Source organism: Falco rusticolus, chromosome 20, assembly GCF_015220075.1.
Source record: "Falco rusticolus isolate bFalRus1 chromosome 20, bFalRus1.pri, whole genome shotgun sequence".
NCBI lineage: Eukaryota > Metazoa > Chordata > Aves > Falconiformes > Falconidae > Falco > Falco rusticolus.
The window spans coordinates 414,252-632,015 of NC_051206.1; the positions used below are offsets into that span (position 1 = coordinate 414,252).

At 48.2% G+C, this 217,764-nt stretch overlaps 6 protein-coding genes and 2 long non-coding RNA genes across 30 annotated transcripts in view; 5 read left to right on the forward strand and 3 right to left on the reverse strand.

Annotated features, from left to right (window-relative positions):
- The window catches only part of LOC119140345 (hexokinase-2), a 33,962-nt gene extending 20,650 nt beyond the window's left edge, over window positions 1-13,312 (forward strand). The window contains exons 3-18 of one of the 2 annotated variants that reach the window (XM_037371619.1): window positions 1,795-1,943; window positions 2,326-2,445; window positions 3,678-3,773; window positions 3,931-4,030; window positions 4,269-4,452; window positions 5,044-5,199; window positions 5,366-5,599; window positions 5,820-6,124; window positions 6,641-6,789; window positions 7,526-7,645; window positions 7,979-8,074; window positions 8,538-8,637; window positions 8,796-8,979; window positions 9,271-9,426; window positions 9,926-10,159; window positions 10,921-11,065. In XM_037371619.1, the coding sequence (XP_037227516.1) occupies window positions 1,795-1,943; window positions 2,326-2,445; window positions 3,678-3,773; window positions 3,931-4,030; window positions 4,269-4,452; window positions 5,044-5,199; window positions 5,366-5,599; window positions 5,820-6,124; window positions 6,641-6,789; window positions 7,526-7,645; window positions 7,979-8,074; window positions 8,538-8,637; window positions 8,796-8,979; window positions 9,271-9,426; window positions 9,926-10,159; window positions 10,921-11,065 (2,528 nt within the window). Of the gene's footprint in view, window positions 1-1,794; window positions 1,944-2,325; window positions 2,446-3,677; window positions 3,774-3,930; window positions 4,031-4,268; window positions 4,453-5,043; window positions 5,200-5,365; window positions 5,600-5,819; window positions 6,125-6,640; window positions 6,790-7,525; window positions 7,646-7,978; window positions 8,075-8,537; window positions 8,638-8,795; window positions 8,980-9,270; window positions 9,427-9,925; window positions 10,160-10,920 lie in introns of both variants that reach the window. The other variant, XM_037371617.1, reaches the window with a different exon arrangement.
- Window positions 13,313-16,179: 2,867 nt separating this feature from the next.
- GMCL1 (germ cell-less 1, spermatogenesis associated) lies at window positions 16,180-36,837 on the reverse strand. The gene is made up of 14 exons (XM_037371625.1): window positions 36,551-36,837; window positions 35,605-35,728; window positions 32,677-32,773; window positions 31,793-31,890; window positions 31,179-31,291; window positions 30,422-30,487; window positions 30,148-30,232; window positions 29,598-29,688; window positions 28,943-29,083; window positions 24,853-24,922; window positions 19,967-20,042; window positions 18,942-19,087; window positions 18,673-18,760; window positions 16,180-17,564 (listed from the first exon to the last, which is right to left on the reverse strand). The coding sequence occupies exons 1-14, from the start codon at window positions 36,718-36,720 to the stop codon at window positions 17,436-17,438; spliced, it is 1,494 nt and encodes a 497-aa protein (XP_037227522.1). The 5' UTR covers window positions 36,721-36,837; the 3' UTR covers window positions 16,180-17,435.
- A 2,596-nt stretch (window positions 36,838-39,433) lies between these two features.
- ANXA4 (annexin A4) lies at window positions 39,434-53,675 on the reverse strand. Of its 2 annotated transcripts, none has more exons than XM_037371707.1 (13): window positions 52,792-53,675; window positions 48,886-48,942; window positions 47,851-47,926; window positions 47,339-47,433; window positions 46,951-47,064; window positions 46,687-46,777; window positions 45,515-45,594; window positions 44,503-44,559; window positions 42,750-42,843; window positions 42,136-42,231; window positions 41,623-41,681; window positions 41,160-41,282; window positions 39,434-40,858 (listed from the first exon to the last, which is right to left on the reverse strand). In XM_037371707.1, exons 2-13 carry the CDS (start codon window positions 48,886-48,888, stop codon window positions 40,799-40,801), a joined length of 948 nt encoding a protein of 315 aa, XP_037227604.1. In that variant the 5' UTR covers window positions 48,889-48,942; window positions 52,792-53,675; the 3' UTR covers window positions 39,434-40,798. The 2 variants fall into 2 exon arrangements, with proteins under 2 accessions (XP_037227604.1, XP_037227603.1); XM_037371706.1 differs by lacking the exon at window positions 52,792-53,675 and adding an exon at window positions 52,278-52,642.
- On the forward strand, window positions 45,602-61,256 carry LOC119140391. Its single transcript, XR_005101606.1, has 3 exons — window positions 45,602-46,021; window positions 51,094-51,099; window positions 61,245-61,256. It is a non-coding gene; the product is annotated as an uncharacterized LOC119140391 (long non-coding RNA).
- A 169-nt stretch (window positions 61,257-61,425) lies between these two features.
- Window positions 61,426-146,896, forward strand: AAK1 (AP2 associated kinase 1). Of its 15 annotated transcripts, none has more exons than XM_037371415.1 (22): window positions 61,426-61,821; window positions 61,937-62,268; window positions 87,871-87,989; window positions 90,064-90,172; window positions 92,335-92,477; window positions 97,707-97,828; window positions 99,300-99,381; window positions 101,352-101,484; window positions 102,726-102,829; window positions 103,819-103,898; window positions 105,375-105,529; window positions 105,649-105,926; window positions 106,790-107,005; window positions 109,931-110,160; window positions 110,807-110,964; window positions 111,346-111,462; window positions 113,292-113,387; window positions 124,362-124,463; window positions 126,166-126,267; window positions 127,010-127,120; window positions 130,576-130,680; window positions 140,513-146,896. In XM_037371415.1, exons 2-22 carry the CDS (start codon window positions 62,109-62,111, stop codon window positions 141,670-141,672), a joined length of 3,882 nt encoding a protein of 1,293 aa, XP_037227312.1. In that variant the 5' UTR covers window positions 61,426-61,821; window positions 61,937-62,108; the 3' UTR covers window positions 141,673-146,896. The 15 variants fall into 15 exon arrangements, with proteins under 15 accessions (XP_037227312.1, XP_037227314.1, XP_037227313.1 ...); XM_037371427.1 differs by lacking the exon at window positions 140,513-146,896 and adding an exon at window positions 132,252-134,031 and having other exon boundaries at window positions 61,429-61,821; XM_037371428.1 differs by lacking the exon at window positions 140,513-146,896 and adding an exon at window positions 131,606-132,245 and having other exon boundaries at window positions 61,429-61,821.
- LOC119140277 lies at window positions 114,504-119,186 on the reverse strand. The gene is made up of 2 exons (XR_005101576.1): window positions 117,732-119,186; window positions 114,504-117,144 (listed from the first exon to the last, which is right to left on the reverse strand). It is a non-coding gene; the product is annotated as an uncharacterized LOC119140277 (long non-coding RNA).
- Window positions 146,897-148,163: 1,267 nt separating the features above from the next.
- NFU1 (NFU1 iron-sulfur cluster scaffold) lies at window positions 148,164-163,086 on the forward strand. Of its 5 annotated transcripts, none has more exons than XM_037371436.1 (9): window positions 148,164-148,244; window positions 150,338-150,444; window positions 153,265-153,400; window positions 155,944-156,010; window positions 156,850-156,964; window positions 158,083-158,146; window positions 160,358-160,532; window positions 161,296-161,384; window positions 162,206-163,086. In XM_037371436.1, exons 1-8 carry the CDS (start codon window positions 148,198-148,200, stop codon window positions 161,341-161,343), a joined length of 759 nt encoding a protein of 252 aa, XP_037227333.1. In that variant the 5' UTR covers window positions 148,164-148,197; the 3' UTR covers window positions 161,344-161,384; window positions 162,206-163,086. The 5 variants fall into 5 exon arrangements, with proteins under 5 accessions (XP_037227333.1, XP_037227334.1, XP_037227332.1 ...); XM_037371437.1 differs by having other exon boundaries at window positions 162,209-163,086; XM_037371439.1 differs by adding an exon at window positions 149,511-149,700 and having other exon boundaries at window positions 148,191-148,244; window positions 161,296-163,067.
- Window positions 163,087-163,143: 57 nt separating this feature from the next.
- On the forward strand, window positions 163,144-203,675 carry GFPT1 (glutamine--fructose-6-phosphate transaminase 1). Of its 3 annotated transcripts, XM_037371434.1 has the most exons (21): window positions 163,144-163,260; window positions 164,111-164,239; window positions 164,373-164,460; window positions 177,507-177,614; window positions 178,030-178,137; window positions 179,535-179,660; window positions 180,289-180,347; window positions 182,876-183,010; window positions 183,899-183,960; window positions 184,763-184,842; window positions 188,436-188,541; window positions 189,942-190,105; window positions 190,714-190,809; window positions 191,153-191,250; window positions 192,461-192,581; window positions 194,738-194,895; window positions 196,767-196,881; window positions 197,238-197,365; window positions 198,116-198,283; window positions 198,602-198,763; window positions 199,402-199,693. In XM_037371434.1, exons 6-21 carry the CDS (start codon window positions 179,546-179,548, stop codon window positions 199,444-199,446), a joined length of 1,812 nt encoding a protein of 603 aa, XP_037227331.1. In that variant the 5' UTR covers window positions 163,144-163,260; window positions 164,111-164,239; window positions 164,373-164,460; window positions 177,507-177,614; window positions 178,030-178,137; window positions 179,535-179,545; the 3' UTR covers window positions 199,447-199,693. The 3 variants fall into 3 exon arrangements, 2 of the variants coding, with proteins under 2 accessions (XP_037227331.1, XP_037227330.1); XR_005101575.1 differs by lacking the exons at window positions 163,144-163,260; window positions 164,111-164,239; window positions 164,373-164,460 and adding exons at window positions 166,935-166,996; window positions 200,936-203,675 and having other exon boundaries at window positions 199,402-200,890; XM_037371433.1 differs by lacking the exons at window positions 163,144-163,260; window positions 164,111-164,239; window positions 164,373-164,460 and adding an exon at window positions 166,935-166,996 and having other exon boundaries at window positions 199,402-203,675.
- The last annotated feature ends 14,089 nt before the right edge of the window (window positions 203,676-217,764 follow it).

Consider the following 217,764-nt stretch of genomic DNA (forward strand, 5'->3'; position numbering starts at 1 on the left):
TGGGGATGCGCTGACCCCCCTGGAGCGATGCACTGACCCCCCAGGGGCGATGCGCTGACCCCCTGGGGTGATGCATTGACCTCCCTGGGGTGGTGGGGATGCAGTGACCCCCCTGGGGTGATGCATTGACCTCCCTGGGGTGATGCACTGACCTCCCTGGGGTGATGGGGATGCGCTGACCCCCCTGGGGCGATGCACTGACCCCCTGGGGTGATGCACTGACCTCCCTGGGGTGATGGGGATGCGCTGACCCCCCTGGAGCGATGCACTGACCCCCATGGGGCGATGTGCTGACCCCTCTGGAGTGATGCGTTGACCTCCCTGGGGTGGTGGGGATGCAGTGACCCCCCTGGGGTGATGCATTGACACCCCGGTGCTCCCCCCCACTTCTCCATCCTGAGCGGCCAGGCTGTTGAACGCTGCTCGTGACCTCTGAGCCCCTCTTATTCCTCATCTTCTCATTCCCTCGGAGCACGAGGGCTGCTTTGTACGGACCTTTTCAGCCGCAGAGGGACTTTCTAAAGCTGCTCCCAGCCCGGGCTCCCAGTCCATCCCTGTCCCCGGTTCCCTTGCCCCGAGCCCTCGGTGGGTCAGCCCCAGGAAAGACGCCAGGACAGATGGATACCCCGCAGGCTTGGACGCCGAGCTGCCTTTTCAGCTGGAGTCACTGGAGATGCCGGCTGGCCTGGTGTCATTTGAATACTAATAAACCACACTTTTTGTTTCAACTGTAGCCCCTTTGTAAAAGCATCGGCGGGCACAATGTGGCCCCCGGGCGCTGTAATCTGCCCGGGGGAGCCAGCACAGCACATTTAATGCATTCAGAAATCAAACAGTGCTGATGGAGGGCTTTCCCCCATCCCTCTCCCCACACCGCTAGGTATTTAAAACAGCCAGCTTGGCGCTTTTCCCGCATCCCAGGTCTCAGCTGGTCCGAAATCCAGTGAGCTGCCTTGGTGCCTGGTACAAGGAAAACAAACGGGAGGTGAAACTCGCCGGGCTTAGCCCTGGGGTCTTGGGGGCAGCAGGAGTGGGGCTCCTCTGGGCCAGCAGCAACGGAGAAACCGCTTCCCTGGCTGCCCTGGGAAGGCACCAATGAGGCCCCAAAGGTCTTCTGCGGTTTTTTTTCCACCCTGGTTTCCTGCTTACACCTTTCAAGCTTGCCTTCCGCAAGAAGCCACATGCCAGGAGTGCCCGGCGTTCCAGGGGCAGGGCAGGGGAGGCTGCCCTGGATGGGGCAGCCAAGCTTCAGCGGGAGGGGCTTTTCCATATAGCATATGGATGTATTTCCATATATCAAACCTTTAGCCAACCTCTGGTGTCTCGGCAGCTGGCTAGCAGGGGTTTAACGCTTGGGCTGGGCATTTAGGAGCTCTCGGGAGCATCCTGCGTCAATAGGGTCGGGAACGGCTCTGCCGCCTTCTTCCTTATGGAGCCTCAGGCTTGGAGTGCGTCTTCCCTGGGAATGCCGTCGGGTTGGGATGGGCTTGTCTGGATGGGGCCGGTGGGGTCTGTCCTCCTGCCAGCAGGTGCACCCCCAGCTCAGCCACACTACCCAGGGCATCAGGACGCGTCCCAAAGATGCTGCTTCGATCCGCCATCAGCTACAGGGGTGCAGAGCAAGGGCAGGAAGCACAGCCACAGCTCTGATAAGAGAGAAAAAAAAAAAAAAAAGGAAAAAAAAAAGAATAGAAAAAGTATTTAATATTACCCTCGTACTTGTCCGGCGGGGGCAGTGATGTTGCTGAGAGGGACCTGCCGAGTTAAATGGTTGTTCTTGTCTGGCTCCCGCAGAGGACGGGGACTTCTTGGCGCTGGATCTTGGTGGCACCAATTTCCGTGTGCTGAGGGTGAAGGTGTCCGACAATGGTCTGCAGAAGGTGGAGATGGAGAATCAGATCTACGCCATCCCCGAGGAGCTCATGCGAGGCAGTGGGGTGCAGGTGGGCACAACCTCTCTCTCCCCTCCCCCTCCCCGCTCCCCTGGGCAGCCCCCCAGCTGCAGGGCTTCCCCTGGGGGGGGACCACCCGTCTGGGGGTGGTTCTGCCTGAAGGGAGGGCTGGGGTCACCCCAAGACCCCCAGCTGTGCCACGGGGCGGGAGCGGGACTGTGCACCCTGTTGCTGCCTTGCCCAGCAGGGTGCCAGTAGAGCCTTGCTTTCTTTTGCCTGGAACCAGTACGGTTCCTGACACCCAGTACGGTGATGGGTGAGGACCGTGGAGGTGGGGGGTGGGTGGTGGAGCGAGTCCCTCAGGCGGGCAGGGATGCAGGTGCTGCGCTGGGGCATCGCCTCGGCCAGCGCTCACTCACTGCCGTGTTTTCAGCTGTTTGACCACATCGCCGAGTGCTTGGCCAACTTCATGGAGAAACTGAAAATCAAGGACAAGAAACTTCCCCTGGGGTTCACCTTCTCCTTCCCGTGTCACCAGACCAAGCTGGATGAGGTGAGGGAGGGTCTTGCCTCCTCTGGGGCTTGCGGGGATGCAGTGGGATGGGGGCAAGCTCTCGCTGGGGGCAGTAGTTGTCCCACGCCAATTTAGCTTTGTGCTTTTAATTAGGCTGATTGGGTAGTGTGTAAGGTCTCGGTGCTGAGGGGAGCGCAGGATGTGCCCTGGGGCTTGCAGGGGTCTGGGAGGAGGAGGATGCTTCCACAGAAAGCGGCGGTCTGTGCTCTGCCGGTGGCTCAAGGAGAGCGGCTGCGGCAGGGAGAGCAGCTCCAGCAGCCCAGACGTGCCGAGCATCACATCCCCGTCATGCAGCCGGCGCGGGGAGTGGGGGGGGGGGCACCCACCCGGCTGCTCGCCACGCTCCAAGCAGCCGGGAATCGATGGCTGTCAGCTCCGCTCAGCCGCACCGGCTCTGCGCCGGGGAGCTGGTGACCTCGCTGGGAGGCTGAGCATCGCGGCGGCCAAGGCACGTGGCCCCTCTCCTGCCACCCACGGCCGCTGCCGGGCTCTCGCTGCCGTGGAGGGGGGGGCCCGGTGCTTTCCTTGCCCTTATCTCACCCGGCTCCTGGGCAGGATTGGAAAGGAGGACGGCTCCATGGCGCGCTGGCGATGCGGCACGTCCTCGGCGTTTTGTACCGGGGCTGGGGCAAGTCGCGCTCCTGTGCCCGAGCGGGTTCGACAAAAGTAACGAGGAAGAAGGTTAACGCTTTCCTCGTGGTAGGGGTGGGGGCTGTAGGAACAAAAAAATAAAAAATAGAGAAGCTGGGAGAGGAAGCGTCTGTCCCCGGTGGCCTGGGCCGGTTTGTTCTCTCCGTGCCTCAGTTTCCCCGTCTGCAAGCAGGGCGGGTGTTTGCCTCGCTGAGGCACCCGCGGCTCCAGGCTCGGAGATTTTGGACACAATCGAGTCCCCTCCCCCTCCCAAGGCTCCGCTCAGCCCCCGGCCGGGCGCTGCGATGGCTCTGCCGGGTGGGGACGCAGCCGGTGCCCCTGGCTGCGGTGGGCAGCGAGACCCCCATCCCGCGGGGAGGGGTCACGGAGTGCTCCGTAGGGTGGGGAACAGGTTTTGCCCCAGGGCTTCATAAAACCCAGTCGCAGGAATCACGGTCCCTCCTGCCAGCGGGAGCAAGGAGCTACTCCCCCGCTGTTTCACGGCCATAAACTTTATTAGCGCAGGGACGCGGACAGCAGGGGCTGTCTGCTGAGCGCTCCGCCTTGCTCTTCCTCCGTAGAGCATCCTCGTGACGTGGACGAAGGGGTTCAAGTGCAGCAGCGTGGAGGGGAAGGACGTGGTGTCGATGCTGCGCAAGTCCATCAAGAAAAGAGGGGTGAGAGGGGAGGTCTTGGGCAGGTCTGTCACCTCCTGGGTGGTGGGACGGGGGCGCGTGGTTCCCTGGGGCAGGGTGCTACGGCCCCCTCCCCGTGGCAGCAGAGATGCTTCTGTTCTGGCCGCGCTGGCTCAGTCTCTCCTCTCCACCACCTCAGGACTTTGACATTGACATTGTGGCCGTGGTGAACGACACTGTTGGGACCATGATGACCTGCGGCTACGACGATCACAACTGCGAAGTCGGCCTCATCGTTGGTGAGCTGCAGCAAGGGGGGAGAAGGGGGGTCCGTCTGCCCTTGGGGACCACGTTTCTTGCAGGTTTCAGGGTCTTTTTGGGGAAAAAGAAAGGCGATAGCGGTGTTAGAACACCAGCGTTGCCCGATGGTTGGTTTCATCCATCTTCACTTTCTATAGTGCGTGGGGCCGGTGCTAGTTATGGGGGATAGGGGGAAGGCGGCATCGTCTCTCACCGCGCCCCCCGTGCGTGGCTCAGGTACCGGCACCAACGCCTGTTACATGGAGGAGATGAGGCACATTGACCTGGTGGAAGGGGACGAAGGTCGGATGTGCATCAACATGGAGTGGGGGGCCTTCGGCGACGACGGCACGCTCAACGACATCCGGACGGAGTTCGACCGCGAGATAGACATGGGCTCGCTCAACCCTGGCAAACAATTGTGAGCAGATTCTTGGCTTCGGCTCAGGCGCGAGGTTTGCTCTGCATTGTCCGTCCTCCCATTGCGCTGGCAGTGGGACCAAAGAGGTTGTCCTAGCTAACTAGGTCACCGCGTCCTCCGCTGTGCCAGCTGCACCAATGCAGACAGGGGCTTGTGTCACGAATTGGGGTTGGTGCGCCCAACTGAACCGCTCGGCACCCGCTTCCCTTGGGAGCCCGTCACTTGGATGTGTTGGTTTCTCTTTCTTCCCCCAGCCGATGAAGTTGTCCGCCAGCCGAGGCAAACACCACCACCTAATGTCCATATCCACATCCTACAGACCTCCCGTTCCCCTGGCGGGTGGGATTTGGGGGTGGCGGGTGTCTCTGCAGACCCCGGGGCCCCCTCAGGTAGCCATAAGCTCTCCTTGCAGAGTGGTGGTTATGTCAGCATGGCTTTATGTTCTCAGTGATGGGATAAGCTGCTCTGGGAAGGGATTACCTCGATTGCGTTCGGGCCTGGAAGGCTGCCAAGTGTTTTTAAGGTCAGATGGTGGCCACCTCGCAGGACACGTAGCCAGGCAAGTCCATCTTGTGCTTCCCCCGTCGGCAGGTTTGAGAAGATGATCAGCGGGATGTACATGGGAGAGCTGGTCAGGCTCATCCTGGTGAAGATGGCCAAGGAGGGGCTCTTGTTTGGAGGGAGGCTCACCCCAGATCTGCTCACCACCGGCCACTTTGAGACCAGATATGTCTCTGCTATTGAGAAGTAAGTAGGATCCGGATGGTTTCCTGGGGTCCCACCCATCCCCTGACATCTGCACGGTGGGAAAACGGGCCCCATCCCTGGGCTATCCTCAGGGAAGCCTGGGACACTTGGGATGGCAGAAGTTGGGTTTCCAGGCACGAATCCTTCTTTGTTCTTTGCTGCACAGGGAGAAAGAAGGGCTGCAGAAAGCCCACGAGATCCTCACCAAGCTGGGGCTGGAGCCATCTCATGAGGACTGTGTGGCCACCCACCGCATCTGCCAGATTGTTTCCACCCGCTCGGCCAACCTGTGCGGGGCCACCCTGGCAGCCGTGCTGCAGCGCATCAAGGAGAACAAGGGGGTGGACCGCCTGCGCTCCACCGTCGGCGTCGATGGCTCCGTCTACAAGAAGCATCCTCAGTGAGTGCACAAGGATAGGCAAGGCTGGCGGGGAGAGAGGGTGAGCGAGCCCAGATCTGTTCCTGCAGCAGCGGGTAAAGCTTGGCACAAGCAGAGCATCTCCAGATGTTCCCCTGGGCACCTCCGTTTGGATCCCAAAGGGGCCCCAGTCATTTACAGCCCTGGAGGGTCACGTCACCCATGGTGGCATCGTGCTCAGGTCCTCTCTCCTCTTCCGTAGCTTTGCCCGGCGCCTCCACAAGACGGTGCGGAAGCTGCTGCCAGACTGCGAGATCCGTTTCGTGAGGTCGGAAGATGGAAGTGGCAAAGGGGCAGCCATGGTGACGGCGGTGGCCTACAGGCTGGCCGCCCAGCACAAGGCACGCCAGAAGATATTGGAGGCGCTCAAGCTGAGCCATGAGCAGCTCCTGGAGGTGAAGCAAAGGATGAGGATGGAGATGGACAAGGGGCTGGGCAAGGAGACGCATGCAGAGGCAACGGTGAAAATGCTGCCCACCTACGTGTGCTCGACTCCGGACGGGACAGGTAACGTACCACAAAGCCCACGTGTGTCCTGCGTAGGGCGGAGAGCCGGTGTCGCTGCTCCCAGCATCTGCCCCGCTTAGGGAAGGGCTGGGACCTCTGCCGTGGCCAGCTCCCACTCTTCACGGTAGGGGTAGCACAAAGCTTCCCAGCCTCCAGCACGATCCTGGGACAAGCGGCTGAGCCTCCAGGACGTTCTGGGCTTGACTCCACACGACGCCTGGCTTTGTGGCTTTCGCTGCTGCAGGTTTCTCACCACCATTGTCCCGGCTGGTGCTCCCAGTTCCGTCAGTGGCTTGGGCGTGCGCCTGCCCCTCGGTGTGCAGCCCCGTGATCGCCCCAAGTCTGGAGCGAACCTCTCCATCACCTCCCTGCCTGCACCTGCTGCTCTCCATTCCCAGCCACCTCTTGGTTTCTGGTCCTCTCCCAGGAAGCGGGCAGCTTGGGATCACCTTCGTGCCACGTTCGGGATGCCCCTTGCCGGGATCGCTCTCCTCATGGTTCTCCCTTGGGTTTCAGAAAAAGGAGATTTCCTTGCCCTGGACCTGGGAGGCACCAATTTCCGTGTGCTGCTGGTGCGTGTGAGGAACGGGATGAGGCGCGGCGTCGAGATGCACAACAAGATCTACTCCATCCCGGTGGAGGTCATGCAGGGCACGGGAGAGGAGGTGAGGACGGGCAGCTGGAGGTGGGAAACTGGGGCGTCTTCCCTGGGGGAGCAGCAGAAGTGGCAGGCGGGGGTGCTGGCTGACCATGGGGGCTGGTTTTGCCTTGCTCTGCTTTTCCGGGATGCCAAACCAGGAGCGGAGAAGGCTGGTGCTCTCCTGCCTTTAGAGCAGCGAGTTCTGCCCAAGGCTCCGGCGTTCGGAAGGTGCTTTCGGAAACTTGAGACTGGTTTTTAGGTTAGAAATGGTGTGATTGCCAGGCATCGCTGAGCCTCCCCGCATCCCACACACTCCGCGAGGGCAGATAAGCGTCATCCCCGTTTCCCAGATAGAGAAACCACAACACAAGCGGTGGGAGACATCTCCAGAGTTTTATTTGCAGATGGAATGAGTTTTGCAAACCGCTGCAGGCGGTGCTTGGGGGCTGGGAGTGCTTGTAGCAGACGGGCTCTGGGGGTGCCTTGCAGAGGGACCGGACTCCTGTGCCACCCCAGGGAGCTGGTCACCTCCCGGCTGGCCGCTCCGTCCCTCCTGGGCGCAGTGCGGGCACGGCGAGGCGGAGGTATCTCGGGATAGACCGCGTTGTCGGTGGGGAGGGGGATGGAAAGGAGCGGCCACCGCTCTGTTCAGAGCCCTGTTGGCTGGGGGTTGGATCAGCATCTCCAGCAGGTCGGGCAGGCTGGCACCCCCGCGTCCCTCCCTGCAATGGTGACGTCTCCCTTTGGCTTTGCGCATCCAGCTCTTTGACCACATCGTCCACTGCATCTCCGACTTCCTGGAATACATGGGAATGAAGGGCGTATCGCTCCCGCTCGGATTCACCTTCTCCTTCCCTTGCCAGCAGACCAACCTGGACGAGGTAAGCCCAGCCCAGCCGGTGGCACACGTTTGGTACCCAGGCCTGGCTGAAAAGCCAAAGCCCACGGGGAGCTCCAGTGACCGTGTGGCAGGTCAGGCAGAGACCCCAAGGAGGGGAAGGGGGGAGGGGGGGCTCGGTGCTGCCGGTGCTCCTGGAAAAGCCCCCTTGCTGCATCAAAGCAAACACAGGTGCCTTGAGCCCTGGGGACAGCCCAGCCGCGATGTGCCCTCCCTGTGCCGGCAGCATCCACCGGGAGCGGCTGGACCTGGGGGCTGCCCGTGTTTCCCCCCCCACCGGCGCCGGGTGGGTCACCGCCGGGTGTTTGCTCCACAGGGGATTCTTCTGAAGTGGACAAAAGGTTTCAAGGCGACCGGCTGCGAAGGAGAAGATGTGGTAAACCTGCTGAAGGAGGCAATTCACAGGAGGGAGGTGAGCGTCCACGTCGCTGCGAGGAGCCGGCTCCTTGCTCCCACATCCCGGCTGGCCTCGGCATCTTTAATTGGCCTGTCAAGCAAATTAATGGGCTGCGCGCAGGGCTAATGAGTGTCTGAATTTTAACAGCCACGCTTAGTCATCACTAGATGTTGGATTTTCAGACCCTGGAGCTAAGAGCTGGCTTGTGGCCAGGGCTGGAGCAGACTCTTCTCGCCGCGAGTTAGGGGGCCATGCGAGCACCCCCCCCCCGTGCAGCCCCCCAAAGCCCCTGCCCTGGGGGCTCCCGTGGCTGCACCTGGAGGTCTGAGCACCCACCTGCGGGGACACGGGGCTGCGGGAGGCTGTGGGTGCCTGGAGGGCTCCCTCGCTCAGCGGACGGGTCCTTTCCACAGGGTGGGGGCAGAGGTAGCGAGCTCCGTCCTCGGGGAATAACGCCCGCCATCCCACCCCTCTGCAGGAATTTGACCTGGATGTGGTCGCGGTGGTCAATGACACCGTTGGCACCATGATGACCTGCGGGTACGAAGATCCGTATTGCGAAGTTGGGCTGATAGTCGGTGAGGACTGAAACTTTCTGAGGTTGTTCCTCTGCCCGCGGTCCCAAACGCGCTCCCGTGGGATGCTCCGGGCTTCGGGGGGGGTCTGAGGGCTGTTATCCTGCGTACGCGCCCCGCTTCTGCGGCAGCCCCCTTGGAAGATGCTCCTCTCCCTGCAGGCACAGGCAGCAACGCCTGCTACATGGAGGAGATGAGGAACGTGGAGCTGGTGGAAGGGGAGGAGGGCAGGATGTGCGTCAACATGGAGTGGGGGGCGTTTGGTGACAGCGGGTGCCTGGATGACATACGGACGGAGTTCGACTTGGCAGTGGATGAGCTGTCCCTCAACCCTGGCAAGCAAAGGTGCGTGGTGGCTTTGAGGGGGTGGGAGGGGACCCCCTGGGGGGGTGGGTGTCCAGGGACGGGTTGGTGCTGCCCCACCAGCCTCTTGGAGGAGCGTCAGGCGATGAGGAGCAGGGCAGCGTCTGGCTTTGCGACACACCGGTGTGTCCCTTGTCCCCTGCCCGCAGCGTGGGGATGGCACCGCTCCGGGGTGTCAGCCCGGGGGGCTGCGCCAAAGGCAGAGCTGCGGTCCCCACCTGGACCCCCTGTCCCTTCCCACCCTCATGTCCAGCCTTGCCCTCTCCTGCCCAGGTTCGAGAAGATGATCAGCGGGATGTACCTGGGGGAGATTGTCCGAAACATCCTGATGGATTTCACCAAGCGAGGGCTGCTCTTCCGGGGACGCATCTCCGAGAGGCTGAAGACCAGGGGGATCTTTGAGACCAAGTTCCTGTCCCAGATAGAGAGGTGAGGTCCAGCAGGTGGGACAGGCGCCAGCTCTGCCCTTACAGCTGCACCTCAGAGACGGAGTTTGGGGAAAGCGTTTGCGGGGCTTTTGGGAGCAACCCCAGGCGCTTGGCCCGGAGCTGGGGTGACCTGGGGTGGTGCAATGCAGGTGGGTCAGCAAAACCGGCGGGGTCCTGACAGCGCCGGAGCCGAAAGGCAGGGAAACTGTGTGGGGCTTGTGGCACAGGCGCCTCTGCACCCTCTGCCTGGGACAGGGGAGCCACAGGTTAAACAGGTGTCGTGTGGTGACAGTGACGGCATCCCCGCCAGTGGCTTTGTCCTGATGTAGCCTCGCGGATCAGGGGGCGGCAGAGCCACCTCCAGGTCTGAAAGCTGGGGGTAGCGGGGAGGTGTGAGCCCCCGGGCTCTGCAGGGTGTAGGTAAGAAAGGGGGAGCCTGAGCTTGTGTCACCCCAGTTGCTCCATCTGCTAATGCTGCCTGGCCCTGGTGTCCTCCCCAGCGACTGCCTAGCCCTGCTCCAGGTCCGCTCCATCCTCCAGCACCTCGGCCTGGAGACCACGTGCGACGACAGCATCATCGTGAAGGAGGTGTGCACGGTGGTGGCGCGGCGGGCGGCTCAGCTCTGCGGGGCCGGCATGGCAGCCGTGGTGGACAAGATCCGGGAGAACCGCGGGTTGGACTTCCTCAAGGTCACAGTCGGCGTGGATGGGACGCTCTACAAGCTGCACCCTCAGTGAGTTGCTCGGTGGCGCGGTTGTCCCCCGAGGAGGCTCGTGCTGGGGCATCTGCCCATCTTGGGGTGCCAAGAGGCAGTGTCGGAAGCTTCGCAGGGCAGTTGGAGAGGAGAGGAGAGGAGACGTTTTAGGGTCTCGAGGACTGCTGGTGCTGAGCTGGACTCTGCCAAGGCACAGCCAGAACCCCAGAGGATGGGATGCTGGGGCAGATACCCCGCGGCACCTGAGGCCAGGTGGTCCCAGAGGTGGCGAACGGGTTCAGCCAGGGGTCCAGAGCATCAGGCAAAGTCACGGGGACGGGACGGGTCTAACCCCCGACATCGGTCCATGGCCAGGTGGAAATAGGGTTCTGCCCGAGCTGGGGGCTGATGCTCCGGGGATGCTGTTGCTCAGGGAGGCACTAACAGCACAGGGCTGAGCCTAAGGGGGGCAGGGGGCTCTGGCGACCCCCCGGTGAGGCTGCTCAGGGCTGTTAAGGTTTATTAGTGCCTTGGGGGCTCGGCGGGCCTGGGGAAGGGGCTGAGCAGAGGGAGGGCACGGTTATGTTGCGGGCTGGGGCTGAAGTGTGGAGCCTGACGCTTTCCAGCGCCACAAACCCGGCAGCTTCTCGCCATCCCTCCTGCTCCGTGTCCGTAGCCGCTGGGATGGGTACGATGGGCACCAGCACCACGATGGGTGCGAAGCGCTTTGTGCCTGGTGGGGCTGGTGCCTGCAGCCCAGGGCAGGTTAAATCAGTGTCTCTCCCCACTGTGCCCCGCAGCTTCTCCACCGTCATGCACGAAACGGTGAAGCAGTTGTCTCCCAAGTGCGAAGTCACCTTCCTGCAGTCGGAAGACGGCAGCGGCAAGGGTGCAGCGCTCATCACGGCGGTGGCCTGCCGCATCCGGGAGGCCGGCCAGCGGTAGGAGGAAGGAGGTTTGCCGAAGAGCTTGGTTTCAGCAAAACCAGGACGTTTTCCCCCCACCCCGGTCCCCCCCCCTGCTCCGTACACACACACACACGTGGCCTCCCCTTGCAAGCAGCCTCGTAGCTTTACTTGTTCTCTCGAGATCCCACCAGTGGGGCTGGAGATGCTGTGTGCTTTGTGTAAAGTGTTGTCTTAGGAGTTTCATTGCATGCCATAAAACCGCGTGTCAAGTAAAGCTAAAAGCGTCTTCTGGCTGTCTCCCTACATCTCCAGTTAGAGCTGGACCTGCTCCACTCGCAGCTGCCCCCCACCGCTCCCACCTCTTCCCTCGCGGCAGAAAGGATAACGCTAGCACCATCCAGACACTGCATTGTCACTTTACCGTAACTAGTACCTATTTATGTACGTCGGAGTTGTAGCGTGTCCGTGCTGTAGGAAGCAAACCTCTTTTTAAGATTGGGCTAAAGACCTCCGTTAGGCTTTTACCCTGATCAAGGCTGTATTATTTCCATGAAAGTCATGGTGACTCTTAAAGCACAGGGTGCAGAATTCCAGCCGGCGTGTTCCAAGCCTGTGCTGAGAGATACCAAGTATCTCTGTTGGTGAGCGAACATTAAAAGAACCTGCTGGATCCCGGCGAGAGGTGCCCCTCTGACTGCTCCAGCAGAGCACGTGCCTGGAAATAATTGGGGACTCAGGGTCTAATCCCATTTCCCGACCTCTCACCCGCACCCTAAATAGAGCGTAGGAACGTGGCACGTACGTATGGTTGCGTTACACCCCCTGGAAACCACTAGCACCCTTCCCCGGTGCACGTGTGGAGGCGAGGAGCTGCCACCGCGATGGGGGTCTTTCCCCTACACCCCCACCCCCCACCCCCCCCCCCAAATGTCGTGGCCGTGTGTCTACACGTGGCGCCGTGAGTCTGGTTTGCTTCTTGTCTGTGAAATAGTTCTGCGTCTTCAGCCTTTTAGGTGACACCTGGTTTTATGTACACTGTATATTTATGTTTCGAGAGATCTTGCGTCTTTTTATGTACATAGTCTCGGGTGGGCGGGGGTATATTGCTTAGTTTTGAATTTACCTTTAAATGTCGTTTAAGAACAGTAGAATAATTCTATTTTTTTTTCTCGTGTTATGTTTTAATTGAAAATTTTCTTGGGGTAGACTGGAGAAAGAGACCCAGATTCCTGAGGACAGCTGTACCAGAGGTTTGGGCATTCTGAATTTATCACCAGAACAAAAGGGAAAGCAGAAAGCCAGGGATGCGATGGCCGGGAGCTGCTGCAGTGGAGCTTTCGGGATTAGGCTGGCGGTGACCTAAGGAGAGGTTTTATTTTGTCCCCCCGCCCTCCCCAGCCTGCTTTGTGCTCGAAGGGCACATCGATCCCTATTGCAGCACCTGCTGAAATAACCCGGGGCTCTGCCGGGACCCGCGTCCCAGCCCATATCTCTGGCACCAGCATCCCGGTCCCACACGCGCCAGGCACAGACACGGGCGCTCCAGCGCTGCTGGCATGGGGGCTCGCGGTGAGGCGCCGGCAACGGCAGCCTCGGCTCATTTGATGAAGTTAGCAGCAATAATTGGTGTCACCTCATTTCCATTTGGCTGGCATCCTCAGGGCTGTTTGTGAGCGTGCCCAGGGACGCGTGTGCCCAGGGACGCGTGTGCCCAGGGCTGCGCGTGCCCGGGGATGTGTGTGCCCAGGGATGTGTGTGCCCAGGGATGCGCGTGCCCGTGGCGTCACGTTGTGCGCTGCAGGGAAAAGCGGCGAATAATTTTTGCTGTCAGAAAAGCCTCCGGCTGAACGAAACGCTGCCCCAGGCAGCAGAGGCGTACAGGTGGGGGTGGGTGTGTTTTTGTAAATATTTAGCAGGAGATAATGAAATTCCAGTGATGTACAAAAAAAAATTAAAATATAATAATTAATAATTCCCACAAACAGATCTTCTTCAGTTTGGAGGACAGATTTTTTTTGTCTATTTTTATGTATATTTTTATACTGCTTGGGGGAACCTCATTACCAAAAGTCTCTTCTATGTTGGGGGTCAAGTTCAGTAGCACAATTTTAAATGCAAAAATGATCTTTGGGCATTTTAAATGCTTATTTTTTTATAAGCCTCAAGACAACTATAACAAATAAAATCTGTGTATAGAAATGCTGTAAGAAACCAAGTTTAGTGGAAGTTTTAGAAGATGTTCAATAAATTTTGGAAGACGGTACAGAAATCCTCTCGTTCGGTACCAAGCAGTTGTGTGTGATTCTTTCCTCAGAAAACCAGCATTTTGCCGGCTGCAGACCCAGCCGGGGATGGTTTCACCGGCTGCACCGCGCAGAAGGTGCCGCTGGTATTTTTGTGCTCTCGCCCGGCCGTGCCCCGCGTGGCATCCATAGGTTTCCGTGGCTCAGCAGCTCCGGCGCGTACAGCCGTGGTTTTGGGGAGCGCGGGCAGCCCTGCGTTGGCCGCTGCGGCGCGGCGGAGCATCCCGAAGGGTGAGGCGGGTGGCCGGGTACCTGGTTAGCAGGGGTGGGGGGAGCGGGGGGGAGCGTGAACCCCTCGCCTCCCTCCGCGGCGGGGGATGCGCTGTGGCTTGGCAGCGGCAGGGTTAGCTGGCGGGGGGACGGCGCATTGCCCGGCGAACAAAGGCAGGGCAAGGTGGTGCTGGAGCCACTGCAGCATCTCTGGCAGAGCTGGAGCTCCAGGAGACGGAGCTGAACTTGCCCTGAGGTCATGGAGCATCGCTGGCTGGGTTGGGCAAGGGGTACCCACCCAGGTGCCCACCATGAGGTCTCCAAAATGCTTGAAAGCTTTTGCTTCCCCGTTGCTTTTGGCTCGGAGCAAAGCAGGGTCTGAAGTGTTCCCAGTTAAAAAGCAGCAGGTGAAGTGCTACAAGACACCCGTTACCCTGCGGCTGCAGGTGCGCCCGTGGCCGGGGGAAAGGTTTTGTCTTGCCACTTGGAGAAGTTTGTGCTCCGTTTTGTCTCCAAGGGGATAAGGCAGCAGGGATGTCGCCGTATGCTCCGGTGGTAACTGACGGGGGTCTGTAACCGCGCACCAAAACGTTGCCATGGGACATTGTGTGGATGTGCTTAAAAAAAGAAGGGGAGCTGAAACCCTGGCTGCTGCTGGGAGGGGAAGCTCAGACTGGTGGATGTGGGCAGAGATGGACAAACCGGTCAGCCTGACCTGCCCGGCCCGTCTCTTTCCTGCAGTGAGAGGCGCTGCTTTGCGGATTCAGGATGCTGTTTGTTTTGCTCGGTCGCTCCCGTTAGGATGCATTTTCTTTTTCTTTGCGCTCCTGGCGTTGTGCTGGCACGTTCTCTGGCCACGCAGGCAGCAGAACAGCCTTTCACCGGGGCAGCTGCCACACTGGAGGTGCTGACCTTTCCTCCCCGGCGATGCTCTCCCCCTTGGTACTTTCTTTGCACAGGATTTTATTGTTGCTGCTTTTAGATATATGTCTAGCTACACATATATATACACACAAGCAGCAAATTACCGAGCCTTGCCAGAGGAATTTGCCTCTTCCCTTCTCGGGAATGAAAGGCCACGTAGGGAGAAGCATCAGCCACCCAGGGTGTACAAGGAGCACGCAGCTCCGACCTGGCAGCGGCTCGGAGGGAGTTTGACCCCGACCGCTCGGTGCCTCGGTGCTGTGCCAGCTCTTATCAGGCAATCCAAGCGCTCCAGATAAGGGGGTGAAAAGGTCCAGCGCAGGTGAGGAGAGTGGGGATGGGTGTGAAACGGTGACAAAACCCACAAGCCACCACCCCAGGCGTGACAAGGTGCAAGCCAGCAACAAAATAAATGGGAGGTAAAGGTGAAAGGCGAGAATAACCTTTTGACAGCCGACAGAAAAGCAGTCACTGAAGGCAAAAGAGGCAATTCCTGGTCAGGAGATAATTTGGGGTAAGAAAGAGTCAGATCATTTACCTTGTGACATCCCTGACGGGTCCTGGAGCAAAGAAAATGCATCTCAACGTGGGTGCTGGCGCGTGCAGGGCTGGGGGAGTTAATAAAGCCAAAGACTGTTTCGGCTGCTGGCAGAAACGAGTGACTGTAGATGCACCTGATACTGTTATTGCGTGTTTACAATATTTATTTTTAGCAATTGACTGCGATTATATATAGGCTTCATTATTTTTGTACTTCTCATACCGTTTTCCTGAGTGTGGTGTTGTACTTCTCAGCTCCCCTCCGCCACAATTGCTGTTCCTAGTCAGTGACAAATAAAAGAAAAAAAAAAAAAAAAAGAAAAAAAGAAAAAACCCAACCCAACCCAACCCCAACCACCCATTTGCCAGGATAAGGCGTGATGTGTTTCGGTTTCTGTGCTCGTCTCACTCCTGCCCTGAGCCAGCCCTTAGCAATCCCATGGGAAGGGCACCCGCACCACTGTCCCATCCCAAATTCCCGATCCCGTCTACTGGGAAGAAGGATGGACTGGGAGGGGATTTGTTTCTTGGCACTGACAGTCCCTCCGCAACCGGGGGTGGGTGGGGGAGGGCAGGGGTAGGACCGGGCCCCCCCCGGACCCTGGGGAAGACGGCTGAGGGCTGGAAGCACATCCCGAGATGAGTTTCATGTCAGCGCTGGCTCCGTCCCACTGCGGGGTGGCGGTACCCCAGCAGCAAGGGCAGGGGTGCACGGGCCAGCGCTGCATGTGCCCTGGGCAATGGCTTGCCCACAGCAAGCTGGGGCAGCGGGTGGCCCTGGGAGCCAGTGGGGTACGAGGGCAGAGCAGAAAGCAGTTGCCCTCTGGCAGTTCAACCCACCACCAAAGCTTAGATTTCAACCCTGGCATTACATAAAATTAAAAATAAATCTACTTTTATGTACCCATCCCCTCCTGCTGTTAACCAGCCCCTACTGCACCGAATCCATGATACTTTTTAAAACTTGGTACTTCAAGTTAAAAGAAGAAAAACTGCTTATTGCAGTATCTAATTACAAAGCTTGATGCTGTAGTAGATGAACACCTTGAAGTATTTCTGCTTTCTGCTTCCAAAGAAGTAAGGCACAAGGCAAGATTACACCGAGGTGCATCCACGGGCTGAATCCCATAGGAAAAGCTATTCACAGCAGAGAAGAATAGATGCTGGGGAGTAATCCGCTTGAGATCATTTATTGACAAGTTGCCACGTTTTTTTCCATCTTGCCCAGCACGTTATCCTTGTTATAAAGTACAAATGGTTTTATACATTTCTGACAACGTTAAAAAAATAGGCTATTAAAGAGGCAAAATTCCCATGTTGAGTCCAAAAATCCTGCTGTAAGAATTCAAAATTGCAATAGACAAACGTAAAACCCAACACATACAAAGAACGAATGCAGCGTATGTCTTACGCTCGACTCATTTGTCAACCCAACTGAAAAGGAATCCCTTGTTCCCAGCTCTTCCTCTGGATCCTGTGACCTTGCTTAACTGATGGGAAGTTTGTGTTAACACGTACAACTCAAAAGGCACTCAAAGGTCACAAGTTCCTGAGCTAAAATGGGATATATTCCCAATATAACACTTAAAACAAGTCACAAAAAAGCAATGTTTAAAACCTGGTTTTTGGTTCATGTGAGCATAGTAAGCATTCAGCAGAGTCCCGGCTGAGAGCTGCTGCTGCTGCAGACTCAGATGATGGTTAGAACATGAGAGTATTTCCAGTACGTGGAAAAAAATAAGTCACTTTTGAGCATCCTTATTAGCAAATTCACATGCTAAAACCCATACAGAGAAATATTTGCTGCAATGTTAGAAAAAGCCCCAGAACAAGAAAGAAATGGATGAGTATGAGATGTAACAAAGGCGTAAACACAAGCAGGTTTGGAAGCCTGTACAGTTAAATAAGTAACACAAGTTGATGGGTGACATTGACAGGCCGTTGTATTTGGCCTTAATGGAAAAGGACCACAAAGACAAGCAGAATATGGATCTGGTGTTTACAGATCAGTCATTAAAAAAAACAAACGCCAAAAACACATTAACAAAACCCACACATCCTGCAACGTGTGCTCTGGATCTGGCAGGTAAAGTCGTAAGATGTCACTCACGCAAATTCCCTAGTTTCAGTTTGGCTCAGTTTTTGCCCGGAAAAACAAAAACGTAACGTTTCTCAGACACAGAATGGCTACTGTCTGAAGATGTAGACCAGAAATAATAATAATAAAAAAAAAAAAGATGGGATAACTAGTTTTGGCCTGTGTAATTTCTGACCTTCTCTTCAGATATGCATAGGAGTATACTAAGGCCATGTGTACTTGCTACAGTGTAAGGCCTTTGTCGTTGCCAAAGCTCTGTGCGTCAGCAGGGCGTTGAACTTAAAAGCAGGCGCAGAGTTTGAGAAGTGCTACTGCATTCTGCCGACGAGGTGTCAGGCTTCTGAATTATCAGGCGGCGCCTCACTGTCGGCCTTCTTCTCCGGCGAGGTGTACAAGAAGTTGCAGCAGATGTAGAGCGGGAAGATGAGCAGCCTGCCGTCCAAATTCATCACCACCTGCTCCTGCAAAGCAAGCAATGCCGTTAGGGGGAACTACGCCAGAAAGCACACGGGATTGCCGCTATCAGGCATTCTAGGAATTTAAATATTATGTATGAAAAAGCAGAAGATACCCCCTGCCCCCCCAGAGTAACTCACCCTCACCTTAAGTAGATGTTTTGTAATATTAAACACTGGTAAGACATTCTCAAAAGTGCTTATAACCCTTTGACCCAGTCAAAATAAAAGATAACAGAACCATCAAAGACAACACAACCCTAAGAAAATCCTGAGCAACCTTTACTTTCCGTAAATAAAGTACTTTGGAAATAAAGGGAGACTTTTCTGCCACTATCAGTTTTGGACTGAATGAACCAGGCAATCCGTAACAGTCCACACTCTAAAGCAAATCAGTTTGTTGGCAGGACCTTCTCAGTTTTACTCCAGGGACAGGTTTTGGGGTAGCAAAGCTGAAACTATCCTACAGCAAGGATGGTGTTCACAGGGAAAAGCTTCCTACGTGCTCAACGACGACGCAGCACTGCCAATTAGCACTTAAGAAATGATGATCAAGCCTTTCCCATTCCTTACTAAATTCTGCTGTCACAGGCGGGTGGCAAAGGGCGCGCTCTCTAAAGAAAACTCTGCTCCTCTCCAAGGCTTTTCTTTATTTTTTTTAACAGAATAATAAATATCACCCTTGAACAATATGCAGACATTCTTTCAACTCTCCACCTTACAATGCCAGGGAGTCTTCAAACAAACTCCAAATTTGCCTCTAAATAAGCAGGAGTCTCAGGGACACATCGCTCAGCTGTGCAGGACGGCTGGGAAGGCATGGAGGCATCCAGCACAGCACCGCGCCAGCGCAGGCGGCTTCAGCAGCACCACAGGAACTAATTCCGCTGTTATCAACACTAATGAAATCCACGCTATCCTGCTCTAGGTAGTTACACTTTACAAATTAGCTTAAGTGTTCTTTTTTGAGGTAGTGGAAGACTGAAATTCCACATAAGCAGTGACAACAAGAAGAACAACTCCTCTTCAAAAGCACCGCCGACTTCTCAGCATTTTTTTCCATGCCTTGGACTCCACAATTCAAGTTCAACAGCTTAAGAATCCACAAACATACCTGGTCCTTCTCAAGGGTTAGGATCTGATATCCCGTCGTTCTGCTACAAATAATTTTCCCACTGCTATCAAAAGAGGCCAGACGTAACCTAGGGATAGAACAACAGCTAAATTACTCAGTCTCCCTTAACTCAGGTTTTCCAGCACAAAGTGTTTCTCCCAAGGAGACAGAACATTTGCAAACGTAACTAACTTGGTGGTAATAAAATTAATGGAAGCAGGGAGGGAAAGATTTAGTTGCGATAAGGTGCTGCATTGGGTACTGTCTACCTGAAGGCTACGTTCCTCCGAGGCTGCAGGCTGACAGATCCACTGCACGGCTGAACCAGCGTGTTCCGCTTGAAAATGATGTAACGATTTGTGTAAGTAACAAGAAGGTCAAAGCCAAAGTTGAAGCCAGTCCACCGCCAGCAGTACTGAAGAACAAAAAAACCCACAAAACACACCAAACCAAACCGTCTGAGTAATGGCTACAACACAACCGATAAGCACCACGTCTCCAACAAATCAAACTTGGGAACGGGATTCTCAGCTGCAGAGGCGTGTGGTGGATTCAAGGATCCTTGCCAACACCTGTTTGAAACAGAAGACATCTTGGCAGGCAACCACTCACTCCAGCAGCTGACCCCCGCAGACAGGTGACGAGGGACGAGCCTCGCATCAGCTGCCTGCCGAACATACAAAACTACATTTAACACAAGCGGATCTAACACAGGTCTGCATTCTGCTAACCGGTGCTGTATTTCTGAGCAGCACTTAACTACAGGTTCCATTCATGCTTACGGTGCTCCAAGGAGCACCAAATCCTTAGATTAAGTGACTTCAGTTGGAAAAAAATCACGTTTCTTGTGTTTCACACCACCTGTTACCTAAAGATGCATATACGTATGTGGTACACAGAGGGGTTGTGGCTGTGACTATTACACACTTTATCTAAAAGCTTCCTTTTCCAGTTAAAAAGACATCAGCAGCTACACCAGAGCTGTATTTTCAGTGCATGCATTTTACAAGTCTCAAACAACCAGTCGTGGCTACATTCCCCCTTTTCACACGCTAAAAATTTTTTCCAAACATGGACTTGCATGCAGGGCAGGAGCACAATTAAAAACACTAATTCCTGATTCATCGCAAAGACAGCGAGCGTTTTCATCCTTCTAGGGAGAACAAAACAATTTAACGTACCATCTCCATTACATCTTTTCGATGCAGTTTGACAATTAAGACCTACATGTTTTGCAAATACCTAACATGCCTAAGACATGTCAGCTACGCGGTTCGCCGCCTGCTGTACTTACATCACCGTCCTTTGCGAGTTTCCGACCACACCTCATGCTGCTTCCTTCAAATTCCTCTTTATTTATTTCTTGAGGCCTAAAAAAAAAAATAAAATTGCTTTTTTCCAGGACACCTGAACAGCTTTGTACGGTGCTTTAATGTGGGAAAGATGAATGGACCCGAGTAAGCTGGCCCGACCACACAACTGACCCGTCTTTGCGCAGAGGTTAGGCTAGGTGACCTCCCAGGGTCCCTTCCAACCCAAACCATCCCAACAACATCCCACTACTCCACCAAACTGCCATGTAAACCAGGTTGTGACACCTCAGTTAGGTAGGACTTCTGTAAAAGAATTTTTCCAGCTACGAAAATAACAGCTGGGGCGATTGAATGCATTCTCCAATCCTCCTAAAAAAAACCCAAGAAAGCCAAAACACAACCCAACCCACCACGTCCTTTGTCAATGCACTATATTCCAACTTAGTAGGCACAACCACGAAGGAGTGCTACTGCTAAGGACAGCAGCAGGGCTCTGCAGAGCAGGCGTGCTACGCAGAAGCGCCTGCAGAGACGCGGCAAAGGATTTCTCAAGTCGCTGGTTACACAACTTGTCTAAAAAAAAAAAAAAAGTCCACCCACAGCGATCACAAAGCACCACAAGCCTCTTGATCGTGTCACCCTATACCAACGTGAACTTGTTTCACCCAACAGTTTCCACTGGCGCTTCAACACGTAGAAAAATCTTGCGGAGCCAGCAGAAGGCAAATCAGTCCCAGTTTTCCAGAGGTAAGTTACTCACTGGGCTTTAGACACGATTACATCATTAACCAAATAAGCAACTGCTGCCAGAAAGTCTCCCAGTTCCGCTGAGGACAAACGCTCCAAGTGAGTATTACAAATCCCAGTGAATAATATAAATCCCAACCTCCACATGCAAGTTAAATTATGAGCCTGTAATATCAAACAAAGTGAATAATATAAATCCCAACCTCCACACGCAAGTTGATTTATAAACCCGCAATATCACACAGACAATATACTCCGAACCATATGAAACAGCATCTGTCCTCCTCCCACCGCACGCACACCGCCGCAACTCGCTGCTACAGCTACAGATTTTACCAACAAACTCAGCCTGTGGTCTTTTCTCCCCTGTTTCTGTAAAAAACAACCCTGGAAGATGAAGTATTTCATGCAGAAGTTAAGCAAATAAGCTAATCATGTTAACCAAATTCATCCAAGAACCTCCCCATGCGCTTTTTCCACATCTCCTAGCTGAACTGGTTATGTAGCTGACCTAAATTCAGTACTGGTGATAAAAGATTTGTTTCTGTTTCATTAGCGACAAATTTCACAAACATCAGTACATAATGTTCAGACAGACATTAGTATTCCCCCCTCCAAATTCCTCCAGCAGCCTCAGAAGATGCAAAACTCCCAGCTTTAACCACTTGCACTGCCTCCCATACGCTTAGCGAACAGTCAAGTTATTCTATTTCGCTCCTGAGCGCTGCCAAAGTGGCTAATCGAGTAGAAACAATTCCACTCATGGACTCGAAAGATCTGTCCTTGCATCTGCCACAGAACAAATGTTTAATTTAAAAAAAAAAAAAAACAACAAACCCAAGTTTTTTTTCTTCTTCAAGCTCAAGATCCACTTGAGCACGACAAGTAAACCTTGAGCAGCTACGAGTCACAAACTCCAGTATGACACTAAAAAAATCCTCAAATTCTGAAAAGTGAATAAAACGTTTGGTCCTTCTAAATGCAAATGATGAAGCAGAAGAAAAACATTTCCTCTCCCCTCTAAAGTTACCAAAAGAGCAAACCACATCACGCATTTCAAAGCAAGGTGGTTTCCATGCTGGAATTTCCATTATTTCTAGAATAAGCAGGTGCGATTACGCTGGGCACCAGGCAGGATATGAAAACAGCACCCGCCTTCAGCTCCCTGGGAGTCAGACTTCATGTTTCGCTCCACTTGAAGTTTGCATCCTTATCTCCACGGGGAAAAAAATGCCTTAAGATACCGATACAGGTGGGAAGCGCAGTAAGAGGAAGGGCAGCAGATCGGGATAAAAGAATGATCTTACAAAACTTCAGTTCTTTTCTTTCAGCTAGAGGTTGGTCAGACGCCCAAAACGTTCACTTTAATACACAGGAACAGAGTTGCACGTCTTCCCTCCTGCGACACAAGTTAGGAACCGCAGGCACCTCGCTGCAGGGTGGCACCACGGCTCGCCAGGAGGCAGAGACTTGATCTCAGGACATCAAATAGTATTTACCTTCTCAGAGGTCGCGTGCTACGGGCTAGTGACGTTACAGCTGAGCTGCACGTAACTACAGGGAAGCATCCCCCCATCTCCCCCCCCCTCCCCAATCCAGAGAACACCATGTTCAAAGCCAATTAGTCCATTATTGACTGTTAAGCAAACAGTAACCTGGATGCCACCTCGAATCATTAAGTTTGTAAACTACTACGGTCAGGAGCCAAGACGTACAGAGAGGAAACGCCGCATCTCACCCACTCGCCATTAATGTAAGCCCATGGCAATGAACGCCAGGACACGACGTGTGGGCAAACAGAAGCCTGTTGTTCAGTTAAACTTCCTCTGCCTGAGATTTTCAGTTTTAGTTGTCTTAAAAAAAAAATTCCATACTGCCAAAGAAAAAAAACTAGACAAGAAAAACACGGCAAAACACTCTGCTCATTCCAGAGTCACTGAAATCATCTTGCTGAACATGAAAGTTGCCCTTTGCAAAAGCTGGTGTGATCCCCATCACCTTCACTTCAGTTGTGTGCGGGAGCTTATTTTTTCCCAAGCACGACTGGCAATTAAAGCACTCTCACTGCATTACAGCAAGCTAACAAAAGATGTCAAAACCAGGCAAATACACCGCCTTATCTCGTGTCAGGATTCCGATGATGTGTTAATGCCCGCTTCCATATTAACTGTGGTACCCACACGCGCTAGAAAGCGGCGCGCGACGTACGATGCTCTACTGCGAGACACATTACCAGCGGCAGCATTACCAAGAAGAGTCTTCCCAAGAAAACAACAATATCAGAAACAAGCCATGACCACACCACGGTAATTTTAGGAGCTGAAACGATGAGCTTCACCATGACGTACTTCACCGCTGCCATTTTCTAAAGCACTGCTACCAACAAAGAGAACCACTTGTTAAAGGTCTTGACTATTCTTAAAGGAAAAGTTGGGAGTTTTGGGGATTTTTTTCCCCCCGCCCCCCACCATTACACGATCACATCAAAAGGAAGTCATTAGGGAAATATCCCCTATATAATCTGCAATTAAGCCACGGAAGCCACTGCCAGAGGGCTGGGGCTGAAGCATAAGCTGTTTCAAGACAGAACTTTATGTATGTAAGAACAGGTCCACTGGTGGCTGGTCGTTCAGCAACGATCCAGCCAAAACCTCCACCTGGAAAATCCTTAACTACTCACTGCCAGAGGAGCACATCGAGACAAGACTGGCACTTCACTTTAAAGGAAGGTGGGAGATTTGTAGCTTTGCCGCTGAACGCTGCCACGGACTGCATGGCCTTTAGTGCAAGTCAGGACAGTGGTTCTTACACTTTTCGGATTGCAATTAATGAGCGAAGCCTACCATTGCAACTGAACATGCTCGTCTTCAGAACAGGCAAATTGCTGGGCTAACAGAACTGATGGAAGAAAATAAAGAAATTGGTTTATTGGTTTTTTGAAAGGTAACAAACATTTTGCAGCTTCCTGACCTGACATTCATTCTCCACACAGCACACTAAGGAACTAGGAGAGAAGAAAACGGCAGGAACAACTCCCCCAGCTGCATTTTGCCATAGTTTTGGTATTTTGAAAAGAGATCACGGGATCTGGCTCAATGCAAGGTGGCAACAAGCAGCAGAAAGGAGGGAACCAGCTTGTGATCACATGCATCCACGTTAACATACGTTAAATCAACATGCCTTGCTGGGCCAGCCACCACCAATGCCAGCCCCTGTTAGGCACAGGTTCAAGAAATGTCACACGCAGACACCAGTCAGGGCGTAGCACGAAGCACAGCCACATGCAAATCTTTGGAAGGTCACAGGAACAACACATGAATGCTGGTAGCTGCCACGGAATTTCCTCGCCAGCAATGCCAACACAGCGCAGCGGGCAGTCTAGGAAGGAGAAAAGTTAGGATATAAACCAGGGGGGTTATGGAAAGGACAGGGTCTTGGTGGAGAAGGATGCACTGCCTGGGAAAAGCCGGAGGTGCTGGCGGTGGAGAGTGCTAGCAAACATGGACACGGGGTGGGGGAAAGCGAAGTGAGAAGGGAACGAGGCAAACGGGTCACGGGATGCCAAGCCCTGCCGGGCGCGGGCCCTCGCTCGGTGCCTGGGAGAGGCAGGAACAAAGGTTAGCACGGAGTTATCCCTGCATAAACAAGAAAACAACAGATTGCCTCCTACACCACCCCAGCGGCATGGCAGGACAGCCTCCTGCCCACCCAGCGCGGGGCGGCAGCGCGACAGCACGGGTTCCCGTCTGCAGCGCTCTTCCAAACGCCATCCCTACACGGAAGGCTAGTCGTTACTTTCACAGCCTCAACACGTATTTCAAGGCCAAGTACCAGTGAGGAGCATTAACCGACATAAAAGACAGAATGATCCCCCCCCAGCATTTACCTCTGGTCACACCGTACATTAGTTCTGGAGTTCTGCTGTTCAAAGGACAGACCAGCCCACCCAGGGGGACACTGCTCCACCGGCAACAACAGGGTGTAAAACCACTGAGGAACGCTCCCCCCCCCGCCCCCGCTGCTCGTAACGTACACTCCAACAGTTAAATCAGGTCAGAATTTATAGGAGAGGAAGGGTTCTAATGTAACAAAGAAAAAGGAAAGCCTGTAATATACCTACCCAATATCATTGTCTTGTTCTGCTCTGAGCATGGCAAACCACTGCTGTTGGTAAACAGAGAGCAGCCATTCTACAATTAAAAAAAAACACAAAACAACAAAACAACAAACTTGATGTTGTCTTTGGAGCTGGGAAGGGGGTCGTTCATAAACATTTGAAATATCGAAATAAAATTACATCAAAATAATAAGGTTACACTTGTGAACTGGATGGCCTATGCAAACCCATCACCTGGTAACGTGCTCTTGTTACTCATCTCCAGCCCTCAAATACAGAAGTTAAAACTAAGAAGAAGTTTTAAAGATAAAAATCAACAACTAACACTCAGTAACTCAGGACTACATTCATCTTATCAAGCATTCACCATTGCCAGAAGTGATGCAACTCAACACATCTTCTCATTGTGCAAAGCTCTGGTAAGCAGAGGGGCTTGTTAACAAGCTCTTGGGAGAAGATGCCGTTTCCTGAATCCCCAACAGAATTCCACACGAGTTAAACAAGAAGAAAACACAAAGGATAAAGGAAACAGTGACTGAACACGGATATGGTAAAAACAAACAGAAATTGTCCCCCGCTAGGAATAAACATCAATCATGCCTTCCTCCAAGGATGCCATAAAGATGTTATCGGCTGTATTAAATTAACAGGTGTAACGAAGAGAGAAAGCAGGGCAAAACCTCCTGGCTTCTGCTGCACAGGAGGGATCACAGGCACCCGAAAGCACAGTATGTAAGTTCTTCCTTGGCAAGATAACAAACAGGGGCAAGAATGCAAGGTCACTTGTGAGAGCAAACTCCGTGGAGGAATGGGCTGGGACGGTAAGAGCAGTGAGCACCACTGTCACCACGCAAACCAACCAGGCAGGTAACGAACTCGACAGAAAGGGAGTAGCAGTGAAGTCATGCAGCTGAGTTCTCCTTAGGATCCCAGACACAAAAATTAAAACCATCCCTTGCTCTACTAACTCCAGAGTTAAGACTCAGGCTGTGATAGGACTAAACTGGGAATTAACTGAAGTACAACAGAAAGTATAAAAATGAATCAAGGAAAATTGCACAGTAAGGAACAGGGAACGGATGTGCTAGATGGGAGGTAAAAAAAAAAAAATAAATCAAGACACAGAGCATCTTCTCTGGTTTTGTACATGTATGTACCCATTTCATAAGTCCTATTTCACCCATAGCTCTTCTGTTAATTGGTAAACATTAAGAGGGAAAAATACTGCTTAGGAAATGTTCAGAAGTTACCGAGTAAAACAGAATAATGAACACTTTGCTTAAGTCTTTTCTAGGCAAACAAGAACAGATGCCCTGCTGTGAGCTCCTAACACAGTATTTCAGTTTTCTCCTGTAGGTCCTATGCACATACAGGGTATTAAAAAAAATAAATTACACCATTTCTTTCAACTATTCACCTTTACTTCCTTCTCTTCCTCGTTGAAATCCATTTCATCTAGCATAATCTAAAGGGCTCACACAATAATACAAACTACCAGCCATTTCCACCTCTGTTGATTCTCTCAGGCACGATGCAATCACCTCAAACATTGACCGCTGACAGCCCACGACCCACGACCCGTTCGCAAGTGCCAACACCAATATTTACCTAAGCCTCCTTTTAAATAACGAGCAAAAGTTCCTGATCTTAAGGCAGCTTTTGGCTACAAACTGGTACCCGCAGGCTGCAAGGGCCACCCACCATTAAACTAACAGCACTTCATTCCACACAGAGGTCTCCACAACATGCTCCTCTCTCCCCACTTTCCTACTTCTCTTGGAATTCAAGGGTGTTTTTTGCATTTTTAAAATTAATAACCAGTGGTAGAGCGTAAACATCAGAGTCTCCCTGCACTAACCCCATGCCCTTTTCCCCTGCGTGACTACAAAGCGACCAAGCCTATTTCAGCATTTATCACAGCCCATGTACGCACTGTTCAGCTACAAAAGAGTCAACATTTTGCTAATACCTTGTGAGCAGTGTGAAAATTACACATTCTTTGTCAACAAGCACAAGCAAAGCAGCCTCAGAGTTGCAAATGATGTTGTAACAACTTAAGAAATACTCTTCCTCTGACGCACACAGATAGGAGGCTTCTGGGTTTGAGCAGAGACACGGAATTTATCCACTGAAGAACACGAAGACAAAGCTGCCCATTGCAACGCTGGCACGTGGTAACAGCAGCAACGTTAACAGAAGGGAATCGAGTGTAGTACTGGAGGAGTTCTGGTTTGCAACGTCTTATTCACACGCTGACAAAAGGCACCTCACAAGGAAATAACCCATAGTTCTCCCATATCACTTTAATGACCTAAGAGGTCACTCACCCAAAGTTATTTTTTATTACAGAATGAAAATACCTTTGCACTTTGAATGTAACCTGTACCAGTACTGATCTGTAGAAAGATGGATTATATTTACTTTACATATCACTTAAGCATGTAAAATACCACGTATCAAAGATCAGTTCTGTTCTTCCGGGATTTTTATGCTTAATATAAAATGTTTTCACTTGCTTGATGTCAAAAACTGCCCCATCTGCTGGACATGACAGCCCAGACGGCCTGCAGGGCACTGTCTCCACCTGCTGTTCCAAGAACACCCGTAAATTAGACACTCTGAGTCTCTTCTCCATCTATTAAGGTGTTCGTTTAAAGCAGAACTGGGAGCAGGCAAAGCCAGCACATTCAGGCAGCAGCAACCGTTCACTTCCACTCAACTGACAAATTTCCAGGGAGGAAAGGACCCTACCCCTTCCCCACAGCACCCTCCACCACAGGCAGGCGTGATCCCGCTGCCGAGAGCCGCCTCCTTCAAACACATCGAAGCGTGAGGAGCAGGGGCTCAGGGTTATCCAGGTACTCAGCTACGAAGAGCAACTAAACCATTCTTGCTGGCAGAGACAGGACACGGCAGCACAAGAAAGGCAAACCGAAGCGATGCTCGCGACAGCACCTCAACGGCAAGGGAAGTGTTTTAAGAGCATCTAGTAATTTGACCAAGCTAGTAAACGTCAAAGGAAATATCCCACTGAGTCTGTCGTGGCATTATATCATCGCGCTGACATCTATGGCAGCATGAAGGGAAAAGCCAGTGAGATGAAATAAGTAATTTTACAGGAAGACAACAGCATCACTCAAAAACGGGTTAAACACGGCAAGAGTCCAAAGCGACCCCCAAGGCTACAAGTATGGAGAGATGACAAAGAACACAGATTTCAAGAAGTTACAAATAAAGGTGATAAATAGCTCAATAAAAGCCATCTTAATTGACGTTTGGCAATCACACCTATAAATGGACATCAAAGAGGCACTGATGAATGGATAGTTACAGTGCAGACAGATGTAAAAAAAAAATACCAAAGCAGCGTACATGAGAGCTAGGAAAAAAAACCCCAAACCTGTCAAGAGAGTTAAGATGCAAAACTCAGTGCTAAGATTTAACTCTGGTAAGGGAACATCAAACAGAGTGGAATATGGAGCAAAGACACCAGGAGCCAAACTCAAAGGCAGAGCATGAGAAGCCCAAGCAGTGTTATGAGGAGCACAACTTGCAAATAAAAGGACAAGAGCAGAATATTGAAATATGGGATCTCCTCCAAATTATCCTAAGTATCTGTTAGTAAAAAACACTTCAGAGATGGGAGAAGAGTTCACAGCATCTTGTGCTTTTGGTTTTCATGTTCAGGTATTGTTCCACATCCTATCACAACCTACCAGCTCTTTTTAGAAAGATAACGGCTAAAAGAGGGTTCAGTCCCAGCAAGTTTTGTGCTTTCAAAAAGGCAAAGGTTTTTTTACATGTCTGTGGCTCGGGGGTCACTTAAACACCACTAATGTGCCACGTATTGATTAGAGTATTTTGATAAACTGATCAACAAAATGCTTCACACACCTACGTGTGTGCCTCCTGAGACTTGTACGCATGTACATTTAATACTCAACTTCTGCTAAATCGTCAGCCACAGTTCAGATGCTAGAGATAAACGCGTGAGCGTTAAGACCAATAAACACACTTAGACCTTCCCAATTTCTCTAGGGTAGGACAGGCTGGGAAAGGCACACGGAACTCCATCAGCCAAGCACTCACTCACCTGGGGGTATTAGGGAATCCTTCTCAACAATTCTGGCTGATGCCAGGTCACTGATGATATACTGTAATCTCAAGTGCGAGAAGACCGGCAGGAACGCATTCCCCTGTTCTGACTCCAGGAACGCGATGCCATCACCAAAATCTGCAAGATGGAGCACTGTCTTATAATCTGTTTTTCTAAACATTTTCCAGACCCTATTTGAGGCTGAATTCTAATTATTCATCAGAGAAAAGTTATTCTGGACAGGCAAATCACCTTCTGCCGCTACAGTTAAGCACTTACATTCAAATCCTTTCAGCAGAACTGTCAGAACAAACTTCTCCCCTTTTGAATCACACTAGTGCCTTCTAGTGAGGAGGCAACAAAAGCTCACCCTGACAGAACAATAGCAAAAGCAACAAAGCAAAACCAGCGACCACATCTGCTCACTTGAAAACACGCGGACAAAGCAGTGAAAGAGCTATGAGCTCACTTGAAAATACGTGGACAAAACAGTGAGACAGCGATCACTCGTGAGAATCCGATGCCAGGGACCACTGGCAGAGGCAAACCTTCCCAGAGGAGATGGGAGAAAGTTTGGAAGTAGAGGGAGACCGTCCTGTTTGACCCCGAACCCGCACGTTCCCCAATCCCAGGCCGTGCCGATTAATCCTACCTTTCCTACGCCTGGCAAACCAGGCATCAGCTTCGGTTAAGAGCTGTTTCAAAGACCCATTCCAAGAAGGCACTAGCTGAAGGAACATCCACTAGGTAAAATAAACAAACTCTAATGAGTCAATTGAAGACGTTTTCAAGTAATACATGGATTATTAAAGGGACATTCTCATAGGGCATTAATTCCTACAAAGGCTCTGATACTCTGTTACTTCCAGTAAATACCAAAAAGGCTGAAATTCTCATTGTGCTACTCACAATGTGCTACACTGTGCTAATATACTTTAGTAATTAATTCATTCACAGCACCAGCCAATCAATCCACCATAATCTACACCAATTTTAAGGTAATTGATCATAGCAGAAACTTGAAAACTAAATAGGACAAGCAGAGCCCCAGTCAGATAGCTTAAAAAAAATTAAAAAATTAATTTGGGCACGTTTAATTAGCAAGGTACAAAGCAGCTTGGAGAAAATAATTCTTTTGTAGCTATAGACTACTACTCAGGAGTTCAGCTTCATCAGCCCCAGCCAGCCCCTCCGCCAAGTACCTTTTTGAGAGCAGTATACACATCCATTTCCACTTGCATTACCAGCAGGTTAGAAGAACTAATTAGCTCTTTCATGAGGTTTATGCTGGGGGAGAAAAAAAAAAAAAAAGAAAAAACCCTAATCATAAGAGATCTATGAGACAGTACAGACCAAACGAAGAAAGCAAGCTAGGTAACAAGCAACCACCCACAGCCCAGAAAATTACTTGTAGTGGGCTCTCTACTTCGGAAGAAACTGTACTTTGTCAATGGAAGTCAGCTGAAGCCAGAATACCTGAGTTCTTTGAAGAGTTCGACGCTCTGGTGAGTCATCAGGTTATTCAAGAGCCATTCAAGGCACCTAGATTAAAAGCAAGGAATTAGTACCTTAATTTTTTTCTTAAATCTGTCAATGTCCCTGCAACAGTTGCTCAGGCTCACAAAGCCTGATTATGAACCACGCGATTTTAAAATATTGCTTTAACCCAAGACATGAACACGTAAAAATAGGAGAAAGTTATTTCAAAATCATGAAGCTTACCATGAGATCTTCCGAAGTTTTATGAAACTCTCAAATTTGCATTTAGCTTCTCTCGGGGTACAGTGAAAGCTAAACTCTAAGTACTACTAATGCCACAAAAAGCCCTGAGAACACACTAATTCACAGCAGAAGGAAGCAGTCAGCATTAACCTCAGCATTCTGCTCCGAAACGCGTAATTATCCCTCCTAATTAAGATAATGTTAAGCTTACGTTCTGAATATTAAAGCAGCTTTGCAATAAACCAGTCAATGATCACAAGTATTATTTCACTGTCACACTGAAGAATGTAATTACTAAAGTATATTAGCAAAGACAGTAATTCATCACAGCACCAGCCAATCAATCTACCCTAATCTACACCAATTTTAAGGTAATTGATCATAGTAGAAACTTGAAAACTAAACAGGACAAGCAGAGCCCCGGTTAGATAGCTTTTTAAAAAAATAAATAATTAATTTGGGCACTTTTAATTAGCAATGTACAAAGCAGCTTGGAGAAGATAATTCTTACTTTTTCTTCACAGAGTCTAACCCGTATGTCCCCGCCGAATTATAGTAACTACACACAGTTTTTGCATTAATGGTTTCCTTCATTGTTTCACCACACTGCTGGATTAAACCATCCTACGGGGAGGAAAAAAAACAAACTCATAAATATCCCAACTTTTAATTTTCCAACAGAAGTATCAAATACAAAAATCATACCAATTTTCACGCCTGAACAATTAAGAGTCACACATGCTCCAGTGACCTATGCTAAATGATATATATAAAAAAAAAAAAATCAAACCCAACATTCCTCACAAAAATAGGTTTTCCCTAAGAATACACCGTGTGAAAGAAAAGCTTAATGAATACCTTCAGGGTAGAACAAATGAGCTGTTAAAACATATTTTAATTTGCTGCTGGATACGATTCTCAAAGTGGCACTTCATATTATAACAATCTTAGTCATACTATTTTTAAATAAAACCGCTGCATTATGTTTGGGCTTTTTCCTCCCCCACTTAGTTTGAAAAGATGTTTCATTTCCCTGGGTGAAACAACACACGTGTGCAACAGTCTTATGAACTGTTATCTTTATCTGAAAAGAAAGCACAAAACCACTGCATATTTAGTACTTACAAGCTGCAGCATGCAGGCTGCTGCTAAAAGTGCAACTACTCGCCCGGGTTTTATCAAGACGTCGTCCCTATAGAGTGAGCCAAAAGCCACCTGTAGAGCTGAAAAGAGTCCAAGTGTCAAAGATGGGACACGGATAGATAAGAAGCCTGAAATATAACCAAGTCACGTCAGCGCACGCATTCTCCACAATCTTATTTGCCCTGGGTAAAAAGCTGGGATTTACGAGCCCAAGCACAGGCATGAACAGAAGAGACAAAACACGGCGTTACCCAATAAAATAGAGCCCTGTGCATCATTTAAACAAAATATTTGTCTTAAACCAGCCACTGAATCACGCCGTGGAGCAAGGCAGAGAGCAGTAAAACTAGGTAAAAAAGTGCCACAAGCCGCCTCTGCAATCAACCACTAGTGTAACGTTGAGCTGTTACTACGGCTTTACAAGCTCCTCTGCAATTCTTCTGAAGAACACCGCTCCCTTGCGCTGCACTGCCTGGAGTGGCAGCAAATGCTCCGCCGGAGCCCTGTGCACGCTCTACTGGTTGCACCTCAAGCCCAGAGAAAGGAGGATGAGATTCCCACCAACACCCGGGTCTCCACAGGAGTTGTGCACCCCGAGCTCAAGAGCCCCGATGCCGAAACAACAGGGACACGCGGCTGCATTCCAGCTGCGCTTCCCAGCCCAGGCGTGGAAAAATGGATGCGGCTCCACTGGTGACCCCAGTTAAGCTCGGAACTGAACGAGCACAGAACTCATTCTCTCAAGTGTCTTATAGACCAGTTTCAAAATTATTCTTAAATTAAAAAAAATTTAAAATTTCAGTTATTTTTTGTCAGGTTCAACTTAACCCCTACCTTCAGAGTTTTGTTAAAAGGCTCCCACTTACCTTCCACATCAATATTTTGGTCAGGAATCTCCAACTCTATGATGTTCATGCTAGATTCTTTCCAAGATCCGCTGAACATACTGGAAAAGTAGCCTGACTATATGAGGGAAGAGGAGAGAAAAAGGACTCGAGTAAGAGATTTCATCCACATTGAAACTGGCAAAAGCAGTACATGGCACAAAAAATCGTTAATATTTACCTTTATGCAGAACAAAATGTATTAAGGGAACTTTTCACAAGCTAAAACATTCTGACACACTTGCAAAAGGGCTAATTGTATTTGTTCTATCTCTGGAAGTGAAAACGCACACAGAAAATTTGGACTACACGCCTGTAATCAGAGTAAGTAAAGAGCTTTAAAAGGCCAGAAAAGCCATATAAGCTCTTTTCCTACAAACCACACCACCAATGGGGATATAATTAGTCCAAGAACTAAGTCCTTAATGTTACCAGCAGACAACAAATCCTGCAGGCATTAGGGAACGCCAGTTTGGGTATTGGGGGAAGGAGGGAGGTGGAAAGAAAAAAAAAAAAAGGCAAAGAAAGAAGCATGCAAGACATACAAATTAATGTACAAGGTTGTAGTCTCATACCAAGGACACATACACATACACCATTTACGTAAATATACCTTTTATAATAAAGTGTAAGGCATATAAAACTAGAATTTGATAGGTTTCCATCCAAATGGAGTGAAATACACTGCTCTACTAGGATTCATGATTTTCCTTCTCAGCAGCAGATGTGCCCATTATGAGATGCTATCACCCACTGAAGTTTACCTGAGAGATCAAAAAAAATAAATTCTATTTGTACAGCACCACATCCCCTGACCTCTTAACTCAGCATTTCAACTCAGGGCAGCAAATAACATAAAATCCAGTTTTGGTTTGATGTGATTACAGAAGTATTTCTATACCTTATTTCTATCCCTTAACCACGATGGCATACAACGCACTGTGCTCTCAAAACCTGGACCTCATCCATCTTACCAGTCCTCACCAGGCTACCTAAGCTTTGCCATGTCGAGCAACTCCTCCTTTTCACGAGAGCTTATTTTAGTCAACAGCATCAGGAAAAGGAAATCCTCTGCTCCTCCGACCTGCCTTAGCAGCACCTCGCCATCATTTATCCAACTAAATGCAGGAACTGGAGAGACTCGGGGAACGGGAACATCCAGACTGAGATGGTCCACTCAACAAGGCAGAGGAGGAGTCGTAATTTCATTAAGAGTAATCTACAGGGAGAGTTATTTTTAACCTCCAAGAAACATTTTACCTATAGTAACATAACTCCAGCGACAGAGCACGAACTGAAACAGAAACCTGACTGAGGAGAACGGTTAATATAACCGCACCGCTCCACCTCACAAGAGCATCACTTGTGTAAAAAAGCCTCCACTGATCAAAAGCACGATGTTCAAAGCCTGTTAAGAAGCATCCACAGAAGCGATTTAATATTCCGGGTTTTTTTACATATATATATATATAAAAATAAAAGTTTTAAGGAGTAGCTTCACAATCTTGAGACGTAGCAACAACAGAATCACAAGGATGACTAAAAACACCATCGCCAACCACAGCCGAAGGCGAACCGGCAGCACGCCCACCCTGCTTATGCTGCTCAAGGTAACTTTGACTGTCGTTGGTATATAGGGTCAAAAAAAGCCAGCAGACCATTAAAGCTGTGCCCACCAGCTGTCCTCCCCGGTCAAACGCACCCGCTGTGCCACCCAGAGGTGGCTGCCACTGGTCAGAAGTCTTCCCTATACACAAATTACTTCCCTGCCCTCATTTTATGCTCTTTAAAAAGGTCTAATGCACGTAAAATAAAAGGCTTTTTCCTACAAGCAACAAATTTCCCTCGCTGCGGCCAACAGTCACCGTACCACCACTGCCCTCACGGCGTCAACATGATGGCGACAACGAAGCACCTCTTAGAATTCATTTTTGCCATCGTTTGTTACACCTGAGCAGCTGCGTTGCGCCTGCTGAGCACCTCCCAGCACCACCTTCCCCTCCTAACAGTAACGCTGCTCTGCGGGACCACAGCTAACGAAGGGGACATTCCTTTTCATTCCACAGCCTTTTCGGGGACGGCACCTGGCATTACTTTCTCTGCTCGCTTCAAAGAAACCACTTCCAAGCAATTCCAGACCCCCCCCCCCCCCTTTTTTTTGTTGTTAACATTTTAAAGTTAACAGCACAACTGAATTAGACACTCCAAGAGAAAGGTGCAGCTTCTCCCCAGGCCAGGTGGGGTAGACAGCAGCACCTCTCCAGCCCGGGGACACAAGCAGTACCACACAGAACTTCACCTGGACGTGAGCCCAAAACAAAATCCTTGCAGGAAAAGCATCTTTCCTGCAGGCATACTCTGTGATTTATTCCTTTTCAGTTCCCGAGCACACCCTCCTCACCCAGCAGCAAGAACGTGGTGTAACAAGCATGTGACCCAGCTCTGGCAACTTCCCTCCAGCATCCCAAAGGAGGGTGAAATGGCTCCAGGCTGGTGGGTGCCGCATGGACCCGCTCTGAGGCCCTTGCTTTGCTCCGCGACAATGCTAACATGTCAGGGGGCCCTCGGGTGGTCGTTTAGCCAACGAGGTGGTGTTCTCAGGACATCAAAAAGACAATTTCCAGGACTGTTTTCACAAAGGATGTGCCAAAGTTAAAGACAGGGAGATTAAAAAGAAATTAAATAGCAAGAGACAGAAGTGAAGGAACTTCCCGCACATGAAGCTATGCTTCCTAGCAACTAGCGAAAGCGTAACAGAAGCTGTTTGTCTGCCTCCACAGGAGGAGGGAGAAGTCTAAAACGTAAGGAGGAAAAAATAAAAAATAAAATAAAAAAAAACTTAAGTCACATGTAACATTTACTGGGTATTTTTACATTTAAAAATAGGCAGGGCAGGAAGGAGGCGCTGACCTGACACAGATAGACCTTGTGCAGGTTCCACTCCTCGCCCAGGGCGCAGATTTTGATGTCGCTGTTCTCCCCGTTCAGGAACAGGGTCTGGTAGATGTACTTGGAAGTGCTTTTCAGCTTCTTCCTGGAGCAAAAGGCAAGCGGAGACGCGGCCCTTCAGGCTGCGGGGTGCACGGTACCCGGCGGAGGGTGCTCTGCCCGTCAGGGGGGGCTGCCCCCATGGCCCCCTCCCCCCGTTGCCACCCCCCACTGCCACCATGGCCCTTTCCCAAATGCCGCCCCCCGCTGCCCCCCTTGCCCACCCCCCACTGCACCACTGGCCCCCTCCCCGCTGCCCCCCTCCCGATGGCTCCACGGTCCCCCCCCGCCACCCCCATGCCAGCCCCCCCTGCTACCCCCATGCCGGTCCCCCCCCCGCTCCCATGTCATTCCCCCCCCGCTGCCAGCCCCTCTCCCCCCCCGGGCCCCCACGAACCGGCCACCCCCGCCACCCCCCGCCTCCCCCCTGCACCACCAGCGCCCGAAGGCCGCGCTTGGCCACTCCAGCCCAGGCCCGGTCCTGCCGGCCCTCCCCCGGCCCCTTCCCACCCCCGCAGCCAGGCCCCGCCGGCCCCCCCCAGGCCCCGGCCCGGCCCCGCCGGCACCCCCCGCCGACCCCCCAGGCCAGGCCCGGCTCTGCCGGCCCCCTCAGCCCCTTCCCGCCCCCCCAGGCCAGGCCCGGCTCTGCCGGCCCCCTCAGCCCCTTCCCGCCCCCCCCACAGCCCGGCCCTGCCGGCTCGCCCAGCCCCTTCCCGCCCCCCCCAGGCCAGGCCCGGCTCTGCCGGCCCCCCCCAGCCCCTTCCCGCCCCCCCCAGGCCAGGCCCGGCTCTGCCGGCCCCCTCAGCCCCTTCCAGCCCCCCCCCCCAGCCCGGCCCTGCCGGCCCCCCCAGCCCCTCGCCCCCCCCACCTGCAGGGGGTGTCGAGCAGCCGCTCCTCCCGCTCGCTGTCGCTGTCACCGTCGCCCTCGGCCCCGCCGCGCCTCCGCTTGCCTCCCCGGTCGCCGCCGTCCCCGGCCGCCCCCTCGCCGCGCGGGAGGCCCGGCCGCCGCCTCAGCATCCGGCTGCTCAGCGAGCCCATCGCCGCTCCGCCGCCGCCGCCGCCTCCTCATGAGGCCACCCAGAGCGCAGCGGGGCCGCAGCGGGGCCGACGGCGCCTCAGCGAGGGGCAACGGCCGCCATGGGCCCCGCGCCTCTGCGCCTGCGCGGCCTCCCCGGCCCCGCCCGCCCGTCCGCCCCGGCCCCGCCCGCCGGTCCGCCCTGGCCCCGCCCCCCCGCCCGCCCCGGCCCCGCCCCCCCGCCCGCCCCCGTCCCGCCCTCGGCCCCGCCCTCAGCAGCTGGGCGGAGCGCGACGTGCTGCGGGGGAGCCGGTGCGGGGATGCGCCGCCGTATAGAGCCTGCTGTATAGATCCCACTGCATAGATCCCGCTGTATGGATACTGCTGCATAGATGCCTCTGCACAGATCCTGCTGTATAGATACGGGCTGTGCCACTGTATAGATACCCCCGCATAGATCCCACCGTATAGATGCCACTGCATAAATACCACTGTATAGATGCCCCTGTATAGATCCCACTGTATAGATCCCCCCTATAGATCCCGCTGTATAGATCCCCCTCTATAGATGTCACTGCATAAATCCCGCTGTATAGATCCCCCCCTATAGATCCTGCTGTATAGATGCTGCTGCATAGATGCCACTGTATAGGTATGGGCTGTGCCGCTGTATAGATACCTCTGTATAGATCCTGCTGTATAGCTACAGCTGTATAGATGCCACTGTATAGATACCGCTGCATAGGTACTGCCATATAAATACCGCTGTATAGATACCTCTGTATAGACACTGCTGTATAGGTGTCACTGTGCCACTATAGACACCGCTGCATAGATACCGCTATATACACATCTATGTTATGTCCAAGCGTTGTGAGGGGAAGGCTGCTGGCTCAGCAGGACCTGCGCCTTCTGAGCCTTCCGATCTGTTCGGGATTGGCTTGAGGGGTTTTTGCTATGGAAGGGATGAGGTGCCTGAACCCCCCTGTTACCGCGCTCTGCCTTGGTGGTTACCTGATACTGAAAAACCGGAGGCGAACCCCTCCGATTCCCAGTGCGGAGCGCTGGGAAGCAGGCATGCTTTGTTTTCGGTGCCGGATGCACGGGGGATAAGTTCCGCCCGCGTCCATCCTGACTTCATTCACTTGTCTTCGAATGGCCGATCTGTGCATATCAATGACATTTCTGAGAAACTATTAGCACATTCATTACAATTCCAAGAACGAACTATACCTATGCACTTACTACATGTGTGGTCCAATGGGTCAGGAGTCCTCTGGCGGTCGTTTGGGACACCTTCATCCTTTCTTCATCCTCTCCTTCATCGTCTTCCTCTTATCCTTTTTACGACCTCTTCTCCTGGCCCCTTCCAGCACCCTCAGCTCATGCTTTGGTTTTGGACCAGCTCCTACCTACTAGTAGTTAAACTACCCAGCACAGCGCTGTATGGCTGGGCAACGCCACGGATAGAGTAGCTGCAACATTTACAATTAAGCACATTAGTAAAATTCCTCTGCTACTATAGCTATAGGTTAAACACACCAGCGCACAAAGCTGAGGCTGAGCAGATCCCCAAAGCTGTTACAGTGGCGAAGGAAGGGACTCGGAGCACGAGGCAGCCTTGGGAAGGGCAGGGAACACAGAGCGGGGCCAGGGGAGCACCCTGTCGGAGCCCCCAGCACCGGCCGCAGGAGGAGACAGGCTGCTGGGGGAGCGCAGCCCACCCGGAGTTGGCTGAAAGCGGGACCAAGGTCATTGTGGCAGGGGGGAATGCACCCCCAGCTCTGCCCCCACCCCCCACCCCCCGCTGGTGATCACCCCCCAGACGCGGCATGCACGTGGGATTTTGCACAGCATTTCTTAAAGTGTGGCTGGACGGGGATTTACAGTGTCAGAGGATAACTCATAACATTTAGGACAGCCCAATTGTTTTGTTCAAGGTATGGTTCCTATAGGTTCAGCTGCCAAATTTAGGCTGCAAGCAGGAGAGTGCACAGCCATCCTTTGGGCAAGGATGCTCGGGAACAATTAGGCTTTGAAGAAACGGGTAAAGAGGATACTTTGAGGATGCATTGCCAACTTGGCAAAAAGACTCAAGGTCCGTGTATCCTGAACCGAACAACACACATTACAATACTAAAAATCACACCCCTAGAGCAAAAAAACCCTTGCCCAGGTGAAGACCCCTCCCCTGAGCATGTGTGATGTTGTGTAACCATATTATAATTATATACACAATCACGAACCAATCTTGTAGAGAATGGACTTGGTAACTTACTAATGTTACAGTCTCTGTGTAGGAATACGCCGTGGGGAGCCCCATGTGGTGGCCTGGCCTTGTGGAGCACCACCTCGCCCCCAGCTTTGCGCCATAAATAAGTGATGTCTCCCCGAGAGCGTGAAAATTGACTTATTGCACAAGGGGCCACAAATCTGCTTTTCGGACAAGACCAGCATCCCCCCCCGGTGGGCCCACAGGGGTGGGGGCAATGGATCTGCCTCTCTAAGGAGCAGGGGACAGCTGCTGCTGGAGTGGTATTCCAGCCAGGGGGACAGGGCCCTGGGCACCCCGCTCGGAAGGGCTGATAGTCATCTCCTGCAGCCTCTCCCCACTCAGCTGGTGTATGGAGGTCCACACTTAACAGAAAAAGCACTGGAGCACAGAAGTTGTTGAAAATTCCCCAAGGACACAGTTATTTCATCATTCTCTCCCAGAATACACAGCTGTGGCAGAAGGTATGGAAAAGAATTGTTTATTCATTCCTAAAAAGTCAGCAACATAAAACGAGGCACTGAAACACAAAACCAAGCCTGAGTGCATCTGTTAGCCTGTTGTACTGGGTAAGACAATTTTTCTTTCACTGAGCAGAAGGTTTCAGTGGAACTGGAAAAAGCCCTGCATCCTCTCCCACCAAAACTAAGGAATGTGTCTTCAATTACAGCACAAAGCAAGAAAGAAAATTACTTGGTTTGAGGCCACAGAAGTATGTCCTATTCAAGCCAACAGTAGCCTAGTTTAGAAGAAAATGAGTGACAGAATTGGGTGTAGGCCATGCTGGTATTTGTGCTTCCAAATTTGAAACTCAGTCTGACGCCTTCAAAACAGGATTATATACCAACAGCTAAAAAAATTTAAAATTGCTAAGCCAAACAAGAACTGTATTTTTGTAGTGAAAACAACGCTCAGCTTAACAGGCAGGGGTGCGGGGCCTGGGGGAAAAGTCTCTTCCAGAGGTGGGTGTCCGAGTCAGGGACAGGCACAAAAATGGGACCTTCTAACGGGGGCGTTACATGGGCCCCAACCAGCCCACGTTGTGAGATCTGGTGAGGCACCCCAGGCTAAGGCATCACGTAGTGCTGATAACATGCATCTTTGGGGACAGGTCATTCCTGAAAAGGCACCGTTCTGGTGACATCACTTCATCCAGAGGAAGGGTCTGTAATGTAACCCTGATGATTTATACTCCCATGGGTCAAGGAAGACATACCAAGAATACGGGGCTGCTCTGTAATCAGGGCAGCAAGAGTTTTTTCTCATGTCACCAGTGACATCTTCACTATCTACAGATCTATAGGCAACATATACATAAAGAGCAGCAAGGCTGTTAATGCTCCACACTAACAGAGAGCAAGTTAAGCTCTAAACGTGCTTGTATTTTAGATGATTGATTTCTTTGGGTTTTAATTATCTTGCAAAAACTGAAGCAAGCCTGCATTCTGCGGTCTCCATGTACTGATGAGGTTAATTTTTCCCTGTGCAGCCTCTCACATTCTACATCCAAGTTTGCTTCAGTTGATAAGTTTTGCGGGTGAATGCAATGGCAAAGGGACAGCTCGCCAGGAAACAATCTAGCTTTTATGTATTTGGTTACGGCATTCTGTTTAAGATGGGATTTACTAGCCCAATTAGTAAACAAATGGGTGTTCCAAGCATAAAAGCGTATCAAAAGGGTCAACCGGAATGGCCGTTATCTAACCAGAGCATTAACTAACCCAAGTCAATACTCACAGCAAGTAATAAGGTATTTTGGAAAAATTAAAAAGAAAGAAATGGTTATGATCAGCTGCTTCCCATCACCCAGGCCGTGCACCAGGCATCCCTTAATCGTCCCCACCACAGAGTCTGAGCAGAACTTTTCTATAGTCCCCTGAGCAGTCTCCCTAGAGAGAAAAGCAAAAATGAACACAATTAGGTTTACAGCTCCATAGAGGCTGGGTTCTTTCCAGCACATGCAATTTGTTGTAGGGTTTGTATCCTCTTTGACAATTTAAGAACTAAGAACATTCAGGAATATTTTCATAAATATTTTCATAAATATTCCTGAATGTTCTTAGTACATTCAGCACATAAAGTCTCCTTCATTTCACCTCCTCTAAAATACCCAGTGGGTGTCAAGTGGAGACCTGTCTCTTTCAAGCTGCTTAGCAAATCCAGCTGCGTTTCTAACCCTGAAAAGCGTACCTTAATGAAGGAGTAGAGCGATTTCCCATACATGGTCAGGAATTCCCTTCTGATGTCCAGCATATCTATCTCAGCACGGGACACCATCACTCGGATCAACGTGTTGTCATCCGTTCCCAAGCCCTAAAGGAATAAACCAACTGTCTGCAACTACAGAGCACCAGCAACAGACACAAAGGTTTTATCACTTGGTCTTCTGTGGGATCTGTTCCTAATTAGAACATTTTTGCATTAATGGAGCTATCCACTAGCAGCTTGCTGCTGCATAAGCATGTTGCTCTGAGCTTCCCGAGGGAAGAGAGGTCCATATAGAAGCTCAGGCTTTTTTTTTTTTTTTTTTTTTCTTCCTCCCCCTGCCCCCCCCCCCCCAGTTAACAGCAGAGTTTCCCTTTATCTAATAATTGCTGTCATGCTACTGACTTGAGCATGGAAACCCAGCGATCTTGCACCAAAAGCTCTTTACCTTCATGGATTTATACAATCTTTCAGCAAAATATGCAGGTTTATTTCGCATGCACTTTACTGTAAGGGAGACAAGAACAAGAGAATTAAGGCCAATAAAAACTGAAGGAGAAAGTCTTCCAAACCTTTACAGCACTTTTTCAGGCAAGGTGTTTATTCTGTAAAGATGTAATTCCGGGCCAACAAACAGCAAGTACAATGCAGACATCCATAGTCAGTGACCTGCCATAAATTGATGTCTCCAAGCCCAGTGCTCAGTCATATTTTCTTTAAGGATTTAATACTTCCCGACAGCAAACGTCAGCTACCAAAGCATCACTTGGGGAAGCAAGCAATATCATAAAGTACAGAGCTTTCTCACCCAGTTGTATCTGCAAAGATTAAAACACTGTGGCTTGCAAAAAAGATATAGTATCTGCCTCCTGAAGCCATGTACACAGCCAGCCAGGGCAAGATACAATATCTCTAATTATTTAATTATGTTGTAGACAAAGTTTAAAAGCAGGGAACTCACCCACAGCTAACAAAGCATCTTCAAGGTCTCCTGACATCTCCGATTTAATGCTGTCTGTTATGTCCTTATTAGCAATCCCTCTGTAGGCATCGAAAACTAGGAGGAAGAGTTGGTGATAAAAAGAGCGAGTGAGATGCTTCAGGGCATACAGTGTGTAAACCACTGAGGATCACTTTGCAAGATCAAGCTCCTCATGCTCTGTATGAACATTGTACCATTATTGTGACATTGTAAGCTAAATTTGGGCTGTCCCACAGAAATAATTCATTTTAATTATCAACTGTCTTGCTAATTGGCCTACCACTGCTGCTAGCATTTTCAAGAACTGCTAGTTAATGATGGCAGTTTAAATGCTTAGCTCTGTCCCAATGGGAGTCACACTTCATTATCTCCAATTTACAGGCTGGAGCAAGTTGTACTGATGTTTTTCTCAGGTCCCTTTTTCGTCTCAGGAGGGAATGAAACGGTCTTAAAGAACTGAATGGGACTGGGCTGTAGGATACCTGCTGGCTTAGGAAGAGTTCACAATCAGTTAACGAACAAGTACAAAGCTCCTACAAAATTATTGTCCTCAAACAAGGAAAAAAAATCCAGGACACCGCAGAGGGTCCTACCTCGTAGCAGGTGGCATCTGTTCCGTGTACAGAGGATGGCCATAAATTGTACCTCATCTGTTCCCCATTTCTTCTCCCCAGCTTCATACAGGCACTTGAAGACATTATCAAGGGACAAGGTGAGGCTCATGGAGAAGAACAGGTGCATACAACATGAGATTTTTACTTCATAGAATCATTTAGGTGGAAAAGACATTTAAGATCATCAAGTCCAACTGTTAACCCAGGACTGCCAAGGCCACCACTAAACCATGTTCCCAAGTGCCACATCTACATGTCTTTTAAATACCTCCAGGGATGGTGACTCCACCATGTCCCTGGGCAGCCTGTTCCAGTGCTTGAAGACCCTATCCAGTACAGAAACTGTTCCTGATAGCAAATCTAAACGTCCTCTGGCACTTGAGGATTTTTCCTCTCATCCTATTACTTGCTGCTGGGGAGAAGAGTCTGACACCCACCTTGCTACAGCCTCCTTTCAGGTAATTGTAGACAGATATAATGTTCCCCCCTGCCCAGCTGCCTTCTCTCCAGGCTAAACACCCCCAGTTCCCTCAGCTGCCCCCCATCAGGCTGGTGATCCAGCCCCTTCCCCAGCCCCGCTGCCCATCTCTGGACACGCTCCAGCACCTCAATGTCCTCTTGAAGTGAAGGCCCAACTGAACACAGGATTCAAGGTGCGGCATCACCACTGCCAAGTACAGGAGGACGATCGATTGATTGCGGCCCTTGTGCTGCTGGCCACGCTGTTTCAGATACGAGCCAGGATGCTGTTGGCCCCCTTGGCCACCTGGGCACACTGCTGGCTCATGTTCAGCCGGCCGTCAGCCAGCACCCCCAGGTCCTTCCCCGCAGGCAGCTTCCCAGCCCCTCTGCCCCCAGCCTGTAGCGTTTCGTGGGGTTATTGTGACCCCAGTGCAGGGCCCAGCACTGAGCCCTGTTGAACCTCATCCAGCGGCCTCAGCCCATTGACCCAGCCGGCCCAGACCCCCCTGCAGAGCCCCCTGTCCTCAAACGGATCAATGCTCCCCTCAAGCTCAGTGTCATCTGCAAACTGACTGGGGGTGCACTCGATCCCCTCTTCCAGATTGTTGGTAAAAATATTAAACAGAGCTGGCCCCGGCCCTGAGCCCTGGGGAACACCACTCGCGAGCGGCCGCCAGTGGGATGTATCTCCATCCACCACCACGCTCTGGGCTTGGCTGTCCAGCCAGCTTTTAACCCAGAGAAGAGTGCGCCCACACAAGCCATGAGAATGCTGTGGGAGATGGTGTCAAAGGTTTTACTAAAGTCTAGGCAGACAACATCCACAGCCTTTCCCTCATACACTAGGCAGGTCACCTTATCATACAAGGAGATCCTTGGTGCCTAAGCACTGCTGGCCTGCTGCTTGTCTAGGTCACAGATATTTTACAACAAATACTAACAAAGCACAGAAGCTCTCAAGTGAAATGCCACCTCTCCCCCCACACACCCAGCCTGTCCAGAGACTTTTCCCCACGGCGGCGTTGCAAAGGAGGCTAGAACCATTATCTCCATTTCACCGGCTGAGTCAGAACAGTGAAGAGGCTTCTCTAAGGGTCAAACCTGAGAACAGAGCCCAGGTCTCCACCTAGGGTGCTGCTGTCTAGCACAGCTTCAGGCTTACTGTTCTACCTTGAAACAAAACAGATGAGGTCTAGAAAAAGTAAGGATTCACCACGCATTACAGGTACAAGAACAGACAATTCTTCCAAGGAAGGAAATTGCTACACACCTGGGCATCTTGTTGAGCAAGGGCATCATCCACATACATTCCCTCATCTCTGTTACCCTGCAGAGATACAAGGATGAAAAACTCCGTTCACCAGAGTGGAAGCAGTTCCTGCAAATTCCCCATTCAAAACGAGTTACTGGAGATGCACAATGGGATCCTTAAAATTGAATAGCAGCTTAAAAATGCAGCAAAATATGGCTCAGATGTAATTTGTGCTTCCTTTTGAAACTGATACAAGAATTACTTACTTTAAAAAATAAAGAGAGGGGGAAATGTAAATATAGTGAAAAACAAGAAAGAATTTGAAAAACAGAGGTTGTTAGTTAAATCCTTAGGAACAGTTAATAAAACACAGCCTTGGGAGAAGGCACAGACACCATAAATATGCTGGGACACAACAAGGTAAGCACAAGGAATCCCAAATCCTTAATGAGAGTAAACAGAAAATTACTGGAACTATGTGTCAACTATCCTAATTAGCATACTAAAAGATCCACCCTCGAGCAAAGAAAGCCCCCTACTAAAAATGCCCCCTCCCCACAGAACATGCCCCATGCAAAAAAAGTAAGCTGTACCTTTAAATGGAGATGAGGCTCGTAAGAACCAATGAAAATTAAGTGTGACTGAACTTAAATGTAAACAATTGTTCAAAGTGTATAAAAGGTTTTACTATGTGTTGAGGCGTGCTAGCTTTGTGGATTTACCACCCAGAACCCATCTCTGCACAGACATGCAATAAATAGCTCCATGTGGATTGGCTCTTGCCCAGCAGGTCAAGAACCCAGATCTGGGATAACAGGAGGAGCAGAAATCCCCTTTAACTGGACCATGTGAAAAAGACAACACGGCACTAACGCACACCCAGGGCCAGGCTCCTCTCCCTCTAGAAGCTGGGTGTGAAATGCAAAATAAGTGACCCAGAAGCCAGCCTGGAACACCTCATCACCGAAGTGAGAGGCACATTCATCAGCAACAGGAAGATTCACCCCCCTTTCCCTTAGCCTGGATTTACCGTCGAGAGGGACACGAGGACTCTTCGAAACATGGAAGATGTGTCAGAAACGATGTCCTCCTCCAGGGTACAGCCATATTCTAGCAAGGGCACACACATATGACATCTGTTAGTAACAGGTCCACCACCTGTTGTTTGTCCACGTTTGCCAGCCGTAAGCTAGGTAGGTATAGAACTGTGCTCAGGGCTCTGAACATCACAGAATCATTTAGGTGGGAAAGAAGCTTTAAGATCATCAAGTCCAACCATTAACCCAGCACTGCCAAGGCTACCACTAAATCATGTTCCCAAGTGCCACATCTACACGGCTTTTCAATACCTCCAGGGCTGGCGACTCCACCCTCTCCCTGGGCAGCCTGTTCAGTGCTTGACCACTCTTTTGGGGAAGAATTTTTTCTTATTATCTAAACCTCTCCTGGTGCAGTTGAGGCTGTTTCCTCTCATCCTATTGCTTGTTACTTAGGAGAAGAGACTGACTCCCACCTCGCTACAGCTTCCTTTCAGGGAGTTGTAAGAAACAAGAAGGTCCCCTCTGAGCCCCCTTTTCTCCAAGCTAAGCCCCCCAAGTTCCCCCAGCTGCTCCTCAGAGGACTTGCTCACCAGACTCTTCCCCAGCTCCGCTGCCCATCCCTGGACACGCTGCAGCACCTCAGTGACTTTCTTGTAGTGAGGGGCCCAAAACTGCACACAGGATTCAAGGTGCAGCCTCGTACAGTGCCAAGCACAGGGTGACAATCACTGCCCTAGCCCTGCTGGCCCTGTTGTTTCTCATACAAGCCAGGATGCTGTTGGCCTTCTTGGCTATCATCATAGCAGCCCAGCTATTGTATTTAGTGCTACAGGGCAAAATTAAGAAGCACAGCCAGTATAAAACTGGCAACAGATCCACACATGGACAGACACCCAACCGACAGGCAAAATCAACCCATCCAGTTTTATTTACAGCGATTCAATTTCTGGGTGAAATCTGAACTTTTGAGGCTGTTGGCAGCGCAGCTGCTGACACCTGTTTAACTCAGAGGTTCTCTTTGGACAAACGGCAATAGCTGTATGGGCTGATATGTCACATTTAAAGGCTAACAGACCCTTCTCTTTCCTCTTCACATGTTTGTGCATACACACAAGTGACTTTTCAAGCAGTATGATAACAGCTTGTACTTCGCACTACATACGCAGTTTGTAGTTCTCATTAATGCGCCGAATCTCTTCGTTTGTGCGAGAAGCTAGAATTTCAATCAGGCAGCCTTCATCTGTTCCTGCCCCCTAGGGAATTGCAAAGACAAGATCCAATGTTATTATGACAACTTTTTTGATGTGCAACTAGGATTATTTTAATTATATATGTTAATAATACTACATTAATAATAAAATATAATTATGCCATATCATACTAAATTGACCAGAACTTAAGCAACATAAAAGGAAGATTTCCAAACCTTCATAGCCCTCCTCAGTTCATGCACGTCGTACATGGTGGTAGGAGTCATCATACCAACGATCACCCTTTCAAAGTTCCCACTTAGCTCAGACTTCAAGTCATCAATCAAGTCCTAGAGGACAGAGATTGGAGAAAGGAGCTGGGAGAAGATACAGCCTTTGAGAACAGAAAGAACTTATTTACTACTTCACGCTTCAACCCTCCTTGGGTGAACAGTTGCTCTGAAGTGAACAAGACCAAAATAAACTTGGCCAGGGAAAGCCTGTGCTAACCTTACTGTAGTGGACACTAGGATGTTGCTCACATTTCACCCAAGTGACATAACCCCCAAAATGTCTTCATCTCCCAGTGAAAGCTACAGTCACTAATCTCTGAAGACCACTTACCCTGCCAATACTGCTTTTATAGGTGATCAGAACTTGCTGACGTTGGGAAATGTTTAGTTTGGTCAAGATCTCAATGATGGCATCTTCATCTGTGCCTGGAGAAAAACAATGGAAACCAGTCAAGCTGCTTGCACAAGAACCAGATGCGTGCTCTGGTCTTGTCCACAGTGTGCCATTAGCCATCTTCTGGTCCTTACACAACCTGGTTCTCAGCAGCACTCTGGGGACTAGATCAGCATACAGAAGTGTCTCAACCCAGCCAGCGGCACGGTGGTACCACAGTGTGAGACAAGGCAAGAGCCTGACTAAGGATGTTTTTGTAGCCAAGACTTGGATTTCCAGTTGGGTTCAAGTCTCAGCCTGATCAAGTCACTCAATTCCTTTCAGTGCCCTCCTGGGGCACTGGGGCAATGCAAATGGTCAGACTTCCCCTCTAACAAACCACCAGACAAAACATTCCCAGTGCTTGGAGGGAAAAAAGAGGGTTTAACAGTGGAGGCAGCCCAACTTACCAAATCCCTTCATAGCCTTCCTTAGTGCCTGTGCTTCTTGCTCAGCACTGAAGCTTGAGACCCCCTTGATTGTTGCCTAAACCCACAGGAGAGGAGTTGTGAAAGGCAGACTAAATGTGATACATACATACATGTGGTAAAGTTGAACTAAAGAAAAATATATTAGAACATTCAAAAGATGCAAACACAGTGACACAGCAAGTAAAGCCCACCCACCAAACACAACTGATGTTATACCAGGATTCCATCCTACCCTAAAGAGAAACAGTTTGTTCTAGAGGAACTTCCCAGCCACATAAGAAGTCAGCCACAGGGACACAACTAAAAGGAGAAAATATCTTCATATAGCTGCCCATGGAGTATCTTGTTCCCAGTTAACTAATGGCAAGCAGCCTGACATCTCCGTTCAGTCCAGCTGGGGCTTCTTCCTAGCAGTTTTCCATGTAAATTGTAGAAGCAGCTGTTCCCATCAAGCCCTATCCCTGACTTCTCTAAGAGCAGCCAAGGTCCATCCTTCTGTAAAATAACGCACCAGGAAGTGCTGTGTTTTGCTCAAAACAGTGATTCCCAAACAGGTTTCTCCTGCCTCCTGTCCAGCACCATTTCTGGGGGGCTGCACTGTCTCTTACAAAGCTCTCCATGTTCCCGTGAAAATCATTAGCAAAACGCTGCTTAGCTCTCCTGTAAGTTAGGCATTCTGAAACAGGCACAGTGATAACTACTGTATAGTTGGTTACCTTGCAGGTTGAACCTGGAAAGAATAATATGCCAGGAAGTTTATCTGGAGAAATTAATGTTCTTTAAACTAATATCTGCTCAGATTTTCCATTAACTCCCCAAATGGAAAAGCCCGTCTGTGTGGGTCATTCTCCTCTAGCATGAGGAACAAGAGAGAAGTGATAAGCTTACCCTCCATAAAGGGGCAGACAGTGACAGTGTTCTTCCTGCTGTGTCCTTATCTGAGCTACACTCCCCAGGGTTATCTGATCAGAGCAAAGCCTGGCACAGGATGGTAAAGAAAACACACACACTCACCATCGCTCTTGTATTTGGTCAATCTGTTATTGTCTACGTCTCCAGGCAGTTAGACAACTGTAATAAAAAACAGAGGAAGTGTTAGTTTTCCAGCAAATAATTAAAAGAATATACCTACCCTTGCCAGCAAAATGGAGCTGTTAACTTGAACAGCCCTACTGAATGTCCATGGCAGCATCCCTGAATTTCCAGTCCTGCTTTGTACTGAATGAACAAAGGCTGGCTTGCAGCAGCAGCGCAGGGCCAGGGCATCCACCCTGCCTGAAAGAGGGATGTGGTACATAAGCAGATGATTAGCACTAGTAATTTAAGAAATTTCTTTTCTATTGCTAGTGTGACAGCCTGGCTGAAGCCTTAAGAAGAAGCAGACAATGTTGCCCTGGGAGCAAAGAAAATAGACTTGATTCCCATGCCCTTCAAAACACATGGCTTTGACCTTGCCAGGTGGAAGACTGAGAGTGAATTAGGGTGAGGGTGCCTGCACAGTCCCAACAGCCTTCACAGATACCCCCTGGGAGGCAAAGGCAACATCAATGTCTAGATGAGCATGCAAAGGATAACCTTACTCAAGGACTGGGACAGGAGAATTATCTTCCTTTAATTAAAATCTGCTGTATCCAACATCTCTCCAGTTCGGTTCAATGCGTAATTCCTTGTAAGACTGTAGTTTTAACTGACTATTAAAGCCCTCACAAAAACCAACCAAACAAAAAAAAAACAAACCCAAAAAACTTACTTGTAATCTCCCCAGGGTTACTTTTCCTGTTCATAATTCTGTTTCCATGCATAGGGCCGATACATGAACGCACCCAAAGTATTTTCCCAAATCCCCGGTCAGTGACAGGATGTCAGGTACTAGGACAAGGTTCACCTCCCTGCAACTCCAGTCCCACACAGCATGAGCTGAGGTTCTCGTGTTAAAGCCCTTAAGCAGAAGGGTGATGCCAGTGGCTGACAACATCTCTCCTTAATCCTTCTCATGGTGCTTAATAGCTGCTATCAATGAGCCCAGACAGTTGTGCAAGAACAGGAGTGTCTTTGCTCATGCTTCACATGACTCTTACAAATCGGAGTACCATTGGAGGCTGCTGTTCAGGCAAGTTACTCTTAGCATGACATTTGCCACAGACGTGCTACGCACAGGCACTCCCAAGTGCTCTCCAGGTCATCTGTACATTATTACACTCTGGGCAGTCAGGCAACATATGGAAAATTATTAGTGTTGAGTTTGCTTTCTTTCGCTTGATTGTAGATTTCAGCGGTCAAAATTATGACCTAGACCTCAGAAAAGTCATCTTTTTACAGAAATATAAAGCCAGCTTTATTTGCTTTAGCCAGACATTAAATAACGGCTTTGAATTTCACAGATGTTTTTCTAATGCAGTTTTACCATCCAGTTGATTTGTACACAGGAGCAGGGATATTGCACAGGCTGGTTTTAGCAAGTTGATTAGAGGGCAAAAGAAAGGTCAATAAACAAGGAAAAGGAGGTGGGAGGCAGAAAAATTCTGAGTGCAAATGAGCTGGCAGAAAGAAACCAAAAACATGAGGAAAGGATGCACGTACTGGATTCAGGGCAAATGCTCCTGCAATATCAAATTACAACAGAAATGTCATCAAATATTGACTCTAAGATTCCAATTTCTTCATCCAGCTTAAATGTCACTGGGAATATAAAGAGTAGAGCACTGCAAAAGGCGGCGGTGCTAACCCCACTGCAAAGTCTGCAAATGCTGTTTTGTTCCCAGTGTATTTCTGTGTGCGGTGCCACAAGAGATGAGCCGCTGAAGTTACAGGTGGAAGAGCTCAGCGGGTCAATCAGGTTCTCCTGCAACAGTCCCTCCCTGCCCCTGGAACCCTTTTCCTCCCTTTCCCAGGTGAAGGCATCTCCACGAACTGCTCAGGCTGGGCCATTAGATGAGTTAAAACTCTCCTTTGCTAGTAGGGAGAGAAAGGAACTGCTCAGACAGATCTGCCAGTGCTTTGCAGCTTAGCATGGCTCTTGGCTTGCAGCTCAAATGGGGAAAAGCAGCTTCAGGACAGGAGCAGCTCCGTGCTTTGAAGAATTGAACTTCAAAGAGTCTGCTAGCAAGCTCTAAGGTGGCCTGGTTAATCCCTGACCTGATGTTTGCTTCATCCCAGAATAAAGGCCTGAGCTCGCTGGTACAGCAAACCTGACTTAGAACAGGCTCAAAAAACTGTGGCCAGGTGCGAGTGCAGGTGTACGAGGCATCTGTCCCATTATTCAAATTTTTTCCATGGATGACCTTTTCCTGGTAGGCTTTATCAGCTAATCAGACAGTTGTCAGTCCACATCAACGTCCTCTAACAGCTGAATCCAGAATAGACTTCAGTTTTCAGAAAACTGCTGAAACTGTCATATGTGCTGGCCAACCCAAACCTAGGCTTGCTCTGAATCAAGTTTTCCTGACTGTGCACAGAGAACGCACAGCTCCCGGCACACAAAGCTCCCAACAGCTTAACAGGATATAAACACAGGTTGGTTTGTTTTTTTCCCCCAAGTCATGGACATGTTGTCAGTCCTGCACCTGGGATCTGGAGTGGAAAACCACCGCTTTGCGACCCATCCCCTTGCAAGGCAAACACTGGACTTGCTTGACTAGTTCTTTTATTCGGCGCACGTTTACTCGAAGACAAACCCACACCCTATGCCTGCTCAGCTTCTCCATGGCTCTGTCACTGCCAGCTGTTGCCAGCTGTGCTGGATACAGCCTGCGCCCTCCACAGCCGGCTGTGCTTCAGGGAGGCTGGGTGCCCTGGCTCTGGGGCTCACGGCGAGGTGGCTGACTCTGATCCCAGCCCGATCTGCAGCTCAGGGAAGGATCTCCCTTCTGCTGGAGAGCCCCGAGCCAGCTGAAATATCCCAGCACCTCCCACACAGTGACCTTTTCCTGGCCACTGCCCTCAAAAGGAGTAAAAATATAATACCGAGTTAGCACAGTGCTGTACTCCTCACTTCGGCCTGTGCACCCACCTGGAGTCGCTCCACAAGCCCCCTGCCATGCGCTCCTTGCTCCAGCATCCAGCAGGGAGGTTGTGCCAGCTTGGGCACGGCAGAAATAGGAAGCAAAACCTGCGCTCCCTGTGCCTGGGAAGAGTCAGCCATCTTCCTCCTTCCCACAACCTGCCTCCCTGTCCTTCCTCAGCCCAGGCCTGCGCCCTCCAGGGCTGCCCCTACACCCTAAATGTCTTAGCATCGTGGCCTGACGCGGCATCTGCCCAGCCAAGGGCAGTCCCGCTCCCACACGGCCGGGCCACCAGCCGCTGCGGTCTGGCAAGCAGGGACGGCACTTGGCACCTTCCCAGGCGCCTCTAGCCATGCAACCCCTTCCCCATACCAAAGGGGACCCCCCAGCCGGTTTGGCACTCACCTGTCCCAAGTGGGTGCCTTGGCAGGGATGAGGAGAGCTTTGCTCAGCTTGTTCTGGATGGCAAAGTCCCCGCCCTGGAGCGGGAGGGACTCGTCAGCGCAAAACAGCTTTTCTGGCACGCCTGATGGGAAGGCAGTCGAGCCCTGCTCGCTCCTCTGCCCTTCCGTGAACAGTTGGTTGTAATCCGGAGCAGGGAGAGATCCCTCAGGGAGCCTCACGCACATTTAGGAAGTGCAGATTTGGGGTTACACAGAGGCCCTTGCAAGTAAAGGTGGCGGGGCAGGTTGGGGCGGCTTCCACGCTCCCCAGCATTGCCTGTAAAAATCTCCGGGAACAGAGGGGGGTCTCCTACGGCAGCCTGAGAGCACAGCCAGCCCGATGCCTGGCTTTATGCTGTCGTGTAAGGGCATACCCAAGGGGGGAGCGAGGGGGACGACGGCGGGGAGCACACAGGCAGCAACGGCCTTGAGCAAGTTCTGTTCATCCCCACAGACAACACGGGGGGAGATCTTACCTGTATTATGTCTCCTTTGCTCCCACAGCAACTCGCCAGGTCTTCAGCATTGTTTCCCCTTGTCTAAGAGCTTTGCATCGCTAACAGCCATGATTTCATTACGAGTGATTGCTTTAATAAAAGTTACTGCTTTTGCCTCAGTAAATGGCACCGCCCTCAAGTCAAAACACTTCAGGCAAAGGGACTTCAGTTTTTACCCTGATGTGACACTGCCAGGGTCAGCCTTTGACAAGATCGTGAGGCTCACAGAGGGGAATCAGCCTTGCAATAATACATATCTTCATTGTGTTTATCCTCAGGGACTCTGGCCTCCCCTGATGCCAAAAGTACAGTTATCGTAATGGGTAAATCAGCCCTCTCAGGTTCTTTTTTCCAGCTCATACGACAGTTATATCTCACCCCTGTGCCTCTTTGCACATGCTCTTTTGCTGGCAGAGACCTAATTTTAGCAGCAGGGATGAATGCAGGCTGTGCTGCAGTGAGCATGGCTGTGCAGCTGGCTTATTATAGCTCCCACTGCAGCTCAGTCTCCCAAAAACAAGCCCACAGGGGCCAGCTGGCCAGCACCTACTCACTCTCTGCTGACACGGGGGGACATTGAACAGGGAGTAACAGAAAAACAAGGTGCAAGCCACAAGCACTCTCCTTTCCCGTTGCAGAGTCTCTTCCCTTGCAGAATCTGGCCCTTTACCCCACTCAGGATTCAGTGTGGACTGGTACACACTACCAACAGTCACTAAGGAGAAACTCCTTCCTACATCTGTTAAAAGTTTCCATTCTCATCCCTTCCTCTCACGTCAGCTGCCTCCTGCTTTGGGCCCGTACCCGTGCATTTTAATCCGCCAGCAGAACTGCTGTGTTTCTTCATCTTACGTTGCCTGTGATTTTTTTAGCTTGCGCATTTTCCAAAGCTTCATTCTTCTGTTTGCTTTCCAGCCTCTTCAGCCCTGAGGACTGGATGGCTCTGATACTGCAGTCAACAGTATATGCAACAGTAATTATTTAAGACTGTAAGTTATGAATCTTCTTTGGATATTATTTACCCTTTAAATATTGCACCAATCCTGCCATTCATGATTTGCATAATTTAACCTTTTCTTGCCCCCTGGGAGAGGCTCCAAGTAGGGAGGAATACTTGGAGACGCAAAGTGTTTGCGTGGATGTTTTTAGCCATCCAGAATTAGTCATGCAAGCGTAGCCTCTTCAGAAGCCACATCCTGACCCAACACACAGCTGAGCTCCCCATAAGCTTGGCTGGTCATGGATGCTATCTCCGTAGCCATCCAGTTCAGACAATCATGATTATTTGAATATTGGAAAGGAAAAAAAGCCCACCAAAGTACAAAAGCTTCTGAACATGCTGAGAGTTAGCTGAGTTTCTCTGGAAGGTGGATGGAAGGACAAGGGGTTTAGGGCAATGGCTGCCTGAACGCTGTTGTACCTTGCTGCAGGAGCTGCTCCCTTCAGGAAGGCAAGGGGTTGTTGCTGTAGGAGAAATTTCTTATACAAGGTTGAAGAGGCAGAGCTTTGTCTCTCCAGGAGCTCTTTGTCTAGGGTCTGCTCAGCTTTCAGTATGTTGTCTTCATCTCTTAAATTATGGAAAGGCTATGGCTATCCTTAAATATCTCCAGCCTGAAGCAGTGTCTAACATAGCTTTGCTATCCTTACATCAAAAGAGGAACAGTAATGGACAAGGCCACAGTTCCCATCAGTGTCGTAGGTGACAAAGCACATTTGCTTTTCTTTTCACTGATATATCCTGGTTGTCTCTGATGATTTTAAACCCACTTGTTATAAAGTTCTCCAAAACCCCCGACTTCACTCGGTTGCATATCTGCTCTGTATTCCCGCTCCATCCTGCTGTTCTCCCATCTCTACAAAACACACAATAAAAATTAAAGGTCACAGAAAGACATGGCAGTGTGCATTAAGTGAACAGATTGAGCTCAAGCAGCCAGCCTGTTAGGAAGGAGGTATTTATTCCAGGTCCCACAACGAGAACAGAGCCAAACCTCTCAGAAAATGGCAGCATTTGTGTTTTTGCCCTAAGGACTTGGCCTTTTAAATTTGCACCTCAGAGAGCAGAGGAACCTAGTGCTGGAAGGGGAGATTTTCATTGTGGCCTTTGATTGGCAGGTATCTGCCTTTAGCTTCAGAGAACCAGCCTCACCTCATTCACCAAGGTCCATATCCTGGCACTAACAAAGTCATTAGCCAATCTGCCACAGATTGAAGTCGGGGCCAGAATCTGGGCCTTTGGGGATTATGCAGGTGTTTTCAGGAAGTTCATAAGGGAATGCTCATTTTCATACCGGAGTCTAGAAGTATAAATGCAGTTTGCATTTGGCAGCCCCTGAAAATGGGGTTATTCTACTGTTGCATGAGTGCTGCCGGAACGATGTTGCAATGCTGCAGCTCAGTTAAGACTACTGTCTCCATAGCAGCGAGTAGCCGAGGTTAGGGTGGAGGCTGAAAACCAGCGCTTGCTTTTCTAAAGCACTGATTTTCATGCGCTTGTAAGAGGGTAAAACATTTTCACATTCTGCATATTAATATCAGATTAATCACTAGATTAACTGCAGATATTAGGACTCGCTATGAAGACGTAGGGGTACTTCTGATGCTTAGAGCAAGGACGTCTCCTTACCTCCAGTTCAGCACTGTGTAAGATGAAATGTCCGCTTCCACATGTGTAGCCTTGGTGTAGAAACTGTTTTGGGGAAGCCCCTGGGAAGAGGCAGCCTGAAGCTTCTGTTCTACCATCTGAGCGAAGCCCTTTTAACACAGAGAGATGAAGAAAGGTGACAAACACATTCCCAGAAACGTGAGGTGGGAAGACGGAAGTATTCCAATTCACGTAAGAAAGAAAAGTGTTCTTAGCTCTTCATTACTTTACCATAACCATTAGAAACACTGTTTTTACGTGGTCAGTATTACCAGGGGAATGTGCAGCACTCCACCTCTTAGCAATCCAGGCTTTACAAAGCCGTGAGCGCAGCGTACCAGTACTGCTATGCAAGTCAAGGGCTCTCTGGCTAGGCTGGCTTGATGACATAAACATACATGTCACGTAAAGCCAAGAAGGAACAGGGGAGAGGAACGGATTTGAGAAAAATCCCTCTAACCTGAAGTGCCTTTAAAACAAGAGACCACTCAGATGTGGTGGTCTCCGTGCCATAGAAAATAAGCTATGAGGGGAGACAGCAATGAGTAGCTGCATGAAGGAGCCAGGAGTCAAACTCCCCATTTCAAGAGTGCTTCAATTCAAGATTTTTAAGACAGGGCTGCTTGCATATTCTGCAGGCAGGCACACAAGAGGAGATCCTGGATGCTCTTAGGATTTCTAAGTGACAGCTACAACAGCATCTCGGGTGCTACCGCACTCAGTGCTTTCCACGCTGCTGTTCTGCAGACACCATCTCAGATATACCCACCCACTCTGCCTTTCTCTTACAGAGAAACTTAAGGCTGCACTTGGCCGTGAGCCCACTGTACTGTTCTCTTTTATTAACTGCAGCTATAAGCAGCAAGGAAGGCAAACATTGCTGGGGCACGGGTGGTTAGACAGCTTCGTGTGCTGCCTGTGTCAACGAATGCCATCTGAAGGGGGGCTGGAGTCAGCAAGCACCTCTGCAGTGTGGTTGTGAAGATGGCTGGGCGCTTGTGAGGTGACCCCTTCACCTCCAAAAGATCCCCTTGCAGTCATACAAGTTGTCGCTTGCTCTTGATCCTAGTTGTGTTGTCCCACCTTACACTGTTCAAACTGAACTAGGGGAACACTGGTCTGCTTTAACATCCCCAGTACAGCTTAAGGCTGAGGCAGAAGACATGCAGAAGCCTTCACATGGCCTTGGTAAGCCATTCCCGTCACTTGTTGGGAAGACATCGCCCAATGTGGATGCAGCACAATCAGAATGACACTGCTTGTGGTGCTGCAGCCTATTTACATTAAGGACAAGAGATGGGCTAGACCACTATTATTGCATTTACATTACAGTTTATACAAATACAATTTTGTCTTGAACAAACTCACGCTATCAAGACTAATTGATGTCACCTAAGGCCCAGGCCTTAGGGCATTTGCCAGCTCCAGGGAGAGACGTTCAGTCAGGGAAACTCCTAATGCCCTGTGGAAGCTATATGTTATTTGTGGTACAGCCTAAACTCTCCTTCCCCAAAGCTGCAGGCTACGAACTGCTACACCATTGCTTCCAGCAGCCTTAAATGCATTATCAAACCTAAATTTCATTTAATGGGCTTAATGAATGTTTACTTTAATTAGCATACATTCTGAAGAGGAAATGAGTAGCTTTCACTTTTTTCTTCTTAATTAATATCTACCTCTGTTTAGCTTTATCTTACTTAGCTGCTGTGTAATTTGGCTATAACCCAGCTCTAGGGGATGAAAGCAGAGTTATGACTGCCCAGCTAAGAGTAATTTTTATGGCACACATGCATTCATTCCTTCATGGGAATATGATAGAAACTCACTGGTTGATGCAGGGCTTGGAGCAGGGAAAACGTCAGCATCTTAACACGATACATCTAGAGCTAAACACCAATGCGAGCAGGGCTGCTGCACAATAGAAAACAAGCTAAGGACGAGCCTGCACACGGGACCCAGCCCTCCCGTGCCTAAATACAGTCGGGGCAGTAAAGCAGCTTCATCAGGCACCCATGAGCACAAGGCAAAGCAGGGCAGCGAGCCTATCAGCCTACCCAGGAAACCAAGCTGGGAACGCTACGGAACAGCACTACTCACACCACCGGTCCAGAGCTCACCCAGCAAAGCCAAAAGACAGAGCCACAGCCAGGGCTGCCCTACAGCTGCCGAGAGAAAGAGTGAGACCTCTGGGCCTGTGCTTAAATGGAGGTCATGGTCGATGGGCAAAATGCGCCAGGTAGAGGCCCAGGTGAGACTGCTTGGAGCAACGAAAGCCTGAGGGCACCCTCAGGACCCTGCTGCTTGAAATGCAGCTACCGCCCTTTGCAGTGAGAACCCCAAACCTGCAAATTTCTCTTCATGTAACAACAACTGCTTTAAACAAGAGTGTGTATTTGTAGTGCCAAGTCACGATCCTTGGGATATGTGCCTCTTTTTGCCTTGGCGGTCAATCCTATTGATGTACGCAGTATTGGTCCAGGCTGTGCTAATATTGCATCAAACATGCATGAGCCTACAGATCTTAATCAGCTCAATTATTTTTATGTGTGCTTATTATATATATCTAGGCCATGGGTATTATTGCTGTTGATGGAGGATGTTGGTTTCTAGCTGCGGGAAGCATAGCTGCTGCTGTTGAGTATGTCTTAGAAGGGCAAAGAGAAACATGTAAGAGGTGGAAATTTATTTTTTAAACAGGTAAAATACAGGTGTGAGTTTGAAGGCTTTTTGATCCGTTGCAGAGCTCTGACCCTAGCCACATTACTAGCTACGTGATAGTACGCTTGAGAGTTGACCGTTTTCTTGGGAGTGGTAAGGTGATGGTTTTTCTGGTTGTACCAGTAGTGTTTTCAGGCCACTACTCTGTGCTTAAAATAAACCCTTGGATTCCAGAAAATCATGGGCAGAAAGAGAGATGGATAAAATCGTGGCTCTACTACCCTTCAGCTGGTGAGAAGCTCGACTGAGATTTTTGCACTAAACGTGTGCCGTTAAGGGAACATCCTTATCGAGATAAAAATAGCTGGATGAGAAGACTTAATATGCAATGAATACACGAGACCATGACCATTCCTTTCTTGCCCCAGGATAGCTGTGCATCCCCAGGCACGGAAAACCGTGCAGGCGCTTTTCTACCTCGCTGCCACCTCTCGAAATGTCCAGAAGAGGTCGGTGTGCCCTCGCTTTTAGGTTAATCGGATGAAACCTTTCCAAACGTATGTTTTTATTTAGAAAATGCTGAGCTGTCTGGAAAGTTTGATCAAGAGGGATGCAGCTGTATTAATGTGCTTCTTCCTGGGGATTTGGATGTATTTTCTTAGCGGTATAAGGGAACCAGGGATCAGGGAGACAATATGCAGGCAAACAGCTCTGCTGACCACATCACTGGGACTCAAATATTTTAAACCTAGCATCATGGGATTTTAACAGCTAAATCTTGGTGTTTAGAATTCATGGTATTAGTTAGATTGAGGTTTCTCTCTGCAATGGGACAAATTTGTGAGCAGCCTGGATTTGCTCCAGGCTAACAGCAGAGAAGGACTAGATCATGTCTCTGCTGGCAATCACTGATGAGCTTTTTCCCTTACAGCTTTCAGACTCGGTTCTCTCTGGTCCCTATGAAGGTCACTGGAACTGCAGCAGTGCAGCCGAGCCTTGTGCCTTCTGCAATAAAGAATATCAGCAGCATCTGCAACCGATGATAGGCTTCTGCTGTGCTTTTGGTCCCCAAAATGGTCACCGACAGTTTGCACGCCTGTGGCCAGAACATCAAGGCCCCATAGTTGTATGTGGGTCTGACACTTGTCTGCATTATGCCTCAGCACTCCCAGGTACCTTTAAAAAGAAAAAAAAAAAAGAGGGGAAAAAAAAAAAAAAGAGTACTTCTCAGTCCCTAGTTAGGATATTCAGCAGTGCATCTGCAAGCTCTCTGCACGGCGGTAGGCTTTATCTTCTTTAGTTGGAAATGAGTCATTTCCCTGTACTGTACTGAGATGCCCAATTTCCTTGGAAATTGTTCAGTTCTGCAGAGTCCCCAGAAATCACTTATTATTGGACTCTCTTTGTGCACGGGGTGTTTTACCTCAGTCTTAATAGATGTCTGGGGATCTTTCACAGGTTAGAGTAATTACAAAAAAATAATAATGAAGAAAGGATAGAAGCAACTGAGACTTTACCCAGTTCATATTTAATGTGAAAGGCAAGTGACTCTTCTGTGTTGGCCACTGGCAACTCATCATATAGCCCCAAACCACAGCTGAGCAGAGTTTAATGACATTTAAAGCCTGCTAAATGAAAAAGGACAGCTTTCACACTTGTGTTAGCTGGCTGGCTGAAATGATTGCAGTTTCAGCTGTGTGGACTTACAGTATCTCGTACAGGACACTTGGAAATGAGGTGCAGATACCCCACAGCACCCTATGAACTACAGGAGAGTGACAGTGGTCAAGGAAGACTTTGAGGTCTGTAGGGTGGGCTTGTAGACCCTTACCTACAGGAACTGTCAAGAACAAGGATGATGGAAGAGGTGAAGCATTAACCGTACTGAAGAGACATGGTGGCTCAGCAGATAAGCAACTGTACAGCGATGCACTTTTAGATCTGTGCATCCAACATGGTAAAAATATAATCACTGACAATTTTACTTGCCTGAGAGCCATGTGCATCTTGAAAGTCTTCAGATGCTGGGGGATGGCGGACACAAGAATTAGGTCTGTTTTCAACATGCTGATCCAGTCTTGTTGGCGTCGCTGGAAGCCCAAGCCCAATAGTGATGCAGGAAAAAGGGCTGTGCAAAGGGTAAACATTGTTGCCATCCCACAGTAACCGGGGCCTGCCCAGCCAGTCTGCTTGGGACAGGAGCTTGTCAGCAGGATGGCTGTAGTTATTACCATAATACAGGAAACAATAGTCATGGGGAAAACACGAGCACGCTCTAGTTTCCGCTCCTGCCCCAGTCAGAGGGGAAGAAGGAGAGCGGTGCTGTCACGGAGGCATTCCTCTGGCAGCCACATGCTCCTCAGGGCTTTGTATTCTGGGCTGCAAGCTGGGAAAACCAATTTTTCCCATTTTAATATTTCCCTCACCTGTTTGAAATCCCAGCTCCGGCCTTCCCGGTTAACTCAGAGAAAGGAGCTGGCTGCAGTGGATTCCATCAGCTGGAAAATTCCTGATTTCTGAGAAAAAAGGCTGAAAAGAACCCAAAGGATCTTTAAAAGAAATTCCACGAGATCTGAGCTAGACCAAACCTCTGAAGCCTGACCCAAAAGCTTTGGGAGCTTTGGAAGAGCGGTGTCACGGCATGTGAGCACCTCGCTGCACGATGCGTGAGGTACTGGCGCAGGGAGGAGGAGGAAGATGTAATGTAACAGTAAATCCAAGATGCAGCCATCGCAAACCCAACTGCCAGGTTTAAAGCCTCAGTGAGTTTTGCGGGCTGGGGATTACCTCATTTATTTTCAATTTTATTTGAGGCTCTTGAACCAGGCCGCTCGCAGGGCCTGCATGAAGACAAGCCGTGCACTTCAGGCCAAGCCCAAGATGTCACAGAAGGGCGCTTTTATTATTATGACACGAAAATGTCAAGTTTAAGCGCACTATTTCGAAATTAAACCCGAACGGCCGTCACCAGGCGCGGCGCCAGCGCGGGCCGCGGCTCCTCGCTGACAGGATTTCCGCGCCCATCCCTCCCGCTGAGGGGAAGGAACGGCCCCCGGGGTCCCCCCGCTGCCCCTGCGGCCCCGCAGGCCCCATCCCGCCGGCCGCGCCGCTGGGAAGCCTCTGCCCGGAGGGTCTCCCCTCACGGCCCCGCCGAAGCGGCGCCCCCCGCCCGCGCCCCCTCGCCCCGCGGCGGGGCCGCGCTGCATGCCGGGAGTTGTAGTCCCCGCCGCGCCGCCGCCGCGCCCGCTCGCTGCGCGGGAACTACCGCTCCCAGGGTGCCGCGCGGCAGGGCCGGGGCCGCCATTCCGCCTCCCGCCCCCCCCCTATGCCGAAGGGCGTTCGCCCCTCCGCCGCGCTGCGGGGCGTGGGGTGACGGCTGCGCTCCCGGGGGGCTCCGCCGGCGGCGGGAGGGCCCGTGTGGCGGCGGGGCCGGGCCCTGGGGCTGGCGGGGGCGGCGCTATGGCCGGCAGCCGGGACTTCCTGTGACAGCCCATTTCCTGGTCGGATGGGGCCGGCGGGGGGCGGCGGCGGCGGGGTCGGTCCCTGACGGTGCTCTGGTGGCCGCCGGGAGCTCCGCCGAGCGGCGATGCGGGCCCCGGGCCCTACCGGCAGGCGGCCCCCGCCGTAACCTAGCCGGCGGGGCTGCGGCTGGGCCGGCCCTGGGCACGGCTGCGGGGTGCATGGAGGCACCCCCCGCCCGCAGAGAGGTACCGGGCGGGGGGCCCTGTCGGTCGGGGCTCCCCTGAGGGGGCTGCGGCGGCCCCGGGCCGTGCGGCGGGGTAACGCCTCTCTCCCCCCCGTTATCCCCCTGTGGTTTTGCAGGTGTGAATCCCCCGGAGCACAGCGCGCCTGCTCCGCCCGGCCCCGCGCGGCGAGCGGCCCCGGGGCCCCCTCGGCGGCCTCGGCCGGCTGCGGGCGCAGCGAGGCGGGGGGCTCGGGCCCGCGGGCGCGGCGTCGCCCCCACGGCCAGCGCCCGGCGGCCGCCCCCGGAGCCATGAAGAAGTTTTTCGACTCGCGGCGGGAGCAGGGCGGCTCCGGCCCCGGCTCGGGCACCAGCGGCGGCGGCAGCGGCGGCGGCGCGGGCAGCGGGTACATCGGCCGGGTGTTCAGCATCGGTCGCCACCAGGTGACGGTGGACGAGGTGTTGGCGGAAGGTAAGGGCCCCGCGGCTTCTGCGGAGCCTTCGCGGCTCTTCCCAGCCCCTTCCCCTCGCAGCGCTGGCGGAGGGAGTCTCCGGCCTTTCCCGGGCACGCCGCCCCCCCTCTACCCCCGGCCCCCCCAACTTGTCATTGTCCTTGACAGGCTGGCGAGCCGGTGGCGTCTGACACGGCAGCTCTTCCCGCGTGTAAACCCGCTGTGGGTTTGCTGCGCTTGGTTTGCTTTTGGTGTGTGGTTTGTTTCGGGTGTTGGGTTTTTTTTTTAACGCTTTAGGAAGCGAGAGGGTTTCAAGGAGTTGTTTCCCACCTTCCCGAAGCTGGGACTTTAAAAAAAAAAAAAACAAACAACCACCCCCACCAAAATTGTCAGATGTTTTGGTGCAGAACAAGGTGCTGTAAATAAAGAAAGAAGTGGTCTTTACTCTTAACTTTCTTTAGCTGGTTGCCTCCTTTTCTACCTTAAGCAGAGGGGAATGAAACACTGGAGTAAATTCCTTATAGATATATCATGCACATAGGCTGAGTAGAGCTAGCTGTGATCAGGGACGAGGGATTTCTGTTTGTGTGGGGTTTCTGCAGGGGAAGCAGTAATCCCAATTAAATTTTTTTTCTTTTTCAAAATAAAACCATTAAAGAACTAAAATTGAACAGCAGGGGTTATAGAACTCTATATGCATACAGTCCTTGCAGAGCAGCAAGCTGCTGGTGGTATTTTTTTCAATTCTAACCAGTGCGGCTGCTTTAACTATCATTTTACATTTAATTTGTTAGGGCTATAAGGAACCTTATGAATGGCTCTGGCTGGTAACCTTAGCCTCGACCTTCAGGGAGATGTTGGCCTCCTTAGACCTGCTCCTGGTCTGTCTCCTGCACAGCATCCTTTGCGATTTCAGTCAAAACAGTGTTTTGTTTTGATCTTGTAATTGCGAAGGAGAGGGCAGCTGCTGTATGAGAGCTGAGTGGGAGGACCTGTGTTGGCTTTTACAGAAAGAACCCTAAAATGGAAAAGGGACTCTGTGTACGCTGTGTGTGTTGAGGTTTTTCAAGTCACCACAGTGTACAAGAAAACGGGTCTGTGACCATCTTTCAAACATGGTTTCTGATACGTTCTGCTGTGTGCTGTGCTGAGAGGAGCACCAAAACCACCGGTCCTTCAACTAGTAACTATAGCAATTTTATTTTTTTTTAACCTGACTTGAAATTAGTAGTATAGGTTTGCCTTGGTTGATATTTCCAAAGCCCTTTTGGCCCTCAAAGCTTAGGAGCTATGTGAACTAAACCTGAGAAGCTGTCAGTCTGTGGTTTTTGTTTTTTTTTTTTTTTTTAATGTTGGTTGGCCTTATCCTGGTAGCATGGGAAAACTTTTTTTTTTTGCAGATGAATAATCTGTTGGCAGGTTCTGCTCTGGTGCTGACAGTGCCGGAAAGTGAGCCTGTGTGTCACTGGGCTGTCTCCTGCTCGGCCGGCCTAAGCTGCAGCCACCAAAGGAGCAAGGTGGTAGTGCGGATTGTGCGGAGAAGTGCCTCTGCTCCATACCTTGCAGTCCTGGAGGAGCTGCTACTTCTGAGGGCTTTTCCCTGTGACTCCTGGTTTCTTGGCTGGCCTCTGGGATGGAGCATAGCCTAGGGTTGGCTACAACTCAGATCTGTGGGCACAGGTGCGGCAGGTCTGTGAAATAGGTTGCTGTGTTCTCTTCCTGACCACGTGATAAGGCTATGGAAGTTCTGGTGAAATGTGCTATGCAGGTGGCTTCCTCCCAGCTGGGCTGCTGGTGTGGGGAGTCAGAAATCCTGCTGTGTGGTGAGCTAAGTCTCCAAGGGGACAAGAGCGAGCTGGCTCGTGGGTTTGCAGGCTGTTGCCTTTTGGTGGGAACAGAGGGGTGAAAATGCAGTTTCCTTTATAGGGAAGGTAGGTCATCTGGGGAGTCAGCGTGGGTCAGGAGTGCTGCAGCATTGCGTACTTCTGGCCTTTCGGTGTAGCTGCGTGTGCTCCCCAGGTGCTGGTAAACAGCCTGTTTTCACGGACTCAGCTGGAGACCTGGGGAGCTCTCTGGCAACTCGGTTCCGGCATTACTGACATCTGAATCCTCGGCTGGAGAACTTTTTTGCATCTGCAGTGAATTTTGGTGGTTCAGCAGTGTTGAAAAGGCATCTTGTGAAGTCTTGGGCATTTCTGCTAAAAGGGAAAGTCCCCTGTGAAGCACTTTGGAGGAGGAGGAGGGATATCCTGTCTGGAAAAGAAATGTCTCTCATCCCCATTGCTTTAGAAGGGAGAGGAAAAGCCTGTGTTTTGGTGCAGCGTGTGAAGCCTAGAAAATAAATGAGATGTAAAAGTGGCTTGAAAGAGTCTCTGGAATGGTGATGGATGGTGTGGGGGGAGACTCGAGTTGTGAGCCTGGGGAACTGGTTGAACCAGAATTTCTGGAATTAAAGCCTGGGGATTTACCTCTATCTGTCAAAGCTGTCACTGGTCACCCTCAATTCTGCTGAGCAACCCTGCTGAAGATGACTGCTCCCTGGCCCAGGATGGGAACCAGGAATCCTGAATGCAGGCACTGCGAAGTGTGCCAGATGGCTGATGTCTCCACGTGCTTACAGTCTCTTGCGTAGATCCCCCAGAATATCTGCTGCAGTTAGGTACACCCCCCACCCCCTTAAAAATAGGTGTCTGGATACTTGCTTTCCTGGGCAGGGAGGAACGTTCCTTCCTTCTGGAAGGAAGTAGATGGGAATAATCTAGAAGGAACTTGAGTGGTTGGTTGTCTTGGTGTTATAATGCTGGTGAATCGGTATTTTTTTTTTTTTACAAACATGGTTCTTAGTTGAGTCTTTGTAGTCATCTTGCACTAATCCGTACAATAGCATGAATAATCTCTTGAAAAAATTCCCCTCCAAGTTTGTATGAGGACTAACAGCTGTGGGAGGTCAGCACTGCTGGCCTTGGAGTTCTGTGAGGCCAGGGTTAGAGTCAGCATCATCATCATCATCCTAGTGCTCCGGTATGGGCTGGGGGGTGTTGTTATTGACTTTAGGGTGATTGGTGTTTCGAGGAGCTGAGGTGAATGCCCAGGAGGCATTTGAGTGTCTGGATGAGTCAGGCTACTATCTTCCTCTTTTGTTTATGAAAAGAAACCAAAACTGTGATCAAACTGGATGGTGCTTTTGGTTCCTGCCGGTGTGTAGGGAATGAAAACCACGACAGAACCCTGCACTGGAGCCTTGAGGAGGACGGTGCCTCTCTGATGAGGACCAGAGTAGCAGAAACATTTAGAAGGATGTTGCCATAAATCAGGAATTTGCTAAGGAGTTTCTGGGATGTGCATGTGTGGCGAAGTAACGCAAGTCACAGGTACTACTCTGAGCTAAAACAAAGAGGGTGGGGGTTGCCCCAGTGTCACCTTCTCAGGGGGCTGTGTTTTGTGTTTCTCTGGGTACCTGCGATATTGTAAGAGTGCTGAATTGATCCAAGTGTTGATGGGATGCGTGTTTGAGCTAGGAATTCGTTTGTCTTGGTCTACTTCTAGCAAAAGATGCTGTGTTTCTTTGGTGGAAAGTCACTTTTTCAATTAGGAATGCTTTTCTGAAGGTGGTAGTTGTAGTCTTTTCCCCTTAAAATGTGGAAGTTAGGGGATTCAGGTTTAATAATTGTCAGATATTTAACGGATTTTTTTCCAGATACATGCCCCTGTGTGTGCTGCTAGCTAATGTGAATTTCAAAGCATTTAATGGTAGACACTACAAACCAATGCAAAATCAGCTTCAGTTTGCCAGCCATAGTTGTTACTCTGTTTTAAAAAGACTGATTTTGTGGGAAGGTTTCATGATGACTTGCTCTAGCGGACCTGCGGGCCGACGTGTGTCTGAAGAGCTTGGTAAGGCTGTGAATGCCCAGCCTGTGCCCAGCGGGGGAACTGGGTCCCCTGAGCTGCCTGAATGTGTACTTGGGCTAATGCTGACCCCTGCCTGGCTTACCCTCAGCGCTTCCTTTTCCTGGAGCGTGCAGCACTGTAACCCAAAGTCCCTAAAATTACACATGAACTTCTTCTGAAATAACTTCAGTTTAAACCAAACCCTATTTGAGGTAAATTTTGCAGATGTACGTGATCTTCAACCCAGTTCCAGTTGGGTTCAAGATGTCGCTTTGAAGTGTGTTTTGTCGGTTATTGCCTTCTAGCTTCTGCCAAGTACCAGCTGCTAATCATCTGACCAGTGACATTTGGATTAGGAATTAAACTATTTCTCCTCTTGGAATGGGACATGTGATTTTTTTATTCCCCCCCCCCCCTCCTGTGTACCTTGTGAGGCAGGGCATGTATGCTGTGTTCTGCACTGCTAAGTAGGCTGTTGGCTCCTCTGTGTTTTGGTAGTCTGGGGTTTTTTTTTTGAGTGCACAAGCCAGGCAAACTGGTGAAGAATCCCAAGTGAGTTGTTTGGTAAATGTCAAGGTATCCCAAGTGCTTTGGTGCTTTTAACAGCACAGATTTTGCTGGGGCAGAGTGTGCGCCGCGTCCCTGGATGTAATCAGGAAGGAAAAGAAGGTGTTAGAGGATTTAACTCTGTAAGTTGTATAGCCCAGAGGCTTGCATCATCTAGCCTCACTTGTAAGCTTTATCAGCATGTCAGAGAATGGGCCTGGGATTGTACATGGGGGTGGCTGGTTTCTTACGTAACAGTTACATTAGCTAAAAGCGTATTTAATGGCAGTGTTAGCCCTGTGCAGTCATGGGAGAACGAGTTTTCTGCAGTCATCTTCCCTGGAAGGAGCCTTCCATGTTAAAACAAAATAGGTCCTAATTCAAGCGGTCCCGCAACAGCCTTATGTAGCTGTTGTCAATTACTTGGTATAAGAGAGCTTAATTTTGGGATTCTGGCTGGGGAAAATACAGGGTTTATCCAGCTCGAGTGTTGAAGAAGCGTTCTAGTAGTTACATATGAACAGGTTACTAACCTCTGGTTGCAACACCAGCAATGACATCTTGCATCTAAGGAGAACATGTGCTGCCATAATGTTTTTTTCTGTGCTGTGGGCCTTCTCCCCATTGTACAGCAGCTTGTCAGAGGTTGAAGAGAGCAGGTGGTAAGTTATAAATGTGCTGAAGACAAGCTGGAATCCACTTCGGGTTTAGCACTTGCTACCTTCCAAGCTCACCCACCTGCATTAATCACCGCTAATAAGAGGCCAGAACTGACTAGGTGCTGCACACTTGCATTGAGACTGGAAGCTGCTTCCTTTGAAGGTGACTTTTTTTTTTTTTTTCAGTGAAAATAGTGATTTGGACAGCCTGAGGCTGTGCCCATTGGAATAGTAGCTTCCTGGATGCAGGACTTGCTGCTGCTCTTCTGGAAAGTCACAACCAATTTGCTTTCATTTGTACTAATAAGTGTTTACTCGTGTTTCACATGTACAAGGAGGCAGGAAGTCTCTGAGGAGAAACATGCCATAAGCAAACTTGGTTTACAGAGGAGCTCTTTTTTGATAATGAGAAGTAGCTGAATAAATAAGCTTCCGAGGAAAACGATGCCTTCTTTCTTGCTTTGGGGGGAAGCGCAGGATGTCCTTGTGGTGGTATTGTATTGGAAACATACCTCCTTAAATTAGATACTGGCTGCTGTACCTTTTTGGATGTAGGATCAATACTGACGGTGATTTACAAGCAGAAGGAAAAGATTCGGAAAGACTTAAGAGAAACACAGTTGCAAGGTAATTTTCTCTCATTTGTGGCTTTTTATCATTATGGAAAATTTCCTTTTCTGCTTTTGTAGGAGGTCCAGGAATTGCCACTAAATGAAATGAAGGTTATTGTTAGCTGCCTACAGTATGATGCAGTAGAATGAAAGCAGAAGAGAGCCACTGCAGCTCCTCTAACGTGAGGAGGTTGCACTACCCTGTTGCCAGAGTATCTGAGCCCTGGCACAGTCTATGAAAATGTCCTGCGGTTCCTTTTAGGGCTGCTGGGAAATAACATACTGAGATATGAAGGTGAAGCAATGCAGAGTATGTGTGGCCAAGTCAGGAATTGATCCCTGGCCTTCCAGATTGAGTGCTTTAATTGCAGTCTGTGTTTTCTCTCAAATGCTGCCTCTGTGTGTTTTAAATGGGCATGCTCTTGGCACACATGTGATTTGGGCATAAATTTACGCTTGCTCTGTGGCAGAGCCCATGGTGACATCAGGACCTCGGGCCATGTGTCGCAGGATTGGATTAAAGACTTTTTTGGAACAAGATGCTCAGAGCATCTGGTTTGCTTCATGATTTTGCAGAAACAAATTATGTACCAGTGACGAGTGATCTCATAGATTAAAAATAAAAAAAGCCATCAGCAGCTGAGTTCCCCAAGCAGAGACTTTGCGTGCAGGTACATCCACCTCGCAGTTGAGCTGGAAGCTAGCTGGTGCTGTGATGGGACGGGTAGATTTGTTAGGAACATGCTGGTTTTACTTCCTATGTGGTGTCTGTAGGGCTGTAGTAGGGAGGTGACCCCAAAATGTGCCCGTGTAAACTTAGAAAGGAATCTGGTGCGCTGTTCTTGAGGGTGATAGCTTCAGAAGACCATGCATTTTACTATCTAAAAGCACAGCTGTTATTCAGATGACATCTTAGCTTGTATCTCCTTTACTTCTGTAAGCTAAATGCTGCTTGCAAGATTGGCGTGTGCTTTTGCTGCACAACTCTAATGGCAGCAGTAAAATAAACTCAGAGCTTGTCACTTAGGGAAGTGCAGAATGCTCCATGCAAAGCACGATGTGGCCTGGTTCACGTGGGCTTTCCTTGAGCATCAGTTTCTATTCAAAGCACCATAGCAAGCAAGAGGAACCCTTGGTTTGATGTGATGTGCCTGTTTTTGTGACTTAACTGCTATTCTGGATTGTACATGGAAGCTATTCAGAAGTTGGGGGAGTGAGAGTCTTATAAAACTCATGACTTTCAAAGCATTTAAAAATACCTAAAATGAACACAAATAATCAGTGCTGACGTGAGAGGAGCCTGGAAGTGCAGACCTATTGCTTTATGTGCTTTCTCTGCGTGACCTACCTGCTAAGTCAGTGATACTTTAGTTACCTGTCATGAGCCTCTGAAGGATTAATTGCTTCTGACTTGGGAAGTGCTTCAGAAATAAAGACCTTCTTTCCAGCATTTAGCTGCTTGCTTTGGAGGAGTGAGCTGGATCGATAGGAAATCCTTGCCTTATGACTGCCCTGTGTTGACATGAAGATGTTTGTGGTTGCTGTTGACCCTTGGGCTCTGGTCTAATAACTCTTTGTGACCTTTGGCAAGAAGCGTCTAATACCAGGGGATATGCAAATGGTTAGTGACATGAAAGATGCGGTGAAATACTTAAAATACCCTTTAAGTTAGGAGGAGGAGGATCTGTGGAAGCACCTGTGCGCATGTTTGTGCTCGTGTGCTGACATACCTGCCTTTTTTACCCAGGTATTGTAGCACTGCTCGTGAGGCAGGCATATGCGTGGTGTGTAGAGAGTAGATGACTAACAAGGAATAACCAACCCTCTGGGATTCCGCACAAACAGGCAGGAGACGTTGGCTGGAGGGAAGAGGCAGTGCCATGTCTCTTTGGGGCGAGAGCTGGGGTAAGGGCAGGAGATAAGCAGAGATAAGGCTGGGCCGGTGGCTGGGGTGGAAGGGTTCTCTCTTCATAGGATCCCTGTTACTTTGACTAGAGCTCTGCAGATGTTCTGTTAGGCAACCTGAACACTTGAGAAGTACTTGCTAAACTCATGTGAGGTCTCTGTGTCTTATTTCACCCTTGCTGTGCAGGTAGTGTCAGCAGGATGCTCCTAATTCTGCTGGGGAGCAGGTGACATGGGCGCTAGCTGATGTGCATGGAGTATTCCCTGGGAATTTCAGCAAGCGCTGCTTGCAAAGTTGAGTGTGTTGTGACACAAGCTCTTTGGTGGCTGCGTGCTCGTTACAGCCCTTTCACATGTCAGTGCATGTAAGATGACACAAGAAGCCAGCCCTGGTTGTCAACTGGTGAGAGCTTGCTGGTACTTATGTGTTGTTTTTAAATTGGTTGTGTTTGTAAGGAAATAATTAAAAAAAGCATTGCAGAGCACTGATGTGTGGATTGTGGGGTGGCAAAGGACGAAGGAGGGACAGTATGGCAAGGGGAAAGAGAAGGGAGCAGTGCAGGCTTGGGTCTGTCCTGGGGTGCCTTGAGTGCATATTTCTGGCAAGAAAAATTCTGCTCAAAGTCAGAGCCTTTCTTTTTGGCATTTACCTGTTGCTTTTGAGTTAGAAGCTGTACTTGAATATGTGACTATGAGTTTTCTCTTTTGTTTCTATACCCAGTTACCAGTTGTAGTTGGAACTGTTGTGCTCTCTCCGCTTTTCAGCAAACATAACGACCCCTGTGTATTAGGTGTCACACAAGTTGTGTTTCTGTGTGTGGTTTTTTTCCCCTTCCCCTCTCTGCAAAGTAGACAAACATATGGTGGAAGAAAGACTTTTCAAATTATTTTACAAATGAGAATCTGAAGCGCATGAAGATGCAGCGGTTTGATAAGGGCTACATAGGAAGGCAGTGACGAAGCCTTGTAGTAAATGCAAATGTAACTCCTTGTCTGGTGTTTTAACCACAGTGTCATTAACATTCATGTCACCATAGTATCGAGGAACTTTTATCATGGACTAGGGCCCTGTGTCACGTAACGGAAACGCAGAACAAAGCCTGTGTCCGTACTCCTGGGAGATGCCTGGCTGCTCTTGCTTGTGCCTGCTGAGGCTCAGCAATTGCGTTTGGTACCAAAATACTGGTGTGCTGCTGCTCTAGGAGGCATGTTCAGAAAGACACATGGCTAGGTGCAAGCAGCTGTAACCTTACAGCTGATTATGACATGATAATTAACATGCGGTATCTTCTAAAGATCTGCTGCTATTCAGAGACCACAGGAAACACACAAACAACCTTGCTCACACAGCATTCAGCAGAATGTTTAATCCCAGCACGCATACTGGATTTTTTAAAAATGAAAATGATGCTATTTTTGGAGCGGGACAGATGGTAATTTTCTACCTTTTGCTTTTGTTTTAAACTTAACAGCCTAAGAAGCACTTACGTTGTACCTTTGAAGCTTTTTCTGCTACTGAGCAGACTAGAAATGCATATATTGATATATATATATGTTGGGATTCTCAAGCAATTATGTAAGTTCATTTGAGCTGATGAATTAAATCCCCTAATAATTATGGGGCTTGTGAGTAACTGTCAGAAGACTGCAGATTCTGGACAATCCCTGCAACCCTCTCCTGTTTCTGGACATCTGACAACTGAACAGACAGGCATATGCTTATTCATATCTCTGCCCTTCCTCACCCGTATATTTGTGGAAAAACTGAAAGCCCTGCTTCATGTAGGGTGGATTTTTAAATCTTTTAAAATTTTAATTTTTTTTCCCCCTATGCTGAATGATGAACACTGTGTGCTCCTGACTGTACCTAGTGATTTGAATTCCCTGAGAGCTGCCTGGTAGATACCTCCGTCCAGGCTTGGCATGTACTGAGGAGTTGAAAAGTTCATTGCTGTCTTCAGGGTTTGATTAGCATATACTCTTCTGGAGGAATATTATGTAGTCCTTAAGTCATGTTTTCTCTCACTCAGTGAGATGGTAGTTTTGTGGCTCAAGAGTATATACCTGTAGCTATTGGAGACCTGAAAAGTTTGAAATGTGGATTCCTGGGTTTAAGCAGAAGCAGCTTGTTTGAAACAAACCTCCACAGACCGTTGTGAAGCTCTTACAGTGTCATGTTAGCTCAGGCTTTTCCTAAAATGTATGTCTTGGGGTTTCTCTTGTGTTTTTCATGCTGCTTTGCTCAGTAGGGATGTCTGGGTGCTGCCATAGTAATCAAAATTCCTAAATGTCTAACTTGTCTGTTGCCATGAGCTGTCTTTGGATCTTTGCATAATTGCTTCCCAAATGGAGTTTGCTGTTACCATAGCACTTAAGGTCTCCAGTAAGCCCGCTTGGGCTGGCCTTTGCATGCAAGTCCAGTTAAAAACCAGTCCCAGCCCTGGCCGGCTTAGTAGTGCTTTCTCCTTCCTCTGCACCTCCAGCTACAACCTGTTCTCCGCTCAACGAGTTTTATTTTTTCTCTCCTCTTCTGTTGATGTGATTCACTGCTTCCTTGCCTTTCCAGTGAAGCTTTTCAGCTGCGTGCAGTTGCTGCAGCTTCTTGCTGGCTTTGCAGTTCCAGTCATGTTCACTCAAAACCAGTCATGCTCCACAGCATGTTTATGCCATTGCTGATTTCACTTGGAGATGAACAAGGTCTCGGATGCTATTAGCAGCTGCTTGGAATAATAGCAGCTGAAATGTGCTTTTTAGAGGGCTGACTGGTAACAAAACAAATGATACTTTTTTAAAAATTGTTTTTTTAAGCTGTGAGTTATTCAGGACCCATTAATTTAATTTCCCCTCCCCCCTTCCAGTCTTAGAGTGGAAGTTCAAGGACTAAAATTGTCACAGTAGAGAGGGACTGAGTCTGCTTTGCCAAGTAATCTTCTTGGAGGCAGTGTGTCTTGCTGCATAGTAATAAAACACTGCTCCATCAGCTTTGGGTTGCCAAGTCTGCCTGTCAGGGAGGAATTGAGTGGATGTACAGGACTGTAAATCGGAGCACATGCCTGGCAAATCTACCCACGTGAATACCTAAACGTGCTTCCTGCTGTGAAGGCCAGTACAGTTCCGTAGCCTTTAGTGAGCTGCGATTTGTTATGAAATTGCTGTCACAAATACTGGGAGACTTTAATACCCCTAAATTAAGGTATCCAGGCTGTGTTCTGACAGTTCTCGGAGGATGGGTAGTGTGACAAGCTATTGCTGCACTTGGACTAGAGCTTTTCAAATGGGAGTGTGGAGCTAATGCACAGGATGATTCTTGCCCGCTGATTATTTTGGGCTTCTAATATGCTGCTGCATGGCAGAGATTAATTTCCTTTCCTTACCCACCTTCCCCCCCCCCCCCAACGCCCCCTCCCTGCCTTTTTCCCCCCACTCCTTTCTGTGCTATATTATGATTTACAGCTGCTGCCTTTTTTTGACTTTCTGTGTAGAACCGGCTGGGAGTTGAAGGGGTATTGTCCAGGGCAGGGGAGTGACTCTTAAAAGATCTGTAACGAGGCAGTGTCCTGAAAAATGCAAAGAAATGAAGCTAAATAGCTTTAAATCAGACCTATCAAAATAAAACCCAGAGAAGCGAGGAAGTGGCAGTTAAGCTTTTCCCACGTCATCAGTGCAGTGAAAATGCCTGTGACTATGTAAGTATTTTGTGGCTGTTTGCAGTTGTGAGCCTTGTCGTTAATGAGCTAAACATTCATCTCAAAAAACCCGCAACAGTCCCTAGCCAGCCAGTCTTGCTCTCCTAAAATTAGGAGAGGTAAAGACCATGCTTCGAATGTTCTGTGTCGGGTGACGTTTCTGGTTGCGTTATTTTGCACAATTCAGGCACTCGTGGCCATGACTGCCATGCTAACATTAACTATGACGTCCTGCCTATTTAAGAAGTGCTCAGGAGAGGGTGGAGCCTGTAAATCTAAATCTGTCTTGTCATGGCCTAGATATCGCAGCAGTGACACTAAGCGAGGGCCCTATAATTATGTTGGTAATATTGGATAATCACATTAGTATTCTCAGCTATGGTAAATCTGTGTAGGGCTAACCGTGTCCCTGCTTTACTCTCACTGAGAAGCTGACCCATGAGCTTTACGTGAGCTTGATGCTTTGTTTTACCTGGGGAGAAGTCCTTTGCTCTGTTAGATATGCTAGATGTTCTATTAAAGTTTATCTGGTAGTATTTAAAGACTAGAGCTTAAGCGGTGCTACGGCTGGAGCTGTGAGCGCTGCTGCTTTCTTGAGTTGCTAGTGAGAGGAGTTTATAAAAAGCAGGGCTCTGCACCTTGGGCTTATTTTCAGCATTGGATGCAGATCTTTGCCTTGATGGTGTGTGGCGTCTAATGGATGTGCATTACTCTGGACATACCTTTATAGCTGGTGGTTTTTTCTTTCCTTTTTTTCTTTCCCCCTTCTTACTAAATCGGTTGTGCGGTAGTTGCAGTTTGTATCTAGCACAAAGCTGACGCAGGTGCTGGGCTTTCTGTGCCCAGTGAACTTGCTCAGCGTGAAGCTGCCGAACAGATTGTTGCTGGCCAGCAATGGAGGGTCCTCTTCTTTTAAGCCAGTAGAACATGAAAAACTGTATTGCTTATATGTGCAGATTTACTTTGTGGAGACCAAATTCTTTCCAGACCAAATGTGAGCTGTGCGGGGGATTTCTTGCTGCTTAAAATGGTTATTGCTGGTGAAAGAGTGCAGACCCCCATGCCTAAACCTTGAGACCTCTGGAGCTGCCTGTGTAATTCTCTGCCACCAGCTGTCTGTGTGAAGCAGATGATTAAATGTGAGTTTATGACCTGCTCTGCTCAGAACTGGTGGAGAGATGAATGTGAACCAGGTGAATGCAGATTCTGCCTTGATTTCCCAGCACTGCTTTCCTCTGGGGTAGGACCAAACCTGTGAAGCCCCAGCCTTTGCTAGGGGGAAGCCAGCTGTGCTGGTGTTTGCTCTGCGAGGAGGGAAGGCGAGCTGGTGCTTTTATGGGACTGCTGCCCAGCAAAGTTTGAATATTCTTCAAGAGTTTGTCCTATGCCAGGAGGATGCTGTGCTTGGATATCTTGACATGCAACCCGTGTCTCTGTTCCTTGTGTAGTTTCTTTAGTTGAAGTATCACTAGAAATATTTATAAAATTAGAAGCTGCGTTTCCTGTAAGTACAGTTTAACTCGGAGCTCTCTTCTTACAGTTGTGTCACTGTTGAAATCTTCTTTTGACTATGATCGCTATTAAATTCCCTGTCTTGTTGCAGATATACCTGCTTAGCTAATTTTCCATCTGCTTAGTAACTCGTCTGGGGAGATGCAGGCTTCAGCTGATCCTCCTGATATTTGTGCCTGTTTCAGGTTTCCTGTCTTGAAATACTAGGTGTTCTTTATGCTTTATCTAGGTGCTATCTGCTTTCCCTGCAGTTCTGAAGCTCTGATTTGCTCCTACAGCCACTTAAAATAGTCAGAACGTGGATGAAATTTGAGTGATTGTGACCATTGCTACTTCCACAGATGGAGCTCTTTCAGCTGGAGTTAGTGGTTTGCTTTTTTTCTTTGCCCTCAAGATAACTCTTAAATGTTCAGACTATTTAATTGGCGGTTGATGTTTCAAGATCTGATTTGATAAGTTTCCCAGAGCAGTTCTATCTCCACTCCGGTATGGAGCCTTTTAAAGTGCTGTTCAGGGGAAATGGAAGCAGCTCAAAGGAACAGACTAACCCACAACTGAAAGCTTAGTAAACCAGTCAGAATCTACACTGATTTCTGTTTTGTTTTAATGGTGTTTAACTCCCTGTACAGGTGAATGTGGTGCGATAAGGCACTGAGAGCTGTATCTTTCCTCTTGGAAACGAGCATGGGGAGCTTCCCAGAGACTGCTCCCACGTACGAAAGGAAGCATACTTTTTTCTGCAGTCTCGCTTGCTTCATAGCTGTTAGGTGCACATGGACTATAAGGACTTGTATCTTTGTGTTTTGGAGCTCTTGAGCTGAAGGAGATCCCCTGTACAGAGACCCTACTTCCTACCTTGCAAAGACGAGCGGTTTGTATTCCTGCTACGCGGAGTTCATCTTAAGAGCTTGCTTCAAATGTTGCTTTAGGAGATGGTAGGGCTGGCCTTTTAGATTCAAGTAGCCCCTTTAAACTTGGCACTGTTATGTTTTAGCGTAAGTCAAGTGACTTAAAAAAAACCCCAACATCCAGCAACTAAGTAAAGCTTGTTATTTCCTTTGAGGCAGAAAATCTCAGCTGAGAGCAGACCTGTTTAGTTTAGCGTTATCTGCTTTTCTCAGCTGGAGAGCCTGTTGGCAGGGGGTGAGGGTTTTTGTTTTGTTCTTGTTCAGAACTGGACTCTTTGGTTTATAACACACATGTACACACACACAAACACGTGCGCTCGTTGGAGTTAGAGGAATTTGGGTGTAGTAGGATTTAGGAGATCCATATTCAGGCTTTCCTGGTTCCGCAGAGACTCCTGCTTGTTGTGTTGTCTGTGCAGCGTGTCCTGCGATGCACCTCTCTGTTCTCATTCAAGTAGCACTTCAAGCTGTGAGTTTCTGTGTATGAGCTTGTTCTGTTTCAGCTGGTGGCTGAGCCCACCCCATCACTACTTTGTGCTTGGGCTTACAAACTGCTGGCACAGCTTAGCCTGGGTAAAGAAAATCCTAATTTTGTAGCCTGGATTGTGGGAAACAAATGCCAGTTATGTCCGTGCGCTCCTGAGACGTGATGCAAACCTGTGCCTCTAGGGTAGGCTATGTGTTTTATGTGCATGCAACTTGAGGGTGAATAATCTTTGCTTATATGGATATAAAATAACATGTAAATACCCGAGTGTAACCAGAGGATTATGGAACTGGGTGGGAGAGTGAGTCATAGGCATTAATTAAATCCCAAACCCCAAGTGTCATGATGAACGCTCCAGCATGCAGTAATAAAACAGCAAAATACAAACACAAAGGAGAACATTACCTACCACAAAAGACCTCAAAAGTCTCAAAGCGGTGGTGGTTGTACTAATCTGGAAAGGACACTGTACCTCCAGCTGTTCACGACGGTGTGGGGAAAAGATGAGCAGTAGCTTATTGATGTCTCTGGGGTTTAGTGTTAGAATCTAGGGTTGAACTCAAGTCAGTGGAGAGTTTGGTGAGACTTCCTGATGGTAAGGGTAACAACACCGCAGGAATAAACTGCTCAAGAGCATGTGGGGAATGTGTAAACAGAACAGTTAAAGAACAGGTTAGAGAGACACGTCAGGCGTGACGGCGGGCATTGACAGTCCTGCCTGTAAGTGAGAGGCTGAGTCAGGTGAAATCCTGTGCCAGACAGTGACGCGGTGACACAGGGCCACACTTTTTCAGCAAGACTGTCCCCTGTTGCTTACCAGCATCCTGTTGCAATGTGGAAAGGGTGAAATGAGGCTGGAGAAGGCCTCCCTCTGTCCATTAATCTTGTCATCCTCGACCTGCCTCCATTCCACTCCACTGGGGCAAGAACAAAATCCTCTTTTTTTAATGCAGATTTTGTATGTTAGTCATAAAGCTATAAAACCACTGGAGAGAGAGAGAGAGATGTGTTTGAAGGCCCAAAGCGCTGGCCTTTTGGGATGTTGCTTAGGTGGAGATGACCATAAAAAAAGGAAGAAAATACCGTAGGCCATGTTAGTTATCTGTTTAACTGCAGTGAGTCTGATGTCTTTGCTCAGGGAAAACTGAAGTGCCCCTTTGCCTGCAGGCTTTATAGTAGCAGACTACCTCCTACTGCCTTCTAAAAAAGCAGAGGGTGTAGGAAATGCTGTTTGACTCTATCGGTGATTAATCTTTCACCAGACCGAAGCAAGCTTGTGAGTAACACATCTAATGCTCACTTTTAAGACTGGATTTTTGGCAACAGTCGGGACCCTTTGTGACACCTGGCAGCACTGGAAACCTCTAAAAAATGTTTCTTCCCATTGGTAACATGTTGTGCCATACCCAAAGTGTAATGAGGTGGGGTTTCTGGGTCAACCTTCAGTCTGTCCTCTTAGGGTGACTTGCTACTGTCTCTTACTCTGAGATGCTGCGGTTTGAGGGTTTTTTTCTGGACTTTCGCTGGTCAGACACCTGAAGGTGCCCTTCCAGCACAAATTGGCTTTCTGGAGACAGCCTACAGAGCTCAGAGACGTGAGCTGTGTAAGCAGGGCTTTTGCTTCATACTGTGCTATGAGTAGTATGTTGTCACACTTACTATGTGTTCTTTGGTTAGGTTCTTAATTCTTTGCCTTTTCTGTTAATCACAGGTTTTCCTGCCCTAGTAGTATCCTTTTTAAGACCATGACTTAAAGAACCAAGGATTTATTTGCAGGTTGTTGGTGTTCCTGACGATCTCCATCTCCAGGAAGTGGGAGCAGAGATAACATTCCAGATTGAACTCAGTAAATCATAGATTGCACCCGTGTCCTCTTCACTTTCTTTGATGTAGCTGTGATCTTGGATGTTACAGCCCTAATGCAAAGTCTGCCTCATTACTGTGGCTTCTTAATTAAACCTCAAACCACTTTAAAAACAAATCTGGAGGGAGTTGTTGTATTTTTCTTTAAATGCGTTAATGCTGACATCTCTAACTTTAAAGGTGTTGTAGATGCTTTATAAAGCAGAAAAAACAATGTGCAGTGATCCTGACCATTCCAATTCCTTATGTATCGAAGCAGAACACTTCACAATGCTGCTCCCAGTTTCTGGGTGCATTTGGTAATAAAAAAGGGGTAATGCTGGAACAGAAAACTGACTTTGGGGTGAAATATCCTGCCCTGGAAATGAGCAGCTCAGAAGTGATAGAGCAATTCCATCAAAAGGGGAGAAATGGGATTTGAAATGGTACAGTTTTTGATGGGTGTGGTGCAGTAATACCCTTGTGCTGGGCGATGGAGGAGTGGAATAAAAGAGAGTAGAAAGACTGTATTAGTGCAGATTAATACTGACAAAAATGTCACTGTAATCCTGATGTTCATCCTAGCTGACTAATGGAGCTGTAATTAAAATCACAAGTCCGTATAAAAATTAACTGGCCAATACTTGTCTGTGTGGAGGGTGACACAAGATCATCGCACGTGAGGCATGATCGGTAAAGGACTGCTGCCCTTCGCTTTCCTTCCCGCTGTTGCTGTGTTCTTGGTGCCGAGTGTGGGGCTTTTTATAGGAGCTGCTGGGCATGTCTCCTCTTGACAGCGGGACTCACGGTGTGATGCGCAGTAATGCTTTCTGGCAGGAGCAGGAAGTTTTTTCTGACCGTCTCTGCAGCCCTGTTGTGTGGTCTGAGGAGAGAATCCCAGCGCACCTTGGTGGTTTTGCCCTCTCCTACAGATGATTCACTTGTCCATCTTCGTCCTTGGTTTATAGGTGGGGAGAACCAAGACTGGGTTATTCTTTCACCTTTGTTGAAAACTGGCAGTAAGGAGAGAAGCAGTGGCACATCCCGGTGCTTTTCCTGTCTGTGCTTGCAGAGCTTGATGCTAATGTTAGCTGAAATTGGCCATCGTCTAAAATAATTACAGATGATTGTATTGCTTAACTTTGCCCAAAGTATTTTCCTTGGCCTCTTTTTCTTTGTGGTGAAGGGTAAGTGCCTCCCAAGTTGAGGTTTGTTGAAGCCATCTCTGTCCCTGGAAAAGATGCACCAACATTGTGGTGCTTCGTGATCGGGAATCACGTTGTAGAATAGTTTGGGTTGGAAGGAATGACAGTTGTATATACACAACCAGGGAAAAACTTTGCTTTTGTTAAATGACTGCATATTATGCCAGCTAGAGAGAGGTGTCGGAGGTGCAGGATGGCTTTTTCGGTACAGCAGCAGAGAAAGTGGTTCTGGTGTTGCCAAGTGATGATGTCCAGGGGTGGGTCATGTGCAGTGTCTGTGTGTCAGCTGGCTGTGGCAGAAATAAGTACCGGGAACTATGTTTTAGTAAACGTTGTCGGGAATGGTGAGCTGCAAACGTCCAGTGCAAGAGAGTTGATGGGGTTTTCCTGTAACTGGATCACAGCATCCTGACTGGGAGGTGTGGGGGTGTGTGAAATAAAAAAATGGAGTGAGCCTGCCCCTGGTACTTAAGAAAATAAATGCTAAGGAAGTTCTTCTGGCTTGTGAGATAAGGCAAAATATGACATAATTCTTGATGGATAAGAATCAGTAAGTATTCAAATTGTGCAAATGAGGAGTGCCTTTGTGCCTGGCTCAGCGAAGCACTTAATTTTAAGTGCCTGCTAGTACAACCGGAGCTTAAAATGCCTTGCTGGCTGTCCCTGGGGGCTAAATATTCCCAGGGCAATTGTTGGGGACATCTGAAAAGCACTTGGCTGTCTCCTCAGCTTCAGTACTAAAGTATGGTAGGCTGTCTGGCATGCAGAGCTTTGAGGTGGATGAGATAGAGCTAAAACACAGAAAGCTGGAAAGAATTCAGCAGAGAACCACACGCATTGTTTGTCCAGCTCTGAAAAGAATGTCACCCCTGAAGAACAAAGCTTTTAGCGGCATCCAGAAGATTTATCAGGAGCTATGGTAATTCCAGATAGTGTTAATTTGTTTGTAGGAGGGTGATGGAGAAAATCCGAAATGAAGCAGTGGTGGTTGTGTTTTTTGAAGTGGGAATTGATGATTTGACAGTTGGGTCTTTCAAGCCCAGTGAGTTGACTAACTTAACTGAAGAGTGATACCTCTTCCTCAAACCTAGCTGCGTTTGGATTATTCAGCATAGCCTTGGAAAAAAAATGAGGGATGTGATCTAAGACAAAACTTGAAGATGTTTGCAGAGGGAAGGCTCATCCATGTGGTGGAGATGTTTTTGTAGCTGTTATTGCAGAGCTCAAACGCGCAGCTGGGAGATCATTGTGCTACGTGTCTTGTTTGCTTCTGAGCAAGCAGCACTTAACATCTCTGGGAGGTACTTGCAAGTGTGGATTTTAAAAGGAGGTGTTCTGCCTAATTGTGTTTGGATGAAGTGATTTCCGTTTTGTTAGCGTACCTTCTGTCTCTCGCTGGGGCGGTGGCTCAGCATAACAGGGTAACATGGAAAATGCAGCATGTTTTGGGAATGCTAATGGCTTGTGGAAAGGCCTTTGGTCCTGCAGATCCTGAGGAATCTAACCTGCTTCACTTTGTGTGTACAGGGCAGAGTCCAACCAGTCCTCTTCTGGGCTATGATTAACTTGGGGGAAGTGGCCTGTTGAGTTGGTGCTTCAAACACTGGCTGGCTGTGCTTGAACTTGCTTTATTCTGGCTGGGCACGAACAAACCAGGCCTTTTGTGGGGCCCTGTTGTCTGGCAGGTACAAATCCTGCCTGCAGTAATACCTTGTTTTCTTCTCTGCTGTCCAGATAGTTATCTGAGAGGGTGTGTTTGGAGGTCTGGAGCAGGACTGAAATGCAGATCAAACAGCCGAGTAAGTGATCGTGGGCGAAGATACAGTAATTGAGTTGGGAAGGGGGTTCTCAGGACAGGCTGTTTGTCATGGGTCCCCTACCACTACCGCTGACCGTGCTGTCCCAGGAGAAGGTGGGGCTGCTGCTTCAGAAGACCTCCTCTGTGCTGGAGGGCAGTTGTGTCCGTCGAGGGTAAGGTGTGCAGTGCTCAGCGTGCAGCTCATCCTAGCAGCGCTTTCTGAGCTTGGCTAATTGATACGTTCACCCGTGAAAGGCAGCTCTGGAAGAGCTTATCACAGAAGGGCTATGGAAGGAGCAACCAATTTCTCTGTAAACTTCCTCACCATAACATTAGTTTGTGCAACGTGCTTGGGAGCAGCATCTTGTGTGTGTTTGCAGGTGAGCGTGGCTGCCTGCCCGTGACTTGCTGGTTGCAAGAGGATTCCAGGCTCGCAACACGTGTGAATCACTTAGATGCAGCAGAGTGCTATCTTCTTACCTTGCGATGAGCTCAGAGAGGGGATCACGTGCAGCTTTGTGCATCTGGTTTTACTGAGTTTAGAAGTGCTTGCCTGGCTGTGAAGAGTTCTGCATCCTGCTGAAATTACAGAAGGGCTGAAAATATAACTACCAGCCCTGGAAACTAGCCAGTACACCGACACAAACCTGCATGGAAAATTGCTCTGGCATCTCTATTGACTGGAGATAATCAGAACTTCCTTTTTTTTTTTTTTTTTTTTAAGTTTATCCTAAAACCAGTTAGCAAGACAACAGTCAGGCCAGAAATGTGTAGCAAGATAACAGTGTTCCCATGCTGTTGTAGAGGTAGGTGCTGGCCTAAGTGCAAAAAGACAGTGATGTTTCTCAAGAGACCTATGGCTGTTGCTGGCCAATGGTGATCGCAATACTGACTGCACCCTACCTGTTTGACAATGTTAGTATGTCTTAAGGATGAGCGTATAAATAACTTATGTCTTAAAATGAGAGTGGTATTTTAGCTTCTGCTGGCTTGTATGGGAAAAGAGTTGAATTTCCTTCAGAACTTTAAATCACAGGCACTTGTTTACGAATGCAAGGGGGAGCTGTCCCCTGAGCTGAGTCTCAGGCTTAGTTCTTGCTTCTCACCCTTCTGGTGCTTCCAGAGTCTCTGGATTTATTTGCTCTGTTGCATCTGAAGCCTGGACTGGTCTCTTGCCTTTTGCTTTCCATATGTGTACTGGAGAAAAGGCTTTACTGGCAAAGATGTGGGGGTGTTCCTAGTTTTCCTAGTGCCTGATGACTTTGCTCCCGTGCTCTGCCTTGTGCGTGACCCACCGTCCCTGGCCACGTGGAGCCCGGCTATCTAACTTCATTTGAGGTAGCGCAGGCTCTTGGGTTGACCTTGGTTGACTTGGAGTTACACAAATTCTGGCACGTCTATCTATAGCGTTGGAGCTGGCATAGTGCATTAGAGCTGGCAGTTCTGGACGTTGGAAGGGTTGTCTTGCTTGCCATTCACTGAGAATAGAAGTAAATGGTCCTGTAATGTGCATCTGGCAGTGCTTCATAATAATTGCTTGGCAATTTGTCTTTGATCTATTTCCTTTCAACTTTGCCCAGATTTAGCGAAGTTGGGAGTTGGACTGGAATAACTAAGGAGAAATTGGTTGTGGTCTGAGGCTCTGGAAGTGGAAAGTAGTCCTGGAGGATGACCAGGTAGTAATGTTGTAGCTATGTAGTGGGCAAGCTGGAAGGGTTAACTAGTGGGAAGCAGCTGTTGGCAAGAGAGCTAAAAGGTAAAGTAAGTGAATTAATTTCAGTATAATGCTGTGAAAAACCATCAAGAGTTCAGACGAGTGCTGGGTGACCTGTCTGAGCAAAAGCCACTTGTTCAGTGTGACAGTGACCAGGCAGCGAGAGCTGAGCAGCACCCGTCCTTACCTCTGCAAGTTGCAGAAGACACTCTCGGCTTCTGCAGAGGTTCCTCTTCTACTGGGTAATGCTGCATGCTAGGCGAAAGAAGACTCATAGAACTGTTAGAAAGTCTTTGTTTAGGCAGTGTTGGCTGCGCTCCGGGTGCTTGATCGCTTGGTCCCTTCCTGGGCGGTGCTGAACAGCATCACTGTTCTGGGCTAATGCTGCCAAGTGAAAATTTCAGCTGTCTGTTGGGTCCTCCTTTGCCTCTTCTCTGTCGTACCTCGCTGAAAAATGCCAACTGTGTTTTCTGTCTGCTGATTACCAACAAAGTGGCTGCTTTTGAGGTAGTTGTAGGAGTACAGGTCCTTCTGGAACCGCTTGTCTACCATGAATTGGAAGTGGCCACAGTTGCCACTTGAAAGATTTCGGGAGCTTCAGGATGCTTCCAGCTGGTAACCTACTTACACACCTTAACTTAAAATGATGATGTGGTGCTACTGTTAACCTTTCTTGCAATGCAACAGTTTCGGGCAAGTGCCACTTTCTTTAGCAGCATGTGCAGTTCATGAGCAGTTGGTAATAAAGGTACCGACTTGGAAGGTGAGGGATAGACCAAAGATTCAAAATCATCTCTTGCACACAAGAAACTTCAGAGACTCTCTCTAGGCCTAGGCATGGACCACTGATGGCATCCCTGCCATTTCCAGACGTGCAGATACACAGCGGTTGTTGCATGAGAAGCCTATAAGCAGATACACCTGTAGCTCTGACCTTGGCCTGCAGAGACCTGTGGCCTGAAACACTCCTGGCAGGAGCAGAACTCCTGTTGTAGCTCTGATTTGTTCTGGCACACGATGTGATCGAGCCCCGTTTCTGTAAATACGTGAGTGAGGCGTGAAGGCCGGTGGCCTGATTTCTCTGCCCTGTCTGCGCACCCGCGGCTTCCTTTGGAAGCCAACTTGCAGGTGCAGGTTCTCAGTATTCCCAAAATTGGCCGGTGTGCCCTGCTCATGGACTTTGATCTCGTGTTCCGAGAGCTGTTTGCGTAGGAGCGTGGTGAGAAGCTGCTGTTCTTCATGCTCTTTCTCTGCCCCTTTCTGCTTCCCTCATCCTCCTGCTGTTTGACTGTGCTTTGCAGCCCCGTTCTCTGCATGCAGTACTGGGAGTGCTGAAGCCAATTAGCAGCGGAAGGTGTAATGAATGCAGAGAAAATCAAATTAGGGTGGTATTTTTCACACCTCTTCTGATTTAGGTGCGGAATGACTCCTTGAGGGAAGTTAGACATTCTTGATTATGTTGTGCCTTTCTGGATGAAATCCTGGATACAGTCAAAACCTGGTCTCAGTAAACTGTAGTTTGGAAGGAGTATTGTGGTCTGATTTAACTAAGGTGATCAGACCAGGTGATGTATTAGTTGTTTAGAAAGTAAAACTTTTCATCCTTTCTCAAGTGGATGTGGATCATCAAATTCTGCTTCTCCGATAGCAAAGTCGCTTACTCTAGATTGTTGTGTAAAAATTGCTGTATGTACCCTGATTAAATCAATACTTGTTTTCTCTGGAGAGAGGCATGCTGTTTTTAAAGCATGACAATTTTGCTGCTAGTAATCTGCAGTCAGTGGGAGTTTAATAACAAAGTAACCAAATTGGTAGGTGTGTTTGCAAACGAAGTAAGCTAGATGATTTTTGCACACCTTCCAGGTGTGGTGTCAGCAGCTGAAGTTTGCAGGAGTTAAAGGTAAGGGAGGGAAGGACGCTGACAACTCGGCAAATGTTGCAGGCTTCCTCTTCCTGGGACGCTCTCCACCTGACCTGTTCGTCTCTCGCTGCTCCACTTGGAAGATTCTTCAGGCCATGTTTCTGTCAGGTCCCTAAGTGTTGATGTTGCAGTTCTGTATCAGAAAGCATCAACTTAAGTTTCATTTTTTTTAAAATATGTCTCTGCTTTGAGCCCTTGGGATGGTTTAGCTATGTTCTCTGTTGCACAGACTATTGTTTTCTTTGCCAGTTGTTCCTGGTAAGCAAAATAGCACGATGTGCTTATCCTAGTGAGTGGGCTCTAGGAGTGACTTTGTTAATTAGCACGGGATCCAGACTGCAGGAAAGGTGCCTTGCCTGGAACTTTGCTAATGAGACACTAGCACTTGCTCTGGAGGTACCAGTCCCACTTCAGCTGAAGGAAAAATTGAGAAAGAGGTCCTTGAATTTAGTGGGTCTTCTTATTTTTAAGAAGTTTAATTGATCTATTTTTGCTGCTCAGTTCGTGTTTCTTCCTGCTGAGCTTAGCACTGTAAACAGAGATACGGTATCGTGCTGGCCTCCAGGGCTGGCAGGAGGAGCTGTGGGAGGGGAGTGGAACCCCTGGAGACAGGGGGAGGCTTGTGATGGGTGATGTCTTTTGATTCCCAAAAAGTTTTGATGATGACTGAGGCTCTGTAATAAAAAAAACCAACCACCGAACACTGGGATTTTGTTTGGTTTGTTTTTTTCTTCTGTGGTGTTTAATGTTTTCTCTAGATTTTATCTGTTGTCCATGGAAATGTATAGGAAAAAAAAAGTCTGAACCTGATTTCTCCAATAATTTTAAAAAGCCTAATGTGTTTCATTAGAGTGCTCTCTTGCTTTTTTCAGTGTAGACATTCTTTGGGCTAAAGCGGGATGTGCAGCTTTGTTCCCCAGAAATGAGACAAATGTGGCTAGGGTAGAACAATAAGGCTACCGCTGCGGCTTGCCAAGTTCTTAAAAGTGGCTGGTAATTTGAGATCCTCAACTTGAGGGAGAGAGTTGGGGTTATTTTTGTGTCTAAATTTGAGTGCTACGAAGAAATGAGGCCCTCCAGAACTACAGGGGTTTTAAAACCCTTTCTGGCAGGAGTGAGCAGCATCTGTATGGCTTTGCTGCATCCCAGGGCCATGTCCCATTTTTCTGAATCTGAATATCCCTTTTGCAGCCTGGTTATAATTTTTAAGACCTTTAATTGAAGTCTTGACATGTATTTATTTATTTATTCTACTTTCTGTTGCATCTTTTTGCAACTTCTCTGGGGCTGCTACCAGTTGGTTCTGCTCCTAAAAGTCAATGGGGCTTCCTTGGAAAACCTGGTCTGGTTCCTATGGCAAACTATGATGTGTAAGACTAAGGTTTTTGCATGCTAAGAGGTATTTTTAACAGCTCTGGTACTGACAGGCATGTCTTTGGGTGTGTAACTTCTGTGATTGTTTTGGAAGATGAGCTGTAATAGGTGCCATAAAAGCTGTTCGATAACAAATGGGGAGGGTTGTACTTTGAACACAGCAGTGTTGTCTGGTCATTTGCTCTTTTTCGTAGCAAAAATAAATCCTAGTTTTAGTAGAAGCTTCAGTGGGCCTTTTGGCTGTGGTGTTTGATTTGTTAACAACTTGTAAGCACCAGTTGTTGCAAGACTGGAGTTGTCAAATGCAACACTAAATTTTACCCAAACGTGGCTTTATTGCTTGTCACATTTCATTTACATGATGGGGAGAAACTCATTTAAGTGCTAGATAACCATTAGTAGTAATTATGTACAAGCATGTCAAATGTAACTATGTATCTATTGTTGATCTGATGGTTTCTGGCTGCTTGTAAAAATGGGATTCACCAAAGGGCTCCAACTCCTTTAAAATAAGTATTCTTTGGGATGTGACTAGCTTTTTTATGGTGTGTAACTACAGCTCTCGGTGTAGCGGGACTTCTGAAGGCTATGGCAGCACTGAATTGTAACGTTATCGAGCAGATTCTTTAGAAGTCCTTAAGCATAAAAGAAATGTGTGCTGTAATATGAGGTAACGGTTGGCAAATGAAGCTGTTGGGTTGTGACATCAACAGTGTTGTTGTGCTTCCCTTTTTACCGTTGTGCAGCGCTTCTTGGCTCCGTGCGACTTTTTGTTCTGATTCCTTCTGCTCTGCGGGAGCCAGGTGCGAAACTTTGATGCCTATATAACCTCCATCCTCAATCAGCTTCCTATTTCAGTCCCAGGACTACAAATGTAAACCCCATAGGTTTAATGCATTTCTAACAGAGATGAAAAGCTTTCATCCTAAACAAGCATGTCCTGGGAGTCCTGACTTTACTAATAGCAGTGACCACAAAATGAATTGTAAGGTTTTTGTTGGGTTTTTTTTTCTTTCTTCTTTTTTTTTTTTTTAAAGTACTAACGTCAAACCATGTGTGGGGAAATGGGTTTCTTCTGCTTCTTGCACAAATCAGCTTTGTAATGTAACTTAGATGCTTCAGAAGTTGGGAAGCCTTTTAAGTTTAGGCCTTTGGTAATTCAGTGGATGATCTGTAGCTCTGGTTTCTGTCCAAGGCAACTGTTTATACTTCAGCTTTCTTCTTCATAATGGAAATTAATGGAACAACGAAGGTCTGTCTGGCAGGACGAGTAACCGGTGTAATTGCTGGGTTTATGGAGATGTTAAATGTTAACTTTGTTTCTGTTAGTTGAAGATTTGCCCCCTTGGATTCCTTTTAGTTCCCAGAAATAACTGTCTAGGCAGGGCTGAAAGCTCTTGAGCTGAGCAGATGGAAGGAGCACTCCCACCAGGGCTCTGTGGGGAAGGCACTCAGCACCTACCGACTGTACCCTGAAGGTCGATGGAGGCAGGGACAGGGTTGGAAGCAAGGGCCGAGAGGTTTCTTTGTTAATGAATAGGATGATTTTTGTGTCTTCTGCAGGTGGATTTGCGATAGTGTTTCTTGTGAGGACAAACAATGGGATGAAATGTGCCCTGAAGCGGATGTACGTCAATAATGAGTATGACTTGCAAGTCTGCAAAAGAGAAATCCAAATCATGGTAAGTCACCACTTTGTACTGGGGCCCCAGACTGGGCGTGGAGTGGTATGAGAGCCTGGTCATCTTCTGCCTGTGATCTGTGTGGCATCGTGTCACAAACTGTACCTTTTCTTAGCAAAACTGTCCTTTGGAAAGACCTAACTCCTGGAGTTACGTGACTATGTGAAAATCTCGTCTTGAATTACTTAAATAATTTCAGTGGAGAAGGAAAACGTGGTAGCTGGAAAAGCGTAGGAAATTTCAGGGAAATGAGGGGAGGAGAACACTCCTATATCAGCCCCACAACTTAATGGGAAAAGGAAGAGCTGAAGAGGTAAGTGTGGTTGGGGGTGTTAGACTTCAAAGTCTGACAGTCTTCAGTTCAGGGCTAAAGCCTTCAGCCATCTAGACTTCATCAGAAGAGGCTGATGATTCTGATACAACTGTCTCCAAACTCAAATCGGTGCAAGAATGGAAAACTTCCATCCTGAGATTAGAAGCTGTAGCGGTGCAAATGAATCTTTTGGGTTGGCATGAAGGCAGCCTTTGTATTGATGAGGTTGATGGAATGAACTGGTATCTGTGGGGCAGTTGCTGCCTAGGCTTTTGAAACTGGGAAGTATGTACAATAAGCACTGGAATGTTTCTCAAGTTGATTGAATACAAGGAGTTATATGATAGGATAGCTATTTTTAATAGCTGTTTTAAACTTAGCATCTCTAAACAAAGAAATAATGGAGGTGATTCACCTACATTTGCTTAGTCTCGTTGGGAGCCTGGTGACCGTGGGAAGTGCCACTTTCGTAGTTGTGTTCAAAGATACTGGGGAACATTTAGAGCAACTGCGAGGCGGGGAAGGAAATATAAAATCCTCATTCTGCTAATTTACAACACAAGGTATAGGTTTGGGGTAGATCATCTTCACGTCAGCAGCTCTTACCTGTGGCAATTGCAGGTGTGCTTTTTGAAGTAGCTTTTAATTACGTTAATAGCTTTTAAAGTTAACTTCTGGAGTTTGTGTGATAGTGCAGTGAAGCTTTTGGGCATGGTTTGTCATCACTGTGGCTAATGCTATTTGGGAGAAGTTGAGATTAGATTTTACATCAAAGGTTTTAGCTGTGCTCACGAAGCTTGTTTACTTGGATTTTACTTGCCAGGCTTTCCATTGTCTCTGTGTCTTTGGTGCCTCTTTGAAACGTGTGGCTAACTTGGAAAGTGAGGGTGGGAAGTATCCTTCTTGCTCGCCAGGTCCGCTTGTCCTGTACTGAATCTTATTTAACCATTAATCTTTGTCCTGAAGAACCAGTACGTCACTAAAAGGAAGTATTTCCTTCTCTTCTAGCTTTTGTACAGTAAGAAATTTTTTTTAAACTTAACTGCACTTTTTGCAGCCCTGCGGTGTTACGGTAGAATGTGGCCAGCAGAATCTTGATTTCTTTTACTGGTGAAGCTGAGCTGAGCATTGAACTAGACTGGCTGTCACACCTGGGAGTGGGTGTGAAGCTGGCAGTCCCAAAGAGAAGTGACTTTTCTCTGCAGGTTTAGTGTGAGTCATGGATAAGTTATTGATATGAGAATTTGTGGTTTAATCCATAGAGTTACTTAAAATAAGGTATTTCTAAAAGCAAGGTTAAAATTTATTTTATTACATTAGTGGGTTTTTTTGAGCATGTGAGGATTTGAGATGCTGTTTTCCAGCAGAAGAGTGGAAGGAGATGAGAAAAGTAAGCGCCACGTGTACTGTGCATGGGCTACCACAAAACATCTGCTCTGTTCTCCCCGCTACGTAAAGGAGGAGCAGCTCCAGGCAGCTTGGCCATCTAGGGGCACATGCAAAAATCTGGACTGATCGCTGAACAAGTTAGTTCATCAGGTTGGCTGTTTCTCAGCTTTGTCTCAAATCCTTCTGGAAGGAAACCAGATAGAGACAGAACTCAAGTTTGTTCAGGTTTTGCATGATGATTAATCCAAAGTGACGGAAACTTGCATCTGTACAGGAGAAGAACAGGGAAAGCTGTGTGGTGCAGAGGAACCAGATTAAAATGTTGCTCGCTCTGTATCGTTGGTTTATGTTTTTAATTTATTTCTCTTGCAGCGGGATCTATCTGGCCACAAGAACATTGTCGGATACATCGATTCCAGTATAAATTCAGTAAGCAGTGGTGACGTGTGGGAAGTGCTGATACTAATGGACTTCTGTCGAGGTGAGTGTGGGCTCAAGGTATCATTCACTGGTAGATTTGTCCCCTTTCAGTGCTGACAGGGAACTTGCACAACATCTTCCTTTAAAAAAAACCAAACCTGTTCCTAGCCCTGGCCCTTTCTTGGCTACCAAGGGACGGTTCTGAACAAAGAAAGCAAAGCCAAAACTGGATGTGGAGAAGTGGATGATACATGAGGCTTTGCCCCTGCCCAGGGTGGTCCTGGATCCTTCTGTTGTAAAAGAGAACCTTTAAATATATATTGCTGTTTTCCAGAGGCTGGTCCACACAAGAAGTGGTTCTTCTAAAGCTGCCAGGCTGTGGAATTAAATTCTTCTTCACTTCATGTCATATTGCAAGCTTTTTTTCCACTCCAGCCTGACTTAGGATCATTCTGGAAGAAGCACAAAATAGATGATGTGAAGCCAGAAAGTATTCCTTTTACCTCTGGCCTTTTTGCTTGGCTGTCTCTAGCCAGACAGGCTCTTCCAGTCTTTTCCAGCTGTCCCAAAGCTTTGATCTCTTGTGGCTAGGATGTGTTGTTTGGAAAATGACGCATGTGCTGCGCTGAAATGCCTCTTGCAGGGTTAGTGTTAAGCACAAATAACGTTTTGGCCAGGTGACTTCCGAAGTCTGTGGCTGTTTTGGATGGTGGCAGCTGATGGAAACAGGTATTCTTGGGACTGCTTGGCTTTTAACAGAAGCCAGGTGCATTGTAGCAAGAGCGACTAGATGCTAAAATGCCTTGAAACGTGTACGGTATGGCTTTCTGTTGTGCCGTGCGTGCCCTCTTCGCTTGACGCAAGAATCTTGACTGACTTGCCTTGGGTTTGTTTGCTGGTAAAAGGAAGAACCTTACGTGTAGTTTTGCTGAAGGAATCATTATGTAAGCGCTCTGCAAGCTTCAACCTAAGGATCACAAGGACTGTTGTAAGAAATAAGCCTGGCAGTGCTAGTAAATCCGTACCGAGCTCCACGCTGCAGACCCTGCTGCGGAGGGAAGTACAAACCGTAGCAATTCAGAACGCGGTCCCTCCAGCTGTGTTAGCCTCCCCTCTGTGCCGAATTTGGGGCCGATGGAGTAAAATCTAAGGTGTTTCCTTCCATCTGAAAGGAAGAGAGCTGCAAGGTGGTGTTTCTCACGTGGCTTGCTTTGGCCAGATGATCTGCTCGGCACACGCCTGCCTGTGGCTCCAGCATTCAGACTGAAGCACGGGAATTGCTGTTACACGTCGGATTTTTCCCTTGTGACTTTCCTTTTGTGTCAAACAGTTTCCAGACTAAGTCAGTGTGTCTTTGTGTGCAGAACTGCACTCACTTTGAGAGCAAAATGTTCGCAGCTGTACTATTTATTAAGCTGAACGTTTCTTTTATACCATGAAAATAAAGTTTTCCGACACTTGTGATGTGAAATGAATACAGTTTTGCTTTGCCAAAGGTTTGGGAAGAAGTGTTTTCCCTGTGTGCATAGGGTGTTTCGAGGGGGGAGGAACCGCTGTGTGGGTTATTTTGGAAAGGCTTTGACAGCAACAGAATCCCAAAGTTGAGGCAAATTCAGGACTTGCTCATGGAAAATTGCTTTTGTTTGTCTGGAGTTACCCTTGTTACAGATGGATTTTTAATTTTTTTTTTTTTTTTTTTGGCCAGTCTGTGACTTTAGCCAGCCACTTAGTAGTGTGTGGGTTTTTTGAGTGTCTCCTTGTCTCGCTCCTCTTGCTTACAAAATAGTATGGCAAACTATTTTGTGGACTGCAGGTGCCCCAAATTCAGCTTTTTATTCCTCTAGTCTGGCAAAAAAGTCTTGAAGAAAGAAAAAAGATGTGGCTTAGTCAGAATTACGTTGGAGTGTTAATATGGCCAGGTGAGCACGGGCCATAGAAGCCAACTTGCTGCTCTGTTAAGCACTGCTGAAAGACAAGATGAGATGTAACGCCTGCCAGCAGGTACACAAAGCCCTCTGGGGTTTAGGTGAGGAAATGAGAATGAAACAAGATGAGCAAGCAGATTGCAAAAAGCCTCTCGGGAAGGCTTGGTGTGAATTTTGAATTTGAACTCGTGATGGGGAGCAGACTAAGACAAGTTACACCTGGTAGGAGCGGGGCTTAGACCAGGCCAGACCTCGTTTTGCGTACCTGCTGTGATTCTGGGTGTTTGTTTCTCCTCAGGAGGTCAAGTGGTGAACCTCATGAACCAGCGCCTGCAGACGGGGTTCACGGAGAATGAGGTCCTGCAGATTTTCTGTGACACCTGTGAGGCTGTAGCCAGGTTGCACCAGTGTAAAACACCGATAATCCACAGGGATTTGAAGGTGAGTTGTGGACTCCAGTAGTACGGCAGGGAGCGTGCATCCTCCGTAACGTGTCTGCTGCCCGTGCCATGGCAGACGGGCTTTGAACACCGGCGCTGTGTTTCTTTTGTCAGTAATGAGGACAAATGGGCATAAATACCTCTCTCTATTGGAAGATAAAAAAAGTAATGAGCCTCTCATTGCTGCTTACCATATGTTTACCATCTATAGATCTACTTAAAAACCACAAATGTTTGTGAATAATTCTGTTTTGCACAGATGTGCCAGTACGCATCTGATGAATTATTCATGATGACTTTCTGCCACCTGAAACAATATTGATGTTATAAGGTAGTTCACAAAAAACATGCTGTAAATACAGTTCCTGGACCCACGTTAAAAGGGTCCCTCGGGAGATGCTGGCCTTGGGGCAGGAGTCGCCAGAAGCTTTTGAAACTGGCCTCTAACTCTCTGTTGACCATGAAAGTGCATTGTAAAACTCTATGTGCTTAGCTGGGAACAGAGCTAGGCCAGCGGGGAGAGCTTCTGAAAAATCCCATGCCTATAATCAAACAAACAAAAAGATGTTCGCTTTCCTCTCAACTAGCTCGTAAAATGCCTGAATAATATATTTGGCCAAGGAGGAGGCTCTTGTGTGCATTTGAAATTCAGATGTGCTTTGCGGGTCACAGGCTCTGTTTTCAGAGCCCTCGACAGATGTTTGTTTTTGTGCTGCTGGCCGTTGTTTTATAGGAGCAAAAGGCGCCACATGTGCCAGCGAGAGCCAGGTAGTGCAGGGGAAAAAGTCCTCGGGGTCTGGTATGGTTTAGGATGTTTCAAATGATTGTCACCCGCTGCTTAGTCAGTTTGAATATATGAAACAAGTCTGACATCTGTTTTTTCTCCAGTGAAACGTGTGGAGTCTTATCGGTTTGAGGCTCGTATTTAAAGCTGCTAAGGGCTGTGGGCATCTCGCAGCAGCCTGTATAGGCAAGAAGAACTGGGGTGAGAGGATGAGGCTTAGGAACAGGAACCTCTCCAGTTGATATTGACCCCTGCAGTTACCTCTTTGGCAAATCCCTGGGGGGTTTTAATAAAGAGCAAGCGCATTGTGTGGCATGTGAATGAATTCTGGGACACCTGTGATGGATTAGGGAGTTGATCTTGAGCGTTACTTTCCACAGACTTGCATTTGAAATGAACTGTTACGATCGGATGTCCAGCCCTCTATTGCATGCTTAAATCGGTAAAGTTTTTGCAAGACCTGGCTCTTGGTTGGTAAGCTGTGCCCAAGGTCAGAGAGTTGGCTCTTCTCTGCTTTGAGACACGTTTCCCAGTTAAATATTGTAGTATTTCTGTGGTGATGACCTCTGGAGTGCTGATCACAGTTGGAGATCTAACATGGAATTGATGACTTAGATAGATACATTTTGACTTGACTTGAGTTCAAATTGAATGATGCCAACGGGGAGCTCCAATTCCAAGAGAGATTAAGGGCCAGAGAAGTTTTGTACAAGTTCTGAGTGTGAGGAGAAGCATCCATCGGGTCCGTGTTTTGCTGGGGTGAACGCAACCCAGTTGAAGAGCGGGCAGATGTTGACTCTGTAGGCAGCTGCATGAGGACTGGAGGCTTTTCTTGCCTTCCAGCTCTTTGATGTTGAAGGTTCCTGCCCAGAGAGCTCTGCCAGCAGGAGCTGTGTGAATAATCTTTAAGCCCTTTCAGACAAACGCAGCTGGATTAGTTTCAGCGGCCTGTGGCTGTGATTTTGAATTGACCCAAGAGGCTTTTCCTGAAGCAGCACAACCTCCTGTTGGCACAGTCTCGAACTGGTGGGAAGTGACCAACAGCTGGGGACAACAGCGGATGTTTCGCTGTGAATGAATAAAGGCCACGAAAAAGAGAGTATGTCACCCCTCTGGGTGTGTGTTAAGGTGTTCCTTCCTGATCTGATGGTTAACTCTCAGGTGTCCCTGTGTGCTTACGTCCGCATGATGCGCTGTATGCGGCGTGATGTTTAGTTTCGTGTGCTTTGATCGAACGCCACAGAACTAGGCGTATATTGATGCTACTTTTTCCTAAAAATTAGGAAGCCCCTCGTGCTGCCTCTGCCCCAGTTAGGACCCCTGGGGAGGCAGTGTAACTCTATGGGCAGTAGGCTTGCCTTGCCAGGTTACGGTTGCTTGCTCATTCTTGCAGAGATTTTCCTCACCCCCAGGGTTTGTAGGTCATTGCTGCTGCAGGGCATTCCCGGAAAAGTTTGTCTTTTGTCCTCCTATTTCTGGAGGAAGAACATTTCCTGTTATCTGTAGGTTAGGCCTTTTAACAGCGAAGAACAAATGACCAAACCTCCTTCTGGCTATCTGTGTGCTGGCTGTGAAGTCTCTGCTTCGAAGTTGGAATCTATGCAGAGAAACTATAACTGTCAGACCCCAGAGCTTGTAGGGTTTAGCGAGGTGGAGGGAGGGGGAAATCTCTCTAGGGCTGATGATAACAATCTACACAACTACTCTATGCCTAGTGGCAGTTCGTCTAACTTGTTTTATATTGAAGCTTGTCTTGCCAGTCTCACATCCTGTAACTTGTGTTGTTCAAAGCACCACCTTAGAGCTAACTTTGATTTTTACAGCTCGGAGCTTTCTGCAGTGAGAGGTCTCCTGTTTCTGCCTGCGGTGCTTCTGCTAGTCTGAATCCATCTGGTTCCAGGAGTAGGTGACTGGCTTGCAGATGAGTGGCTGGTTTTTCTTGTAGTAGACACACAGCAGGAGACGCCAAAATACTGTCAGTCAACCCAGAGGATGCTGTTGATCAAAACATCCTTCTCCTTTCCTTTCCCTACTTTTGAAGTAACCAGAAGGTTGTGTTCTCATGTTAAGGATTTAGCTTCTCTCGCTTTCATTTTAGCAGCAGTCCGCCCAGCGTTGTGCTTCTCTGTGGTGTGGTAAGACAGTCAGGCTCTGCTGCTGTTACCTCACAGTCTTCCATCACCCTTCTTTGTAATGCCAAGTCTTGCCCCCATGCCACCAACAAGCCTTTGTCTGGCATTTGTTTGGATGGATTTGTGTTTGGAGTGTGATACGTAAAATCATTCAGTCCTCTAATGCTAAACCCTTGTATCCACCATGTTTAGAATATGCCTGTGCCAAAATCAGTTAGTGCTCTTAGGCGTCACATTGCATTTGTTTCTTTGCTATGAAACACAAAATACATTTTCAAATGTAAATAGTGAATGGTGCCAGGGGAGAGAGGGAAGTTGAAACATCTCTAGAGACCTGAAGGGGCTGGAAACAGTCAGAAAGTGCACCTCGGTTATGCATCCCTCCCAAATCACTACCTGAACTCAGACAGACTGGCCTTAGAAGCCATTGCTCTCACACGAGGATAATGTGTGTGGATTTCACTAGTTAAAGCTTTATTCCTTATCCCTTGATCTTACGTGTCTGTGCATTGTTTTTACGACTTTACTTATGGTTTTAGCAAAGAAAGGCATTTGTTTTGGAGGATAAACACAGAAGCTAGCTACGTTCACTAACAAAGCTTAAAGCAACTCATTCCCTTAATGAATTTTGTTTGGGGTCTAAATCTGACTTTGTGTTGGGCATGTCAGAGGCTGCAGCCGGAGTTGTAAGTGCCGAAAACAGGATTGCAGCTTTCTGAGTGTTTGACTGGCAGAAGGCACCTCCATGGCTTTTTTAAAAAAAAAGATAGTTTTCTCTGGCCTGGCAGTCCATAGCAGGTACTTTGTTTTGCTGTATTTCTTTTTTCTGTTTGTTTGTTTTTTTTTTTTTTTTTTCTGGAAGTTACTGAACAAAGTCTGGTTGCTGGATTGTCTAGTGCTGATGTGTGACAAAACTTGCAGGATGCTTCAGTGAGAAGTCACCTCAGACTTCTCAGCCAGATAACGTGGAAGGACTCTTCTGGAAATGTTTGACAAGTATTTGCAGGGAGTAGGGAACAGCGCTGTCAGTGTTGATCTGCTAGGGAGAACATCTGTGTGCAATGCTTTATTCAAAGCAGATGGATAGCAGAGGGGGGAAGGGGGGTTGTTTAACCCTTGGTTTCAAGCCAGCGTTTCCCCCCTCAGCTGCTCTAATTTGGCTGCATTTTCTGATGCTTAAAATGCTGATTCCTTCTTTTTCTTTCCTTCTTGTAAAGATGATCCTTGATGAGGAGGTCTACTTCCAAAAGATTTTGTTAGCGACATTTATATGGTGATTTTTTTGAAATACATGAGCAATATGCTTTCTCAATATTGTATTTGAGCGTTTAACGTTGACTGAAGAGGGATACATTAAAATTTGTCTGCGTTCCCTTGAGAGAACATGCCATTAATGCCACTGTACAGATGAGGAGCTGGAATACAGGGATCCTTTGCCAAAGCAAAGAGCTGAACCCAGGTTTTTCCACATCTTCCATTGGCGTTGAAACATTTAGACAGCTTTCTTAGGTTGGATGCAAGCTAGCTTTTTGAAAATGCATGATTAAGGGTGAGTGTTTAGGGGAAAGGCAGTGACTGTTGTTTATGTATTTTTTCAGCTATCCCAGGTATTTGTTATCTGATCCAAGCTACCAAATTCTATTTGAAAGAAAGGGGTCGTCCTCCCAGCAGCCTGGAGGAGCCTCTGCGGATCCAGCTGCTGTTTAGGGCATGTGGGGTACCAGACACGTTCTGGTAACAAGCAGCTGGAGTGTGACCATGAGCTGAGGTTTCTTTTGAGGGAGGCCCGAAGTGACAGGTGACATGCAGGCAAAGAACCGGAGGTGTATTCTGATAGCATAAAGTATGGAAGTGTGTGTGCTGTCATCCATTTGCCTCCTCTCCTCTGCACGTGAGACAGGGAGGAGTGGGGGCCCTTTGTAAAGCTGTGGGTGGCTTGTATCGGCTGTCCCGAGCTGAGATGCCAGGCTGTGGGTCATAACAGCTCGGGGAAGTTGAGTGCTAAAGACGCCGAGACACAGTTCTTGTCCTGAAGCACGTGGTAGTCTTAGCAGAGACAAGGTAATGTGCTTGCAAAAGGAGGAGGGAGAGGTGGCAGGGTGGAGGCAGTGTTACAACAATGCTTCCATGATTTGACTTCTATTTTAGGAGATGTGACAGAGTTTTGATGCCTATTTTCTTTGCTGTCATGTTACGCTTTTATATCAGACATGTCTGTCATGTCTTCAGGCACTGAAACCTCCTGGCTTTCCTCTAAAGAACGCAAATGGTTTTTTTGTCTGAGTGATGCTGTATTTGTCTGTGATGCTTGTAGGTTGAAAACATCCTGCTGCACGATCGTGGCCACTATGTCCTGTGTGACTTTGGAAGTGCTACTAACAAATTCCAGAACCCTCAAACAGAAGGGGTGAATGCGGTAGAGGAGGAGATCAAAAAGTAAGTGTGCTTTTCCTTTTCAACTTGAACGTAGTTTGTATTTGAAGGGTAATTATTTTTTTTCCTTGTAATGGGAACTACGTTTTACTCGGGCCTGTTGCAGCAGATGGGATGCTGCTGCACAGAACTGTCTGCTGCAGGTAAATAAGTGCCTGGGGGAAGGCAAAACAATAAATTGAGCTTGATGTAATTGCTGGGGACCTGAAAGGCTGAGCGTACTAATGCAGAGAAGTTGCCCACCTTGATGAGGTAGTGACATGTTCTGTTATCTATGGGGCCACTTTATCTCTGTCCTTCATCTATCTCGGCTTCTTTGAACTGCAGTACAGCAGATGACAAAATCCCTGTCCTCCACGAGCCGCTTGTCATAAATCCTTGCAGTGACTAAGGGGATGTATGGCCCGACTCCTCAGCTCCTCATAGAAAATGTAAGGTCCTTGAGGCGTTTCATCTGGCTCCTTCCCTTGCCCCATGCGTGACCGGCAATAGTGCGGCTAGGTGCACTTTAAAAAAGGGAACTTAGCTGGCAGTTCAGGAGGACCTAGATCGGGAATGCAGCAGGCTCCAGGTCCTTGGTCTTGCTTTAGTTTTAACAGCATCACTGCTGCAAACTTTCCAGGTCTGCTAGTACAATATTCTGGCTAGAAAACAGCATGTTAGAAATGTGTGCAGGTGCCTCCGTTTTGTTAGGAGTCAGTGACACCTGCATGGGTTTCCTAGGCTTGACTGAAGTTTTTGGAGTGCTCCTGGTCTGGCTTTGCAGTCCCTTTGGAATGCCCTTTCTGCACACTTATTAACAAGCCTACAAAACCTGTGCCGTTAGCAGCGCTTTCTTGTGATCGGGGTAAACAGCATGCAAGGTGCCACAGCAGAAACTATAGACCTACTGATAGGAAATCTTATCATAAGAGTCTCTTAAACAGTGGTGCAGCTTCCAGCTGTTCTGTTTGTAGCGATTTGTTAAAATGAGGCAGATTCTAGCTGTACGTTGAGGTATAAAATAACCTTCCCCTCGTTTACAATGACTCTGAGCAGGAGTCCTGGTATGGAAGTATCTTTATTAGGAGCCGCGTATCCAGTTACAATCTTTGTAATACTGTTGGCCAAAGCCCCAGCAGTGAGGACATTGCTGAGGACATTTGACTACTGACCTTGTTAATACTCTGAATCCTTGAATATTTCTGTTCCAGTTCTTAAAATGACTGTACAGTTTTCTGAGTAAATTGCTTGCTTGAGAAAGGATCTTGGTTACTGCTTTGGTTTCACAGGGCAGTTTGCGGCGGTTAGTATTGTGAGAGGTATGTAGCAGATGCTGTTGTTAAAAGATTTTTTCCAATAGATTATAGTCTTTAGTGTCTCTTTCCCTAAAATGACTAGGGAAAGAGTGAATTTTGAATTATTTGGAAGCGTGACATAGTGAAAATGCATTTGATACCCATTTCGAACTCACTGATAGATCTTTCTGCCACAGGTACACTACGTTATCCTATAGAGCACCCGAAATGGTCAACCTGTATAGTGGCAAACTTATTACTACAAAAGCAGACATATGGGTATGTATAAAAACTGCTTAACATCATACAACCAGACTGCAGCTTGTTTTCATTACCATAATGACAGGGTAACTTTCTAGCTGGGGCTAACCTTGTTTTCTTTAAGAGACTGGACAGTTTCTGAATAAAGAGTTCCTCTGCTTGACGTTTCTGATGAGTTACTGCTGAGCAGGATGGCTTGTGGATAAAACACGCATGCTTCTTTGCATGCTGACTTGCCATTTGGTTTAAATTAAGCGATGTATGAAATTCTGGGGTTGAACAGCGCAAACCTGATTTTGTATCTTAAGAGTTAAACCAGAAAATCTAGTGTATTGTGACTCCTTGTGCCTGGGTTGGGTTGCAAGCGTGTCAAATTAGAGTTTAGAAGAAAGCTGGGAAAGCAGACCTTCCAGGAGCAACAGTATGCTTGTCCTCGACAGTGTAACACAGGTCTGAGTTGTCAAACCTCACCCAAGACCAAGCTTTTGCACTGCTGTTTCTAACCATCGGTGCAATCTTGCCGTGCTTTTTGTGTTGAGAGCAACATGCAACTGTTGGGTAATCCATCACTGGCTAACCTGACCAAGGATGGAAGGCTTCCCTTTAGCTGGGATGGGCATGAAAAAGTCTGTGCCATGTGTAGTGGCAATTCAGCAAATGGGGTGTGTTTGAAAGGCTAATCCAGAGGATGTTAGTGTGGCTTCTGAAGCCCTGAGCTAGCAAGTAATGAGGCAGAAGCAGCGTAAGGAGAGTTTTAATGCGTCCTCAATAGCTGTGCATATGCATATACAAGAGGGAAAATTGCTGGCGTGACATCTGCTGGAAGGAGTCTCCTGTTTTCTCTGAACTCAGCTCAGCGTCAGGAAAACAGCTCTGTGGGGCTTTGCTCCTCCGAGTTCAGCAGGAGGTTTGTAGACCCAGGCCCTGTACCCGTGTGGGGTCGCTCGCCGTGGTGGTGGGGACCTGGAGAGGGGGGAAGGTCACAGCTGTAACAGCGTGAGAAGATTGTCAGGGCCTCAAAGGCAGCCAGAGGAGAGCCTAGGATGTGCGCTCGTTCCTGTGATAATGGGGAAAGGCGGAGACCCCGAGGCTCTCCTGTTCCTGGCGCGGGAGGAATTCTGTTCTGCTGACCTGCTGGGTGTTTCCAAACCAGTGTGTGGGGGTGTGCGCGGTGGGAGCTCAACTTCAAGGCCTCTTGCAGGGCTTGTTCTGCTGGAAACCTCACTTTTCCTTAAATCTTACCGAGGTTATTTTAAACTAGAGTGCAACTGAATTGTGAAATCCTATGACAAAAGATGAAGCCAATGATGAGTTGCTTAGGATTAGGAAATGTTTCCCACTCTCCCCTCTGAGATGGTGGGAGTGTTTCATAATTAGCCTTTTGTGCAAAACGTGTATTTTCTTTTGAAATAGGCGGTGGTTCTTGCTGTCAAAAGCGGCATGGAAATAGATGGAAGGGTGCTATAACCTGGTGGCCTGCAGACTTACCTCTGTATCTCTCCCTGGTACTTATTTATAACGGCTGAAAGGATGTTTGAACTTAACCTTGGAAGCAGTGTGGATTTTTCTTTGTCAGAATAAATGCGTTAAGGATCATGGTTACCACTTAATTTTGCTGTTAGTTTGCTTTTTCCTCCCAGTATGTGGCAGAAACGTGCTTGGCCTGTTTCATGACGTGAAGGGCCTCACCACGCGTAGTGGCATGTGGTGCTGTGGGGGGGGTGGCGATCCCCCTGCGATTCCCCCAGATGACAGTATCTCAGCCGAACGAGGGAGAGCTCTTATGTGTTTACCTTCCCGTGTAACTGTGCTTGTTTTCACGTTGATCGCAGGGATGTTAAAACGTTGGCCTGATGTCACACGGGACCTGTGTAGTAAAACAAGCTGGAGGACTCCACTCTCCCTGTTCTCTGCAGTGGTGCTTGGATCGTACCGTGCCCTGCTTTGCTTCGGTTTGCTAAATTCTTTGCTCTGTTCTCTCCCTGTAGGCCCTTGGCTGTTTACTGTACAAGCTGTGTTACTTCACCTTGCCATTTGGGGAGAGTCAGGTGGCAATCTGCGATGGCAATTTCACCATTCCAGATAATTCTCGGCACTCGCAAGACATGCACTGCCTCATCCGTGAGTGTCTCTGACAGTGGCATGATCGACTTCCATGGAACTGTAAAAATAGCGTGTTTTGTGTTTTGTGCTTACCTTCCCTGCTCCTACAGTAAAACCGCTGGAGTTGCTTTTCTTTTAAGAGCCTTGCTTGAGAGTGTAGGGGTGGTTAAAGTGATCTTTTAGTAGCTTAGGAGATGACTCTTCGAAAGACAGTTATGACAAAGAGATTCCTGTTTGGCTGGCGGTGGTGCGCTCGGTGGAAAGGCAGGAAAACAGACAACCGTTCGGTTTGAGAGTCCTACAGAAACTTGCACAATAAGCCTATTTATGCAGAAACGTATTTCTTCAGTAATAAATCTATTTGGATAAGGAACTGAAAAGAACCACAGTGACTTAGACTAGCGATAAGAATTCATCTTCTGTGAATTGAGAAACAGAACTGAAATGATTTATAAATAGCCTGCTGACTTAGAGTGAATGTGTAATTAAGGGTACAATGCACTACTCTTGGCAAAGCTGGGGCAGCTCTCTTGTTTTCAGCACAGCATTTGATCACTTTTTTTTTTTCCTAGCCACAATCTTGACTAACACAGAGTTGGATGTGTTTGCAGAGCAGCCTGGTATTTTCTTTGCTTATGCGGTGGTTTACGTGCAGCGGTATGTGCTGCTGTCTGCCTTCCTGCCCCACGGGCACGCCAGGGTTGGATCGAGCTCTTTTCCTGCATGTTCCCTTGGAAATGCAGAAGTTGAAACCAGTGCTGTTCCCTGACCTGGCTGGCTGCGTTTCCCCTCCTTGCCCTAAAGCCTTTGATGGTGGCTACAGATTGTTCGTAGCCGTGTTGGAAAATACGCCCCAGTCCAGCCTGACTCTGTCTCGCCCCTTTCTCAGCGAAGCCTGGTGGCCAGCTCAGCCCTGCTGACCGCCTGAAAGAGGCAGGGCACCCCGGTAACATCTGGGTGTACCAAATGTGTAGAATCCTGCAATGGTTTGGGTGGGAAGGGACCCTCAAAGGCCATCCAGTCCAACCTCCTGCCCTGAGCAGGGGTCTTCAGCTCGGTCAGGTTGCTGTGAGCCCCGTCCAACCTGACCTTGGGTGTTCCCAGGGATGGGGCACCCACCCCCGCTGTGGGCAGCCTGTGCCAGTGCCTCGCCGCCCCCACAAACCATTTCTTCCCAGTATGTAGCCTGATCCGCTGCCACAATCGGCCTGCGTGAATCTCTCCTATTGCTCTGATCTTCGCATCTCTGTCTTTTAAAGGGTATATGCTTGAGCCAGACCCTGATAAGAGACCCGATATTTATCAGGTCTCCTACTTTGCATTCAAATTGGCAAAGAAGGAGTGCCCAGTCCAGAACGTCCAGGTGAGTAGCGAAGGAGTAGGTTGATGCGGGGCGTTGTGGGACGGGACTGGGGGTGGCAATTGCTGAACATTGCGCATCCGGCTGTATTCGGCCAGTTGTTCCCCTGTTCTGTAGTTAGTGTGGTTTTGGTTTTGGGGTTTGGTTTTTTTGGCGTGTGTGTGTCTTATTTGTTTTTTTGGGGGGGTTGGTTTGGGTTTTTTTTTTTTAGTTTTTTTTTTTAATTGCAGTGCTGTTTGGGATGGGTTTTTATTTGGGGGGAGGTCGGGGCAGGAATCAGGGTTTTGATTCTTACATTGTTTATTTCTGTTTGTCCGTGATTTACGTCCTCGCCCAGTTACCGGCTTGAGGCCAGCCAAGAGATCTTATACATATGAACACGGAAAATTAGGCCATGCTTGTGAAACAGATTTGATTTCCAGGCACATTCATTATAGCGTGTGTAACTTGTGCCGCAGTCGGTTTTAAACACCGCGGTTTTGTGTCTGCCGTCTGGCTGGGACTAACCAACTTGCATTTGAACTACATCAGACCTTACACAGCCATCTGCCCCTTCTCAGTGCATCTTTATAGACCTCAACTGGTTTTGGTTTTTTCCTCCCCCCACCCCGTGTTCAGGTGGTCTTTATGAGCAAGATATGGTTTGGTACTAGTATGTCTGTATTTTTTTTATAGCAATATTGATAAGTATTATTGCTGTTGTCCCCAGGCTGTCTTAAAAATACCCAGGTTGTGCTATGGAGCTTTGTGTTCAGATTCCACATGTAGTAAATGATCAAAAAGCTGACCTGTGTTTTTCCACTGTAAAGACTCTCCCAAAATTGTCTCTTCATTACAATAACGTTGAGGGGTTTGTCCCGTGTCCAGTACGAGGAATAATATCTTTGGGGGATCCCGCAATCTCCCTGTTTCATTGTGATGCTTTTGCAAAGTATTTCTGACTCTGTTTTCTGCCCTCAAAATACAAAATTCGGTGGTTTGGGGATCTGCAGAACTCTCCCATCCCTTCTAAACTCCCAGACCCGGTTAAAGCAAGTGAAGCTGCTGCAAAGAAGAGTCAACCAAAGGCCAGGTAACCACATCTGCGCTATGCTCAGCCCTCTCTTTTTATTGTCTGTTGTCTTTCTGCTCTTTGTTAGGAAAGATGCTTGGTATATTTAGCTGCTTCCTTGTGGGCTTACATTTACACGTGGAGACAGACATTGCAGTCCTGAGGCTTCTGCTTGAACAACATAAATAACCATTGATCTCATTGATCTGAAAGGCAGAAATTGCGGATGTCAGGGGAAATTTTTCTGCTTGGGGGGGTGGGACTTGGGCCATGCTCAGCATGACTCAACAGCTAGGCTTTTTGTACCAAAGACATTGCTTGACAGCAGCACTTGGAAGTTCGTATACTGAGATGAATCTAGTGTGTCATCCGTCTGGAGGCAGGACCCCGAATACCTGAGAGCAAAGTCAGGAGAAAGTCTACAGCTGGCCTGCAGTGGGCCTGGAATCGGCCCAAAGAGCACAGGTCTGCTGAGAAACTGCATCGGGCACCATTGCTGTTCGAGTTTGACCCTTGGCAGGTGATAACCCGATCCAGTAATTACTGTACAAAATTGCTGTGATTTCTGCAGAGTTCTGTAATTTTTTCGGGGGGGGGGGGGGACGACATGACACGAAAGCCCAAGCAGTTTCCATCTGAAGAGCCCAATTAGTGGGGAAACCACTGCACTGCTGTGGGGGTTTTTTTCTTCTGCTGCTGCTGCTTGCTCTGCTTATGATACTGTAATTGCAGCTTCTAAATTCTGTTGGACAAAGCTTGTATGTTAATTTTACTGCATAGTGAGCAGTACTGCAGCGAGCACTCCAAACCCAGCAGTTTTCTTCAGGCTCTGAAACAGGGCATCTCTCCTCCTGCCTGTCAGTCCCAGGGGCCTGCTTGGTTTGCTTTTGTAACTGAGAGTGCCGTTACTCTCGCAGTAGTTGAACATCTTGGTATCTAAACAAGCAAATGTATCCACAGAAGGGCAGGGTGGTGTCTGGCTGCTTGGCTCTGTTGCTGTGGCTTTTGGGAGCTCAGTAAGCAGGGGTCTGAAGAGGTCCAATGATTCTGGGGTGGATGTACTAGAGTTAAGTTACATCTAAAAATGCCGGTTTAGACAACTCTGCCCAAAGGTACCAGCTGCTCTTAAGGTCATTTGTTAGGCCCTTCATTTGTTCATCCAGAACTCTTTAAGTGGATGTAAACAATATGCTGCAGCAGTTACTTAAATGAGCTGAGTGATTTTGACAAGTTCCAGCTGTCCAACAGAAGATGTCACAACTGGCAAAGAAGACAAAATGATAAGTGTTGGATTAATTGTTGTGAATGCATCTAAGTTTTACTGGAAAGAGTGACCTGTGTCTGGATGCCCGCAAGCATTTCACCTTGATCAGTCACATGCTGTTAAAGTATGGCTGAGTTTTTAAACCTCTACTGTGTGTTGCATGCACCATCTGTCAGGCTAACAAAGACGGTGGTCTTACTGTTCTTCCTTTTATTCTTTACCACCTTTTATAGGCTGACAGATCCTATCCCTACGACAGAAACTTCCATAGCACCCCGCCAGAGACCTAAAGCAGGACAGACCCAAGCGAACCCCGGGATTTTACCCATTCAGCCAGCCCTGACGCCTAGGAAGAGACCTACAGCTCAAGCAGCCATTCAGCCACAAGGTGAAACCATGTTCCCTGTGTGGCGCCTTCCTGACAGGCGCTGTGTACTGTAGGGCTGTGGTGCATGTTAATCTAATGGATGTGTCTTTTTTTTTTTTTCTTTTTTCCCCCTCTACTAGTTGCAGGACCTGCTGCCCTGGGCACTGCTCAGCCTTCGCTCCCTGCAAGCGTCCCCCAGCCGAAAGCAGCACCTCAACAGACTCCGGCACAGCCACAAGCCAAGCAGGCTCCGGCTCCGCAGCAAGCCTCGCAGGCACAGCCCCAGGTCCCTTCCACTCAGCCGCAAGCCACACCTCAGCATCAACAGCAGCTTTTCTTGAAGCAGCAGCTTCTGCAACAGCAGCAGCAGCAGCAGGCTGCCTATTACCAGCAGCAGCAGATGATGCAAGCTCAGCAGGTAGGTGTGCGTGGCCGTGTTCGTTGCATGCTTACTGTGCTAGAGGCCTGCGAGGCTGTACCTTTGCATTTATGGCAAGTCCCCTTGTTTTTGGGGGGATTGGTGCAGATTTTAGGCATTTTCCAATGTGGCCTCAGTTATCTAGCAAGATTTTTCGCTACGCAAGGCTGGTGTTTCTAACAGTCAGTGTGGAAGGCCTTGAGGTAGTTTTGTCATGTACGAGCACAAAACAACTCGCACTTTACCTTATTTTATATGAGATTTTTATTTTATTTTATGAGATTTTACAGCTCCAGCTGTTTCAGGGTCTTGAGGTCAGTGCTCAGCTGATGAGCAGAGGGGTACTGTTCCTCTCCTGCTCGTGAGAAGCCTGGTGTGCCTTTCCGATGGGAGGACTCAGGTCTGGTTTTGTGGCAGACTGCGGCGATACGGAGGGCTGCGAACACGCGGTGCGTTAGACGAGCTGTGTCTAGATGACAGGCTTGTGTCCTTATCTGTGCTGCTATCAACACCGCAGTACTCTGCTAAAGCATCTGTAGCAGTGGAAGCAAAGGGACAATAAAGCTTCCAGTCCTGGGGGAAGGTTTAGAATTGATAAAAACAGGGAAAGGGAGTTCAGGACCCCAGGACAGTCTGCGCTGTGGGAGCCCCGTACAGGCTGGTGTAACACAGAAATAATCTAATTGGACCAGGAGGACGTTTTCCACCGCTCGTTTGCAGATGGTCTCCGAGCCGTGGCAGCCTCTCCCTGCTTTGCCACTTGCGGTGGCTGTAACCCTTCCTGTGGCTGACCCCAAGTTCTGGTGGTTGTACCCCAGTTCCCAGCTGTGCAACAAGCAGCTCAACAACTGGTTGTTTCCCAGTTCCCAGTGATGCAGCAAGGAGCGCCAGCACAGCAGCAGCTGATGCAGAACTACTACCAGCAGCAGCAGCAGCAGCAGCAGATGATGGCCCAGCAGGCAGCAATGCAGCAGAAGACAGCAGCAGCAGCGGTTCAGCAGAAGCAGCAAGCCCCAGCAGCGCCGCAGCCCCAGGCCCAGCAAAGTGCGGCTCAGCCAGCGCAGCCGCAGGAGCAAGTGGTAAGAGCCTTTCGGGAAGGAACAGGGCAGTGGGATTGGGAGTACTGGGAAGTGCCCTCCTGCCAGGTCTGGCGTGCCAGGAGCACCCCAGCAGGGCGGCTGGGATTTGGGACCCACGGAGGCTGGGTGAGAGGTGCTGTAGGGCCTGCTAGGTGCCCTGGTGCGTTATTACTGAGCTGCAGGTGTCGGCTCTGACCTTGCTGCCTCAGAGACACGTGTAGTTGTTTGGACTGCTCTTCCCAGCAGGATGCTGGACGCCGGAGCTGTGCTCTGGGTCCATAGGTGAGTAGATGATGAGTAGAGAGCAGATGAGAAGATGCAAGTAGCTGCTTAATGCAGCTTCCCTCTATCCCCTCCCCTGTCACGTTCCCTTAGAAGACTTGATAAAATCCTTTAGAAATCGTTTGTACTTAATGCATCAGGATGGGCACCAGGAAACAGAACTGCTTTATGTTGCTGCTCGTTTGGAAAACTTCTGTCTCCTGCTCAGGACACTGATGCAAGGGCAGGTGCACGCAGCCTTCCTGGTGGTTTCTGGTCTTGGGATAACTTTTTTTCTTTAACGAATACTATGGAAAAGGAGACTTTTCAAAGCACCATACCTAAAAATCAATCAATCAATCATCCACTTTACTAATCATCTGAACGTGTGTCCAAAATAAGTGCTCTTTACTTAATGGAAAGTACGACTGCCTGCAACAGGGAAGTAGCCAGCTGTCTGCAGTGGTAAAGGCAGCGGAGCTGTGCCGGAGGGCAGGATCCCTGCTGCCAGGTGCCTCTGCAGTACACACGGGAGGCAGCTGAGCCTTTTGCTTTCGTTCCTGCACGATGCCGTCCATTCTTGCCGCTTTCTGGGAGCGCAAAGGGATGTCCCTAATTCTAGTTGTGTGTTGGAAAGAAAGCGCGTGCAGGTCCCAAGCAAGAGGAGGCTGCCCGTTGTTTTGCTGTAGCAGGTGTGCAAAGCATACTGTCTGTTAACAAACCACTGCAGGTACACGATGTTTGAGCCCAGACTAGGGGTCGCTTTGTGCTCGCTTGTTGATGAGTTGCTAGTTACTCAGGACCCCGTTTGTCTCTCATCACTTCAAAGGAGGCGTGCTCATCAGGAACTAATTTGACTAATAAACGCCAGAAGCCAGTGACCTGAGCAGTGCTGGGCCGTGGTGTTTGTTTTACTCTGACGTGTCTCAGGGCTCTGTCATATTCAGCCCCTTGGCTTTTATATTGATTTGCAGCACTAAGCTGGTTGTTAGGTAGGTGACAAGCTTTGTGTTCCTCCTGGTCTTGTTACTGTTCTGCTGAATGACCTGGGGCGAGATATTTTATTGAAATTGGCAGGAGACTTTCTGTACATGCAGACAGGTTTGGGATGAGGCCCGTTACTACCCTTTCCCTTTTGGAGGAGAATTGTCTGAAACGTAGTATTGAAGTGCATCTCTAAAGAGCTTTGCTGTGATTCACTAGCACAAGAACAGTCTTTATTAAATCAGCTAGATGAAAAATTAGCCTTATCTCCCTGGAAGGCTGATCAAAATGGATGCATCTGGACACTTGACCACTCCTGCAGCAGTTGGGAGGAGAAAACCAGTGGTCAACTCATTTCAAAAATGGTAGTGAGACATGGTCTCTGCAGAGCAGAGCCTCTGAGCAGAAGATACCAAGCCAGGACCCGTCAAAACCTTTTTGCATTGAGGGACTTGGGCTTAAGCTCTGCGTTAATTTCTGTGGCAGTTTTGGCACTGCCCTTTTATTTCTCAGTGCCAAGCGTACCGTTCCGCACTGACCTGTATAGCGAGACGTAAGGTGGGTGCATCAGAAGCAGTCAGGTCCGTTTGCTTCTCGGCCGCAGTGAGTTAGTCTGCCTGAAAATGCCAGATGAAAAGCAAGACGGGTAACCGCTCGTTTGCCTTCCCTCGCTGTAATTAAGCACCACACTGAGGATCTACCTCTTCTCGTCATTGCCCTCTTAGGTCTTTCCAAGTCTTTCATCTGTTGTCTTTGGTTGAAAATGGCCTGGGATGATACGGGGTGGGGAACAGGGAGTCAGCGCCCAGGTGCTGGAGGTGACGTGCAGACTTTCTGGTCTTCGTGTTCTAGTTTTCCTACTTTAAATCCAACCGTGATACCTCCCTGAAAGCCAGATTTTGATAAATCACATAATGGGAAGTGATGCTCTTGTTTATCGCTACAAGACAGTATTTCAAGTATTTACAAGTTTGTGAATTTAACACTGAGGTAATGGAAAAATAAGATCAGTGTGAGGAAACTCCTTGAAGTTTCCAAAGGGTTTGTAGCTGGGCTGCCTTGACTTACACCTAAACCAAAGGTGCCTGTTTTTCTCCTCCAGATTTCAATGACAAATGTCGTTCCTGTGTTACTTGTGGGTGGTTTTTTGGTTGTTTTTTTTTTTTTTTTTTTTTTGAGAAAGCTAAGAAAACTTCTTGCGCAAGATTTCTGCAGAAGACCTGTGCTCCTTTAGAGACCTGACCCCAATCACACATTATCTGCTGGAAGAAGCGCTGCTGTTCACCTTAACCCCCACTCCTTGTGTTCCTATGACATGACTCCTGCACGCTACCATCTGATTCCTTTTTTCACCTCTGCCCTGGATCTCAGCCTCTTTACTCGTGAACAAATTTCTGAGACCCGCTAGCCTTTAACGACAAGCGCTAATAGAGGCTTTTCCTCCGGAGCTGCGCCATAGAAAGGGGAGGAGGTCTCTGCTCGTGCAGTTCTAGTAATCCTCAAATACTACAGATCAGCGAATTCCCCTCTGCTCCGGCTGTTCTGTTCGTGTTTTTTTTCCCCTCCAGACTGTCTATCCCCAATCCATGACCTGAAGGTCAGATCCTCCAGCGTGTAGCCGTGTTTTCATCGTGGCTGTTAGTCATGAACAAGGACGTACTGTTTTACTTTCTCTCCTAGATGCAGGCACAAATGAGGCAACAGCAAAAACCTCAAACCACACCCCCCCCAGCAGTGCAAGGTCAGAAGGTGGGCTCTCTCACCCCTCCGTCCTCCCCGAAGACGCAGCGTGCAGGACACAGGAGGATTCTGAGCGACGTGACCCACAGTGCGGTTTTTGGGGTTCCAGCCAGCAAGTCTACTCAGCTCCTGCAGGCAGCTGCTGCCGAAGCCAGTCTCAACAAGTCCAAGTAGGTGGCTTGTCACTCGGTGTCGAAGGGGGTGGAGGGGAGGGGTAGGGGAGGCTTTTCTGAGATCTCCTACGCCAAACTCGGGGATTGAAGGTAGGCAGGAAACTGTGAGGTCTAAATGAGTCTTTGCCTTCCCAAGACCACAGTTTGAGGCTTGGCAGAAAGTTGCTGAAAAACTTCCCCAAGGGTGTAAGCCCTCCTGAATGCTTCTGTGCTCCCCAAAAGCTGAGCAAGTGGGGCCTTCCTCTGTGTTACCAAAAGCTAGTGTCGTTTCAGCTGTTCCACCTGTAGCCCCAGTGCACGCTCCACACCTGCTGCTTGGTATCAGCACTTCCCCAGGAGCACTCGAGCTCACTTTTATAGTGTCTACAGGCAGGAAGCCTCCACGTGGGCATTGCAGAAAAGTATTTCAAATGGTATGCTCTGCGGTGCTTATTTCAATCCCCGACACCAGGATGCTCAACCAAAGGAAGAGCAGATAAGGCTCACTGGTCCCAGGCTTCTGGGCATGCATGTACAGTAAAGTGTGCTGAGAGTTTTAAGTAGGAAGTAATTGTAATGCAGTAGCTTGGACCAGCTCATGGTGCTGGCCAGAGGATTTTGGATGGGTTATTAATGACTGTTTGGTTGGGTTGATCACATCCAGATCTGCTTCCACCACACCCTCGGGTTCCCCAAGGACCTCACAGCAGAATGTCTATAACCCGCCCGATGTCTCCACGTGGAATCCGTTTGATGATGATAACTTCTCCAAACTCACAGCTGAGGAGCTGCTGAACAAGGACTTTGCAAAGCTAGGTGACGGTAGGTTCATGGACGTGGCCTGCTCTCAAATTGGAAGATGGCATGCAACGATGCTGCTTTCGGTCAGATGCTCCTGGGGTGCTCTCCTATGTGCCCATAAGAGCTAAATTCTTCCAGTTGCCCTTCTCAGTCCCTGTCCTCTTTGCTGAGCAATTGCGATTAAATGAGCATGATCCTCAAAGGGAGAGGTACAAACCGCTTTTAAAGCGGCCTCGATCGGTTTGTCGTAGAAGCTACAGCTTATAACTTGCAGACGAAGCAGAGTTTGATTTGCAGCAAGGGGCTTAAGGCACATCCTGAAATAGTGTCGTAAAAAATCTAGGTAAGCAACCTGCCCTCAGAATGGAAGTTCTTCCACTAAATCTGCGTCTGGCATTTCAGGGAAAGCTCCAGAAAAGATGGGCAGTTCCACAGAGAACTTGATTCCGGGTTTCCAGCCGGCTTCATCTGCAACCCAGGCAGATGCATTTGGTGGCCCTTCCTTCACTGCTGGATCAGGTGAGTTTGTGAGTATGTCCTACAGGGCCGTGCCCAAACAGCACTGCAGAAAAACGGCAACTCTTTGTCGTAGCCTCTTTGAAAGGAAAGTAAAACTGATACAAATTGAGCTGGGCTTTTGGTACTGAGAACTGTAGGGATAGGGTGGGTGCTTTGGTAAAGAAGGGAAGGCAGGAACGGCACATGTGCTCGTCACAGTTGGGTAGTGGAGACAGGAGGTCTGTAGGCAGAGGTGAGGCTTTTGGTGAGGGAAGAAACTGAGCAAGCCCCTTAAGTTCACGAGGAAGCTGCTTAGCATGTTGAAGTTCCATGTGGCTCACGATTAGAAGTAAAATACATAGTGTGCGGTAAGGGAATTGGACTTGGGAGAACTTGGTCAGGGAAGCTGGAGGAGATTTCTGGCCTGCAGTTGTTAGGCTGTGTGAAGGAGAGGAGCAGGGATGACGATGTCTGCACTGCAGAAGGAGGAGAACAGCAGAGCAGGAGTGAGCAGGCAAAATCCTCAGAGGAGTGCACAGTTTGTCTCATCATTGACAGTTCAATGGTGAAGGCAAGAAGTTTTGCACTGGCTGTGCTGCGTGGGTCCAGAGGCCAGGAGTCCTTGGCTGGTCAGAGGAGCTTTTCCACAGAGGCCTCTGCGTGTGCGACCTTGTCTGGTGTCTCCTGTGGTACTTGGGTACCAAGGTTTTGTTATGAGCAGCCCCTTTTAGGCCAAAAAAACCTGCGGTGAGTGCTGCTGCTTGTTTGTAGCTCTTCAGCATCAGTTTTCACCGAAAGCAGCGAAGACCTGCCAAGCACGGTGTTGAAAATACTGCCTCTGGGAGCCCCGACGTGCAGGTCCTCCTCTCCCCATCTCCTGCAGCCTTTGTTACTGGTGGCAAATGCAACCGACGCTTCCCCACAGCAGCGTGCCGACCCTCGGTGAGAGGAGTCCTGGGAAGAGACTGAAGGATCCTTTGTGGGGCAAGAAGTGACAAATCCATTCACGCTTATTTCTATTTATCAAAAGGAGATTTAGAGGAGCTTGTTGCTGAGCTTGGTATTGTTGGCTCTTACCTGAGAATTAAGGAGTTGAAGTCCATGACGCAAGAGTGCTCTAGGGGGTTGCTTTCTGAGTTTCTCTAGCTGTTCAGTGCCCTGTGAGGAGCTTACGATATTCCATCAGCCTTTGTGGAGTGATGTTGAGTAGCAGCAGCTCCAGGTTCAGCTGCAGGGTACCTTCTGCAGAGCCTGAGAAGCACCTGCGCGTGTTCTGGGCTTTCTGGATGCTGTAGCGTGTTCAGTTCTTTTAGTAGTTGTCTTTAAAATGTGCCCCTTGGCTCTCCTGCCCCGTGGTTCGGCATAGGAAGGTGTCTTGGAAATTCTTTTGGTGCTGGCACTGGGCTGGGCGCTTCTAGTCCTTTTCTTTTTCTTTCCTTGTGGACAGGAGCCTGTCTAAGCCTGTCTGATGCAAGATGCTGCATCTCTTGTTTCAGACAGAGGCCCGACGTGGGGGGGCTAGCCTGCTGCTTGTCCTTTGTTAAGGCATTTCACCTTCTGTGCCACTGTAAAGCGAGATAATAGCACTTCCCTTTCAAAGGATGTTTTGAGATCTGTGGGTTAAATTGTGTTGGAGAGCTACATGGTAATAGTTGTTTGGTTTTAGTTTTTTTTTTTTTTTTTTTTCCCACACACTTGCACCATAACTTGTTCTGAGTGTGTGTTGCTCTTGTCAGGCCGTAGCCTGGACTCTGTAATACTAAGCTCTGTCTGAGCTGACGTTTTTGCGCGATGCTTTCTGCTTGTCTCTTCTCTGTTTCACTCTGCTTTTTTCTCTTCCTGGTTACCAGCTGAAAAAACGAAAGACATTCTGAGTTTGGACACTAGCCCTCCTCTTCTGACTGTGCCTGATCCCTTCATTCCGCTCCCGTTATCCGACACGCCAGGTAACTGGAACCGAGTTTATGGAGGGGGGCAGATTGTTGTTTGTTTCTGTACTCTCAATCCCCTGGTTCTGTTTCCGGGCACACCTGAAGTCCTGGGCCTCAGTCCATGGTGCTGGGTGCTGACAAGCTCTGCTGAGCTCAGTGGTAGTGTGATGTGTGGAGCTTTCTGCCCTTGGATATCTGTGTGGTGGCGGGAGCGGTGCTGAGCACAAGAGCCCTTCGTTTCCACGGCAGACCCTAGGGTTATCACACTGTTTCTATTGCCAGCAATGTCGGTGTCTTTTTAAAGGCTCAGTATTCAAAGCCAAAAATAATCACTGGGTAATTACCTGTTCCGATATAAGCCATTTTCAAATTGGCCTCCAACTTTGAAATTGTAGCTTTTATTATTGTTCCTCTTTCTTTCCCGTTAAGAGTCAGTGTTTCTTTGGCTTCCAAGGTCTCTTGCAAATGCGTGCTTCACGTGAAGCCTGAGTTAAGATGTAACCTTTTCTGATTTGGCAAAATTTTCTAGTGCAGCTGGTAGCTATTTCCATTTACTTTGCAGCACTGCTTAAAAGTCTTTCCTGCGTGCACATTTCAGCAGCCAGCACTTTTTAGCACGATATTATGTAAGCACTTAGGAGCTTATTTGCAAATTGGTGGGATTTGGAATGTGGGAATGTCTTTTATCTTGGAGTTTCTCTAAGCTTTCTGGTGAATATGTGCGGTGGGCCTTCTTGTCAGCTAGCCCCAGAGGACGAGTGCTTGTTACAGCTCTCACCCTTGTCCTTAGCTCAAGCTGTGGATCACTGGTGTGTTGGCAGTAGAGGACCCAAGCTTCAAAATGATGTGCTTGCAGAGATGGCATCTCTCCGTGGGAAATTAAGCAGTTTGGGGTGGGGCAGTGGGGAAGTCTGCGTTTCTCCATAACGTGGAACTTGCTTCCTTCTGGTTGATGCTCAAAAAATGAGAAACGTGTTTTGGTTCAAAAGGGATTTTAATCATAAATGCTGCAGTTCAAGAAAAGAAGCAGAACTTCCAGACTTTCTCCCCCATGTGAGTGCCAAGAGGTGACCTGCCCAGCTATAATTTGAAAAGAACCTACAGAAGACAGATGACTGCATGTTTTTTTTTTCCTCCTCCCCTGAATGCTATTGCAAGTGTTGGCTTTACTGACTTGAAGCCTGTCAGCCCAGACTACGAAGTAATTATCTGCCAGCACGCTCAACGCATGCAGTTGCGCACCAGGACGGTTGTTTTCCTTATTGCCTGTTGCATTTTGAAATGGCACGACTGTGTGAAGCAGCCTTAGCTGCCGGAGCTCTGAAATTCTTTGTGGTAGAGAAACCACTGCAGAGAAACTGCCTTTCAACCCTGCCCTCGGGTGTAAATGATCAGAGCAGCAGTTGTCTGCAGTTCTCGTGGTGCCAGGTTGCTTGTCCCACAAACCTGTCCCTGAGCGGTTGTGTATCTTTGCAGGCAGGTGCTAATCTCTCTGCCTGCCTGTACCTGGTCCTGTTGAGTTCTGTGGGTCTCCTTCCATGAGGGCAAAGCAGGGGGCAAGGGCAAGCACGAGATTTGGCTTTGGTGGCTTCCTGCAGGTTCCTGCCAAGATATTCCTAATTATTTTTGTTTTTTCTTTAACAAAAAAACTTGAGGCCGGGAGCCCGTGAATGAAGGAGCAGAGCCACGGACTTACCCTTAGCTTTGAAAACTGAGAGGGGTTGTCGCTGCTTGTAAATCCAACAGAAAAAGATAAGAATCCTGGATTTGGACTCAGGTTTTCAATCTGTGTGTCTGTCACGCAGAAATGTCGTCTTTGTTCTTTGCATTACCTGTGCAGCAACATCCCTGCAGCAAGCACAGAGGTCTTGGACAAGAGGGATGTGCTGCCTTGTGTGGCAAAGGCTTTCTTCGCGGTGTGCCCCTTGGGTCGGCAGAGCTGGGATTGACCCCAGCCTCTCATACATCATCATCTCCAGTTGCACGTCTCCAAGCTGCAGAAGCACAAAACTTCTGAATTTCTTTGAATGCGTGCTAAATACTTGCTTTATTTGGAAGATTTTTGTTTCTGAGAAAACCTTGATAGTGAATCTCTTTCCTTTGAAAACATTTTACATCTGTCTTTTTATAGACTGGGAGCGTGCAGAGCCTTACCCCTTGGTTGTACAAGAGCGGTGTTGTTCAGAAAGGCTTTCACTACAGGCATAAGTGAGGCTTTTATTTGGTATTTTCCCTGTTTGTCATACAGAGCCAGTTCTGTCAGCTTTCTGCGCTCTGAACCTGTGACAGCTGACGGTCTGGCTGGGAGCTCAGTTTTGTTTTTTGGGCTTTTTTTGTTTGTTTTTTGGGTTGGTTTTTGGTGGTGTGTGGTTTTTTTTGGTTTTTTTTTGCTTAAGCTGCAACCTTGCTCCCTTTGCTGGCACCCGAGGGTGCAGGTGGCATCACTTGAACGCTGGCCAGAGACCGACCTCCTTGGGCTTTCCCACCTTTCCTCTGTATGCTCGGAAGGACAGATGAACCTTTCTGTCACAGATTCCTGAGAAGCAACTAAATGATGCTTAACACGTGACAAATAGCCATAGTGTGCATCCCCAGGCAGCCGAAACGTGTTCAGATGGAGGAAGCGCGCTGCTGGCGGGGCTACAGCCGACAGATGTGACTTGGAGTGTGAGTGCTCGCTTGTAGGTTTAGCCAGATGACACTTGTAGACGTGGTGTAGTCAGTGAAGACAAACGGACAGCGGGATCTAGCAGGCTGGCCTGTTTGTGTGGATCACGGCGCTGGAGGTGTGCGATACCCTAGAGGAGGCTGGTTTTCCTTTGCTGTGGGTAACAAGCTTCCCAGTAAGTATTTCTAGAGGAGAGGTAACGTAGCACCCTACAGAAGGCAGAAATACCAGCTCAGGGTAATGATCGAGGGCAAGTTGAATGGTTTTCAGTCTATTCCTCCTTCTCCAATGAGTAACGGCTGCAATTCTTAATGGAATTGTAACTAGTAAGAGGAGCTGGTAAGAGGTATGTAAAAATATGGCAAAACATCTGTTAAAATAAGGGAGAATGAAATATTCATGCTGAAAACATTTTTTTTTTTTTTCCTTATGCATGTGCAGGAAAGTGAGCCAAGTTCTTTTTAATAAGCTTATTGTAGGCTTCACTGCTGATTAATCATAATGGGGTATTTGACCAGAATGGCAATTTTTCTGCTGTGTGTGGCTACTTGATGTCTATCAGTATGAATTTAGCTCATACAAACGAGCATGGGAGGCGAAATTTTGCACAAGGTATTCTGGACACCTGAATTTCAGCTGAGTTACATAGCATCAAGATGGATCTTTTCCTTTGTCCTTGAGGCTCCACTCCGTGAGTAGTCCCAATTCTAGGGTTTTTAAACCTGCTTTAAGAAGTATTTAATGAGAGGTTTGGCCCTCACCACGTGAATACTTCTGCTTTAGCCCCTGTCCCTTATTAACTACTGAAATTTAAATGCTTACGTGCTGTGTTGGCGCAGTTACCCGCACTCTTCAGTCATCTGTTAGTTTCAGGAAAGGTTTTAGCTATGTCCTTTTTACTCTAGAAACGTCTGCTCAGATAAACAAGTTTTGGAGGAGTGGGTGGGCCCAGTGAAATGCCCTGTGAGATAGGAAAGGAGTATCCCTGGTGCTGTTTGTTGGCTTGGGCTGGGAGGGGGTGTCTGCTGCTCGCTCTGGTTGCAGATCAGCGTTCTTCCCCCAGGTGCCCTGTGCTGCTGGCAGTCCTGGCTTATTCTCCACTCTCTGCAGAAGAGGAGAGAGAGAAGAGGTGGTGGGTGTGGGTCCTTGGCAGCAGAGCAAGCGAGGAGAAGTTGTTGAGCAGCAGGACTAGGTGTGAGCGCTGAGTAAAAGCAGCTCTGCTCCTCCCTGCTACTGGATGGAGGAGAAACTCCCCCGTGCTGCGGAACGCGCCGCGCCGATTCCTGTGCGGGCTGAGCTGTGTGCGCAGGGTTGGTGGTACTGGCGGCCTCTGCATCAGTACCGAGCGCGATCCCGCCTTTGCGTGGGGTCAGTCGTCTTTTTTTACACCTCTGCCAAAGAGAAGGCATCATTCTTTCTTTGCAAAATTTACAAGACCGTTTACCCCGCGCAATAATTCAGCATACTGGTACTGGCTGCAGCTGAGAGGCAAATGTGGCTTCAGAGGAGTTGATTTGTTTGAAGAGCAGCAACACCAAGCGGCCTCTGCAGCGTTGTCTTACCCGTAACGGAAAGGGAGACAGAAATTCCGTGCCCGGCACAGCTAAGTAAACACACAGGTATAGCGGGGGGTGGAAGCACAGGGCCGAGAAAGCACGCCCGTGCCACCCGGGCACGCGCTGGACACTCACCTTTGACAAAAAGGGAAACAGCGTTGCTTATTCACGAGCCATTGTCCTGTTGGAGTTCTCCAAAGCTTTTCAATAGCACTTTAAGAATGACTTTTGCCTTTTCATTTCCCTCAAGTACTCACGGACTTGCATGTTTTTACTCACCCCAGAGGATGCTTGTCGGGGCTAAGGAAGCAGATGTTTTGCAGTGCAATTTCAAAACAAAGCGTGGCCACACCCTTGCCATGTTTCTGGAGCTAGCTATCAAAAATGTGTGGCCCTGATAACCATTCCTGCTCGAAACATAATTGGCTTCAGAAATAGGGGGTTTAAGCAAAACTCTATTTTTCTCATTGTGTTCTAACGTGTGACCTGCGGACTGGGCTGCTCTGCAGGGTGCCAAAGCGGCGCTGCGAGCTGGGGGTGTGTTTCAGGCTATCGCAGCGTTTGAAGAACTGGAAGTGGGAAGGAATGGTGAAGGCTTGAGGTCAGACTGCTGAAGCTGGCAGTTTCTCACACCTGGGAGCATGAACTCGGGCTCAAACCATTGACATCCTTGTTGAAACACACAAGTTCACCTGCTTTAACAGGGCCACTATTACTACTGTAGGAGGACTTCTTTATTTTTGTGGCACAAAATGCTTGAAGTGTTTTCCATCGGCATAACTCTCTCTATCCCAGGCCCATAAATTCTAAGATAACTGTACGCCCACCTGTGTCAGGGTGTTGATAACAACCGTAAGAGAAAACCTCTATTTCTAATAATAACTTACATTTCTGCCAAGAGGGCACACTGAGATAAAGTAATTGCAGACAGGTGCAAACACATATTGATGCGTGCTGATGATCTGAGTTTACATCTTGAGCTGGGAAGATGCAACAGGGGAACTACTCATCTACTAACTTGAATTAGTTGCTGTATTTTTAATTGAGGGTGCAATCTAGTGTGGTGATGCTTGGGAGCAGCAAAGCCAATGGGCCCCAGGGATCCCAACTAAATGAATGTCAGTAGTAGCTAGTGCTGTTTCTGTCTGGGCTTTGAGTTTGATTCAGAGGGGTAGTATTTTTACAAATATTTGAGATCTTGAAAGTTAAACTAAAATTGTTTGATTTTGATCTCTTAAGGAGCCACTGTTAAATGTTGTTCTACTATTTCTATGGTGTTTAAAGACGTGTGTTTAAAGTCCGTATTTAAAGCATACCAATTCCATTTTTCCCCCCTTTGTCTCTCTACTTGTGCTATATAAGAAACAATTCCATTTCACAGAAACTCCATTAGGAAAATTAAAGTCCAGTGCCTTCCTTTTGATTACTCAAAGTCTTCTGTTGCTGAATAAAGTGCAGGGTTTCCTTCAATCTTTAATACGTGGTTAATCAATAGGCAGAAATCTTTCTGGGTGACTAATCTATACCTGCTTTGGTAATTTGCCCTCCCACTCGCAGCACAGTTGACTTGGCAGGATTTTTACAACTTTGTCTTTCTTTCTCAGTTGACATCCGAAGAAAAGAACTCTGCTGTGTGCTCTATTGAATTGTCTGTCTTTTTGCTATTCCTCCGCGGTACACGAGTGAGTAATGTTCTTACTGTGTGCGGTGCCTGGCTGGTGGACTTTTTTGGCTTTGAGATGTTGCATTTTGATTGTTCAGTGTGTTACCAACTTATGATGGATTTTTGCCCTCTGTTCCCCTTTTTAACTTGCAAGTTTCTCAGGAATCTTTTTTCTTTCTAATAGCCTGCTCTAACTAAAAACCCATTTTCCTCCCTCGTACCTTCATTTATATTTTTTTTCATAACTCTATTCCGTCTTAAAATGCTTTCTGCCTATACTGTGTGGCTTAACGGCTATATTGCCAAGTATAAATGCAGCATGCCAACTTAGTCTTTGGTAGCGGTGGTGGTGCAGATGCAAAGTCTGTGCAAATTGACTGATGGTAAATCTCAGAAATCAGTTTTGTGCATGTGTTAGAAATGAAGGGATCTGAAGGAAAAGGTCAGTTTTCTCACTGGATTGCCCCAAAGCTGTGCTGCTCAACCTACGCATGGGGATTGAACTTGCTTGCTTGTCCCGTGGTATATAAATCCGTAGTTAATTCTGCTGATGCTAAATGGCATTACCTCCTTCTGATGTTCGTGCGATCAGAGGAAAGGCTCTTGCTTTCATTCCCAGAGGAAGCGGTTTGGTTTTCCAGTCTCCGAAGCTGCTAGCATCTGCCGTTTGGGGCTGCCTCGGAGAGCTGTCAGCTCTGTAGGCTCCTGCTTTGCCTTTTCTGCAGCCTGTTTGGCTTACTCTGACTACGATAGGAAACAGTAATTTCTTCTTGTGAGGAGCGGGCAACTTTAAGAATATGAAACGTTCATCTAAAGGCTGCAGTGTGCAGCTGGGCTTCGGCTCTGGAAAGGGTTGATAGCGCACTTCTTACACACACACACAAACCCACACACGCCCACGTGCTTTTTAGCTTAGACACCTTCTTAAGACTTGTTAATGAATCTTGCTTACTCAGCGAGCATCCTTACTAGCTGATGCAACACCATAGCAAACCTGCTGCCATCCTGTCAGGACTGGAACTGGACAAAGTAGAGAACTGGACAGCAAACGAAGCAGCATTGGTGAGATCAGTCCCGAGCCCAAACCAAGCTGACTTCCCCTGAGACCTGGGAAGCGTCTGGCAGGTTTTCCCTAGGCTGCCTGGGGAAGGGGATGCCTCCAAGAGGCAACCTCGTGTGGGAGCACAGGTATGGATTTAGAACACACATTTCCCAGCTGGAGCTTGTTAAAAGCCCTTCCCGAGAGCCCTTCAGGAGCTGTAGGATATAAAATACCTTTGTATTGGGCTACATGTTCTTAACATTGTTTATCCTTGGGCTTGTTTATGTGCCTGCATATGGGTAATGTGGATACCTCTACTGGTTTTGGGGCAGAAGGACATCTGATGCCATAAAATCCTGAATCTAACTGCGTCGTGATTAATACAGAATGTGTTTTGTCCTGTCTCGCTGCAGCCTGAGCTCTACACATGCACGAAATTAATTGCAATGGGCCCTGGAACTGCAACATAGATGAAGTTTTCTCTTCGTTTATTTCTTGTTCTGTTGCTGTTTGCTCCATAACTGATAGTCTTTGCCATTGGGACCACTTCTAAAGCGCAGCTTGTGATTGTGTGCCCGCATGGCCTGGAGAGTCACGAGAAACAGGTCCTGTAGTGGCAAAACACCTCTCTTGGCTTCCCTCCAGTAGATCTTTGCTAGGGGGATGGCAGCCGGGTGTTCTAGAGAAGTCCAGAGGCCAGGCTGCAGCCTTCGTCTCTTCCTGCAAAGGGCAGATAGGTGCTGCGTGCCCTGTCGGAGGAGTCTGTTCTGCAGTTGATCACTTTCTGTGTACGTGCCTTGGAACTGTTCTGTTCGTACGGATAACACGAGGGACATGAGCTATCCCAGCTTTCCCTGTTCTTGCACTGCTGCATTTCTTACTTATTTAAATTATTGAGCATCGCTGCCTCCTCACCATCTCAACCATGACTTTGCTTGCAGGTGAAGCAGCTTTTCTCTTTGAAATTAAAATTAAACTTCTGCTAGAGAATTCCCTCGGTAGCAGGACCCAAAATACAGTTTGGTATCGCGAGTGTTTTTATGTTCTAGGTTTGCGTGCAGTCAAACTGCAGCTGCCTAACGTTCGTGTGCAGGGAGACAGTGTAGCATGCAGAAGATACCTTCTTGAGTTCCTGCTTCGATGAGTGGAGCTGTGGTGAAGCAGAGGCTTAAGAGCTGGGTTTATTTGCCACTGCAAAGGCGTGTAGTGTGCTGGACTTGAATGTTTGGTGTGGGCTCATGAGAACTTCCGCTAACATACGTGTCTTTAGCTGATACGCTTATTAAAAAAAAAAAAAAAAAGAGGCCAAACCGACCCCTGCAGAGAAGGTATTCCTGGTTACTAACACAGAACCACGGATTGCGCTGGACCTTCGCTAACTTTTTCCTTTGCTCCTAGTTGACCGTGAATTTCCCCTCCGCTCTAGAGTGACCGCTGTTCCTTATCTCTTATTCCCACAGGTTAGTACAAGGTGCAACACAAAACAGAAACAGAATGAACTGCTAGGCCTCGAAACGGGCTGAGGCATCTGGGTTTTGTTGCCTTTGGTATCTCCTTTCCCGTTCATCCCAACACCTTCTTGTTCTTGTTGAACTTCTCGGCCTCACTCGAAAGGGAATAAAAGTTCCTTCTAATCCTGCGCTAAGGGGCGCAGGGGCTGCCTGTGCCAGCGCTGGCAGGTCAGCACCAGCAGTGAAGGAAGCCGGAAAGGCGATCGCGTGAGACAAGTAACAGAATAAGACCAAGAACCACTGACAGTCTAAAGCTTTGCATAAAACTGGTCGAACCCCAGGGGACGGGAGGGAAAACTGACGCGTAGGGTGAAACCCACGGTGTTTAGTCTCGTAATTTCTGGAGGTTTAAAAAAGCGTGGCTGAGCTCAATAGGCAACTTCCTAGTACCTGAGCAAGGGGCAGTTCCACTGCGTTAAATGGAAATCTGCAGGAATGAAAAAGGAGGAAACCAGAAAGGTAAGGGTGAAGAATGGGGACTTCAAGGAGCAAGACGCTTGGAAATGGGGTCGTAAGAGGAGTGATTACTGGACGTACAGGGGTTTGAAGAGAGAGGTTGATGCAAACGTCTTGAAGAGCTGGGCAGTGGCAGAGGGGCCGCCTCTAAGTCTGCGTTGAAACGAGGGTCTTGGCCCGAGTCCCTAGAAGGGGACCACGTTCGCGGTGTACGTACAACACGTACAAACCTGTCTCGGAGCAGGAGCCAAACCCAGTCTGAAACCGCCCAACTCGGAGGCAATCCGTAACTTCTCCCACAGTCGCCCTGTGCCTTGCTATCGGGATTAAGTGATTGGAAACGCTGTTGGAGTCGGCTGCACCCTGGCAGACACCGGTTACCTCGTTGCTTCCCTCAGGGAAAAGGAACTGAGCATGTTCCCTGTCGTCTTGTCCCCAAGTCTCTCTCCTGTGCTGCGGTTTTCCCAGTGTACTATAATCACTTCCATCCTTCTTAGCTCCCTTTTGATGACATTAACACATCTTTTTTTGTTGTTGTTGTTGCCAAGCCCCTGCTCCCGGCCTCTCTGTTCATCCAAGGAAAAAGCCCCTCTTTGTGCTGCCGAGGAGGATGCCTCTGCGCTTGGGGTGCATTTTCTTTGGCAAATCCGACTTTAAAATTGGGTATTCCTCACAGGGGTGGGAAGGTTTGATGTATGTTCAAGGCTGCAGTTCAGCAGGTTTTTCCTTCCAGCTGACCTTCTTCAGGCCTTTAATGTTAAAGCAGCTGCCCCTTGGGTTGGTTTCTAGGCTCCCTTCCCCTCCTGGTTGCTTTTAGTGTGTTGGCTTGTGAAGTTTTTCACGGGGAGTAGAATTTGTCCTGCTTTGAATAAGCAGTTCCAAAGCTGCTAGGCTATTTTATTATTTATATGGAGCAATAAAAAAAAGATGGATTTTATTACCGTATATGTAACAGTGCAATTTAAGCTTTTCTTTGGCTTTCTCAGCATGTGAGTCTTTTTTACAGCAGTGTTCCGGAGCCTGTGCTTTTGTGCAGTTATGAGCACGTTTACTTTGGATAATAAATAATAACACCAGCCTTTGAACTCAAAACGTAAAATACAGATGTAAAAAATTTTGTAAATATATAGCTGTGGCAGGGCCGCAGCTCATTCTAATGTTAGGTTATAAACGCAGCTGTTTGAACGGTTTGTCCGTGTGGAGGAAATTTTGTCAGTGCTGTTCTGTCAAATGCGATTACTTCCAGGAAATCCTGGAAATGTTCTTTATCTTCTGTGAAGAAACCCTTGTGAAAGCTAAATAATTAAGGTCATCGTTGAAAACCCGGTTACTATGATTGTGAAATCGCTCATCCCCCAGATCGATAATGGAGATGAACGTTTTGCCCAGGCTATCTAAATTTCTTTGTGTGAAGGATAATGGGAACCACAGGAGTTGTACTGCTGAGAATGACATGTCTGATTTGAAACCTGATAGTTGAAATAATTAATTGGTAACTAGACAGCTGTTTAACCCAAGGGCAAGTTCTGATGTCTGGCACTGTGGTGTCTCGGTGATTTCTGTTTCCGCTTAAGCTCTTAAGCGCTGTAACCATTCCGTTCTTGGGCAAATGAGTAGGTGGTGTGTACCTAGCTCTAGCATCCTGAGCTTCTGGTCACCTCTTCTGCTTCTTGTCATGATACAAAGACTAACAAATACAAAGACCTCCCCAGCACAGGAAGGTGAGGGGGGAAGAACTGAAGGTTTTATTTATTTAATTTGCCTTTCAGTGGGTCACGTTAAGCTTTTGTGCTTTGGGTAGGAGTGAAGGGCCTGTGTGCTGTGTTACAGTGGCTCCTCGGGGAGAGCAGCGTGCAGTGGGTGAGGGTGTCCTCAGTTGTCTCAGATGACCGTGAACAGCTGCCCCCCAGTATGTCTAAGTGAAGTGTTACTCGCACAGAAAACCGTCAGGCTCAGAAGAGATCTGCACACGCTGGACTATGAGCCAGTGAACTGGGCACCTGATTAATGTTGTCTCTCTTTTTTTTTTTTTTTTTCCCCTTGCTTTTTTTTTTCTCTGTTGCTTTCCTTCCTCCTTTTCCTGCTTAACCCAGAAAAACTGATTGAGGGACTCAAATCTCCTGAGACTGCGCTTCTGCTCCCTGATATCCTGCCTCTCGCTGACCCCTTCGGTAGCACGTCAGACGCTGTGAATGGTAAAAAAAAAAAAAAAAAAACCAACAACTTAGGGTGCCTCTTCCCCTCTGTCTCACATGGCATGTCTTGTCCCGCATGATACCTCTGCGTGTTTAATCCCTCCAGGCTCTCAAAACAGCCGCTGATATTGGTGAAACACAATGTGATAGGAGGTTGTGGATTACGCTGAGGCAGACCTGCCTGTTCTCCGTGGGACTAGTGTCTGATCAGCGAAGACTCTGTGTTTGCATTTAAAAATCTGGGCTCGCTGATTAGGCATGATAACGTGGCGTGGTTGCGCCTTGTGTGTTCTTCTGGGCTTGGCAGAAGAAAGCTAATAGTTGACTGAAGCAGAAGGTGCAAAAAATCCCTCCATTTCTGTGAAAGGCTTCGCTGTCAGCGCGACCCAGGCACTGAGCCTGTCTGCCCATCGACCCTCGGCAGGATGGGGAGGACGGCGTTGCCCTTGACCTTGGGGCATATGCTGAGAATAAACATGGTAGGCTGCCCTGAGCCCAGATGCAGCAGGCTCCAGGCGGTGTAAAGATCTTCAGAGTGTTGCAGAACTGTGTTTGGTCTACTTGCCAAATGTATTAAAGACTAATAATTGCAGGCTGCAGTTGGTTGCAATCCGCTGCTTTTGCGGTTTTGGGCCGCAGCCAGGGTCCCCCAGCTAGCTGGTTGCAACCTTGTAGCTTTGAATAGAGAGGTAGGAAATGAGGAAACCTTCGTAGCAAGACTCTTTCTCCCTTTTGCAGTTTTCGGCAGTTGTCTGAATGCTCTTAGATAATGATCCCACAAGTCGCAGGCACAGACACACACTGCTGTGCAAACAGAAATGTTCAATAATCCCTCAAAGCTGACCGGTTCGATCGCCGCTGGTCCTGGCGTTTGACGCGAGTGCGTTGCTGCTGTTTAACTTCTTGGTCATTGCCTTGATGTTGGTCCTTGAGGGAGAGACCCAGACCAGCGTTACACCTGGCTGGTGTGACCGTGCCAGTTACCTTCCATGCCTCTCCCCCTCCCAGTTATGGCTTCTATAAAACCAAATCTTTCTTTCCAGCCTTTGTAAAAATCTCCTTTTTGTATCCATAAATGGACGTCAGGATCGGACGATACTGGGGACTGGCGTTTTCAGTAGGGCGCTGAGTTCCAAAACTTGATCACCCCTCCGTAGGGTCCGCAGTCTTTGCTCCACTGGGCGCTCCAAATGGAAAAAAAAGGTCCCACGTCTTGGCTTTTTACAGGCTGAAGTGGGAACGTGCTAAGGGCTCTGCGGCAGGTATTTTAATGATTTGTTGCTTCTCATGCAAGGGGACTCCTTAAAGGTCAGTGTGTTCCTTTTGCTGGAAGAGGATCTTGCAAAAACTTGTAGTTGTTTGCCCAGCCCCAGGCCGTCTGCTTAGCTGCAGGGCGGGCGTTATTACCTTCCCACCCTCTGGCTATTTCAAATTGGGCTTGCCCAAATTAAAATAAATAAAACCAACCCGACAGAAAAGCCTCAAACACAACAAACACTTAACGTGTTACGGTCTTCCCTCACGGAAGTCTGACTTCAGCCCCTCATTGCTGCCAGTATTAAAGGGTCTGTCATGCAGCAGACACGCGTTAAAGGGTCACTAAAGGATTCAGACAGCTGCCGCCTTCGTTCCTACTTACACTGTGTCTTGCAAACTAACCTCTGGCTTCTCCTCTGCTCTGGTGTTTCGCACATTTGGAAAGGAAAACCTGAGGTAGCTGTTGAGAGTCTCATACCGGGCCTCGAGGCTCCGTTGCCCCAACGCCTTGTGTCACAGACCGAGTCGGTTGCCTCCAACAGAACAGGTTGGTGCGGCGGGAGGGTGCTGGGGGGCAGGGGCGCGTCGTACCGGCGCGGGCTGTGTAAGTCCGAAAGCGCTGTCCGCTTCAGCATGAGCATCTGCTTTTCCCACCAGTGTAAACTGGGCTTGCTTGTGTGTCTTGTGAGTGCGTGCTGCATGGTTCCTTGAAGGTCACTGTTGCTTGTCTCCTGGCAAAGAAGGGTACGGTGTTCCCTCAGCCCACCCTTACAGATCCGTAGGGGCCGGAGTGTCGCTCCGATGAAGTGCTTCTGGAATCTGCAGCAGTCACTGGCTTGTCTGTTCCATTGGGGCACGGTAGTAAACAATTCCTGTCCCTTTCTGACTGCAGAGGCCTTGGTCTGGCCAATTCTGCAGCAGATAGACTGGTCCTCTTTTCAGAGGTCTCTTGTGGAACAGGCAGAGACTCCCTGGAAATCTCTCCCCGCACTCCCCTTCTCTGCCCCTGCTTTAACCTGTCACTCGTGTGGGTTTTCGTGGTGTTGCTCAGCGTTGGAGGGCAGTTAGCCCCGGAGGATGCTAAACGTGTTGCTGAGGGTGTTGGGAATCCCTCTGCCCTCGCTGCAGATGTTTTCCATCACCAAACCCGGTAGGTTTTGTGCTGGCTTTGCACCAGAGCTGTGTCTGTACACCGAGCGGACGGGAACGGGAACGTGAGAATGTGAGTTAACAGTGTTTGTGTCCTGTTTAATGCTTCCTCGCGCCTTTGGATGCTAACCTGGACTCAGACTCTCTCACTGGGGAAGACTCTCTGCTTGACTGTTCCCTGCTTTCTAATCCTGCCGCTGACCTCTTGGATGAGTTTGCTCCCGTAGCTTTCGCAGCTCAGCCTCACAAAGGTAAATGTCCCTTTGCCTCTAACACCCCATCCGTCCTGGAACGTGGTCTGTAGCTGTCGTGAAGTGAAGGTGATACCAGTTAACACAAGCAGATGCTCTCACCTGTCTGCTGGAGGTGGTTGGTTGGGGTTTTTTTTTTGTTGTTGTTGTTTTTGTTCCCCACCCCCCAAGTCATTGTTTTGGGTTTTTCTTCCAAGCTGGTGAAACTTGGAATCTACATTGAAGTACTAAGGTAAAAATATATAGATAAAAGTATTCGGCTGGACTGTAAAGACAAGGTTTGTCAAGACGGGTGGCATCTTCCATGAAGCAGGGGCACAGCAGAAGGGAGAGGGCTTTTGTGTGCAACCCTTCCGCAGGTTTGTAAGTGAACACGCTCCAGTTTTGCTTTTTGCACGTGGGATTTAACACCTGATTTTATGCTGCATTATTGACTCCGGAAGGGAGCCTGATAATTGTCCAGACCGGTGTCACAGGCTTTGGAAACAAAAAGAATTTCATTTTTTTTTTTTTTTTGGTTTGTTAAGAGTTAGCGTCCAAGGCATGTGACAGCTCTTTCAGATCTAGAGAATGTTTTACTCTTCAGAGGTTATCAGGAGAAGGTTCTTGAGTCAAACTGCAGTGTCACAACAAATAGGAATGAAAGTCTCTAAGTGCAATATCCAACTGGAAAATGGAACAGTTTCATAGTAACACAAAAAAGCGGAGCTGAAGAAAAGCAGAGCGTGTGTGGTAACTCCTCCGAGCTGCAGATCAGCCCTGGCAGTACATCAGTAGTGGAGCTTGAGCGGAATTGTGGAAACACTCTTTGGGGACCGGAGTTCTGTTCTCTTTCCGTTGAGTAGAGCACCCTGGGGAGCTGGCTCCTAACTGAGGTGGCTCCCCTCCCCCCGCCCTCCCCCGCCAGGGTGCAGAGCATCCCACTGAAACCCGGGCCCTCTCCGTGCGGTGTGGCTGGAGCAGCGGCACCGCGGTAGTTTGAAGAGCTGTGGGCTGGAGTGCAACTTGCACGGTGTGGGCTGACGTGGTTGTGACTGGCAGCAATGTCCCCTGGCAGCAATGCCAGGTGTTAGCGGGTGACTCGCACGAGCAAAGGTTGCAGTGAGTATCGGGTAGCGCCCGCCCACCCAGGTGGGAGCGAAGACCAGAACTTCTGTGCTATTTGCCGCTGTGAAAAGCGAGGCCCAGGGCACAAACCCGAACTACTGGGTGCCCCTTGACGGTGGGTTTTGCTTAGCTTATTTGGTAAGTATCCCTATAGCAACAGAAAACGGTCTGTCCTCAGAGGAATCGCAGTAAAAACAGTCTGGAATCAATTTTTACACTTGATGGCACCTCAAAATGAGTTTGTGTTTTTCATAGAGCTTTTGGGTTTAAACAAGCAGTTGTTCTAATTGCTCGCTGCTATAATACAGTTCCATGCCACTTTATTTTGAGTAAATGGCTTGAAATGTGTGTCGAGCAGTTATTACTCCATGTCTGGAACATAGCAAAGCCAAAACATTATCGGTGTGACTTAATGAGAAAATGAATTAACAGACTCCTGCATGACTTCTCCCAGGCTGCCCTGCTGTTCCCTCTGGGATGAGAACGGCTCGCATTTGATGAGGAAAGTGAGACTTCTCTTAGCAGCAGGGAGGAGAAAAATATTAAAATCTTCCCAAACTCATTTATGGCTTGTTTTCAGACACTGCTTTTACAGCTCTGGGTGCGGTCACTAACTGTACATCTGTCTCAATCTTTTTTTTTTTTTTTGTTTATCCTGGCTTTGGTGATGTAAAGCACCTTTGGGGCAGATGCTGCTGTCCGTGGGTATAATCAGCCTGTGGAACTGCAGCGCCGCAAGTTAGCGGTGGGACCAAGGGAATGAAAAAGCAGCCGTGGTCTGAGCATGGAATGATGCTCCAGCCATGCCATAGCATCCTTTCACTTGTCCTTTGCTTTTTTCTGGCCTCTGAATTTTTGCTCAGCCTTCAAATTGGCATTTGCCGAATACAGCACCAAGCTGCACGTGTGCGAGAGGGGAGAATTTTTCTGCTTGTGGTGATAGATAGTCACCGAGGTGAGCTCAAAAGCTTTTAAAGGAGTTTTGCCTGAGTAGGGAGACTTGCCAGCCTTTCCCTCCTCCTAGGAAAGATAGTCCACAAGTGGGCAGTGCTCCTTCAGGAGCTTCTTGTCCAGCGGACTTCAGAGCCATGAGCAATTGCACGTGTAACTGAAGTGAAATGGAAATAGGATGCCTGCAAAGGCTCCCAGGTAGGTTGAGAAGAGCCACAAACAGGTAACTCCAGATGCAGAATGATGATGAGATGAGACTTTCCATTAATCTGTGTCTTTGATGCTTTGCAGGCTGGTCTCTGATAAAATTTGTGGGTGTGTTTTTCTGGGTCTGATCCTCCAGAGGACACTGTATTTCCACAAGTGGTTTCTTGCATCATCTCACCCCAAACGTGTTAGCTTATTTGTCATCTTTAGGTAAAGCGCTTTTGTTCTTGGTAGGAGTCAAACAGGAACGTTCCTGTTCCTTGGAAACCATCGACTTGTACGTGTCCTTGCTGGCTTTCAGAAATGTGGCCTAGCTTTTGGACCATATTTCTGGTCCAGCTTTTGGACCAGCTTTTAGAAGGTATTTTAGGTGTCCGAAGTAACAAGTGTAGTGATGCACAGCGAGTATGAAAGTCTCTAAAGGGACGTAATTGCCTGATAAGGCAGATAGATGTCTCCTCTACTGGGGAGATTGTTGAAAGTGCCTCCTGCCAGGTGTCTAACTGTGGCTGACGTGGTTTGAAATCAATGGACTTCTGTGCCAGAACTGCTCTAGGGACCTTTAAAAAAAAAAAATCATCTCTCTCAGTATCTAGTTATGTCTTCAGGCATCAAAACACCTTGGAAATCTGACTTCATACTGCACTTTTTCCTTTATTGCTCTGGGTGAAAGCTCAGGGGTTTTGTCTCACGCAGATGACTGGAATTTCTTCTGTGGTTTTTTTGGTTTTTTCCCCAGCCCTTTTCTTCTCCCTGTGCATGAGAGCTGGTAGCGGGAGAGCCAGATTGCGCTCTTAAACTGTACTAATATCTGACAGCCACTGGACGATGGCAAGGAATACCTCTGGTCCTCGGGAGCTTAAGCTGCAGGCTTTTACCACGGCTTTGAACTACACCAGTTGTTAAGCCTTCAGATCGGCTGAATTTTATTTTGGTTCTCATGACTTGGCTTGCTTTTTGGTTTGTTTTGGTTGGTTTTTTTTCCCCTCTCCACTTCTGTATTTAATTGGCTCTCTTACTTACCTTCTTTTACCAAAGACTTACCAACTTTATTTCACCTTTGAAATGAAACTCCTGTTTCTAAACCCTGTCTCAGAAAACATAAAGATGTTCTAACACTTCTTAGCAATTCTAACCAGCCTTCTCTGCTATCTTTGCTTCTTTACCTCTGTTTCTCCTTTACGCTGCAGAAGATACTAACCTGATATCAGGCTTTGATGCTCCTGAGGGCTCTGAAAAAGTGACAGAAGATGAGTTTGACCCAATTCCAGTGTTGATATCCAAAAATTCACAAGGTAAGCCAGGATGTGGGGGTGAAAAAGGGAAGGAAAAAAAGAAAACAATTAACATAAATTAGTTCTGGGGCAATGGTGCTGCAGCACACGTGAACTAGTTCAAATTGTAAACTGTAAGGTGCTATCACCGTAGTATTTAGTGAGCTTAGTTGTTCTCTGACTTGCATTGGCCTTGAAATTTCTCTAGATTCTCTCTGTTTGTGAGAAGATTGCATGTCCAAAAAGATAATAGAGGCGTGCAAGTATCTTTAGGTCCCGTGAAGAAATTCCTACCAGCCTGCCAGGCAGGGCGCACACATACCTCTGCGTTCCTCGATGTTCCTATTTACTGTTCAAGCCAGTGAAAGAAGGTCCTTCGACTTTTAAGTTAACCTGGCGTGAGGCACAAGAAAGGGAGACTATGATAATCCTTTATAACTCTGAAACTCCTGCTAAAAGAGAGTTTTTTCACTTCTGACTGATGTCTTTCAAAGGTGCTTGTGGGAACTGAGTGTGAGAAGTTTGGTGGACCGGTACCCACGCCCTTTGAAGGGCTTTGAGCAGTCAGAGTCCTTAGGACAGAAACTGGAAAGTGTTTCGTTTTTACAGCGTGCCCGTCACCTAGATCACATCAACGTGATCTTTGCCAACAGTTTCAGCCTTGTTTGGGCTCAGTGTAAGAAGCAGCATTTCATTAAGAGACATAGAATAGTGCTGCGTTTTGTAAGTCTTGCAGGGACAGAAGTAGGCAGCCTTTTGCAGTCTGGTCAGTCAAGTAGGTCTTCTCTCTGCAGTCACGCTGTTGAAAAGTTTTAGTTACAGCTTTTTATACGCTAGCGTAGGTTTAAAGGCATATTCCAGGGCTCCCTTTCGTGTGTTTTTTTTTTTTTTTTCTTTTTGGTTTGGTTTTTCTTATTTCCCTAACTCCCACTTTTGTTCATGGCAGGAATGTGCTGTATGCCTGCTCTGCATCTAATGCTAGCTTTCAAAGACTGATGCTCATTAGTAAAAGTTCTGAGACCTTAGAAAATCTGCTCCTGCTGAAAATGAGAGAAGATTTCTAGCCAAGCTGGGCCAAGATAGCCTACCTTGAGTAAAGAGGAGCATCTTCCCTTCAGTGTCAAAGTACCAGTTCTAGGAAGCCACGTGGTAGCTCCATTCTCCTTGAAGTAGCTGCCAGCTCAGAGGTGCTCTTAAAACAGCAACTAATTTTCAAGATTTAAAACTTAGAATAGTTCTTTTTATAGGTTGTGGGGGCTCTTGTAACTGCTTTATAGTGCCTTTAGTAAGGACAGAATTCTGCAGCTCGGTTGTAAACCTTGGGGAAAAGAAATGGTTTGTAGAGGCTTGTTGGCTGCGGTGATGTTTTCCCGTGCAAGCCTAGCGAGCTGGGGTTGGGGGGTGGGGAGAGGGTGGAAGAGCAAGCAGGGGATGTTGTTGCTATCGTGATGCAAGTAATGAGAAGAGCTTGAGCAAACTTTCTGTTTTGCTTTTGAATTTTTCTTTTCTTTTCTTGCTTGATCTTGAACATCTGAAACTGTCGTGTGTGTGTGTCCTGTTCAATACTGAATTCCTATCTCTCACACTTTCAGGTGGGCATTCTAGAAACAACAGTGGAAGCTCTGAGTCCAGTCTTCCCAACATAGCCAGGTCTTTACTGCTGGTGGATCAGCTCATAGACCTGTAGCAGTGACACAGTAGCAGACGCAGTTTCTGTAACGTACCTAATCCTCCGTTTTCATTTCCAGAAGAGTTACCTTCAGTTGTGGTTCTTTTGGGCTTTTTTTTTTTTCCTCCCCTTTAAAAGAAAAACAAAGCTGCCAACAGGAGACAGTCGCCCACCTTTCTCCCCATCTTCCCATGCCCTGGGAAAGATTCTGTCTCAATTCTCCAGGTAGTCCTCTCTACAGCTGGTAAAAAAACAAAACAAAAACAAACAAACAAAAAAAACCTGTTATGGTTCCGTCTGCACCGTCCTTAGCCACCCCGCTGAGATGTACACATGGCACCGTGGAAAGCCTAACTGTAAATGAATTAGATAATTGTAGCTGATGTATGATCCCTGCGTACAACAGACTCCTTTCGCCTTAGAGTAGTGCGTGAACAACTGTGTTTCAATCTTTGCGTTTGTGTTTTTGGGTTTGGTTTTTGTTTTCTTCCTGTTTTCTGATGACTGGGCAGGAGGAAGGGGCCAGGTGAGCTCGGTAGGGACGTCCCTCTCCTGCAGATCGCGGGTTAGGGCAGCTGATGTTTCCAAATTGCTAGTATATGCTTCAGAGGAGGAGAAGGCACCGAATTCCCCTGAAGCTGTCTGGCCTAGTACCTCTGGTGATGGTGCATATGAAGAGAGTTTTCCGGACTGCCCCCAGCTAATGGTTTGCTGTTTAACAATCCTGCTTGTGAATGAACTGCGCTTCTTTGGGGGAGGGGAGGAAAAAAAAAAAAAACCCTAACAAAAAAAACCCCAGATTGTTAAAGCTGCAAAAATGACCCTAAGTGAAATATAACAAGGTTTTGAACCAAATACATGTGAGTATGGCTGTGACGAGCATTTTGTCGAACTTTTTTGGATGAAAAGGGCATTGCAGCAGCAGCAGATGTATTTTCTGTGACAACTTTTCTGTGTTTGACTGGAGAGAAAGAAAAAAAAAAAAAGAAAATCCCCCCAACCTACTGTAAATTGTGTATGAAACAAATTGTTCTACGGTTGTCTGTCTTATTTTTAATCATGGTTTTAGTCAAGCATCTGGTATCTGTTCTGGGTTCCCCGTTTTCTCTTGTAACTGCATATAGTGCAAACCAGTAAGTATGGAACCATTTGTTTCAGTAGACAAAGATTACCGTGGACTTTACTCCACTTGTTCTTTGTGGAACAAGCATGCACTCGGTTCAGACGGTTTGAAATAAGTGCTGCTACAACTTGATGGGTTTTACCTTTTCTTTTTCCCTTCACATGCTTAGTTTGTCAACTGGCTGGATACGCTAAACTTGTTTTCATTGGCTTATGGTCATGAAGTCCAGAATTTCTATCTTGTATTTGAAAGCTCTTTCTGAACAGAAGGACTCTTCCTCTGTAGTGGAATAATTAATAGCTTACTGCTAACCTTGTGTATGTGTATGTAGCTGTATTAGTAAAAGTGCAGTTTCCCACGTGCGAAAGTATGAACGACTGAAATATGTATGTACTGACCTCTCGCTGAGAAGGAAAGAAATCAAAGTTTGTGACGACTCCTTTCCTATCTCCAGTCTCTCTGCTGTTCCCCTCCCGACACTTAGTTTAACAAATTCTGTAAATAGAACTACCATCGATTGTGTCTGCTCTACATTACTCTTCTTTTAAAACCTACACTTAATAATAAAAGTATTGCTTAAGTGTGTTGTATCATTACATGTGTATACTGCACTTTCCAAGAGAAGCTTTACATGAGAACTATGGAAATGACCTTAGTAAAATTGTGGATAGAACTTTATTATTTTTTTGTTTTATATTCCTAAAGCACAGGCAAGCTGGACTGGAAAACATGAAGACGCTATAGATAGAAAGTTATTGTATAGTCAGATACTGAGATTATATGAAAAGAGAATGGATTTTAAAAAGTAACCATCTACTGTATATTAGAAACAAAGATTTCTGTGAATTAAAGTACTTTTAAAGAATGTTTAAGATTTTAAATCTAATGGCGCTTGTTCAAGGGTTCTGGAAAAAATTATAAATGCACTGGGTTGTTAATAATGCTATTAAATAAGCAGATGTGAATGTTTATTTTATTGCTTTTTCAAGTAGCTATTCATGGATCTGGGTGGGAAATACGATACAATGGAAGCGTACATTTTTAGACACGTCTATTATCTAGACCGCCTTCATCAGAAAATACTCGCCACTTACTTGCGGAATGAATGGAAAATGTGAGGGAGATGAAATGAGCGGGTAATTGGGGATTAATCTCCAAAAAATGTGACTGTCCTATGGGCGTTACGTTCGCGTTGGTATGCTGCTTGGGCGTTGAAAGGGTTTGTGTGAAAGCTGCTGCTCTGAAGGAGGAAATGGAACTTCCAGCCAGTGTCTTCACGGGAGGTGTTTGGTACCCAGTGTTCCCCAAACGGCCTAAGAATGATTCCCTCTATGGCTCGGGCTGGAGGAGAGGCTTCTGTCCCCTTTCAAGGGTTGTAGGGTCAGGTGGTGTTACGTAGCAGTAAAACCTGCAGTCGGCAACATCACAGCGGGGTCCTTCCCCTCTCTGCCCCGGGTGTCATGTCAGGGTGGCAGAGGAGTCTTTCTGCCCTAGGAGGCTGAAGCTCGTAGTAGCGTTCTTGGCTTTTGCTTCTTTTGATAGATACTACAAATGCAACCCCAGCGCGCAGAGCAGTTTTCTTTCAAGTCAAGGTTGTGCTCTGGGTGCCAGGGTAGACTCTGGTTTGGGGCACCAAGGTGTTCAAAGGAATGGTTGGAAGTCAGATGTGGGTTCTGGTTTACTCAGGGGGCTTGGTTTTCCACCTGCCCCCTGCTTTGAGAGTCTTCACAGTTTACCGGGATGAGCACAAGCATCACACCCACAATTCAGAGACCAGCAAATTTATGTGATTTCTGGCAATATCCACCGCGTTGGGAGCATCTGTCCCAAAACTAGGAGGTGCGGCTTCCTGAATTTGGGCTGTCCGAGTCCTTGGCGGGTTCCCTGGGGCTCGGCCGAGTATGAAGGACTTGCACAGTGCCTGCAGCCCCAGCCAGCCTGCTGGAGAAGTCTGAGATGGGTGGAAGAATCTTGGCACTGGTGGCGTTGTGGCGGACCACCTGCGTCCTCTAAGAGCCTGTTCGTCGCAAGCTTGAGTGAATCTCTGTATAGAGCAAAATTATTTATAGAGGGAGCTTCTTGTAAATGAATGATGATGGCATTCTTCAGCTTGAAGGTTTGCAGGATATTGCCCCTAGTGACTTTCTGAAACCACCTTATTTAAAAACTTTCATTGTAATAACAGGTTTTTTAGACTAAATTCAGCTGCGATCCGGAACGAAGACAGAGTTCAGCAAGTTTTGGGGTATCCATGCAAACATGACGTGGAGCGTGGGGGTCTCTGACTACAGAAAGCATCACCAAGCACACAGCGTGCTGCAGTAGCACCTGAAGCGTGTGCATGCCTGCCTGGAGCGAGTGACTGTCTTTAGCCAGTGCGTTTACTAGTCCAGGAGCTCTCATGGGAGTCAGAGTTGGGGAGTAGCTGGCACAGATGTGGGGGAAGCGTGAATGTGACATGACGGAGTGCTCTGAGCGAGGCTTAGCGGTTAACTCGGTTACCGGTAGTTGGGTGAGGCTAGCTCCTGTGACTTCTCTTTGAGGCGTGTGGGTGCTGCACATCGAAACTGCATCACTCCAGCAGGAAACGTAGACTGGGGGGGGGATGGATGGAAAAAAGGGAATTTCTTTGTGTTTATTTTTCGTTCCCTGTGTAGTCCGTTTCCGTAACTGAAAGAAGCTGTGCTTTGGGGACAGGCATGCCTATGTACAGGAGTGCCGGCTCCGCGCACAGCATCAGATCTGTTTGTTCTGTGGGAGGAAAGGTGGGTTGCTTGGTAGGGGGTGTTTTAAGGACATTACTGATGGTGTGAGACTTGTTCTCCTGCCCTGCGCGGGAGGGAGTTTAACTCCTAGAAACTTGCCTTGTGCTTTTTTGAGATGGTCGCAGGCTGCGTTGTAAAAATGACTTGCATACGTAACACTTCCCTGTGCACAGGGCAAATGAGGGGAAACCGAACGATGCAGTTAGGCTCCAGCTGGTCAGTCTGTTCATAAACTGCTGGAATGCGGTGCGTGGGGTTGGTGTGTTTAACGCCTGCCCTGTCTCACTTTGCAGGGTGCAAACGACTGTACAAAGTGTGCCAAAACTTGAGCGTTAAATTCCTTGTCTTCTGGAGCTGAAGAACCCTAGATCTGCCCCCAGATCTGCTGCTGTGCAGTGGCTTTGGGTAGAAATGCTGAATTCTGCTGTCCCGGTTGTTGTCCAGTGACACAGTAATGGTCATGCTGACCTTCGGCGTTCTGCTTTGATACCTCCTCGCTGAAAGCACTGTATGAGGGTAGTTCTGTATTTGTTAATTACACTGCTTCTAGGAATGGGAATACAAGGAAAACCGCTACTGTTTCAAGAACGAAGGAATGAGAAATCTCTTGTCCCTTTTTAAATGCCGAACTTGCTTCTTAGTAATTATGCTGACTTTTACCTGCCAGTTACCACGTGTTGAGACCTTCCTGACTTTGGCTTGATGAAATCAGGAGAGTTCCTCGGTGGAAGAGTAGCTGTAGACTCTAGGAATGCCTCAGTCTCCCCTGACTTGCTTGTTCTGGGCTCTGCTCCAGAAATGAGGTCATCATCCTGGTGACCGCCTCCTTGCAGCCCCTTGTCATAGGGAAAGTGAATCTTTTACAGCCTTCGTGTCAGTTATTTCCGTGCTTTGCCACTTCAGTACACAATTTTCCTTTAAAAGGTGGGGGAATTCGATGTGTCAGTGCTGTAACTCGGGCAGATGGTCTTTTTTTCAGGTTGCTTTCTGAATACATGCAGGGTGTGTTCCTGGGGTACCAAGTGATAAGTGGTTTTATGACTAAGGTTCTCCCTGCAGAAAAGGAGCCTGCATACAGTTTATGATTATTTTTTTTTAGTATGTATATCTGACCCTGGAATAAAAAAATACACACAAATGTTGTACAGGGATAGGGAGAAGCCTCATCTATAAACTCAAGTTTCTGTAAAGGTTTAATGCTGTAAAGCTTGCAGCTGTTAGGAGTGTGCGTGTGTTAAAACCTCAGTGTTAACTGAAAACGTAATGGATGCTTCCTCATGAAGTAACACACAGATCTCGGGAGTCCAGAGGAGGAGGGGACAAAAGAGGCAGCTGCCTGTTGGTGGTGTCCGTCTTGGCATAGGCAGATGTTAGGAAATGCTGCCTCTGCAGAAGAGTCTTCTCTTTTTGCACGAGGGGTTGTGGGTGCTTTGTGTGTTGATTCAAGCAAACCATCTGCCTGCATCTTTTCAGGCCTCTTGCATAGCGGTGCCCTTGGTGTGAACGGGAGCAGAGTGATCGCAGGGAAGGGGCAGGGCTTCGAACAAAAAGGCACTGTCTTAGTTTCATGAGATTTGTCCTTTACCCTCACGCTGTTGCCAGCTCGTGGAGTGACCCTTTTTCTCCTTTACTGTAACACAGAACAAAACTGCCATGCCTTTTCGTGTGGAGCTGTCCCTTGAGTGCTTTGGTCTCGCTGGTCTCTGATCTCGGACCTGCCGAAGCATCCGTCGGCACTGGCAGACTTAAATTCTCTGTCGTGCTAAAAGTTATGCAGCGTGTGCCTCTGAAACGTTCATCTGCAAAGCCTGTAGCTATGGCTGCTGATGGGCGCGCAGTGACCTTGTCTCGTTAGCTCTAACCTGACCTTTCTGCAAAGCGGGGTGGGGTTTTGTGCTTTGATTGCCCACGTCAGTGTCTAAACGTAGCTTGGACCTCTTAACGTACGCGATTAACAACTGTGAGAGGAGCTGTCTAAGCCACGGTCTAGTTAAACGTGCACCCAGGTGTTAGCTACAGTAAAATGCTGGCATGAGGTTGTATTTCTTGTCGTGATGCTGCCATAGCTCCTTCTGGGACTGTCCCTTCGCTTTCTGTCAAAGGAAACAAACTGAGGCAGCCCAAGAATGCGGGAAAGAAAAGGTGCCTGGGATCAGTTTCTGCAGGATGGTGTCTGGAAAACAGGTCTTCGTCCTTCAGCATCAGAAAAATAGAACATGGGAGTGTAGATAGTGCTCGTCTCTTGTCTGTAAATCCCCAAACTTCTCAGGTAGCCCATTGTGCTTTACTATTGTGGTGCCCATTTTCATTGGTTTCAATTTATCAGGGCCCTTCTCTTCGTGCTGTATTGCCTTGCAGCTTTGACTGAAACCAGCTCCTAACTGAAGGCCGGAACAAGCATCGCTTCATGTTTTTCCTCCCAGAGTAATTCACAGCTCCTATACTGGCCTCGGCAAGGGAGAAAACGGCTTCCAAGTGTCTGGTGCCCCTCTCGTTTATGATGGGCAGAGAGAGCATTAGAGAAAGTAATTTTTCTGAAAATAGAGCGTTCTGCCTATCATAGAACGCCTCCAAGTTCAGAGACGCATGCTGCTCCTGTCCTGAGCAAACAGGCTTCTGTCCTGTCAGCCCTCCTCTTGCTCTGTCATAAATGTCACCACTTACATGGACGTAGACGCCTACTAACGCAAGTAACTTTAAAGAGAAAATTCTGAGCCAGTGACTTGTTTGTGCTGTTCTTGTGAAAAGCAGGCCGTTGGTTTGCATTGGCATAGTGTTCACCGTGATAAATGCCTTTTTCCTTTCCTTGTTTTCCTGTATGCTGCATTTCAACGAGGACTGGGTAACTCGGAGGCATTTGCGTGATGTGACAACTGGTCTTGCTCTGCTTCAGCCTGTATTCTCAAAATCTCACAATAATACCTGGTAAATATATAACCAGCCTCCTGGAAGAAAACACCACCGTAGACGTACTGTTCCTGTAATCTGAGATTAGCAGCTAAGGTTAAACCATTGCTGGCAACATAGGCTTCAGGAAAGATAGATAGTATTTTTGTAGAGTAACTTATAAAATGTTCACATATCTACACTGTCTTTATTCAGCAGTGTAATGTATCTAAGTGAATAGTTTCCCAATAAATACAGATTTTGATGCCTAATGAACGACTACTGTGTCTTTAATTGTGAGAAGTGACTGAGAAGGGGTTAACTTGCATGCATCTATAGACTTGATCAAGAAACGGTGCCTTGCAGGCTGCGATGGGTGTGCAAATGTGAACGAGTAACCTGGGCGATGATGCTATTTTGTCACAGCGGGGTGCGTTGGTCAGTGGATACCAAACAACCTCCTTACCCTCCTCATTCGTTCAGCAATTCAGACTGCTTAGTTTTCACGTGCCTTTTTCCTATCCTCTTGCTAACATGAGTCCAATGACATACTCCTAACCCGCCAGTAGTTCTTTGAAGGTAAGATATCTTCTGTTCTGTCTGTGTGAGTTGTAAGGCAAAACCAACCCCATCTTGGGCTCTTGTAACTGGAGGAGGGCAGTCTTCTGTCTTGTTACACTAACACAGAAGCAAGCCAGATCGTTATGTTAGATACCTGATGTGAAGTCATGGTATGGAGCGTTTAAAATCACTTGTCTCGCAGTGGTTTAAAGTAATGCTGCTGTAGTTACCAGGATTCATTAAAAGCTCTATGCTGACCTTCATTCTTTGAAATGTGTGTGTTACTCTAGCAGTTTGTAGGGCATCCCTGTGTATTTTACATGCCCGAGTGTAATTCCACGTATCCGTGGGATGGCTGACAGAAGTAGAGGCTATGCCAAGCTATAGATCTGCTTGTAGGGCAGTCAGTAAGCAACAGTGTAGAATGAAATGACAAAACTTGCCTGTTTGCTGGAGCTTCACCCCAGGCAGCAGTGTTGAGAAGCAGGAACCTCTCCTATGGTGGTCGTCATTGTGGGTGGCAGAGAAAACCTTGTGGAGTGGTGCTGGGAGTGCTGGATGTGCCCATTCGTGTGTCAAACATCTTCCATCTCGGAAAACCGGTGCTTGTGGTGTCCCCAAGCTGTGAAGCAGTGCTGAGCTGTGTGTCAGTTTGTGTGTCTGTCATAGATACCTTCCCTGGCATTTTTATTTTCTTTTATTTCCCCCCCTCTCCTTCCCATTTTTCATGCGTGATGGTGATTTAAATCTGAACGGCATGATGTTTCTTGTGGAATAAGTACCTTTCGTTCTTATTTGTGACTGAGGAGATGGGGCTTGTTGAGTAACGCTCTTCTCTTGCATTTTTAGGTCTGCAGAGGGATCCGGCCCTATTCCCAGTTGTAGCTCTTGGACTCTGTAAAGGACCTTCTGGCAGTGATGGACTTGCTTTGTACAAGGGTCAGTCTGAGATGCTGGCGGTGAAAACACAGCACAACTCAGAGTCAGACTACATAACGAGAGATGGCCCTTCAAGCAACAGCTCCTTCTACAGCAGCGAAGGCGAGGGGACAGACCACGAAGGAGATATCTTGGATTGCAGTGGGTCCAGGCCTTTACTGATGGATTCGGAAGAGGAGGAGGAAACCTGCAAGCTGTGCGCAGGGTTCCTGCAGCCTGCACCCAGGGAAAGACGTGAGGCCTCCAAAGAAGATCCCCACTCCCAGTCTTCCCAGGCTAGAGCAGGGGAGACGCTGTTCCCTGCCTTCCAGTTGCACACCGGGGAGGTTTTTAACGAACCGGATGTTTTTGCCACGGCTCCTTTTCGAAGCTCAAGAAAAGTGCCTGATGAGGTGGATGTCTTTACCAAAGCTCCTTTTATCTCCAAGGGCAACGTGGCTCTTAGACATCCAGAAGAAGCAGATGTGTTTCTGAGAGCCCCTTTCACTAAAAAGAAAAGCGTGGAAGAGTTGACTTCCCACAGTATGGCTAAGGAACCGTTTGCTTCACCCGTTTTCCTAAGTCAAGGAGGTGATGTCCAACACAGAGCTAACCCAATGTTCCCAAGCCTGGATTCGGCAACGCGTGGGTCCATGGCCTCGGCGAGACCTCAGTATCCCTCTGCCGGGTTTACTCAGCTAAGCAATATTCATCCCTCTTCTGTCAGAGCTATGGAGACGCAGGAAAACATCCCTTCTAAAGGTGTGCCGCAAGAGCAGGGCGGCAGTGCCAGTGAGAGAAACCAAGGAGGACACGCGCTGCCCCAGGAGGCCGTGCTGGGCTCTGTGGTTAACAAGCCTTTCCGTCCACAGTCCTTGTCAAAATATTCCCGTCATTACAGCCCAGAAGACGGACAGGGTCTCGAAGCCAAGCCCATAGCTGCTTACAAAGTGGTTTCTCAGACCAACAGGCAGGCCATAGCAGGATCTGTTGCTGTTGCCCCTCTGTCTTCCAGGACTACAGACCTGCCCGGCGGGGATCCGTTTGCTTCAGCACCCTTTCCTTCCAAAGCGGGAAAGCAAAAGCCTTAATCTGCTGTGAGCTCGGAGGTGTGCTTCCCACAGGACCACCTCTCGCACGACCTTGAACCTTTTAGTTGAAATGAATGACATAGCAATATATATATATATAAAAAAAAATTATTATTTTTTTGGTCAGAACTCTATTTGCAGTGATACATAGTTGAACCATTTTAAGTTATGTTAGTTAGTCTGAATGCCTGGATCTCAGGATCTTCATATCCTTTTCAGTTGCTTCTTACCTTCCTCCTCTCACTGTCTTCCCCCCCATTTATTTTTTAGATGCTTTTCCAAACCAGTGATATTCTGTATTTTCTGGTCCTGGCTGGGGAAATGCATTATAAGATGAATGAAAAGGTTTATTAATTACAGAGCAAGTCAAGCCGGACTTGCTAGTGCTCTGGAAATGAAGCGATTACACAGGTTAAAGGGTTATTGCGACTTCTCTCTTATCAGTGGGGGCTTGTCTGTCCCTGCTGCCTGGCAGTGGTGACAGACCTGGCAGCCGCGGCTCCAGAGCCGTTCAGCTGTGTGCGTTTGTAGGTTATAGGCACACGGCGTGGGAGCGGGGCAGGCGATGGCTGGTACCGGGTTTGTGCAGTGCTGCTGTGAGCAGAGCCGTGGCATCGCGCATGCAGCATTTCTTTGCTCGCTGTGACGTGTTAACACGTGGAAGTGCTTCTGCCTGGGGGCCTGTGCTGGAGCCCAGAGGAGTCGGTGGAAGGACCCACAGTGACTTCAGTTGCTTGTTTTGCAAATGCTCAGATGTGTGAACTTCAGCAAAGTGATTTGTCAGGCTGTTATTACTGCTCTTGGTTGGAAAATCGAGTGATTGGGCAGAGCTTTCAGTTTTACTTGCATATTTCCTGTCTGGTTTATGCCAAAGTGTAGGACCCAGAAATCTGCTTATGGTGTTGTGAAGGAGAGAGCCGTGCATTTTTACAGTATTAAAAATACGCCTTATGGAGAAATTTATTATGCAAATAACTCGATAGGTGTCCTGATCTACATACCTCAGTGGTGTAATTCAGCATTGGCTGCAATCTGGTTAGACTGATTTATACTAGCAGAGAGCTTGACTCTGTGTTTGTAAATTCTGCCTTTTGTTTTCCTGTTGAGGATGAACCTAAACAAAATCCATTCACACTCCTTTGGTAATCTTTGCTCTGTTTCTGAAATACTGTGCTTTCTACCATGTTTCCAAAGAGAAAGACAACTTGTTTTTTGTTCGGTCATCGATGTAGTGAATCCCAATATAGCATTTAGAGGAAAAAAAATGCCTGGGCTGGCAGCTGGGCGGAAACAAAGCAGGCTTTGCTTCCTTCTCTTCTCACTAATGTAAGACAGAGATAAGAGTGAAACAAACCTCTCATCTTTATTTCACAAAATGCCTGGTTGCATAAGTTATCTTAGATCTGCTATTTCTGGCCTGCAAAGGCTACTTGTAAGTGTGGACTGGCTTTCAAAACATCCAGTTACAGGGACTCTTTGGGCTCCGGGTCCCTGATGAATCTTTGCTGTGCCATAATCCATCCTCCTAATGGGTGTTGGTGCTGCAGAATGTCTCCCAAGAAAAAAAATTTGATAGTTTTATTTTTAAGGACTTGACATTCATGAAAAAAATCCCCATTTACTCTAGTAGCATCTGGCCAAGTCTCTTAAAAGTCTTGCGGTGGCCACTTCTCAAGGGACTTTGTTCATTGTCATGTGAGCTGGAGCTTGCACTGAGGGCAAAGGACATATTATTTTGCGTTTGGGTGTTTCCTGCAAGTGGCTTTGAGGTCTTTGGTGTTTGCAGGAGACTTGTTGGAGCAATGGGTAGGTTGCTGAGATCAGGGCTGGTTGTACGTAGAGCAGGTTCCTGCCCTGCCTGCTTTCTGATGTGTTTGTACTCAGAGAGAAAGTACTGTGAGTACTGTCGCTCTAAGAGAGGGAAAGATCAGCCGTAGCTCCTCCTGACTCACTGGGGTCACACCTGGGAGAGCTTCTGCCGTCAAAAACAGACTTCAGTCTAGTTTTGCAGGGAAAAAACCTGGCAGGGCCTCCAGTACATAGCTTTGTCCATTGTCCAGATAAGTATTAAAGGAATGCAATAGGCATAGTAAAGATGCACATAAAAGCTGCTTAAACAAAGCAGAACATTGCACAGTCCGGGGCTGACTTGCTGCTGACTTTTAAGCCCGGCAGCATGAGGGGAGGATGGATGGAAAAACCCCTGAATGCTGGGAGCTGACTAGCGAAGCATCTGCAAACAGGAGTTACACCGACTGCTCTGTTTCCTTTCCCCTCCCCGAACTCAGTTCCCCTCCAAAATACCTTCACTTGCAAGAGACGAGCTAAATGTTCTGCTGATTGTGCTAGGTGTGGGGATTGCCTGGGAGAGGGAGAAGCATAGACTTCTTAAGATCTTAAAGCCCTGGGGTGGGGAGGGAGGATACTTGAAAGCAGGGAGGCTGTGTTGGCTTGCACAGCCCAGTTGCTGGTGAATAGTGATCTGCCGAGCCCAGGTCAGGTCAACTTGTGTGGAGCCAGAAACCTGCCCTGCTCTGCTGTGCTCTGCGTTAAGTAATACTGGTGCATACCGGTGGTTTAGGGATTTTTCTATCCTCTTGTCACCACCTCTTGAAAACAGAAGTACTGTAAAGAAATTTCTGGATTTCCCTCGACATATTTTTCCAGCAAAGATGAGGCTGTTGTTTATTGTGTTTTGTTGTCAATTTTCCATTTAAGTATATACCCAAAAGGCAGTTGGTTTTGGTTCAAATATATACCCCCAAATCGGTTGTTGCTGGGCTGGATCAGTGAGAGATGCTGAGAATGTCTGGGATAACAAACTGTGAATTCAAGGGATACCGAGGAGACTGGGCACAAGGGCCCAGATTTATTTCAGCACACAGCCTGCATCATGGCCATGCGTGCAGCCAGGAGGCTGAATTTGGCCTCGAGCTATTCAATTTGCTCAGAAAGCTGCTGGAAGGGAGGCCAGGCCTTGGTGGTGCAGGGATGAATCTGTGGAACAGGGAGATGCTTCGCTGGGGTGAGCAGGTACCAATGTATAAGATGACAGTTCAAGGTATTACCTCTGCTAACTGGATTCAGGTTCTCCTTCCTTTCCTTCATGTTACTTGAAAAATTGCTTTTGGACAATTCTGTGAAACTTCTTTCAGTACCACGTCCAGGTCTCACGTAGCTGATGCTGGAGAAGCATTAGCCTGTTCACCTTCATGCTTGGTCTGGAGCCCCTTGCCTCTTGCGTGTGTGTTCGTGTCGGCGAGGCGGAGATGAGCTGCGTGTAGTTCAGACCTTGCTATCCTGCACTGCCAGCCAAGGGAGAAAGGGAAAATGCACCAAGGCGCAGCGAGGTGTGCGGGCTTGTTTACAGCCCTGATTCAGGTCGGGTCAGGCTGAATTTTCAGCTAGCATTTTGGCAGCTTTTATGTTCTTCAAGCACTTTACACAAAGAGCAAGCTAACCGTGACCCAGAAGCTAATGATCCTGCCAGTGTACATCTAGTGCTTAAATGGTTTTAGATCTCTTTTGGGGAATGGAGGCAGCTTGTTTGTATCTCTGCATGTGACCTATGAAGTAATGGGACTTTCGGTTATGGTCAGAAAACTGAATTTCAGTGCCTGTTAGTCTGATATCCTTCTTGTTTCCAGCCTGTATTCCTCCTAATCCTGTACTACCAGTACTGCAGCTTCAGCATGATGAATTGTAAGTGGAAATTTCGCTTCCATAGTCTCTGAAGCTTACTGGTTTTAACGAATGTGGAAGAATAGCGCTAATTGTTTTCTTTGCCCTGCAGCCGGTGATCGTAATGAAATAAGACCGGTACGGCCTCAATGCAGTGTTCTGAAGTTGGTTTTCTGAACAGAACCACTGGTTTTATCTTTTTTTAAAGCTGTAGTAAAATTCTGTTAACTGCCCTGGGTCCTTGTGCACGGCTAGAGGCCCACAGTTATCGCTGCAGTCCTGCGACAATCGTAGATTCATGCAGGGAAAGGAACTGGTTCTTACCCATTGCCAACTTCAGCTTGAATGCACTTAAAGTCTCTCTTCAAAGTGATTAATCAGAGTTTCTGCATGGGAAAAAAAAAAAACCAAACCAGCAGTTGGCTTGGCTCTCTGTGCCTCACTGCCATGATGTTTGTACAATGCACGTAACGGGACCAGCTGCCGTGGTGTTAACCTGCGCTTTCCGCAGCCTGCCGCAGTATTTTTGGGGCTGTCCCCATATCTCCTCTCCCTTCCAGCCAGCTCAGCACTAGTCGTACTTGGTTTTAAGTTTACAATCTTGATCTCTGGAAGCCAGCGCACACTTAATCTGTAATGCACACTATGCATGCAACAATAGGTGATACTAAGGTCATAACAGCAAACCCATGTAAGCAATCATGACACACAGCACTTGAAGCATGTCTTCAGTGTGACTTAAGTAAGACTGAGTGAGATCTGTTTAATTGCTGAACTCTCAATCACTCCAAAGTGGTAATCAATTACTTTAACTCAGCTTCCACCAAAGACTCTTGTGTTGGGGAGTTGAATTTTTGTGGGTTCTTGTTCTGTTTTGTTTTCTCATGGTGTTAAATCAAGGCCTTTCAGTACACTAAAAGACCCCAAAGCATTTTTACAGTAGTATCTTGACAGTGAAATCTTGTTCCATTCTGAAACACATTCCTGAAACCTGATCAGCTCTGTTAGTGTTTCTAAAAATAAGCTACAGTCTGTAGTTTCCATTGTAGGTAGGGTAAATACTCTCACACCCACACACCAACTGAGAAGTACTCCCCTGTGAAGTTAGAGGGATAATGATGATCCACTGTTCCCCAATCTCTCCCCTCCAAAGGGAGAAATAATTGCTTGCAGGGGTGGGGAGGACAGGGTGCTTGCTTCGGTGTAGGACGCAGCTGGTAGAGCATCACTGCACGCTGAGTCCAGCAGTGAAAGAAACTCCCTTGTTTCTGCGTGGATGGAGAAGGGGGAGCTGGAAGCGTCTGTGGTCTCCACTAACTGTGACAAACAATCTGTGGCTCCTGTCCTAAGAGCAGTGTTTCATTTGCACTGTGTTGGTTATTAAGGTAATTCTTAGCGGTCTTGGAAGTACCTCTGACTTGCAGATTTGATGGAGTCAAGTTTTGCACTCCGGGTGTGATCATCTGTGTTTCTGGTAATCATGAAGAAACGTTTGAGTTGTAAACTTATGTACATTTTATTAAAACTGTATCTGATTACAATGCATCCTCGCTGCTGTGCTTTCCTTCTCCCCTCCCTGTGTGAAGTATTTTTGCTGGATACAAAGAACTTGGTTTGTAACCAGTTGTTCCTACCAAGGTACTGAACTCTGTCTGTCCCTACTATTTTATCTGGCAGTTGTCAAGTCAAACTGATCTTAACTGCTTTAAGCAGAGGCTTTGAGCAGTGGATATTCCAGTTTACAGGAGAGAAGCCTTCATGTCTAGGGCAATGCTACAGCCACAGGCAGTGCAGAGCTGTTGAGCCCTCCCTGCAAGCCTGGGAGCTGCTGCTGCAGGAGAGGAGGTGCAGAACAAACTCATTCTCCAAGAGGATCAGCCATACATGAGCGAGCCGGTCTGTGACTGCCCGGTGCCAGGCGGAGCTGTGCATGTGTGTGGGGGGAAACGCGTGGCTATCCAAGAACAGGTTTTGGCAAAGCCCGGGGAAAACGTGCTTTCTGTGAGTGCAGCTGCATGCCAAGGTACAGCCAATCCAGCAAGGAATGACTGAAACGAGGGGCTGAAAGTTTGTTTAAAGGACTTTGGATTTTAGGTTGTATTAGTTAGTTGTAAGAGGATAAGCAGCTATGATCGGCCTAGTGTAAGTGACTTTCTGGTCCAAGGTCGGTAGGACTGTAATCATATGGGGGGGGGGGGGGGGGGGGGGGCAGGCAGCCGCGGCCCAGGCGCGAACTGGAACCTCATCATCTTGCTGAAAGTGCAGACGTGTCTCCTTCCTCCCCAGGGAGACTCTTCCTCTTCTTGTTCCTCCTCCAACAGCCCTGCATGGCTGCAGCAACACCTGCAAAATCGAGAGCTTCCACCTCAAATAAAATTTGATCAAAACAAACGCCTCACCTCTGACTTTTGCTGCGGGTCCCCATCCCCGCGAGGTTAATTTACAAGCTGTTGATGGCTTGTGAGGCTTGGGGGGCGCAGAAAAAGTTTTTTTGTGTGTTACTGGGCTGGGTGGTGAAAGGAGGCCTGGAGGGGGCTGTTCCTGAGCGCTCTGTGGTAACTGCCCCTTCCCGCCGGTGAAGAGGCCGTGCCAGCGGCTGGCACAGGGGCAGCGCTCTGCAAAGGTAAGAAGGAATTACTGAATAAACCCAAAAAGTATTACCCTTGGGGTGAGGGAGAGGGGGAAGGAGGCGTTGTAGATGGGCGTTTTGTAGGGAAGAGGCCGAGCGCGGGCTGCCGCCGGCAGGGGCCGCCGCCGCGCCTCAGGCCGGGCGGGAACGGGGCGGGAACGCGGCGGGAACAGGGCGGGAACGGGGCGGGGCGGCAGCGCCTGAGGAGCGCCAAGATGGCGGCTGCGCGGTGGCTCGGCGCGGCGGTGGGGCTGGGCGGCCGGTAGGTGACCGCGGGGCTCGCTCGGCTCCTCGCTGCCCCGGCCCGGAGGAGGCAGCCCGGTTTGTGTCCCGGAGGGGTCCCCTCTCGCCCCTTCCCTGCGCGGCTGCGGGGGGGGGCGGCCGTGTCGTAGCGAGGGGCAGCCGGGCCGCGCCGGGCTCTCCTCGCTCTTCCCCTTCCCCGCTGCAGCAGGGCGGACGGGGAAGAAAGAAGCTGTCTGTTCTTTCTCCTCGTTACAGACGGGCAGGGAGGGGCCGTTTCGTCATCCAGCCGTCTACAACAGCGAGGCGTTAATTCCCCCCGACACGCAGGTCCTGAGGGACTGTGCACCCCCCTGTGCCAGGTCGAGTCCTGAGGGGAAATGCCCCCCACATGTGCCCAGGACCCTGCAGCCAGGGGTAATTCCCCCCCACACGTGCCCAGACCCTGCAGCGAGGGGTAATTTCCCCCACATGTGCCCAGACCCTGCAGCGAGGGGTAATTTCCCCCCCCCCCCCCCCCCCCCATGTGCAGCGGATCATGCAGTGAGGGGCACTGCACTCTCCCACGTATGTACCCTTAGGGCCAAGCAATAAGGGGAAATAGTACCCCTGCCCGCAGTTGCTAAAAGCTATACAATAAGAGGAAATTCAAAGGATAGTGTGCTGGTGGGCACATCTTCTGCTCTGTGCTGTGGACTGTAAAATGCATTATAATCTTGTATTCCCCAAAGCTGAAGGGAGAAAGGAGAACTATTCTCTTAGGGGACCTTCCACACACATCCCATTGTGGCCTCTGTACCTGCAATCCAGACCATAAAAGCAGGCAAATAACATGATTCGGACTTTTTATGTGTTCATGTCTCCCTCACTCACAGCAGGAAGGTCCATTTAATGAGAGCTTTTCTCCTGTTACCGTGTTTGAGGAATCTGGGCCTAGGTGTAGTGCTTGTGTTCAGATTTATGACCCCCGGAGAGAATCTTAGTAACAGCCCTGCAGGTGTGATACATGTAGTTTACCTGCTTTCCCGCTGCCTCCGTACCTCATAAGGTGAAGAGAAACCATATAATAATAAATGCTCTGTATGTCCTACCTACTTGTGACATAAGGTGGGTTTTGGTTACGTTTTCTGATTCTCACTTCGCTCTGAAATACCTGGATGCTGTTGGCTGTGCTTACAGTCACAGATACCAGATGTGGAAGCAAGTATTCACACTTTGGAAAGTTAGGCCTGTTACTCCATCGCTCTGTCTTGCCTTTTCTCTTAATGTTTTTTTTTTCTGTTCCCAGCTTTCCCCCTTTTAACTTCCATCTGAGCAGATGATGCCACCCCTATTTTGACTGCTGGTGTGGGTTATGTATGGAGCAGGGCCTCTTTTTAACTGGTCTGGATTAATTCTGGAACAGTACTTGTACAGGAATATACTGGATTTCTTTATTCCCCAAAGAGAAGAAATACACAGAGGTGAACAGGGGTGAGGTATGGCTTGGTACCTGTAGCTAACAGACTTTTTATCTTTTATCCAAATGTTGTATTTTTTTCTTATGAGAATTGTTTGTTCTAAGAGTAGCCGTTGCGTTACCTTTTTATCCTGACTTGCATCTTCTCAGAGTCACATAGGAGACCCTTATGTTTGACCAGCTAAACCCACAGAGTATAGGGTAAATACTAGCTTTGATTTAGCCTCAGGTTGGATTCATCTCAGCTGTCTGTAATCCTCTGAAAATTAGATGCTTAGGCCAAGCTAGATTTCCAGGTACTCACTACAGTCAAAAGGAAGACGAAAAGGCTCCTTTAGGGTGACTTAACGTTTTCTGTTACAGGTTAGTAAGGTGATTTGCCTGTCTTTAGTGACTGTGAAGGAGCCTAGATTAATTTTTTTAGGTGGCTAAAATTGGAGAGTTAGGTGTATTTTATTATGAAATGAGAGAGAGGGAGCACTGGAAAGGGGGAAAAGGAAGGGACATTTTGCAGTCTAGCCTGTGAGCTTGCTACATTACCCTAGAGGTTTAAGCCAGGTGAGTGTCTTGCTGAGTAGAAGCATGTGAAATACTTTTTCTGTGGGGTAGTGCAAACTTTTAATTTGGAAAATGTCAGTAAAATTATTTTTTTCAAGGTTTTGTCATACGATGTTAAAAGATCATAATTTGGCAACTCGACAGTCTTTCCATCAACTTCTGCAAAAGAAACAGTTTCTTCCATCTACAGCATGGCATAACACAGGTAAATACTAGTTAAAAATGGATAGATGAATGTGTTGTGAGGCTTTTATGTCTTGTGGTAATAACGGAAGCCGCCTTCTTTCTGCAATCTGTGTGTGGCAACATTTCCTTGGTAGTCTTTAATGAAGTGCTAGTGCATTTGGACACTTGGAGCTTGGGGAGATGTGGATGACTTTCTTAGGTGTTTGATTATATGTGTTTTTTCTATACCATTCAGCCTTACAAGGGGCTTTGTTAGTGCAAAATATTGCTTGGGCTTTGCTGCTGTTCTTAATTTAATTTCTATCCTGGCGTACATGTATCTGTTGTGAAAGATTTCATGTTGCCTTCTGTCCTGCTTCAGCTGCTGAGCTCTGCCAGATAAAATCATTGGCCATCCAGATAAGGGCCTAAGAAGGAGGAAAACAAAGCCTTTCATTCTTAGAGCTGCAATCTTTTCATTTTTTAATTTCTTCTCTCTTGAAAATGCATCCATGTATGGTGCATTAATGGTATTCTCCAATAATATCTGCAACTTGGTATTGTCCTGAAAAAGCAATGTTTAAGATTGAGTTTGTCATACCTATTGGATTTTTTGGTAGGCTATAATGCTCAGAAAAGGGGGAAAAAAATAGAAAAAATAAAATCATGAAACTTGCACCACAGAAAAACACTATGCTTTCGCACCTGCCTGAGGGTTTTGGCAACTGCTCTCCAATGCTGTAGCAGAAAGAGTCCAAGTCAAAAAGTTCTGCAGGTGCTGCTGCATGGCATTAGTCACAAATGGAAATCTTATTTAAATCAGTCTGCCTAGGCAGAGGTTTCTATTTAATTTTGGTTTCAGAAAAGAAAATTTTTGCCGTTCTAGTTCTAACCAACAGGCAGACTCTGCTGAGCAGACTTAGTATTTCACCTGCTTCTGTAAGTGTCCCGCTAAAGTTGGCCTCTGCGTGGTGTCTTCCTCTTACCTGCAGCATATGGCAGAACAGAATAATGAGCAGGTACAGACAGCATTCTGCAGAGGGCTGAAAGAACTGGTAACAGGTGTTAGATGTAGATACAGCCAGTCACTAACTGCTGAATAGCAAGTGCCAAGCAAGTTCTTCAGAGCTGTGCAAAGAACTCTCCGGGTTGATTAATGACTGAAAAACCTGGTCTTACGAAGGCAGAACTTCAACTGCAGAAGACACTTTTAAAATACAGAGGCTACCCACGTGGACACCTTTTCTGGGAACTGACACAGCCGTTTGTGGTTTAGGGTGCTGGAGATGCTGGGTGAACAGTGTGTGGTAACTGTTAGTGGCCCATTGCTTTCAAAAAAGGGGCAGAGAATACTCAGTTTACACCATCTAAATCCCCCGTTGGTTATTTGTCAACTATGCTGTTATACTGGATGTGATTTTTAGATGCCAGCAGGATTTGGAAGATGAATAGTTCTTCCATCTTCACGGATAAGCTGAGTAGTTGCTTGCTCTATCAGGATTATTCTTTTCACGTTAAAGCTAAGTACTTCTATGCTAAGTTGTTTTTTTCCTTTAAAAAAAAACTAACAAAAAAATGTAGTGTGTGCATACTGTGCCATTGTGTACGTTCAAGTCAAATGGGTTGTTACCATGACAGACACGGGCAGTAACAATTTGGCAATTTATAAATAGTGTGATTTGTCATCTAATACCAGAGAGCAAAATGGCAGTTTATGAAAATGTCAGCTCTTTTTGCTGCTTTAAAGCCCTCCATTGCATATTTTTGAAGTTATGTGAGCTTGTTTTTTAAGTATAATTTATTTATATATATTAGCTCCTAGAGATTTTTGTTTTTAAAAGGCATTTTCTTCTTTCCTGAACGTTTGTGTATCATTGTGTTATTTCATATGCAGGGCAAGTTAGGAAGAAGGAGAACTAGAAACAGAATTAGCGATGGGAGGCTCTCCCTAACTGATGTTCAGCTTCAGTGGGACATCAGGCATAGGCTGCCTGGACATGTCTGCAGGAAAAATACACTATTAAATGTACTCATTAAATGTAGAGTATTAAATTTTAGTCAAGATCAGGCTTTTTACAGTCTTCTAGTAAAAGACAGACCCATGCCACAAAAGGACCTTCTGTAAAAATTTATCTTTTAACCATCTTTAGCAATGAATTGTAAATAATTTTATTTTAATTTGTTTGGTCAGTTCAGTTTCTGGAGGATAAGGGATAGCTTACAGTAATTTTTCGCTCTATGGGAAATGTTAGCAGAGCGTAGTTCACTGTTACTGTTTAGTTACTCTTGGTTTTTTTTTTATAGTGCTGAAAAATAAAATATAAACCAACCCCCTTAGGTAGTGTGTATCTTCAAGAGAGGGCTAGTAAAACTGATCATGCTTTGAACAGGAAATGATAATGCTGGAAGAGGGACTAAGCAGCATTTGAGGATTATAAAATAAAAAAAAACCCTAAACCTGACAGAGAAACAAATTTTGCATCTCGTGGCCTTCCCTAGAAAGTGAGGCTGGTACTGGCCTCAGGCAGTTTGATGCTGTTACAGAGGATGCTTTTTAGTAAATAAAAGTTAGCAAAAGAAGCAAAGACAAGGTTCCGTTTATCGTCTTGTTTCCTCTGAGGTAACATGTTTGTGTTTATCAGGCTTCGTGTCAGTCTGGAGCCTTTCGAGGAGCCTATTGCATTGTGTTTTTAAAGTATCATTGCTGTGCAGGCTGCTGTTTGCTATAGCACAGGGATCACCCTGGTCTTGGCTTGCCAAGTAATCAGGATCCTTGACTTTCATTTAAGCTACTTAGATTTGATAACATTATTTTTCTCCACATCCCCCCCCCCCCCCTTTTGTTTTTGTAAATTTCCAGTAAGAAGCATGTTTATTCAAACTCAAGACACACCAAATCCAAATAGTTTGAAGTTTATTCCAGGGAAGGAAGTGCTGGAGTCGAGGACTATGGAGTTTTCCACACCAGCTGCAGCATTTTGCTCACCTTTAGCAAGGTATTATTTAATACATCATAATTTGTTTGGGGATCAGTATGGGCTGTGTGTCTACAACTGATGTTTTTAAGCACAGCTTCTGATCATTCTGCTCTTCATGCTCAGAAGTAGCTTGGTTGGGTTTATGTTTGTAATGCTGCTTTACTTTGCATAAAATTAAAGCTGGGAAGGTTGTTGTTACTAAAGTAGTCTTCCTGTGAGTCTGCACTCCCTACAGCTGTATCATAGCAGAACACATCATGGTCTAGTTCATGTGACTGAATTGAGTGGTATTATAAATCAGTATTCTCAAACGGTTGTTGCATCACTGGTGAGACCTCTGGCCCTGATTTCGCAAAATCATTCCCATCAGAATACTCTTTAATTCAAGTAGTTACTTGGAAATCATGCAACTTTTCAGAATTGGGAAATAGAAATAGTATAAGGAAGTGAATAGTCCCCAAATACCGTGAATTAAATGCGGTAGCTTGCTTGTTTTGACGGATGTTGGTGCTAACCTGAACTTCAAAGCCAATGGATTTTTCCTTTACAAAAGGTTTGTGTTTCAGTCAAGGGAAAGCTGGGTTTGGCCCACACTTTGGGGCTGGATCTGTAACAGGTCTTGGGAGTTGCAGCATTCAATACCAAAATGCGTAATCTCGAGTAAGGATCGCTGAGCAAATAATTGATTTGTGTCATCTTGGTACAGAAGGGGTTTGGAGCACCATCACAAGTCTCTCTGGGACTATTTGGAAGCATCTGTTTTGCATGTTTGTCATTGCTGTCGGATTAGCCTCTGAAAAGAAACTGTTACATGGGTGGAAGGGCTTCAGTTTGAGAGTAAGATCCAGAAATGCTGCAGTAGGTTACCCCTGCAGATCCCAGTTTAAGTCATCTTTGTGTCTGCTGGAAGAATTATATGCAAAAGTAGAAGCTGTTTCTCATGAGATTCTCTCTAGGAACTGTAGGGTTTCCAGAGGTTTCTTGCAGAGCTATTGGAGGGCAAACGGGATCTTTACAAGCAAAACTCTGTGACTAAAAGTAATAAATATAATGCAAAAGCTTTTTGTGGACATCGAAACATGTTTGTAGGATCTCGTTATGCCAAAGTGTATCAGGTTGCAGAATGAAATGGACTCTCAGAAAGAGGCTTTTTGTTGTCAGATATCTGCAAATAGAGGTTATCATCAAAGATGATGTATGTGCTAGACTGTACTGTGGCAAAACAGCCTGATAAGGTATATTGTGCAGGTTAATGGAAAAAAAAATAATCTACTATATAGCGTTAAATCCCAGATTATGTTTTTTGTAAATGGAATACTCATTTATTTTAAAAAGGAGTATTCATTTTCTAAAGAAGAAATAAAAGCTTCCTGAAGGGGAGGGAGGGGGGAGAATTACTTAATTGATCTAGGATGGTTTGATGCACTTGCATAATTTCATTGTTTAAGTAACTTTAAAATTTAATTGGTTTGGTGATGTAAAAGCCCGATACACATATAACTGTTTGATGTGTAGAAATTCTTTCAAATGGGTATTGTGAAATCTCTTCTGTCATTTTTCATCACATGTATCTTTGTGATGAGATTTCCAGTTCCTTCATTTATTGCATTTTTGAGGTTTCCAGTCGTTCAGGAGAATATTTTTTTTTCCCCTTAATTACAAAATCTCTCTTACAGCCTTATGCTGTATTTACCTCAAGGTGCTTCCTCCTTTTAATGCTTTTTAAAATTATTTTTATTTGCTGCTCCTGAAGAGTAAACACCATTAACTTATTCTGTAGATGAGTTTGGTGGGTTTTATTTAACCATTTATGGAAAAAAATGTTTATACTCTCATTTTGCTTTTTATACCTAAAATACTGTCAAAAATAGGCTCTTTCCTGTCATCTAAGTTCTTGCGTTGCTTTGAATGTGTGCTAATTCACCACCTGGTTGTCAGGTGCTATATGGGGCCATCTCAAGCAATTTAGTATGAGGCTTAAGCCTTTACTAAATCTTCATATTTTTCACATGCCATGCAGCTGACTAAAAATAGTGAAGATTGCTCACAAAGTGAGTTGATGTGTTAAGCCTTGTGGACTGCTTGGCACTAATCCCTTTTATTTAATGGCAACAGAGCTGAAGGCAGTTTTTATTGGGCTCAATTACTTCAAATAACTTATTTTAGTCTAAGAACATTCCTTGTATTTGCACTACTCCTACCTGAAACGATTGGTACCTAGTGGTTTTGGTCCTAAACAAGTAGTTTTTATATACAGAATATAATTTTGCCTCCAAAGAAGAACTGGAGAGAGAGAGTAATTCTTTAACACATCTAGTGGAAAAGTCTTTCTTGTAAGGTGTGTTCAGTGTCGCTATGTGCACTGCTCCACAGCAGGATCTTCCGGCTATTCCTAAGCTGTAGGTGAAGAAAACGTGTGTTTCCCTTAACGGTTCTGGTTTTAGCGCTCGATTTTGACTAGAAGTGTGTTCTAGAACTTTTTTTCTGTGACAGATTAAATAAATCTTTAGGAGTTTGCCTGAAATGTGTGTGCATTTTGGTTTTTTTTATTTTCCTGACAGGCAGTTATTCAAAATTGAAGGAGTTAAAAGTATTTTCTTTGGCCCAGATTTCATCACCATCACCAAGGTAAGCAGAACAGAGGTTCAGATGTTCTAAAAGATGCGCTGGGATTCAGCTGTCCAGTAAATGGCCATAGAGAGGATCCAGTCGGACTCTTGGGCATGCATAGTGAGAGTACCAGAGGCAGTGTTCACAGGCGGCATAAAAGGAATTGCCTTTAATATAAAAGGGAGAAAAAAAATCACAGGGTGTGGATAAGCACTGGACAAGTTTGCCCAGCGAAGTTGTAGGTTCTTTGATCTTGGAAGTGGTCAGCATTGGACTGGATGAGGCCCAGTGCGACGGTGAAGTTGGCTCTGTGTCGAGCAGGAGTCGCGATTAGCTGACCTCCAGGGAACGCTTCCAAAGGAGATGATTGTCTGACGGGATGAAGCACATTGCAGGCAGTGCTGTGTTTACCCAAGGTGTGGAGCTCATGTCAGCAGAGATAAGGTGTTGCGTGGTAACCACGCAGTTATGCTCTTACTGTGTGAAGAGCATGGGGCAATTCAGTAAGTGATAATTTGGCTCAATGTTAAATGGAGGCAAATGATCTTGAGTCTCTGAAACAGTTTGGTAAAAACAGGTGTCAAATAATGTATTTAGGAGACTTTCACATCTTTAGTTAATCTTTTAATAGCACTTGGCTTGCAAGCAAGGAAACCTTTCTGTTTATTATAAATTGAGTCTTACTCAACTTTTTTGGCAAAGCTGGACTTGGCAAAACTATGAAATCAAATCCAGGTGTCAATTGTGAGAGCCCATTATGATATTTTTAATCTAAGAAGAATTTCTGCGTAACTTATTACTAGGAGGCAGATACTCTGTGTTTATTCTTTTTTTTTTCCCCCTTTTGATTCTTATAGGAGAGTGAAGACCTGGATTGGAACTTACTGAAACCAGATATTTATGCAACTATAATGGATTTCTTTGCCTCTGGCTTACCTGTAGTTACTGATGAGGCACCTAGGACAGATACAGGTAAATCAAACTCTTCAGGAAGAGGCCGGTATCTGCCTTTGCGTTTAGTTTTTGTGAATCCAGAAGAGCCTCCACTTGTACCTCGGAGAAGCATGCAGGAGAATTTAAAGTACAAATTGCTAAAATTAACACAGGAGGGAATTTGCAGAATGCCTGTAGTGGAAGCAATGCTGCGCTCGCTGTACAGGAGCTGCTGGTCCGTGGGTATAAAGCCTGGCTCTCATCTGCTGTACTATGAGCATATCTTCATGGGAGCTGTGCTGAGCTATGCGTTTTGGCAGTGTGGACCGTGTTCTGTTGTACTTAGTGTGTGTGTGAAATATTTTTTGAAGTTCTGAGGCTGCATTTAGAAAGCTGTGGGGTGTTGCTGCATATCCTTTTCGTATGGGCACCTACAAAGGGTTTTATTTTCCTCCTTAAATCAAAAAGGAGTGCCCAGGCTTAATGTCCGTGCCTTAACAATAGGTTTATGGTCTTAAATGAACAAGAAATAGTAAGATATATTTTTCAAACTGTAATAGAAAGTAATGGAGACTAAATTACAATGTAACTAGAGGGCAGTTTTTCCTCATTTGCAACTTAGCAACTTAAACAAATTTTCCAATGTTTTAAGGAACATTATGACTATTGAATTTCTCTCTGCTCTGTTATGTCTGGTTTTAATGTCAATATTAACAGAGATTTTGTTTTATTTGAAAAGGTTGTCTTTAAAAATGCTTCTGTGACACTTAACGCTCAGCCTAAAATTGTATCTAGAGCTTCTAAACCCAGACAGGTTCATAATTCTTAAGTTGCTAAAACCTTCCTTCTGAGGACCCTGCCTTAACCACTGCTTCCTTATTGGATGTTTGTTGTTGATTCCTTTAAAAGTTGGTGCCACTGTTGTCTGTTAAGGCCTTTGCCTGCTGAGAACAACTCTGAACCAATACTGGGTTTTGGTAGTGAAAGCCTGGGATGTAAATAAGGACAGAGAAAAATACTTTGAATTCGGGTTTTGGTTTCAGTCATTTCAGCAGTGTTTTTAATGCTGTTTCATTCTGCCGTTATAGATTTGCAGTGTTAGTAATGATACTGGAATCCTCTCCGAGTTCTAATTTGCATGTTTTTCTTTTCCCAAGGTGCGTCGGAAGAAGATGATGAAGTTGTACTGATGATTAAAGAACTGCTGGACACAAGAATAAGGTAAACCAGGAACCTTAGATCACTTAGATGGAGTGACTGGGGTTTGGATTTATTTAAGAAACAGTGTATTTTTGTTTGGGTGTGTGTGATTTCATGGTTCAGTATCTAGTGGGGGGGGTTCAAAGTGCAAAACTGGCCGACGCTGAGAGTGCTGTTTCCTCTAATTGAAAACTTTCTATCTGGCTTTCCTGTTTAAGCAAAGTGTGTGCTGAACCGAGTCCTTATTGCTGAGTGATTTTAGAACAGTGTATAGTCTTACTCTCCGTAAGACATTTAAACAGGTTTGTTGGGTTTAACCTGGCTGTTTTTAAATGGTGAAAACAATGCCATCTTTCTTTTTCTTTTCTCCTCTGTTGTATTAATCTCTGTCTTCACTGTACTTCCCTTCCAAGTATTCCAAAGTAGTTTACATTCTTGTATTATACTCTAAAGCAAAATCTGCTAGTGGCTTTCCCTTGCTGTCTGGGCTTCATTCTGTTGCAGTTTTATTGGTATTCTAACACACAGCTTGAATTTAGAAACTGCTGGTAACTAATGAAGTCTCAAGAGCGGCTATGGATCATGTTGTTTACCTGAAGTATATTTTTATGCTCATTAATTGCCTTGCAGAGTGAACTGAAAGGGATAAGCAACTTGACATTTTAGATGTAGGGGAAAATGCTTGATGTGTTCCCGAATCTGTGATACCCGATGGCAACATCTTCTCCAGCTCACAAATTCCAGGACCCAGCAGCTTGTGTGTGGGTCAAAATCATGGAGTTCAGTTTAATTTTTCCAGAAGTTATGATGCTGCATTTTAAAGTGATATCACTTAATTTAAAGATTTGGTTATCTCAGCTGACAGATGGTACTGGTTAGCTTTCCTGAAAGGAAAGAGGGAGAAAAGCAGGAATAAACTGGAACATTTTTCCCAAATGTGTATGAAAAGTGTAACCCAAGTATATCGTTGTATAAAGCCATGATAGCAAATAGCATACAAGAGGCCCTGCTCTCGCTGGGTACGTGGCCATTTAAGCTCCCTCTGGTATGTTAGTTCTTGATTTCCCAGTGGCTATTCGTAACAGTCACGGGATTTCTGCCCAGATTTCTGGTTTTCCCCACCTTTTTCTTCCATTTCCTTCCCCCTGTACCCCTTGGTGGACCAAGAAGCTGTTGGTGAGAATATTAGCAGTAGTGTATCTTAACTTCATTTTATAGCAGGGTAGTTTACAGAAGCTATATATAAACTGGTGGCACATACAGAGAATTTACTGTTTAGTTGATTAAAAAATTATGCAAAGAAGTTGTCAGAAGGTGCAGGATGGAGGGAATGTAGATCTGAAATGCCTTGTAGTGTGTTAAAACAGTTAATTTCAAATAAGAAAAACGGAATTTTTAGTCATGTTCTTTGGCTTTCTGGAACGAAGATAATTTGCTATGGTGAGTTGTTAATAAATGTGTCCGATTCATAGGTTATTCTCTTAGGAGTGTAGTTCTCAAAGAGTTATTTTGGAAATCAGTATAAAGAGCTTCTGTTAGAGTAACTTGATGGTTTTAACTTGGTCTGGGAAAGTGTTGCTATGGGGATACACTTACAATGCAGGGCATTTGTTGCTTGCAAATGGAGACCAGGCTGCAGAAATGCTAATAGTACGGGGATGTGATCTTATCAGATGCTGGCTTCTTCACCCATTAGCAGGATTAAGTTTTTATAGTTGAGTTTTTTTCCTGATCTCTGTAAGCTATGGTGAACTGCCTATTTATTTATGGAAGCACTTTAGAACTTCTTATCGCTGTCCCTAGTCAGCTAACAGATGCACGTGCTCCTGAGGTAGGACAAACGCCTATTTGGCGCATAGCTGAGGCAATCGTTGTTACCTGTGGCGACTGCCTCAGTGCAAACCAGTATGTCTTTGCAGGCTGAATCAAGCTCTACTCCTAAGGTGCTTACCCATGGCCCTAGAACTTCAGTGGTTTTTCGTATGCTGCTGCATTCGTGTCAAATGTGTTTTGCTTAACATCCTACGGAAAACACAGTAGCTCTCTGTGTGAGAGAGTCCAGCACAGCATGTGTTGTTGGAAATTTGAACCAGGTGGTTGTAGAGAAAGAGGGCTTTAGTTACTATATCGTGACAGTTCTTTGTGTGTGTTAAATTTAGCTTTACTGAAGATTTCTGGAAGGAAACTTATTTCAGCTATACTTGCTTTAAATTGAGTATCGTGTTCCACCAGGCCGACAGTGCAAGAAGATGGTGGTGATGTTATTTATAAAGGCTTTGAGGATGGGATTGTGCAGCTGAAGTTGCAGGGTTCATGCACCAGCTGTCCCAGTTCCATCATCACCCTGAAGAGCGGGATACAGAACATGCTCCAGTTCTACATCCCTGAAGTAGAAGGCGTGGAACAGGTGGGTTGGTGAGAGGTAGTAGTTGTTTTCTTTTTAAATGAAAAAGAAGGTCTTTGTCCCTTTCCAGCATGGAGAGGTTGGCAGTTTAAGCAAAAGTACAGGATGTATAGGTGTAGTTTTCCTGAGTTGGAAACTGTATCTTAGCAAAAGCTACAGAACCCTAAAAAGCCCCTCACACCAAAATGCACTGGGGCTTGCCTGGCTGGAAAGCAGCTTTGCAGAAAAGGACTTGGGGTGCTGGTAGATGCCAAGTTCAGCCTGAGCCAGGAGTGTGCCTTTATGGCAAAGGTGGCTGAGGATACCCTGGGCTGTATTTAAGGGGAGTATTGCCAGCAGGTTGAGGGAGGTGATACCTCATTGGACTGTCTCCTTTTCTACTGAGGAGCTCAGAACTGGGCACCGTTTGCCAGCAATTGTTACCTTTGTGCTTTGGTGACTTTGGGTGATAAAAAGCAACAAGCTTTTGTCCCCTAAAATGCAGATTCTTTAGCTTTCTCGTTAAAAATCCGATATGCTGTAGTGATTGTTCTGGTGGCCTTTTGTATTAACTTCACCAGCTCCTATTTCAGCTGCGTTTCCTCCTGGCATTTTTGATCACAAGGTTTTCTTTCCTTTGTCATGTGACTATTGTCATTCAGCTGTGTAGGGTAACTGCTGTTCCCCTTGGGTCCAGCAGGGATTTAATGTAATAAATTCTTTAAACCCTTAGTCCCATAGGATTGCGTAAACTGTTTACCTAAGCTACTTCTGGGTTTGATTTCAGGTTGTTGACGACGACGATGACGTGGAGAAGGAAGCAAATTCTCCTTAAGCTAGCATCATCTATGGCCAAATAAGTATTTACCTCTTGGTGTACGTAAACTGTCCTTGTGCTGAGGAGCAAACAAACTTGCCTTTCTTTTCAGAAAAATAGTTGCATTTATACCTGTGAAAATGTATCATCGGTTTAAGCCACTAATTTATTAAATGCCCTGCATTCAGAAAAGAATCCTTTTGCTCCTCTTTGTACTCTGCGTGAAGAAAGAAATGGTGGGCTTCAAAACTGGTGATGTGCCTCTGCGTTTTTCTTTCACACCAAAAATTCAAGACTGGCAAAAATAGAAGGCAGAAGTAAAGTTTCTTGACTGGTTTTTGTGCAAGAGAACTATTAAATGTTTATTCCCCCCAGCTTCCTTATGGGGCTTGCAGGACTCCCTGCCTTTGGTCTATAACTGGGAAATTTAGGAGTGTTAATTTTTTATCAAGTCTTGTTAAAAAGCTTTTGGATTCATATCTTTTTTTGTGTGAAAAATAACCTGTAACTTCTGATGTTCATTTTGGAGGATGTAATATTGCCATCACTTGTGGAAAGTTACCTACTTGCTCACTACCACTGTGCAGCCAATAGCAACAGCAACAGAAAGTGTGAGTTTTGTTATAAAAATCGTATCTTTTAAAAGTTAAAGAAGATGATCCTCATCAGCTTTAGTAAGTGGAGAGACTAATTAGCTTATTTGGAAGTAAAATTGTCCAGCCACCATTAGTGGTCTGTTTAAACTTGCAAAAGGTGGTTTCTCAACGTCATACTCCAACATCAAGATGAATGTGCAGTGCTTAAGGGCACAAATTACATTTGTAGGATAGCAAAGAAAATTAATGTGTTTACCTATGCCATATCCTGTTTGTTCCTTCAGCAGTGCCAAAGAGCGCAGCGTATGTGTAACTTGGCTGCCCTGGCTGAGCAAGGGAAGACGTGGCAGAGCAGAACACGTTCCAGTTTTAGAGGCTATGGGAAGAGAAATATTTATTGTTCTGAAACTGTGATACATAAATTGGGCTTTGCAAGTACTTCTGTTTACTCGTACGAGTAGGACTGAATTCCTTCCTGGTGCCTAGCTTTAGCAGATGACTTCGCTAACAGAAATACTATTTCTTTTTGCTGCCACAACCGAGCTGAGTTCGTGGCCATTATTTGGCTTATGGTTATTATACTGTTACTCCCTGCGTACAAAGATTTGACAGCCTCTGGTGTGTTCCCCTCTTTTGCTCCTTGCCGGTGTAATTCCACTGAGTCCCTAAACAGGATCAATTAAGTCGTTGGAGAATCTTTTGCATAGCATGCAGATCAGCATGTGGTAGCCGTAAACTTCATGTTACTTGTTAGAAATTTGAAAATAAGTGTTTTGGCAAAATATTTCTTCAGCTTTCATGGAGAGTAATAACTTACAGTCATTTAAATTCCCCACTCAGGATTTGGAAATTGGTTTGAAATTGCCATGTTTTATTTACCCTGTTACGAAGTAAGCAGTGCCTGATCTTACAAGTGTATCATGACAAAATTCCCCTCAAAGTAGGCTCACACTATCCAAAAGAGAGCTTGTGCAAACGTTATCACCGTGTTCTTTGTCAGTGAACCATAGAATGGTGAGCAATGGTTCTGGTTTCTGAAAAATAGAGCTTTTTAGGCCTAATTGGTCAAATTAATGCACGATATAAGCCAAAGCTTAAGCAGCGAAGTAGTCGTTTTGTGTGTTAAATAAAATGTCCTCTTAAAGATGTGGTCTTTATTCTTCAATTAAGCAGTCTTGTTTTTACTGGAGTTTTGATTTGTACAAATAGGACCAAATTAAGCCTGCCTGTACTGATGCTGAAGATTGAGCATCTTGTGATCTTGCGACTGAAGAGATTCCGTGTCCGGCATGTATCCTGTGTGTCCTCAAGCTCCTCGAGCTCTGTCATGGAGAGAGAAGTGCGTAGTGCTCGCATCCCGTCCTCTTTTTATCTGTTCTGTCCCGCTACAAAGTAAGCTCTTTAGGGCAGCGGCTGCATTTCTGCAGTGTAAAGCAGCAAAGTTGGGGTCTCCAACTCGGGATAAACAGAGGGAGGGGGTTAAGTGCCAGTTGTCACTTGGGGAACAAAACCAAACCCAGAAATGCTAACACTATGATAGCCCAATGTGGTAAAATCATCAGCCCAAATCATGAGGAGTTTCTGTGTGAACCTTCCAAGCTCTGTCTGAAACAGAATCCCCGTTAGCGAGAGGTGTCCCGTCTCCTCCGCTCACCCAAAAAAACCTTGCCCGTTCACGGACACGGAGGCAAAGGGGAGTACAGTAATGACTACTCAGTGTGTAGCTTAGGAGTGAATGAGGTGGCCGGCGGCCCCGCTGACAGTACAGTATGTCATGGGGTGGCCTTGCAGTTGGTTTTTTTGGAGGGCTTGTCAGTTAGGTGGCTGGGAAGCTGTGCTGTACTGTAATGCTCCGGTCAGCATGGTTTTTTGACTCTGAAGTTTTTCTTTGTAGAAATAATTTTTTAGAAAGAAAAAATTGCAGTTAGTCATTATGTTTATAGTAGTAATGACTACTTGAAATTATTCTGGCATTTTTTTAAAGAGAAAAAAGTACTTTGGTATTTTTGCTGTGCTGTGGATAACGGCAAAATTACAGTCTGCCATTCAGCTGTTTATGTTTTCACCCATGTCAGCTAGAGAAGACACACAAAATCCATTCATGTTTTCTGAGCGCTGTTCTAGAACTCTCTTTTACGGGGAGTTGATCACAGCTATCTAAACTCTTGTCATCTTGGAACTGTTCACAGGTGGACATGTGCTTTTTGGTGGGATGTGACTCATTCCACGTTTCTAGGAGAAATCCGCCTGTTTGTCATCTGATAATACTGTAATGTACACTGTGAGGCAGCTAACAGCTGACAGCATTTTTGGAGCAGGTACTTCCCAAGGTAGTAGTAGGAGGAAATACCTCATGTCACCTGATGTTAGAATTCAAAGTGCATTATGTGTCAGGGATCACAAAACATACTCTTTTTTTTTTTTTTTTTTTTTTTCTTTTTTTCCTGGGAGCTGGTAATCTTCACCAGTAAAATTCAGGACTTCAGCCAGGACTTCTATTTGAAGTGAAGTGTGTTGAGCTTGGAGAAGAAGAAAGCAGGTATTCTTTTTCCCAGCCATGAGCCCTTTAGTTACTTTTAAAAACGCTTGTATGTGTGAGAGAGAGTTTGGGAAACATTTTCACATTTCTCCGTTTGGTAGTGAGTTGCACGTGTATATTCGTGTGAACTATACATGGTAGTAAACCCACGTGCTGTATGTACAGCAAACCTCAACAGAGGAACATGGGGCATAAATACTGGCTTGGGGGAGGGGAATTAAATAGCCACTTCCAGACTGAACACATGGAATGTTCTGTATGTGTATGTGTAAAATTCTGTATGTGTAAAATTCTGAGGAATTTGCACCAGATTGTTACATATAGAAGGATGAGTTAGCCTCGGGTTGAGGGATTAATTTTTATAGCATCAAGTATGGTATAGATTTAAGTCATAAAGTTCGGTATTTGCTGTGCTGCTGACGTGAGCTATGTATTTTGGGAGTGTTCGTAAGGACTGTCCATGGTCCTTCAGGTCTGGGGCATCCTACGTTATAAGCAGGAGTTTGCCCTCTGATAATGCTGCAGGTGATTTTAGGTGTGTATTCTTAAATTCTGCTGGGGGTAAGAAGTCATGAACTGGGAGCTGCTGCAGGGCAGCAAAGAAACACCGTTAAGAGCAGTAAAGCAGCGGGTGAATGGGGTGTGCCCGTCAGATCAGTAACGGAGAGTCTGAACAGTGGCCACAGCTGAGGAGAGCAGGATTGCTGTGCCAGGGCGCACCGCGTGTGGTCCTGGTGATCGCCTTCTGGGCTGGTGGCTCCTTCCTCACCCGGAGATCGCCTGCCACCGCCACGCGGCATTTGGTAATTAAAGACGTGGAGGTGGAAAAAGAAATCAGAATTGGAAGTGAGCCCCCCTCCACAGCTGACAAAGGGGTGGTAAAGCACTGGGCAAGCCGCTCGGTCGCAGCTCCGCACAAGCCAGTCCTGGGAACTGGGACTAACTGGGAGGTAAAGCACTGGGCGAGCCGCTCGGTCGCAGCTCCGCACAAGCCAGTCCTGGGAACTGGGACTAACTGGGAGGTAAAGCACTGGGTGAGCCGCTCGGTCGCAGCTCCGCACAAGCCAGTCCTGGGAACTGGGACTAACTGGGAGGTAAAGCACGGGGTGAGCTGCTTGTCGCAGCTCCACACAAGCCAGTCCTGGGAACTGGGACTAACTGGGAGGTAAAGCACGGGGTGAGCTGCTTGTCGCAGCTCCGCACAAGCCAGTCCTGGGAACTGGGACTAACTGGGAGGTAAAGCACGGGGTGAGCTGCTTGTCGCAGCTCCGCACAAGCCAGTCCTGGGAACTGGGACTAACTGGGAGGTAAAGCACGGGGTGAGCTGCTTGTCGCAGCTCCGCACAAGCCAGTCCTGGGAACTGGGACTAACTGGGAGGTAAAGCACTGGGAACTGGGACTAATTGGGAGGTAAAGCACTGGGTGAGCCGCTTGTCGCAGCTCCGCACAAGCCAGTCCTGGGAACTGGGACTAACTGGGAGGTAAAGCACGGGGTGAGCTGCTTGTCGCAGCTCCGCACAAGCCAGTCCTGGGAACTGGGACTAACTGGGAGGTAAAGCACTGGGTGAGCTGCTTGTCGCAGCTCCGCACAAGCCAGTCCTGGGAACTGGGACTAACTGGGAGGTAAAGCACTGGGAACTGGGACTAATTGGGAGGTAAAGCACTGGGTGAGCCGCTTGTCGCAGCTCTGCACCGGGGCTGGTCCCGCCAGGCCCTCGCAGCGGAGCAGGGGGCCGCGTGCTGGCTGCCGGCCGATGGTTCCCGGGCGGGCGACGTTCCCGCTCCGGCTTGTGCTCTGCCAGGCTCCAGCGAGCCCAGAATCGGCCCCTCCTGGTTTTTTACCGTTGGCATTTTCTGGGCTTCCTCGGGAGCCCTTTGGTGACTCCTCCGGGCCCGGGCCCAGCGGAGCGAGCAGCGGTTTTCCCGGGAAGGGACCGGCTCCCTCCCAGCCGTTGGTGTTTCCATATTTCCCAGCGCTGCGCCGCCGTTACCCGCAGGCCAGGCTTCGCGCCCGCCCCAGTTTGCGGGGCCATCTTACTGGTGTCGCTGCCCGGCTGCTGCGCCGGTGCGGAGCGGAGGGGAAGCCGCGCAGCCGGGCCACGTGTGCTGCGGGGCCAGGACCCCCGGCTCCTTCCCCGGCCGGGCGCGTGGGGGATCCCAGCGTTACCCCCGCCGGTGCCGCCCGGTTGGTGCAGCTGCCGCCGGGGGGTGGGGGGAGGGGGGCGCCCCCCGCCTTTTGTCCGCCGCTGCCGCGGGGCGCTGGCGCCGCCCTCCCTCCTCCCGGCGGCGGCCGCGGGTCCGGCTGCCACGTCCCAGGCGGCCCGGGGGCGGGGCGGGGGCGGGGCGGGGGCGGGACGAGCGGAGGGGCCCAATGGCGGGCCGGGGGCGGGGCGGGTGGCGGGGGCGGGGCGGGCGGCGGGGCCCAATGGCGGGGCGGGCGGCGGGCCTGCGCCATGGGCCCGGGCCGCGGGGGGCGGGCGGCGCGGCCCCGGCGCGCAGAGCCAGCGCGGCCGCGGACGGGGGCGCACCATGTGCGGTAAGGGCAGGGCGGCGCGGCCCGCCGAGGGAACCGGGCGGCGCATGGCGGGGCCTGGGGGGGGGGCGGTGGGTTGGGCTGCCCGGCCCTGCTCCCTCCGCCGTGCCGGGCGGCAGCGCTAGGCCGGCCCCTGGGGCACCCCCGGAACCGGGGTGGAAAAACGGGGCCGGCCGCTTCGGCCGCGTCGAGGAGGGGCCCCGGCGTCGTTATCTGGGGATGTCATCACCCGGCCGGCGGCCCGCGTACGGTTCCCCGGGGGAGGCATCTTGTAACGCGTTAATAACTTGCAAGGGCGAATTGGCCCGCAGTTAGCGCCGCTGTGGCCGGGCCGTGCAAAGGCCGGCACCCGGCGCTACCGGTGGGTCCGGGCAGAGCGGCGGCGGTGCGGAGTGTGGCGGCAGCCCAGACCCGTGCCGGGTGGGCTGTAGGTGCCTGTAGGCTGTGGCTTTCCAAAGCAGCCAAGTGACACGGGAGCCTCTGCCCAGGGAGCGTCAGGAACACGCACCTTCCAGGGAAGGATGCGGCTTCACCGCTGGGAACGCAGCTCCGGGCATGGCAGCGCAACCACTCCCACTTCTACAGGGAAACTCTTGTCTATTGTTATTATCTTTTTTTAGGCGTTAGAACTCCTGATGTGGATGCTCGTACATTGATGCAAGTTTATGCAGCGTAGGTCTTGAGGCAGGCGGGTAAATGGGTTTAAACCCAGCGTCGAAGTGTCGGTTGCGGGGTGGTGCAGCAGCTCATCTCCACCCGTTCGTGTCCCAGCGGAGCATCCCTGCCTTGAGCACATGCCTTGGGTGCGCTGGAGCACGAGCCAGCGAGGCTTGTTCCCCAGGGTCACTTTGGTACTTTGCACTCCCATTTGTCACGTTAGTACAATTACTTACCTCATCGTTTGGATGCAGCAGTAGAAATCATCCTTTCTCTTCCTCTTCCTTTCTGTCACGTTGGCTCCATGTCTTTCCATGGAAATTTACACAACAGTGACTCTTCTTATTTGTCTTTCCATGTTTCCTCCTTTGTTTTTTTTTCTGTATTTTTATGTGCGAAATTAAAAGGGCGCTGTAAGCAAGACTGGGTTTTATATTTGCTATGCAAATTGCCCTATTCCATTGTTTTTGTGAGACTGAAGTGGCACCACCTTCAAATTGTCAAGTCTGTGGAGCGCTACAAAGAGGTGATCCGAAATTCATGCTTCAGCTTACGTTTAACACTATGTTAATTGGCGTTAAAAGTACAAAATGGAGCGAAGCTAAGAATAGAAGGGATAATTATGGTTATAAATAGCTTGCTACAAGAATAGGGATGGTTTTGGTGCCTTGTGCTTGCCTTATGTGAGGTCCAGGGTGTGAACTGTGTGATATTAACATTCTGCTCTTTGTCTTTTTAATTGCAATAAGCCCTGAAAATGCTGTGGGAGTTACTTGGTTGCATTCAAGATTTAACGTGTTTCTCCCCTTTTTGATAGAAGCAAAGTTCTTCTCGGATGTTGAAACATTTGATGGAATGGTAAGAAAGGCGTTAAGCATTACTGGCTCTGTTATTGTGTCCTGTTCTGGGAGCCAGAGGTAGATCCTACAGCGAGAGACGAGAAGAAGAGAGCATTAACTGAGCACATTAATACAGCAAAATGAGCCTTGGAAGTTGGGGAGCTTCTGAGCGCAGGAAGTGTGTGGCCGAAGGCAGTTAAAGGTTTCTGTAGGGAACAGGAGGGGAACTGTTTGGAGTCTGAGGGTGCTACCACGTGAACTCTTGTGACTTGTGGTTAAGTGCCATTGGCAGAAACCAAGGAACACAGCCTCCTGTGCTGCGGCCGTTCGCAGTCCGGCTGGCGAGCACAAGGCAAAAGGGGCGGTGGGCTCTGCTCACGGTGGGAAACACGAGTTGCAGTGGCAGGTTGGGCATTTTTCCATACAGCACCGGTAGACTCCAGCAAAGGAACAAGGTGAACAACCTGAGGTGGTGTTCTCTGAGATTGCCCTGCAAGTGTCATATGTAGGCAGAGCTGGCTTGTGATGCTCCGAGTACTTACGCTAACAAGGCTCCCCTAGCTGAGGTGGTGAGTATCTTGGAGCAGACGGCTCTGATTTCTCGTACCGTGCCCTGCAAAAGGTCTGAGTAGCCATGTTACACAGTGTTGTAGTGAGAGCTGTGTGGACCTGGTTGCTTGTACGAACCCTCAGACAACATTTCGTAATAGAATCGTAAGTCAGGATATAGATTGCTTCAACTTGCCACGCTGTCTGGTGGTTACCTGGTCTGCATTCAGATTTTTATCCAGTTCGGCTCACACAGAAAGCTACTTACTAAGATGAGCCTTTTTTAAAACAAGGTGACAGTGCTGCTGCTGTTACCTGAGTTCCTCCGTGACAGCTTCAGGGCTGGAATTACCAACACGGTGTTTTCAGCATACTGGTGATCTGATGTTCAGGTGTACGTGTATAGGATCTTGCAAGATCCCATGATCTGGTGTGCTCGTACCACTTGACAGGTTATGGAAAGCAACCTCGAAGTTCAGTTCCTTGATGCCTAGCATAAATAACGGGCCTGCTGTGTGTATGTGCTGGGGTTTTGGTTTTGATAGCGTTACGGGAAAAATAGGGTTTGTTCCTCGTGTGTGTTACAGACTTGCAGTTTGAAGACCTAGCCAGGTATAAATTGCATGTGGTTTGGTCTGAATGCACCAAACCAGTTCAATGGCATCTATGAAATAGTTTGGAAAACAGGTTTTTCAAGGTAGCTTGATAGACTGTTCTGTAAATAAGTAAACCTGTCGTATGCCGTGACCTTTTAAACCATGAAAAGGGACTGGAGAATTTAGTTCCTGTGTTACTAGCGATTGCTGAAGATAAAAACAGGTTTGAGAAAGACTCAGGTTTCCAGTGTTGGGGTTGCACGGACATCAGTGGGGTCTGCCAGACTCAGGTTTCCAGCGTTGGGGTTGCACGGACATCAGCGGGGCTGCCCTCCCGCCTGCTGAAACACCATGTGTATGCCTGGGTGCACCTTCTGTGAAGCACGGGGTGGTGGCTCTTGCCCAGAGTGAGTCCCTGTTTACTCCAGACAGGAGAAACCCGGCCCTCCTTAGCTGAAGAGAGGTGTGTGCCTGGGCAGTAAAAGCATCCAGTGGACAAATGTGGTTCTCCACCGAGTGGATCTTCCTCTGCAGTGCTTTTCTCCCAGCGCAATTCGATTGACGGATTGAATGCAAACTCCCATATGCAGCTTGCAGGCGTCGTACTGACAAGTCTGCTTGTTTCTGACCTTTTTCTGACCAAGACTCAGCCGCGTTTTGGTACGTCGGGGCTGGCACGGCGTTCTGCATCAGCCAGCCGCCTGGGCAGCGGGTCGCAGAGCCTGGCCAGTGGGTTTGATGCATCGGTTCTGCGACTTTGTTCTGCACGATGATTGCTGTCTGGGTTAGAACTTGCCTGGTGTCTCCCCTGCTGTAGTTGGAAGAAGAATATTTTTATTGCTTTTCCTAGACCGTAATGTAGATTATGTATGTGGTATTTAGGAGCCTGCATCTAATTTGTTGAAGACTTGAGGCCTAATAATCATCACGAGGATAAAGGGTTCTTTACAATTGCCAAGTGGATATGCTGATAACATCGTCTGTTGAAATGGTGTTAACAGTGTACGGTATGGTATAAAGGAATTTGTAAATCCAACAGTAAACCTAGCCTGAAGGCTTTCCTGCTTGTGTGGAAGGATTAGCAGAAGCTGTTCCTGAGTAACTTCACGTATTCAGGATGCTGGAGAAGACCATTTATTCTTACCTGGAAGCAGTGATTCACTTCATTTGCCTGTGAACTTACCAGGGAACATGAGCACCGAAAAGGTCACAGGAGAATGAAGCTCTCAGAAAAAGTGTTTTGGTGACACTCAGCAACAGAAATACTGAGCGTCCATTTGGTGAAAATGCTCTTCTGGTAAAGTCTGTCAGCTGTCTGTCGTGAAGTCTTTAAGGCAGCCCAGTTTGTGCTTAATTATTTAAAATGTTTTCTAAAGAGCGCTGAGTTTCACAAGAGCTGAATACCTGTTCTGGTGGTTCACCAGGTAAGGATTTTAAGACAAACCTGCAAGAAAGGATCCGTTTTGTGTTCTGCAGTATATTGTTCAAGTTATTTTGCTTAAAAGAAATACATACCAGACTGTCAGCGATGGCGAGTCTTAGTGCGATTCAAGAACCGTACGATAAGCTGACGTGCTTTGAACAACTTCTCACTCTGTTTGTACAAAGTCCTGCGTCAAGCTACCAGTTGAAATGTTTTATTATGTTGTAAAGCGTGACTGCTGTTCTAATCCTGAAGTATATTAGTGTATTCCAGACAGGGGTATTGTGTTTTCTGAGCCTGTCAGATATAAATTCCCGCAGTGTGCTTGCTGCTGTCTTATTTTAGCTGGGAATTCACAATTGCAGATGGTGCTGGACTAGAAGGAAGTTCACAGGGTGGGGTTTTTTTTTTTGTTGTTGTTTCACATAGGATGTTTCACCTTGAACAATGCCAGCTCAAGGCTTGTCCAGGTGGTGTAATTAAACGTCGTTCATATATCCTGGTTTTTCTGTAACACCACCTCTTTCTGGCTTGTTCTGGAGCGTGAGTTACAGAGGGCAGGTGCGGCGTTATTATTGAAGAACACTTGGAGTTGAATGGTGTGTAAATGTGTAAGTTGAGCTGAAACTGAAATTCCTCTTTTCAGGTCTGCTAGGGACCCGAAATTTGCGGGTTTCAGGGTCGGTTTCAGGGATGTTCTGTTTTGGACTTCAAGTTTTGCACATTTTCAGCACGTGGTGTCTAGGCTGGCAAGGGGGGATGAGCTGGTGGTGCACCAGATGGGACCCCGATGGAAATTCGCTAGATTTGCATGGGAATTTCATCAAAACCAACATGTTTCCATTGACTGTTGTAATTTAAATGAATTGTCACTTTGAAGGAAAAATTGGCGCTTTTGTGACAGTGCTCCTCACGGAAGCCTTCAAGCAGCTGTAAAGATCTGTGCAGTTGATATCTTTTCATTTTCTAAATCGTGGAGATCGATTTGAATATAAGCACAGGGAGGGAGAGAGCAAGGCTTGAACAAGACATTGCGATTTGGAGAAAAACACGTCTCGGGGGTGGGGAAGAAAGGTCTTTTGTAGCCTAAACTGTGAGGTAGGGTTGTGTGCTGCGTTCCACCTTGGGGAAGGCTATGTTTTGTAGCTGAATGGAGTGACCCTTTGTTCAGCTTTTGAGTAAAAAAAGAGGTTATTTTCCTACAGGGCCTTGCGTCCTGCTGGGACGTATCACCTGAGCGCCCCTCGCCTCGGCACCGCCGCGTTCCTTGCCGTACATTTACACGGACGGGACCGAAGGCTTGAAGTCTAATTCTAGAACAGAATTAATCTGCGGAGCCCGTGTTGGTGGCTGCTGGGAGAAATAAACATTTTTTTCAGAAATAACGCTTAGATCAGTGAAGCATAACAAGTGTTTGGGTCTTTTTTTTCTCATCAGTGTTTCTGTCGAGGACAGTGGAGTTGTGCTTAAAAGATGGAAGTGATTAAGAGATGTGATTGCTCATATATTCCTGAATAATCCAATAGTTAGGGTAGAGCCAGTAAAAATGCTGTTTTCTAAATGTGGATTGAAATTTTCTCCAGCTATGACGAATCGTATCATTATGGGATGTTTGAAAAGAGAAAATGGAAATGCATTTGAAAATGTTTCCGGTAAATGAAACTGTTATTTATACATAATTCATTGTGATCAAGTGTCATAAATGGGTGAAAAGCCTTCAGATATTTGTTTTTAGCTTGTACATTAGTAAGTCATGTGTTTAGGAGGACTTGTGTTCATTTTCAGCCGCCTTATTGTCCCTTTTTTTACTTTAATTATGCATAATTTTTACATATTATTTTTCCTTCATTTTTTCCTGTTTTCTCGAAGGTTTTTCAAACCTGCTTGTCTTACTTGCCTGATCGTTCCTAAAATGTGTCGATCGCAGGTGAGTTCTCAGAATTTTATTTTCATAGTGGTGTCTCTATTATCACTCCAGGTATTTTCCTCTGGAGATCTAAAAGCTGAGCTGAATCAAACCTGAATCTCCCAGTGTTTACAGGGTTGAGGTTTTTTTAGGAGCATGTCCACGTAGTTCACAGCGTTGATACTGTATTTGCATTTCTTTTACTTGGCTTGTTTTTCATAGTCTCTGTGTTTTCTGATGAGAAGCACTGAATTCTTTGGTTTTGTTTCGGTAGGTTTTTTTGTATTCTTAGATTCCTATTTTTTTCACAGTCCTTGTGAATGATCTTAATAAAATTGGGCTGTGATTAATAGATTATTTATTTTTTTTTCAACGCCTGAGACAAATGCCAAGTTGGCTCCTTTCTAGATAGATGTTTTCTGTTTGTTTACAGTATGTGTGGAAATAAACAGTGCCGGTTTTCAGTCTCATTCCAGATGAGCCGTCCCTTCCCGGAGGAAGCCACTGTCTGCCCTGTGCCCGTTCAGTACGTGGTGTTTTGTCGTACGCTGCTGGCAGCTGTGATCTGTTTCAAGGAGTCAAGTTTTGGGTTGTTGGGTGGGTTTGTTTTTTTTTTCAGTTCAGGTGTGACTGAGCTTGTTAAAATGTGCAGAGAAAACCAACTTTTCAAGCCACTGTCTGATCTGAATTCCGATTTAACAAGATGATGTCCGAAGTCAGCCCTGCCTTGAGGGACATAGTTCGGGTTTTAAGCCTTTTGTTTTGTTTTGTTTGTTGTTGGGTTTTTTTGTTCAAAATAAGTTGCAATCCTTGCGCCAGAAGCAGGATGGAGGCTAAAGTGCTCAACTCACATTTGCAAAACTATTTCAGGTAAAGAAACCGACTTTCTGCTTAATAATTGTGCCCATCTATGGAGTTAGACTTCTTTTTCACATGGAAGACTTGGATTTTCGTGGCCTCGCTGGGGCTCCAGGCGTGTGGTTTCCCGGTGTCCCCCTGCCCCTCTGGGCTGCGCCCGTGTCACCAGTTACAGATGTGCTGGGGGGACGGGGCTCTGTGCTCTCTGCGTTGGGCTCCCCAGTCCACCTCGATGGAAAATACCCTCATTTAAAATGCAGTGTCGCAGCCTGGAAAGCAGCTGGGTGTTTGTAGCGGTGTGCCCGGTGGCGTTACAGGGGCGATGCCCGATGTCCCTGGGGCGCAGGGGAGGGCCACCTCCACGTCCCCGTGGCAGCTGCTCTTTAAACCTGCTTCTCTTAACTTGCCTGATCGTTCCTAAAACGCGTCGATCGCAGGTGAGTTCTTAGAATTTTATTTTCGTAGCGGTGTCTCCATTATCGCTCCAGGTGTTTTCCTCTGGAGATCTAGAAGCGGAGCTGAATCAACCCCGAATCCCCCAGTGTTTACAGGGGAGGCCTGGAGATGCTGGTGGGCGGCCAAGGGGGGCTGTGAGGTGGGGGGCAGGCTGCTTACAATAAGCCTGCTGTCCTGTTTGCGCTGCTTCCCCCCACCTTTCCTACAGCCCTCCTTTCTTCTCCCTTCTTGGTGCGTCCCCATCGCTCCTGCGCGGGTCCCCAGTTCCTTCCCCAAGCTTTGCAGTGGCTTTCACCCGTTTTCGCCCCCCGTTTGCTCAGCACGATGCCCTGCTGGAGAAGGGCTCCCCGGTGCTCCCGTCAGCGCGGCTCTTGTGCCTCTCACGCTGCTGCCGTTTGCTGCCAAGAACTTCAGGGACCCTCTCGCCGCGGCCAGCCTGATGTGCGAACTCCAGAGCACCTTAACGCTCGTCCTCGGTCCCTGTTTGCTCAAAGGAGCATATCCCGCTTTTGGGTGGCCTTTGGTGGTGTGCCGTGGTGGTGGAACAACTTACCGGGTGGCTGTATACTGGGTGGGACTGGTTATGCCAGAGCGAGGTGGCCAGTGCCGCCGAGGGGGCTGTGGGGATGGGGGAGGTGGTTCGGCAGGGTGAGGGGCTGCCCGTGCTGCCGGAGAGCTTTGGGTGGGAAGGGGAGCCTCAGCGTCTGCTTCCGAGGTACGGAGAGAGGTTTCAGCTCCGAAATTATTTGGCTAATTCGGGAAAACGTACGCGGCGTTCACGTTCCCATCATGACTCGTGGTGGTTATAATTAGGCCTTCTGGAGCAGCTGTACCTTGGGTGCCGTGGTGGGTGGCTTTGGGGAAAAGGGAGGTGGCAGGAGCCGCTGGAACCTTTCCAAAGACATCTCGTGTGCTTGTTTGCTCTGCTTTGTGGTAGAACACTTGTTATTTTTTTGTGTGACGCTGTCGCTCCGTTGAGCACCTGTTTGGGAAGTTTCTGGTAAATACGGAGAGAGGGGCTCTTCCAGCTGCCTGCTAGTAAAGCAGCCTGCTTTGTGCTCCCCTTGCGAGACCTGGAAGTCATTTAAAGGACTTTAGGCATCCAGGATCTAGCCGAAATGTGCCGTCCTTCAGCCGGGATGACATCTACTTGGAGTCGGTTCACTTGTAAACAGGGAGGCTGCTGTTTGCCTGAAGAATGTGGTTTTTAGAAACAGAGCGAACTAAGTATCTCAAATTGGAAAACTTTTTTTTTTTTTTTTTTCTCCCAGAAGGGTTGGGAGGAGGGTTTGGAGATTGACAGCGTGGGGGAAGTATCCTTCAGAGGAGGCTTTGGAGATAGAGCAGAGGTTGTTAACTGCTGCCGGTGTTTATCTGTTGAACTGTTGAGCTGTGAGTTGCCAGGTTTGCGGAGCAGGACCTCGCTGTCTCGGTGTCATTACTGGAGCAAATGCCATCAGGAGATGGCAGCAGCAGCCCTGGCTGCAGGCTTGGTGTGGGATGTTAGGAGCAACAGAAGTGAAACTGCACATTTTTGTAAACTTGGTCCTGATAGTCTTGCAGGTGGTTATCAGAAAAGGCTTTGGGTTTTGCGGAAATGAAGGCAGAAGCTAAAGAAACCAATGGAAAAGCTCCTTTTTCCCCCTTTTTTTTCTGGGTTTTTTTTTTTTCCCCTTTTTTCTTTTTTTTTTTTTTCTTCATCTGCCTGGGTGGTTTCAGAGGGAGGAACAACAGAACGTGCACCTAATTCTTTCTAGCAACACAGAAGAAAATAAGTGAGATGTGGTGTGCTCTTTTTGCAGCAGAGCTGCAGGGAGGTGTAACTTCTGGTGCTTTGGGAATGGGAGGGTGAAGCTGGTGAACAAACTTGTCCCGAGACCCGTAGCCAAAGTCCATGGGAAAGGGAGAAGAGTGGGAAAATGTCAGAATGGTACATGGCTGCACACGACCTCGTTGTCCCCGCTCAGGCTAAAAAGTCACTTGTGAATGTTTCAGCACTTTGCTGTGTGGTATTCGGTGCATCCATCAAGTCTGAGTAGCCCATGTTTCTACTTTACAAAATAAATTAAGACATCAAAAGGCTTTGAATAATTGAGTTTAATTCCAACACGCGAGCAGCTGAAGAATGCAGTTTTTCAAATGTTCGTTAAAATAAAGTGTGGAGAAGCAAAGATGGAGCAAAGACAGAGGTTCCAAAAATCATCTCGGGAGTAAAACTGTTCGCAGGAATAGAAGCTGGGAGCTGTGAGGCCGGCTGTGTGGCAGTGCTATCAGGAAGGAGTTAAAGATTCGGGATGCCTTTAAAAGGACTTTGTTTTTCTGTGCGTGCAACAGAACGCCATTCTCCTCCAGAGGTTTTGGTGAAGGTTCTCAAATGACAAACCTTGAATTACCAGTCACCTATATGGATGTCTGCGTGAAACCCGTCTTCCTTTTATTCCATGCAGACATTTTTCTCCTTGGAAATGTTAGACAGGGCGAAACGGTAGATTTCAAGTACAGATATTTCTAGCATGCAGTGAATGTCTTCTCACGCTGCTGCTTCCTGACGGCACCAAAGGAAATCTTTCTGAAATAGAGCCATAGTTGGTATTAGAAATCTAGGAATTTGTGTGTCCCCATCACTGCTTAAAAATTGAAGCAATAATTTATCTTCCTTTGCAACCTACAGGAAAAATAGCTCTCATTAGTTTGAGGGTGTTTGCGTGAGTTAAATGACTTTTTTTTTTTTTTTTTTTTTTTCTTAGTGAGTCTGTGGGAGGAACTTAGAGAAAGCTGTTCAAGGAAGAATTCCTTTTGAAGATGGTTCTTCAGCATGCAAAGCTCAGTGTTACTGCACCTTGAATTTTTCATCTGCAGTGATTAGTTTCCCGTCCCCTGCATTGTCTCCTGACAGCTCCTTCTGTCGTGCAGGTCCAGCTCCCGCGGAAATTCTTTCTCCCATCGCGCCCAGGCTTATTATTTTCCTGTTTAGTTGCTTTCAGTGTCACCAGAAAGATGCTGGCGTTTTGTCGTTAGTTTTGATCTCTTCAGTGTTGGTGGCATCTTCTCCGTTGGACCTCAGGCGGGATCAGGAATTGCTGTGGACGCGGTGGTACCTTCCTGCAGGGTGGTCTCAGTACGAAGGGCAGCCTGAGGATTCGTTACGTGCGCGTACCGTGTAGATGGCACGTACGGAGTTTCCTCAGCTGTGATTGTGTTTAAAGCTCTGCTCTTTTCCCCCGTACAGGCATCTTTGCTTACCTGAACTACCATGTTCCCCGGACAAGAAGGGAGATCCTGGAGACCCTCATCAAAGGGCTCCAGCGGCTGGAGTACAGAGGCTATGATTCTGCAGGTAGCTCGCTCTGAGCAAGTGATTATTTTTTTTGAATTTTGGCTTGTAAATGATGATTTTTGTGGTGCGTTTGTGAATGGTGTTTCCGCTGTCTTTTACTTTTGAAGGCTGAAACACAAATTGGATGTGCCTGTGGTCATGTGGTCAGAGGTTTGGATTAACTTTCAGGATCCAGATTTCTGTGAACGTTCTTGATGCCCGTTACCTAAGGCTTTAAAATACCTACAAGATGACGAATGGAAAACTCACCTCTGATCTAAGGGGTTTCTTGCCTTTATTTGGAGGGTCGGCTGTTGGGAGAAAGGGCACTGTGGGGAAAAAAAGATAATAATTCGGCAGTATTTGTTTATGTAAGATACTGTAATACCCCTTCTGCACTTCACACTCTTTCTTCGTGTTCTGTGGTGGTGCTTAGGTGTGGGAATCGATGGTGGAAATGACAAGGACTGGGAAGCTAACGCTTGCAAAATCCAGCTTATCAAACAGAAGGGGAAAGTGAAGGCTCTGGATGAAGAGGTTCACAGTACGTATTTTATTTCCCTTTTGTTCTTGGCCTCCTCTCTTTCCTTGAAATGTCCTCTGACCTCATTTGTGTTTTGAATATCAGCTGGTTTACCCAGAAACACTGTCTTTCCAAATAACTCGTCTATAAAGCACCTGAGATGTCAACGCTCGTGTGCTGTGAAGAACCCAGTGATCCTGTGGGTGTTGTCATGGAGTTACAGAGAAGTCCTGATTTCTCAAGACAAAATGAATCACATCCTGTTAAAGTTAAACAGACCTGAAATACAGTTTAGGAAACAGACCAAAAAAAAAAACAAGCCCGAAACAAAAATACTCCTTAAGCTGGATAAAGGGGAATATCTGGCAGATAATTATCAGAGACCTAGAGCTTGGGCAAAAAGAGAAATTCTCTTCTTCACCAGTTGAATTTTGAATTTTCATATGTAATGCTTGTCCCAGCTAAAGCTGTCCATCCGAGTGGTGATGGGCGATGCAGCTGGCTTCAGGAAAGCACTGATGTATGTGTGCAGCTGTCAAATTGATGAGAACGCGGAGAGTGAGGTCTTCTGCATCCATTTCTGCTCTCTGGGTTACCTTGATTTAAGTGTTCAGCTCATCAAATCTGTGCGCATCGCGAGGAAACACGAAGTTCTTGGGTGTGGAATGCAGGTCAGCGGTGTGAGGACGGGGAGATGCTTTTCAGAGGAGTAAAGATCTCTAGTTGGCATTCGAGAGCCGCCGTGTGGCTGTAATTGAACTTCTAACCTGTGCTAGCACTAACCTCACGGAGCAGAGTGCTGTGTCCGACGGGGAGCTGGGCAGATCTGGTCGTAGCGTAGAGGAAAGCAGGACCTTGAAAAGTCCCGGCGAGGCGGTATGTGCCTTGCAGAAATAGAAGATACACAAAAATATTTCTGAAGGAATGTTTGCCTGCTGAAGAAGATTGCAGGGTCTACGGTTTTAAAGAGATTGTGGTGATGCTTACAGAACAAGAGGAATACTCTTTTTTTTTTTTTTTTTTTTTTTTTTTTTTTAACCAAAGAAACATTAATGCTAATGGCATGCTTTCTAGAAACAAGGGTTAGTGATGAATATTCTGACCATAGTTGTACGTAACCATGAAACGGGCTGGTTCGGTCACAGCTGACAGGATGGCAAGGTACAGCCCTGAGAGATAAAATTAAGGTCGGATTCTTTCTTAAAGTTGTTTTGTTTTATTTTGGCGGGGTGAGGAATGCGGGGAGGTTACTTGCATGCATCTGCATTCTGAACAAGCTGGGTGTTTTGTTGGATTTGTGGATGGTGTTTCCTGGTGGGTGTTGCTGTCCTGCGGACCCCGGTGGCCTGGCAAGGCGCCCACCTTGACCTTGGGGTAGGGCAGCCCCTCAGTGCTGAAAACTTCTCTTACTTCTGCAGAGCAACAGGACATGGACCTGGACATCGAGTTTGACGTGCACCTTGGCATCGCCCATACCCGCTGGGCTACCCACGGCGAGCCCAGTCCCATCAACAGCCACCCGCAGCGCTCGGATAAAAACAACGGTGAGCGCGGCTGCGTGAGGAGCCGCGGGTCTGGGGGCGTCGGGGGAAGCTGGTGGCTGTCGCTGGTGCCCGGTGTGTGCCGGGGCGGGGGGTTTGTGGCGGGCTGTGGGGCTGACCCCCGTTACTGTGAGGCTGGAGGGCTTTGGACTTGGTTTCATGGGCACAGTGTGAGGAGGGGGTGAAAGAGAATGGAACTGAAGGTGAAGAATTTTCGTGGCTATTCTTTGGGGTGGGATTTTGGATACTTCCCCCCCTCCCCCCCCCGTTTAATTATGGTTTTTTTCATAATCACGGCTGCACGGAAGAGGGTGGCTGCGCTCCGTGCTGCGGTGGGGCGCAGCCCGGCCGCGGTGGGGTTGGCCACCGCCTCCCCCCGGGCTGGGAGCCACCAGGTGTGAGCCCCCTCAGAAACTCTGCGGGATCTCAGTAGCCCTGGGCCCACCCGGGTCATTGTCATCGTCTGCCGTTACCGGTTACCGGCAGAGCCGGGGGGTCACGCCGGGGGGACGAGGCTCGGCGCTCGGTTCTGCCCAGCGCGGTGCTGACGCGGTTCGTGCCGTCCGTGCCACGCGGCCGCGGGCACCCGCTGCCAGGCCGGGGGCTGAGCGGGGCCGTTCTCTGCCTCCAGAGTTCATCGTCATCCACAACGGCATCATCACCAACTACAAGGACCTGCGGAAATTCCTGGTGAGCGACCCCCGCACCCCGCGCGCGGCACTTGCTCCCCCCTGCTCGCCCCCCCCGTTTGTATTCTCACATTTTCCCACTCCACTCACATTCATACTCCTCCAGTCACATCCTCCCACTCATATTTTTGTTCTCCCGCTCACTCTTCCACTCATACTCCCACTTGCACTTACGCTCTCCCACTGCCTCCTGCTCTGAGTACATCCTCACACTTACATCCCCCCAGTCCCTCCCTATCTCACTCACACTCACCCTCCCCTACTCACACGCTCCGCACTCACTGCATTCCCTCACTCGTACTCTCATATTCACTCACGGCTCTGCTCACGCACCCAAGCTTACACTTCCCCCTCACACTCACTCTCCTCCATTCACACTCCCCCACTCTTACTGTCCACTTGTGCTCCCCCACTTGCTCACTTAAAGCTCCCCCACCACTCTCTCCCACTCCCGCTCCTCCACTGGTTCCCCACGCACATGCTCACACTCACACTGCTCACACTCCCCACTCACACGCCCCTCATTGTTCCATTCCCTCCCTCTCCCACTCACACTCATCTGTTTGCACTCCTCCTCACTCTCCCACTCATGCTCACACTCCTTTACTCTCACCCCCCCGTTTCCTCACTCACCCGCTCACACTCAGTCTCCCACTTCACACACACTCCCCTCACTCACACTCCTTCACTCAGGCCCCCACTCGCTACCCCGTTCCCTCACTCCTATTTTTGCACTCACACCTCTCACCCCCTACACCCTACCTTGCTCCTCATTCCCCACTCGCTCCCCGACTCTCCCCCACTCACCTCAGGTGTTACTCCCCTTCACTCACACTCTCCTGTTCACTTGCCTTTCCACACACCCTCCTCACTCCCCCACTCACCCTTCCACACTCATTGCACCGCTCACACTCAGCCTCCTTATTCCCTCACTTATTCTCACTCCTCCCCTCCTCATTCCCTCACTCACATTCTTATGCGCCCACTTACACATGAACTCACACTCACTCATTTCCCCACTCACAATCACCCTCCCACTCCTCCTCACTCCCCCATTTCCCGCTGTCATATTCTCCCACTCCTGAACTCACCCTGTTCAGACTCACTACCCCTGCACTCACTGACATGCCACCCTCACGCTCACTCCCCTGCTCACACTCAACTCTCCCGCTCTCTCCCCCACTCATATCCTCACTCACACATACTCCTCCTCACTCACCCACTCATTCTCACACACTTTTATTTCCCCCAACACTTTCCTACTCTGCTCACCTCCCATTCATGCTCCTCCACACTCTCGCCTCCTTCCCTTCTTCCCCTGCTCATATTTACTCCTCCACTCACTCTTACACTCGCCTCCATTTGCTCATTTTCCCATTCACTCCCACCCCCCCTATTTCACTCCTGCACTCTCCCCCCACTCACACTACCCCTCGCACTCAGTCATCCCCCACTCATGCCTCCATTCATGCTTCCCCACTTACTCTGCACTCACTCTCACTCTTCCAGTGGTGCTCACCCCCCACTCACACTCGTTTCTCTGTTCGTAGTCACTTGCTTGCCCCAGCTCTGGCTCCGGGAGCACAGGTGTGCACGCTCGCTCTGCGTTTGCACTCTGTCTTACACTCCCGCCCCACTCCACGTGCACTCACAGTACGTGCACGCTCAGCCTGCACTCACACGCGCGTACTCTCCCCCTCCCTTTTGCACTAGCACGTGCACTCACTGCACTCTCGCTCCCCACGTGCGCGCTCACTCTCCCGTTCACACTTACCCTTCTACTCCTGTGCACGCTGCTCCGCGCCCGCTCCTGCCTGTACCCTCCTGCTCCCTCCCTCCCGCTGACGGGGCAGGGGGGAGGAGGAGAAGGAAGGAAGTACATCTGGATGGAGGAGAAAGATGGAAGGAAAAGCAAAGAAGAAGGGTTGAAAGGGAAAAGAAGTGAAAAGGAGGGCAAGGAAAAGGAAGGGAAGAAGTAATGAAGATGGGAAAGAGAAGGTAGGGAAGAAGGAAGGAAATGGGAGGCGAGAAAAGGAAGGGAAGGAAAGGAATGAAAAGGAAATGGGAGGAAGGAGAAGGAGTCTGAGGGAAGGGGAAGGAAAGGAAAGAAGAGAAAGGAAAAGACAGGAGAGAAGGGAAGAAAGACAAGGAGAGGAAATGCAGGAGAACAGGGGGAAAGGAAGGGAAGATTAGTGAGGAAAAAGGAAGGAAAGCAGGAAAAAAGAGAAGGATAAAAAGGAGAATAGCAGGAGAGGGGGAAAGGGAAGAAGGAAGGACTAAGAAAGGCAGGGAAGAAGGAAGGAGGACTTAAGGCGGGAGGGGAAAAAAGGAATAGAAGGAAGCAGACATGCAGGAGGGAAGGAGAAGGGAAGACAGGAAAGAAAAATGAGACAGGAAGGAAAAGGAAGTGCCGGAACAAAGGATGGGGAAAGGGAAGGAAAAGAAAATTAGAAAAGGAAAGAAGGAAGGAAAAGCAAGGTGGGAAGGGAAGTCAGCGGGCCGGTTACCCAACGTGTGCTGTCGCTGCAGGAGAGCAAGGGCTACGACTTCGAGTCGGAGACGGACACGGAGAGCATCGCCAAACTGGTCAAGTACATGTACGACAACCGCGACAGCGACGACATCAGCTTCACCACCCTGGTGGAGAGGGTCATCCAGCAGCTGGTAATGCTGGGAGCGGAGTGGGGACGGCTGGGGACGGACGCACGCACGCTAACGGGTGTACTGCAGTGCTGCACCGCCGTGCACGTGGACGCTCTGTGGCACGCGTTACGGAGGGTCTTTGTCATTCTGACCCTTCTTCATCTCGGACGTATATTCGGTTTTCTTTAATGTTAGTCAACACTCACGTGAAAAATGTCGAAATGCGGGGGCGCAGCAGCCCCCCGAGGCAGCCCCTCCTGGGGTGCGGGGTGGTGAGTGGGGGGTGGTAGCGCTGGGGGGACAGTGGGAGTAAGTTCCTCAGCTCTTCCCGCAGCTGCATCGGGAGGAGGTGCTGGCCTCTTGTGGGAGCTGCCCTGCGCGGGACCCCCACCCAGCTGCAGCTTGCCCCCTCCCAGTGCCCTCTCCAGGAGGGTTTTTTCCAGTGCTTGGCCTGGCAGGAGCAGTGCCAGCAGCAGACCAAGGACCCGTGTTGCGGGCGGGCTGCCACGGCTCAGCGGTGCGCTCGGTGGCACCGCACCTCAGCAAACGCCCCAGCGCTTTGGCGCCGCTTTTCCCAACGCTCTGCCGCCGTACGTCCCCTCGCCGCACCCTGAACTGACGCGGGACCCTCGCCCGAGCGGCCGTGCTGTCCCAGGGCAGCGGCCGGGAGTTGAGAAGGCTCGTTTCGTGGATGAGGAGGAGCTGCCCGGGCTCTGGGGGGGGGACACACAGCCTGCCAGAATGAGCCCCCCGCTCCTGGCGGTTGTGAAGACCCGGCTGTGAAGCTCCCGGTTCGGTCTCTCTTACTTGTTTGCAGAAACAGGGGTGCGGTTTCCGTGCTGGGAATCCTGACGTGGTGGCCCAGGCTTCAGGCAAAGGGATAACCAGTTTGTGTTTCCTTTCTTCCAGGAAGGTGCTTTTGCCCTCGTGTTCAAAAGTGTTCATTATCCTGGGCAAGCCGTCGGTACCAGGTAAGCGTTGCTGTTGGGAAGAACGTTTTTTGTGGCACGGGATGTGCTTTTTATTTTTTTTATCCCTCCAAGTTAGAAGGCAGTGGAGTAGAGGTTATTCTCATCATGCTGCGAGGGTGGCTGTTGCTTTCCATTTCCTTTCTCTCCTTTCTTATTTATCATAACAAAAACATTCTCAGAAATGTGTTGAAAATTTCTTGCTGACCACCCGTACCCCAACTGCTCTGGAACAGCTGTTTGTTTGGTGTGGGGTTTTTTTTGGGTTTTTGTTTTTGTTTTTTTTTTTTTAGACTCCAGTTGTGAGAGATTTGAAAGGAGATGCTTTTATCTTTTCCTTTGAGTGTGGCAGCATTCAGACAAGTCCTCTGTGGGGCCAGCCTGGTGCTCAGGTCTGCCCCGCTGTTAAACGTCAGCATCAGTCGGGTCGGTTTGACCATGTTGTGCCTAAAACAGGTTCTGAGTTTCGGTGCCAACAGCCGTTTGCGGATACGTACGGCGAGCAACAGCCAGCACGTTCCTGGTTCAGGTGGCTGTGGGACTGCAGTTACTCCTGCAGAGTTTTGGCTAAGCTTGAGCCAGATTCCTCATGTCTTTGTGTTGTGTTTATTCAGAGATTAGTCCGCTCTATCTTGAGGCCTCCTGTGTTTGCAGCACCAACAACTTCTCTGGGAGGAGCTCGCTTTTGGGTTTGTTTTAAAGTTCAGTTCCATTGCTGTGCTGGAGAACAACAGTCCTTTCAGGTCGGGTGTCAAGGTGATGAATCTTTGGGTGCTGAGGGCTGTAACTCGGTGTCTTCTTGCAGGCGAGGCAGCCCCCTGCTCATAGGAGTACGCAGCGAGCACAAGCTCTCCACCGACCACATCCCAATACTCTACCGGACGGGTAAGTGTGTGCACCCCCTTCCCCGTAGGAACCACGTTCCATTCGCACAGGGACCCACGTACAAGCGTGGAGTTTCACAGTTGCACGCTTTGGAATACGTATTCCACTTTTAAACTTTCATCTGTAAATTAAACCGTTATAAGAAAGAGATTCTATTTTTTGAAGTAAGTTTTTAAGCACGTGCTGTACCACCACGTAGCTCAAGTTAGCCTCTAGTTTTATGATCAAAGCTGTAATGTCCAGTGGTTGCAAGGAAAACGCATCTTAATGCAGGAGAATAGAACGAAATAGAAGAGTTCAGTGTAGTAAAGTTAACGGTATGGTTAAACTTAGATATCTAAGTTCATATTTTGTGGGTGGCATATTGGTGTTTATGGACCTGTTTGTTTTCAAGGACAAAAATGACAAGTGCTTTGCAGGCTGTGGGCTTTCCCCTCTCTCAAACCTTTCTCCTGCCCCCCCCCATAATTTGTAAAAAGCAGAATGCTGTTCCCCTTCGTGTGGCAATCTGTATTGGTGTTGTCCATCCATCTTTCACACGTGTGTTTTACCACTGTAGGCGCATAGTTGCACCCTTGCAAATGAGAAGTGGCCAAGAGTTATCCCGTAATTCACCCTTGTCAGAGGAGTCTGAACCCGTTGGGTTACTGGGCACTGGACTAGTTCTCTAAGCATGCAGCGACCGAAGGGACTTACTGTCACGCTGCGTCTTACTACTTGCCACTGGTGTTGCTAACGATAGCTTGCCGCAGTGCACCGTGGAGAACCAGTCCCAGTGAGCTTTGTCTGTGTTTACACTTGGGTGGTGTTCGATAATTAGCAGTAATCCTGAATGTATGTATGTAATGCTTTTCCCGCCCCCCGATTATCTGAAGTTTGGTGATTTTTTTTTTTTTTTTTCCAATTACACTTTCAGCTGTACAATCTGTGGATCATTCTTTTGATGGAATATCCATAAAAATGGAGGAATGTGCCTACCGGAGAAAAATCTTAATACTTGAAATTTCAGACAAATCCTCCAGTTCCTTAGGAAAGGAATCATAAATGAGACAAATATGCGTTGTCTCGTTAGTACGTGGTTATTGCTTTCTGTGTAGTGTAGGGAAACAAGTGGGACAATCGAAATTACTTCTTGATCAGAAACACCATGAGCAACACACAGGAAAATCCACCCGTCAGTCCACCCATCCCATTTAGATGGGAGGCTGCTAATAATCCCAATGCAAATATTCTCCAAAATTCCTTCTGGCGTTCAGATTGTCGAAGAGGCACGTCCTCCCTCCTGATCATAGTGTGAATCTGAATTGCAGCTTCTGGCAGAAGCAGTAAGGTTGACCTGAAGCTGGAACTTCATCCCCTTTGGTCATTCATCTGGGTGAACCACTTTTAATTCACATTAAATACTTAATTTTTTTAAAGGCTAACCCGTCATACGTGATGTGATGAGCTAAGCTCACACCTAAAGTAGCAGAGTGCTTTTCTGTAAGAGGAAAGGACCCGATTCTTGGCTGCTGTAAATAAATGGGATTCCACCCTCAGCAGACAGTGGCCTGGGGCTCTTGCGCTGGAGGAGAAACGAACCTCACTCTGTTGAAAGACGAACTGTGTTTGTTCTTTCTCAGGAGCTGGTTTGCCTGAATCCAAACATTAGGCGAGGTCTTGTTTCTTTTTACCAGACGTTCTCTCTCTTAAGTCAGCGTGAAGTATTTAGAGTCAGATTCTGGCGTCAGGTTAACCTTAATTCCCAGCGGCTTTAAGAACCGCAGCCCCTCGGCTGTCACGGCCACTAAGCCCTTCCTGAAAAATTCACCCCCCCCGCCCGCTTTTTACTCCACCTGTTAATTCTCTGTGATGTCTCCATTCTTTGATTTAGAAGGGAAAAGATTAAAAGATTACTTCTGTGTTGCCTCTGAATTCTAGTATTTGGCTGGTAGGTGCCGTAGAGCAGCAATCCAGTTTATCTAGAGATAAATGGCCAGTCTCTGGACAAATGCATAGATAACGTAACAGCCACAACGGGCTGATCATACTCACTGTAACTCTTTGACCACTCCTTGGTAAGAGATTATACATATATATATATATATATATATATAGTGCATGTGTCCGTGCACAGCACACACACGTTCCAGTTGCAGCTCGGTGTAGAACCTGTAACATAGGAAAGCAATGCAACATAGTAAAGTCAATGCAGGGAAATGTTCTGTTTTGAGAAACAAAATTTGCGTGTTTTGATCAAGTATGGGTGCTTCCGTTGGAGAACGGCCACTAACACCTTTGCTCTGTCCTTTCTCAACAACAAATCCGTCTGTCCTGTCTCAACTCAACAACACGGGAGCTTCTTTTTTCCCATTTGCTGACTCAGTAACTGGAGGGCTCTAAATTGTTGGCTGAGTAGAACCTTCTTATTGAGTATCAACATGAAAGCAGTATTTTTTCTTTGCGTTTTCGTTTACAGAAGCATAAATCTAAACATCCTGAGCTCTGCTTACATCACTGCATCAGACTGGTATCCGGTGGGTGAAACCCAACATCAGAGCTTATAGAATAAATATATAACAGAGTAACTTCAAGTTGGTATTCTTCAGCAGTAAGCACATTGTGCTAGATAAACTGATTAATCCACCCCCACCCGGTACCATACTGTGCACGGTGACGGGCAAATAATTTTGTGCGCGGTCAGCGCTGAGCAGTAGGTGTTGTGGTCCTCATCTGCATTCCTGATGAGCTGCGCCACCGAGAAGGATTTTCTGCAGATAAAGAGGAGGGGGAGGATCAGAGAGAATTGGGAATTGCCAGAATACTTCAGAAAGGATCCCTGGTGAAACGTTGAACTTTTAAAAAGCCTTAGTGCAAGTTTTTCAGAAGTCAACTCTTATTCCGGTGTCCTTCGGTACCCCTAGATCCTTCCCTGGCAGTAGCGTGAGACTCGCAGCAGTTTACCAGCTGTGCAATTTTTGGATCAGAACAAGGTGGTTGTACTCGATAGCTCAGGAACAACGCCGAGTACTTAATCGTGGGTTTCCTGGTCTGTGCCTGAACCCGTTAGCTCAGCCAGACAAAACCAGGTTTGGGTTACATCTGCCAGTGCGCAGTGGGACAGTGTGGTGCGCAGGTGGCAGCTCTGAAAGAATTTCCCCACTGCTGAGAAGAACTGACAAAGAAAGAGCAATCCTGCTCGATTTCGCAGAGCCTCGGGGAAGTTAGCGAAACAGGAGCGAATTAAAAATGATAAAGAGGGCAGATTCAACTGGGAAAACCTGGTAAATGTGACCGCTCATAAAGCAGCTGGAATTCTCTTCTCCTAGTGGAGCCACATCTAAACTTTCGTTTGAATTTTACCGAATATTGTGTTCGAACTCAACTGTTGTGCGCTAACGTTGCGCTTCCCGACTTCGTTAAGAAGCACGTGAGACCCTTGCAAGCAAACTGAGGAAGGGCACAGTCGAACGAGGGCTGCCCTCCTCCACCGGCGCCGTTCAATCTACTGTAACCGCTCGCGGTGGTGACAGTAGTGCTTCGTGTTGGTACCGCGCCGGGGTTGCTCTGGCTGGGGCATCGCGGCCGCCGCGCCTGATCCTGCTGTCCCCTAGGTAAGGACAAGAAGGGGAGCTGCAGCCTGTCGCGTGTGGACAGTACCACCTGCCTGTTCCCTGTCGAGGAGAAAGCTGTGGAGTACTACTTTGCTTCAGATGCTAGGTAACGTTGTCCGGGATCTTTTAGCGTATACAAAAAATGTGCTGTTTAAAGCTGAGGCCAACGCGAGCTGGGGGGGCTCTGGTTTCTTTATGAATAAAGTAAATGACGTCAGTGTGGCCATTGCTTCACAAACATGCACTAATTACCGTGTGCAGCCCTGAAAGAGACGAAGGTGGGTTAGGTGAGAGTTTGTTAAAGAAACCAACGAGCACTTTGGAATAGTGGTGTTATCCTTCTTCAGGTCGGTAAAGATTTCCAAGGTGTGTGATGGGAAACCTGAGAGAGTACTGACCTAAATTAACAGGACAGATGCTCATTTTCAGGAGAATTGCGGTGATTCTCCAGGGATCCCTGTGCTAATTACCAGGAGAATTGCGGTGATTCTCCAGGGATCCCTGTGCTAATTACCAGGAGAATTGCGGTGATTCTCCAGGGATCCCTGTGCTAATTACCAGGAGAATTGCGGTGATTCTCCAGGGATCTCTGCACGCGTGCAATTCCTTCATCATCAAAGGTGGCTTATTTTAATCCCAGTGGAGGGAGGGAAGACTTAACTCGACAGCAGCCCTACCAGAGCTTCTGGTTCTCTCTGTAGTAGGGAAATGAGTACCTGCTCCAGAAATGTAAAAATACTGCTGTGGCTGACTTCTGCAGCTCTCCTCGTCAGAGCATTTTGGAGAGTCTTAGGACACCCCGATGCGTTCTGATTTTGGAGAGCTTTTCGGTGACTTGCCCAAGGTCAGAACAAAAGCTACGAAAAGAGGGAGCCGATGTATTTCAGTACAGCTTGCCTCGTTCAGCTCAGAGGGAGCACGGACTAAAACCTGGCTGGAGATTTTTAAACCCCGCTGGTAATTGCAATATTGACATTCCCCAAGCAAACCGCAGGCAGGGAAGGTATTCCATAGTACCTAATTCTCAGAGTGCCTCTAAGCAGGTCTCGGAGTACTTTAACAGGTGGCCAAGCTGCCCCTAGTTCCACAGACTGGGAAAAGGAGATGCAGGGAGGGACAATGGCTTATCACTGGCAAAACCGAGACGGGAATCTGCACCTGTAGCTGCGCACCCTGCGTGCTCGGGCAAATTACCGTCTCCCTGACTTCCACTCTCTAGCTCCTAACGGTTAGATCACATTGCTGCACACGCTGCTTTGTCTGAGGAATTCGTGGTTTCTTCTTCAAGCAGGCACTGAGATTAATAATGAGCTGGGTGGAAAAAATCCAGTTCTGTTGGCAGTGTGGAAATGTACTTTACAGCACTCGTCTGATTTTTAAAAGAGATTCCATTGAAATGAGGAACTTTCTTGAATCGAAAGCTGTATGTTGGATTATAAATAGGGCTGTAGCCCCGTCTTTCGCTGAAGGATAATGTCTTATGGCAAATGGTGTATGCTTTTATAGTGCCGTCATTGAGCATACCAACCGAGTGATTTTCCTTGAAGATGATGATGTAGCAGCTGTGGTCGATGGCCGTCTTTCCATCCACCGGATTAAACGCACAGCAGGCGATCACCCTGGACGCGCCGTGCAAACCCTGCAGATGGAACTTCAGCAAATTATGAAGGGTAAAATCTTTTGGATGTCACCTGTGTTAGAGGGGCAGGGTCCTCTCCCTGGAGTCACAGAATAAGTCGGGTTGAAGAAGACCTCTGGAGGTCATCTGGTCCCATCCCTGTGTTAAAAGCAGGGCCAAGTAGATCAGAGTGTTAACAAACTTTGTTTCGTCAAGTTTGGAGTATCTTCAAGGAGAGGAATCCCACAGCCTGGCTGAGCGCCTGTTCCAGTGCTTTGTTACTCTCACGGTGAAAAAAATTTGTCCTTACATCTAGTGCAACGTTCCCTCTAGCTGCTAAGGCCATGATGAGGGGATTGTGGGGCTGAGAACTTTGCCTCCTCCTTGGAGGTATCCATTTTTTCCAAGATTAATCCCTGGTAGGCTCGCCATTCCGGATCTGACCCTTCGTTGACATGTTCTAATAACCTGAATCTAGCACTCGTGATGAGCTGATGCTTTGGCAGAGAAAGAAGCGTCAGCTTAATAATTTCTGGCTGGTAACTGGCCTGTTAGTGACTCTGGTCCAAGCTTTTCCCTACGTACACGGGGAAAAATATAAATTATTAGGAGGTAATTTAAAGTGTTCTCATATCTTTTGCTTCTTTCTTTCTTTTATAGGTAACTTCAGCTCATTTATGCAGAAGGAAATTTTTGAACAGCCAGAATCTGTTGTTAATACGATGAGAGGAAGGGTCAACTTTGATGACTACACGGGTAATTGAGCTTAAGCCTCCTTTATTTTTGACAGCTCAGTACCTAGTAGTGATTCCCAGTAGTTATAGGGGAGGAAGCAGGTGATGACATGGGAGATAAAAACACGCTGGTGGAAGACAACGTGGGTGTCTCTCAGGGAGCGCTTCCAGCGTTACGTGTGCTGGTGGCAAGATTACTTCTTGTGGCAGTGTTTTTGCAATGTTGTTTGTTTGGGTTTTGGTTTTTTTTTTTTTTGCAAAGTGGCCGATGGAGATTGTAACATGCTGCGTGTTAGCGCCAGTCACGCTGAGGGTTTTCCTGCTACCTGGCCACCTTAATTTTTCTCTCTGAATCTTGCTTACAGTAAATCTTGGCGGGTTGAAGGATCACATTAAGGAGATTCAGAGGTGTCGTCGTTTAATCCTTATCGCTTGTGGGACAAGTTATCACGCTGGAGTTGCGGTAAGTGGACGGTCTTGATCTGTGAGCCACGGTGTGTGTGTGCAGGTTAGGGATTGATTGCAGGTTAGGGATTGATTGCAGGTTAGGGATTGATTGCAGGTTAGGGATTGATTGCAGGTTAAGGTTGAACAAGTGCACACTGATGAACGAAGACCCTTTTGAAAGCTGCATACACCAGGCTTTTGATTCACCAGCAACAGCATGAGGAAGTAAAAGCTGAAGAACTTGAATTCTTACGAAAAATCTCACCTGTGACTTTCATTGCTACAGAAGGCCTGACAAAACAAAACCTGCTCTGTCCTAAAAGAGAGTTGGCAGGGAAAGAGGCAGTGCAGAAAGAGGCAGGGAAAGAGAAGAATGCAAATGCTGCAGCAAGGTGTAGGGGCTGCCATGAGCCAGAAGGGGTTTCCTCCTTTGCTGTTCGCGCAGACAGAGGTGGCTCCTGCTTGGACATCGCCCCGCTTGCCCCGTGCAGTGAGGGGTTCAGCGTTGTACCTCACTGTGCGTGCAGCCTTTGTGGGATTCTCTCTGGTCAGGGTCTGGCTAAAGCACGATGGCTGTGGACGGAGCCTTTCTGGGTTCTAGCTTGGCAGCCCATAATGTTGCAATTAAAAGTACTCTGCAGCTTCACAGAGGAGCCCTTTTGCTTCTCCCAGAAATGCTGCAAAAATGCAGCTATGTTAACTGATGTGCAAGGACCGGGAAAGAAAATTTGTGCTCATCTTTGTTCATTAGCTCCGTAAGATAACGTTAGTAGTTAATCCCTCCACTAGCCAAAACAAGTTTGTGGCTTGACCTGGATACAGGTGGTGGTTTCTGAGTTCCTCAGTAATACAAGTTGTAGTCTGATAGCAGGATAACCCCCTATTATATAGTTCATATATTTATATTTATATTTATTTATATGTATACGTAGCAGCATATAATAATCAAGGCTTATTTAAGAACAATCTGTGTGTGAGGGAGGTGTTGGCCTCCCGGGCTTTTTGTGGTGCCAAAAGCAGTGTCACTTTCCACAGGGGTAGCTGTGCGACTCGAGTGTGGGTATACTGAGTAATTAAAATATAATCCAGCACTGATTTTTACGTGGTGTTTTGATAGCAATATTTTCCAGTGTGTGGCAGCTAGAAGGGTTTTTTTGGTGCTCCAAACACTTGGGTTTTTTTCAGCATGATGCAATATGTAATTTTCTGTCATCTCCTTTTCCCAGACCCGTCAGGTTCTGGAAGAACTGACTGAATTACCTGTTATGGTCGAACTAGCCAGTGACTTCTTGGACAGAAACACCCCTGTCTTCAGAGATGATGTTTGCTTTTTCCTCAGCCAGTCAGGTACGGTCTCACTTCACCACCCACTCGCTCCCTGTAAACGTTAGCTTGGGAGGGAAGAGGCAGCGGGGCCAAATTCTGGCGCCTGCCTGTAGGATCGCGTGTGGTACGTGTGAGAGGAGGAGTTGGCACGCACGTACGAGAAACGGAGAGGTTCTCCTCCTGTCCATCTGCGTGCTGGTGCAGGGCTTGGTTTAGCTGAGTCTTACCTATGGGAATGGTAGTTTTGTTTCCTTGCTCTGTGAGGAAATATTCCGTCAATCAACAGACTAAAAAAAATGCTGCTGAGCTCTGGGTAAAGGCAACTCGATAGTTTCTGTTGAGTAGTTTTAGTTCTCTAGTTAAAGCTCTACCAAATACAGAGCTATATAGCTATATATATAATATCTACCTATCTATCTGTAGCTATATATACCAAATACAAAGCTATATAGATCGGATCCATAAAAGAAATGAAACTATTACAAGTATCAAAAAATACAGCAACCTTGGAATGGAATGTGAGATAAAAGACACGCTGAAGCTTAAAAAAAGAAAAAGCAGCAATGTGTCACGTCCAAAAGATTTTCAAGGACAACTGCAATACAAAACCACAGTATTTTTTTTTTCCCTCTTAGTTGTGTTTACCACTGTAGACTTTCATAACTGATACTCAGCTTTGATACTAAAACCAGTTGTTATTTTTTCTCCATAGGTTAAAACACTCTTTTGGTAGCAATTTTTAATTCTCGGTATCAAGTAATTCAGAGTATCCTGTCTTTGTAGGGGGCTCATGTTCAAGTTTTCCCTGGTTGGTGTTTTTTTTTTTTTTTTTTGACAACGCATGCAGATGCTGCTGCTTCCCCTTGGAAGCTGTGCTGTCCCAGTCTGGCGGGGAGCGTGGTTGAGGGCTCGCTGCGGGATGCATCTTTCCCCTGAAAGATGTGGCAAGCTCACAAAGGGTTGGATGTGGCAAGCTCACAAAGGTTTTCCTGGAACCTGAGCTTGGTCATCAGGCAATACAAACCCAAAGTAAATACTGAGCTCAAGTAACCCCAGTTCCCCCCCCACACACACATAGATCTGTTTTTCTAGCCGTAGATTCCCACCCTACACGACCTGAAGTAGCGCAGCTTGCAGAGCAGTTTTTATGCATTGGTGTCCTGAAGGAGAAGTGTGCCGAACCAACCTTGGGGGTTTTTTATGCTCTATTGTCACCTTACACACGCAGGAGCGCTCCAGAGGTGTGTCCTGTAGGACAAGCAAACTGGCAGCGCTAGGTGGAACACGCAGTAGCTTCTATTTCTAGTCCCATCTCTGGCACTCAGCTCACGAGCGGCGCTGCAGGGACCCTCAGCACAAGGTTTTCTCCCCCTCCTCCCCCATCGTGTTCGTTTAAACCAACTTTTTCGCCTTCCTTTTACATCTAGAGGTTTTGAATCAACGCATTAAGCAAAGTTGGATCAAAGCCAGCTTGTGTTTGCATGGTGCAAATGATTTTGAACAGGGATAATTAGTTCTGGACGTAACCTCTTTGACAACAGGTTTTGGAAGCTCTCGGTTGTTGGTGAGCACCACCAGCCCAACAGCTCCGTGGGTTCCCGGGGCAGCAGGGTGGTGGGAGTGCTCCCGAGGCGAGCTGTAACCATGCCATGGCATCCGCTCTGCGCATCAGCTGCGTTATGTCCAGATAGCCCTGATACACAGTTTTAACCCTGCCTCAAGTGAGTTTTTAGTAACTAGGAAAAGGAAGAAAGCGGTTTTTGTTAAAGATACACTTGAACTGCCTTTTTTTAAAAAAAAAACCAAAAAACCAAAAAACCAAAAACAAAAACACCAACACAAAAAAAAAAAAAAACCCAACCAAAAACATGGCAGAATACCGACTTTTTCTTAAACCAGGTATTATTCTTAGCTTTTGTGTTTTCTAGATTTCCCTGTCTTCACTTTAGGGTTAAAACACAGTGTTCCGGGACTGAAATAACTACTAACCCCTTTGATTTGGGGGCTGAAATAACTACTAACTCCTTTTGACTTGCAAATGCAAACCTCTTAAGATTCTATTTGGGAAATCCACTGCAATTTTACGTTTTAAAATTTTACAATTGTCAATTCCGGCTTCTGCAGTGACAGCGGTAACCGATGCTCAACTGCAGCGTTGTCAATCCCTGTCTTCCCAGGTGAGACAGCAGATACTTTGATGGGTCTTCGGTACTGCAAGGAGAGGGGAGCCTTAACCGTCGGAATAACCAACACGGTCGGCAGCTCCATATCACGGGAGACGGACTGTGGCGTCCACATCAATGCTGGGCCAGAGATCGGGGTGGCCAGTACCAAGGTGAGTCACGAGTTCATGGACTTCACTGACGACGTTATTGTTACTGAAACTCCTCCTGGAGGTGCTGGCTGCAGCGGGTCCTCTGCTGAGTGCTCCCTGTTCCCCTTTGACCGGTTGCTATTGATGATTGTGGAGTTAATGAGACCATGTGCCCAGCAACACTTAATTTTCTTTTTCTTGTATCTTGCAAAGGGGTGTTTTTTTTGTTGTGTTTTTTTTCTTTTGAAAATAAATATTATAAGGAAGCAATATTAGATATTGAATACAAAGGGTTCTCGGAGGGAAGAATCCCCTAAGAGGCAAGAATTTTCTCCCCTTTGCCATCATTTATTTTGAGGTGCAGGGTCCATTTAAACTAAGATGAAAAAGGAAATTAAAGGGCAAGATTATGGGAACTTTGACCATACGTAACTGCCCTTGATGGCACTGCTTTACTAGAGAAAGTGTGTTGTTAAAACTACACTTCCAGCAAATGGGGGAACGGTCTTTTACAGAAGGCCAGTATTTATGTCCACCTAACAATTATTCCGTGGCTGATGCGTCTGGCTACGTGTGATACAGTATAAAATAACTTGCTTTGCTGCATTTCATTTTGATGAAGTGCTTCTGCATGGTGAAATCTGCTTTGATTTAGTTATATTTAGAGGCGAGATGATGTCAATCTGTTACATAAATTCAGCCAAAACCCACATTTGAGTTTAATAGTTCATTGGGGAATTTGATCATGGAAAATTCTTGAGTCTCTTACAAGAAGCTCTTGAACGAGTTGTTTGTCCCCGGGTTGTTTTCACATAGCCAGCGTTACAGTTTGCAGATAACTGCAAAATGGCATTTTCTCTCTGGTGATGTGGGGAGTTACACGAGTTGTGCATATATGAAATACAAACCTGGAAAGATTCTGCCCTAGGGTTGTCCAGAACTTTGCTTGGAGAGCGTGGGACAGACAGCCTCTATGCTGGTAGCGTGACCGCTGGGTGCTGTTTCTTTTGGTGCAGTTGGAGGTTACAGAATTAAAGTAGATCACATTCCATATCGAACTCTGCTAGTCAGCAGAACTGAAGCTTTCCTAGATTCCTTCAGAGCTATTAAGATCTTCTGCAGTGTAGATAGCCGCGGGAAAGTTTATTTGATCGTTGCTTAGGAAGGGACAGAAATACCACGGACCTTCATCTTCCTTCTAAGCAACTTCAGTCCCCGGCTGGACCACAGACCATTTCGTAACGTGCCTCACGTGTTTTGGGGAATAAAATTGCCTTAACTTGAGCACTGATTTCATTTGCCTGTGCAGGTGACTTTTCCCCGAGGTCAGTGACTTGTGTCACTCTGGCCTTTTGGAGAAATATGGAGCCTTACAAGGTGAAGGGTTCAGAATCTGTTCTGAAAGAAGGGGGTGGCGAATCAGTTACCTTCTCAGCCGCCTTTGTGCTCCTCACATGGGTCCAGACAAATGCCAGCTGGCTGTCCTGGCCCAGCGTTAGTGGTGGGCTTCCACCCCACGTCGCCGCTCAGCAGGTCCCTCCGTCTTCGGTGTTTTCAGCGTTTACTTGCAGTGAGGAAGGACGCAGGTATGGTCACAAACCAGGATCTAATAGTTGCCAGGGCTTCTCGGAAATACTTCGTTTTACTTGTGTCTTAATCGCTAGGAGTCAAGGAGATCGTGCCCTTGCACGCCTCCGTCTGAGAGCTGCTCAGATGGGGTTTCCCCTGTGAATTTCATCTTCATCTTTGCTAATTAACTGGAGTGAAAGCTGCCGTTTGGTATCGTGCTCAGCGTAACGTCAGCAGCTGGTCTAAGGATTCTATGTCGTAGGTGGCCACTGTTTTGTTACTGTCGTAACGACGCGCGTTCTCTCGCTCTCTTCCCCCACAAGGCCTATACCAGCCAGTTTGTCTCTTTGGTGATGTTTGCCCTGATGATGTGCGATGACAGAATTTCGATGCAGGAGAGGCGCAAGGAAATCATGCGTGGTCTAAAGGGACTGCCAGGTGGGAAACCGCCGCGTTTATCGCGTCTCCCAAAGTGAAACTCAGTAGCACAGATGAACTTCAGCAATGCCTGGGTCTTGCTTTGAAAGACCGAGGGGATCAGATACGCGCAACGTGGCAATTAGCAATAACTTCCACCACTGCGTCCTCTCTAATATGTTCATATATATAATATGAATATTTCCGTGATAATATATATAATAAATAATACTGTGAAATCAGACTATTATAACACCGAGTCCAGTGTTTATTATGCAAATCACTGCTGTCTGTGTGTATGAAGTATAAAGAGCATGTATAGTTTGAGAGGCACAGGCGTATAAGCACACACAATGAATTCTTCTCTTTCCTTCTAGACTTAATTAAAGAAGTGCTGAGTATGGATGATGAGATCCAGAAGCTAGCCACAGAGCTATACCATCAGAAGTCTGTTCTCATCATGGGACGTGGCTACCATTATGCTACATGTCTTGAGGGAGCTTTGGTAAGAGATTTCTTTTGTTTAAAGCTGGTTCAAGCGCACTTAGCTATGGACCTCAGATTTCCGCGCAGGAAACAACACTGGCTACAAGTTGTTGTAAAAGCAGCTAACGGTTATGGCATGTTGGCTGACGTATGGGGTCGGAGAGCTAAAACTCGCCGTGATGCCACTGAGGTGGCCACGTAAAGATACCGTCACGCAACAGCCACAGGCTACCGTGGGCTGAAAGGGTGTGCCTTCTGCATTCACATTGGGAATGCTTTACTGTGACAGACTGGGCACCCTAATAAAATCCGTCCTTTGAACTGTTGGGGTGGCATTTCCAGGCATGCTGAGCATCCAAAACTGAGCACGTACTTCCTAAAACCATATATTGCAGTTCTTATGTTTGAGGAGATTCCTGTTGTTTTAAGAGCCGTCGCCCGCTGACATGCAAACGCAGCTTTTTGCATTTGCCTGCCCAGTTCGAGGCTGTGATGACAGATATGTTGGCCGGCACAAATCATACGGCCCCTGGTGGGATTGGTGTTAGAGCTGTAAGCGGTGATGGCTTGCAAGCGGCTCAGCCCAGATGCGCTACTTTGTTCCGGGTTTTCAGGCTGGCGTGTCTGCACGTCGGGTCTGAGGGGAGCCAGAACACGCTTTCAAAGAAAGTGGGAGAAGCCACAGCGATTGTTAAAAAAACTCCAGACAGTATTGCCCGGAGCTTGATGAATGATTTTTTTTTTTTTTTTTTTTTTTTTTCCTATCTAGAAAATCAAAGAAATTACCTACATGCACTCTGAAGGGATATTGGCAGGTGAGCTGAAGCATGGTCCTCTCGCGTTGGTGGACAAACTCATGCCTGTTATCATGATCATCATGAGAGACCACACGTACGCCAAGTGCCAGAACGCCCTCCAGCAGGTCATTGCACGGCAGGTAAGCACCTGTAAAAGTTTACAGCGCATCAGAAACGTTGCTTTTAATACACAAGCACTTTACAGGGCACCCAAACTGTTTGCTTTATTGTCGCTGCCTGAAATGTGAATTCAGTAAATGTTCTGGGCATTTCAAGCGGAATTTTTGCAGCAGGTTGCAGAGACCCAGTGTGGTTTGTTTGCCCCTTAAAATATGCTACAGGGATGCCCAGCTGTTTTTATTCTAAACTCGGTAAAAAGTTCTTACTGATGCTCATGAATGGAAGTGAGAGAAGGATCTTCCCGACCTGGTTTTCTTCAACGTTTCCCTTTGTTGCAGGGGCGACCTGTTGTGATTTGTGATAAGGAAGACATCGAGACAATTAAAAACAATAAAAGAACGATCAAAGTTCCCCATTCAGTGGACTGTCTGCAGGGGATCCTGAGCGTTATCCCACTTCAGCTTCTGGCGTTCCACCTCGCGGTGCTCCGAGGATACGATGTAAGTACCGCCTGCCTTCCCTGCCTTCCCTTCTGCGCTCGTGCTCGCTGCCCGCAGGTCTGGAGGAGATGCGTTGGGTGCTGTTGGGAGACTGTGGGTTTGTCTGTGGAGCTGCTGGAGCTAGTGGAACGCCCAGTTAAATGGCAGAGCTGGCCGTGACAGAAGCTTGAACAAAACTGGAAGGCGGTCTAGTACACCTGGCAGAGTCTTGCGCGGTTTGGGTCCGGACACATGTCTGTTTTCTGGCATGAGCGCACAGTTTCGGGGCGGCTGGTAGGAGGCTAAGAGGAAGGTAACAATCCACAGAAGGATGTTTGACAAAGAAACAGAGCCTGTTGGCGTTAGGCATTTGATCTTAATACAGACACTGGCCTCTGCCGTTTATCACAGTGACTTTTTATCCTTTGAGCACTGTAACAGCGCAGACTAAAAGGACTAACTCACTTCTCGACAGAGGAGTCGTAGCGGTTAGGTTTACGGACGTTTTCTGCACCGGTTGCCCTAAGTTAACGTGAAAATATGTTCGGTCATTTTCAGTTTAAACGCAGAACGAACGTTCCACACATGACAAAGTTATACACAAACAAAGAAAGTGTGTAAATACTCACAAGCATGTTCTTTCTCCTCCCTCTCTGCAGGTTGATTTTCCAAGAAATCTGGCCAAGTCCGTAACTGTAGAGTGAAAGATCATCTGAATCATAGGGGCAAAGGGGAAATAAATGAAAGACTTTTTTTGGTACCAAAATAACTTGATTTTAAAGTCCCCTAGGTAAATCTTATTTTGGTAAATCATTGTTTGTGTATAAGATCACCGTAATTCCATTACATTAGTGATTGTCAAATTGATTCCACATGCTATGCCAATAGCTTTGGGGTTTTTTGAACAATAGACCTCCATGAAAGATGTTAAATGGTTTTCTTTAAGGATTACTGAGTCTTCTAGGTAAGGGGCCCTCCACTTTCAGATAACGTCATTGTTTCTTATCCAGTGTGGCTCATTCCAATTGTTGATGAGAACCCATTGAATGAATGACCTGTCATGCTCTCAGGCAGTGAAGCAGGACACTAGAACATGCAACTGGAACAAGAGCTGTTACCGCCATGCTTGTGCAGATAGTATTTTAGGAAACAAGCATTTGGGGTAAATTTCTGCCTCATGTACAAAAGGGAATTCAACTGACCTGTCACAACCTCCTAAATTTTAGGCACGTGGTAAATGTGCTGAGAAAATTAATGTTGCTTCAGAAGGATTTTATCTATGCCAAATACCCAGCAAGTGACAATCTCGTAGACTCGGTGGGCCACAGCGCGCTGTGTAACGCCAGTGTATGCCTGTAGTTGTGCCCGTGAAGACAGTGGAACTCGCGCCTTCGAGTGTAAATGGAAGCAGTGGCTGACTCGGGACGGATGCTTACCAAAGTGGGGGAAAAGAGGAATATGGGCAGTGCTCCGTTGGTGCTGGTGTTTTATTGTTGCTGTTGTTTTTGTTTTTTTTTTTTAAAAAAAGTAGAAGTCTTCCTGTGTTGAGGATTTTTTTCCCCTTGAACTGAGCACTGTGGTACTATGAACACACCCTAGGGAACCAGCTTTATGCTGCTGCAGGTCACTTACTAGTCTGAATGCGCAGAAGAAAGTTCCGACCTTGCACCTCCCCGGCAGAGAGACGGCCCTAGAGCTCCCTTTCCGAGGCTTGCTGTGTTAGCCAAAGCCCCTTAGTGGAAGCGAGGGTTCTGGTTTATTTAGGAGCAGTTCATGTGTGACTCGTGTCAAATCCAGCCGGTTTAAAATTGGAGGGGACAAAAAAGATGACAGACGCAACAGAGATAGATACCTTGGTAATAGTTTTGTAGCAGGCTTGCAGAGAACCAGAAGTTACACAGAACATGCACCTTCAAGACTTAACGCTGACTGTTTCAAAGCCATTAACGGGCAGTTGGCTATGTATTTCCTAATGCAAAAAGGTGAATTTCCTACCAGCTTGATGGGTTTTGAATTCGCTTTACACACGCACCATCAAAAGAAAAACCCACCCCGAGGTGTAAAGCAACGCTTGCCCCATGCTGGTGTGGGGGCTGCCTGCCGAGCCTCGTCCTCCCTGCGCAGGACCACGGTCGCAGAGCAGCGGCCGTCCCGGTGGCTCGCAGCGGCCGTCCCGGTGGCTCGCAGCAGCAGTCCCGGTGGCTCGCAGCAGCAGTCCCGGTGGCTCGGACAGCGGGAGATGGCTGCCGAGCCCGAGGGTTCCCAGCGGCTGGGGCAGCTCTGCTTTGTGTGAAAGGGCAGCGACTCAATTCGGTATCAGCTCAAGGCGTAGTTTTATTATGAGGATGAAATGCTGCGTGCCTGGAGACAGACAGCTTCTCAAACCAGATAGGTGTGTATTAATTAGCACTGTATTCAGACTATTAATTTAAGACCACATTGTGCTGCCAGTGTCTGTTTGAGAACAAAGCAGCAAATAGCGCGTTTTATTTATGCAGCATTCGCTTATGAGACACTGACTCCTAACAGTTACGTGCCTCTGCCTAAACGTGACCAGTAGACTTCCATGCTTCATCTGAAGGTGATGCTTGTCCTTAAGGAAAAAACAACGCATGTTCAGTGCTAATGCTTTGAAGACAGTTGTTGTTCCTCCTCCTCTTCCTCCTCCTCCTCTTTCCCCCACTGAGCTGGCTTAAGAGAAACTGTGCAAACCTTTCACGTGGGGAACTGGAGCTGAGGCAGTTTCCCCCCAGCACAAGGACACGAGGACTTGCAGTATCGCATCCTGTGCTCTCGTCAGCATGGGAGCTCGTGTGAAAGTAGCCCGCAAGAGAATTATTTTGAGAGCTTTTTCTCCTATTCTGCTCAGAAGAAAAGCAGCAAGCATTGCTTTTATCTAGCCGTGTACAGATGATTGTCCGCTAGCTTACCAAGTCTCCTAGCAAACAGGATAGTAGACATCCTTGTTGAAATACAAGTCGCTATTCAGTAGGAGTTCGATAATGCAGGCTGTTAAATATTTATGAAAGTACGTTGCATACAAAGAGGACCAAAGAACAGGAGCCTGTTAGAGATGTAAGTCTGACGCTCTCACGTTGGGTGTAACTGTACAGATATTGCCGAGCTATTTGTTTTGTGCTGTGATAGACGAATCCTTATTCTTTGTAACTTAAGGCATTAAGACTCGTGACAGATTCTTCATGGTCAGAAGTAAGGTAGTACTCACCCCCCGCATTCTGCGAGTCGCCAGCAAACTGCCTGACGTGTATAAAACTCTGCCTGCCAAAACAGAGGTTTAGCCGCTACTTGCAACTGGGCTGTCGGACATTGTAATGCTTGATATCAAAGAATGCTGTGGAGCACACTTGCTCTGAAGAATTTCTCTGATGAGCATGGTAGGGAATCTGTTCAGCATCTCATTGTTGTTAATTGCCATGCCTATGTGAAGTGAGAATGTATAAAGGACTTTTCTTAGCTTTCCTTACCTCATTTTTGTCTAGATGTGTTGCATTTCTATGAAAAGATGATGTTTCTCTTTTTCCTTAGAAAACGTTTAGAATGTCTTGTGATATTTATTAACAGCCAGTCAGTCTTCTGCTCTCCAAAATGAATGTTTTGCTTACTGAGCCAGTAAAATTCCCTCCCTCCTAATTGAGGTGTTCAAAAATTCAGTAGCCCTGTCACTAAAATTGAGCCACAGGTAAATACAGATAACAGCCTTTGCCCTTTGGAGTAGCAGCTGCCAATTACTGCATACTTTTCTCAGAATTTATTTTAAGTAACTGTTTTCCTCATCTATGTCTGCAGAGGCTTAAAGGGAAGCACGTGCCCATAGGTCTTAGGGTTTGTTAATTACCAAAGACCAGAAAACTTCCAGCTCGGCGCAGGTTGTTTCTGCCCAGCAGATCTCAGACAAATTCCACGCCGCTAGTGAGGTTATTCCACACACAACAGAAAATTCAGTTGTATGGGGGGTAGACTTGTCAGAAAGGGTTTCCTTCGTCGCCGTGCTGAAGGAACAGGCTATAGACAGATCTTCCTGGAGTTTGTCAGATGAGCAAGTGCCGTGTGGGTGCATATTCTGTTAAGAGCCCAGAACAGTCTTTGGGCAGCCCTCTCCTTGCAAGGTGCAACATCTCCGTTCCAGCACGGCCGTTCGGAGCTGAAGGTAGCCACGTACCGCTCTCACGGGGATGCCAGTCTGGCAGAAGGCTGCCTTGACACCCACGCTTGTGAAGCCTCAACCCCTCTGTACTGAAAGGGCTTCACGCGGACTGTTCCCAAGTCAAGAGGGAGGGAGCTCGTGGAGGTGACCCGTAGTCCTGCTCGGTTAGGAGCCTTAAGCCCAGCCTGGAGATGCTGGGTCTGGCTGAGCTGCAGCCCGAGAGAGCTGAAGGCGTGAGGAACACCAACACCTCCGTGCAAAGTTTGGCTTCTCTCCTCTCTGGCTGCTGCTCGTAGTGCCTGGTGGCAGCGTGGCAGGTGGAGGGAGCACTGAAATTCAGCACCTGAGGTAGCACGTCAGTGTTTAGCTGTGGCTAATTTTAGATCCTACCTGAATGTACCAAACTTGCCTCAAAGCACAGAGTCCCTCCTCTACATCAGAAACGGGAAGAAGAAGAAACAAAGAAGCGTTTGGTTTGAATTAAAGGAAAGAAAACTATTTGCCTTCGATTCAGTTTATGTAAATAGACATTTGAAGTGGCAAATTCCACCATTTCTTCCCTTCTAGATCCGTTTGCCTCTGCCTGTACATACCCAGCTGGCTTGGTTGGTGGGGACCAGTCTGTATCTTGTTTCCTGTTGTGTGCTGTATGCAGAAGATGTCTTTCTTTTGTCTGTAGTGTTTTATAATTTGGGTTTTGTCCTTTTGCTTACTTTTTGTATCTCACCCTTTGAATAAAATCAAGTGCCCTACATTAAACAAACGGAATTACTGGTCTTTAGTTAAATCTATTTAAAAATAGGTAACCCCCATGAAAGTTCAGGGCAGGACGTACAAAGCAGGAAGACACAGGGTTTAACTCGCCTCCCTCCCAACCGCCCAGGCTTTTTTCTCTTTTTGTGTGTGAGATAGAGAACATACTCCAAATTCCCTTTCCAAAGAAAGCCCATAAAGTACCCCCAGGGTGGAGCAGTCGGGATTACCGCCTGTACCTTAATTCTCATTTAACTATCGCTAGGTGAGACAGAATTGCAGTCAGCGTGGCCTGTGCTTAGTGACTGTTACATGGGTTCCTCAACTTCTGGAACTCGACGTTTCTTTTTCAAGAAAGAAACCTGTTTGGGTAACGCAGACGGGCTGTGGTGCAAGCCCCGGACTACGGCACCGATGCTGTGATATTGCAATTAAGTGCACATTCTTGTGAGACAGCAGCTGGGGGCTTGGAGATTGTTCACGTCGAAAAAAAGCCTGGATAACGCTGTAAGCGAAACCCGCAATGACAAAAAGACTGTCTGAAATTCCACCTCTCCTCCAGTCGGAGCCATTCATGGATTAATTTCCCCAGGGAACCTTCACCTCTCCAGGGGAACAAGGATCAAACACAATCCTTTATTTTCCTAGATAAAGCGAGCGGTGTGGGCTTGCTCTTCTCACAGATACCTTTCCTACACCAGGACTGAAAGGTCACGAGGCTGCTCTTTAAAGGCTTATTGCCTCGGAACAATGCACGTACGTCCTTAGAATCACAGTAGAAGGTCCCTACGCAGCAGTTGGGAGCAAGACTGTCCCCTTCTGCTCACTCCGATCTGCAAAAATAAGCGGCAGTTCTAGCTTGTGTCATCAGGAAATAAAGTTGTAAAGAAAAACGGAGCGAAATGCTCTGCGCTGCAGGCTTTCGTTGTCAGAGCTGCAGGACACTAACGGAGCAGGGGATCCTGCAGCCGAGCGGCGCGGGAAGCCGGCTGTGTGCAGGACCTTCCCGCAGCGCCTCCGGGGCTCTGCTGCCCTTGGCACGAGACACCCTGCACTCGGGGTCCTTGACCACACCGCGGGTACTACGCTGAGAAGCGAGAGCTGTAGCGTAACGGGTAGCTACGAGACGCTGCCAGCGCTCTCCTTGGCTCGTTTCTCCGTCTGGGCCACCGACAAATACAAATCCAGGGTCCTCAGCAAGTCGGTCCCAAGCTCGAGTTGCAAGAAAGACTTTTCCTTGAATCCCAATGGGGCTGAAAGCAGCAAGACAAGGGGCAAAGGACCTGTGGGCACGTTGCACGGAAACTCTTCAGTCGGTGTGAAGTTCATCTAATACAATATGACATCTGAAGAGAAACGCGCTCCCGGAAGCTGAGATTTACAGAAGGGCATAAGCTTTTGGTTTGAATGAATTACAATAGATTGCCGGCTGCACGGCGCTCCTGGGCCCCTCTGGAGCAACCTGCTGCCAGACATTGACCCCCTGCACGCTCCCACCACCCGTGGGGCTCCAGCACAGCTTCAGGGCTGAGCCACAGGCTGCAGACTGCACACCTTCGTGCACGTTTCTTTACCTAGATTTACCTTTTCTGCTATAAATCCGCGCCCACCCTTTACTTGCAGGAGTACGGAGCATAGCTGAGCCCCTGGGGAGGTGTTTATTCAGCACCTCGCTCTCCTCTTGCTCCCTGGTTGACTTTCCACCCCTGCAGAGCACCCCCGTAGCCCTGTACGACAGCCGCTCTCACGTAGAACACCCAGGTAGCACCCGGGCTCAGGGAAATGCCGCCTGCCCCCCCAACAAACCCCGTTCTCAGGTCAGTGGAATATGCTCAGTGGGCAAGCAGCAGCCCATAGGGTGGGCTGTGGGGGGCTGCTGCCCCAGACCCCCGCTGGATACGGACAAGTTTGGAAAGAAAACAATACGCAGCAGCATTTTTGCTGGACGTAGGAGAACAAGGAGGGGATGGTACCAGGATGCTCTTCCACCACAACACCGACTGGCAGCGGAGCCAGCCCTACAGGTCAGCCCCATCCACAGCCCAGGGCAGGCGCTCCGTGGTTTGGGAAAAGCGACCATTCCTCACACCACCTCAGGAAGTGCCAAAAGCCATTTTCCAATTTTTTCCCCCTAAGCAAGCAGCCAGCCACGCTCATCACAACGGTGTGAAGGTTCACACACAGTGAAGGAACTACCTCTCCTTTGTACGGAGACCCGCAGCAGAGCGTGCAGCGTGTTGAGGGCAGCGCACCGTTACCGGGCAGACAGCCCGACCTGCTGAGCTTGTGGGTCCTGAGCAGGATCCTGGTGGTCCCGCCAGCCCCACAGCATCACCGAGCCGTGCCACAGCAGCACCTCTTGGTGTTCAGAGCATTAACAAGGAGGATTTAAGGGCCTTAGTCTGAGTGGCAGCTGATGGGATTGCATGGGAAACATTAAAAAACGCCGTATGGGGGTGGAAGTTCCCCTCGATGGGGCATCCTGGGCAGTTCCACTGTTGAGTAGCTGCCGTCCCCACCACCCACACACCCTCTTTGCTGGGCTGCTCATCCAGCGTCTCCTTGCTGCTATTACACCTACTTGTGTCTTGCCACATTTCCAGCTCCTGCAGCTGGGAAGGTCCAACAAGCAGCACGCTGCAACGGCCCGGCTTCACCTCCCATCTCGGCTACAACTCCCAGTGCAACATCTGCCCCCCAGGCCACCCCACCCTGCCCTTCAGAGGACTAACAGCACCCAGGAGCCCACGGCGCCCTGCACAGCCTGCTGCGTTTCATTTACAGGCAGGAGACCATCCCTGGCCTTTCCCAAAGCGGTGAGAAGGCAAGGATCGTTCCCGACCATCGGAGGCACAGCCGGTGCTTGCACTTGGACAGTCAGGCTCTCCAGCACCAGCTCAGACATAAAAGTGGGTTTCTGAAGTACTACAAGCCTGACCCAAAAGCTGCCCCGTGTGCCTCAAACGAGGCTATTTCTGACCTATTTCTATGCGTTTATCAGCCGATCGGAATACATTGCAGGCATTTGAAAAAACAAAGGAGATGGGAAAAAAAGCAAGCTGACTTGCCAAGATGGTCTGCTCAGTGCTGAAGAGGTTACCCAGCCTAAGAGAAAAATCAGACCCACAAATCAGACATGACGGGACTCCTTCCCCCTTCCTCAGTCTCATTCTTTATTGTTTAGGTCAAATAAAATATGTTCCCATGGTCCTTACAAATTCCTATGGAAACAAGTTTAAACAAACAAGCCGCTGGCCTGTGTCTGGACCACGAGCAGCAGCGTTACGGTAACACGGGATCCTCGAGGCGGCGGCGAGCCCAGACACTCTGGAGACGCTCACAGCACCACCGGCTCCGAGCGAAGGGCCACTTGGGCTCCCAAGGGCTCCCGTGCATCGGGAGAGCCGCTCGGACTGCGGGTTGGATGGGGGGCAGCGTGGGGGCCGGCCAGCTCCTTCTGAGCAGCAGGAGGGCACCCGGAGACCTCATTAGGACCTCACTATACCCTGTGCCTCGGCCGTCCCAAAGCGATGCTGCAGCTCCTGCCAAGAGGAGCAGCTGGCAAACCTGCCTGGAACGCAGCTCAAACTTCCCCGCTCGCTCCTCTCATTTGTGCCTCTGCCCAGAATTAACTCGCGCTGGACGAGCGCGCGTGGGCAGGGTCAGGGGCCGCACAGGCACATCCCGGCTGGAGCAGGGATCTGCATCCCTGGCAGAGTGGGGCAGGGGGCACGGAGGCTGCGGAGGGTGGCGTGCTCCAGCAGCCTCTCCGCTTCGGCGGCACCACACGCGCCAGCAAGTCATCGCTGGGAAGGAGACGCTGCCTCCCCTCCCTCCTGCTGCCATCGCCACTGGAACAAGCTCCTCGGGCCCACAGGCGGGTGCCTTCTGGCCCCTGGTCTGGGCAAGACCCCGCCTGCCCGCACGGGATGACTCACGCCGCATCGGCAAACCCCAGGGATGTGCCAGAGCTGGTTTCACCACCAAAGCCACCCTGCAGGACTATCGGCGTGTGGCTGCTGGCCCACCCGCCCTGGGAAAACCCAGCCTGGGCTGCAAAACCTCCTCTCCAGCGTGAGAGCAGGGCAAAAGCACTACCAGGACAGACAGAATGGCCCCTGTGGTCCCCGGTTGGACTGCTCTGCTCTCAGCTGCGGCGGGGACTCACATTCCTTCTTGCATTTTTTGCAGCATCTCCTAGCCTCAGGAAGACATCCTTTTCCAAGTTTTTTTCAGAAAACCTGCTGAAAACTCAAGTTCCCTTCTATCTAAACAGCCTCAACTAGTCCACCTTGAGAAAACTCATGCCCCATGCCAAGGTCACGTTCAAGGGGTGACCCCCCCCCCTAATGTAACATCAAGCCTGTGCCGCCAGCCCTCGCCAGGTGGAATTTGAAGGGGATTTCAGAGTTGCATAAAGCTGGGAATTAACACACAGAAGAAGAACGGCTGAACCACACCACGAGGATCCAGGGCTTTCTGTGACCCAGTGAATGCACATTACACCCCTTGCTGATCATGTTGCTAAAAACTGCCATCCTCATCCTCATCCTCCTCTCCATAGGTTGGACTTGAGCCTACAGAGGAGCCACGTCATCTCCCTTAGTATAACTGGCAGACGGCTTCCAGGAGGCGCTCATGGCAGGGCTTGAAGTGTAGGATGGATTCCTTGCCTCAAGGACTGTCCCTGCAGGACCACAGCCAAGTGAAGCAGGGGGCAAGGGGGTCTTTGGGCTGACATGAGCTGGCCCAGAAAGGCTCCTGCCTGCCAGCAGAGCAGCTGGGGTTAGGAAGGAATTTTTGCCCTGAGACTGTATGGACACAAAAGTTGGGATCAGCAGGGACTGAAGCCATTGGCTCCTCGCCCCCCTCCAGGTGCTGCCAGCCAGGAACAAGGACCTGTCACGGTCCCAAGCATCATCCCAGGCTTTGCTAGCTTAGCTTAGCTGAGAGGGGGCAGGGTGGGCTCCGGGAGCGCCTGCCAGCAGGGTCTCTCCTTGGTGAAGCCACAGGATGGTCGCCTCCTGAAAGGGGAAGGATGCAGAGGCTGGGGGCAATCGTCCCTCCTCCAGGTGCTGCTGGACCCAGGAAGGGACCCCTGTCCTTTCACTCTGAAGCTGGGTGTCAAGGTTATTCTTTAGTCACTAGATGCCACTTTGTGCAGCACAAGGTGCCACTGAAAGGAAGGCACAGCTCCCGGTGAGCCGGCGGGACAAAGCGAGCACTAAAACCTGCTCCCAAACCCGTTGCAGCTTAAAATCTGTCACATCTCTCCAAGAAGTGTTCCGTACCTCCAGACTTTACCCCTTCCGTTGGGGTTACCACGTGTCCAAGTGGTATCGTGGCCAATGCCTACATGGAAAAGCAATAAAGCAAGTAATTTATTTGTAGCTGTCTTCAATTTAACGCACCAGCTGGATGCGACCAGCTGGTTTGTAGCAGGCCAGCGCCCAGGGGGTTGTGGATAACTGGAGGTACACTGGTCCCAGCTCTAAGAAAAACTGTTCTTGAGTAGATGTGGGTGGTAGCTACTAGCATAGGGGAAAAAAAAAAAAGAGAACTGCAGTGAGATTTGGGCTTTAACACTGTGGAAACATCAGCAAATAAACACTTTTCTCATCAGTAGGAACAAGCAGGGAAACGTTCAGCTGGGACAAGGGCTCACCAGCCTGGGAATGCTGTGGTCTTTTTGACATGTTCTGCTTGTTTCAGTGACTATGGAAAGCGCTATATAAAGTCCTGTTCCAAAGGGAAATATGTGCCATTATTCTATGGCTGGAAAAAATAGAGGAAGAACTGCAGCTGCTCCTAAGACCACGTAGCCTATGTGGATGCTGCTTCCAAGAATGGAAACAGGTAGAAAAGCCCCAAGCGAGGGGTCCTGCGTGACCCACAGGCAGTTTCAAGCGGCACAGAGCCTGCAGCTCCCACTGCTGCTGATGCTGCTGGTACCTGCCCTCCCCCGGCGAGTCTGGGAGCTCCCACCCCGGATCTTGGTCCCTGCAGGGCCACGGCAGCCGAGACCAGACCAGTTTCAGTGCGGGACTTGAAGGAAATGACCCAGCCTCCGGCCTGCCCAGCATGTTTCGACAGTAACTGCATCTCAGTGTCCCAAAAATATGATTTCTGATTTCTGAACCCCCTAGGGCTGCACGGCTGTTTGCAAACTCCCGCCACCATGGTCTGATCCCAGAGGTGTGGAGGAGGTAGCATTAGCCTCCGTAGTCGTTAACAGATAGGCAAGAAAAAGAAGCGGAGCTACACTACATCACACGTCCCTTGAGAGCAAGGATTAACCCCCCCAGTCACGGCGAGTTTTTCTTTTTCCTGTAGCATCTCAGTTACAGTGAGTAATCCCGTCAAGTCTGGATCGTTATCCTGCAGGCACAAAGTCCTCCTTTGTTTAAGCCCAAAATTAACAGGGCAGAAAGCAGATACCCTTATCTCCGGGGTATTCAACCCCCACGCTCCTTTTCCCGCAGCTGACAGGGTGAAACGCGGGCTGCAGCGGTGCGTGCTCCCGGGTGCCGGCTCAGCACCCCTGACCAGCGGGTGTCGAGGCGCGGCCGCACCTCCCTGCGCCACCGGCTGCTCTTTTCACGGCTGCCTGTCCTTTTTGCAGGTGGACCGCATTGCCGCCTCCAGAGACTGAACGCCACCGCCACTTCGCCGCCCGTGTGAGCGACTCGCCTCCCGCACAGCTGTCCCAGAGCCTGGAGGAGAAGGATCGCGAGGGCTGAGCTGCAGGCAGCCAAACCCACGGCCCTGGGCAGCCACCTCCTCTGCCTGGAGCCCAGGGCCCTCCGCGGCCGCAACGAGCATCGCCCGGGTCCTGCCTGCGCTGCGCGGCACAGGCTGGCAGCCCCAGATTTGAGTGTTTTGCACTGAGTAAGGCATAGAAAAACCTCCTAGATAAGTGACACAGTCACAGATTACTCGCTGGTTGCATTTTGCACTGAAGTTCTTGCCTTGGTTTTAAACAATAAAAGTCTCCAAAGATTTCTTGCAAAGATTTTCAAGCAAATGCCTAAAGCAGAACATTCTACTTTCGAGATGCCAGTTTGTCTTTTCTTGGATGTTTTCTTCCTTTCTTGGCTTCTGCAGCCCAAGAAACAAAGCCAAGTTCACGACTCCCCCCTCCTTCCCCTTCTTTCCCTGTTCAATGACAGGTTTGGCAGCTTAAGCCTCTGTTGGTTTGACTTGAATTTCCAGCCCACATGCTGGCGTGGTGAGGATGCCTCTTCTATAGACAGAATGTCGAGGTTACACCTTTAGTTCTTGTGATGGTTTTGTCACAAAAGCCTGGCTGGACAGTCCTGCACCTCACTTCATATGTTTAACACACCAGTCCCACGCAGACAAGAATAGCTAGCCAAAAAAAATCCCAACATACCAACCCAAAACCTGCTGAAATGTCTATGGCAAGCTCCTGAGAGAGGAGGAAAACCATCACCTTCCGTATGATTAGATTAGAAAACTACAAAAACAGTACAAGACACCGAGGAGTGGTGGCTTGGTGTTAACACTGTGGGGCTGGGATGTTAAGAAACGCCTCTTGGCTGGCGGGGAGCGTTGCTTATGGTGAGCATCGTCACAGAGGCTGGGGACACAGCTAGGATGAAGGACACGTCTGACTTGCAGAGCCACAAGGCTCCCACTACTATAAACCCAGCAGGCTGTGAATTCCTGAAGGCATCAAGCCCCAAGCTGGCCAGAATAACCCCAGATCCCGCTTGGTCCCTGGCCACAGGTCAGAGATCATCACAACCTGGCAGTTACTACCGCAGAAACAACCAGGATTCACCCAGACTGCTCCACTGTGACAGTCACCAGCATCTGGCACGTGCGGTGCTCACCCGGACACCGCTCAGGACCGATACTCCTTTGCAAGCTCCGATAACACAGGTCTCGGTGAGGAAGCGAAGGAGGCGTCGGTGTGGGAGAAGGCAGCAGCTGAAGCTGGCTTATACAACTACAAGATTTCAAAGGCAGCAAGTCTGGGAGCCTTCCTTTGCCTCCCTCTGCTCGCAGGTTTTGGTTTTTTCTTTGGAGTGAAAGATCAAGCTTTCCTATTTTTAGCCACAATCCAAGATGCTCGGTCACCCCCTGGCACCAAAGCCTTGCCAGACCTGCCATAACGCCAGGAGAGAGGTGGGTGGCACGGCGGTGCCCCAGGCTCTCCACAGGACGTGCCACCTGATGTCGGTGACATCAGCTTAACTGGAGTCCTCATTTTCAGCGAAGTGGAGAGCCCCCAGCGCCAAGGCCAGCACCACCAGCTCTCTGGAGAGTACGGAACCCCCCTGGCACACGGGCTGCTATAAATCAGCCCTTATCCCAATTCAATCAATAACCTAGAATGTGTGTAGGGGTGGAAATAATCTAAAATACAACAAATAAGCACCGCAACATACTGCTTGTAATGTTTAAGGTAACCCGGGGCCATTCTGGCTGGCCTGAGCTAGGACCGTGCCTCCAGATCAAGGGCACATGATAAAAGACATGCAGACAAAGCTCACTCTTTAGCAGAGGGCAGCTTATTGCAAAGAGGAGGAAATATTAATTACGGCAGCGCTGCAGAGGTGAATCTGCTGGAGGCAGTGGGTGAGTTTTCTGCCTGACTCATAGCACTGATTTGCACAGGCTCCCAGCACAGATGCTGCAGGTCTGATGGAAGGCGCTGCAGTAACTGAGAAATCGTTCCAGCTGCTTCACCAGGCTGCGTAGGGGGGGATGCAGGACTGGGAGAGATCTCCAAGCCCAGGGCCACCATGCCACCTAATCCCACCCCCAAATCAAACACACCTACAGCAGGACGTACTGTCCTGCCTGGGCGCTGTTCCACCCCAGCCCTGGGATACCCTCACTTTTCCTGCCATCTGAACAAGAGCGTGGCTGCTGTTTGCCAGAACCACGCTTTAGGATAATAAAGGACAGTTGCGTGTATGTGAAAGTAAATTTGTCCTCTTCTCCTTGCTCTGCTTTCAAAAGCCTCACACGCAGGCCTAAATAAACAAGCTGAACTGCGCTCTGCATGCTTGCACCGGTTGCTGTCGCACGCGACGCTCGCTCAGACACCGCGGGCTAAATCTAGCACAGATCTGCTCCTCTGATTGAAACACATTTAAAAAAAATTATTAGAGAGCAAAAACGTTGCCAGGCTGTGCCAGCCTACATTAGACGGACAAAGCAAAGCTGGAAACCTCTCGATGCTTCCCCACAAAACTGAAGCACCAAGTGCAGCCGCGCGTCCGAGGGCTGCTGAAATCCCGCCTGCACGGAACAGCAAACCAGCAGGGCTGCTCCTGCTGCGGACCCACGCAGTCCCCCAAGAAACTGCTGCTTGAGACAATGTCCCCCCCTCCTGCACAGCCTACAGATCCCCTAAGCTCCTCCAGCAGCCCGAATATGCTTCTGTCTTCCATGGAGCATGGGAAGCAACTGCGAAATCCTGCAGTGTCGATGCATCAGCAAACGCAGCGTTCTGAACTCGCCAGCACACGGAGTATCCCACCCCCAGCTGCAAACCCTCCAGTGGAGGGGGGCGAGTGTGGAAATGGTTTTCAGTGCAGCTCATCCCTTTCGGTCTTTTCTCCTACAGAAAGGGAGGCGGCGGGGGGAGAAAGAGAAAAAAAAAAAAACCAAAAAACCAACAAGACAAACCCCAAACCAACATCCTGAGCTGCCAGCGAAGTGATTTATCACCCGGCTGGCTGCAAACAGGCAGACGCGCATCACCGCTGCAAACGTGTCCTGCCTGCCTGTCTGCCCAGTGGGGTCAGCTGTGAGTAAATCATGTTCCAGCAACGGCAGAAAGGGAGGAAAAAAGAAGGCAGGAATTTTTGGACAGGAAATACAGGGGAAGAGGAGGGGAAAGGATGAAACAGGAGTGACATACCAAGTGTGAAAGACACGACCTGGCACAGTTTCTGCCCTTCTCCTACAGACGTCTGGGGCAGGACTTTATTGCCACGGGGGCAGGTACCTGCTGGGAGCTGGGGGCCACCATCCCCCGTGGCCACAGCTCCGATCCTGGTGGTGGTGAAGCCCCTCCCTCAGCCAGGTCTGCAAGCCCAGGAGTTGGCATTACCTGAACCACATCGCATTCCTGCGGGCACACGCGTGTTCCCCGAGTGAGGCGCGGAGCGCGGGAAAAGGAACATCCTCACGCAGCCCGACAGGCAAGGCCTTCTGCACATGAACGCACCACCCGCAATTAAACCAAGCCAAATTAACTTAAAAACAATTCTGTGTTTGTTTTAGCTCTGAATTATTTAAAAGAGGATTGCACTGAACTTATTTAGTTCCTGAACTGATCTTATTTGCGGGCAGGGATGAACCAAGGACCAGGACCACTCGTGGTGGCAGCGAAGCTCCCGTCTCCATGGGGGGAGGAGGACACCATGGCATGACACGCAGCTGTCCCCACTTGTCACTGGCCTGACTGGTGGGGCGAACCACTCAGAGAAACTATCCCAGAGCCTCCAGCCGTGATCACCCATCAGAGGAGTCTTGCAGAGAAGGGATCCATAAGGCTGTGTGAAAACCGCTTGGCTCTGCCAAGTCTGACATGTTTTAGGCGTGTGCGTTAGAGCCTACAGTGAGATTTGTCAGATAAAAAACACATTCAACCTTAAAAAGGCCTCTAGTAAAAAGAAGGAGGGGGGGGGAGGGAAGGGGAAGGGAGGGGGGAAGGCTTCTTTTTCATTTTTGGCCACACCACAATTTTCAGTAAATATTCTTATTCATATAAATAATTTGTTGTTGTTGGTTTTAAACAAATAAACCAAATAAAGCTTGCTTGTTAAAGCCCAAATCTGCATTATTTTTTAGGGAAATGAAAACATTTCCCTTGGGCTTTCCATCAGCATTCCCCTCCCCCCAAACACTGCAGTAAACATGGACAAGTAAAGATCTCCAAGACGGAACCGTGCCTCTGTGCAGACAGCTCTGCCCTGCAAAGTACCAGCAGTTGCGCCGGTGGGTTTTGCAGCCCCACGGACCCGCTGCCTTGTCTCCCACACGTGCTCTGCTCTGGGAGCGTGGTCCCAGCTCACCACCCACCTTTGGGATCACGGGGAAGTTGTGCTTCCTCCTTGGCAATCCGACGAGGCGATTTGCTTGAGCTGATTCCCCTCCCCGCTTTCAGAGCTGTCCTGCTGGTGCTCAGAGGCAGCAGGGTTCGCAAGGGTATAGCTGTTTCTCTAAATCTCGATTATTACACCCTCATGACCTTCGCCTGCTGACACGAAAGTAATAAAAGATCCCACAAGCTAATGGGATCCCTACCTCCTGCTCCGATCAAGGTCTGCGTTTATCCTACTGAATCAATGGATTCTCTGGCCGGTTTCCAGCCGTTCGTGCCTTCTTTTTTGTTTCTCACATTCTGGTCTGTTTCTTATTTATTTAATTTTATGTTGTGGGAATGTAAAAATGTGCCACAGTGGATTAGGCCGGTGGCCTGGGTGGTCCAGCACTTGGCCTCAGCTGGTGTCTGTTTCGGCCAAATTGTTTCAGTAAGAAATCATTTTGAAGAGGTATAAAGCAAAGGCTAAATCCTGCCGTCCTTTTTCAGGCAAAAATCTGTGCAGACCGGTGAGGGGCAGGATACCCCAGCGCTCACGGCATCAGCAGCCTTCTCCAGACCCAAGTCCCTTCCCCTGGGCTCACCGCAATGCTGACGCCTGTGTTGGCACGGGACAAACGCCCTGCACGGTCAGGAGTCGTGGAACTGCCCATTCTACAGATGGGGATGCACAAATTAAACAGGGAAAACTGTGCTAGAAAAAGGCACAGACAATGCTGCAGGACCCCTCTGATTGACGCCACCCGGGGGTACTTGGCCCTGGGACCACAGGCTGCAGGCACAGAGGTGTGCTGGGGCTGCGCCGTGCTGCACCGTGGGCAGAGGGCTCTGCAAAGCCCAACGGCAACAGCGCGGGCTGCGCGCAGCGCCCCTGTTATTTCCCAGATGCTTTTTGACTGTCTAAACAGCACGGAGAAAACGCTTTCCCTCCGGAGGTCAACAGCCTGCAAGAGCAGCAGAGAAACCCTAGGCACAAACCGGCTCCGTTGCTGCTTCCAACCTGCTCCTTTGTGAGGGGAGGACGGCACAAAGCGAACGTGGCGTTTCTCTGGCACTCGCACGCATGCTCAGCTCAGCTGGCTGGTATAGATGACACATGAGGCCCTTCTGTTTTATAAGGAAGTTTGTTATTGAAGGCCAGGCTTGGAAGGCTCTAAGCATGGCTACAGAGTCACAGCTGGAACAGGCATGAGATCAATATATCTGGAGACAAAGGGAAGCTCTTGCCAAGAGAAAAATCAAAAGTTGTTTTGCAAAGGGAGCCAGATTCCCTTCTAAGGCATCCTATAGATCAAGGCCTAAATCCTGGAGCACTTCTCTTGGCCCAAGTCCTACCGTACCAGCCTCCCAAACACACATCAGTGTTACCTAGAGGACAAACAGCAGCTCTGCAAGGCTCCGAGTGCTGCCGGCACCGCTGCTACCTGCGCTGCAGCGGGGAACAGCACGCCTGCTGCCTGCAACGGTGCGTGCCGAAACAAGGCTCAGATCCATCACACAGGCACCCATCGAAATATGTTTGTACCATCGCTTCACGCTGTGTCCCAGGCTAATAAGAAGTTTGGGGAGTTTTCCCAGTTTGCAGAGGACATTCAGATCATAGGATAGAGTTACTGCAGCTGGTTGTCCCATTTCTGAGATGCTTCTCAGAATCGTCTGAAAAGCTTTTGGCTTTGGGAATAAAACCCAAGCCCTCACTCCCCTTTAACATTTGCCTTTCATTTGTTCCCACATGTCAGACAGCACAGCCCTGCACAGGGAACTCCTTTGTCTGCTTGGCCTTTGCATGGAAACAAGATGCGGTGGGGTACTGATAGCATCCAGTCACGGATAGCAGCCAGAGCAGGGCTTTCTTAGTCATTATCTCTGATGTCTTCCATTTATAACGGGCACTCTTTAAAACCTTGCCAATTTGGCCTTAGATAAGCAGATACAGTTACCTCCATATTTGCAGCATTACCTAAACTTTCCCCTGCCTGCTACAGAGAATATTTGGATATTTAAAGAACCAGCAATCTACGTGAAGAGGAACTAACCCTGGGTTTCTTTGTCAAAGAGCCCCAAGAACCGCGGAGTCGTGCCAGCCCTAACAGAACGGCAACGAAACTGAGACCGAGCTTAGGGGATGGCACCAGTCAAGGTCCTGGCCCCAGGTCCTGCTGCAAGGCTGAAGGGCACGGGCACCATGAGGGATGCCCAGGCTCTTGCACCAGAGCCGGGGTCAGAAGCGCAGAGCTCTCCAGCGTGCACGTGCAACACCTGGTTTGAGCCATTAACCATAAATGCTGAAGGAACGGCTGCGCCAGCTGGAAACAAACGGCCAGGGCTCAGCTAATCAAAAAGAAAGCTTGCTTTGTCACCCGTTACTCCAGTCACCTGGGCTCCAATTTTATTTCCGAAGCAACAAGCGCCACCACCAACTCTGCTCCAGGAGCTTCCTCCTTATATCCACCAAATCTGGCTTTTCCCAAGCTCAGGGGATCGCCTACCGATGCGAGGGTCCCCTTGGGGTCACACAGATTGCTGCTGTCTGGGAAACGGGTGGCATCACCAGTCATTGGGTTTGAGTGGATGCACCTCCAGACCAGTCTGCACATGGAGAAGGAATCCGGACGGGAACCCGATTCCGTACCGTCACTGACCCAGGCCAGAGGCGCGCTATTGCTCTGTAAAGCCAGAGAGACCAGGAACAGAATTACGGAGGACTTTTTCTGGGTTTGTTGCCTCTGAAGCCCAGCGGTGCCATGCGTACTCTCACCTCACCCAGTGTCACGGTCAAGAATTGAAACCGCATTTCTAACTCACGGCATTATTTGGGTCAATGCAAATAACTCAGTCTCCTAAAAAAGCAGCTTATGAGATCTCCTATGACTGAAAAGAAGAAAACAATGGTTTGCTGTCATGTTTTGAGGGGAAGCTATTGTCCTAGGAGTCTAAGCACCTAGGATGCAAGTCATAGCTCTGCCAACAACTACCTCTTTCATCCTTGACAGCTTATTTACCTCCACATCCTTCTCT

What these genes read in the sequence shown, in the direction of transcription:
- AAK1 (XM_037371415.1), top strand. Translation starts at nt 62,109, where the DNA reads ATGAAGAAGTTTTTCGACTCGCGGCGGGAGCAGGGCGGCTCCGGCCCC. An exon ending in CGCAGCCGCAGGAGCAAGTG is followed by an intron (nt 107,006 to 109,930) that starts GTAAGAGCCTTT and finishes TTTCTCTCCTAG; the next exon opens with ATGCAGGCACAAATGAGGCA. An exon ending in CACGTCAGACGCTGTGAATG is followed by an intron (nt 124,464 to 126,165) that starts GTAAAAAAAAAA and finishes ACATTTGGAAAG; the next exon opens with GAAAACCTGAGGTAGCTGTT.
- ANXA4 (XM_037371707.1), bottom strand. An exon ending in CAGATGCCACCTGCTACGAG is followed by an intron (nt 42,232 to 42,749) that starts GTAGGACCCTCT and finishes TCTTCCTCCTAG; the next exon opens with TTTTCGATGCCTACAGAGGG. An exon ending in CGCTCTACTCCTTCATTAAG is followed by an intron (nt 40,859 to 41,159) that starts GTACGCTTTTCA and finishes TTTTCTCTCTAG; the next exon opens with GGAGACTGCTCAGGGGACTA.
- GFPT1 (XM_037371433.1), top strand. An exon ending in AGAGGGTCATCCAGCAGCTG is followed by an intron (nt 183,011 to 183,898) that starts GTAATGCTGGGA and finishes CCTTTCTTCCAG; the next exon opens with GAAGGTGCTTTTGCCCTCGT. An exon ending in GGGCAAGCCGTCGGTACCAG is followed by an intron (nt 183,961 to 184,762) that starts GTAAGCGTTGCT and finishes GTCTTCTTGCAG; the next exon opens with GCGAGGCAGCCCCCTGCTCA.
- GMCL1 (XM_037371625.1), bottom strand. Translation starts at nt 36,720, where the DNA reads ATGGGCTCGCTGAGCAGCCGGATGCTGAGGCGGCGGCCGGGCCTCCCG. An exon ending in ACAAGGTCTATCTGTGTCAG is followed by an intron (nt 32,774 to 35,604) that starts GTCAGCGCCTCC and finishes TCCCTCATATAG; the next exon opens with TCAGGCTACTTTTCCAGTAT. An exon ending in GAACTCTTCAAAGAACTCAG is followed by an intron (nt 30,233 to 30,421) that starts GTATTCTGGCTT and finishes TTTCTCCCCCAG; the next exon opens with CATAAACCTCATGAAAGAGC.
- NFU1 (XM_037371436.1), top strand. Translation starts at nt 148,198, where the DNA reads ATGGCGGCTGCGCGGTGGCTCGGCGCGGCGGTGGGGCTGGGCGGCCG. An exon ending in GCGGTGGGGCTGGGCGGCCG is followed by an intron (nt 148,245 to 150,337) that starts GTAGGTGACCGC and finishes ATTTTTTTCAAG; the next exon opens with GTTTTGTCATACGATGTTAA. An exon ending in TTTTGCTCACCTTTAGCAAG is followed by an intron (nt 153,401 to 155,943) that starts GTATTATTTAAT and finishes TTTTCCTGACAG; the next exon opens with GCAGTTATTCAAAATTGAAG.